Source organism: Delphinus delphis, chromosome X (assembly GCF_949987515.2).
Source record: "Delphinus delphis chromosome X, mDelDel1.2, whole genome shotgun sequence".
Taxonomy (NCBI): Eukaryota; Metazoa; Chordata; class Mammalia; order Artiodactyla; family Delphinidae; genus Delphinus; species Delphinus delphis.
The window spans coordinates 27,383,837-27,636,180 of NC_082704.1; the positions used below are offsets into that span (position 1 = coordinate 27,383,837).

At 41.1% G+C, this 252,344-nt stretch overlaps 1 protein-coding gene across 2 annotated transcripts; it reads right to left on the reverse strand.

The window, feature by feature from the left end:
• Window positions 1–26,343: 26,343 nt before the first annotated feature.
• DOCK11 (dedicator of cytokinesis 11) lies at window positions 26,344–216,200 on the reverse strand. 2 transcript variants are annotated; one of them, XM_060002424.1, is made up of 54 exons: window positions 216,001–216,200; window positions 175,404–175,520; window positions 175,231–175,320; window positions 174,337–174,419; window positions 173,256–173,325; window positions 172,288–172,383; window positions 160,994–161,128; window positions 158,530–158,707; window positions 158,036–158,115; window positions 156,454–156,537; window positions 151,771–151,911; window positions 150,365–150,577; window positions 144,937–145,059; window positions 143,351–143,433; window positions 139,814–139,936; window positions 139,533–139,609; window positions 136,738–136,922; window positions 136,584–136,649; window positions 134,168–134,260; window positions 132,026–132,149; window positions 120,982–121,103; window positions 120,184–120,270; window positions 118,731–118,820; window positions 112,621–112,739; window positions 110,757–110,826; window positions 110,550–110,675; window positions 109,538–109,609; window positions 108,494–108,640; window positions 104,842–104,925; window positions 101,150–101,261; window positions 100,608–100,646; window positions 98,771–98,949; window positions 94,422–94,538; window positions 92,633–92,708; window positions 91,950–92,059; window positions 90,025–90,136; window positions 84,835–84,901; window positions 83,439–83,486; window positions 81,966–82,108; window positions 80,593–80,708; window positions 78,275–78,412; window positions 67,779–67,961; window positions 65,444–65,557; window positions 62,939–63,154; window positions 62,794–62,851; window positions 54,330–54,436; window positions 46,591–46,713; window positions 43,118–43,231; window positions 42,444–42,590; window positions 34,781–34,991; window positions 34,220–34,410; window positions 33,674–33,774; window positions 32,049–32,187; window positions 26,344–27,559 (listed from the first exon to the last, which is right to left on the reverse strand). In XM_060002424.1, the coding sequence occupies exons 1-54, from the start codon at window positions 216,100–216,102 to the stop codon at window positions 27,437–27,439; spliced, it is 6,264 nt and encodes a 2,087-aa protein (XP_059858407.1). In that variant the 5' UTR covers window positions 216,103–216,200; the 3' UTR covers window positions 26,344–27,436. The 2 variants fall into 2 exon arrangements, with proteins under 2 accessions (XP_059858407.1, XP_059858408.1); XM_060002425.1 differs by lacking the exon at window positions 100,608–100,646 and having other exon boundaries at window positions 216,001–216,199.
• Window positions 216,201–252,344: the final 36,144 nt, after the last annotated feature.

The following is a 252,344-nucleotide window of genomic DNA, read 5'->3' on the forward strand; positions in this document are numbered from 1 at the left end:
CTGTGCACCGCAATGAAGAGTAGCCCCCGCCTGCCGCAACTAAAGAAAATCCCACACACAGCAGCAAAGACCGAAAGCAGCCAAAAATAAAAAATAAAAATAAAAAAAAATAAAAGAGTGGCGAGAGTGGACATCCTTGTCTTGTTCCTGATCTTAGTAGAAATGATTTCAGATTTTCACCATTGAGTATGATGCTTGCTGTGTGTTTGTCATATATGGCCTTTATTATGTTGAGGTAGGTTCCCTCTATGCCCATTTTCCGGAGAGTTTTTATCATAAACGGTTGTTGAATTTTGTCAAAAGTTTTTCTGCATCTATTGAGATGATCATATAGTTTTTATTCCTTAATTTGTTAATGTGGTGTATCACATTGATTGATTTGCATATATTGAAGAATCCTTGCATCCCTGGGATAAATCCCACTTGATCATGTTGTATTGTATGATCCTTTTAATGTGCTGTTGGATTCTGTTTGCTAGTATTTTGTTCAGGATTTTTGCATCTATGTTCATCAGTGGTATTGGTCTATAATTTTCTTTTTTTGTGATATCTTTTTCTGGTTTTGGTATCAGGGTGATGGTGGCTTTGTAGAATGAATTTGGGAGTGTTTCTCCCTCTGCAATTTTTTGGAAGAGTTTGAGAAGGACCAGTGTTAGCTCTTCTCTAAATATTTGATAGAATTCGCCTGTGAGGCCATGTGGTCCTGGACTTTTGTTTGTTGGAAGATTTTTAATTTCATTGCTTGTGATAGGTCTGTTTATATTTTCTAATTCTTCCTGGTTCTGCCTTGGAAAATTGTACCTTTCCAAGAATTTGTCCATTTCTTTGTGGTTGTCCATTTTATTGGCATATAATTTTTTGCATGAGTCTCTTGTAATTCTTTGTATTTCTGCAGTGTCAGTTGTGATTTCTCCTTTTTCATTTCTAATTTTATTGATTTGCGCCCTCTCCCTTTCTTTCTTGATGAGTCTGGCTAAGGGTTTATCAGTTTTGTTTATCTTCTCAAAGAGCCAGCTTTTAGTTTTATTGATCTTTGCTATTGTTTTCTTCATTTCTATTTCATTTATTTCTGCTCTGATCTTTATGTTTTCTTTCCTTCTACCGACTTTGGATTTTCTTTGTTCTTCTTTCTCTAGGTGTTTTAAGTGTAGGGTTTGATTATTTGATATTTTTCTTGTTTCTGGAGGTGAGATTGAATTGCTATAAACTTCCCTCTTAGAACTGCTTTTGCTGTATCCCATAGGTTTGGGGTCATCATGTTTTCACTGTCATTTGTTTCTTTGTATTTTTTTATTTCTTCTTTGATTTCTTCAGCCATCTCTTGGTTATTTAGTAGTGCACTGTTTAGCCTCCATGTATTTGAGGTTTTTACAGTTTTTTTTCCTGTAATTGATTTCCAATCTCATAGCGTTGTTGTCAGAACATCTTGGGTCACAAATCAAGCCTCAGAAAATTTAAGAAAATTGGAATCATATCAGTCTTGTCTTTTAACTGTACAGTTTAGTTCTAGTATGTTTATACTTATTTCTACCATCTGATTTTGTGCTTTCTGTGTGTCCCTTTTTTTTCTGTTCCTTTTTATCCTCTCCTCTTTTGACTTCTTTTAAATGTTGTGTGTGTATGTGGGGGGTTGTTTTTTCATTGCAAGAGCATGTTTTATTTTTCATAAAATATTCATAATAATACTGCCTGCCACAGGTTTTGTTGTAAGGATTAAATGAGATGAAGAAACTCACATAAAATATTTATCCAGTGCCTAACACATAATAAGCACTACTAAATGGGAACCGTTATTAGAAGTTGTAGTACTCTTTCATATTTAGGGTTCCCTTGTCTCTCACGGTTCCGCTTCTGTTGTTCTCCTTTCTGCTGACAATATTCCATTTGTTCTCAGTCCCTTTTCTTTCATTTCTCCTTTCCTGCCATTTGATTTCCTGTTTCTGCTCACCCTTTCATCCCCAAGCCAGCTCCATGTGCAAGCTGCAGTGGTGAAGCCCCTTGGGGAAGAGAGTCAGCGTGGAGGGGCTCTGTGGCGCAGCAGGGGCAGGAGGAGAGACAGTGGTGCCTTGTCCACTGATTCCCGTTTCACAAGGTGAAAAAGGTACTGCCCAACACGCGGCCGAATTTGTGTGTCACTCTTGGCTGACCACGGTGAAACTGGATCAGCTGCGATCATCAGTTTCTGTGAAATGGGTATAAGGCCAGAGAACTCACCAGCTAGGATACAGTTTAATTCCTTTGCACCTGTGCCTAGGGAGGATGGTCGGATCCTCACTGTCTGCTGTCAAGAAGGAGTCCTGCTGTGGGACAGTGGGTGTCACCTCACTAGGAATTTGCATATGTACTAACCACAGCCTGGAAAGAGGAAGCATTTTTACTCAAACACATTGTGGTCAGAGGAAAATTTTGTCACCATTGTTGTGACAGAACTGCAACTAAATTTAGCAAGCTACGTGCTTTGTGTGTGTGTGCGTGTGATGCTTGGAGAAAGCAACACATTATGTTTCCAAATAGCAAAAACTCCCCAGACCAAAAAGAAAGCCCTCTTCTCATCTCGTATTTGATTGTCATGATGATTCCTTACTCCACCTACTTCAGATCTTTACTTTTTCTGTGTCCATGACATTCTTCCAAGAGAGATTATGTCACCAGAGGCACATTGGAACTTGGTTGAGTTTTGGGTAGTTTTTGGTTCTCTGGTGGTTTCTGTACTTGGATTGAAATAAGCAGCGGTGTTGTTCATCCATATTTTGAATGGGCCTCACGGAAATATGAGAGTCGAATCTTTTGACGGCGATTCAGCATATACTTTTATTCTTCACAATAAACTTTAAATAGACGCTGTTGGTATTTTTGGAAATTTCTTTATTACAAAAGTGTAATTTCAACTTACAATGTAAATGAAATGCAGTACACCCCTGTCAGCATACACAATAAGAAAATGCCTCTCTGTGATTCAGAAGGTCTAAAAAAACAAACTATATATAATGTATTGTATTTATCTTCATCAAAGAGAATGCTACTGCCAGCATGGAAACAGGAGCAGTTTAATTTCTTGCAATCCACAGAAAAGGTCTGGAGGAGAAGGTGAGATAAACATATGCTGGAGACAGGGATGCAGAGTGAAACACATCAAGGGGGGTGAGAGAGTTTTAGGATAAAGTGGGAAAAGGAATGAAGGTCAGAGAGAGAGACAGATTGGAAATGGGAGAGAGAGTCTTCCAATTTTAGTAGTCAGGTAAATATTTGATTGATTCATTCATTGATTTTTTGAATTTAATTTATTTTTTTAATAAGCAGGTTCTTATTAGTTATCAATTTCATACATATTAGTGTATATGTGTCAATCCCAATCTCCCAATTCAACCCACCCCCTGCTTTCCTCTCCTTGGTGTCCACACGTTTGTTCTCTACATCTGTGTCTCTGTTTCTGCCCTGCAAACCGGTTCATCTGTACCATTTTTCCAGATTCCACATATATGCGTTAATATACGATATTTGTTTTTCTCTTTCTGACTTGCTTCACTCTGTACGACAGTCTCTAGGTCCATCCACGTCTCTACAAATGACCCAATTCTGTTCCTTTTTTATGGTTGATATTTGATTTAAAGTGACTCTGAGGGGGTTTTACCTCACCTAGTATGCTCTAGACTGTGGATCTCAAATTTTTTGATCTCAGGACCCCTTTAAACTCTTAAAAATTATCGAGGACCCCTCTCCCACAGCTGTTCATCCCAAGGGCGCTCCTTACTTAACAGCCTGCACTCTGAACTGTCTCAGAGTTCACTTCCTGGGGGAACTTAACCTGTGAAAAGTGTCCAGCACAGGACCTACCATATTTATGCTTAAAGTATTGCAGCAATTAGTTTCCTCAGCTACGTGTGGGGATTATTCATTTTGTAAAGAGGTTTTTAAAATCTCTTAAGGTATTTCTTGGATAATAGGATTTACGAAAAATACGGTATAATCATTAGGGAAATGCAAATTAAAACCACAGTGAGGTACCACATGACACCCATTAGGATGGCTATTATTAGAAAAAGAAAGAAAAGAAACAAGCTTTGGCAAGGATGTGGAGAAGTTGGAATGCTTGTGCATTGCTGGTAGGAATATAAAATTGTGCAGCTGCTGTGGAAGACTGTGTAGCAGTTCCTCAAAAAGTTAAACATAGAGTTATCATATGATCCAACAATTTTACTTCTAGGTATATATCCAAAAGAACTGAGAGGAGTGACGTGAACAGATTTTTGTACATCCATGTTTATAGCAGCATTATTCACAATAGCTGAAACATGGAAGCAACCCAGATATCCACAGACAGATGAACGGAAGCAAAATATGGTGTGTTCATACGGTAGAATATTATTCAGTCTTAAAAAGGAAGGAAATTCTGAGACATGCTACAACAGTGATGAACATTGAAGACGTCATGCTAAGTGAAATAAGCCAGTAACAAATGAACAAATACTGTATTATTCCTCTTATATGAGGTATCTAGAAGAGTCAGATTGATAGAAAGTACAGTGGTAGTTGCCAGAGGCTGGGGGGAGGGGAGAATGGGGTGCTATTGCTTAATGCATACAGCATTTCAGTTTGGGATGATGAAGAAGTTCTGGAGGTGGATAGTAGTGATGGTGGTACGATAATGTGAATATACTTAATGTCTCTGATTTGTACACTTAAAAATGGTTAAAATGGAAATGTTTATGTTATGAATATTTCACCACAAAAAGTTTTTTAAAAATTAAGTATAAGGGGCTTCCCTGGTGGCGCAGTGGTTGAGAGTCCGCCTGCTGATGCAGGGGACACGGGTTCGTGCCCCGGTCCGGGAAGATCCTGCATGCCGCGGAGTGGCTGGGCCCGTGAGCCATGGCCGCTGAGCCTGCGCGTCCGGAGCCTGTGCTCCGCAACGGGTGAGGCCGCAACAGTGAGAGGCCCGCGTACCGCAAAAAATAAAAATAAAAAAATTAAGTATAAGTATGTTTGAAATCTTGCAATACATTGGTTGCATAAAATAGTTAATGAGTCATTCCTTTTTATTGCCAAATAATAGTTCATTGTAGGGATATACCACCTTGAAAACATTATGCTAAGTGAGAGAAGCCAGTCACAGAAGACCACGTATTGTAGGATTCATTTCTGTGAGAGGTCTGGAAGAGGCAAGTCCATAGGGACAGAAACTGGTTTAGTGGCTGCCTCGGGCTAGGAGGAGACATGGGATGAAAAGAGGAAAGGCTGCTAATGGTGTTAATGGACACAGGGTGTTTTGAGGCGGAAAGATGATTATGTTTTAAATTGACTGTGGTGATGGTCATACAACTCAGTGGCTATACTGAAAATCACTAAATTCACTTTAAATGAGTGAGTTATATCTCAATAAAGCTTTCGTTAACAAAAAGGTTAATGAAAACCAAAATCGTAGAAAAGACTCTTGAGGAATATCTTTCCTGATTGACCTAGGAAATTAAACTCTTATGCCTCCGTGTGGAAATGTTCATGGGTTTTCTTGTATTTCCCTTCAGTCATTCAGTAAGTATTTACTGAAATTTTTCTGTGGGAAAATAACACTATTGAAGGTACATAGTGATCAACAACAAAAAATATTGTCTTAAACCACGGTGTCTGCCTTTCAGAAGCTTGCTCTCTGATTAAGGAGACAAGCCATACACACATGAAATGAGATTAATTAAGACAATGCCATGTTGGAGTTCAATTATCAACTCATGTCCACTTGCCACACACAACTAACCGAAAGCATTATTATTGTAAAATTAGTGATACTGAAAATAAGATTTCACCATGGTTAAGAGCAAGGGCTCTGGAGTCAGACTGGTCTGAATCCTGGCTCCATCGTTTACTAGCTGTGTGACCTTGTGCAAGTTACTTAACTTCTCTGTGCCTCAGCGTCCTCCTGTTGAAAATGGGGATGATTATGATAATAATGGCACCTACTTCAGAGAGTTGTTGTGAGGATTAGATGTGTTAATACACGTAAAGTGCTCAGAACAGATCCTGGCACATAGTAAACACTCAATGAAAGTATCAGTTACTGTTATTTCCAGAAAACTGTGGGTAATCCCTTTGATGAATATTGAATATTTGTCCATTGAAAAAACTTAAACATACATTTTAAAGACACTTCTTAACAGAGCTGTAACCCTTTTGCTGGAGATTTCGGCAGCACATATAGCAGGAATGTCACAGTCTTATTGGCCCCAGGTATCTAGAATGTCCAGTATCCTGATTGGGCACAAAGTAGGGGCTCAGTAAGTATTAGAATTCGGTGAAAAAGTTTAGATTAAAATGTTAACATTTTTGGATGATACAATTATGTAAGTTTTAAGCCAGTTTCTAATTTTTTTCTCAAAATGACTGGATTACTTTTATTTGTTTATATAATTTTATTGTTAATATTTCAAGCCTACAGAAATGTATAGAGACCCACATGGTGAACACACGTATACCCATTACTTAGCTTTATTAAACTGTAACCCCATGCCCTATTTACCTGAGTTTCCTTTAAGAATTAAAACATTACAGAGTTGACACCCTGTCTCTCCAACACCACCTCTCCCTAGAAGTGTCATTGTCTTGAATATTTTTATACTACTACAATGAGGGTATTCATAAATAATATAGGGGTTTTTGCATATTTTAAAACTCTATACAAATGGTAATCTGTACATGTATCATTCTGAAACAATCTTTTTCATTCAGTACTTTGTGAGACTCATTCATGTCGATACATGTAGCTCTAGTTCATTCATTTTCCTTGTAGAGAGCTCCAGAGTGTGTGTGTTCACTTATCCATTCTCCTGAAAGAGGACATTTATATCGTTTCCATGTTTTCGCTGTTACAAATGGGGTTGCTCTGAAAATTCTTGGGCATATATACAGATTTCTCTAAACGTCCATCTAGAAGTGATATTTGTATCTTCCACTTGACTAGATATTGCCAAATTGCCTTGTAAAGTACTTGTACTCTCACCAGCCATGCCTGGAAGTTTCCATTGCTTCACATCCTCGCCAGAAGTTGTTATTTGTTGTGCTTTTAAAAGTTTTGCCAGTTTGATGGATATGAAATTGTTTCTTATGTAAAGCCTTTAGAATGTTGCCTGGCACATAGTAGGGTCTCAGTAAGGATGAGTTATTATTTTAATTACCATTTCCATAATCAATATGGGTTGGGCACCTTTTCATTTGTTTGCTGGTCATTAAAAGTTTCCTGTTCTGAAAAACAAAGACTGTATGCTAACACATATATATGGAATCTAAAAAAAAAAAAAGGTTCTAAAGAACCTAGGGGCAGGACAGGAATAAAGACGCAGACATAGAGAATGAGCTTGAGGACATGGGGAGGGGGAAGGGTAAGCTGGGACGAAGCGAGAGAGTGGCATGGACATATATACACTACCAAACATAAAATAGATAGCTAGTGGGAAGCAGCCGCATAGCACAGGGAGATCAGCTTGCTGCTTTGTGACCACCTAGAGGGGTGGGAAAGGGAGGGTGGGAGGGAGATGCAAGAGGGAGGAGATATAGGGATATATGTATACATATAGCTGATTCACTTTTATACAGCAGAAACTAACACAACATTGTAAAGCAATTATACTCCCATAAAGATGTTAAAAAAAAAGTTTCCTCTTCTGTGAATTACCTCTTCATGTCCCTTCCCCATTGTTCTTCTACTAGGTTGTCTTTTTCTTATTGATTTATAGAAGTCTTTATATTTTCTTGCACTAATCCTTTGTTGCTTATGTATTCTGTGGCCTGTCTTTAACTTCATTTATGGTGTATTTTGTCATTCAGAATTATATTTTTTTATTTTAATATACTCAGGGCTTCCCTGGTGGCACAGTGGTTGAGAGTCCGCCTGCTGATGCAGGGGACACGGGTTCGTGCCCCGGTCCGGGAAGATCCCACATGCTGCGGAGCGGCTGGGCCCGTGAGCCATGGCCGCTGAGCCTGCGCGTCCGGAGCCTGTGCTCCACAACGGGAGAGGCCACAACAGTGAGAGGCCCGCGTACTGCAAAAATAAATAAATAAATAAAATAATAATAATAATATACTCAGATTTATCATTTCCCCCTTTGGGTTGTGCTTTTTATTGTTTAAAAAATCTTACCCTATTAGTGGTTATGAATTCTCAAAGGAACTCTATTTTTCTGCCCAGAACCCAGGCCTAGGTAGGCAATCTTTCATTTAGTCTCCTCTGCCAGTGGACAGGTTTTTTCCTAATTTGCCATTTCACTGAGGGGATAACTAATTGATGGTCCAACACTAATATAAGGTTCTTGGTTCCAAAGCCTTGGCTCCTCTCTCTGCATGTGCATTGTACTGATTAGTACTAGGTTCAGCTGAGAGCAACAGAGCTCCAAAATAATAGAGGTATAAGTGAGATAAAAATTGTCTCATATAACAGTCCAGAGTAAGGCAGGCCACGCCGGCATGGAGTGTTTGTCCCTACCATGTTCTCAGGTACCCAGGCTCTTTCTATATTGTTCTTCCAGTCCATGTGGTCTCTGTATCTCAGGTCACCTCATGGTCCAAGATGGCTGCTCCAGCTCTAGCCTTCGCTTGTACATTCCAGCCAGCAGAAAAGAGTAAGAGGTCAAGAAGAAGGGACATGGCAGCTGTCTTTTAAGGAAGATCCTCAGTAGCTTCCAAATAACATTTTCTTTCATATCCCATTGGTCAGAACTTAGTCATGGTAGTCTTTATTCTGTGTGACTGTGTCCAACTAAAAATTAGGAGTTCTGTTATAGATACAGAGGAGAATGGATATTAGGGGATGACAGTCTTGGCCACAGTGGTCAAATCTCAAGTCATTAGATGACAAGTTACCCATATACCACTATAGTTTTTAGTTCTCTCATCCTTTCTGCCACCGTATTTTCTTGTACTCTCAACTGTGCCTTTCAGACAGTCATTCAATAAATATTTATTGAGCATCTACTATGGAACCAGGAACTGTTTTCAGGAGTTACACCAGTGAACAAGGCAAAAGCCCCGCCCTCATGAAGCTTACATTCTAATTGAAGGAGGCAGACCACAAACAAACCAGAAAATACAATACTATAATGTCAGAGGGTATGAATTGGGATGGAGAAAAGTAAAGCATGTTTACTAAGGGGATGGGGAGTGCTGGGAGTGGAGGGAGCAGTTATTATCTCAGGGAAAACCGACATTTGGGTAGAAACCTAAATGAAATGAGGAAGAAAGCTACGACGTTATTTTGGGTGAGAGCATTTCAGGCAGAGGTAAGAGCCAGTGCAAATGCCCTGAGGTAGAAGTGGACATGGTATGTTCAAGGAAGAGCAAGGAGGCCTGTGTGACTGGAGCATGGCTGGAAAGTGGAGAGAGAGAGAGCAGCAGTACACCAGAGGTCCCAAAGTGCCAGATCAGCCAGAGCTTCGAAGGATTTTGCTTTTATTGGAGTGAGAAGAGAGGCCATTGGAAGGTTGTTTTTCTTTTTTTAATATAATTTAATTTTTAAAAAAATTTTATTCGTTCATTTATTTATTTACTGGCTGTGTTGGGTCTTCTTTGCTGTGTGCAGGCTTTCTCTAGATGCGGCGAGCGGGGGCTGCTCTTCGTTGCGGTGCGTGGGCTTCTCATTGCGGTGGCTTCTCTTGTTGTGCAGCATGGGCTCTAGGTGCACAGGCTTCAGTAGTTGTGGCACGCGGGCTCAGTAGTTGTGGCACACGGGCTCAGTAGTTGTGGCACGCGGGCTCTAGAGCGCAGGCTCAGTAGTTGTGGCGCACGGGCTTAGTTGCTCCGCAGCATGTGGGATCTTCCCTGACCAGGCCTCGAACCCGTGTTCCCTGCATTGGCAGGCGGATTCTTAACCACTGCACCACCAGGGAAGCCCAGAACATTCTCTTCTTATTCCTTTTTTTTTCAGTGAAATCAGTAGAAAAATCATTTGCTAACAGTGACACGGTAGAGAGAAAACTGGAGGTTTGAGGAGAGGGGAGACGGTGTGAAAAATCTTTTTTTTAAATACAGTATATTATGCAACATTATGCAAAGTAGGATTATAAGGTAGAATCAAGGAACAGACAGTGAAGATGCTGCTTTATTTTTTTTAAATAAATTTTTATTTGTTTATTTTTGGCTGCGTTGGCTCTTTGCACGCTGGCTTTCTCTAGTTGTGGTGAGCAGGGGCTGCTCTTCATTGTGGTATGTGGGCTTCTCATTGCAGTGGCTTCTCTTTGTTGCGGAGCGCGGGCTCTAGGCGTGCAGGCTCAGTAGTTGTGGTGCACGGGCTTAGTTGCTCCGTGGCATGTGGGATCTTCCCGGACCAGGGCTCAAACCCATGTCCCCTGCACTGGCAGGCAGATTCTTAACCACTGCACCACCAGGGAAGTCCTGAAATATCTACTTGTGATGTTATATTTTGTACAACATTTCTAGGTGTTCGTTGTGGGAGGGATTTTTGCGTCATCCAATGAGCAGTTTGCTGTTGTAGCTCACTTTTATGATGAGGGAAAAAGGTCATTTTAAATTAAAAGACTTGTAGGTACTTACAATCATCCTATCCAAAATAAGCCAAAAGATGCTTTACTTAAGAAACTGACATATTAGACAACATAGAAAAAAGAAACAATCAAAAATCTAAAATGTTTCTTACAGACTCACAGACATAGAGAACAGACTTGTGGTTGCCAAGGGGAAGGGGGGTGGGGGAGGGAAGGACTGGGAGTTTGGGATTAGCAGATGCAAACTATTATATAGAGAATGGATAAACAAGAAGGTCCTACTCTATAGCACAAGGAACTATTTTCAGTATCCTGCAATAAACCATAGTGGAAAAGAATATGAAAAAAAAAATGTATGTTAAGTATAACTGAATCACTTTGCTGTACAGCAGAAATTAACCCAACATTGTAAATCAACTCTACTTCAATGAAATTTTTTAAAAAATCTAAAATGTTTCTTAAATTCCAGAAAGTGAATAAAATAGAAACTAAATTGGCTTTCCCCTTTATTTACGTGGGAGGTGTGACATCAGAGAGTGATTCGTCTAATGTCTCTTGCTCCCACCAAGACTTGGTGAGTGTCATCATATAGGCAGGGTGAACTCCCGTGATGTTTGGCCACTGGTCTCGTTTCCAGAGAAGAACACTGCTGCTGTCCAATGCCACACTGAAAACATAGGGCAAAGGACTAGAAATTGAGGACCAATGCCACAGATGTCTTGGGTAGATTAGCTGAGTCCTAGCCACCAGCAGACGGCTTGGCCCCAAGCTAAAGCACGTCTGAATGTCCAGTCTGGAGACCAGTGGAGACAAGGGCCAGACCTAGTCCAGCCGGCCCCTGAGGTTAGACAGAGCCAGCATGCGCATGCGTTCAAGCGCTCGCTCCCATTCTCTGCTTTTCACCGGGACTAGATTACAGGGCATCAGTTACCCTCTCCTCCCAGGCCACCTCATGAAACAGTGGCATACATTAATAGATCGTTTCTCCAGTGCCAGATGAAGGAAGAGGCAAACTAATCTGTAGCTTATGCTTCGTGCTATGAGGAACTTAAAAAACCTGGGAAGGGACATGTGCTTCCACCTACCATAGTTATAGAGGATTTTTCTTTGCAGCCTTCAACTTTAACTGTCCATGTCAGAAAGCAATATGGACAAGTACCCGAATTAAAACGGTGTCGATATGGAGGAAGAGGTGGGGCAGATTCGAGAAGTATTTAGGAAGTGAGTTCTGTAGGACTTGCCCGATTAGATGTGGGAAGGAAGGTGAGGATTCTAGAGCAACAAAATCCAGCCCACTTCCTTCTGTACGACCCATGGCCTAAGAATGGATTTTACATTTTTAAATAGCTGGCAAAAATCAAAAGAAGACTATTTTGTAACATATGAAAAGTATGTGAAAATATTTCAGTGCACCTAACTGCAGATTTATTGGAACTCAGCCCCACCCATTTGCTACACGCTGTCTATGGCTGCTTTCATTCTGCAATGGCGGGGTTGAGTAGTTGTGACAGAGACCATGTGGCCTGCAACACCTCAAATATTTCCTATTTGGCCCTTCATGGAAAAAGTACGCCGACCTAGATGACTTGCGGGTTTGTGGCCTGGGTGACTGGATGGGAGATGTCATCGCTGAGATGGGGAACACAGGAAGAGAAGCAGGTTTCTAGGGAAGAGGAGGAGGTCGGGTGGGGGCATGGTGATCCTGAGGTGCCCATGGGCCCCCAAGGTGAGAAGCCCAGCAAGCAGCTGGGTTTAAGGCTCTAGAACTTGGGAGAGAGGCCACGGCAGGACACCGAGCTGGTGAATACTGGCACCCTTCCCCTTCTTCAGAAGTAAAAGCCCCAAATCCCACAGTCTCTTCCAACTATTTTGGTAGTGGCCTTAGAATTCCCAGTTTTTCCTCAATTTCAGTGTTTGCTTTAGCCATAAAGCTGTAATTTCGTTTAGAACCCTAAAGATGTGGCATGGTGCAGGTGAAGACTAGAGGGCATTTAAGAATTTATCTGAGAATTGGAATTATCTTCAGTTTAGTCTCCAGTCTTCCTAGGATGTAAGGCCTTTTCTTGTTTAAATTACAGCTAAATGGTGAGGTGGGAGGGGGCATAGGTAGATCTTTTTTTTTTTTTAAACATCTTTATTGGGGGATAATTGCTTTACAATGGTGTGTTAGTTTCTGCTGTATAACAAAGTGAATCACTTATACATATACATATGTTCCCATATCTCTTCCCTCTTGTGTCTCCCTCCCTCCCACCCTCCCTATCCCACCCCTCCAGGCAGTCACAAAGCATCGAGCCGATATCCCTGTGCTATGCGGCTGCTTCCCACTAGCTATCTACCTTACGTTTGGTAGTGTATATATGTCCATGCCTCTCTCTCGCCCTGATTTTGCTGCTCTAGGTTGTGCTACGGCAGAGGGGAGAAAAACAAACCCAAAAGGCAGCATTTTGGTATTCCTGAATTCACATGGATTCCTTCTGAAAACAATTGTCTCTCACAATATAAAAATAACATTAGAATATGACTCAGCCATAAAAAAGAATGGAATAATGCCATTTGCAGCAACATGGATGCAACTAGAGATTAGCATAGTAAATGAAGTCAGTCAGACAGAGAAAGACAAATATGGTATCGCTTATATGTGGAATCTAAAAAAATGGTACAAATGAACTTATTTACAAGACAGAAATAGAGTCACAGATGTAGAAACAAACTTATGGTCACCAGGGGGGAAAAGGGAGGAGGGGGATAAATTGGGAGATTGGGATTGACATATACACACTACTATATATAAAATAGATCACTAAAAAGGACCTACTGTACAGCACAGGGAACTCTACTCAGTACTCTGTAATGACCTACATGGGAAAAGAATCTAAAAAAGAGTGGATATATGTATACATCTAGCAACTGCCTTCCGACGTCAGGAAACTGAGGCTTTCCTCCTCTTTCCTTCCTTCCTCCTCTTTTTATGCTCCAGCATCTCTCTTCTTTTTCCCTTGATTCATCTCAGCGTGGTGGCTCAGAGTGTGAATTTTTACACCAGATTCCCTGGGTTCAAACTCCAGCTCTGCCACTTATTGTGTGATCTCAAACAACTTATCTAGCGTCACTGTGCCTCAGTTTCCCCAGTCATAAGATGGTGGGTAATATTAGTAATTGCCTCACAAATTTGTAGTGAGAATGAAATGAATTCTTGTATGCAAAGCACTTATAACAGTGCCAGGCACATATTTAAGTACTGTCTGAGTTACTATTTATGTCATCATTCCCTTCCACATCCTTTTTTCTCCTTTCCTCATTGTTTACTGTCCTGCAATGATCCCACTTGGATTACTGCCTAGGCTTGAGTTTCCTTTCATGAGTGCTGCGGTTGTTGTGTATTTATTCAATGTGGAACCTCACAGAGGTGAATCCTCACGTGAATCAGTCAATTCCAGGTGTCGGTCACCTTGGTAAGATGCCTGCCTCTCAAACCAAAAACAAACAACCGACTTGTCCCGGGCAGGAGAACTTTCATTGGCATATCTATTGGGACACTGACTCTCCATCTTCCCCAGGAAGATGTCACAGTGTCTAGGAGGGACCTCCCGGGCTGAGAAGTAGGCTGTGGGTGGTGAGAAGCAGGGAGAAAAAGCGAGGACCCCAGGTTAAGATGTCACTGAAGTTGTGCCAGTCTTTTTTAAGGCTAGATGTCTCAGATGTTTACTTCCTTTTTCTTCCTCCTTAGAGTTTAATAAAGATGTCCTTCCTTCCTCCTTTGACTGTCATTGTTTTAATTTACATTTCTTTAATAAGAAAGTTGAACATTTGTTCATATATTTATAAACCATTTGTGTTTTCCCTCCTGAAAATTGCCTATTCATGTTCTTTACCCATTTTCCTATTAGAAAATTCATCTTATTGATTTGTAAGAATGCTTTTTATATTAAGGATATTTATAATCTATCATAGAGCTGCAAATATTTTACTCAGTTATTTTTCTTTTGACTTTACTTATAATGTTTTTAGTTTAAAATTTTGGGGGGACTTCCCTGGCAGTCCAGCGGTTAGGACTCCGCGCTCCACTGCAGGGAGCACGGGTTCGATCCCTGGTTGGGGAAGTGAGATCCCACACACTGCGGCGCGGCCAAAAAAAAATAAAATTAAAGATAAAATAAAAAATAAATACAATTTGGGGGATCGAATTTATCAGTTGCTTATTCTTTTTGACTTCTGAATTCTGAGTCTTCATTGGAAAGACCTTCCCAACCTCAAGACTGTACACATAGCAATACATGTTCAATTCTAGCTCTTTAAGGGTCTTGTTTTTTTAACTTTTAAATCTATGATCAATTTGAAATTGATTTTTTTGTAAATAGTAAGGTAGGGATCCCTTAACTTTTGTGCAGATACTTAGCTGATTATTACAATACTATTTATTGAATAATCCCAACATGATTTATTGATTTATTTTTTGAAATTAAAGCTTTGTCCTATAGATTTTTACATACATTATTCTGTTACATCCTTCTGCCTGCCTATTTCCATATTAGTAAGTTCCCAGTTTGAAAAAAATTATTGACTTTTTCTTTTGGAGCAGTTTTAGGTTCACAGCAAAATTGAGAGGAAGGTGCAGAGATTTCCCACGTACCCCTTTCCCACAGGTGCGCGGCCTCCCCCATTACCCACAGCCCCCACCAGAGGGGTGCATTTGTTACCAAGCGTGAAGCTACACTGACACATCAGAATCACCCGAAGTCTGTAGTTTACCTTAGGGCTCACTCTTGGTGGTGTACATTCTATGGGTTTGGACAAATCTATAATGATATGTATCCATCATTATGGTATCATACAGAGTATTTTCCCTGCCCTAAAAATCCTCTGTGCTCTGCCTATTCATCTCCCTCCACCCACTTTCCAAACAGCAATCACTGATGTTTTTATTGTCTCCATAGTTTTGCCTTTTTTTTTTTTTAACAAGGATGTCCACCTTTTTTCCAGAATTTATTTATTTATTTTTGGGCTGCACTTTGCGTCATGCGGGATCCTAGTTCCTCGACCAGGGATTGAACCTGCGCCCCCTGCGTTGGAAGCGCGGGGTCTTAACTACTGGACCGCCAGGGAAGTCTTTCCATAGTTTTGCCTTTTCTAGAATGTCATATAGTTGGAGTCATACAGTATGTAGCGTTTTCAGACTGGCTTCTCTCACTTAGTAATATGCATTTAGGGTTCCTCCATGTCTTTTTAGGGCTTGATAGCTCATTTCTTTTTAGGGCTGAATAATATTCCATTGTCTGGACGTACCTCAGTTTATTTATCCACTCAGCTACCAAGAAGGACATCTTGGTTGCTTCCAAGTTTTGGCAATGGTGAATAAAACTGCTATAAATATTCCTGTGCAGGTTTTTGTGTGGACATGTTATCATTTCCTTTGGGTAAATAGCTGGATCATATGATAAGAGTATTTCTAGTTTGTAGAAATCTGTCTTCCAAAGTGACTGTACCATTTTGCATCCCCATTAGCAACGAATGGAGTTCCTGCTGCTCCATATCCTTGCCAGCGTTTGGTGTTGTCAGTGTTCTAGATTTTAGCCCAGTCTCATAGATGTGTAGTGGTATCTCATTGTTTTTTTGTTGTTTGTTTTTTTTGTTTTTTTTAAATTAATTAATTTATTTATTTTTGGCTGTGTTGGGTCTTCGTTTCTGTGCGAGGGCTTTCTCTAGTTGTGGCAAGTGGGGGCCAGTCTTCATCGCGGTGCGCGGGCCTCTGACTATCGCGGCCTCTCTTGTTGAGGAGCACAGGCTCCAGACGCGCAGGCCCAGTAGTTGTGGCTCACGGGCCTAGTTGCTCCATGGCATGTGGGATCTTCCCAGACCACGGCTCGAACCCGTGTCCCCAGCATTAGCAGGCAGACTCTCAACCACTGCGCCACCAGGGAAGCCCTCATTGTTGTTTTAATTTGCATTTTCTTGATGAGATATAATGTGGAACATTTTTGTAAATACTTGTTTTTCACAACTATGTTCTCCCAGTTTGTGGCTTGTCTTCTCATTCTCTTGACATTGTCTTTCACAGAGAACAAGTTTTTAATTTTAATGAAGTCCAGCTTATTAATTCGTTCTTTCATGGACCTGTCTTTGGTGTTGTATCTAAAAAGGCATCACTATGCCCAAGGTCATCTAGGTTTTCTGCTATGTTATCTTCTGGGAGCGTTATAGTTTTGCATTTTACATTTAGATCTGTGATCCATTTTCAGTTAATTTTTGTGAAGGGTGTAAGGTCTCTGTCTAGATTTGTTCTTTTGCCTGTGGATGTCCATTTCTTCCAGTACCATGTGTTGAAAAGACTATATTTGCTCCATTGCATTGCCTTTGCTCCTCTGTCAAAGGTCAATTGACTATATTTATGGGGGTCTATTTCTGGAGTCTCTATTCTGTCCCATTGATCCCTTTGTCTATTCTCTTGCTAATAACACACTGCCTTGATTATTGTAGCTTCACAGTAAGTCTGGAAGTCAGGTAACAAGTCCTCCCAATTTTGTTCTTCTGTAAATGCCCCGTTTTAATTAGGTATATTCTTCATTTTAAGGTCTGCTAGGGCAAGCCTTTGTTTCTTATTCGTCTATTTGGGGTATTCTCTTCGCTATTTTTTCATCTTTATTCTCTCTGATAAACTTGAGAATCATTTTTTCAAGTTAAAAATATCCTTTAGGGATTTTGATTAGGATGGCATTGAATTTAGATATTTAGCGGAGAAGTCACATCTTTATAATTGTGACAAGGTATGCAACGCCATTGATTCAGGACTTTATTTTTACGTCGTTCAGCAGATAGTCTTCTCGACCTAATGCTTCTTTCTTTCACGGCTAATATCGTAGAAGTCTTGGGTTTTGTTTTATTAGAGGAATTAAACTGCTTTATGGGTGGCAGCAGCAATAGAATTGGAATTGTTTGGCCAAGTTAGCGAGTTGGGAGTGTCACTAGTAGTGAGAAAGACTTCACCAGAAAGTGGAAGGGACAGCTACGGAGGTGGTGAAGCAGACCTTGAGCATCCTCAGGTTCTTGAGCAGAGCCCATCTGCAGACCAAGTGCCGAGTTAGAGATGAAGGTCAGGCGGACCCCTCCTGCTCGTGTATGCAGGCGCGCAAGCAGGCAGATAGTTGCAGCTGAGGGTAAAAAAACGTCATTAGTCGGGAGGAGAGATCTCCCAGTGGACTATTGGTAGGATGGCCAGCAGAAGGGTCCTTGAGGACAAACCAGCTGGTGGAGTAGCCTTCAAGGAGTCCAGTGAGGTAGGCAGCAGTGCAACTTGTGCCCTCCTGACATTAGGGGCCAGGTAGTTTTGTTGTAGGGGGGGCTGCCTGTGCACGGCAGCATTCCTGGTCTCTACGCGCTAGATTCCAGTATCTACCCCACCTTCCAAAACGTATGTCTTTGGCGGGGGCGGCAGGGGGCATCACTCCCAATTAAGAACCACCATTCTGAGATCTAAGGGACCAGAGAGCGAAGGAATAACCAAAGAAGTGAGCACGTGAGGCCAGCCAGCAGGGTGCTGGTGGTGACGTTTAGGGTCTAGGCAATTCAGTCTTGGCCGGTTGGCCTCCTAGAAACGGGAAGTGCAAGATAACCACCCACACTCTGCCACATCCTGGTAGATGGGGTGGGATGGTGCGGGTAGCTGACTTCCTACGGATGCCCCAACATCAGAGCAGGGGGAGGAAGCAGAGTAGGGGCAGGGACTGATTTGCTCATGGCCATCTGAAGGAAGAAATCCTTGCTGGGGAATACCTGGCAGGGAGGGAGAATGATAGTAGAGAGGTATCCATCCATGAGGAAAATTTCAGATTTGGGGTGGAGAGAGGGAAAATATAGCCAGTTCCACCTCAAGACATTTCCTTAATGCAGGCTTGTCCGATCTTGACTAAATGTCAGTTTCTCCAAGCTGCAGTGGCTGCAGAAACTTGCTGAAATGCCCTTAGGTGAGATGAGCTGCAGTTATGGGTCACAGTTGTGGAAGCTGATTCATTCAGACAGTGATCGCTGAGAAGCTAGTGTGAGGAGAGCGCACAGCATAGGAGTGTGGCAAGCTCTTGGATGAAGGAGGAAGAGGACAGGGTCTAGGAGGGGCTTGGGAGGGAGGGGCCGGCGCTTCACTGCAATGCACGGGGAAAGCAGGCCTCAACTCCAAGCCCCATCACCTAAAGTGAGGATGAAATGTCTTTAAACAAGATTGGTTGGGCGAATTTGCCCCTAAAGGATTTCTATAGCTACAAAGAAATGGGTAGGAAATGGGAAAGGGAAACTGAAAACTTTTCTGATCTTTTTCATGAGAGCTGGTTATCTGTGAACATTGACAGCAGAAATCCAAATGAGAAACAAATTAAACTCAGCTGAAGGAGGCTGTGTATTTAGAGACTCTCTACAGAGGGAATACTGAGGGAGTAAATCCCACCAGTTCAATCGCAAATCCAAAACCACTTCTGTGTAATTCTGAGAGCGGAAGGAAGCCAGAGGAGGTAAGCCGAGAGGTCCTAGAGTTCAGGGGCCTAAGGGACAGCTTGTCAATGCTCAGATGTGTGTGGAAGCTATAAAGATAAATAACCGGCTTCTGTTCAGGAAGATAGACACAGGGGCAGGGCTGATATTCATCCAGGATACACCAGTATGGCAGTGTTTGCTGCTAACGGCCAGCATCTGTGCATGTTTGTCGGCGCCCATACCACACAGGAAATAACGTCCTTGCACGGGGCACAGCTCTCCAGCACACGGTGAGATCTAGTGAGGCCAGGGGTGATCTGTGGAATATCAAGTGGTAAAAATGGCCTGACCTTGACCCACCCATTGTCCCTACCCCACTTCCACCTGGAATGGAGAGATGGGTCCAGAGACATACAGGGTGTGGTGGCTGGCAAAATTCTGCTACGCTCTGGGGGAAAGATTACATTTCTTAGCTAACACACATATAGATGTAACAATCAAACAGATGTGCCAGGTATCACTGTCTGGGCTTTACATACCTTACTTCATTGAATTTTCACAATAATCTTAGGAGGTAGGTAAAATAAATACGTCCATTTTACAGATGAGAAAATGAAGGCATAGAGGGATCAAGTAACATGCCCAAGGTCCCACAGCTTGGTAAATGACAGTTGGTTTTCAGAGTCTGTGCACTTAACCACCATATGCTATATAGAAGGAATGCCGAAACTCTCAAAATGAGAGTAATCATTGGAGGGCAGACAAAGCCCCCGGGTAGGCTAGGAGGACCCCTAACTAGTCCATCCCCTGCCAAAGGCTCATCTAGAAGCACAGGGTTATCATGAAACACCCCTGGGGGCCATCACACTGGTGGCAGTTCCAAGAGAAAGAATCATCACAAGATGGTTAAACCAACGGGGACAGAGTTGGAACTTTCCCTCCTGAAGATTCTCCTTCCACGGCTAGAACTTTAAGTTCTGTTTCCGTAACACAGGAGGAGGAAGTGGTGGTAGTGGTGGTGGGGTTACCTTATTTTCTGCGTAAATACCCCCAAATTACTTCCCTGAACATAAATTCTCTTACATGGGACCTGAATCGTCTTCAGCTGACCTTGTACCTACTTGGAGTTGCAGTGGAACGAAGTGCAGCCAAGTTTCCTTCCAGAAGTCTTTCATTTTCACCGTAGTTGTTCTGATAGGGATAACTTTGTCAACTCGGCCCTTTTCCCTCACTCGACCGCTTTCATTTTGTCTGTTTGTGTGTCTAGATTTAGTTTGGGATGTGGAGGGAGGGCATAGTACTATCATCACGATTTACAGTGGTTCTGGAAGCATCTCAAATCCTGACAAAGAAGAATTCTGAAATAATTCACTGCGTGAGCACTACAGGACCTGATCGTCTTTGCATCGAACAGAACTCCACATCAATTTTAGGTCTGCTTTTGCTTCTTAATATTAAATGTTCAAGTACATCAGTTCCAGGCACTATTATTTATATCCCTCAAAGAGACATAAGATGTTCCTATTCAGGGATACAGAATTCAGAAGACCCAGTCCAGTTACTGACAGAAAAAGACTACCCTTGGAATAACTACTAGATTATAATTATAATCTCTCATCTGTATACCTGCCCACCGAATACTGCCTTGATCATTCATATACCTGGTTCACAATGGGAGATCAAAAAATTGTGGCGAGGGCTTCCCTGGTGGCGCAGTGGTTGGGAGTCCACCTGCCGATGTAGGGGACGCGGGTTCGTGCCCCGGTCTGGGAGGATCCCACACGCCGCGGGGCGGCTGGGCCCGTGAGCCATGGACGCTGGGCCTGCGTGTCCGCAGCCTGTGCTCTGCAGCGGGAGAGGCCGCAACAGTGAGAGGCCCGTGTACCGCAAAAAAAAAAAAAAAAAAAAAAAAAAAAAAAAAAAAAAATTGTGGCGAATGGTCTACAATTCACGGATTGCAGCCCTGAACTGCTCACGTGATAGCTTCCATTGGTTTCCTATCAGAGGCACACACTCGGCATGCAGAATGAGGGGTCCAGAGCTTTTTAAGACTCTCAACTAGGAGATCTACTGAAGCAGTGATTATTACAAAATGCTACAATGCACAAAGAACAGACTTGTTGGTCAGAACTTGACTGAGGTAGGCTGAAAAAGTTTTCTAACATGGGAATGAAGCAACTAGAGCATACATTTTCTAGACAAAAAGAAAAGACTGATTTACTCAGTTTGAATCTAAGACAAAAGGATAAGGGAGTCAGAAAAACAAGATAGAGAATGTTACTTGATTTTACATGCACTCTATTATTTTTCCTTTGTATGTCCCTTGTGATACTGATTGGTTTTAATGGTCAGAGTTCACATAATAATTAAAATGAAGTTAATTTTTCAACTTCTTGTTAAAAACCCTGCCTAAGGTGCTTCCTTAATGCACACACGCTAGTTCCTACCCATCCTTCAAGGCTGTGCTCCTCCACGAAGCCTTTTTTGTTCTACATCTAGAAAAGCTCTGCCTATTCAAGCACTTGCCATTACCACTGATTTGCTATTATCAGACCTCTTCATACCTTATGTGACTATGTCTCACCTTCTCAACCGCACTGTCTCTGAGGGCTGGGATATTGCCTTGATCATAATAAAAGCCCTGGAAGTATCTGCTTATCTAAACTGGTTTTATTTCCTAGAGACTGCTCAAGTACTTATTCTGTGGCAGGTACTGTTAGATTTCAGGGAAACAGAGGTGAAAAATTAGACACAGACTCTACCTTTACGGAGCTTACCTTCTTAGTAAAAAGGAAGAGAGGAAACTTTTTTGGTCTCTGTAGAAAGCTGCAGGAAGTTGCAGCAGGAGACTATAGGAAATAGTATATAATAGTTGAAAACACTGTGGACTGTGAGTTAGGATGCCTTGGTTTCATCTCTAATTTGATGTGTATCTTGAGTACATTTCTTAACCATTTCTCATCTATTTCCCTATATGTCATACACGGATCATATGATTACCAGGGGAAACTGAATTGGAAAACAGATGCAAGTCATGTTGGAGGGAACTTCCTCAACCTGATAAAAAGCATCTATGAAAAACCCACAGCTAATACCATACTTAAAGGTGAAAGACTGAAAGCTTTCTCCCAAAGATCAGTAATAAGACAAGGACGTCTTGCTCTCACCACTGCTATTTAACATTCTACTGGAAGTTCTAGCCAAGTGCCAAGTAAGAACATGAAATAAAAAGAATCAAGATTGGAAAGGAAGAAGTAAAACTATCTGTATTTTCAGATGACATGATCTTATATAGAAAACACTAAAGAACCCATAAAAAAACTATTAAAGCTAATAAATGCATTCAGCAAGGTTTCGGGATACAAGGTCAATATACGAAAGTCAGTTGTATTTCTATAAACTAGCAATGAACAATCGGAAAATGAAATAAAAAAAAAACTCCCTTTACAATAGCATTAAAAAGAATAAAATACTAAGGAATAACTTTAACAAAAGAGGTGTAAGACTTCTAAACTGAAAACCACAAAATACTTTTGAAAGAAATTAAAGACAACCAAAGCAAACAGAAAAACATCCTACGTTCATGCATTGGGACACTTAATATTGTTAAGGTGGCAATATTCCCCAAATTAAGTTACAGATTCACAGCAAATTCTACCAAAATCCCAGCTACTTTTTTTTTTTTTTTGCAAAAATGGACAATCTGAGTCTACAATTCATATGGAAATGCAAGGGACCCAGAATACCCAAAACAGTCTTGAAAAAGAATGAAGTTGGAGGACCTGCACTTCCCAATTTAAAAACTTACTACAAAGCTACAGTAATCAAGACAATGCAGTACTGGCATAGGGACAGACATATAGATCAGTGGAAAAGAACTGAGAGCCCAGAATGAACCTGTACATTTATGGTCAATAGATTTTTGAAAAGGGTGCCAAGACAATTCAATGGGGGGAGAATAGTCTTTTCAACAAATGGTACGAAGACAATTGGATAGCCACATGCAAAAGAATGAATTTGAACCCCTATCTCACACCATATACAAAACCCAGCTTGAAATGGATCAAAGACCTAAAAGTAAGAGTTAAAACTCCCAAACTTGAAGAAAATGTAGGTATAAATCTCCACGACCTTGGATTAGGCAATGTCTTCTTAGGTACAATATCAAAGCACGAGCGACAAAAGAAAACATAGATAAATTGGACTTCATCAAAATTAAAAACTTTTGTTTCAAAGGACACCATTACAAGAGTGAAAAGGCAACCCACAGAAATATATGGAAATCATATATCTGATAAGGAACTTGCATCTAGAACATATAAAGAACTCTTGCAACTCAACAATAAAGAGACAAACCAATGTTTAAAAATGGGTAAAGAATCTGAATAGATTTATCTCCAAAGAACATAAAAACAGTCAACAAACACATGAAAGAATGATCAACTTCATTAGCCATTTGGGAAATGCAAACAAAAACCCCAATGAGATACCACTTCACACCCACCAGGAAGGTGATAATCAAAGAGGCAGATAATAACAAGTGTTGCTGAGAATACTGAGAAATTGGAATCCTTATTTACTGCTGCCGGCACTGTAAAGTGGTGCAGCTGCTGCGGGAAACAGTCTGGCAGTCCTTCAAAAGGCTAAACGTAGAGTTACCATATGACCCAGTAATTCAACTCCTAGGTATATGCCCAAGACAAATGAAAACATATCCACACAAAAACTTGTACGTGAGTGTTCATAGCAACATTATCAATAATAGCCCCAAAGCGAAAATAACCCAAATGTCCATCAACTGATGAACAGATTAAATGTGGTGTATCCATACAAAAGGAATATTATTCAGCCATTAAAAAGGAGTGAAATTCTGATACATGCTACAACATGGATGAGCCTTGAGAATATTATGCTAAATGAAAGAAGCCAGTTCCACAGAAGGCCACATATTGTGTGATTCTATTTATATGAAATGTCCAGAATACAGATCTATAGATACAGAAAGTTGATTACTGATTGTCAGGGGCTGGGGGCTGGTTGGTGGGCAATGGGGAGTGACTGCTAATGTGTATGCGGTTTCTTTGTGGAGTGATGAAAATTTCTAAAATTAATTGTGGTGATGGTTGCACAACTCTGAATATATTAAAAACCCTTGAATTGTGCATTTCAAATGGGTGAATTGTACGGTGTGTGAACCACAGCTCAATAAAGAGGAAAACAGAAGAGAAAAAAGCATGTTGGAAAAAGTTTTAAGATGCCATACACAGAGGCAAAATCTTTGAAGGATTTAGTCACAAGTTCAATCAGGAGTTGGATAAACATACATATACACTTTTCTTCAAGTAACCATTACGTGGTTTGGGACTAGGATAAAAAAGCATTATTGTAACCGGAACCAGATGAACAAAGCACTCTTACAGGCCAAATCCCAGGACAGGGGAATAGCCTTGCTACACAAACCCACACTCCCCACCCCTTTTACTCTACTCCTTTCCCCTGTGGTTTTTTTTCCCCCCTGTGTTTTGATAGCTGAAGTAGTATATACTGTTAGAACAAGACTGAAGGTAGCCCACCATTTTGTGGATCACAAGCCTGAGATATGTGTCTGATTATTAATATTTTCAAGAGTCTGGAAATTTCCTATTATTCCAATACATTGCTCAGGTTCTGCATTTCAGATAAACCAGTATTTATAATCAAAGGCTTGGGTTTTTATTATGCTGACCTATTTAGTTTGTTAATTAACCAGTGAGTCATCTCTAGTTCTATGATACGTTGGTCAAGGTTCCAAGGCTGTTGCTACCACTGCTGCTCTTCGTTTCATTTCTAAAAAGACGTTGACAGTATTTATTATAAGCAGTCAAATCACATGGTAACAATAACAATCCCATCTAGAGACAGGATGCCATTGGTGCACTGGTTACTTGGAAAACCTACATGGAATTGCTTACTTTCTCTACGGGTTATCACTGTAGTGATAAACTAACACTACTAATGGTGACTTTATTCACATTTTACAATATGGTCAAAGACTATCAAAACAAGAGCTTCCAGGGGAAATTGGACTCAAGCTTAACTGCAAAAATAATCAGTAGAGCAGAAACGTACTCTTTGATGTGAGTTAATCTGTAGAGGCCAAATCACTTCATGAAATCATTAAACTATATAAACAGTAACACCTAATATATGCAGTGTTTCAAAACACATTTTGCTGGCTTTCTCTAGTCTAGCCCACCTTGTTCTCTGTATATAGCTTTCTGACCTCAGTCTGAAAGTTGGTGAAAAAAAATCTAGTGAAATTGTGCTATGACCCGGAGAACTCACCGGCCACAGAACACAAAATTCTCTTTAACTTTTCCTCTTTTCTCCTTAGCCATCAATAAGTCATGTCCAGTCTTTCCACAGAGTACCTCTTGTACTTGTCCTTTCTTCTCCATTCTTGTTCACATCTATGGGTTTATGGACTCATAACTAAAAATAACATTTAATCAAGTAGTCTCTCTGTTCAAAAACCTGGACTGGCTCCCTCATATTTACTGACTAAAGTCCAAATACTATTAGCCCGGTATTCAAGGCCTTCCAAAATCTAGGTCTGAACTTTCTTTCCACTACTCCCCTGAACAAAACTGGTCTCATCATCCCCTGAACTTCTGCAAATTCTTTTTGCACCTTTGCTTATGATGTTCCTCCTGCCTAGAACACCCTCTCACCTTTGAAAGCCTGTTCAAGGCTTACTTTGCCCATGAAACCATCCCTGAACATTACAACTCACAGTGGCCTCTCATTCCTTGAATGTGACATGAGCTATGGGCAATGTCCTTCATTTGTCAATGTTCATATACAACTTTTCTTGTCTTATATTGTTAATTCTTGTTTTATTTAATTTTGTGTCTATCTTGCCTCCTCAACTAGATTGCAAGTTCCTTGAGGGCAGGGGTCATTTGTTATACTTTAAAAAATTATCCACAGGGCACAATACTTTGCTGGGGGACATGATAGGGACTAGTTATTGACAAAAGAGCACTGAAGTTTCCCCAAGATGCCTCATTCTCAGAAGGCAGCACTCTCTCTAGGTGACGGTTCTTTACATATACATGCCAAATATAATCACTTTAAAGGTGAAACTAACTCTCCAGTTACCCCAAGATATTAAGGAATTACAAACTGCCTCTGAAATTTCTGAATCCCCTATTAAATACAAAATTAACATTTCATAAATAATTTCATGCTCCCCTGAAAGCTTAAAAATGACATGTAAAGAAAAATGGCCAAGCCAGGTGCATAATCTCTAAGGTTTACTCGATCACAAAGCATTTAAAAAGCCAAGGCTCCATGCGACCCATTTATATGTTTCAGTGTCTGTTTTCCCTTTTCTTTTTGGTCTGTAAAATAAGCTAAACTACATAAGAAAAATAAGTCTAGGACTTAAAGTTTACATGAAAGGCAGCCAAAATTATATGGATAATTCAAGCTAAAAAAGTTCTTCGCATCTTGGTTTCTCCTGAATTATTTAGGTAGTCTGAGGCTCCTTCACAGTTAGAGATGTAATCCCTAGCTAGCAGTTGCTAAATCTGTGGTGCTTACGTATACCCACCCAAGAAACGCTGCAACCATCAAGTTCTATCGAAATGCTTGTTAAACTTGTAAACTGATGATCATTGTAAATGATCATTACAAAATCCCTACCCTCAGAATCTGCTGCTAAAGCTTTGGAGTTGCACTGACTGCAAATCTCAGAGATGTTTTGTTTAGCTCTATAGATAGCCTCAGCTGATGAAGCTCTGGCAACGAACGTTGCTTGCTAGGCAAACCTATGCCACAAAGGAATCCCTTGTCTTGTATGTCAGAGAGACCAACTGGAGTACCTAGCATCACTGGATCAAAACTTGAAGGATCGGTAACCCTGGTATTTCTATATATATCCTTTCTGTGTGAAATTTTCCTTTTTAAATAATGCTTTTGCTTCCCTTAGCCCAGTCTTGACCACTGGTAGGCAAGATTTCAAATCATCTCCCCAATTGGAAGTATCCATGTTTTATGGAAATTTTATCAATTTTTTTCCTCCAAGGATTAGTATGATAATAAACTTAGCTTCCTGCCAAGAAAAATGCTAAGTTCAAAGTATTATTTCCTTCACTTCTAATTACAAATAAGTTTTACCTTTTATTGTGTTCCATTATACAATTTTACACAGTACCATTATTATTTTAAGCAACAGTTGAGCAAATCGAATTAACGTTTTTGAGCTCTACTTCTCAGTATATAGATTTACCTAAAAAAGTACAAACCAAGCACAGTGGTGCAATTTTCCAGGCACTTTCAAGTTGCTTAAATATTTACAAATATGTAAGCACCCTGTTTGAAAGCATGAAAATTTTGGTGTCAGGAAGAAAACACTCCATGTATATCAAATCTTTAAATTTTAACATTTGCACAGCTCAAAATATTCCTGAGAAGGTTCGTTCTTGTTATCACTTTACATCTGCATGTCCTCATATCTCAGCAGCGTATCTTGGGGAACCATAACCTCTGTCACTCGACGTGCCACTAATCGCACAAAATACATGTAATGTGTTGCTCATCCAGGGAGAATGCATTGTGTCTTCTTGTAAGATCTGAAACGAAAGAAATCTGCATGTTTATCATGAGGTAAAGTAGCCGCTGCCCAAGAAGTATGTGTATATGAAACTGCAGCCATGTTTCAATTTATCACTGACACTTAGCTATTTAAAATGACATAAAGCAGAAAGGGCAAAGAAAAACATTACCGACTCAAGTCTTCAAAGCTGTATTACAAAGGCAGCATATCAAAAAAAGCAGAAAAGATCTGGTTACTCATTAAGAAACACAGAAGGCTGTAAAATGCAAAATTCAACAGAAAGCGAGAGGTAATACAATCTTTAAAACAATTTTTTTAACCGATGGTCATAACAAGAGCCCTAAACAGTGGACTCTTGGATACAAGTTTATAGATCATCTTCTAAGAGTGGTTCTCAGGATCACTGTGGGACTTTTCAAACATGCAGATACCCATGCTCCTTCCCTGGAGACTTGGGAAATAATATTAAGTGAAGAGAAAATAAGTGAACATTTCTAAATACATACTATAATTATATAAGCTAATTAATACAGAAGACTTTTCTTGGAAATAAACTTCATAAGTATAAATTTTATATCCCATACACATATAAACATACATATTAGTACAGATGTTTTAAAAATTATCCACTTTTTTAAAAGATTTTTTTTTGATATGGACCATTTTTAAAGTCTTCATTGAATTTGTTACAGTGTTGCTTCTGTTTTATGTTTTGTTTTCTTGGCCGCGAGGCATGTGGGATCTTAGCTCCCCGACCAGGGATCAAACCCGCACCCCCTGCGTTGGAAGGTGAAGTCTTAACCCCTGGACCGCCACGGAAGCCCCCCAAATTAACTATTTTGTGTGCTCAAAAGCAACAGAGATCTCATGCGTGGATTAGATAGAAGAAAAGAATAGCGTACACATCACATCCAACCTCTTTACTATACTGTCCCAATTTAGGTCTCAAGCTTTCAATACTGGGTTCTCAAGTTAGCTCTGAAACTTCAGTATTAAGCCTGCAAATTAGTTTACAGTGGCAGCAACGCGTCGTATCATTTGTGTTGCTACAAATCATGTCTTATATAAAGTCCGTAATAGAGAAATTTCCACTTATAAAAATCGTAACTCATGACACTAATCTGAAAGCACAGGAGAGGTTTAAGAGATGATTGATTATCCACAACTGTCAGATGTGACGAGAAAATAGAGCATTCATCATGAACAAACAGACCAAACAGAACTACAATGGCCACCACCAACTCTATCTAATTAAGACCTGCAATTAATAGTTTTAAGGTGATATACATCCCTTTTAAAAAGTCAAAAGCTTGAAGAAGTTTTTAAAAGGACTTTATATTTTAGTATAGTGTAACAGATTACATTGAAGAGGGCCAAGGATATCCAGGCCGTATCTTTTTGTCAAGTAATCATTTATGGAGCTCATAGATAATTTGCAATGCACAGCTATATTTTATCTTATTTTGTATTATTATGTTCTCCTTTGGGAAATAATATGTCTCAAAGTGTATGACTAAAAAAAGGCTCTCTTTTATATGAGAATCTAATAGGAAATATTGACTTACAAAAATTCACTATAAAGTCAACATTTGCCCAAAGTAAGGCACACCTGAATATGAGGCGTTATGACAGTACAGCGTGCATAAATATAAACCAACAGAAACTAAGATTTTTCTTGGTTAGCTATTAATATATAATATCAAAGGTCTAAAATACTGGTCCCTAGAACTAAACAAAATAGCCATGGTTCATGGAAATTAAATGAGAGAGACAGGTGGGAAATAAGACAGCAGGTTTGTAAAATCCACACTTGACGGTGTTAAAAAAGAGATGAGAGGCCCAAAATGGAGTCACTTGCGCTAAGCCCACGTCACCTGAGACTTAATACCTAACCTAATTGCAGTTTCAGCCTTTTCTAGGCAGGTAATCTTAAGCAGTCAAGAAAGTATGTGCATTACTTTCAGTCTGGAATTACCTGGTTGGCACTGGTGAGGTACTCCACCTGACAGACCCTTGCTGTGCCCCGTAGGAAGATGACCTTGCCTGAAAGAATCAGCTCTTTTCTAGAGTAACTTGTCCTGCCTCGTTCTACCTGTAAAAGTCTTCCATTTTGTAAAACTCTTCGGAGCTCCTTTCTGTCTGCTAGATGGGATGCTGCCCGACTCATGAATCACCGAATAAAGCCAAGATCTTTAAAATTTACTCAGTTGAACTTTTTCTTTTTAAACACAGGAAAAAATAACTTTATAAAACTACTACTCTAAATATCTTGATCACAGTAATAGCAGTGAATTGAACGATTTGCTTTCAAGTTGAATAAATTAGAGCTCAATGCTAGGTCATACGGTTGCATGCAAATTACATAACTGTAATATAATACACATTGGCTTAAAATGATGTAATTGTTTTATATCTTTTGTGAAGGAGGAGTTTTTGCTGTTTTTTTCCTATGGACTATGGAGAACAAAACCCCATAAACTGGACAGATTCTAGGAATAAATTATGTGGTCTTATTTGATTCAAGTATACCCCAGAACAGTGATGGTGAAGTACCCACTGTACTCAGGGGCTGAGCTTGAGATACAGACAGTAAAGGAAGTGGAATGATTCCCTACCTTCCTAGCCCTGATCACCTGGCTGCTTTGGGAAGGAGGCCAAAATGGGCCTCTGAAAACTGAGCAGCAAAGGTATGCCTTGGAACAGTTTGCACTCACTCCTAAGTGGGCTAACGGAAGTAAAGATGGCGAAAAGAAGAAACAGATCACTGATTCCAGACTCCTCAGGCCAACAAAATTCCCAGCCATGAGAACGGGAGAGTAGGAGACTGGGGTGACTCGTCTCATTGAACAGATGGGACGATGAACGTCTGGCTGACTGGCTTCTCCATACTGAGAAGATGACCATGGTTAGAAAATTAGACTCCTGGTCACTCAGTGCAACCTTGGGCTAATGGTAACTAAATTTCCCCTAGTCCTTTCTAAGAGAAAGCATACATGCTAAATTCAGAGAGGTAGAGCCTGGAGTCAACTAGCTTTTGTTTTCCTCGAAACATCTCTTCTTTCACCCATCATTACACTGCAGTTCTTTGGGAACTAACCACTATTTGTAAGTCCATTTGTAAGTACACCCTTTGAGTGATGGTCTCACACAGGGGAGTGCCAAGCAATCAATGAAATGCAGATACCAGGACAGATGAGGTTCTCCTTTCTGGGACCAGTGTTAAGAACGGGTTCTCTAAAGGGTTGTAGTTATCCTTGTTTCTTTTAAGGAGCCTTAGTTTCTTAAAAAAATTGAGAGTTTGAAGAGTTTCTGAAGCAAACATTTATCTTATTGGCTGTTTTCCTTAGTAAGGAAATTAAGGAGACTTTATGATAAGCTTAACAGGCTCACGCACTGAGGGACCAGACCATCATGCTGTGACTTTTACAACTGTGTTGAAGATATTAAAATACTTGAGTGACAGTCCACGTCTAGAGTGGTTGTAAACACAGATTTCAGGACCCCAATGTAGGAATGACATTTACCAGGACAATTCAGGAGTACTCTGGTTTTAGGTAAGTAGGGATATGAAAGTCATAACTACTTAATCATGACATAATTTGGCTGTAAGTGGTGAGCAGATCTTTGCCTCTGTATTTTTCAGATTGTGTTCTACTAAGTTAGCTGCAATTGTCATTAACACTCAGTCATAAATTAAAATGCTAGGTTTTATGAAAAGAGAACTGGCTGTATGAGTATTAAGACGATTCCTGAATTTTGGAACTCACTCAGGATCTCACCTAAATGATGGTATAGTTGTCCCTTGGTAACCTTGGAGGATTAGTGCCAGGACCACTGCCCCCTGCACAGATATTAAAATCTGAGGATGCTCAAGCCCCTTACATAAAACGGCACAGTATTTGCATATAACCTAGGCACACCCTCCCCAATACCTTAAATCATCTTTAGATTGTTTATAATACCTAATACAAGGTAAATGCTACGTAAATAGTTGCCTATGTGCAGCAAATTCAAGTTCTGCTTTTTGGAACTTTCTGGAATTTTGTTTTTCAAATATTTTCGATCTGCAGTTGGTTGAATCCGTGAATGTGTAACCTGCAGACAGGGAGGGCCACCTGTATCTAGTTTCTTACAGCTAAGACAGGAGTATTCATTTAGGGATTTGGCTACTGAGCCGATCATTTCACTTCTCTAGGACCCTTCTTGAGAGATTCTTATCCATGTTCATAGTAGATCAACTCAGACTCGCTCAGCTACTCGCTTCTAATGGCTCTGTGGCACAAAGAACCAAATGATTTATTATCTGAAGCACCTGCTAAAGCAACTGTCAGTAATTGCTTCCAATTTCATTTGTATTACATCATTTAAATGATTAAAGAAGATATGAGCAAATTCTAAAATAACATACTAATTTCAAGGTAACACATTTCAAACTAATAGATTTGTTAAGTAACTCTTGACGGACCCCGGATCACGTTTTCATTTTCAACCACCCTAATACTTGCCTGCTCGTGAATAATGTCAGACAATTCTTTTACCATGTCTCTGAAATTTGACTTTAGCCCTTCATGGTACTCGATCTGATCCTCTTTAATTAGCCGCTCGTTTAGTTCCAGTGCAATGCTGCATGCTTGGATGAACTTCCTGTGGATGAAGATCAAAGATAAAGTTTTTTTTTTTTGTTTTTTTTTTGCGGTACGCGGGCCTCTCACTGCTGCGGCCTCTCCCGCTGCGGAGCACAGGCTCCGGACGCCCAGGCTCGGCGGCCATGGCTCACGGGCCCAGCCGCTCCGCGGCATGTGGGATCCTCCCGGACCGGGGCACGAACCCGTGTCCCCTGCATCGGCAGGCGGACTCTCAACCACTGCGCCACCAGGGAAGGCCCCAAAGATAAAGTTTTTGTTGTTTATTCCTGGAAAGTCTCACCGACAATTTAATATTACCTTTAACCACGGCTTGCCTACAAGGAAGATTAGAATCCTGTATTTTCACTGTGCTTTTGCTAATGCCATCTCCTAAGTCTGAAATATCTTTTTCTTTCTTTTCCATCTTTCTCTTCTGCTTTCTTACCTCCTTCAAAATCCAGCTCAAAACATATACCCTCTAGGAAGCCTACTTGCTCAGTCATTTACTTGATATGCTATCAGCTCAAGTTGTGCTAACATTAGTTTACATCTGTTGATAATGTCATTCATTCAAAAAATATTTTTTTGGTACTAACTATGCACGCAGTACAGTGCTGGGTGCTATAGGCATGAAGTATCTGCCCTGGGCTGGTAAGAGTTGGGACAGAGAGCTGATGAGTTATCATAAAAGCATTTTTCCATGATTTCATGTGTTTATGTTTAATGTCCATAATTAAAAGGTAAGTCTCAGGGGACAAAGTACCTCACTGCCCACTTGTTTTGTATCCCTGTCATAGCAACTAGTAGAATCTTTTCATACATGCCAGGCATTAATAATTATTGAATGAATGACTACTGGTTACTCTGTAACCTGAAACAGCTGATAACAGAGACAGGAAAAGTAAATGTTATAAGTCTGAAGCAAATGAGCCGATAAGCTATCATCTTTCGCCTTAGCCTATTTACTCAGCTGTCTCTCTTATTCTGAATGTAAACTCTTTTTCTATATGAAACAGATTTTTTTTCCAACGCAAGAGCATTCAGACATGCCCTAGCTTAGAGGGATGCTCAGTCCAGACAAGACATCACATGCCCTAGACTGGAAGAATCCAAGTGGAACTAAGGACATGGATAGAAGCAAGCTTCTCCAGCCCTTCCTACCCTAAATGGCCTGAAAAGCTGTAACATAAGGTCAGTCGGGCAAAGGAGGACATCACGTAATGAATGTAGGCTTGTGTTTGCGTCACAATCTCCAAAGCAATACAGTAACTTGTCATATTTAATGTCTTGGGTCACTAGGACATTGTTAAAGTTCTGCAGCAAGAAAGAAATCACACATTTCCTTACTACTTAAAGTACCATTAGAAGGTCACTTAAATGTTGTGAAAGAGAACAGAGAATGTCCGTTTTTGGAGGGACATTATTTGGTGAATATTTTGGTTTCTTTTAAGAAGAAAATGGAGTAAAAGAATAGAAGAATAATCTGAAAACTACAAAGCACTTACCTAAACATGTCTTTCAACTCATTTACTTTCTTAGGTGGATACTTGCTAGCTTGACTGTCATTTAAGAAAGCCCTTGCATATGCTAACGGACCTGCATTTACCTAAATTACAAAAGGAGAAAAATGAGAGAGCTGTTAGAATACAACCAAAACGTAATTTTTACAATTCTCTTTTTAAAGAAAACCAGTATGTTAAAAATCCACATCTGAGAAACATATTTACTATTCTTACTATAAATTTATTTGAAAAAGATTAACTAAAGCAAATCATCTGCAAAGGTAATATTCTAATAAGTTAGTTAATGATTTCTGATATGTAAACATAGGGCTTGGCTATAGTCAGAGGGATTTATGTTAAAGTTCCCTGACATAACACAAAATTTATGGAAATTGAACATAATTTCTTTATTAACTTAATCAAAAATGTACAGGTTTTTGCACTCAGTAAGAGTATAACAGACAATTACAATTAATGCTTGCTCTTTGCCCTTATGAAAGCAAGAGGAACGTCAAGATACATTTAATACATGTTTAGCAACCAACATACCTGCACTGAAACACAGCCCTGCAATTTAAGTTGGAGCTGAATCATGTCCACGTCAGCAGAAGAGCAAAGCTTCTGCAGCTCTGCAGTTTTATCTTTTATTTCATCAGTAGCAACATCAATTGGCTTTAAATTAATCTGCTGTTCATAGTTTATAGGGATCCTCTTCTTCACATATGGAAACGAGTTTGAAGCTATTAAATGTTAAGGTTGAACAAATGAGTTTTTAAGATAGTAAATCGAACAGGCAAATTAAAGAAAAAAATCTATTGTGCTTAATTCTCCCCATGCTTTGTCTGGAAAATACCTTAGGGACCAGATAGGCGCCTTATTACTTCAGGATTGAGGGAGAAATTCTCTTTATGAGATGACTCAGAGCAATCATGAATTACATACGGGAAACCAATGGTTTATAACGTAGCCATGTTTGTGCAAGCTAGTGACTGAACAGCAGAACAATGAATGATTAAAATTTCAGTTACATTTTCCTGCTGACCAGCTGCTGCTTGTGTGCATCAAAAAATGACCATGTCAAACAAAGAAGTTATGCCAAGTCCCACTTACTAGTCAAGATCGTACGGCGTTTGCACTGTTCTTCTATACAGCCTTGCTTTTTGCCTGATAATGTATAAGGAGCCTCAAAAACAAATCTGTTGATATTATGGTTTCTTTCAAACTCAGTTTTTCTTTCTGTGAGTTCTTTGTCATCAAAGTAGGGCTTCACATAAGTGACTTGGATATGAGCATATTTGGGATCAAGCTCTTTGACATTTACCTGTAAGGTAAGAAAGTTTTGTTTTTTATTCAATATATAGGAAAAGGGGGTACAGGTAAGCTACGAACTCCTCTGAAATCAACTGAGGACCATTGTCGCTGAATACACTGTGAGTTGAATACACACCTGGAAGAGGTCTTCGCTCTTTTTTCAAGGATTGTTTCCTTCTGATTATTAAGAAGTTACAGAAACCTATTTGGAGATTACAGAAACGTAGGCAGAAGATAGAAACTGTAATGCTACCACTCAGCAATGACCATTATTCACATTTTCACATATTTCCTTCCAATCTCTTTTCTATGCACATGTATTTACGAACCTGAGATCCTGCTGAACATCGTTTTATAATCTGATTTCCTAAAAATATATTGAAGTGGCTTAACTGCACATCTGAATTCCACCTCTATAAAATATATATCATAGAGAGGATTCGGAGAAGACGGCAGAGCACCAGAAATCTATCTTCCTACAGGGACAACAGTTACACTGGCAGAATCTATCCGACGTAAATATTTTGGAACTCTGGAGTCTATTGAAGACTTGCAACTTCCAGGGGAGGACCTGGACAGGAAATTACCTTAATTTTGATTTTGGTCTATTTTAGCTCTTGGCACAATGGCCGCTATCTGCACCTCACCCCTCAAGTACCATGGCAGGCAGCGGTGCACATGTTCTTGGACAGCTTGCGGGAGTCAGGATGAACAAGATGGACCCTGTCTTCCAAATACTGGGGATCTGATTGCTGCTTCTGATCACAGGGGGGCAGTCAAAGAGGCTGCAGGCCATTACTGTAGCACCTCTTCCCATTGTTGCAAGGCCCTCCCCCTCTGGCTGAAGTGACTTCCAGGGTATTTAAAGGACCGGTAACTTTTCTCCCCCTCCTCCCTTCATTTTCCTCTCTTTCCCCTCTTGGGAGCCAGACACTGGAGACTAGGGCGTTCCAAAGCAACTGCGTATATGAAGGAAACTAGAAAGTCACTGCACATGCTCAGGGGAAGGCACAGGCTAAGGAAAGACCTGATAAGTCCCCAGGTTTACACCTCAGGCTTATCCCTGGCACAGAGACAGCTTACAACAATTAAAAACAAAACCAAAACCCAGCAAACTCTGGGACAGAGAGAGAATCTGATTTCCAGAGTGATCATGTTATCAAATTCAAATGTCCAGTTTTCAACAAAAAAAGAATCACAAGGCATACAAAGAAACAGGAGAGTATGGCCCATTCAAACGAGAAAAATAAACCAATAGAAACTGTCCCTGAAAAAGACCTGGCAGCAGATCTCCTAGAAAAAGACTTTAAAACAACAGTCTTCATGCTAAAAGAACTAAAGGAAGTTACGGAAAAAGTCAAGAAAATGATGTATGAACAAAATGTCAATATCAATAAAGAGGTAGAAAATCTAAAAAGAAACCAAAAATTTTTTTCAGAGCTGAAAAACATAATAACTGAAATGAAAATTCACCAGAGGGATTCAAAGGCAAATTTCAGCAGGCAGAAGTAATAGTCAGTAAACTTGAAGATAGGACAATGGAAATTATCAATCAGAGTAACACAAAGGAAAAAAAAACTGAAGAAGAGCGACAGAGCCTTAAGGAACCCGTGGAACATCACCCAGCAGACGGACATACCCATTGTGGGAGTCCTTGAAGGAGAAAAGACAGAGAAAAGGACAGAGAGAATATCTGAAGAAATAATGGGTGAAAACTTCCCAAATCTGATGAAAGACAGGAAGCTCAACAAACTCCAAGAAGGGTAACTCAAAGAGACCCACACTGAGACATATTAAAATCAGAATGTCAAAAGCCAAAGAGAATTTTGAAAGAAGCAAGAGATGAATGACTTGTCACACACAAGGGATCCTCAATAAGATTATCAGATTTCTCATCAGAAACTTTGGAGGCCAGAAGGCAGTGGACTGATATTCAAAGTGCCAAAGGAAAAAAAAATCTATCAACCAAGAATCCTGTATCTGGCAAAACTGTCCTTAAAAGTGAGGGAGAGGGACGACTTCCCTGGGTGCGCGGTGGTTAAGAATCCACCTGCCAATGCAGGGAACACGGGTTCGAGCCCTGGTCCAAGAAGATCCCACATGCTGTGGAGCAACTAAGCATGTGCACCACAACTACTGAGCCTGCACTCTATGGCCCGCGTGCCACAACTACTGAAGCCTGTGTGCCCTACAGCCCACATGCCACAAATACTAAGCCCGTGTGCTGCAACTACTGAAGCCCGTGTGCCTAGAGCCCATGCTCCGCAACAAGAGAAGCCACTGCAAGGAAAGCCCGCACACCGCAACTAGAGAAAAGCCCGTGTACAGCAATGAAGACCCAACGCAGCCAAAAATAAATAAAATTTAGAGAGAGAGAGAGGATGTGATTTAAAAACTAAAACAAAAACCACTGCCAAAAAAATCAACTGAACGCAAAAGAAGATAGTAATGCAGGAAATGAGAGACAAAAAAGCTATGAGACACATAGAAAACAGAGCAGAATGACAGCAGTAAAGTCCCTCCTTAATAATTAGTAATTAATTTAAATATAAATGGGTTAACTTCTGTAAACAAAAGACAGAGATTGGGAGAATGGAATAAAAAAAACCAAACATGATCCAACTATATGCTGTCTATAAGAGACTCACTTTAGCTCCAAAGACACACAAAGGCTGAATGTGAAAGAATGGAAAAAGATATCCCATCCAAATAGTAATCAAAAGAGAGCAGGGGTAAAGATACTAATATTGGAAAAAATAGACTTTAAATTTAAAAAGGTTACAAGAGACAAAGGAGGACGTTATATATTCATAAAAGGTTCAATACGGCAAGAAGATAAAACAATTATAAACATCTACACACCTAATAACAGATCATCAAAATATATGACGCAAAAATCGATAGACCTGAAGGGAGAAATAATAAATAGTTCTACAATAATAGTTGGAGACTTTAATAGCTCACTCTTATTACTGGATAGAACACCCAAGCAGAAGGTAAGTAAGGAAATAGATGACTTGAATAACACAATGATCTAACTAGACCTAACAGACATATATAGAAAACTCTACCCAACAACAGAATACACATTCTTCTCAAGTGCACGTGGGACATTTTCCAGGATAGACTATATGTTAAGCCACAAATAAGTCTCGATAGGTTTATAAAGACAGATATCATACAAAGTATCTTCTCTGAACACAATGGGATGAAGTTAGAACTCAGTAACAGAAGTAAAATTGGAAACTTCACAAATTGGTGGAAATTAAACAACATAGTCTTTGAAGAAATCAATGGATCGAAGAAGAAATCACAAGGGAAATTAGAAAATACTTAGGTATTAATGAAAATGAAATCACAACATACCCAAACTTATGGGACACAGCAAAAGCAGTGCTACGGGGTGGGAGGGGGAATTTATAGCTCTAACATTTCACATTAAAAAACAGGAAAGGTCTCAAATCAACAACCTAATTTTACAACTTAAGGAACTAGAAAGAGAAGAACAACTAAACTCAAAGCTAGCAGAAGGAAGGAAATAATAAAGACTAGAGCACAGATAAATGAAATAGAGAATAGAAAAATAACACAGAAAATCGATGAAACCAAAAGTTGGCTCTTTGAAAAGATCAACAAGATTGACAACCCTTTAACGAAATAGAACAGAAAAAAAGAGAGAACACTCAAATTACTAAAATCAGAAATGAAAATGAGGACATTACTACCAATCCTACAGAAATAAGAAGGATTATAAGAGAGTACTATGAGCGAGTATATGCCAACAAATTAGAAAACCTAGATGAAATGTGAAATGAACAAATTCCTAGAAACACAAAGCCTACCAAGACTAAACCATGAAGAAATAGGGAAATCTGAACAGATCTTTAGTAAGGAAACTCAATCAGTAATAAAAAATCTCCTGACAGAGAGAAGCTCTGGACTTGGTATCTTCACTGGTGAAGTCTCTCAAATATTTAAAGGAGAACTAACACCAAGTGTTCTCAAAATTTTCCAAAACAGTGAAGAGAAAGAAACACTCCCTAACTTATTCTATGAGGTCAGCAATACTCTGATTACCAAAGCCAGACAAAGACAGCACAAGAAGACTACAGACCAATATCCCTTATGAACACTGATGCAAAAGCTCTCAAAAGAATACTAGCAAACTGAATTTAGCAGCATATTAAAAGGACTGTACATGATGACCAAGTGGGATTTATTCCTGGAATGCAAGGATGGTTCAACATATGAAAATTGATCAATGTGATATTGATACACTGCATTAACAGAATGAAGGGGGAAAAAAAACCACATGATCATCTCAATCGACGCAGAAAAAGCATTTGACAAAATTCAACACGCTTTCATAATAAAAACACTCAATAAAGTAGGAATAGAAGGAAATGTCTACAATCTGATCAAGGGCCACTGTGAAAAACCTATAGCAAACATCACATTCAATGGTGAAAGGCTGAAAGCTTTTCCTCTAAGATGAGGAACAAGGCAAGGATGCCCATTTCACCACTTCTACCCAACATGGCGTTGGAAGCACCACTGAATCGTACACTTAAAAATGGTTAACATATAAATGTTATGTGTATTTTACCACAATAAAAAAGATAGTTATCACAGTTCTATATTATAGTCATTGACATGACTTTTAATGGATGGATATGGATAAACATGATTTATTAGATCAGTCCCTCATTAATAGACTCAGGTTGTTTTCCAACATTTTGCTATTATAAATAATGCTCCAATGAACATCCTTGTATTTAAAACTGTGTATATTTTCTTCTGATTTATTCCTTAGGAAAAATTTTTAGATGAGAAGTTGCTTAGTTAAAAGATTTACATGGTTTTGGGAATTTTGATACATACTACCCAACTACCCTACAGAAAAGATGACAATTCGTACATCCACAAGCAGTATTTGACATTGTAAGAGTGGGTACTCTTGATCGCACTAAGCCTATTCTATGGAGGAAGGGGACCACAGGAAAGGAGAATGGTTCTATCTCAGAGATATAAAATTATAATAGTTACAGACCATTTCATAAAGAGTCTAAATTCCATGTTAAGAAGCTATGCTGCAGTGTCTCCATTAACTCCAGCTGATTCCCAGGGCCCTCTTCTTTCAGTGTTCTCCCAACTAAATTTGACTTGTGCCTTGGGTGTTGGTGGCGCTGTCAATATCCTTGCAATTTATCATAGTCAGGCCTTTTTGTGTTTAGCTTAGGAAAAATTGAAACAAACCAAAAAAACAACAAAAACCTCCCAAGAAACAGTCCCTACATCCTTTTTTTTTTCCCTCCACATATACAGGACCATAGACAAGGGAAAGTTTCTTAGCAACTTTTAAAACTTCTCCAAACCCATTCTACTTGTTATTACATAAAAATCTAAAAGCCTAAATCTAGTAATCCTTTCTTTTCTTTCCCATTAAAAAGCTAGATTTCTCCAGAGAAACTCAGGTGAGGTTAATTATCTGGCTAAGACAAGACATAGAAGGAAAATAAAAGAGAGGTCAAGACTGATTTTGACCTTATAAAATAAACTATGTATATGGTAAACATTCAAACAGTACATGAGGGTATATATGAAAAGTAAAAAAAAGTCTTTCTTCCCACTTAAGACTCTAGTCTCTCTCCTCAGGGATAATCATGGTTAACAATTTTGTATGTATCATTCCAGAAATTTCCTAAGCATAAACAAGTGAGTATATGTGAATATCAATTTTCACAAATGTAATCATCCTATCCATAATGTTCTGTGCCTCACCTTTTTTCTCTCAATAATATATCTTGATAGGTATATCAATACTCATCAGTTTTTTAATGCTTAGGATACTATATCCATTATATGGGGGTAGTACCACTTCCTTAACCATGTGGATATTAGATTGTTTCCAGGTTTTTGTTATATAAACTTTGCAGCAATAAACACCTTTAAACATACATCTTTATGTGTGTATATCTATCTACAAGATAAAATGTTAAATGTGAAATTATTGGGTCCAAGGAAAGATACATTTAAAATACTCGAAAATACTGCCCAACTGTTTTTCACATTGTTTGTGCCCTTAAGCAGATTTTGTTCTTTGGCAAGTAAAAGAGTGTTTTTAATTTTCAATTTCACACATTAAGAAAGAAATAAGGATTTTAAAAGTAGCAACTGCTTATTATATCTGTTGCCTATGAAGAATGACTAAAATATTGTGCATAAAAATCATGTCAGGAGTCCAGCTGCCTGATGGTGTTTTGTCATTAGTGCTTGTTGGCCAGGTTTTCGGAGGCAGAAGAAAGTAGGAAACCGCATGTTATTCTGCAAGCCTGGCTTTCTATTAACTTTCCATTTATAGTATCAGTAGTATGGCAGCAAGCCTAAAACTTTCTGGCTATAAGGAGATAAAATTTTCTGTTGCCTTAATTCAATAAAACAACACAAAATAGTGAAACGGATCAGAAGTAGAGAGGTTCTGCCAAATATTCATGAATTTTGAACCTATCAGCACGTCTGTTTTTAAATGTCGAAGGCATATGTGTAAGATAAAATCATCTCCATGAGATATAGGTAAGTTTACAAAGTGAAGAGATCATTTTCATAGTAGAAAATGAAGTGTCTTTACTATTGCCACGGGCTTTTCGCTCCGGCAATGCTGCCTGTTAGCTATCGAGTGCTTTGCGTAGCACCATGCACATCATAGTCACGCAGTAAATGTTTCTGGGGTCTACAGATCCTGCACTGTATAGATCCTTCCTACCTGAAAAGTCAGCTCTCATCCTGTACATACCCATGGTAACTAAGGACAGTCAGGCATTCCTATTGTGCCTTCCCGCGATTCTGTCTATAGGGAACTATGCACTACTAGGAAAGAGCCTCTCTTGCTGGAACCTTTCTCATCCTTGCCTTGGCAGGGCTAGTGGGATGGATAATCTTTAGATCAAGGCCCAAGGCATCTCTCCTAAACCTACATCACTGCGAATGTAACTAGTGAACTAAGGATATCTTAGAGTAAAATGTGTGTCCTAAGATGATTTTAATCATAAAGCATGAAATTGACAATCATGATGCCCAACAGCATTCACAATAATAGCTAACCTTTACTGAGCGTGCCAGCTTCTATTATTATTAGTGAATGCTTTTTTACATACCAGGAACGCTAATCACTTTCCATATATTAACTCATTTAATCCGTACAACAACTCCATGAGGAAGGCACTATTATTAACTTCATTTTACTAACGAGAACGAGGCACAGAGAGGTTAAGTAACTTCCCCATGGTCACACAGCTAGCAAGTGGCAGAGAATGGAGATTTGAATCCTTCTTTCTGATTCCAAAGCCCCTGTCCTTTCTTTCACGATCTGGAAAGGCTCTATTTCCCATGCCTCTCCTCCACTAGCTAAAAAAGGAAAAAGTCAGAAGCAACGTACCACACCTGGAACCAATAAATATGTTACCTTGTCTGAATCCTGAATTATTTTGACATTCTCTGTACCAAATTTTTCACCATAAAGTTTAACAAGTCTCAGGGAAATCTCCGAGAGGCCGGTGAGCTTTGGCTCTTTATAGATGTACTCCTTCCCATCCTCTTCTTCAAAAAAAGACTATTATAAAGTTAAACATATGACAATTTATAAATAATATGAGCAAACAAAGCACTTAGAGAAAATCTACTAAATAATTAGCAATAATGTATTTGAAATAGATTTTAAATAATAGTACTAAAAGTCACATGCATATATTTTAACTGAAATAAATGAGAATTTTCAAACTCACAGTCATGTGAGCATATTATTGGCCTGAAGATTTCCACACTCGATTTTTTCATCGCCTGCATACTTACCTGATCTTTATTGCAAATCTTTCAGTGCTAGATATTAGATATACATTTAAGAAGCTTAACAAAAAATGAAACTGAAGGAAACATTCAATTCTTATATGTTGTTCTCTGACCTAGTGGATTTAGATATGGGAACCAAAGTGAACTTTACACTTACAAACGAGGCTTCCTGCTGTTGTGACAGGTGCTCTATCTAGACAGAATCCTAGAACCAATAACTGCTGCTACAGTAATCATTCAAAGGTGAATGTTTAAAAAGGAAAACAACTTTATGAACTAAAGTATACTTACTTGGCCATAAAAGGCAACTCTGAAGAAAGTGCCTAAAAGTCTTTTCTTTGTGTGCATAACCTCCAAAATTTTTGTGTAAGCTCCATGAAGAGTTCTATAAACTTGAGTAAGTTTCTGAAAAATGAGAATAAACGAAACAGCTTTGTCTTCTGGTTAGTTAGTAAATGTCTAAGATAAATGCACAGGAAAAAAAAAAGCAACACTATTTCCTTTGCAAAACGGTTTTGGTGGGGTCATTCACACTCCCCTCCCCCATGGTCATTATTAGACAAAACTCCTTAACAACTTTAGGTCATAGGGTAGAGCTTAAAATGGTCAAATAACACTGTATTTCTAAATATCATGTTTCATTTCATTCATATCTCAATGGTAGTGTATAATTTAAAAATACTGTGTTATTGACTACTTTTTTCTTATGTCTGAATTATTTTAACTGAAAGATAAGCAAAATGCTTTGCTTGAGCTCTTAGGTGGAGAGATTAGAATAAACAATCCATGCGAACAATTTTGGAGAAGAAAATGAAATGCAGACAGAAAAATAATAGTATAAGCCTGAGGGTGGATTCCTTTTATACAAGTTCACAGACATTTTCACAGAATATATTCTTCTACACATCCAGAAAAAGGGAGCACGCTGTGCTAAGAACATTATCAAGAATGTGAAAAGACAACCTACAGAACAGGAGAAAATATTTGTAAACCACAGATAAGTTTTCATATCCAGAAAATATAAAGAACTCCCACAATTCAACAACAAAAAGACAAAAACCTAATTTAAAAGTGAGCAAAGGACTTGAATAGACATTTCTCCAAAGAATATATATAAACGGCCAACAAGGACATGAAAAGATGTTCAAAATCACTGGTCATTAGGAAATACAAATCAAAACCACAATGTGACCCCACTTCACAGCCACTAGGATGGCTGTAATAAGAAACCAAAAATAAGTGTTGATCAGGATGTGGAATGTGTACCCTGCTGGTGGGAGTGTAAAAGGGAAAACAATCTGGTGGTTACTCAAAAGTTATAAATGGAGTTACCCTATGACCCTGCAATTCCCCTCTCAGGTATATATCCAAGATAAATGAAAACACACCCAGGGCTTCCCTGGTGGCGTAGTGGTTAAGAATCCACCTGCCAATGCGGAGGACACGGGTTCGTGCCCTGGTCTGGGAAGATCCCACATGCCGCGGAGCAACTAAGCCCCCGTGCCACAACTACTGAGCCTGCGCTCTAGAGCCCGCGAGCCACAACTACTGAGCCCACGTGCCACAACTACTGAAGCCCGCAGGCATGGAGCCCATGTTCCACAACAAGAGAAGCCACCGCAGTGAGTAGCCCGCGCACCGCAACAAAGAGTAGCCCCCGCTCGCCGCAACTAGAGAAAGCCCGCATGCAGCAACAAAGACCCAATGCAGCCAAAAAATAAATAAATAAAATAAATTTAGATATAAAAAAAGAAAACATACCCATACAGAAACTTATACTAACTGCTTACAACAGCACTATTCATGATAGCCAAAATGTGGAAACAACCCAAATGGATAAACAAATTGTGGTATATCCATACCATGAAATATCATTCAGCCATAAAAAGGAATGAAGTTCTGATACATGCTACAACCTGGATGAATCTCTAAATATTATGCTAAGTGAAAGAAGCCAGAAACAAAAGGTCACATGTTGTATTAATTTGTTTTTATGACACACCCAGAACAGGCAAATCCATAGACGGAAGGCAGGTTAGTGGTTTCCAGAGGGTGGGGCATAGGGTGGAGAGTGATTACTAAAGGATATGGAGTCTTTTTCTGCGGTGATAAAAATGTTTTGAAACTAGAGAGAGGTGGTGAGAGCGTAACATTAAGAACGCACTAAATGCCACTGAATTGCACACTAGAATATGGTCAATTGTATGTTAGTGAATTTCACTTCAGTAAAAAAAGGGGAGCACAGAAGCAGACATTCTTTGTCTAAAATTCTTCCTATATTATTTTCTGCAGTTGAGCTCAATTTGAGGGAAGTTTTCCTTACCTTTATGGCTGCCACCTCTGACACTTTTCAGCCCATCCCATAAAGATACACTGAAAAATTACTTCATCTCATGCAGAACACTAAGGGATCTATACAGACCCTTGCACCCCTACAAGGGAATAGGAGTAGTTCCCCTATAGAACATGTTGCTTCCTTTAATGTGCAGGGAAGATCTATTTTTCTTTTTTCCCTATTAGTCAATTGAGTAGCAAAATGTTCCCTGGTCTTCAACCTAAGAGTAAGAGAGTGGGTATTTTGAAACGTTTACAAAGGTTCTTAGGATGTAATGCTTTGAAAGAAAGCTCAATGCCAATTCTTGTCGTGTCTCATAGGCTATTCTTTGTCATCTGTATGACTTAGATTTAATTATTTAACTCTTGCTTTTTAATATAATCACTTGAACTCCGCTATGATTTTTCAGGCATGCCCCATACACACCAAAAGCACGGCAAAGAGAGAAAGACCCAGAACCTAGGAAGAAAAGGTGAGTTTGATCGGAGCCAGTTTGGAACAGAGATTAGAACACTACACAGATGATATTAAATGTATGTTTTCACTCTTGGAAACTTCTTCAACAATGAAAGACTACTTGCTATATTTAAGGATAAACTGCTTTGCTTTAAAAAAAAATGGCTTGAATCCTAAATCATCCCTTCCCAGCATAGTAAGGGTATAAAATTATGATATGGACTTAGAGACTTGAATATAAAAAATTCCTGGGCTTCCCTGGTGGCGCAGTGGTTGAGAGTCCGCCTGCCGATGCAGGGGACGCGGGTTCGTGCCCCGGTCCGGGAAGATCCCGCATGCCGCGGAGCAGCTGGGCCCGTGAGCCATGGCCGCTGAGCCTGTGCGTGCGGAGCCTGTGCTCCGCAACGGGAGAGGCCACAACAGTGAGAGGCCCGCGTACCGCAAAAAAAAAAAAAAAAAAAAAAAATCCTGTTCAGTGCTGGTGGCAACAGCTGCTCATTATACTACTATTCTTTATTAACTACCCTTTATCCACAGCTTTATCTGGCAGACTAAATTGGAAAAACTCCTCACAATAGGGTTATTACTATTACTATTATCTCCCCTACTGTCATCTGCCAGCACCTTTAGTCTCACCGTCAAATTGCAAAGAATAGAATCATGCCTATCACTCTTCCTGGGCTACATGGAAATCCAACAGCTTTTTTTAGTGAAGGTTTAGTGAAGACAACATTGATTGTTTTCTGCCATGAGTGGAGGAGGAGAGATTGCTAGATAAAAATGTTTTGCGAACCACTGGTATAATGTAAATTTCAATTTATATCAAATGTTTGGTCCTTAATTTCATTTGGAAAATTTATGTGAATATGAGGTAGGATTGTAATTTTAGGGCCTCCTAGCATTTTTTAAGGATAGTAACTTAAGACCAAAATAAAACATATAGGCCAATGATGCAAATGTTTAAATTACCTACCTCGAATTCTCGACGTTTCTCATAAATTGGAATGATCAACTTGGAAATTTCAGAAATTACTTCATAACGTTCTGCTTTCCATAAGCCATCCACACATTGTTCTAGCAACTCCAGCAAAACTTCCTGCATTGAGAGAAAAATGCAATCAGGAATTTGAGATAGTTTTAGAGCTCTGGGCAAATATATTTTGAACCATTTCAAGTTAATAGAGAATAGAATGTACTAAAGTTAATGAAATGCACAGAAGGAGTATAGTTGTGTGACTATATTTTTCTAAATCACATACTTGAAGTATTTGAAATTGAAACCATTCTTAAAAGTATGAAATTAATATTGACAATAGTAAACTACTATTTACTTTGTTTATCACATAATAAAGATGTTAACTGTACTTACAAATGGTAACACACTGAGAAGAAGTATTTTTAAAAGGGGATACATTGTTCCAAACTGAGGATGTTTAAATGTCTAACAGTCTATAAATGTCCACTAAGTCTATAAATGTCCATTATTTTTCCTTTATATTGAAATTATATTTAAACACAATTAATAGAGTCTTAAGATAATTTGGCAGTTTTCAAGCTGTTGCATCAGTGACAAAGGTGTTTATTAAAATGATGTGATTTTGGTCAACAGTGCTTCCTTCCTCACTGTTGGTTCTAAAATGAGTGGGAATGACCGTATCATACCACCTCAAGATAGAGATCTCTGACCTTGCTATAATAACAGCCGCTATAAAACAACCATCGTGTCATGTTCTCAACAATAAAAAGATGAAGCCAATTACTCATGCTATCCGTAAGGCTTAACAGTTTGTTTCTATCTTAAAGAGATGAACTTCAGACCTATAAAACTGACTGCTAAAACGGCTCTTCCTGTATGTCCTCTAGACAATTTTGAATTCCTCTTCTTCCTAAACTAGCTCTTTCACTTGTGTTTCCTACCTAGCCAGGGGTCACACCCTATAAACTCTTAGCTAGAAAACTAAGGGCAGTTTTGACTTTACCCTTTGTTATGGGTTGAACTGTGCCCCTCAAAAAGATAAGTTGAAGCCCTAACTCCCAGTACCTCAGAATGTGACCTTATTTGGAAATAGGGTCATTGCAGATATGATTAGTGGAGGTGAAGTCATACTGGAGTAGGGTGAGCCCTTACTCCAATATGACAGAGATATGCAGGGAGAACACCATGTGACTACAGAGGCAGAGACTGGAGTAACGGAGCCACGAGCCAGGGAACGCCAAAGATCGACAGCTACCGCCAGAAGCTAGGAAGAGGCAAGGAAGGCTTCTACCCAGAGTCTCAGAGGGAACATGGCCCTGCTGACACCTTGATTTCAGACTTCTGGACTCTGGAACTGTGAGACAATAAAATTCTGTTGTTTTAAACCATCCAGTTTCTGTACCTTGTTATGGCAACCCTAGGAAACTAATACACTCTCTTTCTTTACTTATCCTCTAATCAGTCCATCACCAAGTTCTGCCAGTTTTACTTCCTAAATATTTCTCAAGTCTGACCCTTCTTCTCCATTTCTGCTCTCATTGCTAAGGTTCAAGACCTCATTATTGTTTTCTAACTGATCTTCCAGCCTTGGCACTTTCAAATCTATCCTCCACAAATATGCCATAGGGTTCTGATTAAAATGCAAACCAGACCACATCCTTCTTCCCTTCTTAAAATCTCATGATGGCTCCCATCATTCGCAGAACTAAGGACAAGCTCTTTCATTTGGCACACAAGCCTTGCAGTGATCTGGCTGATACTTTTATAATATCATCATGCATCATGCTCAGCCTGGTACTTGATGCTTAAACAACGATGAGCTACTGGTAGTTCCTCTGAAGCACCATGGTGTTGCCTTAACTTTGTGCCTTTGTCCATTCTGTACCCTCTTGTCCTTTAATCCCTTTCACTTAGTTAACCCTTTAAGAAAGCTTAGGTATCACCTCTGCCAGGATTCTTCTCCTGATTAACAAAGAGTAGCAAGACACAAGACACCTTTTTTTCTTACTCTGATAATTCATTGGGTGGACATTTATCACTATACTTGTCTGTTATCTATGTATCTGACTTTCCAAATAGGCTGTGACTCTTCAAGAGTAGGGACAATGTATTATATTGGTTTCTTCAGTCACTAGTATGGCGGCAGTACATAGTAGATGTTCATTAAAGGCTGCTACTTGAAAAAATAATCTATATATTAACATTTAATAGCCAAATTAAAATTTCTATCAACAGTGGGAAGGAGGAACTTTGGGGGAGTTAAAAATCTATTACAAACTAGTAATGTTTGTCCCAGGGATGTAAAGTTGGTTTACAATTAGGAATAAATCCAGTGTAAACAGAATGAACCATGTAAACGGAACAAAAGAGAAAAATGTGATCTCAAGCAATAGATGCAGAAAAAGCATTTGAAAAAACTCAACACCGCTTCATGATGTTAGAAAAGAATCCCCAGGAAACAGGGAATAGAAGAGACCTTTCTCAATCTGATAAAGAGCATCTACTAAAACCCCAAAACCTATAGGCTGAACACTCTTCTCCTAAATTTGGGAACAAGTCAAGAATGTCTGCTCTTACCACTTCTATTCAACATTATGCTGAAGGTCCTAGCCAGTGTAATAAGGCGAGACAGAGACAGAGACAGAGACAGAGACAGAGAGAGAGAGAGAGCGAGAGCACAGAGATTTGCAAATGTAAAACTGTCTTTCTGTGCAGATGACATGATTGTGTATGTAGAAAACCCTAAGGAATATACAAACTACTAAAACTAATAAGCAGATTTAGCAAGGTTACAGATTATAAGATCAACACACAAAATCACTGTATTTCTATATACTAGCAACAACAAATTGAAAACTAAGATTAAAAAATCAAGCAATACTATTTCCAGTAGCATCAGAACATCCATTATCTAACAATATATACCCAGGAAAAGACAAACTAAATAAGACCTGACTGAAAGACTCAGTATTGTTAAGCTCTCCATTCTCCATATAGTGATATATAAATGTCACAAAATCTCTACAAAGCTTCCAGCAGGCTATTTTGAGGAAACAGAAAAAATGATTCGAAATTCTGCATGGAAATTCAAAGGATACAGAAGAGCCAAAATGACTTTGAAAAAGAATACAGTTGGAGGGCTAACACTACCCGATTCCAAGACTTATAAAGTTATAGTAATCAAGACAGTGTGATATTGGTATCAAGATGGACAAATAGATCAGTGGAACAAAACAGAGTCTAGAAATAGACCACAGACATATAAAGAACTGAAATTTGACTAAGGCGCCAAAGCAATTCAGTGGGGGTAAAAGTTTTATTTTTCCCCAAATGGTGTGGACCATGTAAAATAACTGTTTAGAAAAAAATGAACCTTGGGACTTCCCTGGTGGCTCAGTGGTTAAGAATCCGCCAGCCAATGCAGGGGACAACACGGGTTCGATCCCTGGTCCGGGAAGATCCCACATGCCGCGGAGCAACTAAGCCCGTGTGCCACAACTACTGAGCCTGTGCTCTAGAGCCCACAAGCCACAACTACTGAGCCCGTGTGCCACAACTACTGAAGCCCACGTGCCTAGAGCCCATGCTCCGCAACAAGAGAAGCCACCGCAGTGAGAAGCCTGCACACTCCAACGAAGAGTAGTCCCCGCTCGCTGCAACCTAGAGAAAGCCAGCGCGCAGCAACAAAGACCCAACACAGCCAAAAATAAATTAATTAATTTAAGAAAAAAAGAAAAAAATGAACCTTGACCTCTATCTCATTCCATGCTCAAAAATGAATTCTAGATAGATTATCAGCCTAAACATAGAACTCAGAAACAAAGTTTATAGAAGAAAATATAAGGCAGTATCTTCAGTCTTGAGGTAAGCAAAGATTTCTCAGACCAAACACACAACGCAAAAACAAACGATCAAAAAAACGGTAAATTGAACTTCATCAAAACCAAAACTTTCTGCTCAATAAAAGACTCAATTAAGAAAATAAATAAAGACTGGTAAATAAATCTGCAGCAAATATATTTGACAATGGACTTATATCCAGAATATAGAAAGAACTCCCCTAAGTCAACAACAAAAAAAATAATGCAATTTCTAAAAATGGGCAAAAGACTTGAACAAACATTCCACAAAAGAAGATATATGAAAGACAAAGGAGCACATAAAAAGTGCTCAACACCATTAGTCATTAGGGAAATACAAGTGAAAAACACAGTGAGGTACCAATTCATGTCTAACAGAATGGTAAAAATATAAAAAAAGATTAGCAACATCAAATGCTGGTGAGGAAGTGAAGCAGCTGAAACTCTTATTCATTGCTGGCAGGAATATAAAATGGTCCAACCACTTTGAAAAACTCTGGGTATTTTTTATGAAGTTAAATATGTAACCTCCCCAGGATCCAGCAGTTTCACTCCTAGGTATTTACCTAAGAAAAATGAAAGCATATGTCCACAAAAGGTCATAGATAAGAATGCTTAAAGCAGCCTTATATTCATAACAATCCCAAACTGGAAACAATCTAAAATCCATCAGCAGGAGAATGGATTTAAAAATCTTACATTGATATAATGGAATATTTAGCAATGAAAAAGAACTTCTGATATACTCAGCAATATGGGTGTATCTCAAAAACATTATGTTAAGCGAAAGTAGGCAGATACAGAAGGGTACATACTGAATGATTCCATTTTATGACACCAAAATATGGCAAAACTAATCTATAATGATAGAAATCAGAGAGTGGGGGTGGGGAGACTAACTGGAAATGGGCACAATGGAACTTTCTGGGGAAATGGACACGTTCTCTTTCTTGTTTCTGGTGGTAATTTATATGGGTGTGTACAACTGTGGAAATTCATCAAGCTGTCCACTTAAGATGTGTGAATTTTACTGTATGCTAATTATATCTTTAAAAACGATTGCAAATCAGAAGTCAGAAATGCAGTTTTCAAACCAATTAAAGTATTATTGGTTTAACTAACCTATTTAAATAAGGCACTAAATGAACAACAATTTGTATTTTTTGTTTCAATAAAACTTGTAAATCGGTGGCGGTTATTTTCCATTGGCTAGAGCACGAGGAAGAAGCCCTATTACATAAACTGAAACATAAAATGGCACTACGGAGAACGTGATTCTATCTGTATACATCAAATGAAAAGCATGTATAAATTATTACTGTAGAACACAAGAGTTCCAACAAATGTGTTTACATAAAAAACTGATTACAGTTCTTGACTAATAAGAAATATGACCACTCTCCTTGAGAGTATAAAAAAGGGTCAGGTGCAAGGCCATTTTTATGACTAAGTTGAAGCTGCTGTTTGGAAAAAAGGATGTAACTTCAGTTGTGTTAAAACATTTATCTCCCACAAACTCCCGTGAATCTTTCTGCTGCTAGCCCGCACAAACTGGGGGTCTTAGATGAAAATCACTGAAGTCTAACTAAAAACCCAAAAAGTGAATTAACTTACCCAAGGCTTCACAGTCAAGCAATGAACTGGGATTAAAATTCAAGTATCTCGATTCTCTGTTATGATTAATTAATTCCACAAGGATGTTTTAAGTATCTACTCTTCTAGGTTCTGGAGGTAAAAGGAAACCTTACTATCAAGTTGGTCAGTGATAAAGTCTGACATTTATGTAGCACCTAATGACTTATAAAGAGCCTTCACATTTGTTGTGAAGTGACCAGGATAGTATTATCACCTTTATTTTATTGATGAGGAGAGAGACCCATATAGAAGTAGCAGGTAAAGCTTCTAGGCATATATCATTTTAGCTAAACGAACTAGAGCTACCTTGAGATTGCTTATATTTTCTAAAAAACAGGACTTCCCTGGTGGCGCAGTGGTTAAGAATCCACCTGCCAATGCAGGGGACACGGGTTCGAGCCCTGGTCCGGGAAGTTCCCACATAACGCAGAGCAACTAAGCCCGTGCGCCACAACTACTGAGCCTGCGTGCCACGACTACTGAAGCTTGCACGCCTAGAGCCCGTGCTCTGCAACAAGAGAAGCCGCTGCAATGAGAAGCCTGCACACTCCAAGGAAGAGTAGCCCCCACTTGCTGCAACTAGAGAAACCCCACACGCAGCAAAGAAGACCCAAAGCAGCCAAAAATAAATAAATTTTAAAAATTAAAATATTTTAAAAAACAAATCATAAAGTATAAAACATGTCTCTGCCACTTTAACCTGGCTGCTTCTTATGTTTCTTAATATAATGTTAAAAAAATTTATTTCTGTGGGGTTGCAACCCCTTAAATCTCTCCACTTTTGTTGTTTCTTTCTTTCTTTGGTCTTCACATTCCTTAATTGTAAACATCAATGTGCTTCAGTCCTTGGTTCTCTGGTCTTCGCTTGCTGTATTATCTCCCATCGTCAGTGTGCTTTGGTTCTCACACAGCTACGACTTCCAGATGTGGCTCTCCAACCCTGATCTCTCTCTTTAGATTCAGTTCTGAATTTCTAATGGCCTGATGTTATTTCCATTTCAATAACCTTCTACTCCAAATTCAACACCCATCAAAAACTGATTTCATCATCTTCCCTGTAAAATCATCCATCCATCATTTTTCTATAATATCCAAACCTGAAATCTTAGCACTACCTTTGACTCTTCTCCCCCAGCCAGCAAGTCTTCCTCTTTTCTTCACAGTGTTTCCTGAACCTGTCACTACCTGGGTTTAGACCTGGCTGCTTCACATCTGGACTCTTAGGGCAGCCCGCCCTCCAGATTCTGCCTCCAGCCCCTATCCATCTACCTCTAATACATTTCCCACATAACCGCCAAATTAACCTTTCCTCTTCCTTGCTTTCATCTTGTCATTATCCTGCTCAAAAACCTTTGACAGCAACTCAACATTCTAATCAATGAAGTCCAGACATTCAAAGTTTCCCAAAACCTGACCTCAACTACTACTCTTCTCTATGTGAACCCAATGGCTTAGCCAAAATGATCCATTCACTGTGCCCCCAAACATACCTTATACTTTCCCACCTCTTAACTTTTGTCCCCGTTATCCTCCCTCTGCTAAAATGCCTTCAGGGTGTCTTCACGCTTCAAACCTCTCTCTAAGCCTAACTGTCCTCTGTTCTACCTCAGCTCAAAGGCATCTCTCACCTTCAACTCTGCATGGAACATACTGTCTGTATTATTCAAATGGCACTGTCTTGCTTTTCTCCATTTCGAGCAGGTGTATTATCTCTTTAGGTAGACGTAAGGTCAGGGATCAGCCATATCTAATTATTTTATAGCTTCTGTATCACCAAGTCCAAAGCCTTGCTCATAAGTCAGTGCTCAACAAATATTTGTTGAGTGATTGACAACCGAAGCTGTTTGCTACCCATATGAAGCTTGGAGCAGAAATTTTCCATCTTTAAAATGCTTGTAAGCATCCTCTCCTTAGCTGTTACATCGTTAGCTATATTTTTTACGGAGATTTCTCCAAAGTATGTTGACGGTGATCTGGTTACTGGGAAGGTGATCTGAGGAAGATACATGGTACATTTCTAAAACCAGACAATAAGAACAGTTCCAGAGATAGGGCTCCACATTCCACACAGGGACATCTTTTCCCTGGGCAGTTTTAATGCTTACAGTTCATCAACCCTTCGTTACCTTCCAAATTAAGTTAGCTGTCATAATTTTTTTTTAGCTGCAATAATTTTTTAATGTAAATACATTTTAAGAAGTTAAATTTATATAACTGGCAAGGCAGGCCTTGGAGTCTTACTTCACTATAATGGACGTCCATCATTCCAGCATCTTCTTTCATTGCTCCTTCTTCATCTATATTGGGAGTAATTTTCTTGAAGGCTGAACATCCACTAGGGAATAACTCTGTGTGAATAAAAACCAGTGAAGTAAATTTATTTTTAAAAAGTGTTTTGTAAATAACAGATAGCCTTACAGGGATTAGTTACCCTTAAAAACAAACACATATTTTTGTGAGGATCAAAGTCATACGTGCAATTTTCAGTTACAAAAAAAGAATTTTACAAATTATTTCTACCTACTATACATCCTACCAGTCTTTTTACCAAATGGTGAGCTCAAGTTACTTACAAATAAGTTTCATTCTCTGACTATGCATCATCTTCAATGGCTACTATAGTAAATGTTTTCCTAATGTGATCTAAAAATTGTTATTAACACTTTGATCCTGTGTACGTTTATGGTCTGTCACCTAAACAAAGAGAGCATGTACTTTTCAGGTAAACATCGAATGAGCTTTTGTAGTCATCTCTAGCTCCTCACTTCACTGGAGCATTGGAAAAGTGGGTTGTTAGCCTAGCCTAGGACTTGTAAAGAGAGGCAAGAAATAAAACAGATGCCAGGGATGAAGCATCCTTAGAGAAACAGGATAGGGCGCTGGGAGAACCAGAGCTTTTGGAGTTAGATAGACCCAGCTCGATCATTAATTGTGTGATTTCAGACATGTTTATCTCTCTAGGACTGTAAAAATTCCATCATCTGTAAAATAGAAACAGCAGCTACCTTATAAGAATTCAATGAAATGTAAAGTGTTTAGAACAGAACCTAACATATAACAAGTGTGCAATGAATTATTATTACCAAACAAAGCTACCAATAAATAAACTAGCTTTCTCAAGATACAATAATTGCTAGCAGCTCGTATAGTAAGTGACTGCAGCTGGACCCCTGGGAAGTAGGAAGTGAGCTCAAGCTGAGAACAGCTGCTGTAGGATTGTGGACCAAATTGTTACTGTCAAGCAAGAGTATGGGTATAGAAGGCCACGTGGTTGCCCTGCAGACTCTGGACATAGGAACATGTCCAAACACTACTGCTCTGGCTGCGTTTACCCCTAAGGGCGCTGTCATTTTATAGGTAAGGAAATTTTGGCTTCCTTATAACTGAATCTGCTAGGCAGTGGAAAATGGCTGGTCACAAAGGGGACAGCTTTTGCAATCTATTGTTCTACAACATCTCTAATAGTGATGCTCAGAAATGATGACCTACTCACGACTAAATATTTGGTAAGCTTCCTGCTGTTAGAGGTTGGGGAAGGAAGAAGGAAGGTTTAGGAAAGCCAAACCTCACATTGAGGAGATGTCTCAGCATTCTGATGGAAAAAAGGGTCATGTATCACGGCTTGGATTTTGACAACTCTTCTCGTCTAAGTGAATGCTAACTAGACATACATCTTCTGGTAAGACGCTTGATAGAAAATGAGGTATCAAGTCAGCATCACACTTCTATGAGAGAGAGAGATGGGATTCTGGTAAGGGAAGATGGGGTTATTCTGAAGCACTTTTTCAAAAATGGAGAAACCCATAGGGAGTAGTCAGTGGATTTCTGTTAGAGAAAAAGGAGAGGCAGAAATGAAAATAAGATTTACTTTGACCCAATGGACTTTAGGACCATTTTTGTTCCAAGAAATTAGGTAATAAAAGGCACTGAAGATAGAGCATGGCATGTTTCATTTCTGAGGATAAGCATGTCTAAAATGGTCTGTTATATAGACTGCTAGGGGAATTCTATTCAAAGGGCTGGATCACAACACGATAAGGAGAATGTAAATCAATTCATCAGTTCCTTCTTCAACAGTCTTTCTATAAAAAAACAAATTCAGCTGAACTAACCATCATGCTCAGTGCCGTAAGTTGATTTATATTTGGGTTAATATTCCTTATCTTGTCGTGGACCAGTAAGAAACCATTCTCAGACTGGCAGTTGCGTCCATGGGGCACTCTGAGTAGCAGTGCATTAGGAGAACTTTTTGAAATTTAGGAGAAAATGTCCCACTTGATTACCTCTATGAAGTCAAGAGCTAGGCAGTTAAGGAAGAGGGCCCCAAAACTTGACTGAAGAGATAGTGTGGTCCTTAACAAAGAAAAGGGTCAATCCCTGAAGGCCTCAGGCAGCTAGGTCCACGACTGGGGGAAAAATCCTGTCTACGCTGAGGATATTATTACTTTAAGTGATTCCCAAATCTAGGGTTTCTCTAGTAGGCCGTGATTTAGGGGAGGACAAAAGGGGCACACTCCTATGCCTGAAATCAGATGAGACTAAAGCATCTTGGGAAAGAGTCTTCCAGGGCATACCTTAAGTAGAAGGAGGGTAAATTATGGGTCTTCTTTTGGACTTCGCTGTGTGTATCATCTGGTGTAAAGACTACTATTATGGATTTTCAGCGTCAGAGTCCACTATTCTTGCTAAGTGTATTACCTTGAGTCCTATGCCTGATGACGTTATCTCTAGCTAGAAAAGCCTATATATCCCCTTGTTTGCTTAAGTTATCAACACCCACCAAACTATCCAATGATAAGAGGACTCTCTTGTTTGTTAGGGTCTTTAAAATGCTTAGGGAAAATTCTGATTCCCTTTAGTCTTGTTTAGTTTAGTCTTGTTTCGGATGAAACAAGTTGCTGAATCTAGGCCAGTGTATATGTCCCAACAGAGGGAGGCACGTGTGTGAGGGCTCTCCCGTAGCCCTCTGTAGCATTCTATAACATGGCCTTGGAGGCTCTGCTTTGAATCTTTCTGGTATGTGACCTGGATTCCTGATTTTGCCCTTCATAGCTGTAGCTTCTGTATTCCTGATTGCTGTCCAAGGGAAAGCAAGATGCAAACTGTCCAAGTAGAGACCACTACACCTTGAGAACAAATTGTCCCATGAAAAAAGCAGGGAGGAGTTTCGACGATGGGAAAGCAGTTCAACCCTTGATAAAATAAGACTGCTGGTCAGAAGAGGGATAGGAGGTAAAAGCGGAGGGCAAAAAGGGAAAAAGCTGTGATTGGGAAGGAAGTGGGTAAAGAAAAAGCTTTGCAGAACGTAAGCTATCAGAACCTGGGTATAAAGACTTGGCGAAGGGAACATTATCCTATAAGGCATGAAAAGAACAGACTCTATGGGAAATGAAATTCCTTTTCCCGGGGTGCTGGAGGAGCTCTACAGGCCTGAAGCTTTGCTGAACCTCGGATGCTATGTGGTGGTGTAAGAATGCAGACTTGATTCTTGTCTTCCCTGGGGGAAAACAGTTGTGCACTCTCTCAGGAAGAGAAGAGGAAGAGGTACCTAAGTCTAGGCTCCAGAGAATGAGATCTAGAACATTTTGAGGTTTTCAGACAAAATAAAAATAAGGAAATTTAGATCTGTTTCTTATTACATATTTTTGGGAGTGGGAGTAACTCACACCTAGTATCACCACTTAGAGATAACTTAGGGAAAGGGAAGAGAATGATGACCCTTAAGATCTCTGGTACAAAGAGCAGGAACTCTGGCTGCCTGAAAGATGTCTGAGGGTGGCGGTGGGACAGGGAGAACTGCACACCTCCTCCCCCTTTCCCTTTCAGTTCAGGGCCTGAAAAATGAAAAAAAGGATCTAGAAATGGGCCCTCACTGGTGTTCTGTGGTCACCTCTGGAGGCCAGGGGCCCATTTCCTTGCTCGCTTAGGCAACCACCCAATGAGACAAACTATTTTTTTTTTCTTAAAAACTCTAAACAGGAAATCATGTGTCTCCAATGCATCAGCTATAGCATTTCATTCCATCCTGATGAAAAAAAAGCTTTATAATGACTTCAAGAGAAATGGCACAGGACTTTGAGAAAACAGAAAAATTCTGGCAATGGATACGTCAAAGATTTTGTCTTCATTAGCAAGGACACTTGATAGAAAACACAGGGCTCTACAACTGCTCAATTATTTTTGTTAAATAAGTGTGTCTTAAGTATAAATAAAACCTTTTTCTTCAGTCCTGCACTCAAACGTACTTCTATTTACTCTGTGAATATCCAGGTCTTATCTAGATCATGGATTTCTCAGACTGAATGACAGGTTAACAGATTAAGTTTTTAACTTCTGTTTTAACATCAGTGGTCCACCTGGGTATAACTGTCATAGCTGAATCAGCTAATTAGCAAAATCAGGTGTTTTCGATCATTGGCACGATTGAAGCTAAGGGGGGAAGTCCTGAGGATTTTACTACTGCCACCATTTTAGAATACGATTTTCTAGTTTGAGTAGAATTTTCCAGGCTTAAAAATAGATGGCACCTATAAATAAATATGTAAACCTCTCCTATATTTAACATTATTATTATTATTTTTTTTTGCGGTACGCGGGCCTCTCACTGTTGTGGCCTCTCCCGTCGCAGAGCACAGGTTCCAGACGCGCAGGCTCAGCGGCCATGGCTCACGGGCCCAGCCGCTCCGCGGCACGTGGGATCTTCCCGGACCGCGGCACGAACCCGCGTCCCCTGCATCGGCAGGCGGACTCCCAACTACTGCGCCACCAGGGAAGCCCTTTAACATTATTTTTTGTTTAAAATGCAAAACATCATTTTTTTCCTACTCAGAGAAGGGCTCTTTGATTTCTGTGAAGGATAAATTCTAAAAAAAACCTTGAAGGTATTATGAAATAAATACTTAAATGACTAGTTAAAAGCACTGTTTCCACTTGTTGAAACATGTCACATTGTTTGATGTTCAGGCTAGCTGCCTCAAGCTAATGTCCAAAAAAACCCCACAGCAATATTTAAGTTGCTATTTTCTCCAGTACTATAGTTATAATTCTAAAGCTTAAGAACTGATAATGGAGATTAATAATTCTTGATTTTTGCTTAGTTTTAAGGTCTTTGCACTTGTGAAAAAAATTCTAAGGAAGTACTTTAATACATTTAACTATTTTCAATATATAAAGGGTTTATACTCAGTAGACAAAAAACTCTTATTTCAGATTTCTACTACTGAAAAAGATGAGATTATATTAACCTGATATACCTGAAAGACACACCTAAAACTTTATTTAGTACCATGTTTAGGGCTCTCATATTTGTTAGTTTTTTGCAGCTGCAGGTGTGCAATTTCAATATGTGTTTTTACTGCAATTTCTCAGGCATACCGGTGATGTAGGAAAAAAACCCTCAAACAAGGCCTTCTTCTGATAATTAATCCCATTCTCCATGTTGAAACCACTATGTACTAAAAAGAGAATACTAGAGTATACCAATTTCAAAATATGGATTGTTCAAAAGAAATTCAGTATCAAACAGAAAGTGTTAAATTTAAAATGAATCTACATTTTAGTCATGCTATCTGGGAAGAAAGATACATAGTTAACTGTAGGAATTCTGGAATTAAAAAACAAAACAAAACATGGTAGTGTTCTCAGAGCCAAAACCGCAGCGATGTGACTCCCACAAGATGGTTTCATTCTGCCCAAATGTCATTCATTTGACTGCATTCAAGGAAATAGCTTGGCAATTGTGATAGATAGCGGGAGATTTCTTTGCAATGTCCATTGCCAATCAATTTTTAAACCTAACTCAACTGTTTTACTATTTAAGTACAACAGTCAACAATACTAATTTTGGAAAGGGAAGCTTTCAGGAAGATTCCTGAATTAGACTTGCTGGATCCTGAGCCCTTCAAGACCATGACTCCTTTTTGTGGCCCCCTTCCACCCCTGCAACCAGCCCCAGCTCTATTGAGACATAATTGATATCCCACACAGCGTAAGTTTAAGGTGTATGTGTTGATTCGATACATGTATATATTGTGAAATGATTACCACAGTAGTGTTTATCACCACACATAATTACCATTTTGGGGGGAGTGAGAACATTTCAGATCTATACTCTTAGCAACTTTCAAGTATATACCACAGTACTGTTAACTATAATCACTATGTACATTAGATATCCAGAACTTACTCATCTTTTAAGTGGAAGTTTGTACCCTTTGACCAAAATTACCCCATTTCCGCTACCCCTGGCTACCACCATTCTACTTTCTTTTTCTACAAATTTGGCTTTCTAAGATTCCACGTGTAAGTGAGATCATACACTGTTTGTCTTTCTCTGACTTATTTCACTTAACATAATGCCCTCAAGCTCCATCCATTTTGTCACAAGTGGCAGGATTTCCTTCTTTCCATTGATTATATGTGCCATGTCTTCTTTATCCATTCATATAGATACATTTCATATGTTTTCATGTTATTAATAAGCATCTTTTCATTTCAGCTTGAAGAACTTTTTTCAGCATTTCTTGGAAGACAGGTCTAGTGGTGATGGACTCCCTCAGCTTTTGCCTGGGAAAGCCTTCATCTGTCCATTTCTGAAGGACAACTTTGCTGGATGGAGTATTCTTGGTTGGCAGTTGTTGTTGTTTTTCTTTCAGCACTTTGAAAATCTCATCCCACTCTCTCCTGGCCTGTAAGGTTTCTGCTGATAGTATCCCATAGATCACATAGGCTTTCTTCACTCTTTTTCATTTTTCTTTTTTCTCCTCTGACTGGATAATTTCAAAAGTCCGGTCTTCTAATTCAGATTATTTCTTCTGCTTGATCCATTCTGTTGTTAATACTCTCTACTGCGGTTTTTTCACTTCATTCATTGTATTCTTCAGCTCCAGAATATGTTTGGTCCTTTTTTGTGAGATTTCTATCTCTGTTTAACTTCTCATTTTGTTCGTGTATTTTCCTGATTTTGTTGAATTTTCTGTTTTATTGTGGCTCACTGAGCTTCCTTAGAAGAGCTATTTTGAATTCTTTATTAGATAAATTGCAGATCTCCATGTCTTTGAGTTTGGTTACTACGAGATTATTGTGATCCTTTGGTGGTGTCATGTTTCCTTCATTTCTCATGTTCCTTGAAGTCTTCCATTGCTATCTTCACATTTGAAGTAGCAGTTACCTCCAACCAACTTTCCTGACTGATTTTAGGAGAGAACAACCTTCCATCTGTCCTGCTGGGGATTCTGAGGCTTTCACAGCCCTGCTATGGATACACCTGCTCCACGGTTCTCGCTCCCTCTTATGACAGAATTCTTAAGCGTGTATGTCTTTTCTCCATCATGCAATACACCAGGCCAGGTGCTAACAGCCTCCCATTTGATCTCCCAAGGGTGATTCTAAAGTTCAAGCTTGTGGTCTCTCCCTGGCCCACCGATTCTGGCTGGTTTTCTGCACATGCTCACTAGCCATCTGCCTTCAGGAGCACGCACAGAGATCCAGCTACGGTATGTGGTTGAGGCGCGTGGAGCACCAGGGGTGCCTGTGGGCCAGCTGGGTGGGATCCACAGGCTAAATGTCTCCAGCAATTTGTTGGTGGGCTTTTTGATGGAGTCTGTGATGCGGTTAGTAGGATCTGTGTCCCTGTAATGCCCTCTAAGTCCGATGGGCTGCGCTCCCAGCCTCTTCCTGCCCCCCACTCATTCAGTTCATGACTCAGTACTCTCGATGGGGCAGGAGAGAAATGGGCCTCTTTGGCAACATCTGCACTGCTGGGAAAGGCAGTACCCACTCACATGCTCTCACTTTTCCCTGCAGAAGAAATCACGGTGAGAAAGTCTCTCTTGGCACTGAGCTGTGCCACCTTGGGGAAAGGGTGACACGAGTGAAATCAAACTGTTCCTCTTATCCTCTCCAGTGTATTCAAACTTGTATAATTTTTGCTCCGACAGCACGCTGGAACTTCTCCACTGGACTTCTGGACTTCCCCCAAGGCTCCCTCATCCGTGGGTGGTTATCTAAAGACAGTGTTCTCCAGGGGATCCCGGACTGCAGCTGAGAGGGGCTGGAGGCAGCTCATAGGCCACTGCAGGGTCCACAGACAGGACACAGATCTGTCTGCCTATTACCTGATGCATGGGTGGGTAAAATTCCTCCCAGGTCCCTTGGCATGTGGTGCTGGATCCCACAACTCCCACAAAGGCACTTACGTCCATGTAGGGATGCCAGATTGTTGTTGAGATGGGTATACAAACGAGGGACATCTTATAAGGCCATCTTGCTGATGTGCCAACTCCCTTTTAATGCCAAGATATTGTTGCACTAAAGTGGCTGTAGAGATCTAATTTGTGGGCAGTTGTTGGTAAAGTTGAGGCAGATAGGGGAAAATAAGTGGTGTGTATTATCCAGGGCCTCTCATAAGCCCTGAGAATTTCATTTGTGGCAGTCTTCCAGGGAGACAGTCTTGGAGAATAAACATTGGGCATCAGGCCCGGCCCTGTACTATTTAGCTTATTCTTGTACTCTTAATGAAAGCAGAAGGCAAATGAACAATCCCGTTTTCTTTTATAACAAGTTCTGTTTAACAGTGAATAAGGCTAAAGGTATAAACACATTTTTCAGAGCTCAATCATATCACATTCACAGGTGCAAGCTACAAAGATAAAAATTCTTGTGCTAACTGAAGTCCTCCCCATCTCTAAGAACAGAAATGCCTTACTTTTTCGATGAAGAAACTCTGCAACCAAACCTGCTACATGGACATAACACATTGCTGCCTGAAAAAGGATGACAAAGAAAGAACTGTCAGATTGCGCTCCAGGGTTTTGCAGGGTTGTGTTTAGAACAAAGCCATAAGTAGTCACCTCTGAAAAATCTCCATTTTTTATATGAATCTTTGCCATGCTATCAAGCCAGGTTTTCCTGAGCTCTGGGGTACTTGCATAGGACTTGGCTAAGCTATACTGGAGATCAATTAGCATTTCGGGGTCTTTCTCATGCTCCTTCATTTGAGCAGTGGCCATAAGAACAGTACGGATTCTCTTGGTCAAGTCTTTAACTTCTGTGGGAAAAGCAGTTGCCTAATATCAAAACAAACAAAAAAGACATGTTTATCAATATTACCAGTGCGCTCTAAGCCTAGGCATCCAATCCTGGGAATAACACACAACTTTTACCCCTTGTTAGAGATCTTGGTATTTGGTTCTTGGTTCTTGGCATGTAGCTTGCCTAAAGAGTTTTAAATTAATTCTTTAAAATATATCTCACTAGCTCAGGCTTCAAAAGCAATGAGTTTGAGGGCAGTATATTCATAATACATAAAAGCACGGACTTCGGAGCCAGTCTACCTGGCTTTGAACCCCAGCTCCTCCACCGTGAATTCTACAGCTATGAGTGTAATCTATATTCACTTTTATTGTGTAATTTTAGTTACAACAGTAACTAAAAATTGACAGCTTACTATGCACCAGGCAGTGGCCTAGGTGCTTTACATGTTTTAAATTTTATAACAACCTTATGAATTAAGTACTATTATAATTCATTTTACCAATGGAAAACCGAGGTACACAGCAGTTAAGTAGTTTGGCCAAAGTCTTGCAGTTGGTAAGTGGTAGAGACAGGATTTACACCCAGGCAGTTTGGCTCCAAAGCTAGTGATCTTAGTCACTCTTCCATACCGACAAGCATACTTATCCCATCTACCAACTACCATATACACTAAAGTGAAAACCATACTGCAAAAATTTCCAATTATGCAAATAAGAGTTTATGAATCACAGAACACTCTGAAGAGTTTAAAGAGATCATTAACTTCTCTCAACGTGTCTGTACCCAAAAACACGAAGTTCGAGTTTCCTCTTTATCTTGGGCACTATTAAGGAAGTCCTATTGCTTCCTATTAACCCCACTGGAGTAATCACAATTATTTGTAGGATTCAGAGAAGATGAGTAAGGGACAGGTACAGGGCTTTGGGAGCCTTTCAATGTGAATATAACCAAATGTGGAGAAAAGTATTTTTAAAAGTGCCTTCTTTAAAGATGACTTTTAAAAATAATTATATATGTAAAGTCTCTTCTTATACATTAATAGAGATTCCATTTACTGGGAGAAAGCTATACTTTGTTGTACTAGAGTTTATTGGTAATGACTTCCCTACCAGGATAAAACTAAGTCATTTCAGAAATGAGTCATGAAAAAGATTTCCTATCAAGGAGGGCTAAAACAGACCCCATTTACTTTGAAAAAGTTGCTAACCCAACTTTTACATAACATGGAATTAAGGATGGTAAGAACTGGTAAAAATAAACTCTTAGGGTATAAGTAAAAAAATCCTAAATGACATAAGCTTTTTCTGTGCTCATGGGATTAGTTGAAGCATATACTGATCTCCCGAGGAACCAGCACTGGCTGAAAAGCAAACTTTCCCAGCCTGACAATGGCTGGCACTACTCAGTGTTTTTTTCAGTTTCAGCAACATTCCTATGGGAATATTTTTTGGTACAAAGATTCGACACATCCCAAACATTAAGTATGCTGTGACTGTGGGCTTTTTTTTTCCCCCAGATTTTACACAAATTGTCAAATTATGCTGAAAGATGACTTTTCCCAAGAATGGGGATGATTCCTCGGGGAGGAAAAGTTCTCTACTGGCAAAGGATTCTTCTTCCCTTGTACGCATGCATCACTGAAGATCAGAACCTGCTCTCCATGCAACAAAACAAAAAATGAATTTTCACAATGTTATAGGTTTTAAGCATATAGCTTGGAAAGAGGAATGGTGGTCAGGGTCTTGGGTTTGGCCTCAGCCAGCTGGTGCCTAAGAATGACAGCCTTGGACTTGGATTTGCCAATAAGTATCTCTGGTAAGCCCCAGTTAACAGATGATTCTTTAAACTCAGAAAAGCATCAAATAAGGAATCCCTTCTGTGCCATTCCTTATCTGCTGGCAAAGGATCAGGCAGCTGTTAGCTACTCTAATAAGTGAGGTTTTGTGAAATTTCAAACTCAATGCTTAATTAACCAATCTTATAAATGGTAACAACTGTTAAGAAAGGACCGATTTCTTTTCTGAGCAAGTTTAAAAATCAAGCCCAGAAAAAAATTGGAATCCTATCATAACTATGTATACACAGTATAGCCATTGATCCATCCATTCAAATAATATTGAATATCCACTGTGTACCAGGCAGTGTTCTAGGTGCTAGAGGTTCAGTGGTGTACAAGACAAAGCTTTGACTCGTGAAGCTCACATTCTATAAACTCTACACTATATAAAAATTGTAAATCCAACACACAGTTTAACTTGAGGAGTGTAAGCTTCCCCGACAGTGAACGTAGTTCTAACTTTTTACTTGAAGTGAGAACATACCTTCATAGGTCTGTCACTATTTGCAAAATTACTGATAATGGATAAAGACTCCTGAAATCTCGATCCTCCGCTTAGTGCTACATCAGCTATCAGCTGGCTTACAGCAATGATAATCTGTGGGAAGAAGCAAACACCATTTTTTCAAATGTCTTTTGCACAAATGCTGCTTATTTTCATCATTGTACAAACCTATAAGCACTCATATGAAATTCTTCTTTTGAAGATCCTACATAGTTCCATCAAAATCTATTTTCTTCATACATGAGGGGTTTAAACTCTTCTGTTGAAACAGCAACTTCAGAGGTTCCTAATTACAAATTTTATTGGGACTTTTCTTGGTTAGATGTGAAAAACCTTCCAAACTCACGGCACAGCTAGATCTAAAACTGTTTTCATAATTAGTGAACTAATACAATGGTGGTCAGGTCTCTACTTTCAATATGCCTGCTACGTAGTAGCTATGGCAAAGTTGGGAATAAATGACCTTTTTCTTGATGGTTTCTCATTTCTTTTCACTAGTCTATTTCAGTGTGCTGGACTTCCAACTCCAGCACCTCAGCTCCCTTCTTTGTTTCTGACTGGGGCCTATCTAGTTCAGATAGCAGTATATGTTATGGCATATACATTACATGATGATAGCAGTATAATATAACAGAATGGTGCTTTTTAATTTCTCAGGCTCCTTTGGTTGAATGCTTAAATGATTCAGGCTAAGGTGTTAGTGGCTGGACGCTTTACCCCTGATCTGGAGAAGCAAGATACTGTAGGAGCTGAGTGCAGGCTCTTGAGTGAAACTGCCCTAGATTCAAATCTTGACTTTATCCATTATTCACTGAGTGGGTTTGAGAAAGTTAACTACCCCTCCTGTGCCTCGCTTTCCTTATTTGCAATATGGGGATGATAACAATACCTACTTTATAGAGCTGTTATGAGGATTAAAGAGATCATAATCACAATACTACTACTTAACCACTTTATCGACCACTTAGAACCTGGTTCTACGTCTGCACATTTATTAATTCATTTATATTTGAATAAAGGACTTGAGAAAAATTGATGTTTTAACCCAGAAGAATGGACCCTACTGGGGAATTTTCAGATACACCAGAACACTAATTGCAGAAATGTTTTGGGGGAAGATGGTACTCAAGTGACACCTCTATGAAAGCAAATATTAGACACCCTAACATATAATGCTGGCCCTAGTACCCAAAAGTAACTATATAGAAGATTTTTACAGGAAGCATATACTTCTATCAGATTTTCACATCACTGACAACGTTTCTAAAAAGCTGCTTATGGCTGTTTCCTCATTTATAACCCAGTCTCCAATAAACAACTGCAACGGGCCAGACCAAGGCAGTGAAGACAGAAATATGACCAAGCATTTCCCATATTATGAAGAGGGCTACTGCCAAGAAGTCCCAATTGTTGTTTAATTCAGAGAGTTGTTTCACCAGATAAGCTAAAAAACATGGAGACGCTGAAAAACTGCCACGTACTCAGTGTCTATTATGTGCCAGGCACCACACGCACTTTATTTTTAACCCTCATGATAACCCTGCAAGGTGAAACATACTTGGCCTCATTTTACAGATGAGGCAAAGAGTTAAGACAAATTGAGTATCTTGCCTAGGGTCACATAAGTAAGTAAGTAGCCGAGCTATGATTTAAGCCCAGGTAGGTCCAATTCCAAAGTCCATGCTTTCTACTAAACCTTGAGACTTCTCTCATTTTTTTTACTAACTGGGCATGCTGGAACATGAAAAGTACAAGTGCTTTGTTTGTTACTTAATCATCTCGTTTAATCCTCACCACAACCTTACGAGGTAGGTAGGGATATTTACCACTATTTTACATATGAAGCAACTGAGGCACCGAGAGGCTAAGGAAGCCCTTGCTAAGGTCACAGTGTGTGATAGTCCTGGAATCTGGAATCTATGCTCTTAACACCTATGCTGTAGAGTAGTGCTGCCCAACAGAGATATGATCTGAGTCACATGTGTAATCTGAAATTGTCCAGTAGCCACATTAAAAAGTAAAAAGACACAAGTGAATTTTAATTTATTTTACTTACCCCAATATATCCAGAATATCATTTCAACATACAGTCAATATAAAACAATTGAGATAGTTTACTTCTTTGTACTTAGTCTTCAAAAGCCAATGTGTATTCTATATTTACAGGAGATCTGAATTCAGACTAGCTACATTTCAAGTGCTAAATGGCCACCTGTGGCTAATAGCTATTGTACTGGATTGGGTAGCTCTAGATCTTGACATAGAGGCTAAAGATTGAATAGAAGAAAGAAGAGGAGCTTTGGTTTTCACTGACCTGCAGATGTGTCCTCAAAAAGGTTTTCCTTTTGGTATACTCAAAGTTGTTTCTCATCAGAAGATACAAAAGTGCAGAGGCTTCATTCCTGGTTGAGCTAATCTTTGATGTGCAGCACTTTAAAACCTCATAGCAAAATGCAGCACACATGTTTACCCTTCCTTTGAAAAAGGCTGAGGGAAACTAAAGAACAGGAAAAACATAAGTAAGTATCTGAAAACCCAATCATAAAAGCCAATCAACTACCAAGTGCCTACTATATTCTCACCTACAACTATGCTGGGTGCTTTGAGGATACAAAATCAACATAAGGCTAGGGCTCCGCTCTGGAGAACCCAAACTAGTTAAAAACATAAAGACCAGCATGTACTAATGACAGAACGATACAAGTCAGTATACAAGTCTCTACAAAAATGTGAGGTACTGACTATAAGTGCTACGGATCTAAGAAAAGCTCATAATGGTCTGGAAAAGAAGATGAGTAGGTTCTCAGTAATATGTATTAAATTAATGAATGACTGAAATGATGAATGATTGATGGGTCTCAATTTGGGCCTTAAAAATGGTTAGGACAATCTGCATTACTTACTCTTTTGCTTTATATTTAAACAGTTCCTTATATTATGAACTTCCAAATGCTGAGAAAATTATACCAGGCATCTATTCAGCAAATAAAGTTGATCTTTAAACAAAATGAGGTATAGATGAAGTGTACACACACAAACATAAACATGTGCATCCTCTATTCATAAACTGTTGATCAAAATACATGTTGGCATAGAAAAAGAGTAAAAAAAGTAACTAATTCTCAAAACAGGCAAGTGGCTGCTACCTTGAGAACATATTCACTCTGTTTTGTGGAAAATAAACTATACGTATAACATAGGCTTATTACAATCTTCCATGCTTACATGTCTAGGGAAGCAAGTAGTAAGCTACTCCAGGGCACACAATGGATGTTTCTCAGGGAGTGTGAAGCTAGAGGGCCACCCTTGCAAAATTATTTCTTGGGAATATTGAATTTAAACCCATATTATAGGAACCTATCTTCGTTTTATCACCGTAACACCAAGTGCAATGCTATGCAGATAATGAAAGTTCAATAAATGTTTTCTAGTTGGCAATTGAAAGATCTCATCAATAGTCTCACCGGATTAAACCAAATCTTGTTGGGCAAGATACTCTAGTATGAAAATAAAGGAAGGGAAAGCATAGCTTTAGTGCAGTTAATCCGCTGTAAGAAGTCTTCTACCGGAACTTCCCTGGTGGTCCAGTGGTAAAGAATCCGCCTTCCAATGCAGGGGACGTGGGTTTGATCCCTGGTCGGGGAACTAGGATTCCATATGCTGCAGGGCAACTAAGCCCACGCACCACAACTACTGAGCTCGCGCGCCTCAACTAGAGAGTCCGCGTGCTGCAACTAAGACCCGACACAACCAAAAATTAACTAACTAAATAAATAGTTTTTTTAAAAAAGGAGACTTTAATGTGCCATCTCCTGACTTTAAAAAAAAAAAAAGAAGACGTCTACCTACATCACTTCTCTGAGTGGGCAATGACCAAAATCATCAATGACCTTGTAACTGCCAATTCCCAAGGACTCCCTTTCCACCTTATCTCATTAGACCACTCTGTACTGCATAATAATGCTGAGACTCTTCTCCTGTGGCTTCCATGATATCCTTCTCTCCTGCCTTTTTTCCTGCTTCTGTGACCGCTCCCTCTCATCTCCTCTATAGATTCCTCTTCCATCCCCTTCTATGTTGTTTTTCTCCCTACATTCCAGCTAAACCGGGCCTTGCAGTTCCCAGAATTTCAAGCTCTAGCCCAACTCCAGGCCCTTGCACATGCTTGTGCTTCTCCCTAGAATGTTCTTCCTTACGCTTTTCAAACAGCTGGCGCCTTTTCATATTTCAGGTCTCATTTTAAAAGTGACAAACCTATCTAAAGTAAGGTAACTCCCACAAATCATTATTCTCTATCTCAACACCTTGGTTCCTTCCTAGAATTTGTGACAATTACTGTTTTATTTACTTGTTTATTTTCTGCCCCACCCTCCTTACCCACTGAAAGCTTCATGAAGGCAGAGACTAGGCTTCCAGGCTACTTTTTAAAGAGATTTTCCCCCACCCGCAACAGTTTTCTTAATAAAAATCTAATTATGGTGCTTTCATGCTCCCTGATACCTAAAAGATGAAGTCTAACTCCTAAGATGAGGACATAATCATCTGGTCCCCATCGACCTCTTCAGTCTCATCTCTTGCTGAGTCCATACTAAATCCTAACTCCAGTGCTGCAGAGAAACTTTTGCTAAATTAGTGTTTCCCGTCCTTCTCCTATTCACCCTCAGTTCTCTGTATAGACTTCTTTTAGACTAATGGTATTTGTGGATGTGCATCAATGTGTGTGTGTGTTCCCCTCTCCTGGACAGTAAACCCTCGGACTGTATCCCTGAAACAATATCTGACATCAGTAAGTACCTACCCAGTAACTGTTCGTTAAATGAATTATTTCTGAATCTCTTTCCCTTAGTTTCTCGTAACATGCTTGCACTGAACTCAGTTTTCCATTTATTTCTTTATCCAAAAAACTGTATTACAGAGAGGACTGGAGTTGGCAGTGTGAACACAGCCTGCAGGGAGTTAGTGCACCACGGCTAGCCAGGAGGGAGTCTGGGTAAAAGTCTGAACCTGCCGAAGAGGCAAGAGACTTTTTCTTCCCTCTTTGTTTCCTGGTACGCAAGGAGAGCGGATTAAGAGCGCTGCTTAAAGGAGCTCCAGAGACGGGCGCGAGCCGCGGCTAAAAGCACGGACCCCAGAGACCGGCATGAGACGCCAAGGCTGCTGCCGCCGCCACCAAGAAGCCTGTGTGCGAGCACAGGTCACTATTCACACCTCCCTTCCGGGGAGCCTGTGCAGCCCGCCACTGCCAGGGTCACGGGATCCAGGGACAACTCTCCCGGGAGAACGCATGGCGCGCCTCAGGCTGGTGCAATGTCATGTTGGCCTCTGCTGCCGCAGGCTCGCCCCGAACACCGTGCTCCTCCCTCCCCTCGGCCTGAGTGAGCCAGAGCCCCCGAATCAGCGGCTCCTTTAACCCCGTCCTGTCTGAGCGAAGAATAGACGCACTCCGGTGACCTACACGCAGAGGCGGGGCCAAATCCAAAGCTGAGCCCCTGGGAGCTGTGAGAACAAAGAAGAGAAAGGGAAATCTCTCCCAGCAGCCTCAGGAGCAGCGGATTAAAGCTCCACAACCAACTTGATGTACCTGCATCTGTGGAATACCTGAATAGACAACGAATCATCCCAAATTGAGGAGGTGGACTCTGAGAGGAAGATTTATGATTTTTTCCCCTTTTCCTCTTTTTGTGAGTGTGTATGTGTATGCTTCTGTGTGAGATTTTGTCCGTATAGCTTTGCTTCCACCATTTGTCCTAGGGTTCTATCCGTCCGTTTTTTTTGTTGTTTTCTTCTTAAAAATTTTTTTTCTTAATAATTATTTTTTATTTTAATAACTTTATTTTATTTTACTTACTTTATCTTCTTTCTTTCTTTCCTTCCTCCCCTCCTCCCTCCCTCCCTCTCATAACTTTATTTTATTTTACTTACTTTATCTTCTTTCTTTCTTTCCTTCCTTCCCTCCTCCCTCCCTCCCTCTCTCTCTCTCTTTCTTTCTACTTTTTCTCCCTTTTATTCTGAGCAGTGTGGATGAAAGGCTCTTGGTGCTGCAGCCAGGAGTCAGAGCTGTGCCTCTGAGGTGCGAGAGCCAACTTCAGGACACTGGTCCACAAGAGAGCTCCCAGCTCCACATAGTATCAAATGGCGAAAATCTCCCAGAGATCTCCATCTCAACACCAGCACCCAGCTTCACTCAACGACAAGCAAGCTACAGTGCTGGACACCCTATGCCAAACAACTAGCAAGACAGGAACACAACCCCACCCATTAGCAGAGAGGCTGCCTAAAATCATAATAAGGCCACAGATACCCCAAAACACAGCACCAGACATGGACCTGCCCACCAGAAAGACAAGATCCAGCCTCATCCACCAGAACACAGGCACTAGTCCGCTCCACCAGGAAGCCTACACAACCCACTGAACCGACTTTAGCCACTGGGGACAGACACCAAGAGCAACGGGAACTACGAACCTGCAGCCTGCAAAAAGGAGACCCCAAACACAGTAAGTTAAGCAAAATGAGAAGACAGAAAAACACACAGCAGATGAAGGAGCAAGATAAAAACCCACCAGACCTGACAAATGAAGAGGAAATAGGCAGTCTACCTGAAAAAGAACTCAGAATAACGATAGTAAAGATGATCCAAAATCTTGGAAATAGAATAGACAAAATGCAAGAAACATTTAACAAGGACCGAGAAGAACTAAAGATGAAACAAACAACGATGAACAACACAATAAATGAAATTAAAAATACTCTAGATGGGATCAATAGCAGAATAACTGAGGCAGAAGAACAGATAAGTGACCTGAAGATAAAACAGTGGAAATAACTACTGCAGAGCAGAAGAAAGAAGAAAGAATGAAAAGAACTGAGGACAGTCTCAGAGACCTCTGGGACAACATTAAACGCACCAACATTTGAATTATAGGGGTTCCAGAAGAAGAAGAGAAAAAGAAAGGGACTGAGAAAATATTTGAAGAGATTATAGTTGAAAACTTCCCTAATATGGGAAAGGAAATAGTTAATCAAGTCCAGGAAGCACAGAGAGTCCCATACAGGATAAATCCAAGGAGAAATACGCCAAGACACATATTAATCAAACTGTCAAAAATTAAATACAAAGAAAGCATATTAAAAGCAGCAAGGGAAAAACAACAAATAACACACAAGGGAATCCCCATAAGGTTAACAGCTGATCTTTCAGCAGAGACTGTGCAAGCCAGAAGGGACTGGCAGGACATATTTAAAATGATGAAGGAGAAAAACCTGCAACCAAGATTACTCTACCCAGCAAGGATCTCATTCACATTTGATGGAGAAATTAAAACCTTTACAGACAAGCAAAAGTTGAGAGAGTTCAGCACCACCAAACCAGCTTTACAACAAATGCTAAAGGATCTTCTCTAGGCAGGAAACACAAGAGAAGGAAAAGACCTACAATAATGAACAGAAAACAATTAAGAAAATGGGAATAGGAACATACATATCGATAATTACCTTAAATGTAAATGGACTAAATGCTCCCACCAAAAGACAGAGACTGGCTGAATGGATACAAAAACAAGACCCATATATATGCTGTCTACAAGAGACCCACTTTAGACCTAGAGAAACATACAGACTGAAAGTAAGGGGATGGAAAAAGATATTCCATGCAAATGGAAACCAAAAGAAAGCTGGAGTAGCAATTCTCATATCAGACAAAATAGACTTTAAAATAAAGACTATTAGAAGAGACAAAGAAGGACACTACATAATGATCAAGTGATTGATCCAAGAAGAAGATATAACAACTGTAAATATTTATGCACCCAACACAGGAGCACCTCAATACATAAAGCAAATACTAACAGCCATAAAAGGGGAAATCGACAGTAACACATTCATAGTAGGGGACTTTAACACCCCACTCTCACCAATGGACAGATCATCCAAAATGAAAATAAATAAGGAAACACAAGCTTTAAATGATACATTAAACAAGATGGACTTAATCGACATTTATAGGACATTCCATCCAAAAACAACAGAATACACATTTTTCTCAAGTGCTCATGGAACATTCTCCAAGATAGATCATATCTTGGGTCACAAATCAAGCCTTGATAAATTTAAGAAAATTGAAATTGTATCAAGTATCTTTTCCGGCCACAACGCTATGAGACTAGACATCAATTACAGGAAAAGATCTGTAAAAAATACAAACACATGGAGGCTAAATAATACACTACTTAATAACGAAGTGATCACTGAAGAAATCAAAGAGGAAATCAAAAAATACCTAGAAACAAATGACAATAGAGACATGATGACCCAAAGCCTATGGGATGCAGAAAAAGCAGTTCTAAGAGGGAAGTTTATAGCAATACAAGCCCACCTTAAGAAACAGGAAACATCTCGAATAAACAACCTAACCTTGCACCTAAAGCAATTAGAGAAAGAAGAACAAAAAAACCCCAAAGTTAGCAGAAGGAAAGAAATCATAAAAATCAGATCAGAAATAAATGAAAAAGAAATGAAGGAAACGATAGCAAAGATCAATAAAACTAAAAGCTGGTTCTTTGAGAAGATAAACAAAATTGATAAACCATTAAAAAACGGAGAAGACTCAAATCAATAGAATTAGAAATGAAAAAGGAGAAGTAACAACGGACACTGCAGAAATACAAAAGATCATGAGAGATTACTACAAGCAACTCTATGCCAATAAAATGGACAACCTGGAAGAAATGGACAAATTCTTAGACATGCACAACCTGCCAACACTGAATCAGGAAGAAATAGAAAATATGAACAGACCAATCACAAGCACTGAAATTGAAACTGTGATTAAAAATCTTCCAACAAACAAAAGCCCAGGACCAGATGGCTTCACAGGCGAATTCTATCAAACATTTAGAGAAGAGCTAACACCTATCCTTCTCGAACTCTTACAAAAACAGCAGAGGGAGGAACACTCCCAAACTCTCCCAAACTCTTTCTACGAGGCCACCATCACCTTGATACCAAAACCAGACAAGGATGTCACAAAGAAAGGAAACTACAGGCCAATATCACTGATGAACAAAGATGCAAAAATCCTCAACAAAATACTAACAAACAGAATCCAACAGCACATTAAAAGGATCATACACCGTGATCAAGTGGGGTTTATCCCAGGAATGCAAGGATTCTTCAATATACGCATATCAATCAACGTGATACACCATATTAACAAATTGAAGGAGAAAAACCATATGATCATCTCAACAGATGCAGAGAAAGCTTTCGACAAAATTCAACACTCATTTATGATAAAAACCCTGCAGAAGGCAGGCATAGAGGGAACTTTCCTCAACATAATAAAGGCCATATATGACAAACCCACAGCCAACATCGGCCTCAAAGGTGAAAAACTGAAAGCATTTCCACTAAGATCAGGAACAAGACAAGGCTGCCCACTCTCACCACTCTTATTCAACACAGTTTTGGACGTTTTAGTCACAGCAATCAGAGAAGAACAGGAAATAAAAGGAATCCAAACCAGATAAGAAGTAAAGCTGTCACTGTTTGCGGATGACATGATACTATACGTAGAGAATCCTAAAGATGCTACCAGAAAACTACTAGAGCTAATCAATGAATTTGGTAAAGTACCAGGATACAAAACTAATGCACAGAAATCTCTGGCATTCCTATACACTAATGATGAAAAATCTGAAAGTGAAATCAAGAAAACACTCCCATTTACCATTGCAACAAAAAGAATAAAATACCTAGGAATATACCTACCTATGGAGACAAAAGACCTGTATGCAGAAAACTATAAGACACTGATGAAAGAAATTAAAGATGATACAAACAGATGGAGAGATATATCATGTTCTTGGATTGGAAGAATCAACATTGTGAAAATGACTCTACTACCCAAAGCAATCTATAGATTCAATGCAATCCCTATCAAACTACCGCTGGCATTTTTCACAGAACTAGAACAAAAAATGTCACAATTTGTATGGAAACACAAAAGACCCCGAATAGCCAAAGCAATCCTGAGAACAAAAAATGAAGCTGGAGGAATGAGGCTCCCTGACTTCAGCCTATACTACAAAGTTACAGTACTGAAGACAGTACGGTACTGGCACAAAAACAGAAAGATAGATCAATGGAACAGGAGAGAAAGCCTAGAGATAAACCCACGCACATATGGTCACCTTATCTTTGATAAAGGAGGCAGGAATGCACAGTGGAGAAAGGACAGCCTCTTCAATAAGTGGTGCTGGGAAAACTGGACAGCTACATGTAAAAGTATGAGATTAGATCACTCCCTAATCCATACACAAAAATAAGCTCAAAATGGATTAAAGACCTAAATGTAAGGCCAGAAACTATCAAACTCTTAGAGAAAAACATAGGGAGAACACTCTATGACCTAAATCACAGCAAGATCCTTTTTGACCCACCTCCTAGAGAAATGGAAATTAAAACAAAAATAAACAAATGGGACCTAATAAAACTTAAAAGCTTTTGCACAGCAAAGGAAACCATACATAAGACCGAAAGACAACCCTCAGAATGGGAGAAAATATTTGCAAATGAAGCAACCGACAAAGGATTAATCTCCAAAATTTATAAGCAGCTCATGCAGCTCAATAACAAAAAAACAAACAACCCAATCCAAAAATGGGCTGAAGACCTAAACAGACATTTCTCCAAAGAAGATATACGGACTGCCAACAAACACATGAAAGAATGCTCAACATCATTAATCATTAGAGAAATGCAAATCAAAAGTACAATGAGATATCATCTCACACCAGTCAGAATGACCATCATCAAAAAATCTAGAAACAGTAAATGCTGGAGAGGGTGTGGAGAAAAGGGAACACTCTTGCACTGTTGGTGGGAATGTGAATTGGTACAGCCACTGTGGAGAACGGTATGGAGGTTCCTTAAAAAACTACAAATAGAACTACCATATGACCCAGCAATCCCACTACTGGGCATATACCCTGAGAAAACCATAATTCTAAAAGAGTCATGTACCAAAATGCTCATTGCAGCTCTATTTACAATAGCCCGGAGATGGAAACAACCTAAGTGCCCATCATCGGATGAATGGATAAAGAAGATGTGGCACATATATACAATGGAATATTACTCAGCCATAAAAAGAAACGAAATTGAGCTATTTGTAATGAGGTGGATGGACCTAGAGTCTGTCACACAGAGTGAAGTAAGTCAGAAAGAGAAAGACAAATACCGTATGCTAACACATATATATGGAATTTAAGAAAAAAAATGTCATGAAGAACCTAGGGCTAAGGCAGGAATAAAGACACAGACCTACTAGAGAATGGACTTGAGGATATGGGGAGGGGGAAGGGTAAGCTGTGACAAAGCGAGAGAGTGGTATGGACATATATACACTACCAAACGTAAAACAGATAGCTAGGGGGCAGCAGCCGCTTAGCACAGGGAGATCAGCTCGGTGCTTTGTGACCACCTAGAGGGGTGGGATAGGGAGGGTGGGAGGGAGGGAGACGCAAGAGGGAAGAGATATGGGAACATATGTATATGTATAACTGATTCACTTTGTTATAAAGCAGAAACTAACACACCATTGTAAAGCAATTATGCTCCAATAAAGATGTTAAAAAAATTGTATTAAACAATGGCAATTTAGAGCTTCCCTGGTGGCGTAGCGGTTAATAATCTGCCTCTCAATGCAGGGGACACGGGTTCAAGCCCTGGTCCGGGAAGATCCCACATGCCGCGGAGCAACTAAGCCCCTGCGCCACAACTACTGAGCCTGCGCTCTAGAGCCTGCGAGTCACAACTACTGAGCCCACGTGCCACAACTACTGAAGCCCGCACACATGGAGCCCATGTTCCGCAACAAGAGAAGCCACCACAATGAGTAGCCCGCGCACCGCAACAAAGAATAGCCCCCGCTCGCCGCAACTAGAGACAGCCCGCGTGCAGCAACAAAGACCCAACGCAGCCAAAAATTTAAAAATTTTTAAGAAAAAGAACGTCAATTTAAAAATAAACCTTCAAGATCACCTAATTTTTATATCAATTAAACCCTGTAAGTTGCCATACAAATAGTGACAAAAAAGTTTTCCATGCTCAGCTATCCTATTACAAAAATCGGTTAACTGAATTTGTCTTGTTGGAGTTACACATACTAGAGTGGAGGCCTAGACTGTGCCTTTCCCTAATTTTAACTCCATCTTGGTTCCTGATGCTTTTAATTATGTTTAAAAGCTATCAAAACCAGATCAGAAATAAATCTTGCTATCTGTTTCAGTCATATTTATTCCTAAAAGCCTAGTCTGAAGTTTTAGTTTAGATGAGGTAAATGGCCTGAACATTTAGAGCCCACCGATACAATTCACACTGAAAGGAAGGATTCATTCATCTGAACATGTATTGAGTGCCTACAATTTGCAAGGTATCATACAAGGCCCTGGGGTTATAAGACTTGGTCTCTGCTTTCAAAGTGCTTATACACGAGTACCCTCACAGCTTATGTATCTTCAGCATGACAATACTTTAAAAAGAAGCAAAAGAGAAGAAACACTAGCAGTTGGTAATTTTAAAATGATACTCTTCAGAAAGGAATGACAGGACAAAATAAAAAGCACGTGCTGATTTTAGGGAATGCCTGGTCAGGCTCTCTTTACGCATTTTGCTGTTCTAATATTTACAAAGGTAGGATTTAATGGCTTCCTTATCTGAGGTTTGGAGAGGTCTTCGCAATGATCCCTGTTCCCCTTTCCTTCTTGCTATGAAGCAAGGCCACTCGCAGCCACAAAGCTCTGCTCTTACCTTACTAATGAAAGCTCGCAGTGAGGCAAAGACATGTTTCAGCGACACTTCAGATTGCCCATTTTTAAGAAAAGCAAGATGAATATCAAATACTTTTTTCATTAACGGGTTGTGGCCATCATTATTTAAAAGTTGGCTCTACAAAACATGAAAAAAAAATTTGCAGAAATAGTTTATGCCGCTCCCCCTAGAATGAGAGAACAGGCTTTACCAACAACCTGTTTATCAAACCACTGCTTGAAAAGTAACAATAAAAAGTTTAACATAATCTAAAATCATCTGTGCCATCTTTCAACTTGGAAATCTCAAAATACTATATAAACTACATCTATACTTAATTCCATAATTTTAAATAGATGAAAAAAAATCTTTTTCCAGTATAACACAGCAAATACAGAACTAGTATGGGAAGAGTATTTTCTATTAACCTAACCATATTGCTCCTCAATTCAGAAATCAGTAAATTAAAAATGGATACAAGGTAACCAGGCTTTGTATTTCTCTGACAAAGTAATGTAAGAATTAAGGAAAACATCAATTCCATTTTAAAAGTCTATTATCTAATTTGCTTTTAAATGTATGTTTAGTATAAGATATCTTTAGCCACTGGTGACAAATTAAACCCTCTATGAGTAGAGATAATAACAGGGATCACAATTGAACAGACTACGTAAATTGTTTAAATGTTCCTTGCAAATAGAGATATAAGAGAAACAACAAATTGTAGAGAAATATCTATTGGTTTGTGAAACTTTAAAAAAAAAATGCATTGGTTAACACCTCCAGTCCTGCTCTCCTATCCCTCAAGAAACTAACTACCAGGTTACAACTTGGCCAAAAATAACAACAACGAACCAAAACAATATGCAAACCTGTAACAGATTTAATGGTAACCTTGATAGCCAGAATCCCTGAATGGTGTTTGATATTTCTGTTAGTCTACTTCTAATAAGCATGGGGTAGTGGTTAGAAGCATGGACTCTTGTGACAACTGGCCTAGATCAGAATCCTGATTCTGCTAACTAACCACCTATGTGACATTAACTTCCCTGTGAGCCTCAGTTTCCTCATTTTAAAATGGGAAAAATAACAGTATTTATATCACGAAGCTAGTGTGAGGATTAAAGGTGAGTTCACATTTGTACTTTTAAGTTTATTAAGGTATAATTTACATACCACAAAATTTACCTATTTTAAGTACATGATTCAATTATTTTTGGTAAATTTCCAGGGTTTTGCAACCATTACAACCCAATCATTCCCATCATCTCAAAAAGATCCTTGGTGCCCATTTGCAGTCCTCTTTTCCACCTCCAGACCCACGACAAAAAAGTGGGTTAATATTTCTAAAGCACTTAGGATAGTGCCTGACATCTACCAAGAGATGTATGTTAAACAAGTAAGTATTTGGATAGGAGGAAAGAATACAATGCAAACCTTGAGACCAAATGTCTTCCTTACTGGCACAATAAAAAATGAATTTGGGTTGCATATGAATCAGAACTTAATACTTCATAAAGGGATTTTGCAGCCTATTTCTTATTAGTATCTAATTCAGTTTTCCCTGATAAGCCTCTTTGAAAAGCACAGGCCAGGTTTCCATAGTAAATCCAGAGGGCTGAAGCAATTAACTGAATTACTTAGAGAAGGGGGGAAGAAAAGAAAAAAAATCTGTATAACTCAGATGAAAAGCCAGCAAGAGTTTTCACTTTTGAGTTCTCCCACTACTGTTACCCTTCATTATAGTTATACGGTCTTTACTTTTCAAAGCACTCTCACATCCATTATCTCATTTTACACCTTCAACAACCCTGCAAGATAATTGCTTTTAATTTCTTCTTCTTCTTCTTATTTTTTAATCCTAGCAATGATGATTTGTATCGAGAGGCAAGCATCTGAGAGAAACCACCAGGCACCTGACGAGGGAAGCCAGCCAGCCGGTCTGCCTGGACATCATCTGGCTTGACAAGATACCTCATCACAACGGGTGTTTGGATAAACTGACTCAATCATAATTTGGGCTAAAAATGACTGGATATTTTCATAGAAGTGTGAAAGAAAACTGTTTTTTAAACAGGAAAATAAAAGAGAAGGGAAACTCAGGGCAAATTAGTCCAATCCTCTCGTTTTATGGATGTGGCACACGAGTCTCAGCGATTTCCCAGGGTCACACAGGAGCCAAACCAGGTCTGCCATCCAAGTTTCCTGACTGCTCACTGGGGGCTTTTATACTATACTAAGCTTCGTCTGACTAATTAGTTTTTGCATAATATTTTCTTTGCAATGATACCGACTGAGTTCTAACTCTTCATGTTTACCTTGAAGCACTGGGTGAAAAATGATATGGTATCTAGTACTGTTAGGGAAACTTCAGTAGCAGTATTGCCTTCAAGAAGTGCCTGATGGAAAATGTCTGCTTCAGTTGTTGCAGAACCTGGGATTTAAAAACAAAGAAAATTAAAACTGCCCAACACAGAGATTCACATAACGGTTTTGAATGACTTTCTCCTCCGAAGACTCAGAGAGAGAGACAAACACAAAGAAAGCAGGCTTTCAATACCTGCAGACTTAATGAGTTTCACTGTATTTACTCCTTAATCAAATATGCTCTGGGTTAATCAATTCCACTAATTTTTACTTCAGCTCTGTTATCAACAGCTCTGCAACAAATAATTAGGTGCCCCCTTCTTTGGAGACAAGATTTCAGTGATGAACTATGGTGATGTAACCAGGAAATAACGCAGGAGGCATTTTAGGCTGTGCTGTTAATTATGTGTGCAAAAATGAGAAACTCATAGAAATGCAGCTACATTACATACGGTGGCGCCCTATGGCCAGATGTTTTCAATGATGCCAATGGTATGAGACGTTTCTAAATCAGGAGGAAAACAAAGCATCTGGGCCAACTGAAATACATAGGTTCATTATACTGATATTTTTACAAGTGACAAAGAGCAAAGCTGAAGGCTGTAAGACTTGCATTTTTTTAAAGGTCTTGACTCTATTAGCTCAGGTCCATCTGCTCAAGACATTTGCTTTTATTATTAGCCCTATCGCAAAGCCAGTTCTGCTGGCTTCCTTTTATGCAATCCCCAAAGGACTGTGTGGAAATGAACGTTTACCTCACTCTTTGACTTTTTTATTAATATTTGTTTCTCAGAGGATAGCTTCCATTTATATAACCCTGTAGCTTCCTCCTTGTCCTATTCGACTTGTCAGTACTTCAACCTGTGTGAAATACATCTTTGTCAAAATACTATTTACAGTTCTTTGATTTCTGCGGTCAGCTCAGCATGGATAATCCCTTAAGATCACTGAATGAACAATAGTAACTCTAAACAAATATTATACATACTATTATATCAAGATGCCGTTATTTGCATTAAAGTAGGAATAAAGGATATCGAATGTAAAATAATATAAGAACAATAATTCAAAGGGAAAATTAACTTCCTTGATATTGAACTAAGAAAAAAACCCATCATTACCTAAAATTGCTGAAAAATCCATGCATATCTTATCATATATTCACATATGATGAAATGACTGTTCATAAACAGAGATATGCAATTGTATCTATGTATGGGAAATGATTACCAATTGTATTGGAAATTTAAGCCAGTACTTCTTTAAGATTAAATAGTATTAATATCTGTTTCAAATGGGTACCCTACACACATTTTTCACTTACTGTGATTAAGTGTAAATGAACTTTCCAGGCTACTAAGATGCTGAAGCCGGGCCTGCATTATTCCCGATCTGTTTCGAAGAGCTGGCATGGTTTGCGATTTTCGGTCTATTCCGAAGTGTTTTGACATCCAGGCATCATGCACCCTAAAATAAATGTTAAAGTTAGGAAATGGAGCACTCTGAGAATACATCTCAACGTTAGATTTTTTAAACTAATAAATGACGAGGTTTCCACATAAACACTGTGTTATGCTCAGTATTTACTTGGCTTCAATGAGGCATCACTGGAAATTGTATGAAGCTTAATGTATATTATAATAGTTTATACTATACGAATACAAGTAAGGAATTTAGAGGGAGTTTCTTACTTCCCTTCTTCTTCTCAAAAATATCAGAGTGAAGTGGACAACACTCCAGTAAGATCCAGTCTTCTCTCAGGAGGTAAGGAAAGGCAAGAGTCAGAGAAAACAGTGAGAGGGATACTAGGAGTTGACGTAAGGTGGAAGAACTCCTGGCGTTAGATGTTTAAGAATGAGTGCCTATCTAATCTGTTTCTGGACCCAAGTTAAACTTGGAGCAGAAATTTTTACTCTATAAACATGTCTGTTTGCACATTTTTCTTTGTTTTCCTTTAATTTTAAGGTTCCATTAAAAAAAAATTACAACCGGGTAATACAGGAACTAAGGAAGAAAAGGAGTTTGTCTATCCTCTAATAAACATAGAGGGCGGGTCAGCAGAATCTTAGAGGTTAAGGTTCATGGTGGTAGTTACCATACTAGGTCTAAACCAGTTCCCAGTGCTGGGAAGACAGTGGAAATCATCCCTTGAATTATTAGGATGTTCCAGAGACTCAGCAATAAACCCCATCCAAACAGCCTCTTTAGTTTTTGGAAGTGCCATGGAATTTACTTAGAAAAAGAATTCTATCTGAATTCCTTTAATGACTAACTCTACCCCTGAAATATATCTTATTGAAATAAGTAATCTTTTCCTTACAGTTCCTCAAACATTTCCTTAAGTATTTATTTCACTAAGACTTACACAGCAAAAAGAAGAAATAAATAATATATAGTGCATGTCCCAATTGCTGTCGGGGATTTCTATTCACGTTAGTAACTGAGGTGAGTACTGACAGGTTGTAGATAAAAGTACAGATCTTACAGTTGTCCTCACTTTACGATTTCCTGCCTTCCCCTTGATCTAGCCCTTTCTCACATCCTTCAGAAGAGACAAGCATCTGTTCTAGGATTAGAGCAGAAACTCTGCATATCAGTCTAACGATTACCCTCTGGAAAACTTTAAAAATGTTCACATCAGATTAATTTCAACTTTGAGTTGACACGCATTAACTAAATCATGGGTATCTTAATGTCAACTCAAAATGAATCATCTAGGTTATACATGGCATAATTAAGGCTGCCCTCTGTTGGAAGAGAAGAAAAAAAGTGGAAATTGCAGTGCTATGGGAATTACCTTGCTATGTTTCTTTTCCCCATATATCTAAAGTGAAACAAACATACTCTAGAAAGAAAAACAATAGCATGTTAGTAAGATATTACCATACTTTGCATTTTAACAAGTAATATTTGAAAATTCATGTGTCACAAAGAACGACCCATTTAAAATCATATTACAATAATGTTTCGGTATACAAAAATAAATATGCAAATAACTACTTGCCATATTATATCTTTCTACATTTATCTGCTACAATTACATCAACACCAAAAAGCTCCATGTCGTCATATACAATTCTAATGACGTATTTTTTTTTAAAAACCGTCAATGCAAATCATCCCTTGTACTTTATAGTGTGTACCACACCAAAGGTCTCTAGCACAGTCAGTAACACCTAAAAAGGTTCTTAAGCAATTGGGGCAATTGCTATATTTTTTATAATGGCATTAAAATACTTTCTAGTATGGAAAATCTCAAACACATACAAAAGTAAAGAGGACAGCAAACCAAATCCCACATACCCAGCACCCACCAGCTTCAACAATTATCAGCTCATGGCCATTCTTAACTTATACCCCAAACAGGTCCCATGCTCTCCCTCCACACTCCCTACCGCCTTTATTTTTTTAAAGTAAATCCCCAACATCATATATTTTCATTAGTAAACATTTCAATATAATTAGAGTAGTTTCTTTAATCATAACTTTTATTTGCTGACATTTTCTGCAAAATTTTGAAAGACTTTACTAAGTTTTTATGCATAGATTACCCTCTTTGTGTTTTGGTAGACACACACGGTATCATATATGTGTACTATTTATTTAGAAATTTCTTACATTTCATTCTAATTTTTCTTTTAGCTTTCAATAATGACGTAAAAATAGCTCAGCATACAATATAGGACAATTTCCAACCTCCACCTAGGAAAAAGGCTAGATTTTTTTCCCTAAGGACCTTGCAATGGAGATATATATATATATGGAAATATATATATATATGCATTTCTGAAGTGAGTAGAATTACTCAGCTCTACATAAGAGTACAAATTCTAAATTCCAACATTTAAGCTGCTCCATTAAGCCAGCATCTGCTCTAAATGAATGATTTAGGACAGCTGATGCCACTTCCAGTTTTCCAGATCACAGAAAGACTCCTGATGGTCTGCAAGGATGCACTATTATTAGCTAGAGTTTTCTATAATATCACAAGTATTTCATTTCCATGTTTTTCTTCTATCTATGTGTTAAGAACCTGTACATCAGCTTCTAAACTATCAAAATAGTTTAACATTTCCTACATTATTAACAAATATGCTGTTGAAAACAGAAAGGGGGTAATATTTTATTATGTATAAAAATTAAGCTCCCAAAAATAAGAGGAAATTTTATGAAAATAAGTTAATATAACTTACTCTAGAAGTATAAGGATGTTTATGAGCTCCTGAGGAGATACTTTGTTCCAGTAAGTTAAGAGTGTATCTGAAAATGGAATGAATAAAGTGTTACGTCTTGAGATAGCATAGATCTTACAGCAAATAGCGCAGTGAACTCCAAAGTACCAATAACTTAGTTTCAGCAACCATTAACTCACAGCCAATTCTGTCTCATCTATATCCTCTCCTCCTATCTCATCTCACTGCCCAATACCCACACTGTATTCTTTTAAATTAATCCCAAATATACCTTTTAATCTGTAATTATTTCAACTTCAACAATTATTTTTATGTATTTTATAAACGTTCTTTTGGATGGCTTATCATCCCTGAAGACAGAGGAAGGGAAGTAGACCTCGGATTTTTAATAAGCTTCCTAAAATTTTATGCAAGATGGTGCGTTTAAGTACACTTTTCGGAAGGTAGGGTCAAGCACCTTCGCCTGCTACTCAAAGGGCTCTGCGAACCAAACAGTCTGAGAACCTTAAACTTTAGAGGAAGAGACTGATAACTTTCTTTTTCCTCTTTGCCTTCGGATTATCAACCTTGAAGTCCTGGCAATATACAAACATACAGACACATTAATGGAACAACTATTTCAGATATAAATGTCCCTTAAACCTATCATATATACTTCTCTTTGGAGCTGTTCCTTTTTTTTTTTTTTTTACTTCAAAAACACTCATGGAGACGTTTTTAAAAAGAAAAATATTGCCCTCACTTAACTTTCCATTCCTTTCTTATCCTGTTCAGATATAGCTAATGGTGTCAGCAGGTCCACTTCCAAATTTAAAAACCTGGTAGGGATCGCAAAAGTAGGCAATGACGGGGCTTCCCTGCTGGCGCAGTGGTTGAGGGTCCGCCTGCCGATGCAAGGGACGCGGGCTCGTGTCCCGGTCCGGGAAGATCCCACATGCCACGGAGTGGCTGGGCACGTGAGCCATGGCCGCTGAGCCTGCGCGTCCGGAGCCTGTGCTCCGCAATGGGAGAGACCACAACAGTGAGAGGCCCGCATACCGCAAAAAAAAAAAAAAAAAAAAAAAAAAAAAAAAAAAAAAAAACTAGGCAATGACGTAATGGCCTGCCCCGCGAGAGCCTCTGAAGGTAGGGATGGACCACTAGGTAATGTTGGCTAAACGGAGGGGTGACAGGGAGGGAAGAGTGTGTGGGTTTTGACTTTATTTCCCCAATTTACTCAAGACCATGAGTATTGATAGTTTTCAACGTTTATAAAATACTGATCATCAGGAATAAGATGCTAACATAAGGTCAAATTAGATTTGTTTCAAAAATAAAGTGAGCGCTGACTTCCGGTCCACCCCTCCGCCTTCGGGCGCCCTTCCGGCTCAGCGTAGCATGGCTCTCCCAGAAGTCACCGCGTTTCCGGTCTCTCCGGCCTCTCGTTACAGGCCGGCTCGCAGGCCTCGTCTTCTGCGCACTGGCTCTTCCCGCCAAAAGGAGGCTCGGAACTCCTTTCCGCCGCCAAACCGGGCCCTTCTGTCTACCCCCGAGCCATCCTCACACCGGCCTTGTGCTCTGAAGCCTCTTCGCAGGTCTGTAGAAGGGGTGAAACTCTCGTCCCGTCCGCGGCCCAGCTCTAGTCAGCAGCCCTTCCGCCATTTGGCCGGCGGCTGTTTGTCTCCACTGTTTCCCAGTCAGGGAGACGAGATGCAGGCGGGCAACGTGGGTGGAGGAGACAAGGAAAGTGGCCAGAGCTCTCCCGCAAGAGGTGAAATGCAGGTTAGCGTCAGTGATTTGTCTTCTGACGCTTTTAAAAAAGCCTGGCTAACACTAAAAGAGCTCCATGACAAGGAGCTACGCCGTCTCCACGGGAAACTAACCAGTCTGAGGAAAGAGCGATTGGCAGACAGAAGGCAGGCGGGCTCCAGAGCCAAAATTAAAGAGTTGCTGGAGCAACAGAATATCCTGAATGTCACCATCAATGACCTGCAACATAAGTTAAGCTCCAAAGTATGTGACCGCTGTTCAGTGAACGAAATATACAGGAAGACGCTACAGAAAGAATATGACCGTATCCAACAACAAAATATGAAGGTTATTGCTGAGCTCACAAAAGAAAGGAATAAATTAAAAGAAGAAAATAAACGGCTTTATGCGAGACTAAAGCTGAAGGAGCAACAGCTTTATCCTTCTAGTTCTGATAGTGATGACGGCTTCATTTTCCGCACTCAAAAGAAGGGGCTCGCTTTTACAGTCAGGGACCCTCCACCCACATTTCAGTTGCGTCCGCCCTACAGACGGGTAATGCCATCAAATACTGAACAGATGAAATCTGGAGACAAAAAGGAACAGCAACAGAGTTCCGAGCCTCCAATTCCATTTTATAGTAAGGACCCCACTGTGGTGCCAGAGACCCCTCTGGAGAGTTCCTCTAACAGCAGCAGGCCTCCCACAGGAAGGAGTGCCAACCAGAAGTCACCTGCAAGTCTTCCTTTAACATCTGCACCTGGCGCTCAAGGGGGGCATGGATTTCAAGGTGACTTAAGCCGTTCTGAAGACAGGCTTGGCAGTGCACAAAAGAAACCGATCTTCACACAGAAGAGCTCCACACACAAGCGTAGAGCTCAGAGTCACTTCTCTTGGAGCCCTTCCAGTGTTTCTGCGGGAGAAAACCCACCTACTCCATTAGTACCTGCAACTACAGATGAATATACGCTTGATGATACTAACTCATTTCCTCATTTTACACAGAGAAAGGGAAAGCCCCCTTCATATGTATTTCCTCTTGACTATACATCTCGTGGGAAAAGATCAGCGGCTCGTCTTTCTCAATACAAAACTGGATTTTCGGTGAGACACAGCTGTAACCAGCCACCTTCCAATGAAGAGGTGACTGCGAGGAAGCATACTGCTGAATCTACAGGTGCAGCTGGTGCTGATGAGCCACAAGGTGAGACCCAGATTTCCACTTTGGGGTCTACAATAAAGAGAAAAGCCGGGGTACAGCCAGGAAGAAGGAAGTAGCTTTCCCTCTTCCTTTCTCTTAAGGAGACTGCTTTTCTTTTCCAAGAGAACAGTCTTGCTGTCAATTCAGACTGTGTAATTGATAACCCCTGACTCTGATACACTTCTCAGAATATAATATACAAAGCAATGAGACCTACACAAAAGTTGGGCAAATGACTAAGACTTTGAAACAGTGAATTATTGGCAGTTAATAAATTTCAGCTACAGAGAAGGAAACTCATTCTTCAGAATCCCTGTACTTTGATATGAAAGTGTAGAGTCTACCATCTTTTTGCTGAAATTAAGTTGCTACTGTTTATGACTGTAAGAGTTCAACATTTAAATGCATATAGAGTAACGAAAGTGAAATATTTACTGGACTTGACAAGGTATAACGAAAGTGAAATATTTACTGGACTTGACAAGGTATAACGAAAGTGAAATATTTACTGGACTTGACAAGGTAACTAGAATACATTCATTGAGAAGGACCAAGAAGCAGATATTTTTTGGAATAAAACGAGTATGACTTAACAGATACCATGCAGCATGACTTTACACTTACAAAAGATGAAGAGGAGATGTGACTGCAAGACGAGGGGGAACTATGAAGTTCTCAAGAAACAAAGCATTTATGGTTTTACCCATGACATGAAGAAAGCAGCCAGTGGCTTGTCACTGGTTAACACTGTATGTGGCATGTGGGCATGTGGGGGTGTGTGCACACGTGTACTGGGTGGAGGAGAGGAGAACTAGTCAACGATGCATCTCCCTCTCCTCCTTCCTTCTCTCTCTCCCCCTACCACCCTCCTCCTTACTTTCCCTGGGCTGTGGTGGTATTCAACTACTTTTTTCTTTTTCTCTCCAGTTTTTTGTTTTCCATGTTGCCTCTTGGGCCTTAAAAAAAAAAAGACAAATTTATTGAGTGAATTCATGTGCCATAAAACTCACCCATTTAAATAGTGCCCAATACAGTAGTTTATGGTACATTTAAAAACTTATAAAACCACCAGTTTTAGAATATTTTCATCACCCTAAAGAAAAAAAACCCATACATATTAGCAGTCACTTTCTATACTCCCCCATTTTTCACCTTGTGGGGAGACAAAAACAGTGAGCTGTGGCTGTAGTTATTAACTGATCCGTTATCTCCTGGAATGAAATACCACCAGAGTTGAAAATGATTTCCCTTTACTGTTTTCTTTCCCCAAACATGGAGGCTTATCACATAGCCTCAATAATCTTTGATGTTTACTCTAAATCGTACATTCTTAGAACTTGAAGATTCTAGTTATTTAAACCTGTTTTATTAATATACTTTAGAATTAACCATTCATATCTAGCTTTTGATTTGTTTCAATGTTTGTAAGTGAGTTAACTATCAACTTATTTTATGTTCTTATGTGCTGCCTTATTACAAAAAAAGATTTAATATTTACTAAAAATGAAATAAAAAAATAGAAAATAAGTAAAATTTAACTACTGTATTATGATGATCAGAACCCAGGTGGTTTTTTTTTTTTTTTTTGAGCAAAAACAGAAAAGGAAGAAAGGGGAGGGAATTGTGTAAACAAATGTGGTATTGGGAATAAGATTTTACTTCCAGAGGACATGCAGTTCATGAAAATCCTTTGGTTATATTTTATAAGGTAAAGAGGAAATGGTAATACTAGTTAATAATACAATTGTACACCAAGGAAAAAAGAACAGAGCCTGGAAAAGAATGTGACACCATGCAAAACTGTATAATGGTACTGCAAGAGATAACAACGACATTCCTTACCCTCAAAGAACCCTTCCTGTCTTTTTGTTTGCTTCTGATTTTCCAAATCCTGGGTCAAATAAAAGCTAAAGTGTTAACTATGGCACTGGTTATTGTTATTTTTTTCTGTTTACGTTGGTCATTTAATGCATTATATGCTCTGCATGAAAAAAATGTTTAGCACTTCTAAAACTATTGCCTCACTTTAGAAACTAATTTTTAAATCAAAAAAAAAAGTTATTGCAAAGAATCAAACTTGTATGACCGAAATGAACCTATTTTAAGTTAAAATATAAGAACATTCTAAGGTCAGAGTCTTCAAAGTTCTGTTTCTAATGTGCATGTGTTCTACATGCAGATGATGGTCAAATATTTGTTGCATGAACTTGTAAACCTGTGAGGGTGGAGTACAGTCCACGATTAATATGCTGGTAACTCACCTTCAGAAATCATTTTTACTATATACAAATAGCACATCAAGAGGCTTCTGATTTCATACTGATCCAATCGGTTATACTGAGATACACTACTCCTTGCCGAACTCTGCCGAGTCTGTAATACAAAGATAGGACTTTTCTGAAACAATATTGGTACTGTAGCTTCCCATAGCCTTTAACTCAATAACTGTTTTAACCATTAGTCCTGTTTGGGAAAATTCTAAGCATAAATCCACATTTTATATCACATTTGGAAGGTAAATGGGCTGACTCTTCTTTGCTACTGTACCTAATAATATCACTGGAAATTACCTTGCAGTCTTCATCAAGATATAGCCATGAATATACTGTGTATGTTTCATTCCCATAGGTCCTGTGTTTTAGTAAGAAAACATTTTGAATAATCATATGTGGCTATTCCAGGAAAAAATAGCTTTTACGTCAAGGAGAAACTTAACTAAGGTACATCGAAGCATAAGAAGCATTTTAAACTCTTTAACTTCAATCTCTCCTTAGAGTTTATTAAAATCCAACGTCTAAATAATAGGTCAGAAAATCTATCTTAAAAAGGCTTAATGACATTACAAGATAATTTTACTAAGGAGGACCCAGTAATACTTCAAAATTAGAGCCTCTACAAAGTAGTGATGTTCCTATTATTTAGTGACTTTTGTTAAAATATCAGTTAAAAATGACAAGATCTGACTTATTTGGGGATTTGTATGAATACAGCAATGACAATCCCCTAACGAATGTACCCTTGTTAGAAACCAATACTTTCAGCTGAGCTAACCTGGGCTGGGGATAGATATTTACTAATCTAGGACTCACCAAGAACGTCTACTTGGAGCAAAACATCTAGGTCCTGAACGCTTGCTAGCTGTGTGGCTACTGGCAAGTCATTTAACCTCTTTGTCCTTTATGTGTCTTACCTATGACAGTGTCTGTTGTCTTAATTCTAAATGGTGTGAAATAAGAACCTTTATGATTAAATTACTAACTATGCAAAGACTCAATGGAGTATATAGTCCAGTGGTTCTCAAGGGGTGGTTCCCAACCAGCAGCATCAGCATCACCTGGGAACTTAGAAATACAAATGAGCAAGCCCCCAGACTGACAGAAACAGAAATTCTGGGGATGAGGCTCAGCTATCCATTTTTATAAAGTTCCCCAGATGCACCCTAAGAATGCCATGATCTAGGAGAAGAAGTGCCGGAATTAGAAAACCTGGGTTCAGGCCTGGCCCTGCCATAGTTGTGTGGTTGTCCTAAGTCACAATCCCAGTTTTAATTTGTAAATTGAGAGTTGGAATTTATTATTTTTATGGCCCCTTCTAACTCTAATTTTATATGATTCTCTGATTTTACGTAGCAGCGTGACAAGGCTTTACTGGTCTAAAGTGAGGTTTCTCTGTCTCAAGGCAGACATATCCCAAACTTCAATGTCAGGCTTGAAATAATTTGATAGAAGAGTTAGAGAATATATTGTGATTAAGTGATTCTGGGATGCTGAGATCATCCATTTGGGGACCTAATTTTTCTTCTCCCATGTTAATGTCATTACTCTATTACAAAAGAATAAAAAGCTGAATCCTGCCAGGGAGTGATTTAAGTGACAAGGTACATTAGGCATTTTAAACTTGAACCTTCCCTCTCTAGAACAGGTTTACAGAGTGCTAGGGTTAAAGGAGGTATTCAAAGTTGGAACTCTTAAAGATGAATGCCTTATCCTCTATAAACAGTTTTAAAATATCCAAGCAGCAGGTGCCAGGATAGGAAGGAACTGCTACAACATCCAAGCATTATGGGATGCTTTTTAAAGATCCAGTACAGACTACAGGAGAGTAGAGAGACCCCTATTTGCATAAAAAGAAAGACTGCTGTAGCTTAACACATCACTAGGGTTATCCTATATACTTAGGTTCTTACATTTTCACCAGTGCTGCCCTGATCTGGAAATCCTGTTGCTCCTTCTGGGATGAGGGAACCTCTTGAATCTTCCCTCTTAATTCCATGTCCATTTTGAAAAGACCCATAAGCTGGAAAAAAGCCAAGTCCTTGTTAGCAACAGGAGGAACTGTCAAAAATAATTTTAAAACTAAGCACTGGGTTAATTTAAGTAAAGACATATTTTAGGAAATAGATCTTGGTCATCTAAAATGTGAAGTTTATATATTACATCAAAACACCATAAGAAGCCAAATAAAGGGTAAGCAATTTTTTTTCCTTGAAACACTTTAACGTGTATGAAACTACAAGAAATTCCTTGCAAGTCATAAAATAAAGGCAAACAATTAGATAATTTTATAGATAAGGAAGTTTGGCCCAGAAAAAGGAAGTGTCTTGTCCAGGACTGGAGACAGATGATTGGAAACCAGTGTTTTTCTCATTATCCTTTATTTTCTTAGTATACTAAGCTAAATTTTATACAAGCTGAGACAAGGAAACCTAAGCAAAGAAATGTGGCTGCAAGTGTAAGATTTTAATTAAACTTTAGTAGAGATTGTGCTATGTATAGTTTTTATTATGAAATATTTCAAAAATACAGAGACGTATAGGGTACATTTCTAAACAGCCATGCCACGTATAATCTTTAAAGGACTTTTAATTACCGGTGTCTTTGTCAGTGCTCAGACTCCCTCTACTTGTAGGTGAAGCGAAGCCACATGCAAACTCGTCTCTGGATGCCTGTAACACAGTGTGATACCTCTGTCATTTAAATACATTTGTACACTAGGATAAGAAATCGGAATTAACAATGAGATGGTACCCTAATTTTAAACAAAGCTCACTGTGAAAGTCTAAATCACATTATCAGTATTGGTATTTAGGGGACATCTCTTTTAAAAATGGATCCTGGGGGCTTCCCTGGCGGCGCTGGTACCGTGAGCCATGGCCGCTGGGCCTGCGCGTCCGGAGCCTGTGCTCCGCAACGGGAGAGGCCACAGCAGTGAGAGGCCTGCGTACCACACACACAAAAAAGAAAATGGATCCTGGTACACTGTTACAACCATGACCTCTGGCACAGTGACACAACTCTAGGTGGCTGGTAAAAGCTGCAAACTGGTGTGATCTAAACATGATTCCATTCTCCTCCTTGAAGCAAGGGCAATACTAGAAGGAGAGGTGCGACCAGAGGCCCTACATGATCTTGAGTTGCAAAAGAACGAACAGGTAAGTAAAATATTTCCAAATATCACTGTCAAATGTTGTGGAGTAAGCATAAGCATGAGTAACTGTGTTTGTGAAGAAAGGCTTGCTTGCCACCCAGGTAAGCGATATAGCGTCCACATTTAGCTGATTTACGTAATCGGGAGGTACAGGCAATCAAGTGAGGCTTAAAAGCAGCTTTCTCAGGAACCCAGGGTAGGCTTGACAAATCTACGGACATTTATTATGGGGAATTTCCAAAGGAAGCTGTAAAGGACACAGTTTCACCTGCCACCCAACAATGTGACTTGGCTACTGAACATGTGAAGGTGATCTTGGGCCAGACAGAACGTGGAGTGGGCGGGGGGCAGGAGTTATTAGTCGCACTGGACAGACTGTAAAGTATACGCCACATTTTAAAATGGCAATTGGTAAAATGGAGCATGTCCAGAAGACTCCAACCAAGAAATGTAAAGGGTTTGAAACAACAAATGATGAAGTGGAGATATCTGGCCTGAAGAAAAATTGAGAAGGGACATGTGTGAAGGGGTATCATGTGGAGGTAGAAATGGATGTATCACTAGAAGGCAAAACTAGGACCAGTGGGTAGAAAATCTTGTAGATCTAATGTGAGGAGGAAAGTTTTCATTACTACTATGGCAAAACGTTGTTTTGCCAAGTGGAAGACTGATCACCTCCAAAGTTCCTTTCAACTCTAAGATTCTAAGGGGAGAAAAAAGCACAGACCAACTGTGATGAGTTAAAAGCCACTCATCAGGAAGTGCTGAAAGGAGGCTGTCAAAGAGGAGGAGAAGCAAAGGAATACAGTTTAATCCCTGGTGCCTAATATTTTGCAAAGTGAATGTTTTGTTCAGTTTTCCGGTTGAATCAATATATGAAGGCATGTAACAGCAGCAAATCTTAAAAAGAAAACACTGAGCACAGAGGATTCCCGGTGTTCTCTTGGACCTCGTTACTCAAAGTATGGTCCTTAGACGAGAAAAAGCCAAGAGCCTGTTTGAAACGCATAATCTCAAGCTCCACCCCAGGGCTACCACGTTAGAATCTCTGTCTTCATTCCCCAGGTGATCCATATGCACATTAAGATTTGAGAAGCACTGCTCCAGGAAGAAGTATAAATTTAAAATGCTGTAAAAGGTGCACTATTGAGACCATACAGCGTATGACCCTAATTCTGAATACAGTCAATAAAACAGGATAAAATGCCAATGGAAACACATTACTACTTACAGAATTAGGCATGGCTGCACAAGAATACAAGGTATCTCGACCTGCTAGTCGCTGTATATTTTCCAAAAGCAGTCCAACAAATGGGAGGTACAATTGTGCTATTTTGGCTTGTTGGTTCTGAAAAATAATTATCAAAAGCTTAAGAGATATATAATATGCCTGTATTACAAATAAAGTTGGCTCCATCTGTCCGTTTAAACACTAAAAGCAAGCTAATATCCATAACAAATTCGTGAAGCATGAGTCTATTTATATTCATAGTCTCTAACTGCTACACCACTTTGTTGGTATTTGAATTTATATACAATAGAGAGTCGAAGCACATCCCTCGAACATCACTACATAACAGGCGAAAGTTTAGTTTTTTTTAATAGCAGATCATATTAGTCCTGCTCTTTAACTCCAGCAAGGGTTGAGTTTGAGGAGAGCAGGGATCCTGTCTGTCTTGTTCACTGCTTCATCCCCAGTGCCTGGGCACATAGTATATGGTCAATATACATTAGCTGAATGAATGAATAGATGGAAGAAGTAAAAAAATGGTGAATTACTGTATTCATTCAAGAAATATGTCTTTGCTTTGAGTAAAGCTGCAATTAAAATAACGTGATCTTGGCCCCCTAAATCAATTATACAACTTGGGAGATTGATATATTTGTAAACATGCAAGTGAAGCTGGCCACTGGTCATCTTAATGAATGTGGTACCTCTTATACGAATTTATTTATTGCTTTTCTCAGCTACAGACATTCCTCACCAGATATGGACATACATTCAAATCAGCCAAACCAGTGGTTGTGATGGCACAAGAGTTGCCCTCCATACTTTAGGACTTTGGGAGGCTTGTCTGTAGACTTAGATAAGGCCTCTAGGGTACAATGGTTAACCTATAGAATACAGATCAATAGTGTCTCATAGTTCCATTTATTCTTGAAATTGAACAATTTTTCATATGTTAATTGCCCATTTGTACTTCCTCTTTTATGAGTTTCAGGCACTCTTAACAGACCTACTTCTAATACACAACCCTAATCAGTAATAGTCTCTATCGCTAGGAGATTCTGGTTCAGTAGGTCTGGGCTGGGTCCCAGGAATCTGCCCCAGATGGTGCTGATGTGCACTGAGGTTTGAGAACCACTGATCTAGTTCAATATCCTGCTCAAGGCAGGAACAGCCCTTACCTGCATCCTTGACAGACGGTTAGTTTTTAAACTTCTTAAACACTCCAGCCCTTTCAGGGGTTCTGTTAGAAAAATCCTTTAGCAGTTAAGTTCTACCTGCTAGTTATAGCCCACTTGCACTTTACATGGCAACCCTTTAAATATTTGGAGACAATTACCACAAATTGTCTTAATTCACTCTTCACAAGGCTAAATAGCTGTTACTACTTTCCTTTATTCTTCACATGGCTTTGATTTCAAGAGTTTCCACCATCATCATCACCCTTTCTCGGCAGTTCTCTAATTTTCCAGGGTCCCACTTAAGATTTGAGAGGCAGTACAGTCTAGTGGTTAAGAGCACAGATTTTGAATTTTAGACACATGAATTCCAGCTCTCCTGTTACTAGTTACTTGATTGTGATCAAGTCACAACCACAGTTTTCTCTTTAGTAAGATGGGGATAATAACAGTGACATTAATTCATGTAAGCTAATGTTTAATACAGTGCCTGGCATATAGTGAGTCCTCAATAAATTTTAGCTACTATTATTAACATTATAGCTTCTAGATGGGAATTCATTTTAGTTCTGATAGTGAATGATCACTAGGGAAGGAGATACTACACCTTTCTCAGGTGAACAGGAACACAGGAAAGCATGCAGTCAGGGCAAATACATTAAAAGTTTTGTCTGCACAAAAGACAGAAAACCATCTAAGAATCTATTAACAGAAGACAGTTTAGATAAATAGAATAAGGTATATCCATATGATGGAATACTATGCAGATTTAAAATAAATACAGATCAAATCTTCAGGCTATATTGTTAAATGACAAAAGGAAAATGCATAATGGTTTCTATTATATATTTATATATATACATATATATAGCATATTGGCTTGTGCATGCATAAAATAGAAGTTTATATAAGAAACTGATAACAGTAGTTGCTTCTGGAGAGATGAATTGAGGCATGGAGGTAAGGAATGGGAGGGAGGCATTTTGATTCTCTTTTTTAACATGTGTGTAAGATTACCATTAAAAAAAAAAAAAAAAAAAGAAAAGAAATCTGCCCACAGTCCAAGCAGAAATTGCAATTCTCAGGAGTCAACATCACTTGCAGTGGTACAGGAACTAACACAGACCCCAGGATAAATGTTAGATGTTGGATATTCTTGTTCTGGGTAGGAAAGATGTCTCATGGTATTAGGAGGGCTCCCAAAGCAGTTTTTGAGTAGCACATAATAGGGACCAGTGACATCTCCATAATTTCATTAGAGGAGAGGCTGAGGAAGGCAACATGGTTGGAATGGGGGGTGGCGGTGACTAGGAGATCTAGTCTCAAAGCAGCCTTTCCACAGGAAGAATTTTTTTCTTGACTGTATTTTTATTTGGGGTCACTTTGGGGGACCCAATGGAAATTATAGGGGCTCAAAGCTCCCCTCTCTGCCCTCACCTTGGCATCATCATTAATGGTGAACATGTTTTAAGTGAATGTATCAATATTTGACAAATGACCTCTTACTCAGGCCACCTGTGAAGTCTTTGGACCATACAGAGAAAGGGAATGAAGCAGGTCCATGAAGCAAAGTTTTACTGGGGAGAATCCTATACACACTTAAAACCTGTCAGAAGATTTTGAACAAAGAAAGGGCTTTAGAAATTACTGAAAAGGGTAATGAGGCTGGCATCTCAATCTTTCCCATAGTCTAAAACCTCAAACACTCAAAGAGGCAGAGTGTTATTTACAGATAACAACAGTGATGTGTGTGTGTGCATGTGAGTACATATACTGCTCTCAGAATTTTAAAAAGTAAATAATGTGCAAATATGTGATATAAAATATTTAAAATCCTACCTCTAGGTAAGACGCTAGTGAAATCCGATATTCCTTCACTTTCATCTAAGGAGGCAGGGGAAAAAATACAACTTCCTGCTTTAAGAACAGGAACTTCATTTTGTACTTTTCCCACAAATTCTTTGAAATCATGGCTAAAGACATTTTCCTCCGCTACTACTAGGTACAAACAGAGCCCAGTGGTAACTGGCATTTTTAAAGCTTTGACAAAGCTTGGTTTGAATGGATGACTTTAAGATATCTTTTCATTTAGATATATTATGCCAGTTAACTTACGTTAAGTCAATATCAACATTCACACACACACAAAAAGTGGCACATAAGAGAGCAAACCACACAAAATGGGAGTATGTTGTTATAACTATAATGTGGGAAAAAACGATGCAAATTGCAGTAAGTAATAACATCTGAAAGCTAAAGGGTTTAAGTCTACTTTAGGATAGAATTATATGAAGAAAACTAGCAAAATTTGTAAGTAAAACAAATCTTCATAATTAAAGAAATCTAATTGGATGTAGCTGGCAGGCATTTTCTGTTTTTTAAGGACAAATGGGAATACTGTAGAAAAAGAATAAGATCTATCTCCAAGTCAGCTTTCCAAAGTAAATAAATGACATGATAATTTTATTTAAATTTGAATGTAAAACAAAGGGACAAATTCTTAATTATGAAATAATATGTTACCTTGAGCCAGGTAAGTAAGTTAGGTTATTCTAAATCCATACAGTTTGCCATCTACTATTTGAAGCCCATAGGGTATAATGTTAATAAGATTTGAATATACCCTCCATCCCCGGATATTAAGTTAAAGGTGCGGCAAAAAGCAACTGCAGCTGTGGCCTTCACACATCGACAGTGTGTAATGTATGGAAGGTTTACAGCCACACCTACATTTTTTCAGTAAGAAGAAAAACTTCATATTTACATCTTTTATATATTGGACATACTTAATGTGTCACTATTAATCAGTTACTAATCAATAATAGCATTTATTTAGGGAGATATATTTAAGGATATATATTAAGGCGTGTATTTGAAAGAGTGCACATGGCTATAATCGTGTAAGATTTTTTTAAAAAAATTCTAGTTTATGTAACAAATCATGAAGCGGCTGTGCTGTTCTTTAGACATGATTTGAAAAACCAGTGTTCTTCTTCAACAGTTATCTGAACAGTATTTTTAAAACCTAATCATTTGAAACGGAAACAAAACGTATTTGTAAAAATAACTTCATCAATCCTCCTGTAATGTTCCTTACTGAAAACTTCACCTTGAACATAAAATCTTCTTAGAAACTAACTAATGTGATACTGATGATGATACGAACATCCTTACCTTATGCTGGTATCTAGTGTCAAATGCATGTTTTATCAAAAGATTCTTTATGACAGAGATAGCTGTATATCTGATATCATAATTGTCTTGAAGAGCAATGGAGGTTTCCCTCAGAAGTAGACCAACCAAGAAGTGATGCTTGCAATACTCATCTGATAAACTGTATTCAAGATTTGAATCTGCAGTATAATGAAATTTAAAACCCATTTATAAAAATATTCAAAAATTACTTTAACATTAAAGCACTATATTTATTACTTAGTCATATGTGACCATGTTAGCAGGAACTATATTGTTATTATTAACAAATATGAACAGTTCTTTTATCATACAGAATAAGCATGCAAAATTTTACAAGATACGAGCACTCATCATTGGGGCTAGATGATAGCCTTAATGATAATTTCAGTCGGTAAGACAGTCCCTAGAATTCTTTGTTTTTCGAGATGCTTTTCAAATCTTAGAAATCTTAGGATAAAATCTAGAATGAAAGAATACTGTATTTGGCAATGTTTTAAAACATTTCTTCATATCTGAAGAGATTTAGTTACAACTACAAATTGGAGTAATTCTCTACAGCAATACTTGATTCACTTATCTGTTTGTATTTGTAAAGTAGGAAAAGGAAGAGAAACTAGACAACTGAATCACTGTAACAGTATTAACTATTGACTGTTCTAGTAAATGTTCTATATCGGCCCCAATACAATGGGGTACAAGAACAATAAGAAAAACAGCCTCATCTCACTCAAATTCATCACGCGAATACAAATCTTTTATTTCATAAAATTACCGCTTCAAACTATTTCTTTCACTTCCTTTTAGATCCTCAGTCCATTTTAAATCCCAGCTGCTAATATCCTGGTTGGGACTTGCCTTATAAACTGATTGGGTCACAATCAGAAGGGACTGTGACCAAGTTTAGTCATTTCTACGGTAAATTTCTACTATCTTTATTTCCTCTCCCGTACCCTTTAATTTTAGTTAGGCCATATAGCTGAAGGATATGTTTTCCATTTCTTTTCTGGCCTCTTCAGCACTTAATATAATGCTATATATTCAGTTAGGACTTAATAAATGCTAAATCAGATTTAATCCTAGATCCTCATCCCTTCTTTTCCCTGAATTCCTCAAGCCATCAATAAATACTGGGGGAAGTATCGGAGCCATACATGCTCAGAAGCTAATAAGGGAGCAGTTGAATACGGGTGCTTGGGTTTTTAAATATTTCTTCTCCATTTTCACTGGCTGGCATTCAAGCACTGAAACTGGTGCTCAGCAGCTACCCTCCTAGAGACCGAGGTAGCTGATATCCTTTCTGCCATTGGTCATGCTCTTTTGTGAATCCCAACCACTTTCTATGCACAAGAACCAGTACGGACTAACCCAGGTGGCTTTATCTGGGTCGACTTTACAATGGTAGTAAGGTTTTTTACTTCAGGGGTCTGAATAAATCGAATCAGGTAGTTTCAGCCAACCTCCAAAACTGTGGCCAAGCAGTCATTAGGCAGGGTCAGAGAGAAGGGAGGCAAGCCTGGCAGAGATGAGACACACATAAAGAACAGCTACCCTCTAGCCCCCGTGCTGGCTTGAGCCAAAACTTGTTTTCTGAGGACGGTGTTTTAAAGTTGATTCTTCTAGCAATCAACACTCAAGCTGATTTTAAGAGTTAACAAATACACCACCTCCTAGGTTTTCTGGGTACATTAACTAAAGCCTCTCCTTGGCTAGGGAGGATTTAAAAAGCAAAGAAAGCCCCCATCCATCTTAGCCATTCATGAAATCAATTGTTTTTAAAGACAGCAAACTACTTTAGAGTGAACCGAGTTAAACCTACCTACTGAAGTCAAACGGTCCACCGCAAATGAAAAAAAATCTAATTAATATATGAAAAGAAAAGGGACAAATAAAAAACATAGTAACATAAGAATAGTGCTACACAACAAAGCATTCAATAAAACTAGCAATGGAGATAACTGAAGGCATTTCATCAATTTAATACGTACATATCACTATTTTACTCTGCCTTTATACTTCTCTTTTGATGTTCCAGTCAGCAGAAATGTATTTATATGGTTTTTTCTTAATTCAGTCTCACATAAGAGTCCAAACAGTACTACAGAGAGCAATTTAACTGGTATCTGACATCTGTGTTTAAGCAGCAATCTATGTAACACACCTAATTTCTTCATTCTATGACTACTACCACTGACACTATGAAGGAAATGCCGAGTACCACTAACGAACCTATCTTCACATAGTAACAATTCTGACATTACCTTTAGATCGACTGGTTTAACTAGAAAACGTTACACTATACTAGCGCTAGCCAAAAACAGGAAAACACAATCCCTAATGATGGAAAACACAAATACATACCTTGAACTCGCTGAAGTTTAGGTTTTGCAAATGCCATTGGCAAATTCAGAGGAATGTAATGTTCGTGATTGCAAACGGTTTGCAGAAATTCAAACTTGTATTCAGCCAGGACCTAAACACAAAGAAATTATACCAGAACTCCTATTTAGTAGTCATTTACTATTTTAGTGATTAAATACAGTGCATTAATTTTCAAAACAGAAGTGTTTAGTATTTTAGGCATACCTTAAAATGTGACCTGTGCAGTAAAGAGTTAACATAGCAGGTCTAAGACTGCTCACCTTAAAAAGGCCTGCTTGCACGGTTGGTCATTGGCTGGCATTTGGGAAATTGGATTTTTTTTTAATTATGTAAGTTTCAGGTATACAACATTATAATTGGACATCTGTATACACTACAAAGTGATCATCACCACAAGTCTAGTTGCCATCCATCGGCATACAGTTTACACCCCCTTCACCATTCTGCCCACCCCCCAACCTCTTCCCCTCTGGTAATCACTAATCTGTTCTCTGTATCTATGAGTTTGTTTGGGGTTTTTTTGGTTCATTTCTCTTTTTACATTCCACATGTGAGCGAAATCATATGGTATTTGTCTTTCCATCTGACTTACTTCACTTAGCATAATACTTTTAAGGTCCATCCACGTTGTAAAATGGCAGGATTTCTTTCTTTTTTATGTTTGAGTAGTATTCCATTTTATATATATACACATACAGAGACACACACACACTTACACACATATATACCACATCTTCTTTATCCATTCATCCATTGATGGACATTTAGGTTATTTCCTTATCTTGGCGACTGTAAATGATGCCACAGTGAACATAGGGGTGCATATCATTTTGAATTAGTGCTTTAATGTTCTTTGGATAGATACCCAGAAGTGGAAAACTTGGGTCATATTATGGTAGTTCTATTCCTAAGTTTTTGAGGAATCTCCATACTGTTTTCCACAGTGGCTACACCAATTCACAGTCCCACAAACAGTGTACAAGGGTTCCCATTTCTCCACATCCTCTCTAACTTTTGTTATTTCTTGTCTTTTCAATAATAGCCATTCTAACAGATTATGAGGTGATGTCTCATTGTGGTTTTGATCTGTGTTTCCCAATTAGTGATGCTGAACATCTTTCCATGTGCTGTTGGCCATCTGTATGTCTTCTTTAGAAAAATGTCTATTCAGATCCTCTGCCCATTTGTAAATCAGATTGTTTTTGTTGTTGTTGAATTGTATTAGTTCATTATATATTTTGGATATTAACCCCTTGATGGATATATGATTTGCAAATATCTTCTCCCATTCAGTAGGCTGCCTTTTCATTTTGATGATGGTTTCCATCGCTGTGTAAAAGCTTTCTAGTTTGATGCAGTCCCATTTGCTTATTTTTGCTTTTGTTTCCTTTGCCTTTGGAGTCAGATCCACAAAAACATCACTAAGATGGATGTCAATAAGGTTACTGCCTACGTCTTCTTCTAGGAATTTTATGATTTCAGGTCTTACATTCAAGTCTTTACTCCATTTTGAGTTAATTTTTGTGTTATGATGTAAGAGAGCAGTCTAGTTTCATTCTTTTACATGTGGCTGTCTAGTTTTCCCAACACCTTTCATTGAAGAGACTGTCTTTTCTCCACTGTATGTGCTTTGCTCCTTTGTTGTAACTTATTGTTCATATATGTATGGGTTTATTTCTGGGCTCTCAGTTTTGTTCTGCTCATCTGTGTATCTGTTTTTATGCCAGTCCCATACTGTTTTGATTATGATAGCTTTGTAGTATAGTTTGAAATCAGGGCGCATGATACCTCCAGTTCTGTTCTTTCTCAGATCGTTTTGGCTATTCAGGATCTTTTGTGGTTTCACACAAAATTTTAGAATTATTCGTTCTAGTTCTGTGAAATATACCACTGGAATTTTGATAGGGAATACACTGAATCTGTAGATTGTTTTGGGTTGTATGAACATTTTAACAATATTAATTCTTCCAACCCATGATTATGGAATATTTCCATTTATTTGTGGCTTCTTCAGTTTCTTTCATCAGTGTCTTATAGTTTTCAGTGTACAGGTCTTTCACCTCCTTGGTTAAATTTATTCCTAGGTATTTTATTCTTTTTGATGCAATTGTAAGTGGGATTGTTTTCTTAATTTCACTGATAGTTTGTTATTAGTGTATAGAAATACCACAGATTCCTATATGTTGATTTTGTATCATACAACATTACTGAATTCATTTATTAGTTCTAACAGAGTTTTGGTGTAGTCTTTAGGGTTTTCTGTATGTATTATCATGTCATCTGCAAATAGCGACAGTTTTACTTCTTCCTTTCCAATTTGGATGCCTTTTATTTCTTTTTCTTGCCTAATTTCTGTGGGCATCCTTGTCTTGTTCCTGATCTTTTTTTTTTTTTGGCTGTGTTGGATCTTTGTTGCTGCGCGTGGGCTTTCTCTAGTTGCAGCGAGCGGGGGCTACTCTTCGTTGTGGTGCACGGGCTTCTCATTGCGGTTGCTTCTCTTGTTGTGGAGCACGGGCTCTAGGCACACGGGCTTCAGTAGTCGTGGCATGTGGGCTTAGTCGCTCCACGGCATATGGAATCTTCCTGGGCCAGGGATCGAACCCATGTCCCCTGCATTGGCAGGCAGATTCTTAACTACTGTGCCACCAGGGAAGCCCCTTGTTCCTGATCTTAGAGGAAAAGCTTTCAGTTTTTCACTGTTGAGTATGATGTTAGCTATGGGTTTGTCATACATGGACTTTATTATGTTAAGGTATGTTCCCTCTATACCCACTGTTGAGAGGTTTTATCATAAATGGATGTCGAATTTTAGCAAATGCTTCTTCTGCATCTATTGAGATGACCATATGATTTTTATCCTTCATTTTATTAATGTGATGAATCGGGTTGACTGATTTGTGGATGTTGACCCATCCTTGTATCCCTGGAATAAATCCCACTTGATCATGTTGTAGGACACTTTTAATGTATTGTTGAATTCAGTCTGCTAATGTTTTGTTGAGGATTTTTGCGTCTATGTTCATCAAAGATATTGGCCTGTGATTTTGTTTTGTGGTGTGGGAAATTAGACCTTGAAACAAACATTTCCTACATGATAAGACTGTGCCTTCTGTGCCAACCTGTTCAGCAGTGTGCAAACCATGTGATTTATGGTGAACATCTGCTTTCCTGTCCTTTCCAAGACTCTGGAAATTTTGACCAGCCTCAAATACACAACTAGCCCCCAACAAAACCCCTAAGCCCTGAGTCTCAAATGGGCTTCCCTAAAGAGAAATGTTGCACACATGTGGCTCAATTTTCACTGCTGGAGAGAGGATGTGCTCTATGTGACCCTTCACAGGAGGGAGGGCACTCAGGAAGCCTACACGTAGATTGCCAAGGACTCCACTTGATGTCTTTTCCCCTTATTGATCCAACTGAGCATCCTCTTTGTGTCACTGTAATGAATCTTAGCCATGAGTACGTCCTGTGAGTCATTCTAGTGAACCATCAAACACGGGGTAGTATTGGGGACCCCCAAAACACTATCCATTATTCCCTGCTTTGACGTATAACTCTAGTCAAAGCACCTAAATGAAAACAGCAGTTCCAAATCCTCCAGAGGAGAATGTCACCATTGTTCTCACACTCTAATGTCTGACACCCACTGCAGTTATGTCCTTATAACTTACCTTAGGATCTTTGGGGCTGAATCCAGATATATAGTCATTTATCAAATTGAAAACAAATCCTCTATCCATTAGTGTCAGACAGCGCTATAGGAACCAAATCAAAATGAACAGTTAGTTACATAATTCTAAAGGTCTGTCAAGTTTTTAAAATTCAAAAAATTTTAAATTTTTTCCACAATAAGGGGATGACATTCTCACTTTTACAGATAATAGAAAAACTTTCAGAGATTTAGGTGACCTTAAAGAGATAAAGGGGGACTTCCCTGGTGGCACAATGGTTAAGAATCTGCCTGCCAATGCAGGGGACACGGGTTCGATCCCTGGTCCGGGAAGATCCCCCATGCTGCGGAGCAATTAAGCCCGTGTGCCACAACTACTGAGCCTGCACTCTGAGAGCCCGCAAGTCACAATTACTGAGCCAGCGTGCCACAACTACTGAAGCCTGCACGCCTAAAGCCCGTGCTCCGCAACGAGAAGCCACCGCAATGAGAAGCATGCACACCGCAACTAGAGAGAGCCTGAGCCCAGCAATGAAGACCCAATGCAGCCAAAAATAAATAAATAAAATAAATAAATTTATTTTTTAAAAAAAGAGAGAGATAAAGGGCAAATGACTTATCATTGGAATTGGGACTCAACTGTATAATTTTCAAACTAAGATACAGATACACACACATATATATACACACACAAATACATGTATACATATATATACACATATATGTATATAAACATATATACGCATATATATTGATATGTAATCTATTAGCTATACTGCCTCATTTTGGTTAACTCTCAAAGCTCAAAGTGAACTGGAGGGTGGTTAGCGGGGCTTGCCTACGTGAACATTTCAGGCCAAAAGTGAAGTTTTTCTTTGGGCCCTGTGAAGTCTTGGCCTACAAAACATTCTTCCTCTGTGACAACCCTACTAGTTGTTCATATTTTCCTACTATCACTCTCCTGGTTAAGGCTTTCATTACCTTGCAACAGCACAACTGCAGTTATCCTCCAAACCTGTCTTCCTGCCACTAATCTTTCCATCCAACTGCTTCCAGATTAATCTCTAAGTCCTAGCCCTAATCATGTCACCTTTCTTCCCCAAAGCTTTCAACAGTTCCCTATTGCCTCTAATATAATTTCAAACTCCTTAGCTTGGCATTCAAGGGCACTCACAATCTTGTCCCAACCTACTTTTCCAGTTTTATCTCCCAATACAGCTCATCTACTTATCACCCACTCAAGATGCACTGTGCATTCCCACCTCTGGGTCTCTGCTCATGCCAAGTCTAGCTAGCAATTCTATCACTGCTTCTACATAATCCTGCCCATTCTTCAATGATGAAGCCCATTTTCATTAACCACCTTGGTCTACAGGGCCCTTTAAACACTTTATACTAGCTTGTGTTTTCCTTATTATTTTCCTGTTTTCACCTAGAGAGGACAATAGGAACGATCCCTTTTTCTTATGTTCTCCATGGTACCTACAGTAACCCTGTGAAATAGAAGGAACTCAATATTTGATTAATCAGCCATTTGTATCTCACTTCTCATCTCTCCTTTCAACTTCCACTGCCTCATGACCTCTCACCTGGATTAATGAGGTAGGCTTATATTTATCTGTTCATCCAAAAACATTTTGAGGATCTGTGTTTGAAACAATGCATTACATTCTAGAGAAATACAAAGGTGAATAAGATATGGTCTTTAGTCTTGTCTAATGGTAAAGACAAATAAACAAACAAACAATTAAAATACAGCACAATAAAAAGTTATACAAGTATGTAAAGGACGGGTAAACAACAGAAGGGGTGATCAGCCCTGTGTGGGAAGGTTAGGAAAGAGTTGAGCCTAAAAGATGAATGGACTCTGCCAGGCAGACAGGGAGAAAGACTGGTCTTCTAACTGGTTGCCTTGACTCTGGCTTTTTCCTCACCTCTTCCAAAATCTCTGGTATATAGACAGCTCCATGGCATATAGCTCCGAATCTAAATCCCTTAGCCTGACATTCAAGGCCTTTCATCATCTGGCATCAGATGGTCTTTCCAGCTCTACCTCCACACATCCTAAACTCTGCACAATGACTTTCTTGCTCTTCCCCGAACAATTCTTGAATGCATATATCTCATCTTTGCTCATGAATCCTCTACCTGAAACACCCTCAACCCTGTCTTGGGGAACTATTCTTCTAGTCTCTGTTCATACTACCTGGTCCTAATCCCTCCCTTTCTTGTTTTCCAATTGTATTTTGTTTGTATTTTCAGTACAGCAGTCATCACACTTGATCTTGTACATGTATTGGAATATAATTACAGAGAGAGCCTCTCACATCTTTGGATTCTCACATAGAAGACAAATGTTTGTTGACTTGAATGAGGTAAATACTGCTATTAAATCGACTATGTTCTATTCTGTTTACACAGCAAACTTTAAGTTTAAACTCCATGGAAGAAACGGAGGTTTTATATTTCAAACAGTCTCATCTTTACTTTAAAAAGATATGTGGATGTTTGGTTTTTAATACACAAAAGGGCTCATGTAATAGTGTTAAAACTTTGTTTTAGTTCTGGTAAACAGAGGTCTTACATCAGAAAATCATGCTCTGGAGATCTGAAACCTAGTTGTGAATTTTTAATAAGAAAACAAGGGTATGTGAGATACTAAAACTGCTTGGGTGGATTATTGACTATGAGGTTCTTAAGATAAGGTTGAGACATGATGAAAGGCTGTGAGAAGATGAGGAGTGGAGAGAAGTAAAAACTAAGTGCCTTACAAACCCATGCCCCTTCTCTGCAGCAAATCAAATACTATTTACCCACTTTCTAGAACAATCGCATTCCAGCACTGCCCCTTACATACGGAGAATAACAAAATACAACAATGAGAAACGTGCTATCTTTCATAAATATAGGAGTTTCTGACATCTCTCAAAATAGTCTCACTGACCAAAATCAACAATTTTCATTTACATGTATTAGCAACAAGTAGATGGTGATTATATTAGCAATGTGTAGACTGGGCCTTTAGTTCAAGAGTTACAAACTCAGAGGCCAACAGGGTCAGAGAAGCTACTTAAATGTATAAAGAGTGTTGGGGTGGGCTTCCCTGGTGGCGCAGTGGTTGAGAGTCCGTCTGCCGATGCAGGGGACACGGGTTCGTGCCCCGGTCTGGGAAGATCCCACATGCCGCGGAGCAGCTGGGCCCGTGAGCCATGGCCGCTGAGCCTGCGTGTCCGTAGCCTGTGCTCCGCAACGGGAAAGGCCACAACAGTGAGAGGCCCGCGTACCGCAAAAAAAAAAAAAAAAAAAAAAAGTGTCGGGGTATATTAAGGAGTGGTGGGGTTTGTGGCAACCGAGAAAGTACATGCCCCACCTAAAGGCATTCAAATTAATATTTCTGAGAAACACCATGTAAAACCAGCAAGACGTGCCTTCTGGTTAAGCCACCTATGTGGGACCTCTGATTTAATTAATTAACCATTGCGGGTGGGGGATCAAACATGGCTGTTTAACTGAATTGATGGATTAATTCAGTCAAAAGTTTCTCCAGCAGCCTAGCTGAGTCTCTAGAAAGTAGGTAATTTTGTTTCTTTGGCTTTAAAGACCATATTGGTGAAGAATAATTCCTTACCATGTGCTGGCTGCCTTTAACTCACCTTCAGGAAGCTAGCCAAACTATAATTGACGTTTCTGGACTCGTCAGGAATCTCTGCATAGCGAATAGTCACGTGAGGAATTATCGCAAGAAGCAATGAATGTAAGACATGATGATACGCCTCAGAAAATCTCTGGCCTCTGGGAAGCTTAAATTAAATAGGCATAGAAAAAAGAGTTGCAAAAGATCTAAATCAATTGCTGTTTTTATTTTCAGACACATTCTGTATAAAAATGTGTTTTTAACTGGAGTTTTTCTCCCAACTTAAAAATGACATGGCTAGTTCAGTGTATACTTTAGATCATTATAGGAACTATCTGGACATCTAATACCATAACTGACTGAAATCATGAACAAGAGTAGGTCATTCTGACCCAGCTTTGGAATCATGTTCCTGAGATACAGACACATCCGTTTGTTCATTCCATGTTTTTCCTGACACACAAAGTATACATGTATCCATGCATCTCAATTTTAGTAAACCTGCTCTGTGAAGTTTCTGATAAAAATGCTAAGTATGAGGTGAATATTTTTTACTTCACAAATCTTAGCTTTCAAGTCCTATAGCTAAGAAAATTTCTTTGTACTTTCGAAAGAGTTCAAAAATATGACTAAATGTATACAGCACATGCCAGGAGCACATGTATTATTACATAAAGTGTTTTTAACTTTGTACATGCCTTCGACCTTTCTAAGAGAATGGTTCTTTCTTATTTGGTACTTGTTCTTCTTCCAAATGAATGTTCTGACATAGATATTTTAAAACCACAAGACAAAGGGAAAGCTTCAAAGATAATGCATTTAACATGGCAAATATCTCGCAGGAAACTATGTGGAAGAGTCTCTGACGATCAGACTTTGAAAACATATGAACTGTCAGATTTTTGCAATACATCCATTGTTTTTTTGCTTGTTTTAAGCAAAATTGAAAAAGCTAAGGGCTAAGAGTCCTTAAAATATAAAAGAGGATTTGCATGTCACAGCTACCTGTGAATAAGATTAGCCTTCTTTGTCTATGTTAAATATTATTCTTGAGCCTACTTACCTTAATTTTATTCTCTTCCAACAAGTATGTGGCCATAGACTTTGCAATAATTTCAAAGAAAAACCATGAGTACTAAAATAAACAAATAAATACAAATCAATCTTTAATAGTTACCCAAATCCTTGAAGCTTAGCAGAGGTTGACGAATCACTATGGATTTTGTCTCTGAACTTTAGTAACATTTTAAAGTGATCGCAATTGTCCAAGTCCCACAGGATACCTTCAAATTGTGTTGGCAAAAAGGTAGTAGTGTACCTTAGGGCTGGCTGGTGATGTACAAAGGCTGTTTGGTGGGAATGTTTAACTCAGTGGGGAGGGGTGTTTTATCACTGACACTGCTTTGAGTTGCCTACATGTGGCGATAAGAGCAAACCAACTTTTAGTTTACTTTAGTATTGCTTTTAGATTCTCTATAGACAGTGAATTGTATTATGGCCTGCACCCAGTGGGGGACCCAACCCTGCCCTTGGTACAACACTGGGGCCAGCCCAAGTAGCAGAGGTGTTTGTGTAAGTGTAATTTGAAGGGTACAGAGAAGCCTCAAGCAGATACATCCTAAAATACCCAAAACTGAAATTCTACCATTATTAACAGGAATAGTAAAAACATGACAATAATAAGAGCCACCATTTGAGTGCCTACTACGTGCCAGAAACAACACGTTAAATGCTTTGCTTATATTTTAGAAGTGAGGAAGTGGAGGCTCCGGACTGCTAAGTAACAGGCTCCGGGTCACAGAACTATTATGCAGTGAATAGAGGATTCTAGCCCAGGTCTATCTCCTCCAAAATTCTTCCTATTACACATTCGACTGTGGGCAGGATGGGGTGGGAAGGGTGAAGGGAATGAAGGAGGTTCTGTGGAGAACTTGGGGGAAAAGGATGTGTAGGTAAAGTGGTGGGAAAAGGAAAGTCACACGAGGAAACGATGAAAGACCAGAAGTGAAATGGGAGGGTATCAAACAAGGATATCTCTGGCTGCTTTTCTTGCCTGCCGTGTCCTGTGCCCTTACCTTTAGCAGTTTGTTTATTGCTAAAAAGTCTGCAGACTGTTTCAATACCGCTATCATCGTAGTAGCCAGAGTTTCATGTATCAGCTGGGCCTGAGGAGTACTGGGTTTTTCAGGTCGGAAGCTATACTACAATCAAAGAAAACGAGCTGTGAGACAAAATTCTCTCAGAAGACAAGCTGCTCAGAAAGAAAGCTTTACTCCACAAACCTTTATGAAGGATCTTAAATAATTATCCAAGCCTTCTTCATGGCACTTTGATACGATATGTAAGAGAACCCTGAAACAACATTCACAAAAGTCAGCATGTCAGGCTACAATTAACCACTACAGTTTGATTGTTCGATAAAACCATCATACTTAACCCTAAAAATACCTCATACTGCCTGAATAATTAAAGGTGAGGTGACCGCATTAAATGTCATCTTAGTTTGGGTCTAACAGAGATTTCAGCATCTAACACGCTCAGGGTCTTGTAAAATATGTTTCCTGGTTCAAAAGACGGATATTCTATTTTGGCAACCCAGATATTTCATCTCCTTTCTAAACCACATTTGAAGTATGGTCATAACTACCATATAGTAAAAAAAAAAAAAAAAAAAAAAACCTTCAGTAAGGTAAATATTGAAATCCCCTCTAGTGAGAATAAAAGGAAAAGAATAGAAAAAAATGTTAAGCATGACAACAGATGGGGGAAAAGGGAAGGGAGAGACAGAGCAGGTATAATGATATGAACTAAAATTGGAAGTAAACCTAAGATTCATAGAAAGTTTTAAAATTATGAGACCAGCAGTGGTTCTCCAACTTTAGCGTGCCTCAGAAACACCTGGAGGGTACAGTGCTCACCCCTCTCCCAGAGTTTCTGATTTTTTAGGTCTGGGGTGAAGTTCAATGATTAGCATTTTTAATAAGCTCCTAGGTGATACTGACGCTGCTGGTCTGGGAACCACATTTTCAGAACAACTGGGCTAGAATAATGCTTTTTAAATTTGCAACCAGACTATGCCCAGCAGCAGAGAAGAGCAAACAGTATGGAGGCGTGTGGCGTTTCGGCCCTGAGGCTCCAGAGAGGCTCAACAGAAGTGGCAACAGCAGAAGCAGCAAAGCCAGAAAGAGCCAGCACTGAGCTCACAATTTTTTGGAAAACTCCTGTTTTAATTTCAAAATTCAGGTGCATTTTGCATCCTACTCTACAATATATCCTTGTTTGTTTTCATATAAAAAGAACACTCCATTATTCTTTCGAGTACAATTTGATGGCCTAGGGCCACTCTGTCCAATGTGAGAGCCACTAGTCACAAGTGGCGATTAAATGAATTAAAATTAACTACGATTAACACTTGAGTTCCTGGGCTTCCCTGGTGGCGCAGTGGTTGAGAGTCCGCCTGCCGATGCAGGGGACGCGGGTTCGTGCCCCGGTCCGGGAGGATCCCACATGCCGCGGAGCGGCTGGGCCCGTGAGCCATGGCCGCTGAGCCTGCGCGTCCGGAGCCTGTGCCCCGCACGGGAGAGGCCACAGCGGTGAGAGGCCCGCGTATCGCAAAAAAAAAAAAAAAAAAAAAAACTTCAGTTCCTCAGTTACACTAGCCACATTTCAAGTGCTCAACAGCTAAATGTGGCTAATGGCCACCATATTGGAAAGCACAGGTATAGAACATTTCCACGACTGGAGAAAGTTCTATTGGACAAGACTGGTCAAGGGCAACGGTTCTCAAACTCCCTTGCATTAGGGAATCATCAGGGAAACTTAAAAACAAGAATACTGATGCTGAGTTCCACCTTCAGAGATTCTGGTTTAATTGGTATGAAGTATCGTCCGGGAACAGACATTTTTAAAAGCTTCTAACATGCAGCAGCTTTAGAACCTCTGGTTGAGGAAGTTTATCCTATGGTTTCTGGTATCATCTGTCCCTGGGGATATAAGTCCCCTGGTCTGAGAAGTATGAAACTAGAGAAAACTGATATTAGATTTCTGACTTTGGGGTTCTCATTTGGAAGATAAATTTATATTTCACATGAAGAAATGCAAAAGGAAACAAAAGTTGCTTCTTGGTATTACGACACTGAAACTCACATGGTGCAGTTGATAGGCACGTCATCTTCATGGGTCATATTTGTGAGGACTCGGAAGAGTTGCATAAGAATTACAGGCAGAAACTGTATCATGACTTGGATCTCCATGGCATGCAAACACTAAAATAAGTCATTATTAGTTATGAAAATAAACCAAAATATGATATAACTTGCAAAGGTGAAACAACAAAAAATTAAGTAATGAAAACTACATTCACTAGAATATAAGCTCACTTTAAACACGAGCTTCAGGGGATAGGGGACTTTGTCAGTTACTTTAGCCACATCTCTAGTTTGGCACTCAGATTCTGTTAGTTCATTTAATATTAAATGCTCTATTGAAGATAAGTATAACTGGGATCAACAGGTTTTGGAATAAAGACGACAGACTCTTGGTAAACCAACACTCAATCAGGGCGAGGAGCAGGCATGTTTGGAGGTAATGGAGACGGGCCTACCAGCCCCCAAGTTCGTGTGTTTTACAGGGGCAAGTGGGCCATTACTTTGTGGCGAGAAGTTACGTGGGATTCAATAAAGTGTGTTTCTATATATAATTGGCTTTACACTAGCACCATCCACAAGCTGAGGCAGTTCTGCCTTCTAACATCTCACAATACATTTCTTCAAAGTGCTAACACTCATCTCTACTGATTAGTATCTTGACATCAAAAAGAAGAAATATGTCCGTGTATACATAGAAATGATACAAGCAGCTAAATATGTAAAATGTCTTCCTTCTTACTTCCCTTCTCTCTGCATTCATTTATTCACTCATTCATTCACTCAATCATTTAGTCAACTGGCCAACCAAAAAAACCTCACTGAGCACCTTCTACACCAATTCAATATTTAGTGCCCTGGGAAATATAGACACAGGTAAAACAAGTCTCTGTACTAAGGAACTCAGCATTTACCTTTCATAGCTTCCCTTACTCTTGCTCTATGTTGCCATCCTTACTCTCAGCATCCCTTTTCAGGCTTTTCTCATCTATATTTGAATCATCTCAACAGTGACCTCTGAGACTTCCGGGCAGCCTCTCTTCAATCGGATGCATAAGGCAAGAAACTGAGCTCAGGGAACCCATGGTCTATCCTTCAGGTTTTCCCTTCCTTTTGCCCTCTCTCTTCTATCCTTACAGCCATCGCCCTTTTTCAGAACTCTAACCTATAACCAAAATAGTCTAATAATTTTCTAGTAGGTCTATGTACACTTTCTCCTCACTCCCAATATGTCTCTCATTTCCAAAACTTAATCCTCCTCAAATAGGGGTTACATCAGGCCACCTTGTGCCACCAACAAGAATCTTTTGATGCTTCTCCATGACCTAGGGCAGTGGTTCTCAACCAGAGACCATGTGCCACAACCCAACCCCAATGTCCGGAGACGTTTTTGAGCTGTCACAATTGGTGGGGGTGCTACTGACATCTAGTGGATAGGCCAGAGATGCTTCTAAACACCCTCCAGTGAACAGGACAGCCCTTTACAACAAAGACTTATCCTGCCCCAAATGTCAATAGTGCCAAGTTTGAGAAACTCTGACCCAGGTATTAAGTCTAAGTTACTTAAGACCCAGCTTACACTCTTAACCTTAACACTCATCATTCTTCACGAGGCCACACTGGTGTCTCGACTGCTCCTTGAATATATCAATGCACTGCTACCTTTGTTCACACTTTGTAGCCAAATCCTCACCACCCTTCCCAGTCAAGTTCAAACCCCCAGTTCAGTGAAGCCATTCATTCACTCATTCAACAAAGGCATACTGAATGAACTTTCAATTGCCAAGCACATCAAAAAAACATGGTTCCTACCATCAAGAAGTTCACAGACTGTGTGGGGAAAACACATGGAACTAAATCACTGCGATACAAACACTAAACAGTAAAACAGTGGTATATACAAGGCGTACAGAGGAAGAAGCAGCCGAGTCGGCCAGTGAGGAGGGAATGTCATATGAGGCTTCAGAAAGGAGGAAGGTTCAAGGATCGTTAAGTAGGATCACATCAAGTAGAAAAGAGAGACGGACCTTCCATGCAGAAGTCATCTCCCTGCACCAGTACTGTTCCTCTGGAATTTATTCTCCACACAGCAGCCAGAGGGTTCTTTTGGAAAGGCAAATTCCACAATGTCATTTCCCTCTGTTACAAACAAAACCAACCACCACGAACAAAAGGTTGTGAAGGGCTCCCCGTCCTACATGTACCCTGCCTATCACTCCCCACTCATCTGAGGCCATCCTCCTGCTTTGCTGCTCAATGTGCTCTAGCTACGTTGTCTTTGCTTTTCTTCTTTCCACACATCCCACTGCAAAGTGTTTACACCTGCTGCAATATTCTGTCATCCTTTTACACAGCTTTATCACCTATGGCTGTCTTCCTCCCATCAGCTTCTTTTCAGCTTGAAATGGTGTCATCTCCTAGACAGGCCTTCCCTGACAAGTCCATCGTGACTGCACTCCTGGTCATGCTAGAGCCCATTAACCTGTTCTATTTTCTTCACAGCACTCATCCCTATGTAATGTGACTGACTTATTTATAATCTCTCTACCCCAACTAGAGGAGGTATGTTGTCTAACTCTTTCCCATTATAGTCCCAGCATCTAGTACAATATGTGACCCATAGTAGGTGCTCAATAAATATTTGAGGGATGACTGAATAAATGAATAAAATAAGGAACCAAAGGGATAAAGATGGGAACCCTCTAGTCTCAGTGGTTCCTCGGTTTTGTGAACTCTTAGCATTTATACCCTGTATCACGCATTTGACATTTAACTACATATTGCTTTGGACTATCACTTGTACTACTGACTTATATTGTCATTTGACTTAAGTGGATCCTGTCTCTCTGACTGGTTGTAAGATCCCTATAGACAATGAGCCTAAGTTATTCTTCTCTGCAAGCCCCACAGCATCTAGGAAAATACTGAACACATAATAAGGGCTCAACATGTAGATGGTTAAATGAAGTGATGAAACACTGTCATTTACAAGGACAACAGGTAGCAAGGTTTGATAGAAAGAAAACAGGACTAGGAGTCAAGAGACACATCAAGAGACAGGCTTGGCTCAGCTCTGCTAGTAACCAGAATGACCACAGGCAAATCACTCTCCTCGGGCCTCAGTTTCCTCATCTGTAAAACAAAATCGCTAAAGATCCCTTTCAGCGCTAACATTCCATACAGGAGCTCTTTCTATAATCACATGGCATTTCATTCACTGCCACTAGAGGGCAAGCATAGGTCACATAAATATTAGAAATTCCACACCCTTAAAAACGCAAATATGAGTACTTTGTTTTTCCTCCATTCTAAGAATACCAGTATAGGAAAACAGTGTTCTGTTCAATTCTGTTAAAACTTTTACAAAGCTTCCCCACTGGAAGAAAAAGCCAATGATCTCAACAGACAATGCACTCATACGTAGAGCGGGAGTTCGAGACATTCCCCAAGAAAAGGATTTGAAGTTAGATGACTACTATACTTCTTAATGATAATTAAGAATCGTAGCCACCATGTATCGGCTACCTCCCTGACTCTACCCTTCCAACAATATATTTTCGGTATGGTAGGCAGAATGATACTTTAAAACCAAAGTCACATCATATTAGGAGGCCTGACCTGACCAGCAACCCAGCCACCTTTCCAACGTGAGGGCCTATCATTCTGTGTGCCAGACACACTGGACCTCCGGCTGTTCCTTGAGCACACCAAGCAAGCTCCTCAGGGCCTCTGCCCTTGCTATTCCCAGCTCTCCCCCAGAATTCCACATAGCTGGCACCCTCCTTTCCTTTAGGTCTCTGTCAAACATCACTTTACTGGAGAGCTCTTCTCTGACACTTTATCTAAAAGAGGGACTCCTTATCACTCCTACTCTCCTGCACTATGTTTTGGTTTTCTTTATAGCACTTATTACCACCTGACATGACATACACAGTCGGCCCTCCGTATCCACACGTTCCGCATCTGTGGATACGGAGAGCTGACTGCAAGGGACTTGAGCATCTTTGGACTTTGGTATCTATGGAGGGTCCTGGAACCAATCCCCCGAGGATACAGAGGGACCACTGTGTGTGTGTGTGTGTGTGTGTGTGTGTGCGCGCGCGCGTATGCATTTATGTGTTTATTGTCCATCTGTCTCCACAACAAAGTAAGCTCCTTGAAAACAGGGATATTGTTTGTTTTTTTCATTTATCCTCCCAATGTTTAGAATGAAGCCTGGCCCGTAGGATGCACTCAAGAAAAAAGTGTGGAATGAATGAATACTATAGAGCAGATGCCTTATCTCACTGCGGCCTGTAACCACCCTACAAGTGGGTAGTTCTGTTTTGTTTTTTAACATCTTTATTGGAGCATAATTGCTTTACAATGGTGTGTTAAGTTTCTGCTGTATAACAAAGGGAATCAGCTCTACATATACATCTATCCCCATATCTCCTCCCTCTTGCGTCTCCCTCCCACCCTCCCTATCCCACCCCTCTAGGTGGTCACAAAGCACCGAGCTGATCTACCTTTGCTATGCGGCTGCTTCCCACTAGCTAGCTATTTTACATTTGGTAGTGTATATATGTCCATGCCACTCTCTCACTTCGTCCCAGCTTACCCTTCCCCCTCCCCGTGTCCTCAGGTCCATTCTCTAGTAGGTCTGCGTCTTTATTCCCGTCTTGCCCCTAGGTTCTTCATGACCATTTTTTCTTTTTCTTTTTTTTAGATTCCATAAATATGTCTTAGCATACGGTATTTGTTTTTCTCTTTCTGACTTATTTCACTCTGTATGACAGTCTCTAGGTCCATCCACCTCACTACAAATAACACAATTTCGTTTCTTTTATGGCTGAGTAATATTCCACTGTATATATGTGCCACATCTTCTTTATCCATTCATCTGTCGATGGACACTTAGGTTGCTTCCATGTCCTGGCTATTGTAAATAGAGCTGCAATGAACATTGTGGTCCATGACTCTTTTTGAATTATGGTTTTCTCAGGGCATATGCCCAGTAGTGGGACTGCTGGGTTGTATGGTAGTTCTATTTTTAGTTGTTTGAGGAACCTCCATACTGTTCTCCATAGTGGCTGTATCAATTCACATTCCCACCAACAGTGCAAGAGGGTTCCCTTTTCTCCACATCCTCTCCAGCATTTATTGTTTGTAGAGTTTTTGATGATGGCCATTCTGACTGGTGTGAGGTGATACCTCATTGTAGTTTTGATTTGCATTTCTCTCATGACTACAAGTAGGTTTTTATCTTTATGTGAGAGAAGTAGAAACAAAGGCTTGGAGAAGTTAAGTAAGTTGGTCAAGGTCAATCACAGAGCTAATAAGTGACAGACCTGGGACACAAATTCAGTTTGTGATTCCAGAACCCATATGTGTATTACCTCATGTCATAGTACCTCTCTGAAAGAAATGAACCTTTTCATTTCCTGAGAATATCATTCACTATTAACATATGCCTAAAGGGAAATCCTGTAGAGGCTTCATTTAAAATAAAAATGCCTCAGACTGGCCATGGCTGATCTACTGAAAAGAAAAGTCACTGTTAGCTGGGTTCCATGACGTGTGCCCTGTCCCACCCCATTAGGGAATAAATGGAGTCTTGGATTCTCAATACATTTGATAAAATATGGCGTTACTTATGACTCCCTCCTATGCAACATGCAGAAACTAGGTTCTCTTTTTTTAGCTGACCCTTCTGATAATCTTTCACCGATGAACACAGGAATCATTTCACATTTCATTCCAAGCAAAAGTGACTCCATTTCTCCTGGCCCTTTCCCCCAAGCTTTCTCCACCTTTACCTGGCCATCGGCAAGATGAGAAAAGGCCCGGAAAAATCAATTTATGGAACTGAAATAAACATTTTCATGAGATTTTCAAAAATACGTCAACGAATTCTGGCTAAAACATTTTCTTCCTAATGTAGCAATTCTGCGGTCTGCTTCTAAACAGCCCCTTGATGGAAAAGCACATAATAGAAAGTGTTCTCTTGAGGATACACGGCCAAAGGTATTTTTAAAGGGTTCGTTTGATTTTTTTTCCCCCCCGTCAAAAAATGTGGCAACCGAACGACATGAAAAACAAACCTTTCACAGAAAGCTACTGTTCGTTTACCTTTAAATATTTAATGAGCTCCCCTGGAACTTCTTTTGAGCCTGACTGAATCAGCTGGCAATGATGGAAGAATTTGTGCACATGTAGATCCTGAAAAAGAGATGGACACAGCCATGTGAAATTTGATTCATTTCTTTTTCTTTTTTAACATCTTTATTGGAGTATAATTGCTCTACAATGGTGTGTTAGTTTCTGCTTTATAACAAAGTGAATCAGCTGTACGTATACGTATATCCCCATATCTCCTCCCTCTTGCGTCTCCCTCCCTCCCACCTGCAAAGCACAGGCTCCGCCCCCGCACCACACCCCACCACCCCGGAACATTGGAAACCTGTTTCCCTGGGTCTTCTAATGGCCAGACTCAGCACCTGCAGCTACCAACATGCATGTTCCTAAATGAGTCCCACAGTCCTCTCGGCCGTCACACAAAGCCGCAAAACCAGGCACATTCAGCATGTACCTAAGCACACCGGGTAGGTCACCATTTATGCCCAAGTAGTCACACATTTGTTTAATCTCTTTTTTGGCTAGTGTGGCCTCCGAAGTTGGGCTGCTTCTATATTTTAATGAAACGAGCAGGAAGAGAGGTCTGAATTGACAGGTGAAGAAAACGTAGCAGCAGAGAGTCACCAGAACAAGTCCCAGGCATTCAGTGCCCAATGTACCCTGGCCCTGCACCGGTCAGCGTCCAGCTGTCCTGTATGGAATCTACAGATATTGAATTTGTGGACGGCATGGACTGTATCAGGAACCAGAATCATGAAATTCGGATTTTGACCTGCTTCCTCTAATTATTACCTGTGTGACCTCGGGTAAATCATCTAACCCGAGAGAGCCTCGGTTTCTTTTCCTCTAAAACGATGAAGTGGGCAGGGGGAATTGAGAGGGACCTTGTAGGCCACACCAAAGAGCGTGGACTTCACCTTCTCCATCCGTGATTTTTCAAACTGTGCTTGAGGCATCTCACAGATACTTGATCCAAATTTCATGGATGCCGAGGCTAAGAGCAAACTGTAGTAGCCAGCCATGATCCACTGACTGCAAATTTCTGTGTTCAACTCTAGTCTAACCATGAGAGAAATGTCAGACAAATCCCAACACAGGGGCATCCTACAAAATACCAGTAGTCCTGAAAACTGACAAGGTGACCAAAAACAATGAAAGTCTCGGAACTTGTCACCGCCAAGAAGAGCCTAAGGAGATATGACAACTAAATGTAACACGCTATGCTGGATAGAATCCTGAAACAGAAAAGGGGCATTAATAGGTAAAAGGATTTGGTAATTTGAGAAGAATTTTTAACTTTGAGCTATTATTAAGAATGATGTTACTACTAATGAGAAAGTCTTTCAGGCCACAACTTCTCTAAGGCTGTAGAATCGAATATAGTCTATTTTAATCCAGAAATATAGTCAAGTATTAAAACTGACAAAATTCAGGTGATGCAACTTACTTGAGTATAAATGGTAGACTCCAAGTGACTTTTAATCTTCAACAAAGGCTTTGCACCATCTACCCACTTAATATCCACATTAGACTGCTGTGAAGAGAAAATACACACGTGAGTTTCTGTACCATAGCAATGGATAGATGAGCAACATATAACGCCTTTATGCATTTCAACATTTTCTTTCAGAAACAAATGTGATCGTTTTGCACATAGGGAATTATTGGAGAAAATAACATGCCTTTAGAATAAATGTATCCTAAACCATTTTGAATTTCCGATCCTTTGCAGGCTGATACTTTTCCAAATGACAATAAAAATTACTAAATAAATGAATTCTTTTCATGACGCACAAAATCGAAGTCCCATTTTAAAAATCGTTATCAGAATCAACAGACGTGAGGTTACTTTGTCAACCTATTATACAAGCTTCTCAACACTCATTTTCTATACTTATCTTCGTCGTGGACCAGCACCGGCCCTCAAACCACACTCTGAGTAGCCATCAACCAGACCAAACTATCGACTATGCCAACGATATTCTACTTTTTAAACATTTCATCATTTCATCATCATTTCATCATCATTTCATCATATTCTACTTTTTAAACCAAACTATCGACTATGCCAACGATATTCTACTTTTTAAACATTTCATCATATACATATAACTGAATCACTCTGCTGGACAGCAGAAATTAACACGATGCTGTAAATCAACTGTACTTCAATACAGTTTTTTAAAAAGAGGGGGGACAAAACACTTCATCATGATTACTTCAACAAATACAGATATTTTCCTACCCTTCTTGATTCGGCATCATTCAGATTCAGGTAACCTGGGGGAAGATTAGCGGAAACTGGCAGCTGCTGCTCAAACGTGATGATTCTACCATCCTTCAGCAAAGGTACCCAGGCAAAGCCAACTGCCAAGACAATAAACAACCATGAGAAACGAAATCGCAAATGCACTTAGCTACACCAATGTCTGCTCACTGGGGAGCAGGGCAGGTCTGTATGTGGGAGTCCAGGTGTTGGGCATCCGAGTACTGGGGAAGGAACAATGAGTTTGCATCGCTTCCTAATCCTAGCCTGACCACTAACAGGTTATTCATGCTACCTCCTTGACTATAATGATGGAAACAACAACACACAGCTCTTCTATCAGAGTGATTGAGAGACCAAAGTGAGCTAATATACCAAAACACTTGAAAACTTTTAAAGTGCATCAATTTCATCATCTTGGCACAGTGGGGGAGTATTTTTGGTAGACTTATGTTTTAAACGATTCAGATGTCTCTCGTCCATCCTTACAGAGTCTCATATCTGAGACAACAATCACCATTGTTGCTTCCAGCAACCCTAGGGCAGCAAGGGACTGCAGAAAATTAAGGTCACAAGTCAACGTTACGTTCCATACTTATACAAGGCAGTATCTATCTGGGCAGTTTTCCTGATTACAGAAGGAAGAGCGGTAGTAGGAGAATGCAGCCAGGGCACAGTGCTTACAACTGCAATCCACTGAGAGATTTTCCTCCCAGTCTCTACATTTCTTAACAGTTCTACCCCAAAGAGCCTCTTGGCTTCCTATTAGAAAACTCATCATGTTCTAGCTAAAAAAGCCAGAGCCATCTGTGTTGCTCAAGTCAAGCGATGTCAGTATTTCCATTATAGAGATTACTCTGGGCTTCAAGTGTTTATATAACTCAGCTATAAAAAAGCTTGCTCTGGACTGAGCTCTGGCATATGAGAGAGGGTGTTGGCTGGAGAGTACTTTTGAAAGCCATTGCTTTCTGATGTTTTGAAATACTTTGCGTGAGTGCGTGTGTGTGTGTGTGTGTGTGTGCACGCGTGCGTGTGTTTACACTGTGAGCACAGAAGTCAACACAAATCTGGTTAGAATGTTTTCATTTGCGTGTTTAATTTGGCAAATGCTTTAATTCTTAAAGAGATTAATATGTTGCTTTCTCTAAGCAGACTGAAAGGCTCTCTCAGATGCTGAAACATGCCTGAAGGGCATCTGACTAGTACAACTTCAGAAATGCTCTACCCAGAGATCTTCTTTTAGAAAAAGCAGAGGAAAGTAACATGAGCAGAAAAACCATGCAAAAGGACTCTGTCAAAGTAGTTAAACTGAAAATTAGACACATGACAAAAGGTTTCCAGTCCAGAAAGTAGGAAAAGGAAAATATAGTTCTTCTTCTTAGGCAACATTTTTTTTTTCCTTATAGAAATTCTTACTGAGATATAATAAAGATGCCATACAATTCATCTACTGAATATTTAAAGTATATAATTCAATGGTTCTTAGTATATTCACAGAGCTGTGCATCTATTGCCACTATCTAATTCCAGAACTTTTTCATCACCCCAAAAAGGAACTCCATATCCCCTTAGAAGTCACACCCTACTTTCCCTTCTTCCAGTCCCGGCCAACCACTGATCTCCTTTCTGTCTCTGTGGAATTGCTTAGGCAACATTTTGCACTGTGAATCAATCAGGGCGTGGCCAAGGGTGTCTTGCAGTCAAAACTCATCTAGCACACTTGGAAGCTATCAAGGTACAATGTCAAGCGCAAGCCATCTGGCTCAAAGATGTGAAGCCACTTAAAGGATGGACAGTTAAAAGTGATGAGTGGTGGGGAGGGAGGGATAAATTAGGAGTTTGGGATTAACAGATACACACTACTCTACATAAAATAAACAACTAGGACCTACTGTATAGCACAGGGAACTAACTATATTCAATATCTTGTAATAACCTATAATGGAAAAGAATCTGAAAAAGAATATATATATATATAGGTGTATATACTGAATCACTTTGCTGTACACCTGAAACATTGTAAATCAACTATACTTCAAATAATTTTTTAATATACTTTTTAAAGAAGTGATGAGTGGCACATAGAACCACCATCTCACACTCCACTAAGCATCCTGCCCAATCTGTCTAGGATTTGGATAAGGAAATAGTCATTTGTTGCTCAGGAGGTGCACTGTTATAGGTTCTTATCATTCTGCCAGATTTCTTCTCAAACTGCAAGGTCCCTACCCTGAATGAACTGCAATTTCTATGGGGATCTAGAAGAGGACCACCCTATCCACAAAGGGAACTTCCTAATATTCAGTCCTGCTGTGGGCCGGGCATCACTCAGATGTCTCACTAGCACCTCAAACTCAACATCAGTCAAAACCTACCATCCCTACCCACAATTCTGCTACCTGGCAATACCTTCTTTCCAGTTTCGAAACTTTAGTGCTAACTTTGAATTACCTCTCTAGTAGCCAATCACTTGCCAGGTTCAGTATATTCCTCTGCAATTCTCTTTTCCTCCACCCCATCCCCCCACGTTACAGCCATAGTGCGGCTCCCTTTCTCTCCTGGACTTCAGAAATAGCCCCCTAACTGGTGTTTCCTCCTTCCTTCCTTCTTCCTGCTCCAACTCACCTCACCCATTATATTGCTGCCTGATTAGATTTCCTGCAAAACAGCTCTTACTGGTGTTTACAACCCTCCAGTATTTCCTTATTGGTAACAGAATAAAATCAAACCCACAACTTGGCATTCAGGGCTTTCCACCATCTGATGCTTCCTTTCCAACCTGGCGTCCTATGATTCCCTCCCCAGTACCCTGTGCTTTGATCCTGTTGAATTACTTGTGGTTCCCTGTCCAGACCCCTCAATACTCTGCCTCTGTACCAGCTGTTCCTTCATCCTGGAATCCTCTACCTTCCTACCATCACCGCATTATCAAACTCTACCCTGCCCTTTAAGGCCTCACCCAAACACCATGTCCTCCTGGAACCCTTACCTAATTCCCAGCCACTTGGCTCTCCACCAGCTGAAGTAATAACTCGCTCTTCTCTGACATCACATACCGCCATTTTCTAGGTAACTACTACTTTCTGTCTTGTGTTATAAATGTCTACATAGGTCTCATTTCCCCTACTAGATCATGTGCTCACTGAAGATGAGATCTATGCTTGGTTCTCCACTGTATTCTCCATAGTACCTCCTATAATATCTTGTACATAATACATACGCAGACATATTTGCTGAGTGAATGAACAAACGAACAAATTTAAGATCGGTCCAGGGACTTCCCTGGTGGTGCAATGGTTAAGAATCCGCCTGCCAGTGCAGGGGACATGGGTTCGCTCCCTGGTCCGGGAAGATCCCACATGCCGCGGAGCAACTAAGCCCGTGTGCCACAGCTACTGAGCCTGGGCTCTAGAGCCCGTGCTACGCAACAAGAGAAGCCACCGCAGTGAGAAGCCCGTGCACCGCAACAGAGTAGCCCCCACTCGCCACAACTAGACGAAGCCTGCAGGCAACGAAGACCCAATGCAGCCAAAAATAAATGATAGGAGCTTCAAGATGGCGGAAGAGTAAGACGTGGAGATCACCTTCCTCCCCACAAATACATAATACATCTACATGTGCAACAACGCCTACAGAAAACCTACTGAACGCTGGCAGAAGACCTCAAACCTCCCAAAAGGCAAGAAACTCGCCATGTACCTGGGTAGGGCAAAAGAAAAAACAAAGACAAAAGAATAGGGACGGGACCTGCAACAGGGGGAGGGAGCTGTGAAGGAGGAAAGGTTTCCACACACTAGGAAGCTCCTTCGGTGGCGGAGACTGCAGGTGGTGGAGGTGGGGAGCTTGGGAGCCGCGGAGGAGAGCGCAGCAACAGGGGTGCGGAGGGAAAAGCGGAGAGATTCCCGCACAGAGGTCGGTGGAGACCTGCACTCACCAGCCCGAGAGGCTTGTCTGCTCACGTGCCCGCGTGGGCGGGGGCTGGGAGCTGAGGCTCGGGCTTCCGGCGGAGCGCCGGGAGAGGACTGGGGTTGGCGGAGTGAACACAGCCTGAGGGGCAGTAGTGCGCCACGGGTGGCCGGGAGGGAGTCCGGGAAAAGGTCTGGAGCTGCCGAAGAGGCAAGAGACTTTTTCTTGCCTCTTTGTTTCCTGCTGCGTGAGGAGAGGAGATTCAGAGCGCCGCTTAAAGTAGCTCCAGAGACAGGGGCGAGCCGCAGCTCTCAGCGCGGACCCCAGAGCCGGGCATGAGATGCTAAGGCTGCGACTGCAGCCACCACGAAGCCCGTGTGCGAGCACAGGTCACTCTCCCCACCTCCCCTCCCGGGAGCTTCTGCAGCCCGCCACTGCCAGGGTCCCGGGATCCAGGGACAACTTCCCCGGCAGAACGCACGGCGCGCCTGAGGCTGGTGCAACGTCACGCCGGCCTCTGCCGCCGCAGGCTCCCCCCTCCACCCCCACCCCTCGCACTCTGTGCCCCTCCCTCCCCCCCGGCCTCAGTGAACCAGAGCCCCCGAATCAGCGGCTCCTTTAACCCCGTCCTGTCTGGGCGGGAACAGACGCCTCAGGCGACCTACACGCAGAGGCGGGGCCAAATCCAAAGCTGAACCCCCGGCAGCTGTGCGAACAAAGAAGACAAAGGGAAATCTCTCCCAGGAGTCTCAGGAGCAGCGGATTAAAGCTCCACAATCACTTGATGCACCCTGCATCTGTGGAATACCTGAATAGACAACGAATCATCCCAAATTGAGGAGGCGGGCTTTGGGAGCAATGATATATATATTTTTTCTCTTTTCGTGACTGTGTATGTGTATGATTCCGTGTGTGATTTTGTCTGTATAGCTTTGCTCTTACCATTTGTCCTAGGGTTCTGTCTCTTTTTTTTGTTTTTTTTAGTATAGTTTTTATCGCTTGCTATCATTGGTGGATTTGTTTTTTGGCTTGGTAACTCTCTTCTTTCTTTTTTTTATTACTTTTTAAAATTTTTTTAATAATTATTTTTTATTTAAAAACTTTTATTTTATCTTCTGCTTGCTTTCTTTCTTTTTTTTCTGCCTTTTACTCTGAGCTGTGTGGATGACAGGCTCTTGGTGCTCCAGCCAGGTGTCAGGTCTGTGCCTCTGAGGTGGGAGAGCCAAGTTCAGGACATTGGTCCACAAGAGACCTCCCAGCTCCACATAATATCAAACGGCGAAAACTAACACACCATTGTAAAGCAATTATACCCCAATAAAGATGTTAAAAAAAAATCAAACAGCGAAAATCTCCCAGAGATCTCCATCTCAACACCAGCACCCAGCTCCACTCAATGACCAGCAAGCTACAGTGCTGGACACCCTATGCCAAACAACTAGCAAGGCAGGAACACAACCCCATCCATTAGCACAGAGGCTGCCTAAAATTATAATAAGGCCACAGACACCCCAAAACACACCACCAGACGTGGACCTGCCCACGAAAAGACAAGATCCAGCCTCATCCACCAGAACACAGGCACTAGTCCCCTCCACCAGGAAGCCCACACAACCCACTGAACCAACCTTAGCCACTGGGGACAGACACCAAAAACAACGGGAACTATGAACCTGCAGCCTGCAAAAAGGAGACCCCAAACACAGTAAGTTAAGCAAAATGAGAAGACAGAGAAGCACACAGCAGATGAAGGAGCAAGGTAAAAACCCACCAGACCTAACAAATGAAGAGGAAATAGGCAGTCTACCTGAAAAAGAATTCAGAATAATGATAGTAAAGATGACCCAAAATCTTGGAGACAGAAGGGACAAAATACAAGAAACGTTTAACAAGGACCTAGAAGAAGTAAAGAGCAAACAAACAGTGATGAACAACACAATAAATGAAATTAAAAATTCTCTGGAAGGGATCAATAACAGAATAACTGAGGCAGAAGAATGGAGAAGTGACCTGGAAGATAAAATAGTGGAAATAATTACTGCAGAGCAGAATAAAGAAAAAAAATGAAAAGAATTGAGGACAGTCTCAGAAACCATTGGGACAACATTAAACGCACCAACATTCGAATTATAGGGGTCCCAGAAGAAGAACAGAAAATGAAAGGGACGGAGAAAATATTTGAAGAGATTACAGTTGAAAACTTCCCTAATATGGGAAAGCAAATAGTTACTCAAGTCCAGGAAGCACAGAGAGTCCCATACAGGATAAATCCAAGGAGAAACACACCAAGACACATATTAATCAAACTATCAAAAATTAAATACAGAGAAAAATATTAAAAGCAGCAAGGGAAAAACAACAAATAACACACAAGGGAATCCCCATAAGGTTAACAGCTGATCTTTCAACAGAAACTCTACAAGCCAGAAGGGAGTGGCAGGACATATTTAAAGTGATGAAGGAGAAAAACCTACAACCAAGATTACTCTACCCAGCAAGGATCTCATTCAGATTTGACAGAGAAATTAAAACCTTTACAGACAAACAAAAGCTAAGAGAATTCAGCACCACCAACCAGCTCTACAACAAATGAGAAGGAACTTCTCTAGGCAGGAAACACAAGAGAAGGAAAAGACCTACAATAACAAACCCAAAACAATTAAGAAAATGGTGATAGGAACATACATATCGATAATTACCTTAAATGTAAATGGACTAAATGCTCCCACCAAAAGACACAGACTGGCTGAATGGATACAAAAACAAGACCCATATATATGCTGTCTACAAGAGACCCACTTCAGACCTAGGGACACATACAGACTGAAAGTGAGGGGATGGAAAAAGATATTCCATGCAAATGGAAATCAAAAGAAAGCTGGAGATTCTCATATCACACAAAGTAGACTTTAAAACAAAGAATATTAAAAAGGCAAAGAAGGACACTACATAATGATCAAGGGATCGATCCAAAAAGAAGATATAACAATTGTAGATATTTATGCACTCAACATAGGAGCACCTCGATACACGAGGCAAATACTAACAGCCATAAAAGGGGAAATCGACAGTAACACAACCATAGTAGGGGACTTTAACACCCCACTTTCACCAATGGACAGATCATCCAAAATGAAAATAAATAAGGAAACACAAGCTTTAAATGATACATTAAACAAGATGGACTTAACTGGTATTTATAGGACATTCCATCCAAAAACAACAGAATATACATTCTTCTCAAGTGCTCACGGAACATTCTCCAGGATAGATCATATCTTGGGTCACAAATCAAGCCTTGGTAAATTTAAGAAAACTGAAATCGTATCAAGCATCTTTTCCGACCACAACGCTATGAGACTAGATATCAGGAAAAAATCTGTAAAAAATACAAACACATGGAGGCTAAACCATACACTACTTAATTACCAAGAGATCACTGAAGAAATCAAAGAGGAAATCAAAAAATACCTAGAAACAAATGACAATGAAAACACGACAACCCAAAACCTATGGGATGCAGCAAAAGCAGTTCTAAGAGGGAAGTTTAGAGCAATAGAATCCTACATCAAGAAACAAGAAACATCTCATATAAACAACCTAACCTTACACCTAAAGCAATTAGAGAAAGAAGAACAAAAGAATCCCAAAGTTAGCAGAGGGAAAGAAATCATAAAGATCAGATCAGAAATAAATGAAAAAGAAATGAAGGAAACGATAGCAAAGATCAATAAAAATAAAAGCTGGTTCTTTGAGAAGATAAACAAAATTGATAAACCACCAGCCAGACTCATCAGGAAAAAAAGGGAGAAGACTCAAATCAATAGAATTAGAAATGAAAATGGAGAAGTAACAACTGACACTGCAGAAATACACAGGATCATGAGAGATTACTGAAGCAACTATATGCCAATAAAATGGACAACCTGGAAGAAATGGACGAATTCTTAGAAATGCACAACCTTCCAAGACTGAACCAGGAAGAAACAGAAAATATGAACAGACCAATCACAAGCACTAAAACTGAAACTGTGATTAAAAATCTTCCAGCAAACGAAAGCCCAGGATCAGATGGCTTCACAGGCGACATCTATCAAACATTTAGAGAAGAGCTAACACCCATCCTTCTCAAACTCTTCCAAAATAGAGCAGAGGGAGGAACACTCCGAAACTCATTCTACGAGGCCACCATCACCCTGATACCAAAACCAGACAAAGATGTCACAAACAAAGAAAACCACAGGCCAATATCACTGATGAACAAAGATGCAAAAATCCTCAACAAAATACTAGCAACCAGAATCCAACAGCACATTAAAAGGATCATACACCGTGATCAAGTGGGGTTTATCCCAGGGATGGAAGGATTCTTCAATATACGCAAATCAATCAATGTGATACACCATATTAACAAACTGAAGAAGAAAAACCATATGATCATCTCAGTAGATGCAGAAAAAGCTTTCGACAAAATTCAACACCCATTTATGATAAAAACCCTCCAGAAAGCAGGCAGAGAGGGAACCTACCTCGACATAATAAAGGCCATATATCACAAACCCACAGCCAACATTGTTCTCAATGGTGAAAAACTGAAATCATTGCCTATAAGATCAGGAACAAGACAAGGTTGTCCACTCTCACCACTATTATTCAACATAGTTCTGGAAGTTTTAGCCACAGCAATCAGAGAAGAAAAAGAAATAAAAGGAATCCAAATCGGAAAAGAAGAAGTAAAGCTGTCACTGTTTGCAGATGACATGGTACTATACACAGAGAATCCTAAACATGCCACCTGAAAACTACTAGAGCTAATCAATGAATTTGGTAAAGTAGCAGGATACAAAATTAATGCACAGAACTCTCTGGCATTCCTATACACTAATGATGAAAAATCTGAAAGAGAAATTAAGAAAACACTCCCATTTACCACTGCAACAAAAAGAATAAAGTATCTAGGAATAAACCTACCTATGGAGACAAAAGACCTGTATGCAGAAAACTGTAAGACACTGATGAAAGAAATTAAAAATGATACAAACAGATGGAGAGATATACCATGTTCCTGGATTGGAAGAATCAACACTGTGAAAATGACTCTACTACCCAAAGCAATCTATAGATTCAATGCAATCCCTATCAAACTACCACTGGCATTTTTCACAGAACTAGAACCAAAAATTTCACAATTTGTATGGAAACACAAAAGACCCCGAACAGCCAAAGCAATCTTGAGAACGAAAAACGGAGCTGGAGGAATCAGGCTCCCTGACTTGAGACTATACTACAAAGCTACAGTAGTCAAGACAGTATGGTACTGCCACAAAAACAGAAATATAGATCAATGGAACAGGATAGAAAGCCCAGAGATAAACCCACGCACATATGGTCACCTTATCTTTGATAAAGGAGGCAGGAATGTACTGTGGAGAAAAGACAGCCTCTTCAATAAGTGGTGCTGGGAAAACTGGACAGCAACATGTAAAAGAATGAAATTAGAACACTCCCTAACACCATACACAAAAATAAGCTCAAAATGGATTAAAGACCTAAATGTAAGGCCAGAAACTATCAAACTCTTAAGAGGAAACCATAGGCAGAACACTCTATGACCTAAATCACAGCAAGATCCTTTTTGACCCACCTCCTAGAGAAATGGAAGTAAAAACAAAAATAAACAAATGGGACCTAATGAAACTTAAAAGCTTTTGCACAGCAAAGGAAACCATAAACACGGCCAAGAGACAACCCTCAGAATGGGAGAAATTATTTGCAAATGAAGCAACTGACAAAGGATTAATCTCCAAAATTTACAAGCAGCTCATGCAGCTCAATATCAAAAAAGCAAACAACCCAATCCAAAAATGGGCAGAAGACCTAAATAGACATTTCTCCAAAGAAGATATACAGATTGCCAACAAACACATGAAAGAATGCTCAACATCATTAATCATTAGAGAAATGCAAATCAAAACTACAATGAGATATCATCTCACCCCGGCCAGAATGGCTATCATCAAAACACCTGCAAACAATAAATGCTGGAGAGGGTGTGGAGAAAAGGGAACCCTCTTGCACTGTTGGTGGGAATGTAAATTGATACAGCCACTAGGGAGAACAGTACGGAGGTTCCTCAAAAAACTAAAAATAGAACTACCATATGACCCAGCAGTCCCACTACTGGGATTACATATACCCTGAGAAAACCATAATTCAAAAAGAGTCATGTACCACAATGTTCATTGCAGCTCTATTTACAATAGCCAGAAAATGGAAGCAACCTAAGTGTCCATCAACAGATGAATGGGTAAAGAAGATGCGGCACATATATACAATGGAATATTACTCAGCCATAAAAAGAGGGAAGAGATATGGGGATGTATGTATATGTATAACTGAGTCACTTTGTTATAAAGCAGAAACTAACACACCATTGTAAAGCAATTATACTGCAATAAAGATGTTAAAAAAATAAAAAATAAAAACAATTAATTAAATAAATAAAATAAAGATTGGTCCAGGCTAGCCTGGATCTGAATCCCAGGGCGTGCTGATACTGATATAGTGGGAGTGGCACAGGCCATGTTCTTAGGGCCTTCTATGTTCTCCTAAGGATGCTTCCCATTGGCTTATCTAAAGCCTTGCTGAATGAGACCATGACTGGAGCTTTACTACCAAAGCTTATTCAAGTTCGTTAAACCTGTCCTCCTCTCACTAGAACCCCAATCTCCCTCAGGTTCAAAAACGCCCGTGGCTCTGGGCTCATGTCCCTCTTCTCAGTGAGCAGAACTGGAAAATTCTGGTTGCTGGGCTATTCTACGTGAAAGAAATGACAAAAACACTGCATCATAATATGGGTTTCTCTCTGAGAGGGGCAATATTACTTTACGTTGCCTATGGTAGCCTAAGTACACTGGCAAGCATTTGGACATGACGTTGGGTAGAAATAATGATAAAACGAACATATAATTCATCTTTCACCAATGAACTTTTAACTCAGAAATGTACTTTTTGGTGAGGGGAAGTGGTCTGTACCTCGATGAAAAGAGGTTATATATAGCCAAGACAACTCCATTTCAAATAGCTCTAGAGAGAGACATTTAAAGAGCACACGTACCTGGAGTTTCAACTGTATCCTGCTTTTTGGTTGTTCCCTTTGTGTTAATTTCACAGCTTACATGATAAAAAGTGAAAAGCAAATGATGTTTTTGATGCAGGTGAATGGGAAGCTCAATTTTAATCTGAAATGAAAGCAAAATTACACATAGCGTTTTGTTTTCATTGTCAAGCTGGACTGTCAGACCTTTAGCTCTGTTTCATCATACTTTTCCAGTGACATACTTTTCTAAATCACAAGCCAAGTGGTCAAATAATAGATATGATTTAAATATATTCCAAATGCTTTTCTGGTCAGTTTCGCAGTTTGACAACAATATTCTCTTGGGTTGTGAGGGCTGATTTATTACTTTTGCTGGAGAGTCCAGTGGATTCTCCTGGATTCAACTTTGCAGCAGGTTTTCTGAAACACTGGATCAAAACCACATCCTTACAGCCCAGGGATACTCTGTAACTCAATGTAAGTCAGTGAATGCAATCCATCTACAACGTGCATTGAATTTGAAAGGCTGCTTTTTTCGAAATCACTGCCCTCCTCTGCATGAAGAAAAAATTAAGCCTTTACAAATAAACATGCAAAAGGTCACTGTGGTATTATGGGATCCACAAATTACAGTTTATATAAATTTCTTTAGAAGAAGAACACAACCTTACTCTTGAATAAATAAAAAGTATCGTCCTGACACATGAATTTAATACTAAAAATTAATACTTTAAAAGAAGCATTGCAAGTACTTTTCCAGTCAGAACCCAACTGCCTGTTTGTAATGCCTCCTGGGAAGTGTATGGGAGAGAGATTACAGATTTAATTGATTTAACACACACACGTGGACTTGCACAGGAACACACGCAAACGCACACACACGCTCACACTCACTTTCCTGGTTAATATATAGTGAATGCTTGAAGAGTCCATTTCCTAAAGATAATGCGGACTACTTACTACATGAACAAGTTTTCTCTAGTGACTGACATTGGTTATAGAGAGGGATGTATTAAACAGCTTGGTGATGGGACATCTGGCCTAATTATCATTCACACAAGGCATGGTTTTGGTGTTACAACTAATTTCTGTTGTAGGTATATTTCACCACAGAATACGCCTATTCACAGCATCCAGACCATCTGGGTATCTAATGCTCTGCTGCACATCAATATGGACATACTCCCTCCCTGGGTGGCGAAAATGCAAAGTCCCACTACCCTCCTCTCCATCCCCGGAGAAAGTAGGGGCACTGGACTGAGAAGGAATGAGTGAGCCTCGGGCTGGGGTTTAAGGCCTCCATACAACAGCAGCTGGGCCTGGGGAAATCAGGACAGCAGGGGGGATGGTTTCAGACCAAGCCAGGGATGGAGACATGGAACCTGAGAAGCAGAAACAGCAGAGCTTCTGGCCTGGGATACGCATCCGGGTTCCATGGAGACACGTAGCCCTCAAAAGCAGTCTGCGGATTTGGATAAGCCGACTACACATAGACGAGAAGAGGCTGCGACAGAGACACTAAGAGAGACACTGGAAAGGACACAGAGACATAGAGCTAGAGAAGCGGGAAGAAGGAAAGAGGTAGGGACAGGGTCAGAAAGGCAGACTGAGCAAGGGCGCTCGGAGGCCGGGAGACCGCGCCAGCCCCCTCTGTCTACATTGCGCTGAGGCATTCAGTGCAGCCAATGGGACTCTGGGGACCCAGCCATGCCGCTGTGTCTCTCGGAGCATTTCACTTACAGAGAGGCTGCACCCTCCCACGCAGGACCACAGGAAGAAAGAGCTAAAAGGGCCTTCAGAAAATCCCTTCTAAATTTCTTATTTTAAAGCTTTGGAAATGGAGACTCAGAAAGAGGAAGTGACTTGCTCAAGGTCACGGAGCCAGCTGTTGTCAAAGTAAGGGCTAGAGTCCCCGTTCCAGTGTGGTGTCTGTTTCCTACGTTATCTCACGCCAGAGGCCCTTCAATTTGTGGGCCAATCTTCCACTGTCACCAAAGGGCACCAAGCAGGCAGTGGCCCCTCGTTCTGATGTGACATTTTCTATTTTCATGGGACAAAACATTCAGCGAGTGAAAGTGCAGACACAATATTGGAAATGATTCAAAGAGAAAAAGAAGAGCCACCACTGGGTTTTGTAAACGTCCAAATAACGCGCTTTACCTCATCATAGAACTCTGGATTTTGGTTGTGATGCGAGACAACAGCGTAAGCGTTTGTGGTAAAAACAGGCCCCGCAGGTTTTCCATAAATACACTGCAAAAGAAGGAAACAGAGTCACCACCCTCAATGTCACTCTTTAAACACGATGCTAGGGAACCACAAACAGTTAGAGGCATCTGTGAGCCCAGGGTCACGGCCAAGCCCACCCAGCTCTCACCATGAACCTGTAAATTCCAAATCATTTACAGTCACTCCAGACACCACCCCAGACATCGCCTTACTTGGCTGCATGAATGCTTCTGAATTTCCGGCCATCTGAGAAATATAATTCCAACCTAGCTGACAGTAAGAGGCTGAACACTTCTCATCATTTGGAAGGGAAACACTCTCCAACCAGGCCTGGAAAGCTTACTTCTCTCGTGCTATTTGCACTTCTTAGTATGAGAAGCTCCCCCTCAGTCGGTCAGCAACATTTGCTGAATGCTCACTGTGCAGTGGGGTAAGGCGAGGAGTTAACAAAATAGAACCAACAGCAGATCCATTCCTAGCCTCGAGGAATTAGAAACTGAATGTCCATTAAGCTACAGACTAGCTTACTGTTCTCTCACTTTATGAGCCACAGTTTAAGAGTCACCAGCTTGCTGTTACACCAATAAAATTAATGGAAGGCTTTCTGTGGTTCCATGGAAAAATCCGATTTCATTTCTAGTGTGAGCTTTTCAGTTCCATAGGCCTAATAAGTTCAAGGATGAAAATATGGAGTCACTGTGCCAAGGTCCTAACTGCCTCACTCGGGCACTTCGGAGCTAGCCTCCGGGCCAGCTAAGAAATGAAAGTGACACTCCACGTGAGTGCAACGCCAGCTCTCCTTAAATATGGTCATGGAGGCAATTTGCAGGCACTGCGGAGAGGTAACCTAAGAATCTTTAAGTATACAAAAAGGATATCGGATGAATGGCTAAAGAAGATGTGGCACATATATACGATGGAATATTACTCAGCCATAAAAAGAAACGAAATTGAGTTATTTGTAGTGAGGTGGATGGACCTAGAGTCTGTCATACAGAGTGAAGTAAGTCAGAAAGAGAAAGACAAATACCGTATGCTAACACATATATATGGAATCTAAGAAAAAAAAATGTCATGAAGAACCTAGGGGTAAGACGGGAATAAAGACACAGACCTACTGGAGAATGGACTTGAGGACACGGGGAGGGGCAAGGGTCAGCTGGGACAAAGTGAGAGAGTGGCATGGACATATATACACTACCAAACGTAAAATAGATAGCTACTGGGAAGTAGCCGCATAGCACAGGGAGATCAGCTCGGTGCTTTGTGACCACCTAGAGGGGTGAGATAGGGAGGGTGGGAGGGAGGGAGACGCAAGAGGGAAGAGATATGGGGATATATGTATAAGTATAGCTGATTCACTCTGTTATAAAGCAGAAACTAACACACCATTGTAAAGCAATTATACTCCAATAAAGATGTTAAAAAAAAAAAAAGGATACCGCATGGGGGCGAAGAAAATGTTATTCTCATCTCCACTGAAGGAAGAATCAGAGAACATACACCTCATTTGAGCCAGCTAATTCTTAATTTAACCTAGCTTTCTCTGTGAAAAAACTCTTTTCAAGGGTCAGAGCTATTAACCATTCAGTGACTTAACTGGGGCTATTCCAGCCTCTTTCCCAAGGTGGTTTAAGTGGAAGATTTGCCATCCATCTGTCTGATTTAGGCTCAAGCTAGAGAAGTTGGGAAGCCAGATAAACACTCTGTGATGGCTAGACGGTCTGACTTCTCTCTCAGGCCTCTGATTAATGGGCTATGGGCTAAAGGGCCAAAAGTAAAAAGCGGCTATAAAGAGTGAAAATGTGAGGGCACTGTGAAGTGACAGGTATTTAAGGCTTGCGGTAGCAGAGAATGCTGAGATGCTTTTCGTGGATCACTAATTCAAGTTTGGAGGTACCATTTGGCCAGCCACAGACTAGAAGTCATATCTCAGATCAAAGCAGTTATGCTGTGCTTCTGTCAGCTCGAAGCCCGTTCAGGTTTCAAGGAGAAAGGAGTTTAAACTCCCCTGATGGTACCGTTATAAGCTGTCAGGTCACGAGAAAACGACCTTGTGACTGGGCATTGGAGCAATGCAAAATCAAAGTGGGGCAAAGGCAAAAATCTGGCATATGAAGCTTACCCATTTTTAAAGTTATATATGCTCCTAACTCAGTTTGTTATTTCTTAGTATTTAACGCATTCTTATAGTTAACGTGTAAGAGTAGAGAAGACGATATAACATTTGTCGCATTAGTACGTTTTCTTCGACATTTAAACACATTAAACTTAGCATACAGAACTACCGAGAACCAAAATCTCTATCTCTACTAAAAATGCATGCTTAACAATATCACAAACAAACCTTTACAGCGCTAGCATCACTTTCATCCGAATCCCGGAATTCCACACAGACCGCGATGTTCCTTGCCTAAAATGATTCATCATTCAAAATGAGTGACAAAACAAAATTATAAATAACATTTTACACCCCAAAATGTATAGTTTACACCGTGTACCTTGGCAAATGTTTTCTGGCTATCGTATTTTAACTGCAAGGGATATACATAAAGATGGTTTTTGTAAACGGTAAATGGATAACAATATTTTGTCATTTCTGGAACAAACTCTTCAACTTCCACAGTAATATTTTGACAATTCTTTTCAAAAGGCTTCAGGGGCACATATGAAGACGTAATACAGTCTGTAGCAGAAAAAAGAACAGGCAAAGATGTAACAATCATTAACACATTCCTGCATTTATAAAAATATACGTGATTTGTGTTCTCAAAGAGCAGTTTAACAAATAGAATTCTTAGTGATTGACAAAAAGTTATACAAGCACTTTAAGGACCCGGAAGAACAAGTAGGAGTAAGTAGCCTGATGCTGGTTTTAGTGAAACCCTTCAAACCAGACGTGGATTGCTATTTCATTCTCAACGTAGAGCGATTTGCCAAATATAACACATCATAATTTTGACAAATTTAAACTCTGCAAAGAAATCCATTACATTTTTCCTCCTGTGACTGCAATTTAGCTTTCACTGCAAATTTCTATTGGTATCAGGGAAGTAACAGTAAATGTATGCCAATTAGCTCATGGCTAGTCACTCTTAAAAAGTTAACTTGGTGCAGGTGCAAATTTTCACTTAAGAAATAATGGCAGCCTTTTGAAACTACAAATCTTATGATGTGTTACCAATAATAAATTCAATCCTCCCGAAAGTGGAAAACACAAAGCCTCAGAGAGGTGTAGCAGCAGCACATGTTATTGAGGTAGCCCCTTGTAGTAAAGGTTATTCATACACTTAAGGGGCTCTAAGACTGCTGGTCCTTGCTGCAGAGCAATACTGATGGAGGAGGAAGACCCCGGAGAGTCAGACCTGCGGACACAATATTTTTCGTTGGGTATGGCTTTCTATTATAGCGATACTTACAACAGAATACCTGGAGGTATAGAGTAAAGGTACAAAGAAACAAGTGATCATTTCACTACCCAGAGATAACTACTACTAATATTTTGGCATTATTTTCTTCTAGTCTTCTTCCTATGCATGTTTTATATAACAACACAAAAATCCCACTGTATATAGAACTTTATCCTGTTTTTTTTTTTTTTGGCGTTTTATCTGATGTCTTATTTCATGAATTCTTTGTAAAGATCATTTTTCATAGCTGCATGAAGTTTCATGGTATCTGGATACCAGAACTGCCTTAACCACACTGACAGCGTTGGGCTCTGGTTGTTTCCAAATCCCCCCACCCCACATAAACAACACTGCAAAGAACACCTTTATGCATAAACTCCTGTCTACACTTCAAATTATTTCTTTAGGAAAAAAATAAGCCATTGTACTCTTCGATGTCTTAAAATGTCAATTGCCACTCTCCTACTTCAATCTTTTCGTGACTTCTCATGGTACTTGGAATGAAATTCAGTCTTTTAAGGAGTTACCATGGTCTTTACAATTCTCTACATGACGTGATTTTTCCTACTTCTCCTACTCTCCCTCGTGCCCGTCACACACTACACTAGAGCCACATTGGCTCCGTTTCTGTCCATACAAACCAAGCTAGCTCCCACCTCAAGGTCTTTACATATGGGACACCCTCAGAGCAGAATGTACAGTCACAGTCACCACACGCTGCCGGGGTCACATGGTGAGCCTTCACTGGCCACCCTTTTTAAAGCAGCCTGCCCAACCACAGACTGAAATTATTCATTTATTCGTTTTCTTGTTTAATGTCTGTCATTCATTCTAGACTGTAATCTCCATACTTTCAAAGCATCTGGTAAGTATTCAATAAAGTTTACTCAATAAATGCTTATTCGGTGAATAAATGGCTAGACAGAATCTCAGAAATGGAATGCCTTAGTTACGGACATTCATGGATATCTACTGCCAAATTGTATTCCTACTCGTGATGGGGGACGGTGCCTGGCCAAAACCTGGCCAGCATTCGACAGTTCCACTTCATTTTTGTAAATCTCATAGATGAACAAAAACATCCCAATGCTTAAATGTTTACCTTTGTGTTAGTGGCATAATTACTGAGACTGGACATTTTAAAAAGATTCACAAGTCATTTTATTTCCTGCGAATTGTCTTTTGTGTCTCCTGAGATCATAGATTCTTTAGACAAGAAAAGAGATTCTCCTCCTTTTGGATCCCTTCGTTGATGAAACTTATCCAAGGCAAAAGGAGCAGAAACTCACTGGAGCACACTCACAACATCATATATAATACATGAAACAGCACCTGATAAAATCAACTCAATTCACTTCCTAATCTGTAACTATTTACACCATGTGTCCTGGGTTGAACAGTGTCCCACCAAAATTCATGTCCACTAGGAGCTCAGAATGTGACCTTATTTGGAAATAGGGTCTTGGCAGATGTAATTAGCTAGGAGGATGAGATCATAATGGATTAAGGTGGGCCCTAAATCCAATGACTGGTGTTCTTAATAGAAGGCCATGTGAGGACAGAGGCAGAGATTGGAGTGATGCAACTACAAGCAAAGGATGCCAAGGAGAGTCAGCAGCCACTAGAAGCTAGAAGAGGCGAGGAATGCTTCTTCCTTAGAGCATTGAGAGGGAGCACGGCCCTGCTGACATCTTGATTTTGACCTCTAGCCTCTAGAACCACAGAATAAATTTGCGTTTTAAGCCACCCAGTTTGTAATACTTTCTTCCAGCAGCCCTAGGAAACTAATACACCATGTAAACCTCAAGAAAAACACTGAGAAGATAAAAACCTGAGATCCAAGCATAATAGCTCTGTAGGCTTATTTGCAATATGTAAGTTCTTACTTGATAAATCCACAGGAACACATTCTACTGTGATGTTTAGCTGCCCAGGAATGATCTGCAATTTGGTCTTCTCTGGCCTAGATGTAAAATAAGAATATCTGACACTTAAAAATATGATTAAGAAGTGCATTGGTTACACTTTATCCAAACTCCCAAACGCTTCCAAAATCCAAATGCTCCGGAGCATTTGATTTTTCCCATATATGACTCGCGTTCAGAATTTGAAGGAATTATAATTCATCTATTATACTGATCTACTGCAGTAACTCCCAAACACTTACTTCTTGTATTCTGAGAGCAACTTGAGAATGTCTTCGTTTGAAAGCTTGCTACTGTCTTGTTTATACAAAGGAGAAAATCTCCCATCCAGGTCCAGAGAACCTTGAATATCTTTGAAAATGGGTCTAAAACAGGAACAGAAGGGGTTTTTTAACTCCAAAGTATTGATAAATTAAGATAAAATAGTGGTGGTGGGAGTAGAAAATGGTGAAACTATCTTGGAACATAATTCGGCAGCTTCTCCCGAAGTTAAGCATACACCTACCCTCTGATCCTGCAATTCCACTCCTAGGCATATTTCCACATGGTACTTGACCGTTCACAGCAGATTTATTTGTTATAGCCCCAAACTGGCAACCACCCAGATATTCATCAACAGGTGAATAAACAAATCGTGGTATATTCTTACAATGGAATACTACTCAAAATGAACAACTGATACAACATTATGGATGAAACTCAAAAACAGATTGAGCACAAGAAACCAAATGCCGGGGCTTCCCTGGTGGCACAGTGGTTGAGAGTCTGCCTGCCGATTCAGGGGACACGGGTTCGTGCCCCAGTCCGGGAGGATCCCACATGCCGCGGAGCGGCTGGGTCCGTGGGCCATGGCCGCTGAGCCTGTGTCGTCCGGAGCCTGTGCTCCGCAACGGGAGAGGCCCCAACAGTGAGAGGCCCGTGTAGCGCAAAAAAAAAAAAAGAAAGAAAGAAACCAAATGCAAGGGACTTCCCTGGTGGTCCAGTGGTTAACACTTCTCCTTCCAATACAGGGAGTGTGGGTTCCATCCCTGGTTGGGGAGCTAAGATCCCACATGCCTCGTGGCCAAAAAACCAAAACATGAAACAGAAGCAATACTGTAACAAATTCAATAAAGACTTTAAAAATGGTCCACATCAAAAAAAAAAAAGTCTTAAAACAAAAAAACCAAATGCAAGAGTACACACTGCATGATTCCACTTATATGATAGTCTAGAATAGGTAAAAGTCATCTAAGGTCAGTGGTTGCCTGGGTGTGGGTGGGATGGCTGACTGGACAGGAATATGAGGAAACTCTCTGGAGTGACAGACATGTTCTATATCTTGGTTGGGGTGGTAGTTTTATGACTGTAAATATCTGTGAAAATTCATCAAGTTGGACATATAAAATGTGAATTTTAATCACAGGTAAATTATCTCTCAATAAAGTTGATAAAAATTGAATTAGATATTTAAGATCAATTTATAGAGTCTACAATATATATGTAAAGTTTCCAATATGAATTGGAATTATTCCCTCCCCCTCCCCTTCTTCCATTTTTCAAGCAGCTCTTTTACTGCTAAATCGGGAAGTAATGTACAAGCACCCAACACACTGGAAGCAGCTACGGCCAGAAGCACAATTCCCCCGGCAGAACCACTGAAAATGTGGTTATAGGCATTAACTATTGTTCCTACTTCTAAGCATACCTCCTTTATTTTCAGTAAACAGGGGTTTATCACACATCTTTTAAATACCCCAGCCAAGCCTTTAGAGTGAGTTCCTGCTACTGCTGACAACCAAAATAATTCAGGCAGAAAGAAACAGCATAATTCCACATCAGAACTGAGGATCACAGCGTCTAACTTTGAAGATTTTAAAATTTATTTTTCTACTGGCAAATCAACATCAAGCAGCTACTGCTATGGCCTGAAGGGGGGCGGGGGGGCAGTGTGCCACAGGTGTCCAGCGTGGGCTCTGAACTCAGATGCCATGAGCGCTGAGCCCTACTCACACACATGCCATGGGAACTTGGGCAAGGATTTTTTTTTTTTATTTCAGTGACTCAATTTCCTCGTCTCTAAGATGGGGGAGAATACTACCCACCTCTTTTTTTGAGGGGGGTATGTATGTATGTGTGTATGTATGTATTTATTTGTTTGTTTGTTTGGCTGTGCCGGGTCTTAGTTGTGGCATGCAGGATCTTCGCTGCCGCGTGCAGGAGCTTTAGTTGCGGCATGCGGGATCTAGTTCCCTGACCAGGGATCGAACCCGGGACCCCTGCATTGGGAGCGCAGAGTCTTACCCACTGGAGCACCAGGGAAGTCCCAATACCCACCTCTTAAGGAAGTATACATTAAACACTCAGATCTCTGCCTTATACACTGAGCACTTAATCCCTATAAATAATAACAGCAGCAGCAGCTGGAGCATCACTAAGTACGCTTATATTTACAGGCCGTATTTCACCTTCTATAATGCCTAAATATACCACCCTCCACTACTCTTTGCCCTTGACCTATCCTTGGCTATCATTCTTACCAGTCTGCAAAACAAGGACAAGGTGCCTTTTCATCTACCAACATACAATGCATTTTGAGACCTTCCCCCAAATGAAATGATTATAAATAGTGACAGAAGACTTAATTAACTTAGAATCTCCTGTCCTTATGCTACTCCTCAGCACCCACTGAACATAACTGATTGAATTATTCAGAACATGGTGCCCTTTCCCCAGAAGTTCCAGTGAGCTGTACAGGCTGTACCACAAACAAGCCAGTGAACTTGTACTTCAAAGGGGGAATAAGCAAGAAGCACGTTTTAAGTCATCACTGTAGGTAGACTTGCAAGATCTGGAGAAAAAACATGTAACCCACCATCAGATATGTGGTATGGATAATACACTTCCTAATAGACTACCCCTGAAGGGGTTGCCAAATTTGTCATCAGAAAGCAAGAAAATCTATTAAGTAATTACACACTTGCACTTAACAGCATTCTTTGCCTTCTCATTTTTAGTATGTTTTTCAGAATTACTCTATGATGGCTTTTCAAAGCATAAACCCAGCCAACTCTGAAACAGTGGGCACACTGTACATAATTCACTACAATTTCTGGTTTTCTGGGGAAAAATTCCATCACTTTAGCAAATAAGCTCTGCTTTAAAATGCAATAAAATTAAGTGGTGTCAGTCAGATCAGTAACCCAAGCCAAAGAAAATTTCCCTGAAGCAAGACATTTGAAAAAGTGAAAGGTCTTTGAGGCACAGCAAATTCTAAGAGAAAGAATTCTTATATCCTGTTACAGACTGAATGTTTGTATCGTTCCCCCCACCCGGCCCCATGCCGCCAAAGTTCATTTGTTGAAATCTAATCCCCAAGGTGATACTTGGGAGGTAGGGCCTTTGGGAGGTGATTCGGTCATGAGGATGGAGACCTCATAAATGGGATTAGTGCCCTTATAAGAGGCCAGAGAGCTAGCCCGCCCTCGTTCCACCATGTGAGGATACAAGGAGAAGTTGGTTATCTAAAACCTGGAAGACAGTCCTCACCAGAACCCAACCATGCTGGCACCCTGATCTCGGAATTCTAACCTCTGGGTATGAAATAAATGTCTGTTGTTTAAGCCACCCAGACTATAATAATTCATTATAGCAGTCCGAATGAACGAGACACATCCCAAGTGTCCCAAGATGTAACTGGCTTGTCAGAAACAGACTTCCAAATGCTACTGGGGAAGACGACAGCCCTCAACTTTACATGTGAGCGTGAATAGATGGGTCAGGATTATATTTGTACAAACCTGGCAGCCCAAGCAAAGGGCATTCTGTATTGTCCAAGGCGGCTACACACTTGCTTAGCTGTCCTGTGCACCTTCTGGGCTGTCTAAGGGCAGAAATAAGAAGACAAGATCATATTTGTTCAAACTACCAGGGACTCACCCAGAAAAATAATTGCCCCAACTCACTGATATAAAACATCAAAATCTAGGAAAACAATATATAGAAATAGCTACAGGTAAAACACAACACACATCAGTCACCCACTTTCCAAGATGAAAGTATTTCCTAAAGGTTCTGTGTTTTCTCATCAACAAAGCCCTCATCGAGATATCAGAAGACAGATAAAATAGATGTAGGGCATGTTTTGCACCAAAGACCACTACTGGGAAAATTTAAGCAGTTGTAATGTGTATTTCCTTTCACAACGTGAGCAGGCAGACACTCATCATTCTTGGGAGAAGTTTGTTCTAGGTACTGCTGACCTTTTTACTCCCAAGATAAAAGCCAAATGACCAAGAATCAATGCAATTAGTTTAGCGTGGGCAGGAATTGCTGTTTGCACAGGCACTGGGAGATGGCAAAGGAGATGAACTGCCTATAGAGTCTAAACAGGCTGTGAAAATGCTGGCTGTATGCTCACCCCTAGGGATACAGAATGCTATAGGCTTTTATCTATACTGTTCAGAGTTTCTTTTCCCACACATTAGTCACAGGTCTCCTCAGCATCTCCCACTTAATAAACACTATTTGGACACACAGCTAAATGCTACAAATAACAGATCGACTCTTACAAATACTCAGCAGCTGGAGTGCCGCTAGTGAACTGTGCCACAAATGCTTTCCCTCTCTGGGCCTCACTTTTCTCATTTATAAAATGAGACGAGAGAATTAGATCAATAATTTCCAAAGGTTTGGAATTCATGATCCAGAAATTGGGATGAGTCTATGGCTCGCCGACTTTGAAGGCTGCCATTTAAAGCCCTTGGATGGTAAAAAAAACAATCCCCGCCATTTCATACGCCAGCGTTTCAGGAAAGACAGACACGTGTAATGTCTAAAAGGTAGGAAGGGCAAAAGTCTCAGAATAAAGGACAGCCCTTCGAATAAAATACATTGAAGTTTCATGAATGGCTCACTATCTTGTCTTTCTTTTCTCATTTCATCACAGATAGGAGTAAATTTGAGTACAGACTGGCATTTGGAAACTGCAGGACTGGGTCATTTTCATCCTCCCAGCTCTGACATTCTAAGCCCGTATTGCAGGGCTGGGAGTAAAGAAAGGGTAGCTATTGCCAAGGATACGGTATCAATGAACAGGTGTTGCCTAAAAGCCTTTAGCTCTTACTTCGATAAACAAGCAAAAATCAGATCGTTGTGTAAAAAGGACATAAAGGAAAAGGGGGAAAAGTCACGTTCAAGCCTTAGCATGCATACTCACATAGTAAACAACGTTTTCAGAAAATACTGCATGCTGCGAGAACGTTGCGGGATTTTTTTTGTTTTTTGTTTTCTTTTGGGAGGAATCATTGATGATACCATTTAAAATACCAATAAAAGGCAAATTCTACATCAGGCTGAAATGCTCACCAACGATCTTTATAAATACCTTTGCCGGGTCGGAATTTTTGACGTAGGGCTCCGCACAGTGCGTGATGTTTCCCTGGAGCACCTTTTCAATTCTCGCGACCAGGAAAATTTCAGGATGTGGATTCGTCACTGAGAAAATTCCCTGGAAAAAATTCCTCCCGTTAGACTTTTCTTGAATGTAACCTCATATATACAGTTGTTTGGTTAGTGATTCCTAGCGGTGTGTTTAGCACAGAATGTTGATATTCAACATAGGATCATGTCCAGGGCCCTGGCAATAGATAGCATTTCCTTTCATACAGCTTCGTACAGTTTCCCAGGCTCCCAATGCTCCTTTCAAAATGGATTTTCTATTTTGTCACCAATTTCACGTGTATTATTGGTCCACAAGCACAGGTGTCACCCCGGCTGCTTAGCCTCTTGTGTTTGGCGGTGTTTGCGAGGTGCGTCCTTAGGCCTTATCAGTACGGCGTGTATTGTTTGGCTTAAGCGGCATGTGCAAAAATAGCGTGCATTTCTGAAGTGGAACCGGATATGCATTTTTAAACGTAACTGCCTGCAACTCCAGGGCAATTCACTCACACTTAACTACTACTGATGGTAGCTAAGAAGGAAGAAAATACTTTATTGCTCTGTATAACATAAAAACTGAATCATCCTATAGAAACCATTCCTTTGTTGCAGTTAAAGAGCGCTGGTGCTCTCAACGTAAAGGTAGAGGACAGAGGATCCGAAACTCCTTTTGTTCCCAAACACTTTATCTCAGGTACTAATGTAGATGCAACCCAAGTTCCATGAGTTTTCTTTGAGGGCATGTGGAACAAGCATATCATCTCCTGTTCCAGTTCAGCTCCTTCCAAATATAATGTCTTCCAAATGGCCTGTTAGTTGGTTATGTCCGTTGCTTAAAGAAGCACCACACAAATGAATTCAAGTGTAAAAATCCATCACTGGGACTCTACCAAGTTTTATTTTTCTGCTTGGTATATTACCAACTGTGTTAAGATAGTGTGTTCCAGTTTTCAAAGCATTTCAGACACGGTAGCTCATCTGTTCCAGAAAGAACCCTCTGAGGTAGACAGGAAAGGAGAGAAAACCAAGTGTAGGACGCTAAGTAATTCCCCCAAATCCAGCAGCTTCTAAGGGTCCCGGATTATGGCTGATTTAGCTTTGAATTCCCAAGCAGCAAGCATGGAAGAAAGTAGTTAAAAACTGTTCGGGGAGTCAAATCTCCTGGGTTCAAATGCTGACCCCACCATTTATGGGTTTAGGCAAGTCGTATCCTCTCTACATCTCAGATTGCCCATCTATGAAATGGGGGATGATGAGAGTAAGAGCGCTTTCGTAATCTTCTTGAGTGGATTAAATGAAGTAATGCACATTAGGTACCTGGTTATTGCCAGAGTAACCCAAAGCATCCCAAGATCCCAGAACTTGATTTTTGGTTCTGCCAGGAGCGTGCTGCCCGGGCTGTGACATGCAGCTGGCAGACTGTTAGAGCGGCTCCCGCAGAAGGTATGCTGAGCAGTGCACCCTGAGTGCAGTCTCATGCTTTCTGATTGTCACATGACTGTGCTAGAGAGTTTTCGTGCACCATCTCCCTCAGTCTTCATAAAAACCCTTGAACGCAAGCACTACGATATACACATTTTACAGATTAAGAAACTGAGGCTTAGAGACGTTCACGCAGTAAGTGGGTGAAGATTGCAGCCAGGGCTTCCAGACGATACACAGCCTCTCAGCCTCTTGACCTAGGCTTCCAACATCTCACGCGATACAGCTTGACGAGAACAGTAACACCAATTACTGCCATGGCTAACATTCACTGAGCGCCTATTGTTCCCCATGCCCAGTACTCCAGCTGTTCCCCCACACAGCCATTTCCCCACACTGATGCGAGCAACGAATATTATCATTTAAAAGGATTTGACAACTGATAAGAGGAAGCTGCTTTCACTCGTTTATCTGTTATCACTGTTACTACTGCTCTTAATAGCAGCCACGTCTTACTGAGCCAACTCGGCGGGCCTGGTACAGGGCCGAGTGCTTTCTAGGGACAGCACACGTTGTCTGAGCCTCACAGTCACCCTGGATGCAGGTACTATGGTTACCTCCAGTTTACAGATGAGGATGCCGAGGCACAGAGATGCTCACTGTTCAAGCGACCAGGATTCCGGTCCAGGGGGAGACTCTCTGCAGCTGCGTCGCCTTTTGTCCCACCAGCTTCGAGCTCGCCCCCGTCCCCGGAACACAGAAGGGTAACCAGAGAGCACCCAGGAATCCTGTGTGGGCTGGGAGTCCGGCTCTTTAGGACAAGGCCTCTGGCCCTTCCCTCCTGTCCCACCAAGGAGGCATGGATGGGCCTGCCCCCGCCGGAGGGTGACTCTCACCCACTTCACTGCCCCCTCCCTCTAAAGAACGGGCCAGGTCCCCCCAGCCCAGTCCGCAGCACTTAGCCCCCAGAGCACGGCAGGGCATGTGACGGCAGTGCCCCCTTTTCACTAGCGCCCAACACCTGCTGCCCCCCAGCGGGAAGCCCACAAGCCACAGGTCAGTCTGGGGGACACGGGGGACTGAGCTCTGTCAGGGCATCTGGGAAGGAACTGCCAGGCAGCTGAGAGTGAAGTAACTGGTCACAGTGGCAGGAAGGCAAAACTACTCAACGGACCCAGCTTCCTCCTTTTCCTGTGGTCACCTTGTTGCTCCAAGGAGCAGATGGGGAGGGCCTAGAACGGCCCGCAAGCCCCCACTGTCCACCAAGCCCTGGAGTGGCCTCTTTCTACAGATCATGCCACCCCTCGAACAGCCTTGGTGGAGGTGACGGGGTTGCCAGACAGCCCTTTCCAGGAATGCTGGGGAACCAGGCTGTTTCCCCGTCTCTAGGGTGACAGGGAAGCAGTGCAGTAGAGGGGGGAATGCTCCTCATCTCAGTAGCTCTGTGACCTTGAGCAAGCCACCTGACTGCTCTGTGCCTCAGTTTCCTCATCTATAAAATGGGAATAGGAATAGGACCTACCTACTTTACTGGGGGTGTGGTAAGAATTAAATGACTTTATACAGATAAAGTACCTAGAGAAATACGGGGAAAAAAAATTGCTGAAAAAAATCTGATGAGCTGAGATTAGCGTTCAGATCTACTAACATCCAGTCTCTCCCTACACAGTACTGCATCCTAGTCCTAAATGGGAGGAAGATGAAGAAAAAGCCTTCTTCAAAAGAGAATGTCCAAATATTGGAGCAAATGACCGCTTCCTGGTATCTTTAGTTGATCTGGAACAAGGGTGCAAAATGATAAAGCCATCTGAGGCCGCTGCCGATTCCTCTGAAGCCTCTCTCACGTCCCACATCTTCTATGCAGTCTTCTAAGGCAACTCCTGACCCTTGACCCCTCCTCACATTCCAAACTCCTCCACTCCCATTGTGTGATACAAGTCAGCACTTAATTACATACTGCCTAATGTTGTTCACTGAGGTCTTTCGAACAGACCTAGGCTCAAATCCCACCTTCACCACTACCAGCCATGTCATGACGGGGAGCCTACTTAGCCTCCCTGATCAGCAGTTTCCTCATCTGCAAAACAGCAATAATTATCCTATTTCACAAGACAATGGTGTTTACGTGAGACACCAATGGAAAATTCTGGCACACAAGAGACATGCAAAAAATGCTGATTTTCTTCCTGACCTAGGTTATAGGTGGGATGACCCCTGAAACCACAATTTAAACTTCTTGTATTGAACAGACAGCTGAGCACACTGAACTAATGCAGCAAATACATCATTGGCTTAGAAGGACTTATTTGACACTGTGTGGAAAATTTTAAACATATAATTCAATAGCAGGTTCTCAAATGCTTGTAATACTGTCTTGCTCAATCTCTCTTTTAGAAGCATAGGCCATCACAGTGGAACGTTCAAGTATGTGACAACCACAGTCTGAGTAACAAACTAAGAGGATGTAAGGGAATGAGGAGCAACATGGGGAAAAACGACCACAGGTCCACAGCCCAGAGGCGAGTGACAGCACATGTCAAGTCCCCTACCATTGGGCAATCTGTATCAATGAGCATAATCTTTGACCCTGAAAACCCCAATGCTTGAAATTTATTCTAAGGAGATAATTCAACAAGTGAGCGAACACGTAAGCACAAGGATGTAATAATGCAGTGTTCTTTATGATATCCCCAAATTAGAAATATCCTAATGAGCTCAATCAGTGGAATAACAGATTAGCCTTTAATAAGAATGTGACTGAGCCAGATAGTGATACAGGGTGATAAACACGATGCTGAATAAACACAGTAGGTATAAACCAGCACGACTATGATACAGTCTGTAGAAGAGTACACATAATGTGTATGTGTTTATATACACACAACAGAGACATCCAGAAAGATGTTTGCCAAAATGTTAATAGTTATCGTCTATAGGTGCTGATTTTTACTTTCTTCTTTATTACTTTTTGTATTGTTCGAATTTCCTACATGATAATGTATTTATTTTTACAATCAGAAGAAAAAGGAACATTTTTATTTAGGGTAAAAGAAATCTCATTACAATGCGAGCTGCTTCGTTCTGCTTCTTCCCACTTTAATTCTCTGCCACACTCTAGTTTCCTTTCAGTTGCAAAAGTCTAGAAGGCAGACCATCAATTCTGCTCTGCCTAACCTCTTATGGCGTCCAGTCTGGTCAGAGGTCAAAATGCCAGGGAACTGTTAGGCTCCTTCCAAAGGGCATTCTTTGCCTCAGATAGGATAGGGGAGCGTAGCATTACAGCTGTGACACAAGAACTCCTTGAATAAAGAGAGTTTATGCTCCATTAAAACTACCTACTCAGGGGCTTCCTTGGTGGCGCAGTGGTTGAGAGTCCGCCTGCCGATGCAGGGGACACAGGTTCGTGCCCCGGTCCGGGAAGATCCCACATGCCGCAGAGCGGCTGGGCCCGTGAGCCATGGCCGCTGAGCCTGCGCGTCCGGAGCCTGTGCTCCGCAACGGGAGAGGCCACAACAGTGAGAGGCCCGCGTACCGCAAAAAAAAAAACAAAACAAAAAAAAACTACCTACTCAGAATGGGAATGGGAGCTAGGAGGGGAAGGTTATTGTAGGGTCAACTTTTTCTTCAAAGAAACGAGTCTTACAGGTACTTATTGCCTTGCTCAAAAGTATGCGCAGGGGTACAGGGGTGTGTCTGTGTCATCTGCATTCCATCTCACAAAATACTTCCTTTGAGATTCACATCACGGTCTCACTTCACCAGTGTATTATTAGCATATTTGCTGGTTTCCTTTTTTTCCCCTCCAACTTCAGTCACCAGAAAAACATCTATACACAGACCCTACAAGAGATGGAATGCCCATGAAAACACTGGCCTGAAACTATGAAGGAACCCAAGGGTGTTTCTGTTTCTTATTCTGAATGCGCTACCAAGGCTAAAAGATCATTCCTTACCTGCCTTATGTAGCGTAACTGAGATTCAGCAATTCCATGAATGAAAGACTCCGGTGAAGAACCTCTTGAGTTTCCATCACTAGCCAGTTGGGTTGAAGGGCTCCACAGCATTTCACGGACAGATGCGGGATTCAGGTCTACGTGGAAGTCAGCTGAAATCTTACAATTGTTCTTCACATCAAATAAGGCAAGATTTATAAAAAAGGGTTCAACCTGGGAATGAAAACCATTACGTTTTTAAACTATGACTTTTATTTTAGGTGGGGTGAGGGGAGGGACACAAATTACAAAATAATTTTTTTTAATTCCTCTGAGTTCAACATTTAGCTAAAATTGCATTGTGGCTCATTTGCATATAAGAAAGAGCATTCTAAATAACAGACTATCAAGTTTTAACTTCTGTCAGGTATAATTTCACAAGCTATAAATTTTTTAAAATGATGCGTAGAAATCAGAAGCCACATTTAAAGAACTTCAACTGTTCTATGAATAAATTTTAATTCTCCATAGGCTTATTGAAATTACCCCAAAATAATGCCGGTATTACAGAGCAGAAATAAATCTTCCCTTTTGCTATGTTACAGCTTATTGGATTATACATTTAATAAGAGCTAATATCAGTGAACATCCAATTACTTGACAAAAGCTTTGCTCCATCAGCAATTTTGGAAGACATGATTCCTCTCCACAGATGGCATTTGAAAGCTGGTCACAAAGAGAAATTTCATGCCAGATGGCATAAAGATTAACCCTTTACACACCGAAAGTCTGCTAGTGCATCTCAGCTACTTTGTTAGAGAATAAATCATCACTGTGGATATTTCTCAAAGACAAAGTAGAACCCTCAAAAAGATGAACATAAAATGCAGTCTCTTTGGCGATTTTACATTCATAGTTTCAAGTATTCCTAAGCAGCTCAAATGATGCGTGACAGCTAATAATTAGAATTTGCTGTGAAGAACAGAATGAATTTACCCTATGAGAATAGTGAGTGAGGTGGAGCTGACTGCACAGCATCTGTGTTCCTCCATGGCTTTGGTGTTCCTTACTCATGGCTATGAGTCAATTTCACAGAAGTCATATTCTCTAGTAGAATTTACAAATTTGAGGGCTTTCCACGCTCTGCAGACAAGTCCCTCTTGAATGTAAAGAGCCTGCCTACTCTACCTGCTATTTTGAATAGGTAAGACTTTCATGAATCCTCTCAAGATGAAAACACATTCCTATTCTGGCAAAATAAAGACATGTATGGAATTCTTCCATGTCAAATGTATCGTAACATGTAGCAATGGAATTTGCATGCAGTAAATTAGTTCTCAGAACAAAATTGAAAATCTTAAAAAAATAAGGAAGAAGTTTCCTTAATGCACTGGTTTAATGGAGGCAGAAGGAAAATTCATACATACGTTTGTGGGTGGTCCTTTTGCATTGTCTCCAACTTGACCCAAGATATTGAACGTTAAATCATGGCAATTTACCAGGAAACGTTTATTGCACTTTTCCTCAAATGGCTTTATATCAGGTTCAATTCCGGAAAAGTCCAACCTCTACAAAATATATAATATGAATCAATTCTCCCCCAAAATAGATATTATATGAATATAGATCTATGCGTAAAAATTGCAAAATCCAACAGTTCTCTGTCCATTCTTCATTTGAACTCTTATTTTTTTATTCAACAAGGCTTTGTAGAGCTCTTATAGTAAGGTTCAAACACAGATAGAGAGAAATCCCGACCTCACCCTCCACCCCACTCCTCTGACTTCATCTCCTATCCTCCCCCCGACCTCTGTTCAGCCCCATTGGCCTCCTTGGTTATTTCTCCAGCACACCAAGTATACTCCCACCTCAGGACCTTTGCACTTGGTGTTCTGTAAGGAACCCTCTTCCCCCAAGATAAATGCAAGGCTTATTTACCAGGGTGAGCCTCACCAGGGTGAGGCTTCATTTCATTCAAGTGTCTAATCAATTGGCATTTCCACAGAAAGACCTTCCTTAATTCCCTATATAAAACTACATACTGGGCTTCCCTGGTGGCGCAGTGGTTGAGAGTCCGTCTGCCAATGCAGGGGACACGGGTTCGTGCCCTGGTCCGGGAAGATCCCACATGCCGCGGAGCGGCTGGGCCCGTGAGCCATGGCCGCTGAGCCTGGGCGTCCGGAGCCTGTGCTCCGCAACGGGAGAGGCCACAACAGTGAGAGGCCCACGTACCGCAAAAGAACAAAAAACAAAACAAAACAAAAACTATATACTCTCTGAAAGTCTCTACTCCCTTTCTTTAATTTCGTTTTCTAACATTATTTTTGATATTTATTTGGTTGTTTATTGTTTGTCTTCCCCACAAAATATTATGTTCCAGGATGGTAGGAATTTTGTTTCTTTCATGAGCTGTGCAGGAGACAAATTTGACATGAATGGATATGGAAAGCAAGAATAACACAATGGCCTCTAACTTGGAAGATTCAGTAGACCGTGATGTTACAAACTTAGATGGGAAATAAAAATGAATAGCAGGTATGGGGGGGTGAACAGAGGTGATGAGTTCAGCTTGGGATGTGTTGAGTTTGAGGTGATGCAAGTAAGTGGTTGGAAAAATAGGAGAGGTGTGGGTTGGAGATCTGGATTTGGGCATCAGTGGTAACCAGGGTGAGGAGGACAAGGCCGGACCTCTGGGGACCACCTACATTGAAATGATGAGCAGAGGGAAAGGCATGTGCTCCTGAGCTCAGCTTCTAACAGAGCTGGGAGATGAACTCTGGCTGCCACAGAGATATATTTTTGAAAATTATTGTTATCTCAAAATAAAGTTTAAAAAAAGATACTGGGGGCTTCCCTGGTGGTGCAGTGGTTGAGAGTCCGCCTGCCGATGCAGGGGACACAGGTTCGTGCCCCGGTACGGGAAGATCCCACATGCCGCGGAGCGGCTGGGCCCGTGAGCCATGGCCGCTGAGCCTGCGCGTCCGGAGTCTGTGCTCCGCAACGGCAGAGGCCACAACAGTGAGAGGCCCGCGTACCGCAAAAAATAAATAAATAAATAAAATTTTTTAAAAAATAAAAAAGGATATTGGGAGTCAAAGAATTCCTCTCACAGAATCCTCCTCCTTAGCTCACACGGCTCAGGAGATCCTGAGTTCATCTGTTCATTCTAATGGTCTGAACAGACTCACATTCTGTGCACAAATGGGAGGAAAAGTATATACTGTGGGACAACTTACTATACTTTCGATAAGACCAGAGACAGGGTAGATGGGAAATGACTGGATGAATCCGAGCAGAATATACTGCCAGTATGGAAAACTCAAGCCAAGAAACATAAGAATTTTTCTCAATTGCCTGAGTATTTCAAGCCAAAACAGGTATTGTGACTGAAGAGTCTTGGATAATTATAGCTGTCCTGACCTTGCCTACATCACTGACAAAATTCTCCTTAAAAGGGCCTAAAATATAATATTCGTACCTGAAAGCACGATTTTCCCCCCAGAGTCTATTTATCTACAAATGTGTGGGACTAGACAGCTCCCTCTTGAACACTTATCTATCTGTGGAGCCAGCGGAGGCAAGTCATTGCCATGGAGATCAATTCTAATTTCCGCCCATTTATCTGCTCTCCTTTCTAGCTTACTCAGACGGTGGAATATGAAGAGAAGCTGGACTAAACGCCCCCAGCCCCCAAATCCTTTCCCTTCTGAGGCCTAAGAGTGCAAATGTTGGGACATATGGCCATCCTCAGTAGTTCAAAGTTGGAGCCACCCCCTTCAGTCAGTGTTTCTTTTCTTTTGTTTTTTGTGTTTTTTAAAATTTTTTGTCTGCCTCTTCTTTGGGGGATGCTTATTAGGCGTGTACATTTTTAATTTTTTTGGCCGTGCCACTTGGAATGTAGGATCTTAGTTCCCCAATGAGGGATCGAACCCGTGCCCCCTGCATTGGAAACACAGAGTCTTAACCACTGGACCGCCAGGGAATTCCCCAGTGCTTCTTTATTCTCTACGGTCAGTGGAAGAAAACACATCTCTAAACACTGAACTCTGGCCAAAAGTGACAGCCGATATTATAGGATGACACTGCCTACCTAGAAAAGTACTCGACACACACAACCTAGATTTCTCTGTAGTGAAACTGCCTTCCATAACCAACACTGAAGTCAATTTTCTGTCAAACTTTCATTGCAACAGTGAATTTTTCTCTCACTGTGTAGCTCACTGATAAACAACTCAAACATAAAATCAGTTCAGTTCCATGACCACAAAAACACTACACCACAGATTTTTTAAAGACACTAGATTGAGTTTCAACCACAGTCAATTGGCTTCTTTGTATACAATCAAAGAGTCTGACATGTTCAATTAGAGCCCAATCATGATGATGAGGGGTGGGATCAAAGGCTCAGACATGCTTGGAATGAGTAAATTTCTGAATGAATATCTTAGAACTAACATTCCCAAGGCCTGCTATACCCCTTTTTGTTTTAATTCATACAACTTACACAAATAATATAGTAGTACTATGGAGAAAAAGGGAGAGAACATTTAAAACAAATTTTCCCCAGATAATTTTATTTTCTCATGTGGTATTTTATTAAGGAAAAACTTTTGCATTATTTATAGACTATATACTTTTTCCATTTCAGACTAAAAACTTTTAGTTAGAAAACTGTATGAAGTGGGGGCTTCCCTGGCGGCGGAGTGGTTAAGAATCCGCCTGCCAGTGCAGGGGACACGGGTTCGAGCCCTGGTCCAGGAAGATCCCACATGCCGCGGAGCAACTAAGCCTGTGGCACACAACTACCGAGCCTGCGCTCTAGAGCCCGCAAGCCACAACTACTGAGACCACGTGCCACAACTACTGAAGCCCACGCGCCTAGAGCCCGTGCTCCGCAACAAGAGAAGCCACCGCAATGAGAAGCCCGTGCACCACAACAAAGAGTAGCCCCAGCTCACTGCAACCAGAGAAAGCCCTCGCGCAGCAACGAAGACCCAATGCAGCCAAAAATAAATAAATAAATTTATTAAAATAAATCAGAGGAGGCTCCTCTTTAAAAAAAAAAAAAAAAAGAAAGAAAACTGTATGAAGCAAAAAGAAATGAAAACAAAATCAGTCTTCCCCAAATTATTTTATATTGTATTGACATATTTTCACTGAGGAAAAAACTGTAATGCTTATATAATGCGTACTTTTCTATTGAAAAAATCCCACAGATTTTAATTAGAAATCTCATGTAGAAAAATTGAAAAGAAAACCAAAATATTCATCTTCCCTCAAATAATTTCATTTTCTTGTGAAATAGTTTCCATTAGGAAAAATATTTGTAACATTTATACACAGCAGAATTTTTCCATTTTAAAAAATCAGCAATTTAATTAGAAAACATGATGGAATTACCTAAATGGGAAAAGAATATGAAAAAGGATACATGTATATGTATAACTGAATCACTGTGCTATACACCTGAAACTAACACAACATTATTAATCAATTATATGCCAATATAAAATAAAAAATTTTTAAAGAGGTAAAATAAGAAAATATCATGGAATTAAATATTAACTACCTATATATCTTAGTACAAAAAGTGCCTCACTCTCATGAAAGAGATTAAAATACACATGTGCACATAAACCTGTACTTCCCTGCACCGCTTTCCAGTTTAAGTGAGATACATGAAAATTATCCCAGTTCTACAGGCCTACATCAAAAGTGGAAAATAAACACGTCTCATATGACTTGGTGTTCCTTACACTGCAGATATTCACTGCTACTGGATCACAATTGTATTTAATGGGTTAAAAGCACTGAAACCATTGTTAAGGACTCTTTAATTTATCCATTTTGAGGAGTGAGATGAAGTGAAAAGAATATAAAGAACTGAGAGAAAAAAAATATATATATATATGTTGTCCCAAACTATTTGTATATACGCTAGCCCTCTTAGTGAAGTTAGCTGTTAAGCTACTTGTTCAAAGTAAGCAAGACAAGTATAAAGCAATAGATATGCCCAGTAGTGCAAAAATCAGTGATTTCAACATTTCAGACATTGTTTATCTGAATAAGCAACTATTCTAGGATTATTTAAAGAAATGTATCATTAATACCTGAACTTCCGAGTCAAAAGAAAAGAGGTTCTGTCTTCCATCTCCTCTACTGAGTTTGTTCAGCTGTTCAGTTTCTCTTCCATACTAAAATTAAAACAAACATATATATATACACACACACACACAAACACGAAACATTACTTCATTTCCGTCAAAACAGTATTAAATGCCATTTAATTATCTAGTTTATGTGAAACTAGCAATCTGCCACAGCTTCAAAAAATATACTATTCTTGGGCTTCCCTGGTGGCGCAGTGGTTGAGAGTCCGCCTGCCGAGGCAGGGGACGTGGGTTCGTGCCCCGGCCCGGGAAGATCCCACATGCCACGGAGCGACTGGGCCCGTGAGCCATGGCCGCTGAGCCTGCGCGTCCGGAGCCTGTGCTCCGCAACGGGAGAGGCCACAACAGTGAGAGGCCTGCGTACCGCAAAAAAAAAAAAAAAAAAAAAATATATATATATATTCTCCATTTCCAATCACTTAAGGTGGATAAAGAATGCTTGCTGGGCAGAGAATCACAGTCACCATGACCCATAAATAAGCTATAGATCAGCTTCTTATACTTTCTATATGCCTTTCATAATACCAAGAATACTGTTCAACCCATAGTACAAAAAAGAAATACAAGAGACTTTGGATGTAAAAGAGAATAAACGAGAGAAAACACTATCTTTTATATATCCATGGTGCTAGCCATGGAATATTATACACAATTCTGATTCCATCACTTTAGGAAAAACATAATGGGCTCTACGGTCTGGAATGACAAAGACTCAGAGGGGATACATTAAAAGCTACAGGGGATCATGAGTGTGTTCCTAAATTTTGGAAGACAGCTTTGAAGCTTAAGAGAACGCTAAATTTCAAATAGAAAAAAGTAACATCTAAACCTGTGTAACTTAATAGTTCAGGAAGAGGAATAAAGTAAAAATATAAATAGGTTTGGTAAGGATTTAAATGAAGAAATGGGTCATAACCTCCTAATCTATTATAGTAGAGAGTCCACAGAGTAATATATGTAACCTACTAAGATAGGTATGATAATCACCTCTACACTTTCAAAACTGGCTCACTTCAAACACCAAAGAGCAGAGTAACTAACACAAATGCTGTCTGTTAACCAAAATCTTTATCTGATGAAATTATTCATATACATATACATAGGCAGCCACATATAGAAAGACTATGATTTTCATACAAAATTAACATATACAAATCATTAGATTGAATATCATGTTCAATCTTCATCAAGAGCCCCTTGAATGAAGCATAGTTAGTGTATGAATGGCATACAGTAACTGAACTGAATAAGAAGTAGCAGATAAAATCAATAAAGTCACTAAAGTCTAGAAGTACTTCTTGGCATCTAGGAAAAACAAATAACATTTTCCAAACTGTTAGTTGGCACTTACAGGTCCAGCTTTAGGAGTGTAACTTTTCTTTTACCATCTCTACCTGTTTCACTCATTTGTTGTGGTTTTTAACTTAGAAATGACATTGCCACATGGAATCCAGCATTCAAACTTTAATAGCTAATCCTGCATTGTCTCAGTTGAAGGCAAGTTGCCATCAGAAAGATGTACCTTCATCAGTTCCGGATGCATGCTCCGTTCCAAGCTGGCCATGATGTTCTCGGCTTTTCCTTGGCTGCTAGTTTCATCATCTGCGAATTCATTAAAAGCAGATGTTCTAAACCATGCAGACCATTACTAATCACCTAAGCGGAATATCCTAACTATCTCCCTCTCCCACCCCAACCTCTCCTACTAGATTTATTGCAAAGAATTTTGATTATGAAAGCACAGGGAAAACTCTAATGGGCTTTTGAAAATCTGCCATGAATTCCCTATCTGTTTCAGTCTGGTTATATTTCATATGTCAGAGCCCATGTAGCATATCAACTCTTAAAAAAAAGAAAGAAAGAAAAGAAAACCCTATCAACCTCCATAGTCACTTTTAATGAAGAAGTAGGTCACCTTCAAGATTAAGAGTTCTATATTCACTCTACACAAAGGACATTCCCATGGATTAAAGACAAGGGCTTTACCTCAATAATGAATCATTTAAAAATTCTGACCTTGTGCTGCCTCTACCGTCTCCTTTTTCTCTTGCACTAAACTGTCGGTATTGATCTGAATAATCTTTTTCAAAGTTATCAACCATTCCTCCATTTCCTGCTCAGTTTCAGCAGCCAGATAATGGCTATACTTATCTAACATCTTGAGTTCGAAAGCATGACGGCGCATTTTGGGGCACTGGAGGGGGGGAAAAAAAAGACGTGTTCAGTTAGTTTAGTTGCCCTTTTAATATTAGATTTCATTAGTTTATTTACTTTTACCTCAGCTCAGCACATATGTACGTCAATACTTCCATGAAAGAACTGCTTCTTTCAACAAGGAATAGAAATTCCAAGACGACGAATGACCATGTCAAGCATCTTATTTATCCCCCTCAGTACTGAGCACAGCAGTATATGCACAAAGTTGGCATAAAATACTACACGTTGAGTGAGTATTATCATTTAAGGCCTTCTGACATCCTCCACGTTTGGATAATCAAACTACCACCATAAAAATAAGCAAATGTTTTACTATTTCCACCCTGCTTTAAGTTTTCCTGGCATATTCACAGATTTTCAAAATCAGCCCTTAAAAACAAGCTTAAATGTGACCTGAAATAAACCTGGTACTTGCTTTATATCACACCATAAAATGCAATATCACTATCTGATTCACTCTGCCATGCAGAATATGAAATGCATCACAGTAGCATAAAAGAAGACTGTAGTTGGTTCATATTAGATTGTGGCTCTCCATAAAAATGATGGAAATGGCCCAGGCTGAACGCTAGCATACAAGGAAAATAGAAGCCTCTTCCTTTCCTCAAACATGATGACACCTCTTTTATATTACCACCTTCTCTGTCATGACAAAAGAAATGACACACTCTCCCCCGCTCCCAAATACCTCAGCATTAATTTCAAGAAAGGCTCATGAATCAGTAATTTTCCAGTGCCTGGTCATCATTCAAGAAGGAACCAAGGAAAGTTCCTCCTCATCTTCAAAGCATAGTAAAGAATGAAATGAAACTGCTGTAGCAAGTCATAAAGATTTATATATTTGAAAATATTCGGGAGAAGGGAATCGTAAATAGAGGAGCACCAGAAAAGGAGGTCAGTCCGGACTAGAGCTAATTGAGAAAATCTGGGAATTGTATGTGCCTTCTTTCAGTAGATAAGAAAGCTGTCACATTTATATATATATAAAAGAAGGCAACTTCTATTCACATAGATCTTTATATCTCTTATATTTTATGTTTTAAAGTGTGTCTTCACTTGCTCCTCATGACAATCTCATTTGATAAAGCGAGTAGATATTATTAATCCCACTTTACAGTTCTGAAAACTAAGATTCAGGTAGGCTGAGGGTGTTGAAGCAACATCTCCTGCCTTCCACTCAATGCAGTGCTCCTTCTTGTCGACCAGGCCACCCCGGCTCTGTAGTAATGGCTCCTATCACACGGTCAATCAACTTCCTATTTAATCATCTCTCCGCCCTCTGCTTCCCACCCCATCCACGCTAACCCTAATGTCCCTGCCTCCTCAAGTAACTCAAATCAGCAAACATTTGGTAAGCCCCTACTGTATGTGCAACTCTGCTAATCACTATAAGGGACCCAGACATGAATATGACATGGTCGCTGTAATCCAAAAAGGAACGCACAGAGCTAAGTACAGTGGTAGCTCAGGGGAGGTGGAGCTCAATTCCATGAGGGTGAAGAAGAACACAAAAAATGTTTCATGCCACAAGTCCCATTTGAGCCAAGTCTTAACAGATAAGATTCAAACAGGAACAGAAGGGGAAGTATATGCCAAGCAGAGAAGCAAATGTAAGAAAGGCACACAGGCGTGAAACTCAGTGGAGTGCTTAGCCTGGCGTGACTAGAGCACAGAATGTGTATGGGGATGCAGGGGGATGGGGTTAGTAAGGTCAAATCGCTGCCGGCCTGCAATGCCCTGGTAAGAGATTTCGAGCTCACTCTGCAAGACAATAAATCAACAGCCAAAAGGGTTTTTGTTTTTGTTTTTTTAACATCTTTACTGGAGTATAATTGCTTTACAATGGTGTGTTAGTTTCTGCTTTATAACAAAGTGAATCAGTTATACATATACATATGTTTCCATATCTCTTCCCTCTTTTGTCTCCCTCCCACCCACCCTACCTATCCCAGTGAAGGACCGCATCTACGTCTTAGGAAGCCGGATGACACATCAGAAGGCAGGAAGGTGAGACTCTAGGCAAGACAAGATAAAAGGGGGAACCAGAAGAAGACAGTGAGAATGGAAAGAAGGTAAGAGATTCAAGAGGCACCCTGAAGCAGACTCCAAAGGACTGGGTAAACACCTGAATAGTGGCACAGAGGGAGAGTGGGAACTCTGAAGAGGATTCTGAATTGCTAGTATGAATGTTTTGGTGGATGCAGATGTCATTAACCAAGGCAGAAAAATACTGAGGTTCTTAAAAGTTGATCAATAACCCTACCTGGACAACATCAATGCAGGCGTCCAAGTAGATGCAACCTTTAGATTCTTTTGAATTTTTCTCATCTTTATAGGAATTGAGAATATACGAACCATCGGGAAGCTGAGTTAAGTAAAAATACCGTCTCTTGAACACCTATGGGGGAAAAAACAGCAGTGACACATTTGTTATGTAAACATTGCATTTGAACAAGAAACCTTGAAGGGCTTGCCACACGCATTATATCTGGACAATCTTCAGACAACTTGGGGAAGTCATTAGGAATTACCATTATCTTGATTTCGTTTTAAGATGGAGAGCCTGAAGTCAAGTGGTTTACTCTCAGTCAAGTATCTGGAGAAGTTTTAACACTTTAAAGTTCACAAAGCAGTTTTGTATCTGAATCACTACATTTCGCTACAGCATCCTTCTCCTGTTTAATTGCAAACCATGACTGGATTCTTATAATCTCGTTCACCACCCCACAAATCTAAGGGTGTGTACACACACACACACACACACACACACACACACACACACACACACACACACACACCCTCTATCATATAGTTACTTATCACCTGCACATCTTATTGCACTCACCTATGCTGCTCCAGTGTCCCCACTGCCGAGAGTCCAGCTTATAACACACTCACAGGGAAATACTGAGAGCAGTGAGATGCCACCAGTTGCTGTTCAGCGCCCTGTATGCTGAGATTTGAGTCAAAAGGCCCAATGTGATTGGGCCACACGTTTGAAATTAGGAATTCACAACAGTTAAGGAGTAGCCTGTTGCTACAACTCACAGCGAAGCCCACAGCAATGGGGAAAAGGAGGAAAAGACAGCCTGATTCATTTATTCTGCCCCTCTACTCTCCCTTAAAAGACTCTTGGACCTGATGAAGGAAGTGGAAAAAGGGTTAGGGTTAGGATTCAGAGCTCTCTGATGAATCTATGCTTCTTTCAGTAAGCCACAGACTGCACGCTGTGTTCAGCATTTGTTATAGTAAAATTCCCCTGGTTAAGAGATCTAAAATCATTTCAGGACGGGAATGGGAAGACAGACTAGGAAATAGCCTCTTGGTGATCATATTGAAGAAACGCATTCCTATGCATCTTGTCTTACTCACAGAAGTCAGCTTTAAGACCTAAGCTGGCCATTTTCAATCACCCATCTGATAATCCAGTACGATCTCTGACTATTTTAAGAACTTTAATTATGGAAAGAGTATTATTTGGCAAGATTATTCTTGAAAACTACTTAACTCCTGGCAAAGTATCTAAGATATCAACAATTCATTTCTCCATGGCATGAGGGTAAGCAAAATATAGAAATAGGTTAAGGGGCATTTCTTTTAAGGAAAACCAGTAAAAAGAAATCATACGCTTGTAGTTATTTTTGACTTGTTCAAATATCACTGATCTTAGAATGAATGACAAAAATATACCAGTGTGAGGAACACCCTAACAGGTTAGACTGGTAAATGCTTACTGCTTCTGTTTCAGGGAGGGGCCCTGTGGGCTACATGGCATCAACAGAAAGAAGTCCAAGTAGAAAATACCACTTTGTTTTTCAATGCCAATCAGGTAATCATTACTGCATCAGTATACAAAGGCACAGAAAGTGTGTGTGTGTGTGTGTGTGTGTGTGTGTGTGTGTGTGTGATCTCATTTTACCCACATTTAAGTTTACTGCAACTATAATGAAGAAACCTAGATTCATATATAAGGAAAATGTTAATCATAACAGTGATCATATATATATGTGTATATATATATATATTTATGTTTGCTTATTTTCATGACAGTGGTTCATAGCTGTTATTAAATTGATGGAACCAGAAGACCTAAAATGACATAATGAGCTGATTTCAAATGAACAAAACACCACTTTTTAGAAGTTATCACAATACTTATGTATGACAAAAATTAAAATACATTTTCCAGGCAAAAGTTAACATAAAAAAAATTACAACCAGATTAGAATCTGAACCATGATCAAATCTAAAACTCAAAGTACATAGATTCAGTGGTACAGTCCGTAGACTCCATTGGCACAGTCCTTAGCCAGCAACAGAGGAAGGGAGAAAACAGAGCAAAACATCTGTGGCACACAGTCAAATTATAGCCTGCAACATTTTTTTATGTACAGCTCCCTCACCAAGCAAAGATGTTTTGTGGCAGCCGCCATTGCCAATATTAGCAAAGCACGATCATCACAATAGAGATGGAAAGGGATCTGAAATTACAGTAAATCACTTCCTGTAACACTGCAATTATGTCTAAATGTGACACTGAGGTAAGGCAGCTCGTGAATCTGGGGAGAGAGCAGATGCCTGAAAGTCATACGATCTTGATTATCACCCAGCATTCCTGCTCCCCAGCAGCGAAACCGTCCTCAAGACTCGGCTTCTCTCCTTCCTCACTTGTAAAATGATGGGATCAGATCAAATGATCTGTAAGACCCTCTTTTTTTTTCATGATCTACAAATAATTTTATTGAAAATGAACAAATAACACAGCAGCCTTCCCAGCTGGGGGCCACACTCCCCAAGCGATTCCCTACAGGCTTAAAGCACTCAGTTTTCACAGTAAGGACATTTTTTAAAAAATCATTTCTAGAGACAGCAGGCTCTGCCCCAACGACAGATCTGTAAGATCTCGAAGACGTCTTCTCATTCTAATATTCCATGATATATGTTGGGTTTCTACTTCCGGGAAGCTTTTAAGGTACTTTTCAAAGAAGAAAGGGGTATCCTAAATCTCATATGGAACCAAAAAGGGAAGTCAGAAACAGGGCTTTTTTTAACGTTGCTATTTAGGGTACCGGTCTACGTTGTTTTTTTCCATTTCGAAAAGAAGACAACTGTTAAAATGATGACTGTATAGAACAGTGGTAATTACCCTATATCATACCTTTCATCTGAAGGCCTCAAGTCCTTTGTAACCAAGAGCTAATTCTTTTAATGTCACTTGACGATAAGCATTATTATCCACATTTTACCTAACAGCAAACTGAGGGACCAAGACCTCACTCAAGTTCACACAGACAAGTCGATGGCAGAACTGGAATCAGAATCACAGGACAATGACAAAGAGAATCTTGCCCAAACCTCCCAATGGCTTCCCATCAAGGTTAGAATAAGACCCCAAATCCTTCCCCCATAGCCTGGGATGATGTGCTGGCTCTGGCCTTGGATTACCTCTTGGGTTTTATTTCTAATTATGCTGCTCCAGCTGTACTGGCTCACCTGCTGTTCCTCAAACAAAAAACCTTCTTCAGGCCTTTGCACGTCATGTCCCCTTGGCCTGGAAGCCTCTTGCCCCACATATCCACAGCTTCTTTCAGGCCTTCACTTGAATTTTACCTCCTCCGAGAGGCCTTCTATGACTACCTGCCCTCATGGCGGCAACTTATTTTAGCTTTTTCATAGAATGATCGCTATTCAAATATATCTTATTCATCTATCTATTTATTTATTTGCTGTCTGCCTCTTTTAAACCGTTAAGGTCCAAGTCTCATCCACTGCTGTATCCCCAGTACCTGTAACAGCGCCTGGAAAGCAATAAAATTTTGCAAATGAACGAGGAATGAATGAATAATTCATTCTCCAGTACAGATTCTCCAGCGGTTTCATCGAATAGAAGGGTGTTTCTCTGTAACGCCCATATTCTTTTTCCTCCTCCGCACCTTTATTATTTTTCCTAGATGGTGAACACAGCTGAAAATTCCCCACCGTACTCAGTGAGAGGCATGGTTCCTAATGAGTGGCCCACTCAGACCACCCAGAAGAATAAAATAGAGAGTTAGCCAAAGGAGATAATTCTCTGGGAACAGGTCCTGCCAAGTCTCCTGAAGGCCCTGAGCTGTCTGGACGACAACCTTTTGAACACTTACCATATGACCCTTTCTGGAGCAGGAACAAAGGCCTTTTGTCACTCGGTTGAATCAAAGATGGAAGGCCAGAAAGTTCGAGCACCTAGCATCCTCAAAATGAGGACAGCCTTTTATCATTTTATATAACAAATCTCAAAGGTGTTTACCTACATGTGTTCCCTAGAGGGTAATTATTTACTGCTAAATTCTATGAACCAAGAGCCCTGAGAAAGGATGGTCTGAAGGCTTTGGCCAAGTAGGTGGGCCAGGAGCAATGTAGAAATGGGGCAGGGGAAACTTACTTGACTCATGTCTCTGATGGAACAGGAAAAAAGAGGCAGCGAGGAAAAGGAGAAAGCCGGAGACACACTGGGTCTCAGAGCTGTTCGAAGCGAAGATGAAAGAAACAGTGGGGAAGAAAACCCCACGACTTATCAGAAAATTGAACTGCAGTTAATTATACCAGAATGTCAGCAACGTCATCCTGCCGAATACCCCTACCAGTAGGTTGGCAACCTGATATATCACTCATCACTCTCCACTGTATCATATTACAGTCCTACCAAGTTTTAATATATTATATAGGTCTACTGTCTGGGAGACTGGTTAAAACTCAAATAGCTTTTCTTTGATAATTCTACCATATCTAGGCACTGGAGATGTTTTAACTATTTAGTTTGAAGCAAAGTCTAAAAGGAGGGGTCTACAATCCACCCTTCTCATTAGAGACAAATTATCTTTCTTAGAGCATGGCATGGCCCTGCTCAAATTTTCAATGACCCTCAGTTACCCACGTGGTAAGGCTCCCGTGCCTGATCTGGTATTCAAGGTGCTCTCACAGTCCTACTAATAATACAAAATAATAACAATCTGTGACATGTGTGGCATGCCTACTACGTTACAGTTTCTGGCTAAGTGCTTTTCTCATATTACATCAGTGAATCCTTATAATGGCCTCGTGTGGTAATTACTGTTATCATCTCCATGTTACAGAGGAGAAACTGAGGCACGGGGCAATACCAAAGGACCAAATCGACTCCATCTCCCAAGACTACCCAACTTCACCTAACACACTTGTCCTGTACACACTGCCTGCCACACTCACCTCCTTTCTGATTCCCTTCCTTGGAGGCCCCACCTCCTTCAAGAAGCCTTCTCTGACCCCAGATCACAGATCTGGACTCATATAGCACTGGGTCTCTGTACCACCTTGAAACAATACATTATTATTGTGTGTCTCATCTCCCCAAACAGGTTTAAACTCTACGTGTTACACCTCTCTTTCTCTCTGCCCTCCACAGTGCCAACACCTTGTACTAATAAGGTATTCAAGATATACTTGGTGATGATGAACTCATTGATTCCTAATACTGTCTGACACGTAAGAAGCCCCTAATAAATGGTTTTTAACAGTCACCAACGAATGAGGGAAAAGTAAACAAAAAAAACAAATTAGGGCTTCCCTGGTGGCGCAGTGGTTGAGAGTCCGCCTGCCGATGCAGGGGACACGGGTTCGTGCCCCGGTCCGGGAAGATCCCACATGCCACGGAGCGGCTGGGCCTGTGAGCCATGGCCGCTGAGCCTGCGCGTCCGGAGCCTGTGCTCCGCAACGGGAGAGGCCACGACAGTGAGAGGCCCACGTACCGCAAAAACAAAAAGCAAAAGAAAACAAATTAGTGAGAAATCCCTTACCCGGTAAAATGAGTGTAATCCGTTTGTTAGCTGTGAGAGACAGACTAGCAGACTTGAGCGTACAGTGTATTAATATATCAAAAATAAAAGATTTCCTCTTCTCTTTGTTCCAGTAAACATAGTGACCTTGGCCTCCCAGCAATTATTTTAACATCAGCTGTGTTTTCTTAGGTAAAATCCTCTTTTGATTTGTTGTTCCCCCACTGCAGAAGGTCAAAAACCCTCCCGTAACAGTCAAAGAATAAGTGAGAACTTTTAGACTCTGGATATATAACAAATGGCTCTGTTTTGTGCAAAGAAGAAAAAAGAAAGAAAGAGAGAGAAAGAAAGAGAAAAGAAGGAAAGAAAGAAAGGAAGGAGGGAAGGGAGGGAGGGAGGGAAGGAGGGCACCAGAAGTGAGTCATACATCAAGCAGTTGAACTTGCAACCCTGATAACATACCCAGACACTTCAATGTTTAATTGCTACGAACGGGGAGGAGGGAGCTTGAGAAATGTGACCAAATTGAGCCAAGAAGATGCATAAAGGTGGGTGTCCCAATGGGTTGGCCAAGAATCTATAGCAGATTTTTTTAAAATGAAAAACCACCGTCAAGATCAGATTCTTCCTTATTCCATACATCATTATACCCCTTAGGAAAAACAGTTCTAAATACCATGCATGGGAAGGTCACGTCCAATATCAGAGCTATCTAGTCCACACTAAATTCCTTCACGGATATGGAGAGAAGCTGAGAAAAGCAGATGTCTCTAGCAGCTACTTGGGAAAGAGAGCATGGAGGTTTCTGTTAGGACTGCAGTTTCTGCCTGAGAGATTGTTTATTCTCTATGCTATCTAAAACTTCTCTCCAAAACTTTCCCAGGAGCTGAAGAGAGGCAGTGGGGCGTGTTCTCATTATCTAGAAGGTACAAATTGGGGAAATTAATCACCTATGACAAGGCCTGTCTTGTTTTAACATGAACACCGGGAACAAAGCAATTATGAGCTGAGCAAGGTGGTCACCGTGCCCAGACAACCAACAGAGCTTCTGCGAGAGCTGCGTGTGGCCAACAGCCGCCTCCGTGAAAGGACATGCTCGGGCACTGAGAACTGTGACTTGGAGAGTGACACACATCATTAGCAGCTCTCCTGTAGCCTGGGTTCCTCACGGCTAGTTCTCAGCCAATAATGGGGAAGCTCAGCAAGCACTTCTGGGAAAATAATGACAACTGCAGAAAATAGTGCAGACTATATCTAAACTGACCTAGCTGGTGGAAAGGTGTATACTGGGGAAAATACAAAGGTTTATTCCATAAATCAGGGTCTTCCAATCTTCCAATATGAAGAACTCAGCTTAGTTTCTTCACCAGCCCCTTTTCCCTAGAGCCCGTCACCATCGACTTGAATGTTCTTGCAAAACTGTCTGGCAGCTAGTTAGGGAGGGGCTGAACTTTCTAAAGCGGCCCATATACAAATTACTTTGGCTACATTATTCACGTCGCATCGCAGGTCATGTGGTTGCCTTCTCAAAAGAACTTATAAAGTAGGAGTCTTCTGATTTCCTTTTATCTCCTGGACGTTGTGGAGTCTTTTCTAACCCTCTTTCCTCCGTTTTTTTTCTTTCTAACCTCTCATGATTCTCTCTCTCTTCCTTCCGGGCTATTAGATTGCCTTATTTCTGAGAGTCAAAAGGGCCAGGAAAAGGACTCGGACTTGTTGATAAAAAAAAACAGTGTAAAGTGGTCATGCGTGATTTCAAACTTTCCAAAGGACTGATTCTACATAGTTTTTAATATCCAGAAATTTTTAAGTGAATAAAGATCTGTAAGCTTACACCTCACTCTAAAAGACACCAAGCTGCCCTGCTTTAATCCTGTCATCCCCAGAAGGATCTGCAGGCCGGTGTCTAACCACAGCGCATCCAAGAAGTGCAGATAAAATAGGAGGGAAGACGCACGGCTCCCGTAGGCTGTTACTTGCCAATGAGTCATGATTAATACCCAGATCCTTCTGCTGTAGCTTCCCGGTTAGTCTGCTGTGTATTTGCAGGGGCTGTCAACACTTGAATTTCCTAATAGAAACGGTTCTTTGCTCTCAACTCTGCGAGCTCTAGCGCTGTGGTGCTCATCGCTGAAGCCAGCAAAGCTTGTCATCAGTGTGGGCTGGAGTTCCTTGCAGGCAGGGGACTCTGGATACACCAAAGGTAAAACTGCCACCACGATCAGGAAAGTGACTCAGCCAACAGCATACGTGAATCATCTTCCCATTTGCTTAGGAGAGGCACTAATACGCTTCACTTCAAAGATGTACATGGCAGAAACAGATAGGCAGAATTTTTCCTTTCAGAATGTCTCCTGAACTTTGCAGCCCTTTACTGCAGTTCTTCTGTCTATGCCTGAGCCAATCCAGGCCTGAAGCAGGAAGAATGTGTACGATCCCCCATCCTGCACAGGGCACCCAGGGATACAAGCCTGAGGCCTCCAGTGCACCTCAGTTCATGCGCCTGGATTTCTGCTTTGGCCCTCGCTCCAACCTCCAGCCTGACGACGACGAAACTGCCACCCATGCCCAATCCTCTCCCTGCCCTGCTCCATACTCACACGCCCTCTGTTTACATAGGGAGAGAGGGCACAGTAAACACTGCAAGTGTCCGCGAATTTCAACGATGCTAAACTAAATAAGAGTTCAAACACAGTTCTTATAGGAAAAAAAATATCTTGGCAAAATCCCTGACGCCTTTAACTGAATCTGGCTGGACCTTCTGGAGGTGAAACCAGAAGAACACGGGGTGTATTTCCAGCTCCCAGAAATCCAAAATGGAGAGCCACAATCCAGAATAAAGAATAGCTGGGATAAATGAACTCCATAACCAGAGACAATTCCCAAAGCTCATTAACGGCCTTTATATTTCAAATTATTCCTCACACATTTTTTTTTAAAGAACTGTGTAGCACAGACGACCAAATTGGCTTACCCTTCTTCTCCTTCCTCTGCCTACTGTTTGGTAGAGGTTTTAAAAGAAATAAGTGTTTTTATGTTATGTGAATTATATGTCACTTAAAAAGAAGAAGAAGAAGAAAGAAGCGGCCAAAATATGAACAGCTGGGGATAGAAAAGAGGAAAAGCAAAGAGCCTAGCTCAGCAGCAGCAGAGCAACAATTAGCTGGAAACAAGCAGCAGCTGTCCCCTTCAGCCGGGCCACGTGGTCACCAGGTTGCCTCGGACACCCCCCACCCCCCCACGCCCCCACCCCAGCCCTGCTTCATGAATTTATGGTTCCTGCCTGGCCTTTGTAAGCAGTGGAGTTTGCAATCTCAGGGGTAGACAATACAAAAGCTAAACAATCAATCTTTGACTAACTGATTGAATTGCTTTTCTATTTCTGTTGTAACAAATTACCACAAACTTAGAGGCTGAAAACAACATAAATGTATTAGCTTACAGTTCCGGAGGTTAGAAGTCTGACATGGATCTCACTGGGCTAAAATCAAGGTTAGAGCAGAGCTGTGCTCCTTCCCGGAGGCTCTAGGGGAGAATCCGCTTCCTTGCCTTTTCCAGCTTCCATTTCTTGGCCCTTTCTCCAGCTTCAAAGCCAGTAATCAGCATCTCTCTCTGACCCTGCTTCTGCCCTCACATCTCCTTCCCCAACTCTCCTCTTCTGCTTCCGTCTTCCAGTTTAAAAGGACCATGATGGGCTTCCCTGGTGGCGCAGTGGTTGAGAGCCCGCCTGCCGATGCAGGGGACATGGGTTCGTGCCCCGGTCTGGGAGGATCCCACATGCCGCGGAGCGGCTGGGCCCGTGAGCCATGGCCGCTGAGCCTGCGCGTCCGGAGCCTGTGCTCCGCAGCGGGAGAGGCCGCAACAGTGAGAGGCCCGCGTACCGCAAAAAAAAAAAAAAAAAAAAGGACCATGATAATTACATTGCATAATCCAGGCTAACCTCCCTACCAGCTGATTAGTGATTTTAACTCCCCTTTGCCATGTAAGGGAACATTTACAGATTCCAGGGATTAGGAATGGCCACCTTTGCATGGGGGTCTTTATTCTGCCTACTATATTAACCAATCTGTAGTTCACAAATTATGAAAGAAAATTTAAAGCATGCACTTTTTACAGACAACTGTATTTTGATTTACAATATATGAACTCCTAAAAAAGTTATATGTAAAGCAAATTATAATTTAAAGTCATTAGAATAACTCGCTATTGAAAGGAATCCTGTGAATTGTTTTGTAAAGATATTAACTTCCTAATGTCTTGTTTTAGAAATCCAGATTTCCATACATTATATTTACTTAATGTTGAACTAAAACTTAAGTACGGGTAAAGCATTTTAATATTTTGAGAAGGTTAGGGGAAGCATTTTCCCCTAACCCCTAACCCCTAATGTTAGAAGCATTTTCTAACAAACTGCCCAGAATTTTCACCTTCACACATGCACTTCGGAACCCGGTAACTCTGATAGGTAATACGATAAATGCCTGAGTCTCGCTCACTCAGCTAGGAAGCATCAACAGTGTGCTGCTGATTAAGATCAGAGGCTCAGGCATCAGCCTTCCTCGGTTCAAATCCCACCTCTGAAAACTCGAAGCTATACGACCTTGGGTTAATCACTGAATTTCTTTGTGCCTCACTTTCCACATTTGTCAACCAAGAATAATAATAATACCTGTGTCTTAGGGCTGCCATGAGGATTAAAAGAGATACAGAATATGAAACATTCAGCATGGTGCCTGGCACATATTAAGTCATCAGTAAGTGGATTTTCTTATCCTCACCACGTGCCAAGGCCCAGGCTTAGGTGCAAGAGACACACAGGAAGCATCCTACCGCTTGGATTCATTATTTTCAGGGCTTGAAAATGAAAGTGAGAAGAGGACATGACCACTAAATGGAAAGCAGCAGGCAAAATATTAAATTAAGATAAAATTTGAGTCTCCCTTTGGTAGACAACCATGGTTTCTGCTTGCAGGCTGTGTGAAAGATAGAATGACCTTTAATACTTAATGGAAGTGTGAATCATCCTCGGCAAACCACATGATGTTCTATTGAATATCTGGAAGGACAGTTATATTTGGTATCAGAGAATAATTCGGTTTTCCGCTCAGAATCTTCAAGTAGCTTGTTAGCTTTACCTTCGGATTTTAATGGTTCTCCACAGCCTCCCGAACAAAAGCCAACCTCATGTCCGAGGCACTCAAGGCCACGCACAAACCCCGTACACAAACTCACTATTCTGGCCAGACTACAGAAGTCCCTAGTTCTGACAGCACTAAGGTCCCGCTTGGTATAGTAGTTAATTTGGTATGTTTCTTATCTAGTCTGGAGGCTTTTGGAGGCCAGGGATCCCATCTTAGCGAGCCATATGTTCCCCACAGTGAACAGCGTTTAATAAGCACCTAATTAATATCTGCTAAAGAAACAGAGTACCCTATTTGCCTGCTCATTTACATTCATGTTCACACAGGAACCTTTGATGCCTTTTTTGTTTCAAAGCTATTTTCTTCATTCAACTGACAGCCTCCTTTTTAAACATCCTGATTCAGAAGGTAATAATTACATTTCTTTAAAAAGGTGTACTTCTAAACTCATCCTGAGGGTCAGAGTTCTTAAATTCCATACATTTGTGAGAATCCTCTCACTAAAGATTTTTTTTTTTTGGCTAGGGCTCCTTGTAAGAAAGTTTGAAAAAGAAATATTGTTTCCAGACAGGCTAGTCACGGCAATATCCTTAAAATGATGAAATAATATAATAACTACTTCTTACCTTCATGGTAACCGTGATGGTGCTATTTACATTGGCTTTATGCAACCAGCCTTGTTTTATCACACCGCCCTTCTGAGAACATAAAGATGAGGAATCCTGAAATAGAGCGAAAACCATCAATAAAAACAGCAGCTGGCTTGGCATCTAATCAAACAGTCGGGGGGCACGAACTAGGCCCTGCCTCACTTTCCAAAGCATAAAGTTCCCCCTACCCCCACCCCCCCACCGTGAAGATGCCTGATGAAACTTGAAATTGTTACTACAGGATGAAAGGCTCTGTGCCATGCACACAGTAGGCACTCGGTATTTACTGGATCGTATGGACTGTCTTCTGGGAACGTTTTCTGCATTACATAAACAGTCAAACTGCACCTCAAAATGTCACAGACATCCGGGCCATCTGTCCCAAGAGGGATCTATCAGGCAGGACAGGCCAGATGAATCACCATGCCACATGCCCAGTGCGGGAAAAGCAACTCTACAGGCGCGTCCCACAGGTGGGAAAACATGTTTTATACACACATCACAGCCCATTTCACTTGATTTTTCCTAAGCTCCATTTGGAAATGCAACAATTAAAAAAAAATTTTTTTTTTTTTGCGGTACGTGGGCCTGTCACTGCTGTGGCCTCTCCCGTTGCGGAGCACAGGCTCCGGACGCGCAGGCTCAGTGGCCATGGCTCATGGGCCCAGCTGCTCCGCGGCATGTGGGATCTTCCCGGACGGGGGCATGAAACCGCGTCCCCTGCGGACCGGGGCATGAACCCGCGTCCCCTGCATCGGCAGGCGGACTCTCAACCACTGCGCCGCCAGGAAAGCCCCCTAAAAAAAAAAATTTTTAAAGACACTCGTCAGCTTGAAAGCTGGCCCCAGATCATTCAAAAACAATTCTTTCCCTCATCTTTTCTGAGGGAAATCTCTCAGCAGAAGTGATCTTGAAGAAACCAGCGCAGTTGCCTCCATCTTTACCTCATCCTTCTCACAGTCCTCATCAATCTCAAATACATGATTGGGAATCTTTTCTGGTCGCAGAGATTTGCTGAAAATACAAGAGAGTTGTCTTAGACACTAAGCAGAACAGACAAAAAAAAAAAAGGCAAGATGAGTAGACTTCTCTCTTTCACAACCAAGGAAACGCCAAGACATAAGAAGGAGAAATTGTTTTCTCCTTTCTGAAGTCAGATTCTCCCCTCTGACTAAACTTGCATTACCTTTTGTAAAAGGACTCCCACATGTGCAGCCAGCAGCGAAGACATAACTAAGCCCAAATGGCAGAAATTGCAAGGAATGTGTGCCAGAGCTGTCACTGGTGGTGGGACCTTATCCTTCCCAGGCCTAAAAGCAACATCAGGTCACTCTGGCTCTTCCGTCTGTTTGCTGTATGACCCTGGACTGATCATCTTAGGACTCAGCTTTACAGGACATCTTTAAGGCTCAGTTTTCTCGTCTGGGAAAGTGCCTTGAAAACTACAGAAGGCTACACCAAGTCTTATTTCTCCAAAACATCTCCCGTATGATACCCTGTGAGGTTAATAGTATTATGGATGAGAAAGGGGAGAAAAGCGAGGGCTCAAGTGACTGAGTGACTAGCCCAAGGTCATCCAGCTACGAAGTGGTAGAAATAAGATTTGAACCCTGACAGTCTGGATCTTGGGCCGGGGCGCTCACGGCTGCCCTTCAACGCAACTCAAAGAGATGTACTTTTGTCGAGAGATGTCTGGGGCCATCAAACTGAGCCAAATGTCTTCTAGCTTCTTCACTGACAGCACTAGAAAATGCTCACTACATTATCCAGAATCAAAGAAAGATGATTTTATGGTCAATATAGATGTACCAAAGCCAAAAAGTGAACTCGTCCATCTTGGAAAACATTTCAATGAGCAAAGTTAAAATATATCCAATTACCCAAAATACATTTACCAAACATGCTGGGTGTTTCAGGTTTTGCTTTATTATATGTTATAATTGAGAAGCTTCACAAATGGTTTGAAAAAAGGTAAAATGTCTAATAACTGTCCTCTTGAAAGTTTCCCTTAAATTCTAAACTTACCATGGCAACATTCGAAAGTCCCCAGAGAAGTCTTCATACTTGTAGTTTACCACATGCCAATCTGTGCTATAAGTTTTAATACACTGAAAGAAAATAAGAATCTTTAATTTGAAATGTAGGAAAAGTACATGTATATCTGCTTTTTTTATGTCTGGTAATAGGCTGACAGACTTTTAAAAATCATTTGGGGAATGTTGGTACTGGGCTCTTCCTTTGGGGATTAACCGTGTCTTCCTAAACCAGTTGGTGGCAATAAATACCAATTCACATGTTCTCTTGGACACTCTGACTCCAAGTCCAAAGATTATTCAAATAAAAAAAAAAAAGACTAAGAGGACTTCCCTGGTGGTCCAGTGGTTAAGACTTCGTGCTCCCAATGCAGGGGGCCTGGGTTCGATCCCTGGTCAGGGAACTAGATCCCACATGCCGCAACTAAGAGCGCGCATGCTGCAACCACAGATCCCTCATGCCGCAAGAAAGATCCTGCATGCCAGCAACTAAGACCCGGCGCAGCCACATAAATAAATCAATAAATAAAAGTAAACAACGTCCTTTGCCTTCTAAAAAAAAAAAAAAGACTACGAATACAAGCTACTTGTGAAAGTATTTAAATTGTATCCTCTATATCACATCATATAGACTTGTTATGTAGGTCAGTTAAGTTCTAGTAATTTTATTTTCCATTTACACTAAAGAAAGAGTACTTTATTTTTTTAATTTTTAAATTAATTTTATTGGAGTCTGGTTGCTTTACAATGTTGTGTTAGCCTCCACTGCACAACAAAATGAATCAGCCATACACATACAGATCTCCCCAGGAAAGAGTATTTTAAATACAGTATATTTAAAATGAATGAATGATGAATTTTCTTCTGTGGCCTTTGAGCCTCTTACCTCTTTGACAAACAAGCTCTGGGCCCTCTTCTCACCATCTTCTGGTACAGTGGACTGCACCGTTCTGCGTTGACGACTTATCACCGAGATCTAGAAGACAAAGAACATCCTCGCTCTACGAACGGCCTTGAAAAATGCAGTTTTGTTCTTTAAAGAAGTGCTTGTGAACTCACAGATATATCTTCCATTGGAAACATAAGCAGATCTCGGAGGGGGTCGCTGTAAATCTGGGTTTTTCTTTGGGTGATAACATTCTCATAGTCCAAGGGCTCAACAACTTTGGTCTTTTCCTTAATGAGAGACGAAAAGAAAGTTAATACTGTCAAACTCACGAGAGAGTAGTTCCTCCTCATCATGTGTCAAAGATACATTATTTCACCAAAGAAGGGATTATTGATACTCAGCAATTAAAGGAGACACTTTTATGAGGGAAATATTCTCCATAATTAGACCCACACACCAAATGCATACGTACAAACACAGATCTCTCTGCTAAACACAAGAGTTCAGGAGAGACAGCCCTGTACTCTGCTTATCCGTGTGCCACCCAACAATTTATCGAATTTAAGGCAAAACAAACAGTGGCATATACGGAAGCCTGTCAGTTGATATTTACTGAGTATGCACTATTCACTGGGTAACTAAAGGGGAGAAAAGTAGCAACATTCCTGTGCCTACTTGGTACCAGGCACGCTGTCCAAAGGACATCTCAAGTTTCCAAAGAGCTGGGGCAGGCATGGGTACTGGAGGTGCTTGATCCAATGGGCAGGGCATGAAAGGATGAGGTTCCAGGCGGCAAAGTCAGGGGATCCCTGTGGGACTTCCAGGTGACCCGGCCATTGATAGTAGGGCCACAGCCCGAGGCCAAGGTTACAAGGAGCAGGGTTAGTGACCCTGAGAAATCCAGGATGTGACTGATTTAATAAGAGTGATAACAGCATCTACTGAGCCTTTTCTAGATACCAGGCACCGTGCCAAGTGCTTTCTCCACATTTTTTCACATAAGACTCATAATAACCCTATGAAATAGATTAAATCTTTGTTCCCATTTTACGGATGAAGAAATCCTGGACTCAGAACAGGTTACGTAACTTGCCCACCTTCAGAGCTGGAATTCAAACCTGATTCTGTGACTCCAAAGCTCTGTTCTTTCCACCTCATATAGCCTTTCCTCCCCTGAGAAATACAGCAAGATACTAAAGTTCAAGGTACTGAACTTGGAATAGGATCCCATCACCTACCTTCCTATCATCTATTCCTTCACTGAATTTACCCTGATCTGATACACTGTCTATTTTACGGCTCTGCCTGTTTAAGGGCAGGGATTTCCCTTCATCTGTTCACCACTATAACCCTAGCACCTAGAACAGTACCTGGCACTCAGTAGACAACCAGTCATTAGTGTTGAATGAACTTGGAGATATTCAGATTCTACCAGAGCCATGTCTCAACACACTACTGTAAACCCAGGCGGGTCTATATTATTGATTTCTAGTAATAACGTTTTACTTAAATTATTTTTCTTAATAATTTTATAATGAAAACTGTATAAAGAAAACTTGAATTTAAGATATATTAAAACTTAACAGCAAAATGGAATAGGGGTTATATTTGTATTTGTGTACATAGTATTTGAGGCAGTCTCCAGTATACTGTATCCAAACCATCCTTTGAGAACCGTTTTTATACATGGTCACAGCTATATCGCAGTTCCATATCTGAAGGGCGTCACAGAGTTTCCTCTGTAAGATTAGTTAGTAAGAGTAAACCACTCTAACGAATGAGAATCAGTGTTCAACAAGTCTAAAAGATCCTAACAGAAACAGTATAGAGGTGCCTCAAGAAGTTAAAAATAGAACTACCATATGATCCAGCAATCCCACTTCTGGGTACATACCTGAAGGAAAAGAAATCATTATCTCCAAGAGATATCTGCACTCCCATGTTCACTGCAGCATTATTTACCATAGCCAAAACATGGAAACAGCCTAGGTATCCATCAAGAGAGGAATGGATTTTTAAAACGTGACGTGTACACATATACAATGAAATATTGTTCAGTCACAGAGAAGAAGGAATTCCACTGCTTGCGACAACACGAATAAATCTTGAAGGCATTATGCTAAGTGAAATGAGCCAAAGACAAATACAGTTATGGTATCACTTATACGTAGAATCTAAAAAAAAGGAGAATGGTGGTTGCCAAGGGCAGCGGGGTGAGGGAAAACGGGGAGACGTTGGTCAAAGGGTACGAACTTTCAGTTATAAGTTGAGTGAGTTCTGAGGATCTAATGTACAGCACGGTGACTATGGCTAACAATACTGTATTACATACTTGAAATTTGCTAAGGTAACCATGTGAGGTGACAGATGTGTTAATTAATTCCGATTGTGGTAATCATTTCCCAAGGTATACGTATATTAAATCGCTTTACATTCTAAATATATACTTTTATTTTTCAATTATATCTCAATAAATCTGGGGGAAAAAGATCCTAACAAAGATATATTTCATTTCAAGTCTTAAATTTGGATTTATTGACCCATGAGATCAAATGAAGCAGATCATCCCTATCATGTCTACGGATACCCGTGCAAAACAAGCTGAAATAAAAGGAAAAAGACTCCTATTTTGTGAACTCAGAGATTTTTCTGATAGGAACATTTGACCCCCTTGTCCCATATCTACCATGTTTCGTGGACCCAAGTGAAAGGACACTGTGAGTGAAGCTTGAGCCCTAACACTTAGAGTCTGTGATCAATTTCTCAGAGAAGTTAAGTGAATAAAAGTCCCATCTAAAAAGGCAAGCCTGGGAGATTGGGACTGACATATACACACTACTACGCATAAAACAGATAACTAATGAGAACCTGCTGTATAGCACAGGGAACTCCACTTCACTTTGCTGTACAGTAGAAACTAACAACACTGTAAAACAACTACCCCGATTTAAAAAAAAAAAAAAAGGCAAGCCTTAGAAACTGAATTTCAAAGTTTTGCTTTCGGTGCCAACTATCTTCCCAATACAGATTGCAAAAACAGTCCTCCAATTTCATTGTTTAACCTGTTGAATTAGCATCTGCTAATCTTCTCTGCACAATAATTTCACAGGCACCTGCTCCAAGTAACTTTGAAAAAGAAAATCCTCCTTCAGCTTTCTAACCTAGTTGTCAAATTACTATGCTAAAGGATACGTCAAAATGAATCACTTGTTGAAACGTACAGTATATGCCTTCTAAAAATGAAACTTCCAGCTCTCCCTGTGTTTCAAAGGCCACATATTCATGTTACAGAAAACGAGCTTTCACTTTTCATAGAAAACTGATTCAACTAAGCATTCTCGGTCTTCACTCCTACTCCTTTGTCAGGGGTAGCTCAACTGCAGAAGAAGCTGGGGTGGCTATTCTGGGTCCCACAAATCTTCCCCTAGAAGAAGATCTAGGCCCGTGAATCAGGCTTCATTTTTACAAAAAGAAAAAGAGAAGGATTAAGGGCCCCCTCCCATCCCCCAGCTACCTCCAATCCCCATTTGTTTCTCCAGCCCTCTCCCCGGAATTAAAAGCACAATTCGAGCTGTCAGTAGGATTCAGCTGTAACTCTGTTGGCATCAGAGACAAGGAAAACCTTTGACTTTTAGAATTACCTACCATGACTTAATGGCAGCTCTGCCCGGCAGTCTAGAACATAACCCTTATCTAACTTTCCTATTCGGCTTTATGATTTGATTATCAGACTTACAGGGTTACCCGAAATAAACCTTCCATCACACACAAAAAGGGTCTTTCTCTCAGGTTTGGGTACTGCCTTCCTGCCAGTTCATGCACTGATTGGCCTGAAAAGGTGCTTTTTCCTAACGCAAGAAAACTGTGTTATAATAATCAGTAGTTTAGGGCTTCCCTGGTGGCACAGTGGTTAAGAATCCGCCTGGCAATACAGGAGACACGGGTTCGAGCCCTGGTGCGGGAAGATCCCACATGCCACGGAACAACTAAGCCCATGAGCCACAGCTACTGAGCCTGCGCTCTAGAGCCCGCGAGCCACAACTACTGAGCCCACGTGCCTAGAGCCCATGCTCCGCAACAAGAGAAGCCACCGCGATGAGAAGCACGCGCACCGCAACGAAGAGTAGGCCCCGCTCGCCGCAACTAGAGAAAGCCCATGCACAGCAACAAAGACCCAATGCAGCCAAAAATAAATAAATTTATTTTAAATAATAATCAGTAGTTCATAAACACCCAAATAATAGCAAGGTCCCACTGCGTCCTTCTATAAGTTCTGTAGCAGTGTTAAGTAAAAGGCAAAAGCATTTATATAATCTGAAGAGAAGCGAGCATATGTTTCAGTCTTCTCTTCCTAAGTAGTGACAGGAAAACCGTCAGCCTAAATTTGGAACCTACTCAGTTTTCACCATGCAGGGGAAAAAAAAAAAAGGTTTGCATTTGAAAGTTCTCATTCACTGATTCCTGAGCTCTCTTGAAATAACTTGCTGCTCATATTATTAGGGTTTTGGTGGTTGTTTCACTCCAAGATGACTCTGCAGTCTTTAAGAAAACACTTTCAATATATATTCTACCTGTTTCTTAACCAAAACGCATCAAATAGACAAGGAAAATACTATCATTTCAACTTCGTACATGAAGAAACTGGCTCGGAGCTTAGGATCAGCTATCCACATCTAGCGGTAGAATCGGGATTCAAATCCAAGTCTTCCAACTACTGAGCCTTTTTCTGTTCTTAAGTGTCTCCCAAACTCGACTTACTCATGGTACAATCTTCAAGATTTCTGCCACAACTTCTGCACTATCATATACTTCATATTTTTCTTCAAATCAAATCTCTTTCATTGAAATACATTTATTGAAACAGTAAGCTTTATATTAGTCCCCCAAAGGAAAATAAGTCAATATTTTCCTAATCCCCAAAAAATAAAGTTTTAAATGTCAACCTTTGTGCCATGGTTCAGGACACAGTACACTCTTCCAGACTCAGGCCACTCGGACCAAATCTAAATAGACTTCCACGTGTAAACCCTCAAATTGTGAAGAAATGCACAATTGCGCAAATGGAGATAACTTTCTGATGTCTAACATAGAGTGAAAGGACAGAGACTGAAAAAGGGAACTCATCAGTACAGATTCGGTTACAGTCTGCTTCTTGGTACAAAGAGAGGATGCAATGGATTCTTACTGGGAGTCCCTAACAGCATCAAACACTTTAAGACTTTATGATTTTGTGGTGGTCCCTGTACATACACTGTACAGGATGACTGATCTTTCATCATCTTAACTATGTATGTATAAATGTAAAACCAAGCTTGCGACCCTAAAATGATATGTAAATATGTATATGCAGGTATACAGTCAACCCTCCAACCACTCATGTATTTACAAGCGCACATTACTAGTAAGCCGGTTTATGCTCTCATTAGAAACTTAACCGTATCATTTCAATTGCATTTTTAAAAAGCAATCATAATCGCGTAATATTTCCGTGTCAACAGTGCAAAATCAGCCTGGGTTACTTTTTTTTTTTAAGGAATTTTGCCTTTTTTAAAATTTAATTAATTAATTTATTTATTTATGGCTGTGTTGGCTCTTTGTTTCTGTGCGAGGGCTTTCTCTAGTTGCGGCAAGTGCGGGCCTCTCACTATCGCCGCGGGTTCTCTTCTTGCGGAGCACAGGCTCCAGACGCGCAGGCTCAGTAATTGTGGCTCACGGGGCTAGTTGCTCCGCGGCACGTGGGATCTTCCCAGACCAGGGCTCGAACCCGTGTCCCCTGCATTGGCAGGCAGACTCTCAACCACTGCGCCACCAGGGAGGCCCCAGCCTGGGTTACTTTTGCTTAGATATTACACCAAAGGTCACTCGTTTGCTGGTAAATTTTCGACTTTTAGAAACTAGTTCTTAAGAATTCTAAGAATGTCTCTTCTGCAAGTCTGAAGTGAACACTGGCTTCACAGAATCCCTTCTGTATCACACTGGGAGGGAGAGCAGAGCAGGCAGAAGGCTTAGCAGTGGGGCACGGAGCCAGTTCAAAAATCTCCCACTGCCACCCGCTTCTCCACATTAAGTTTTGGTGCCAGACGGAGCACGGCAACGACTGGTTTATGAAGGAGAATGATTTAGCCCAAAAGTTAGAAGCTGATTTTTGCAGTATTGTGATCAGACTGTTTCAGTGGCATCTGAACATAATCTTATTGAAAATGACAACCATCTTAGAAAAGAAGGAACAGACTCAAAAAGAGGGGGTTACTCCGCAAGTCTCTCCTTCCCATCCTTCCCCCACCTCCCTCCCTTGGGAATGTCTCCAGACCCCCTAAGGGATTTAGCTCCCCTTTTGTTTCAGACATTTGGAGCAGGGTTTGGAGCGCTTTCTCCAGAGATCTCAAAATAACACTTTGCGCTCAAAATGGCCACTGGGGACATGCTGCTTCCGGCAACGCAGAAAAGAAAGTGGGTTTGGTGGTAGAGCACACTTATCGAGTCCCTGCTAAGGTCCAGGCTGTGTGCTAGCCCTTGAGAAGCTCACGGTCTAGAGCGGGAGGCGGATGAACCCAAGACGTTTAAGTTGATCACAGAGGCTGTTATAACCTGAAGCACCACTTGGCTTCCATGCATCTGTCAGACCCTCTGATACCACATCTTCTTCCAACAAAGCGACTGCACAAGTGTTCTTGCACATTAAAGTGTGCAAGCCCATCTAGTCACATTTATATCAGAAGAATTTCCCTGTATGGGTATATGTGGTCTCGGATCATTTCATCTTGTCTTCTACTTTAGTTGATAAATTCTGTAAGAAATGAGAAACGTCACCACTGCAGACTAGAGATTTCTAGAGGGGGACCCTACACAGCATGGCAACAAAGGAACCATAACTGTAAGGAACTTTTTCATAAGTTTCATGTCAAGAGTATTTGACTTTGTTATGACCTTGTCTTTCCTCAATCGTATGATTACCTTTCACCAGCTCATTTCTTTCCCTCTTTCCCAAAAGGAACTCAAGTACCGAAGAAGCTTTGAATTAATATAATCTGATGATGATGCTAGGGGAGGGAAGGCCATCTTTTCAGTTAGTATAACCGACTTGGCAAAATAGACACGAACATATTTTATTTTATAAATTTATTTATTTTTATTTTTGGCTGTGTTGGGCCTTCGTTGCTGCTTGCAGGCTTTCTTTAGTTGCGGCGAGCGGGGGCTACTCTTCGTTGCGGTGCACAGGCTTCTCATCACGGTGGCTTCTCTTGTTGCGGAGCATGGGCTCTAGGTGCACGGGCTCAGTAGCTGTGCCTCGCAGGCTCTAGAGCACAGGCTCAGTAGTTGTGGCACACGGGCTTAGTTGCTCCGCGGCATGTGGGATCTTCCCAGACCAGGGCTCGAACCTGTGTCCCCTGCGTTGGCAGGAGGTTCTTAACCACTGCGCCACCAGGGAAGCCCGACACAAACACATTTTAATAAAGGTTGTTTTTCAGGACAAATGTTGGCACAAAAACCCACATACAAATCACATTCAAGACACTGACCTTTCTTAAAGCTAAGAGCTAAAGGGAAAATCATACTTTTCATGAGACCACGGGGTCATGCTTCTTCCTAATTTACACCTTGGCTCTCACATCATTCCTGTGACAGCCCAACCTCCAACCTCTCTCACCCACAGCTCACAATGTCCTTCCCAACCATTGCGGCATTTTCTCACATATAGCTGTAATTGCATTGTGGGTACTTCGCATATTCGTCTCCTTAGCGGGATTGTAAACACCTGGAGGGGGAAACAGTGCCTTGTACATTCGCTGACCTTTACACTGAGTATTAATATACACCAAGCTAAGCATTTTCTATTATCTCACTTAATTCCTTCAAAAACCCTGCAAGGGAGGTTCTTTTACTGTGCCCATTTTCAGGCGAGGAAACTGAGGCTCAGGCAGGTCCAATGTCACACATTAGTGGAGCTGGGATTCAAATCTATATCTGATGGAACTCCAGAGCCAGTACCCCTAACCATAATACACATAAACAAAAACAAAACATTTCCCCACCCTCACTCCTACCATGTTTAATTTCCTTGGATGGACTTGACATTTTAGGATTTGCTAGCGCTTACTTGAACTACACCATCATTTTTACCAAAGTCAGATCTTGCCTTCTCATCGCCCTGATGATGCTGAGCATGAGTGGCTCACAGAGCTTGTAATGTAATTGGATAACGAGTTTTACATTTCTTAGCTGCTGCTTCCAATTTAGCATTTGCCGTCAATGAGTAGGGATTAGCACCTTAGGTCTTTTACTTTGGGGAAAGGAGCTGGCAGATTTGACTTCAAGTGGGTAAGAATCAGATTACCAAAAAACAACAGTAAGATACTGTCAAGGGACCGTGTCTAATTCACCTCGGTATCCTCCACAGAGAGAACCTAGAAGACAGCCGTGAGAACTACAAAGCCAGAAGCTTTTGTGGTGCATGAGGGATAACCGGCTGAATAATACAGAGAGACTGATCCTACATGTATGTATGCCTTCCAAGCTAAAACAGCAGCACAGGAGGAGAGAGGGACAAGTCATTGATTAGCTAAGGCTTTCAGAATTCATTTTCAGATCCCAGCTTGAATTTAATTTCTGATTCCAAGAAATCAGCAAAATGAGGTTCTAAAGGTATTTAAATCTAACTGAGGAAAAAGAAAACTCATTTTTTTCCCTGTTTAGAGTTTTCACATAGGGAGGAATTCTTTTTAAATGCCAAATTACTTCCCTTTTCTAAGTCTATTCGGCTATTTATATAAACTCAAGAACTATTTTTAAAAACCTACAAAGAATTTATATTATTTTTTTAAATCACAAAATAAACAAGTCTCATATGTACTATATGATTAAATCAAACTCGGTTAACAAGTGTTTTTCATTACAGCCAACTCAAATATTACGCAAATAATCTAGATTATCTACAAATGAATAAATAGAATTTCCATGAACTCCATACCCCCAAACTTCACTTTAACTGATAATCATGTTTACTCAATATGCTGGCTGACAGGTAGGAAAATTGATTTGAATTCAATCACTCCTTACGTTTTGTGTCCACTTTCTGCTAGTATTTAAATGACTCAAAGATAAGACAAGGGTTTCCCTGGTGGCGCAGTGGTTGAGAGTCCGCCTGCCGATGCAGGGGACACGGGTTCGTGCCCCGGTCCGGGAGGATCCCACATGCCATGGAGCGGCTAGGCCCGTGAGCCATGGTCGCTGAGCCCTGCGCGTCCGGAGCCTGTGCTCCGCAACGGGAGAGGCCACAACAGTGAGAGGCCCGTGTACCGCAAAAAAAAAAAAAAAAAAGATAAGACAAAAAGAGGTAAAAATGAAAAGAAAGGATTGAATAAATTGAGAGAATGGCAAAGTAGCTTTTTGAAACTAGAAGAACACTGTTTCTATTCTTTAGCAAGCCATTATTGACAGAAAGAAAGAAAATGCACCTTGGTTACACATAATGGCTTTCTTTCTAACAAATTAAAGAATTTAACAAGTTCACATAGACATACAAAATTATTACAGACAATTCATTCAAGCAAGGAGAAATTAGACTGTGTGCCCATCAACTAATTTATAACCTGCCTTGGATCTTCGTTCCCACTCCGGTAATGACAGAAAAGAAATCTTGTTGACTTTTTCCTGAGTGTGACAAACAGAACCATAACATACCTTGCATTCTTAAGCAGAACAAAATGTAAAGTGCACTGATGTTCTATAGGTATGTGGATTTAGCCAGCCAGATCACTTACATTCCATGAAAACATAAAAACCCAAAGGTCCTGTTTGTGTCATCTGAAAAGAGCAGGACAAGCCTATTTCATTACAAAAGCTCCGTAATCTATAAATCAGCCAGCCACACATCATTTTCCACACTGGATCCAACCACTGGTCTAGCCATCCCATTAATCTGCTCCTGACAATGGAGTAAAGAAAATCGATGGGCCCCATTTTGAAAACCAACCTTGACAGGGGCAAAAACGCACTTTTCTACAAATATTTTCATTTTCCATAACTGGTCATATTGGATCTATCCATTAATTGAAATTCTCTCTGCCTTTTTTGAACCTTACCAGTATTTTCAGTGTATACCACTTCATGAGATAATACATTCTAAAAGCTATTTGAAATAAATAGAGAGGTCCTTTGATTTTTCTTAAGTTTACCTCTTTAAAATATCAGGAGATGCCCTATGTCTTGGTATAATATTCCAGTATATGGTGACCTGAGCCATGTTTATCCTATCTACCCACTTGTGATTAAACAGGCAGACCTTCCAGTAGGCTCTGCCTTTTGGTGACTTGAGGCAGGAATCTACAGATGATCTTCCTGGTCATGCTGCATGTTTTACTGTCCTTCCAGCCCTAACGCATCCTGGGCAGACGGTTCTCAGTGTTCAGTCTACAATCACTCCCATGTTGCTCTAGCATAGCATAATCAAGCTCAAAACCTACTCTCCTAGTAATAAGTTTCAATTATCTCCCCAGCTCTTGTCCATCCAGAAACTCATCTCTCACTTTCCTGTCCACGTTATCCAGCCTCATGGGGTCTCACTGGGGTACAGCTCCTACAGCTTGGCCTCTCTCAACTCTTAGGAAAGGGTGTTAAATCAGACCAGCATCCCTTGCTTAACCATCCCTCGGCTATTCAGCTTTTCTACACAACTTCTCCTTTAAAAAATGCCTGTATATCACCTTTGTTTCCTTCTTTAAGCCAATTCCCTCCCTATGACAAACCTGTATCATCAGAGATACCACTTGATAGGAGAGTCTTAGGGGTTGACCCCTGTGAAAGGTTCTTTGAAGTTCTTAAGTTAACATCCTTGAGGTGATTAAAATGTTATAAAATCGATGTGATGGTTGCACATATCTGTGACTATATTAAAAACCACTGACACAGACACTTTAAATGGGTGCGTTGTATGGTATGCAAATTACATCTCAACAAAGCTACTAAGAAAGCTAGGGAAAAAAAATAACCTATCCAGTTTCACTTCCTTATACCTAAAAAACCCCTCCCCTATTTAGGAAGAAGAGTTCCCCGTACAGCAACCACCAGGCCCCTCAGTAGAATGGTTAGGTGTCAATGTGTGGGGATCCTACACTGTAGCTAGGCTGTAGCCAGAGATTCCACTGGCAGGCCTGGAACAAAAGTGAGGCTTGCTGCCCTGTAGCTCCCTGAGGGCTCTTCTGGAGCTCTTACACACAGAAACACAAAACACACAGCTTAGTTCTGACTGCCACTGAGCATCAACCATGTGCCAGAGGCAGTGGGCTACAAAGCTGAGAAGACAAACGTGGGCAAGATGTGCGTGCTGCCCTTCAGGAACTCATGAGCTTGAAGGGAAGACAGACGCCCTCAACAGAGAGTTAAAATACGATGGGATAGGGACTTCCCTGGTGGGCCAGTGATTAAAGCTCCGAGCTTCCACTGCAGGGGGCGCGGTTCCATCTCTGGTCGGGGAACTAAGATGCCATGCGGCGCAGCCAAAAAAAAATACACGATGGGATAAAAATACACGATGGAATACGAGCTGGGACAGGGGACACAGAGAGTGCTGTGGGGATGCAGATTAATTCCACGGGCGAAGGAAGCTCAGAGAGGAGGTAGCATGTGCGCTGAGCCTTGAAGGACTGAATAAAAACGCCCATGGCAGGCAAGGTGAAGAAAGGCATTGCAGGCAAAGATGAGAGCGGAAGTAATAGACGAGGATGAAACGCATGTGTTCAAGGAGTCTGGGGATGCACAGAATAAGGAGAAATGGCCGGGAAGAGCTGGAAAGGCACGTTTACGGAGGACCACAGATGCCAAGGCCATGAGATTGGACTGTTTCCTAGTGTAGGCGATGGGCAGCCAGCAGAGAGGTTTTTAAGCAGGGGAATGACATGAACAGATGTTTTACTCATATTTATGCACTGCAAGCCAGAAGGTCAGCGCTAATGGAAATTAATCCATAAAATGACAGCATAGGCTGAAAATTTGCCCCATTGTCTACATTTTCCAGGAGCAATACACTGAATTATGGAAAACTACTCATTAGAGTTGCATACGAAACTATTGAGGAAAATAAAGCGAGGGCTCTGTTTCTGTGAAGAGCTTTTCTTTAACAGAGTAATAAAGAGAGAAATACTTGCTTGCATCTTCCTTGTGACAGAGATTAAATTCGCCTGAACATTTCATTTTGAAAAGATCAACTGCCAATCTGCACTTAATCTGTTTCCAACACCTTTTCAATGGCTAATTTGATTCAGAATGGTTAAATTTTCGATGAAACATAAGTTGGATCACAGTATTCCTTTGTTTAAACCCCTTTAATGGTTCAACATAGCCTGCAGAGTTGGTGATTTGTGAGGCAGAGAAAAATGTTGGGGTAAAAATGGGAAAGTCACTACGTTCTCCTGGAGAATGCATAATATACTAATATAATAATAAATGTTCTTAATTAAAATTAAAAACATAGCCTGCAGAAAAAAGCTTGAACCGTTTAGCAAGGCTTATAAGATCTGGCCTCCACCCCCAGCCTCCAGCCCAGGCGCTCCAACCCCCGTGGGCAGATCTCCTAATGGGCCCTGTTACCCCACCTTTCCTGCTCCTCTGCCAGTTCTTCCCCCAGCCTCACTGCAAGACTCCGTGAAGCTGCCCATCTTTCTAGGTGCAAATGGCCACTCCCTCCTACCCACTGCTACCCACCTCCTCAAACCCACAGCTAGTGCCTGAACTTCCTTCCCCATCCTAGTCCCATGATGAAGAGCTGAGGTGCCCATTTCCTTTTCTGCCTCTCCCCTCACTAGAATGAAAGCTCTGTGATTCAAGAGCCTTTGTCTGATTCACGGCTCTATCCCCAGCACCCTCAAATTTTATGTTGAATGACTGAATGAGCAAACTATGAATCCACTGTCATTATCTTTCTTTCTTTCTTTCTTTCTTTTCTTTCTTTCTTCCTTCCTTTCTTTCTTTCTTATCTTTATTGGAGTATAATTGCTTTACAATGTTGTGTTGGTTGCTGCTGTATAACAAAGTGAATCAGCTATACATATACATACATCCTCATATCCCCTCCCTCTTGCGTCTCCCTCCCACCCTCCCTATCCCACCCCTCTAGGTGGTCACAAAGCACCGAGCTGATCTCCCTGTGCTGTCATTATCTTTCTAACCCTCAACATTAAGATTTCCTGCCTCTTCCAATTTTTCAAGATGATCACCAACTACAAAATGCTCACTGAAATACGTCCAAAGGAGCCAGGCTACTGAACACTTTAATAATGTGAATCATCACTCATTCATTTCTCTTTTGGTAAATTCACAACATCATATATGAAGTTTTCATAGAACCAGGCACACCTACATGAAGAAATGTAAAGTGTCAGGAGGTAGAAAATCGTGTTGGTTGGGCATTTGAATTAAACTTGAGAGAAAGCTGATGACTCCAGCAAAACTCATTTTGTGCTGGTAACAGTTCTCCCATTGCCAAACTTCCTCCTGAACAACCTCTCTCTCCCCATCCCTCCCTTCCCTTGAGCTCACATTTACTGTGTGCTGAATGTGCCCAGGGTATGTTTTCTGGCTTCCTTCCCTAAAAGTTATCCAAAATGCATCCCGCCACACATGCGCAGAAACTCTAGCGAGAAGCGCTCCCCACACCCTTATCTAAGCATCCCTGTTTTGCAACGTTCCTCATCCGGTGCAATGCCACTGCAAGACCTCAGACTTAGAACAACGCTGCCTCTACAAGCCTCTACCTATATTATGTGGCTGAACCACTGTCATAATGGCAAAACTATGTCTTTCCCAGAAAAGAATCTCCACACCTTCTCCCCAAGACAATCTCCAACTAGGCTAACATCACCCTTGCCCATTCTCTCCATGTTACAGCGCATTCCTGTCTTGTGTACATTTTCATTTCAACCTGGACCCCGTAGCCAATAGCCCTGTCACTAGTCCCTTGTCATTCGGAACCACATCCATGGCCACTCCCCAGCCCTAGATCAAGCCCCCTGCTTGCCCGTCTTTGCTGCTGCAGGAGAAGAGCCTGACTGAGTGCTCAAGGCCTTCATTTATGGGGATACAAATCCTAGGCTCAGTTGGGCTCTCAGTCCCACCCTCAAGGCTTTTACTTACTCCTTGTCAGCTCCCCACGACCTGAAAGAGAACAGGACACTTGAGGTTTCACGAATGGAAAATCCCCTCTCTTACAATGGCGTCCTGGTTGACCTGCATAGCTTGCTGCAAGGGCTGTTCTACTGAATCCGATGTCCCCACGCTGACGTTAACAAATTTCATAAAACCCTGTATCCTGCCACATTTATTTGGCAGTCAACTCCTTTCTGGGTGCCACTTTCTCCATTCCTAATTTGGTTCCTCATCTGGGGTCCTAAGTGATCCTTGGATGGGCTACGTGGGATCTGTGAAAGTCTGAAATTATATGGAAAATGTTCTATGTACACCTTTACGGGAAAAGGATCCAGAGCTTTCCAGAACCTCAAAGGAGTGTGTGACCCAAGAAAGGCTAAGATCTACTGCCTTACTAACTTCATACAAACAGACTGCGTTATTTTCATATAAGACATACTGGTTTTGTGTCGTTATAAAGCAATACATGTTCACTGAAGACTCTTTAATCTAAAAATGTAAAAAAGAAAATGAAAGTTCCTTAGAATCTCATCATCCAGAGAGGGTCACTGTTAGTGACCATTTTGATGTTTCTCGATCTCTTTTCAATTTTTGTCTCCTTCTAAATTGGATTCATACTGTTGATTTTTGATAGTTACAGGGTTCGAGAAACTTCAGAGTACAAAGAATTTGGGACCAGTGTTCACAACTGCCTTTGATTTCCAAGCCCATCTACCAACAAATATTTCTTGAGCACCTGCTGTGTGTATGACACACCACTCCAAAAATCAACAGTAAATCCTTATCCAAGTTCTCACACAAGGTGTTTAAAAATTCTAGGGATTTCAATAGGCTGTGCGAAGTTCCAGCCTAAGAAAGAGCACATTTTAGCTTAAAATGACTGGACCTATATCAACCAGAAAAAAAAAACGGGGTCAGGTGGCAACAATGACGTAATTATAGACTTGGAGGAACACTAGAAGTCAGATTTTTTTTTAAATGACGGTTCTCCTTTATTACCAAAATGCGGACTCTCACCTAATGATATATAAAAAAAAAGGTGATAAAACAAAATACACGAGATGCGACTATATAGTAAAGGCCTGGATCATCTCACACGACTCATAAACTCATTCTGAGGGAAATTCCCTGTGTTTTGAGCAATGACATTAGGGAATAATTGTGTAGTCTCCTATGGTGGTGACTGTTCAAAGGACAGCGCTTGTTTGCTTGTGGAATTCCGCCGTGTTTAAGGAGTGTACTTATTTCACCGCCACTGCTTACATATTTCACAATCAAGATAATTCTGGACAAACAGAATCATTGCTTCTTTGCTTTAAATATATATAGGCAGAGGATGAGCCAACTGCAAGATTTCTTACCATTTCAAGTCCACTCCCTCCACTGCACTTTTCATCCCGTATTTAAACACTATCCCATTTTCAAGCAGGAAAGCAAATAAGTCTCTTGCAAGAATTCAAGGCCAAGTCCAGTGAAATGCTTCAGAGCTTTCTCTATCAGCCATCCCGTCCCTCGCTAAACCACTGAGGCTTTTCCTCCTTCCTCTGACCGTTGGAGGCCCCTCTGAGGGAGCAATCCAGGCCTGACCCTGCAAGAGTTTCCTGGAACATACTGGCATCGACTGGAGAAGCCACAGCCTCTGGCCAGGTCAAAGGCTCGGCCCTGCTTTCTTGTCAACACCTCAACCCGACAGCAGCCACCTGCAGGCTGTAAGTGAAGTGGCCATCGGGCAAGCAGGCCGAGGTGGGCCCGTAGCTGTGCCTCGGCATCTTTCTCTCCCTCCGGGCTGTGACCAGAGCTCCTTTCGGAAGGCCTTGAGGCAGCCAGTGGACTGCAAGAGTTAAGAGCCCTCACCTTCTCTTAAAGCAAGAGCCACACTCCGTCTAAGAGGGACTTGAATTCGTGGCCAGGGCTCAGTGTGTAGCATGAGAAAGACCAGAGACCTTAAAGCCCTCTCATACACTTTTCATAGAACTGCAGCTGGAAGCCAGACCTGCTGACCCTATTCAGTCCCCATGATGTGCTCAACAGCTTTGAGAAACGACGCCTGCCACGGCGGCTCCTTCTTTCACTACTATTTCTTTTCTGTTTGGGGATTGTTTAAGGCACCAAAATTTCACGGGGGAATAAGTAGGCGCTACTGTACTACCTACACAGGAAGTGGTAGAAAGTGAGCGTCATTTTACTAACAAGAGGAGAGTAGTTAAAAGTAAATATGGCACCATTGTAAAGTAATTATACCCCAATAAAGATGTTAATAAAAAATAAATAAATAAAAAAAAAAAAAGTAAATATGGTCAAATGAAAACAATAAAGATTTCTGTATTCTGAGTGATGGGATTATAGGTGATTTTTTTCTTCTTTTTCTGCTTTTCCCCCCATTTTTCTAGCACAAACCTGTATTGCTATTATAATCCAAAAACATTAAAATCAATTTTATTAGCTTTTTTTAATTACAGTAAAATATACATAACATGAAATTCACCATTTTATCCTTTTTTTGTTTGTTTTTTTTTTGCGGTACGCGGGCCTCTCACTGTTGTGGCCTCTCCTGTTGCGGAGCACAGGCTCCGGACGCGCAGGCTCAGCGGCCATGGCTCACAGGTCCAGCCGCTCCATGGCATGTGGGATCTTCCCGGACCAGGGCACGAACCCGTGTCCCCTGCATCGGCAGGCGGACTCTCAACCACTGCGCCACCAGGGAAGCCCCATTTTATCCATTTTTAAGTGTACACTTTAGTGGCATTAAGTACATTTATATTGTTCTGCAACACCACCATTACCCATGTCCAAATTTTTTCAGCATCCCAAACAGAAACTCTGTACTCATTAAACCCTAACTCCCCCTTCTCCCCAACCTCCAGGAACCTCTAATCTACTTTCTGACTCTATGAATTTGCCTACTGCAGGTACCTCATATAAGCAGAATCATACAATAATTGTCCTTTTGTGTCTGGCTGATTTCACTTAGCATGGTATTTTCAAGGTTCATCCATGTGGCAGCTCATGTCAGAATTTCATTCCTTTGAAAGGCTGAATATGATTCCACTGTACATATGTACTATGTTTTGTTTATCTGTTGATGGACATTTGGGTTGTTTCCACCTTCTGACTATTGTGAATAATATGATACAAACACTGATAGGATGTGTTGATAGGAACACTGTGTACAAGTATTTGTATGAGCCCCTGCTTTCAGTTCTTTTGGGTTTATAACCTAGAAGTGGGATTTCTGGATCGTATGGTGATTCTGTATTTAGCCTTCTGAGGAACTGCCAAGCGGTTTTCCACAGAGGCTGCACCATTTTGCATTCCCACCAGTGATGCACAAGGGTTCCAATTTCTCCTCATCTTCTACAACATTTGTTATTTTCCACTTTTTTGATAACAGCCAATCCTGACAGGTGTGAAGAGGTATCTCATTGTGGTTTTGATTTGCATTTCCCTAAAGATTAGTGATGTTGAGCATCTTTTCATGTGCTTATTGGCCATTTGTTTATCTCCTTTGGAGAAATGTCTACTCAAGTCCTTGGCCCATTTTTAAATCGAGTTGTTTGTTTTTTCCTTGTTAAGTCATAGGAGTTCTCCATATATTCTGGATATTAATCCTTTATCAGGTATACGCTATGCAAATATCTTCTCCCATTCTGTGGGTTGCCTTTTCATTCTCTTGATAGTGCCCTCTGATGCACAAAAGTTCTTAATCAACTTTATTTTTTAAAGAAAGTACAGGTAAAATTTTTAGGGCATAGGCAGACAGCCTAAAGTATAGATGGGGGGCTTCCCTGGTGGGTCAGTGGTTAAGAATCCGCCTGCCAATGGAGGGGACATGGGTTCAAGCCCTGGTCCGGGAAGATCCCACATGCCGCAGAGCAACTAAGCCCGGGCGCCACAACTACTGAAGCCTGTGCGCCTAGAGCCCGTGCTCCACAACAAGAGAAGCCACCGCAATGATAAGCCGGTCGACACAACTAGAGAAAGCCCGCGCGCAACAACGAAGACCCAACGCAGCCAAAAATAAATAAAATTTAAAAAAAATTTTAATTAAAAATCTTTAAAAATAAAGTATAGACAGGGACAGGAATCCTCATACCTCTCTGTAGACTTCCTTTTCAAGGGAAAAGGAACAAGAATTGAGGTCTCTATGAGGTAACAACTCATAACTCCTCCCCCCAACTTGGCTCCTTCCTAGGCAACTAGTGCTGCAGGACACTTGTATGCTAGCAAGAGTCCCAGAAAGGGAACTCAAGCTGGGTGTGGTAGGTGAGCCCAGTGGGGATGGTCAGGATGGTGGGGACATCGGATCCTGTAAGACTTTTAAGGTTCCCCAGTTCCACCAGGCAGACGTTTCACCCTAACCCGTTCTCTGGCTGGTTCTTGACTATACACACTCAAACTTCCAAACTTCTCCCATGCAAGATCAACATGCAGATGTGTTAGTGCTGAATGGAATGGACTGTTTAAGTCGTTACTTTGAAAAGTGACACCCAAGTTCAGTTCCCTCTTGAAGACTCAAACTCCCAGGAAGTGACTCCCTCTGTTTGTAAACTTCAGACATTGCCTTTTGTATGCCTCTGCCCTTCATTTCTTTTCTCCTCCCTCCTCTCTCTCTGCCTCCCTACTCCTATCGGCAAAATGGGGCTTTCTAAACAACTTTGTCACGTCGGAATTTATTTTCCAAGTATTTCTGAAGTCTAATCGGTTTCTACAGGCAATCAGAAGAAGCACCACGTACGCATTTTCTTCTAGGGATGACTGTGGAACCACACTCAAATCCCCTGGAATGTGAATAAATTAAGTCTAAATTTCAGGACCATCGTGAGGCTAAACTGTTGAATATCTCTAAGACTAAAGGTTAGAAACCCACTGCAGGTCCTGTATATTGATATTTCCTGCTCTACGAAGTAAGCATTTGTTATCAAAGGTATTCTCAATTATAGATCACTGATCCACCAAACCATTGTTTCATAAGGAGACTATCTGAAACTTTTCCCTTAACTAGATATCTCATACCCCAGGGTGTGAATTGAGTACTGTACATGCATTCATTTAGCAAAGAATCAAATTAGAAGGATATCTGTAGGAAGGCCTCCACCTAGACATTCCAAAACAACTGTCTTAGAAATTTCATCTTTACTCTTAGGAAATCCTTTTTTGTACTTAAATCGTTAGGAAAAAAAAAAACAACCCCTCAACTCCTTTAGCCTATGCTCACATGCTCTACCTTCAAAGCCATCACATTATGGGATGGCTGGGGTGAGAGAAAAGGTACGAGGGGAGGAAGAGAAGTAGCTCTTCTCTATCATTCTAACCTTTATGGAAAGCTTGCTAAGCACCAGGTGCTGTGCTAAATGCATTACACGTGTTATTTCATTCGCACAATTATCCTGTGAGGTAGAAAATACTATCATTGCTCACACTTTATCAATGGGAAAACTGAGACTAAGGGAGGTTGGGCAGGGATGGTAGGCAGAATTCTATGATGCCCCCTAAGAGGTCCGCCCCCAGTCTACTCACCCTGTATAATTCCCTCCCCTTGATTGTAAGCCAGACCTGTGAATATTATGAGAGATCACTCCCCTGATCAGGTTAGTAATAAATTGACTCCAAGGTCATCAAAGGGGAGATTATCCTGGGTGGGCCTGGCCTAATCGGGTGAACCCTGGGAGAGGAACTGGGCCCCTCCTGGAGAGGGAGATTCACCCACCGGTCTTAAAGGAGACAGAAGTGTTATGAGAGGTCCACGGGGCTAGACCTGAGGCTGTCCTCTAGGAACTGACAGCCACCCCCAGCTGCCAGCCAGCAAGAAAACGGGTCCAATCAGTCCTACAACCACAAGGAACTGAACTGTGCCAATCTGAAGGAGCTTGGAATAGGCCCCAGGGCTTCCAGATGAGATCACAGTCCTGCCAACACCTGTGAAACCCTGAGTAGAGACTCCAGCTGCGCCCTGCCCATACTTCTGACCCAGAGAAACTGAAATAAGAAGTGTGTGTTATTTTAAGCGGCCGAGTTTGTGGTCATTTGCTATGCAGCAATAGAAAACTCATTCATTCAGGATTCAAAGCCAGGGCTCTTTAACTCTGGCATGAACGCTCTTAACCACTACAGTAGTTTCAGTAGCAGTTTCACAAATTCCTAACCATGTTTAATTCTTCAAAATGAGTAGAGACACCAATTTCTACTTAACAGTTATGGGTATGACCTTTTCCTCTTCTGATGCAGTTTGCAAGTTTTAAAAATGTTTTGAACGCATTCTAGTATAGAAACACATACATTGATTTGAGATCTGGGAGAAGAATACACATTCAATAGAAAACTGCTCGAATGCAACATGATAACAGGTAAGCTGTGAAAAAATAAGTAGACCGGAAATCGTAAGATTTTATTTACCAACGGCACCTTGTTGAAGCAGGCTGGGCTTTTTACAAGGGCTCCAGGCTGTGCTACTTGTGAATACTTTCCTTCTGATCGTTGCGTAATCTGCAAGATCTGTCATCCTGTGCCTCTGAAGAGATGACAACCCATTATCTCTTTTCAGACAGCCCAACTCCAAATTCACTGAGTAGGAGAGGCCGGCGAATTCTCTGCTGGAGTGAGATCAAGTAAAGAGAAACTCACAGAAGCATACACTGGAGTTGCTTCTTGGAGGGCATCAGTCAACAACACATGTTTCATGTTCTTTCACACACGAACACACCCAAACTACACATGGGGACAAAGCAGATGAATAATAATAGCTAACACTTATGTAGCCCATGCCAAGCGTTTACCATGAATTGTGTCATTTAGGCCTCCGGCTCACCTCATGAAGTAGGTATTATTATCACTGTCACTCCCATTTTATAGACCAAGAAACTGAGACTTATTTAGAAAGTTAAGTAACTTTCTCAACACTCTCCAACCAGAGTGGCGTTTCAACTCAGACGCTGACACCAGAGCTCACATTCTCAGTCAGACTGCTGTATCACCCGTACTTCTACTGCTCTTCAACTAGTTATTTCTTCCACCCTTCACAGGACCTAGCAACGAGCCTTCACATAGGAATGCTCCATAGATGTCTGCTGATAACATTAAAGAATGAGGCCAGCGCCGGAGGGACTAGGTAAGGCTTCCAGACCATTCATCACTGAGAGAAGATGGGTGCCAGTCTCACAGTAAGTGAACAGGATCATACTACTTAGAACTCCAAATATATGTTGACTCACCCTCTACAGGAAGATTTGATTCTGGCGCTAAGAGCATAAAAAGAAAAAAGAAAACCAACGCAGTTTTCCAGAGTTTAGTTCTCCCTTTTGGAAAAGTTTCTGTGACACATCTGGAAGCGATTTTCTAACACACTAGTTCCAATGAGTCATCTACAATATTAAGCAATGATTCCATAGGGGGAACCCTGATCATATCTTTCCATTAAGCAGCATCCACTGAGGTCAGTGCAAGGCAATGGCTGGCCCAGACTTGGACAACCTCACCCTCCACGGCCCCAATTTACATTGTCAAGAACATGGGTTTTAAGAGGTACGGGAATGCAATCTATCTCCCAGCACTAACACAAGACTTGTTCTAATACACTTAGTTTCCTTTCACTGGTCATGTGCAGAAGAAGGATCCAAAGGCTGCTTGAGGGGGAAGTAACCCTAAGTAAAGCTGGCAGAAGGAACGTTACGGAGCCATGTATAAACATGGGGCGGTCAGAAACGCAGGGGGTCAAGGTGGGCTCCCTGGGCAAAAGAATAAGACAACCCATGGTATATCGAATTCAGCTAGCGCGCAAGACTCTTAATGCCGCCAGCAAGAATTCCCCAAGGAATATTCTAGAACGGACTCTCCATCCACCCCTTGCCCTTTCAGCCACATCCTAATATAGTGGCTCCAGCCATCAACTTTTAACCCACATCATATTGGTTTCCTAACATTTAAAACCTCTAGTATCGATGTTTAGAAGTATAACTTAAGTCCATTTCCCAGTGTCTTCTGACACTTGGATTTCTTTCAGGTTACAATGAAGGAATGAGTCATGTTCTTTCAGAGACTAAGGAGCCACTTACAAAGGCTATTTTAAATCTTTCAGGTGACACGGGTATTATTTAGTTCCCAGAAACAATAATTTACTAAATGGTTTCCTCAGGGCTGAAGGAGTTAATGCAAGTTCCCAGAGCAATTCTTCTCTCGGGGGCACCAAAACAATCTGATTTTAAATGGCACAGGAATTGTATAAGCTTAAAGCATTAAATCCTACCTTACAAAAGACATAAATTAGCGGGTGTCCATTTGCATTACAAAAGGATTCTTTGCTTTGCCAAAGGGTTCCAATCAAATTTATTCAAAAATCAGATTCCCCCAATGTATGCTGAATGATTGGATTTGCACATGGGCTTCATTGAGCGAACACAGCTGTACCAAAGGCTGAATTTAATTACAGGTACCTCTTCACCATGACTTCAGTGGTTCTTACACCCATTTCATTGCCTCCAACGTCGTACAGTGAGGAGCTGACCTTACAATTTCTGACTCACAATTCCCCCACTCTAACAATAAAATCGCTTTGCTTTTTACCTAGTACTCTTGACCCAAAGTCTTCAATCCACATTTGTTAGTCCTCATAATTATGCCAAACAAGCTGGCAAGAAAGCTGGGAATGCCACCTTCCAAACTACCAGGGATGGGAAAAAAAAAATAGCACCATTAACAGGCAAAACAAGTAAAGGTCCACATAAGCACAAAAGAACTACGTTTAAGTTTATTTTTTTCCAAACATGAAATATTTCATGCATAGTATTTTTTTAAAATAGACTGTAATTTTTCAATCAGTTTTAGGTTCACAGCCAAATTGAAAGTACAGAGAGGGCTTCCCTGGTGGCGCAGTGGTTAAGAACCCACCTGCCAATGCAGGGGACATGGGTTCAAGCCCTGGTCCGGGCAGATCCCACATGCTGCAGAGCAACTAAGCCTGTGCACCACAACTACTGAGGCTGCACTCTAGAGCCCATCAGCCACAACTACTGAAGTCCGTGCTCTCCAACAAGAGAAGCCACCGCAATGAGAAGCCCTCGCACCGCAACGAAGAGTAGCCCCCGCTCACCGCAACTAGAGAAAGCCCACCTGCAGCAACGAAGACCCAATACAGCCAAAAATTAATTAATTTTAAAAAATAAAAAAGAAAGTACAGAGAGTTGTTCCCATGTATCCCCGCCCACGTGCACAGCACAGCCTCCCCCGTATCAACATCCCCCATCACAGAGATACATTTGTTACAAGCGATGAACCATCACTGACCCTCTTAATCACCCGAAGTCCAGAGCTTACACTAGGGTTCACTCTTGGTGTTGTACCTTCTATGGATTTTGACAAATATATAATAACACGTATCTCCCATCAGAGTATCATACAGAATAGTTTCACTGCTTTAAAATTCCTCTGTGTTCGCCCTATTCATGCCTCCCTCTCTGCTGCTTTTTAAGTTACGAAGAGAAAATATTCAAAACTCAGTTTAGGGCTTCCCTGGTGGCGCAGTGGTTGAGAGTCCGCCTGCTGATGCAGGGGACACGGGTTCGTGCCCCGGTCCAGGAGGATCCCACGTGCCGCGGAGCGGCTGGGCCCGTGAGCCATGGTCGCTGAGCCTGCACGTCCGGAGCCTGTGCTCCGCAACGGGAGAAGCCACAACAGTGAGAGGCCTGCGTACCGCAAAAACAAACAAACAAAAAAACCCCTCAGTTTAAATACAACAGATCAATTTTCATATATCAGTTTTATATTATGATGAGAGTGGGTGCTGGAGAGAAAACGGAGGAAGAAATGTGGTGGGGAAAAGACAAGCCAGAAGGACAAAGGCAACGAAAAAGAAATGAACTCAAGGATGTACATGCTGATGGGGAAAAAAAAGGGCACACAGTACAGAGGGGAAAAGAGACCCTGCTTACCAAGATCTGCAGCATAATCTAATTATCTGAAATGTCAGAGGCAAGACCTTCCATTTCATCCATAATTCCTAATTCATCCATAATTCTCCCATCCATTTGTTTTAAATCCACAAAAAATCTAAGATTATTTTTAAATAAAAGAACAAAGAGAAGCAATTTCGAACTCAGGAAAATGGCAACCAGAAATCCTTGCAATATCGATGCATATCACCTATTAATTAGCTATACTTGAAATTTAAGTCCCTCTTGTGATTGATCATATTAATGGCAGCAAAGGATGACTACAGTATCGACAACTAAGACACGTGCAAGAAAGATGAGACCAATTTTAATTTACATTTCAGAAACTTCAGGGTAGGCATTTCCACCTCTCAAAAACTGTGAAGATAATATGAAACATTACATAGATGTAGACATACAGGTACATATACTGTGTGTGAGTGTATATATATATATACATAAACCCTTTGAAACTTCACTTTATAGAGAACCCATTATGATCAAAATTGGAGGAATACTTCAGCAGATAGGAATGAAAAGCAAATGGGAATTGAAGTCTCTAATTTCTAGGCCATCCTCATTTTATTGATTCAAGACACAGAGAATGTGAGACATGCAAAGCAACGGGCAAGGAGCTGCAGGATTATAGGAGAAATTATTTTAACAGCACCAGGCTAATTACTGTACAGATACTATATGTCACATACATATGCATTCATATATATCAGAGAAATATAGCAAGCCTGAAAAGTAAGTGTGGCGCTTTTTCTGATTACAGAAATAATACATTTTAAAAACGGAAAATGTAAAGCAAGAATAAAATGTACTCATAATCCCACCACCCAGAGACACGCACTGTTAATATTCTATACACTCACATATATTACAAACACAGGCATTCCCTTTGAGAATGTTTTCTTTGAATATAACAATAATACTAACAGCTACCATTTATTCAGCACTTCCTATGTTCCAGGCATTATTCTAAGTGTATTACTGTATTACTTTACTCAGTCCTTACATCAACCTTGTGAAGTCGGTACTATCTATCGTCATCTCCATTTTACAGATGGGAAAACTGAGGCAGAGAGTAGTTAAGTAACTAAAGTCACATATATCACATAAGCATTATTTTACAAAAACACGATCATACTTTGCACGGTGTTTCATAACCTAAACTTTTTCCCATGTCAATAATTAATACAGATGTCATTTTAATGACTGCATGGTTTTCTGGTGTATGGATGTACATTTCTCCCAATCCCTTATTTTTGAACATCCGGGTTGTTTGAGCTTGGGGAGGGGGGCGGTTGTTGTTTCGCTATTATAAACCACTTGGCAAGGCCCACTGAGGTTGATATTAGCTCCATTTTACAGATGAGCACAAGGAGGTTCCACAAAGTTAAATAGCCTGTCCAAGGTGACAGAGAGGGTCAGTGGAATCACTGGGCCTTTCTGGCACTCTGATGCCTACGCATTAGCTCCTTCTACTCTCCTGCCCACTCCTTAAGGCATTTACATGCTAATGGATGAGAGAAGTTGTCAACCATAGTTCTGAGGCAGAATGAAATCAATCCTCTGTAAAACTGGAGAACTGGAATGGTAGGCTGAAAAATGCCCCCCGCCAAGGTATGTCCCCATCCTAATGCCTGGAACCTGCAAATGATACCTTATGGCAAAAGGGTCTTTAACATGGGATCGAGTTCATAAGGGTCTCAAGATGAAGAGATCATCCTGGATTATCGAGGTGGGCCCTAAATGCCATCACATATGTCCTTATAAGAAAAAGGCAGAGGGAGATTTGACACGACCAAATAGCGGGCCATGCGACTCACAGAGGCAGAGACTAGAGTGATGCAGCCACAAGCCAGGGAATGCTGGCAGCGACCAGAGCTGAGAGAGGCAAGGAACGGAACTTGCCCTAAATTCTCCAGAGGGAATGTGGCCCACTGATACTGATTTTGGACTTCCGGCCTCCAGAACTATAAGAGAATCAATTCGTGGCTTTTAAGCCACCGAGTTGGTAGTCATTTTTTATGATAGTCACAGGAAAGCAATACAAGTAGCAGGAGGCTATGGGCCTATAGAAGGAGCAACTTGCTCCAAATGTGGGGGGCGGGGAGGGATGGCCATTTGACCTAAGCCCTGCAGGACAGATAGGGTTCCCTTTAGCAGGGAAGGGGCTGGAAGGGCTTTCTAGGAAGAGGAGTCAGCACGTGCGAAGGCATGGAGATGAGAAAGTTTAGAGTGTGTTTGGGGAGCAGTAATGGTCCAGCACAGCTAGAGTACAGGTGACAGGAAGGAATGTGGTGGGAGAAGAGAATTCAAAAATGGGATGGGCCTTCCTGGTGGACAGGAAGGAACAGGAAGGCCTGCTAGGAAATCTGGGTGCTCATTTCCAGTAATGTGGAGCCAGTGCAGATAGAATTGGTATTTTTATGGGTTTGGGGATTTTGTGATTTTCCCTCATCCTTTCCTGAGAGGCAGCAGAATGGTGGGTCAGTTCCTAGCTATTTCAAGACAATAACTGCTTTGCTTACTGTCAAGATGGTCCACTCTGATATGTCATACCCCTAGGGACATGTGGACAAGACTGTGCCTAAATGATTTCTCCAGGGTGGGGCGAGAACCGTGACAGTGAGGTAGATCTATTCCATTCCACCTGATGTCAACTGGGAGGCCGCTCGTGCCCCCCAGGAGACCCTCTGAAATGTCCCTGGTTGCTCTGAAATGTGCACGGCCTCTGCCAACTCATCACCCCAAGAAAGCAAAATCCTCCATTAAATTGAGCCGCAGGAACTTTGCTTGTCTCTCATGAGGAAGGTTTCACTTTTGAAAGGTCTACTAAGCCAAAGGCCACTCTTTCCCAATAAAACCCAGCAAAGACACACACACACACACACACACACACACACACACACACACACACACACAGTGATGTATACTGGGCTCTGGAGTGGTAATTATATCATTTCTTAAACTCTTCATTCTTATTCCATACTTCCGCAGACAGAATCTCCGCTTCTCTTAGTTGGAACTAAATACAAAGCCAGGACATTTTAGGGGACAACCTTGCCAGATGTGTAGCTCCACAACATTCCCTTAGCATCCAGGCCATTGGATTTCCAGAAAAGGCACCCAGCCATCACTAGCTCAGGCCTCTGGAATTTTCCATCCTTGTCTAAAGAAAAGGTTAAAAACAATAAACACAGTGACGGCCCTGTCCCCCAGAGAACACTTTATGACCAAACACAGAGGAGAGAGGGAAGGAAGAGGTGAGAAAAAGATGAGAAGGGGTGAGAGAGTGCCCACCGTGGAAGGAAGTTTCCAGAGCACAAATATGTAGAAGCTTTTCCTGGAAGGTCACAGTGCAGAGAGGTGAGGGCCGCCAGGGGCAGCAGTTGAAAGATCAGAATGAGGGGAGAACAGTCAGGGGTCAGTGGAAGGTGGAAAGAGAAAGAAAGAAATTTGGTCGGGAGAGCGCAAAGTCAGCTAAAGGAACCCTGCCCCAGTGGGTGCCTCGCTCAGAGCAGGTCTCAAGGCCTCGGAGGGGCAGCCTCCACGGCCCCCATTCCTGTCTAGCAGGGTTTGCTGCCTTGAGAAATACGGATCTGGAATAGGTGTGAACTGTTGCCCTTCTTCTACCGGAAGATGGAGGAAGTGAGGGCCAGCCAACCCTTGACTCCCAAAAGGAATCTGGCCTCTACAGGTTTCCGGTGGTCCCAAGTCTTAAACCCCCAAGTTGGAGAATTAGGTTCCAACTAACACATACGGTGGAGAACTACATAGAAGTGTCCTCCACATTCCTTAACTAATTAATTTGGGGTCTTGAATTACGCGAGTTGACAGGGTGCACCACCCCACACAAAACTGTTCCACTTACCTGGCACAATTTCTACAGGGGTGGATTTCTTCCTGTCTGAATCTAAAACTATACTGCTCCCCTCATTAAATATTGTTAATATTTTCATCTCTGGTCTCTTGGTCTATTATAATGAGGGGGAAAAAATCCCTTCCTTCCATCTTAACTTATTTTTATCCTTTAGTTTCCTCAGATTAAGTCCTTGTCTTCCCTTCCCCCACCCCACCCCCATCCTTGCCCTAAGTAGAGCCCATGTATTAAAATCAGTAGAAATAGATTCTCTGCTTCAATTCAAGCAACAGTTCTAAAAGCATTTCCCTTGGGATTTTAGCATGACCAGAAGGAACGTATTTCTCTTTTCCTTCAGCTAAGACAGCTTGCTATCTCCCTCCCATATCTCTCTCTCTCTCTCTCTCTCTCTCTCTCTCTCTCTCTCTCTCTCTCTCTCTCTCTCTCTCTCTCTCCCCCCCCCCCTCCCTCCTTCCCTCTCTCTCTCTCTCTCTCTCTCTTCTAGCTCACTCTCAAACACATTTGCTTTCCAGTTTCTTCTGGTACACACCACACTCCCAGATGTTCCAGAGTCCTGAGGCATCAACTGTGTCACGAAGGTCACTGATCCAATGCCTACTATCCCTACGCCATGAAGTTCAGATGAGGGCCAGTGAAAAAGGAAAAACCTCAAACCAGAAAGCAGTAACTCAGTAAAATAACATGAAATAAACTATAACAAAATAAGCCAGGTTGAAGGGCAAGAGCCTATAACATAAAGAAAATGAACATCACTTTCTAAAGAAGATTTAAATAGGATTACAGTTAATACCTTTTCACATCCTAGAGATTAGTAGTATCTAAATACATTAGAAAAAATTTGAAGATAATTCCACTGCAAACATCTGAATTTTTTAACTGAGTTGGCTTATAAGGAGAATTGGAACTATTTTCCTATTGAGGAGAAAAGAAAGGAAGACTGGAACAGGAGACAGTGAAGATGGTTAATGTATATTTTGTCGGTACAGATTTTTAAACAAAATCTGGGGGCTTCCCAACCTTTTACAAAATGTTTTTCAGTACATTTCAGCCAATTATCCAAAGGTCTGGAAAAAGATACGCCTGGCCTCGGAGAAATATAGCCATGGCCAATTAGAAGTGATGTAAAAATAGAAAATGCAACCCACATCGATGATAGAGTGCTTCTTCAGGGCAGTAGGCTCTGTGCCATCAGCTTATCATGGATATTGTCATGGCCAGCGTGAGGAGGGCTGGTGCAAATGTGATCAGCCGGCAAGCTTTTGTGGTGTGTGTCTCTAAGATGGCAGTGACTGGACTTGGTGAATGAGACAGGAAGTTTCAATTTCTCTCTCAATTGAAAACATCGTGAAGACTGAAGGAATCAGAGAGCTTTTCCAGTCCTTCTCTCTGCTTCTTGAATCATGTGTTTTAGAAACCCATTTCTGGGAAAGGGTCTGCCAATTACCTTGAAAATGCAGGAGGGCCATGCCCAGTCTAACCTGACCTTCAGGATGGGTGAAGTGTCTCTCACACAGGACACATGAGAGGTGTCTTGGGGCTTGTCAGCCAAAGAGTTATCCTCCCTGATGTGAAACCATCCTTTTCTCTTTTCAATACACACACCCACCCCCTTACCTCTTTACTCTTTAGCTGAGGGTGGAAAATTCCATAGGCCTGAACTGGCTAAGTGCCTGCCAAGTGTCTGGCCAGCTTGTATCTTGAAACACCTCAAGTCTGAAAGCAGTGCCCACTTACAAGAACTCCAGACTGAGGGACTTTTGTGTGGGAAAAATTTTTTTTAATCATGAAGAATTTAAGAAAACATCCAAATTGAAATTGCAGACTGCAAACCTATATTGCTTTCTTTCAGCCAAAATTCTCAAAAGGGTTTGTGCTTTCTCATTCTTATTCTGCGAAGGCTTTTGCACCTGGCTCACAGTTTGCCCGTCTATCAGCCCCGTGTTCCTCCTCCACCACAAGGTCAGTATCCATGCTGGAAACCCATGTGACCCTAGAATTCCACCATTCCTCAACCTCCAGCAATGGTTTCCCAAAGCTGTCCGCTTCTTAATCCCTGGAATTTGTGACTACGTTATATTACATAGCAAAGGGATTTTGCAGATGTAATCAAGTTAAGGATTTTGAGATGGAGAGATTATCCTAACTAATTATCCTGGTGGGACCAAGGTAATCAATCATAAGAGTCCTTCTAAGTGAGGGAGGGAGGAAGGAAAGAAGGCAGGCAGAAGAGTCAGAATCAGAGAAGGAGATGTGATGACATAAGCAGTATCAGTATGATACGATGTGAGAAAGACTTGACCAGACATTGCTGGCTTGAAGATGGAGGAAGGGGCCACAAGCCAAGGAATGCAGGCAGCCTCTAGAAGCTGTAAAATGCACGGTAACAGATTCTCCCCTAGAGCTTCTGGGAGGGAGTGAGGACTTACAGACACCTTGGCGTTAGCCCACTTAAAACCGTTTCAGACTTCCAACCTCCAGAACTGTGAGTTTAGTAAATCTGTATTGTTTTGAGACACTAAGTTTGCGGCAATGTGTTGTAGCGGCCATAGGAAACTAACAGGCCATGCATCTAGTGCAACTCTCAGCAGGGTCACTGCTGGGACTCCTCATCTCAAGTACTCTGCCTTTTCTGAGTTCTCTAAGCAGACACCCAGAGTGCTAAGCTCAAGCTATTGTGCAGTCATGGTGAGTGTAGGACAGTCCTCCTCGGGACCGGCAACAAGACGAGAACTCTCCTAGAGGGGCTGCGCAATTGGCCGGCAAACCAAGGCAGAGGGTTAGATATGGGGTAGGGGGTGGGGACGAGAAAGAAGATAAAACCCAGTGACCGGAAATGGATTTTACAGACCAGGCAGAACCAGTAGCCTAGGGGACTTAAGGCCCAGATCCGCAGCTCTGAATACGAGTCTTCTGATGCCCCCTTGCTTAGGCCCTGACTAGTCTCTGGGCCTGGGGCGGTGCCGGGCTGGCAGGGGACATCCGAGTCCACTCCACGCAGAGGAAGCAGGGGGAGGGAGCTGGGCCTCCATCGCAGAACTGAGGCGACAACAAAGCCCTATGGAATTCTCCTCCGGCTCTCCCGGTGAGAATTCTGCCAGACCCCGTTTCACTTCGTTTGGAAGGCGAAGACAGAGGCAGAGCTCCTCTGTAAGCGGTCACACAGGTCACTAGCAGTGGAGGAGCGATCCTCCCTTGGGGTCAGGTTAGCAGGGAGAACCTTCTTTGCTCCACAAGCAATAGAGCATGATCTAAACACTCTTCTGGCCAGAAGGAGAGCTGCGGGCGCCTATGAGCTTTCAAATAACCATTTTGTTCAATTTTCGCCAACAGTTCATTGAGAGCCCTCCCGGATTTAAGTGCTTTCTTGGTGGTAAGTTAGGCAACTCAGAATGTGGTATTCCCTCCTCCTGGTCTCTAGGAAACCATTTAATGGGCCGAAGCCTTCGGAACTTGTTAACCTATGAAAATAAACTGGTTTTGCCAACCACACTGTTCCACTCACGCCATGAACATTGACAACAGGTTCTGTAAGACATAAAGTTGGCAGTTTCTCAAGTGGGAAAGCTACACGGCTAATATAAAAGGCATGGAGAGAAATATATATGTTGTTATTTTTGGACGGCACTAACCTGCTTGAAAAAAAATCATAAAAACAGTTCCCTGAAAATGATCCCAGGTACCTTGGCACAGCCAGTGTCCTGGAGAATTTTTTCCCCCATATAGCTAGTCAAATAGCAAAGAAAGGAAGGACGGCCAATTGCAAACAGTTCTCAAAGTCCTTAGGCTGACTTTGGCAAGGAAAAATCTATACGGATCTTGCCCACATTTCTCAATAACAACCCCACCCCTCTTCATTTTTTTTTTTCTGTCCTCACCTCCTACTTTCCCACTACAGAGACCTAAGCTTGTTCAGAAATAAACACTGTTTCCCAACAGGAGGAGATCATCACTAAAACCACACAAAGAGAGCTTCCTCCACCCTTTCTATTGTGGAATCTGGCCCAGGAGCTAGTGCTTCTTTACCTGATTATGCCAAAGAAATTGAGACACCTGGAGTTCATTACCTGTTCTGTCATTTAGCAAACCTGGGTGGCCTACAGCCTTGCCTCACTTGAAACCATGCCTCTGTTTCCCCACTGAAGGGAGACAGGTGATGACAATGCAGGATGTGTTTCACAGTGACCTGGAAGAACATGCGAGGTCAGAGGCATAACAGCATTTTTGACTCATCATAAGATCGGGGCTATAAAAATACAAGGTCTAATACATCAACTATTTCGTACAAAGGCATTCCCCAGCCTCCTGACACACTTCGCTGAAGCACTTCAAATAAAGATGTTCTGTCTCAGAGGCTTAGAAGAACATTTGACTTCTTAGTTAAATCTCACCCAGTCAAATCTTTTAGTCACTATGGAAAGCAACGGGAGGGGAGAGCTGAAGTATCAGAATACCTTCAAACATTTCTCTGCAGCTTGAAACATATACAGTCCAACGTTAAGCTGTCGAGAAAGGCCAAAATACAACTTCCTGTCAACGACAAACTCGATGAGCAATAAAAATAAGGTGGTAAAGAATGGCAGGAAATCATTAATAGCAAATTTTGGCGTGATTGTGCGACGCTGTGCGTAGATAGTAGGTCAACCTCATGTCCCTGGAACAGTTGGCGTATTTTCCACGGTATTGACTACGCTGGAAACCTGCACGTACTATTCCTAATTGGACTCATCCTGCTACCACAAAACCAGGATAGCTGGGCAGAAAAGTATATTGATTTCTTAGAAGACCTGTAAGCTTAAAATGTTCCCACTAAAATACATGTTTCCAAAATACATCTTTAAAAGGGCACTTGAATGTCAATGGTCATTTGATCCTTTTTAAAGTAAGGATTAATGAGTAAAAGGCATGTCAATAAAGTTTTGAGAGGGAAAGGAAAGAGCGTTCAAGTTCTAGTCTTCCATACAGAGCCCAATGGTCCTCTATCCATGCTTTTGGAGAAACCGCGCTGAACAGACTGTCGTAAGTTCCCCAGACCAGAGGACCTCCTCCCGGGCACAGGATGGGGTGTTCCTCCCCACTAGACGACCAGTCTTCCCACCCACTCATCTGACTAGTCTGAAGGCAAGAACTGCCAAAGACCCAGAGCCCTAGCTCACATCCACTGGGCTCTTCGATATGATCCGGTCCGCCTGGGAATGGCTGCTCCCAGGACCTCATGGGCAGCCAGCTTAGTCTGCCAAGAAGGGTATGATTCTCGGCTCAGCCATGTATGGGGCTCACCCTTTGGGGCATGATCTGCAGCAGGGAAATAAAAAAGCAAGGGTACCTGCTTCCCTTCTACCCGTCTACTTTTGTTGGTTGATGTGTCACACATACACAAAAGACTTCTGCACACCATCAAGCCCGGGAATAAGCGTGCGAGCCAACAGTTGTCCAGTGCCTTCCACGTGCCAAGCCCCGGTCCCCAGTGCTTTGCATGCAACTCATGGAAGCCTTTCCGCAAACCCAAACCCACCAGAGGGTTATCGAGGCACAGAAGGTGAAATAACTGGCCCAAGGTCACCCAAGTTAGTAAGCAGCTGAGCTGGACTTTGAACCCGGGCAGTGAGTTTCCAGAGCCTAGTGTGCTCTACTAAGCACGAGTCACAGACAACGGAGCTGAATGAGACTGTCCCTTTGCCCCAGTTCCTGCTCTGGGAGCCTCCAGGGTGTGGCCCTGCAAGAATCGGAAAGGCATCTGGCTCTGGGTTGATATAAGCGACAGGTCAATGTTACCCATGAACCCCTCTGCACTCCTGACAAAAGCGAAAAGAAACTAAGATATCTAAATCCCAAACAGAGATGTATCATAAAACTACCATTAGGATTTACAGAAAAGGGGAAACAGCTCTCGTGCTTTCTCCCGCCTGTGGTTTCTGGCCTTCCCTCTGTGTTTTAAAAAAAAAAAAAAAAAAGGAAGAAAAGAAAACAAACAAAAAAACCAATAATTTTTCAACATGCCTACTGATCATTTTATGTCTCAGAAGAAAGCAAAAGCAGGGAGGTGAATGACTCCTCTGAACGGAATTCCCGCAAACAAGCCTGGGGGGCGGGGCGGCTCCCGAGGTGGGGTCTGGGAAGGCAGCAAGCGCTCCGCTCCGGCAGCCCACAGACGTCAGGTCAAGGAATGTCAAGGGGAGTTACACATGTACACTGGATGTGAATTTCTCAGTGTCAGGCGCTGCCATTTACTTTCCCCATTCCCATAAAAAAAAAAAAAAAAAAAAAAAAGGTCTCTGTAGCCCAGTAAATGAGGGAAATGCCAAAGGCCTCACTTAACATTGTTGAACCCAGAAAGGACCAACGTCTTGAAAAAACGTTAAGGACCACAAAAAAGACCATGAGGGGGCGGCGGCCGGGCAGAAATGATGTAACTAACTGAAGATAGAAGCAGCACCAATCACTAGACTCCTGCCGCTTCCATCGTCTCTATTTCACTCATCTGCATACATCCCATCTCCCTTCCAGGCTTGTGAGTCCCTCAAGGGCAGGAAACACGCTAGCCAGCCTCTTCAGGCACCTGGGGAAGGAGGCTGGTAAGGCTGAACCCTGGGACGGGAACTTCCCATGAAGCCTGCCTGGGGAGGCCGTTCCTCAGCCCCCCCCGCCCCGCCCTGCCTCCCACTTCCCTAACAACCCCCAAAGGTGCAAAGCTCTTCAATCAGCTAATCTCGCCTCCCCTGCCCGGCTGCTCAGCCCTGGCTCTTCCGCCCCTTCCTGATCCCATCTGGAACACTTTCTTCTCTGCCCTCGAGAACCCTAGTCTTTTGCCAAAACACAACACTAGAGGCTCAGCCTTTCCCCAGGATGTTCTCTCCACCGCTTTAACTGTAAAATGGCTTTGCCCTGACGACCCTCTCTAGAAGAGGCCGCTCATTTGCTTCTCCCTTCCCCTCTCGTGGAACACACTGACCCTCCTGGTCACCTGGGCCGACAACCTCAATCATCTTGACTCCACCTCCCCCCCCTTCCTCCCACTTCTTCCTTCCCCCCTCTACTCCCCCTTCAAGGATCACTAAATCCTGCTGCTTTTATCACTTCTCCTACTTCTTCCACCTTATCTCCATTGTCACTGCCTCAGCTAAGCCACTGCTGTCCCTCTCCAGAGCCATGCAGCTATATTTCACCCAGTTACCTGGTCTCCAGGCACCCAACACCTGGTCCATCCTATATATTGTTTCCATGTGTTTCCCGCTGTGAGAGGCACTGGGAATAGACAGGAACACACAGCCCCTGCCTTCTTGGTTCATATTCAGAATGGGTATGAAATATTGCCCCCTTCTTCACTGTAATCTGTGATAGACCCTTCTAGAATGCTTTTTTTTTTTTACTAGATCTCTCCTAAACTTTTATGAATCACTTATACATCAGACGCTTTCCAAATATTACCTTCTTCGACCCCCACGAGAACTCCACAAGGTCAGTACAACTATTTATTATCCCCATTTCACAGATGAGGAAAACAAGATCTCGCTACTCGCTTCGGTTCACAATGCAAGCCGGGGACAGAGGGCAGAGTCAAGCCCAGGCCTGACTCTTGAGCCTGGGCTCTGGCTCCCACATTTTAAGGAGGACACTGAAACCTTGGAAAGGAGCCCAAACAAGATGATCGTGATGGTGAAGCATCTCGAAACCAAGTCACATGAGGAAGGAAGGAAAGAAATGAAGGCTCTTTGGCTTTGGGAAGAGTGCATTTTAAAATGCCATGGTGGCTGTCTCCAAATATTTGAAGGGTTGCCATGTGAAAGAGGAAGCAAACATCTTCTGTGCGGCTCCAAATGGAAGAGCGAGGCCTAGCCTAGTGGTGGAACTCACAGAGAGCAAATTTCAGCGCAAGAGCCGTTTCTAACCCAGCCCTCTAACGGGCGGAGAGCGTTTAAGGAGAAGCTAGGCAACGTTTGTCAGGGCCGGTACGGGGGACATTCCTGCCTTGAGTAGGCAAGTGGTCTAGATCTGCGTTTCTGTGCACATCAAAGTCACCTTGGGTTGTTTTTAAAAATACACATGCCTGGCCCCAGCCCAGACTTATCGAAACAGAATCTTAGGGGTAGAGACCGTTAGTGTGAGAATTACAAACCAGGAAATAAGTCTGTACGAAGGTTCACTCAAATCCTCAAAAGAAGAAATACAGATGGCTAATCAACATATGCCAACCTGGTCAACTTCAAGACTAATGAGAGGAATGCAAATTAGAACGGTGATATGCCGTTTACTGCCTACCAGATTGCAAAGGTTAAAAAATACTAATTACCGGTGTTGCCATGGGAGGGGGCAAAAGGAACACTCACACTTTCTGGTGACGGAAGGGCCAATGTCAATAACTTTCTGCAGAGCAATTTAACAGCAGGTTTAAAGGAAATGTTAATGCTAAAAATGTGTCTAATGTTTGAGCAAAGCAATTCCAATGCTAGAAATTTATCCTAGAGGGACAATCTAGCATATTTGAAAATGCCTGCTCAAAGATGTTCATTCAAATTCATGTTTATACCAGAGCTGTCCCGAGGAACTTCCTGCAGTGGTGGAAATGCTGTCTCTGGGCTGTCCTATGCGGGCCAGCCACTAGGCACACGTGGTTCTTGAGCATTTGTGGCAAGGGCAATTTAGGAGCTGATTTTTAAAGTTTTTAAACTAATTTTAGTTTTTTAATGAATTCAAACGTAAATAGCCACAGGTGGCTAGTAGCTACTGTACTGGAGAGCTCACGTTTCTAACTCCTCAGAATTAGAACTTCTCAAGACATCAAACAGTAAAGGATGATTAACCTACGGTCCACCCACAGCGGAACTTCTGGCAGTCGTTAAACACGATTATGTAGATTCGTATCACTGACGTGAAGAAATGTTCGTAAGATACGGGTAAGTGACATAATTATTTACAGGTTTGTATGATAAATCTGTTTAACGTGCTCGGCTTGGAAAACAAATTCTATCCAGTACTATTTGGTGCTTCAAAGAGGGTTGTGCAAGGAGGCCTCTCCGGCTTCACAGCAACCTCTGCACTGGGCTGGCTGACAGATCCTTCCTTCTCCAAACCTGGAGGAGCCAACGGGAGCAGTAAGACCATTTCATGCTTACTCGCCCACACTCTGGGTCAGTGCATGCAGAGCCCAGCTAAGTCTCTGAACTGCAGACTCGCGGGCAAAGCCCGTGGCAACTGGCTTTATTCTACCGTGTAAGTTGTTTTGTCCTCGATTAAGTACTTTCCACAAATTCCCCTGGGAAGAGGGAGCAGGAGAGCTGATTCATTTTCAGGCCTTCCCTAAATGCAAACCTAAGGAACACTCCTTGCAGAGGTGGTAGTGTTGAGGGAGGAGGGGGGTGTCAACAGCTGCAGACCCTTTTCAGCCATTCTCAGCTCTTGGAGAGCTTTTCTCCACTGGCTTTGTTATATGCCATCTGGCCAGGCGCCAGCCAGGGCACCGTGCATGCATCGCCCTGCCTCAAGGGGCTACAACCCGTAATATCTAGCAACTCTTTCCTGATCCTTTGGCGCACGAGGAATTGAAAGTAAATTCAGCGGCAGCAAGTCAACAGTATTTAAACACCTACTAGGCGACCCTCCCAGGCAGACACAGGGACTCCTCCCGAGGGCAGCCAGAATACAACAGGTTTCTCAAATGCCTTTGTTCCCCCAGAGGCACAAAGAGCTACATCCTGAATTATAACAAAAACAGCGTTGAAACGCTGCATTTTAAAATGTGTATATATGTAAACACTTCTCAGTTAATCACAGACGCTCTCAGGTTATAATATTCCTCCCCAAGTCTCTCTTGAGAAATCTCTGCCAGTGGTTAATTCTGTAATTATCCCTTTGCCTGGGTTAAAACTGTCTTTCATTTAAAAAAAAAATGCAGCAACAAAACGGTCTCTCTTTCTCTATCTGCTTCATTATATAGTTAATAGATTTGAGGAAGTACTGATAACTGAATGAAGGTTTGAATACACAACTACATGCTATATATAGCCCAGGCCTTCTGAATTTTTCAAACAGTGAACAAAACTGAATGATGTTAGCAACATGCCAAAAAGGGTATAACTGTTAAAAAAGAAACCACCTAAACAGGAAATTCTGTATATTTGTTCAGCTTGGTGGGTTTTCCAAGTTCTAGTGAAAGATACACCACAGGAAAGCTTGCTCTGCGGCAGGAATGACTCCATATTGAAATCTAATGAAAATGCGACTCCATGTTGAAGCCCTAACTTGAATGTCGTGGGTTGACAGCAGCAAGTGTAAATCCTACCTCAGCTGTCCCTCATAAACATTTTGGGTCTTAAATCAGAAAAGAATCAGACGTTGTGATGGCAGCTGCAATGTGGTCCACTCGCTCTCCAGCCACCCATGGCTTTGCTAACTTTGGTTAACGAGCTCTTGGTGTCAGAAATGCAGGGGCCAAGAAAGAGAGCCATTTAGGAGAGTACACTCCATTTAAGACTCTTTCCTTATCTCTTAATTGACTGAACTGCTTCAAAACAGCATTCACTAAGGTGCTATGAATAAGCTAAAACTGATTTACGTACATAATCTGGGTGTCCTCTTGACAAACATACACACAGACCCAACCCCGGCTGGAACTAACAGGAACAAATGAAGATAAAGTCATCACACTCATTCATAATTTTAGGGCATCTAGGATTGTGCCTTGCACGTTGCAGGGGCTCAACAGATGTAGATTTAGATTCCTAGAATCAGTTCTCCCCACCTCCCAAAATCTCAGTGTGGCCCACATACCAGAGTAGTAAATAAATATCATTCCTGTGCCTTGCCCGGTAAAAAAATCTGTGGCCTTGGTCCCAAGTAAGCTAGGTTGGCGGTATCTCTCAGAAGAGTCTCCTCCCACTAACAGGTTTTTGTGCCAGAGTCAATGGTTAGGAAGGCACCTGTGTTACCCCCAATTCTTTTTCAAACCCAAAACCCTGGACAAGAATGCTACTGTCAACTTTACGTTGCTGGGGGTGGCAGGTCAAACGCCGGTCAAATCCCAGCGGAGGTTTGCTGAGTCCCATTTATTCTCTTGAGACCATCTGTCCAATTCACAGGCTCCCTTCACACGATGTGGTAGAGGGCCAGCCAGCCCTGCTTAAGCGAGGTTTTCTTTCTTCCTGAATTTAGGAAAGCGTTTCCTATGCTAGGGAGACTGAATCACTTGTTAACAATCACCCGAGATGAGAGCCCTGGTATAAATTCCCTACCCACAGCTTGCCTTCCTCTCTTAACTGGCTGTGATGACAATCGAGGTTCCAATCTAACCCCAACAGGACCTCATTCTAAAATCAGTGAGACACACAATAGGCCAAGTCCATTAAAACAACATTAAAGGTCTGGCTTTTTAGCTCTGCTAAACAGCAGGATTAAACTTCCAAGGGTCCAGCTACGATAGAGAGATTTCTTTAAAGTCATTTGGCTTTGCACAGTGGTAGCTATTAGGGATCAGATCTTTATCTCAAAGGTACATATTTTTACCTTTGATCCTCCTCCAGAACTCCCACTAATGTCAACTTTCTCCACTGTTGGGATCAGGCCCCTGGCCTCCCTTTAATGTTGGTTTTATCGCAGATTCTACAAGATCAACAGAAAAATTACAAGGAAAAGCTGTGAAGTTCCCTTCCGATGATAAGTTGTTTTAACAAAAAGAGCTCACTCTTAATGGTGAAATTTAAACACAGCAAACGACTCGCTGTAAGGTAGAGAGCATGGAGAGAGACAAAAACGAACAAACAAAAAACCAAAGCAACAAAACAAATGCTAATTAACCAGTCTGATTGCTTATTTAGGTTTTGACTACTGGTCCAGGAAATTGGCAACGAGTGTCTTGAAAACAGGAGAAGGGGAAAGTGCTCGTTAGTACCCTCCGCTGCGCTCCAGAGTCAGACAATCCGAATGAGGCTGAGGGTGCGATGGAAAGGCTCCCAGGAGGTCAGCGCGCTTTCCAATGCCCATCCCCCAGCCGTGAGCGGTGGGGCTCTGAGCCCAGGTCCTCCATCCCTGGACTGGCGCACACCGTCTTCCCCCAAACCCCCATGGCCCCATCTCCTGCCTCCGGAGCGCTCTCGGGTCGCAGGGGACACCCTCGCCCTGCGGCTGCAGACCCCGCGCCCACACGCCCCGGAAACCCGTTGTCTCCAACCCCCTCCCTCCGCAGCAGCAGCGGCGGCAGCAGCGGCGGCGGCGGCAGCAGCACCCCTTCTTACACCCATCACCACCCTCTCCCCAGTAGCAGGAGGAAGTCGCTGTGCTTCCTCTGTTCTCACCGCCCGCCGGAGCTTGGGCGCCCGGGGCTTTTTGGGTGGGGTTCTTTTTTTGTGTACACGGTGTGTGTGTGTGTGTGTGTGTGCGCGCGCGAGTGCGTGTATGTGCAAAACGGACATCGCATCCTTCCGCCTAGGCTGCCTCAGGTGCGGGCAGCACGGACTCTGGATCACGTCGCGCCCGGGTCGCCGGCTCTTTGTGCCGGGTCTAGGGCAGCGCGGGGTCCGTTCTCGAACTCACACCCCCGGCCGGGGCCCCAGTTCCGAGCCCCCGACGGCCCGTCGGCGTCCAGCCCGTGCGGGGCAGCCGGGCAGCCGCGGCGCTGTCAGCGGGCGCCTGGGACTCGGACCCCGGCGAGCGGCGGCCGGGGCGAAAACTTACTGAAACGGAGAAAGAGCGCGGAGCGCACCGGCCGGCCGCCGCCGACGCCGTCCCCGTCCCGGCCCCACGCGCGCGCGCGCGCGCGCGGGAAGCCACCCAGTTGCTCTCGCCCGGAGCGCGTTCCCCAGGACGCCCCGTCCCCCGGCCACTCACCAGCACTACGGAGCCCCGCACGGCCTCCGACACGCTCTGTCGGAGCTCGGCCGCCGTGCCGGGCTTGCTGAGCCGCTTGGTGAATTTGCGCACTTCGGCCATGGCAGCGGCGGGAAGGTCTCGGCTGGCTTGCTCACTGCCCCGGGCCGGGGCGGCCGCGGCCGCTGCTGCTCCAAGTGTTTACACGCCGGCCGGCCACATCGCAGCTTGGCGGCGGCGCGTCTCCCGCTGCTCCTCCCTCCCGCCCTCCGCTGCCCCTCCCTCTTTCCCTCCTTCCCTTCCTTGCTCGCTCGCCGTCCGGCCCCACGGCGGCGGCCGCTCCCTCCCCCAGAGAGCCCGTGCTCCGTGCGCGAGCAGCCCGAGGAGGAGGGTGTGTCTGGCGAGGAAGGGCGTGTGGAGGGGGAGGGAGCATTGGAGGGGGAACGAGGGTCACGAGGGAAGAGGGGGGAAGTGGCAACCGCTCGGGCTCCGCCCGCAGCTGATATTGCTGGTGCAGCCGCCTCCGGGAGGGGAGGTCTGGTTGCTTCATTTTCGTTTGTGTGTATTTTGGGGCGGGGAGGGGGGAACGACACGAAATGTCTCCAAGTGTGCGGCGCGCTCTACCCCAGCGCTCCTTTCCCGCCCCGGAGGCTGCAGTGCCCGCAGGAGGGCTGGGGAACTCTCGCGCCCCGCCACCCCGCAAGCCCCCAGGACCGGGGCGGCGAGGGGCTGCGCGACAACGTGGAGCAGCCGCCTATTGTGTGCTCCGCCCGGGAGGGGTCGAGCCGATGTCGCTGTCGAAGGAGGGAGAGCGGGTTTTCCGGCCGGAGCGACTCGCTTGGGTCCTCTGCTGCCCACACCGTTTTCTTACCCATCGATCCTCCTCACGTGGGAGGGATCGGGGGGGGGCAACCCCAGGAGGGAGCGGGCTTCTGGGACTGGTAACTTGCTGTGGGCGAGCCCACCCCTCCACCCCCAGCAAGGTAGGGGAGAGCTGGATGGTGGGCCCTGAGCCTGTGGCAGGTTGTCTAGTTCGGCAGAGACGGGGCGGGGGGGCGGGGGGAGGGTGGAGCGGGGCGGGGGCGGGTTTGGAAGGCCATTACCTGGAGTCTGGAGGATTTACCGGTCTTCTAGAAGCTTTTACACATCCTGCTATCGCCTCTCCATTTCCTACTCCTTTCCTTATCCTCTTCACCTTCCAAGAAATTGTTTCCCAAGAATCAAAGAACATCTTCTAACTAGATGTAAAATAAACGTGCTTAAGACAGAAATAAGGATGTGAATCTTGAAGTACTAGTGACCCTGTAAAACCTCCCCAAGTGCAAAGTGAGAGGCTCTGCTAACCGCGGGAATTTTCTGTCTGGTTACTTAATGTGTTAAGAGTTTGAAAATGGCCAAAAATTTCTGGGGAGCCATGCAGCCCTTCTAAGCGGGTTCCTACCACTGCCATGAGGGCACTTTGCCCACTTTTTTTTTTTTTTTTCCCCCCCGCTACGCGGGCCTCTCACTGTTGTGGCCTCTCGCGTTGCGGAGCACAGGCTCCGGACGCGCAGGCTCAGCGGCCATGGCTCACGGGCCCAGCCGCTCCGCGGCATGTGGGCTCTTCCCGGACCGGGGCACGAACCCGCGTCCCCTGCATCGGCAGGCGGGCTCTCAACCACTGTGCCAGCAGGGAAGGACCACTTTGCCCACTTTTTACCATCTTCAAAGACCAAGCAGTCACACCTATATACAGGACTTTGTTTTGAAAACAAGGGCATGGTTGATGGTTTCTGTGAATCCAGAAAAGACCAAATCTCTTAGCAGCATGTCTATTTCAGCAGTCATCACATTAGTCCCATTAAAGCACAGACGAAGGTTCCAGAGGGCCTGGGACCCGGAGGTCCTCAGAAGGCAGAAGCCATGTATCACCAATCTTGGCTTTGCACAGAGCGTATGTATATAAAATGTGTTAATTGTTGAATGTAGGTGGATCAGCCCGAATTCACGCCTCGGTTCCATGAGTGCCTGTGTGGCCTGCCCTGTTGGTTACCGCCAGAAAAGCCATACCACTTTTTCCTTGCTAAGAGAGCCCAGATTTGCTTCTGATATGGAGCAGAGCCAGGGGAACTAGGGAAGACAGACCCAGCTCCAGGTGATGAATTATGACTGGTTAAAAAGAAAATCATGATAATCTCACTCTACTAGAGGATGGTCTTAACTCCATTCAGTTTGGGCCCATGCAATAGAAAAGAGAAGTGTGGGAGGAGAGCTCCTGAGTTTTTCCACCTTTTAAAAAAGAGCTGTGCAGAGAGACCTCTGCTCCCCCTTCTCCCTGAGAGGGGTCTTTTCTGGTGACGCATCTGCCCTTGGCAGCCATATTGCAACCACAAGGGAAATCCAAGACCATCGCAGAGGGGCCAATCCAGAATTCAGACAGCATTGAACCGTTGAACCAACCCTACCTAGTACTGCCTACCTCTGAGCAAAGTAAACCCTTATAGTTTATGCAACTTTTAGTTGAATATTCTTTCTTTCAGCCAAAAGCATCTTTACTACTACATACTCTATTGTAGCCATTAAAAGTACACAGGGTTGAACAAGACAGGCCAAGGTCCCTCTTCTGGTGGAGCTTACGTTCTAGTGCAAGCAAATGAACATGTTAATTTCAGAAAGCGAGAAATACTATGTGGAGGATTAAGTTAAGGTGATAGGATAGAGAGTACTTGGAGTTGGAGACCTAATTTAGAATAGAAGGTCAAGGAAGTCTTCTTGGAGGAGGTGAAAGTTGAGTGAGTCTTGAAGGAAAAGAAGCAGCCAGCAAAGATCAGGAGGTAGAGCACTCCAGGTAGAAGGAATGACAGGTACGAAGGTGTGGAGATGGGGGCAGACTTAGTGTGTTCAAAGCCAGAAAAACGAAAAAAGGCCAGCATGGTTGGAGCATAGAAGGAAGAGAAGTAGTAGGAGATGGAATCGGAGAAGAAGGCAATTTCTACAGAGCCTTGTGAGCCATCGGAAGCACACGTCACACGGATGGTATGCAAACACCATCTGGTCATTAGTAGGCGCCATGCTTATTCTTGAGACTGTAGGTTTCACTTTTTTTGCTTTAAGGCTTCTGTTTCATTACATAAACATTGAGCGCTGTGCTATGCACTGAGGGACGATGCAGGATGAATTAAATACACTGTCCATTCCCTTCAGGAAAAAAAAAAGTCCTGTAGAGAATGTATTTATGATACAAGGAAGTATGTGATAAAGACCATACTTGAGGTAAAGCGGGAGATCGCAAAATCACATCTGATTAGGGCCTACTGAAGGCTTCCTGTAGGAGGGGGCATTTGAGTTTGACCTTGAAGCTGAGTAGGATTTGGACATGACTACACTCACATAGTAAAGGGAAATTGTAGAGGCAATCCTACAGCTTCCAACAGAGCATTTTATTGGGTGATTTCTTTTCCACATTTGTTAAGTATCTTTGATTTTATCACAAATTTACCTATCCTAATGTTTATTTTAATTTAATTTAATGTTATCCCTATCCTAATTGAACTTGAGATTCAAGTATTAGAAATGCCATAGAGCTCTTTGACCTAGAAATTCCACTTCTATGAATCAATGCCAAATAAAAACTCTCACGTGTGAACTGAGATGCCTGCATAAAGATACTCATTGTATCCATGTTAATAATAGCAAACTATTAGAAACAACCTAAATACCATCCATAAGGGACAACTTTATCCTCAATTTCTAGATCAGTGCCTGGCACATAGTAGGTGCTCAAAAAATATTTGTGAATGAATGAATGAATGCATGGATATAACATGATTCATTCATACTAAGGAATTCTCTACAGCTATTAAGAAAGAATGAGATATATACGGATGTACTTACATCGAAAAACTCCAAAAAATATTGATAAAAAGCAAGTTGCAGAACAATTCTACTTGTGGAAAAATAATATTTGTGTATGTGTATCTATATCCCTACACATGAGCTAACCGGGGGAAGGGGGATTATGGGTGGGACATGGGAGTGGACAGCAAGCGGGCTTTCACATTTTATCATCTAAATGCTGCAGACTCTCAAATGTATATTTCCAGCTTCAACCCCCAGACTTGTATATCCAATTCATCATCCCTACATTGATGTCTAATAGATACCTCAAATTAAGCATGCCCAAAACCTAACTCCTATTCTTTCTCCGTAAATCTACTCCTTCTATAATTTCCTCTATCTCGGTATATGATAGTTCTTTTCTAGTTGCTCAGGCCAAAAACCTTAGAGTCATCTCTTATTTCTTACACACCCCGCATGTAATCTAACAGCGAATCCTGTTGACTCTGCCTTCCAAATACATTCAAGAGGGAATTCCCTGGCGGTCCAGTGGTTAGGGCTCTGTGCTTCCACTGCAGGGGGCACGGGTTTGATCCCTGGTCGGGGAACTAAAGTCCTGCATGCCCCGCAGTGTGGCCAAAAAAAAAAAAAAAAAAAAAAAACTTTCAAGGTCCAAAGACTTCTCCCATCTCTACCAATACCACCCTAGTCCCAGCCACCAGCATCTCTTGCCTAGATTATTTCAGTGGCCTCTCAATTGACACCCCCCCCCGCCCCCCCCCGTTCCCCCTTGCCCTGCTACAGTCTATTTGTAACATACCAGTGATTCTAATCAGTCCCCCGCCCAGTTTGTGCTTAGAGTGACCTACAAGATCCAATGTATTACTTATCTCTTGCCGTGTAACAAATTACCCCCAAATGTGGCCCCTTAAGAGAACACACACTTGTTATCTCACATTTTCTGTGGCTCAGAAATCTGAGCATGGCTTAGCTGGGTCCCCCAGATCAGGGTCTCTCACTAGGCTGTGATCAGGGCATTGGTTGAGGCCTCGCTCATCTCAAGGTTCAAGTGGGTCAGGACCTCTTGCTAAGCTCGATCAGTGGTTATTGGCAGGATCTGGATCCTCACAAGTTGCTTGACTGAAGGCCTCTGTTCCTCGCTGGCAGTTGGCCACAGGCTGCCTTCAGCTCCTTGCCACATGGGCTTGTCCATAGGGTGTTTATAACGTGGCAGCTGGCTTCATCAAAGTGAGCCAATGAGAGAACAAGAGACTACCAGCAAGTAGAAGCCACAGCCTTTAAGAACCTAATCTTGCAAGTGACACCCCTTCAGTTTTGCTGGCTTCTATTCATTAGATCCAGCCCACAATCAAGGGAAAGGGTCACACAAGGGCGTTAGCACCAGGAGGTGGGGACCATTGGGGGCCATGTCAGAAGCTGCCTGTCACAGTCTAGACCACCTGTCCTACTACATCTCCTTTCCCATAACTCTCTGATCTCATCTCCTGCTAATCCTCCCCCTTGTACTCTATGCTGGAGCCAGGCCTCCTTGTGATTTCTTGAAATGGCAGGCATTGCCCATCATCAGAGCTTCATCACTTACTATTCCCTCTACCTGGAAGGCTCCTCCCCACATAGCTTCATTGCTTTACTCCCTCACTCCTTTGGATCGTGCCCAACGTCACCTTCTCAGTTAGGAATCCCTTGACCTCCCTGTTTAAAACGGTAACCCTCCCTCCTATCTAACTTACCCTTCTTTATTTTTCTCCAAAGCACTATCACCATTTGATGTGCTATATATGTATTTACCTAGTTATTTTGTTTGTCGTCTGTCTTCTACACTAAAATTTAAGTTCCATGAGGGCAGGACATTTTCTCTGCTTTGTTCACTGTTCTAGCTTCAATGCTTAGGGCAGCGCTGTCCAATAGAAATACAATACAAGCCACATATGTAATTTTAAATTTACTAGCAGCCACGTTAAAATTCAGTAAAAAGAAGGTGGTGAAATTAATTTTAATAGTGTATTTTCTTTGACCCAATATATCCAAAATGCTATCATTTCAACATGAAATCAATATACAGGCAGACCTGATTTGATTGTGCTTTGCATATACTGCATGTTTTATCGATTGAAGTTTTGTTTGCTTCAAACGAATCTACTGGCACCATTTTTCCAACAACATTTGCTCACTTTGTGTCTCTGTGTCACATTTTGGTAATTCTCGCAATATTTCAAACTTTTTCTATTTGTTAATATGATCTATGATCAGTGATCTTTGATGTTACTATTGCAAGAAGATTACAACTCGCTGAAGGCTCAGGTGAAGGTTGGCATCTTTTGACAATAAAGTACTTTTTAATTAAGGTATGTACATTTTAAAAAAATATTTATTTATTTAGCTGTGCCGGGTCTTAGTTGCAGCACACAGGATCTTCGTTGCCGCATTCAGGATCTTCATTGCAGCATTAGATGTAATGTTATTGCACACTTAATAGACTGCAGTATAGTATAAACATGACTTTTATATGCATTGGAAAACCGAAAAATTCGTGCGAGTCACTTTATTGCAATATTTGCTTTATTGCAGTGGTCTGGAACCAAACCCACAATATCTCTGAGGTATGCCTGTAAAAATTATTGATGAGATTCTTTTTTACTTTTTTTTTCATAGTAAGTCTTCAAGATCCAGGCTTCACCCTTAGATTGTTCAGATGCTAAATTTTCATCAGAAATCCATGATCTGTATTTAGATTCATAGTATTAGTTGCAAGAGTAGATTCACACATCCAGCTTGTTTAAAAGTTTCCCAATAACCGTATCGCATATCAGTTTTTATATTTCAGTACGCATTAATTAAAATTAAATAAAATTACAAATTCAGTTCTTCAGTCACACAATCCCCATTTCACATGCTCAATAGGCACGTGTGGCTAGTGGCTACTAAGTTGGACAAGGCAGGCCTAGAACAGTGCCTAGCACATCAGGGTCACTCAATAATTAATTAAAATATCCAAATTTATTGTGTAAGGCTTTTCCAAAGAGAAGATATTTATGGTTAGTTGGAGAAGGCAAATAAAGCAAAGCGAAAGCAATCATGATGCCACGCCCACTTCTCTGGGTCACTGAGGCCTTTGTAACAAGCAAACTGTAATTGCAGAGAGCTGTAGAGGCTCTAAAGCACGTTTATATCCATTAGCTCTTGCAATCCTCAACACAATCGTGAGAGGTAGGTAGAGCCAAGACTATTTTTCCCATTTTACAGTTGAAGAAACTGAGGAAGCCAAGTCACGTGTTATCTGGCAGAGCCAGAAACAGAACCCAGGTCTTCTAGTTCTCTTTCCAATACACCATAGAGTGTCAAGTAACCTGAATGGCCCTGAGAGGAACTCCGTCTTACTTTATCTCATTATGGATCCATCATCCATGAATTTATAGTGATGGTGTCCGATTAGATACAATAATATATGCACTATATGAGTATCTGAAAAAGTTAAGAGCCCTATTAGAGTATGAGGTATTTGAAATGATATAAACCTTACTGTGTGTACATTAACAGCCTATTGCACCACTTGGAATAATGGGAGGTTTCTTATTCCCCAGACAAAGGCACAAACCTCACCCTCTTTTGTTACTTTTACCGAATCCACCTCTTTCACAGAGTGTAATAAAAATCCTCTACCCATAAATTGGTTGTGGATTTAAGGATAACCCTTTCCCCTACCAGAGGCTAATGATATGTCTCTGAAAATGCAAATGTAGGGGTCTTGAGTATTTCGAACGTTGTTGAAAGTACTAGGTGTTACTTTGTACTGTAAATGCATGTTCCTAAATGGGAAACTCATAAAGAGACCGAATGGTCCAGGCTGGGGAAGGAAGATGAGAACTTCCTTGGGCGAGTTGGGCAAGTTGGGCGCTGGGCAAGTTGAGTGGAAGCCATCTGTGGAGCAGAGTTGAAAAGAGCAAAGGACGACTTTCAGCAGCCTTTAGGGGCAGATAGGTTGTATCCAGAAAATTGCAGAGACTAGGATCAGAGCAGGAACAAGGACAGGGTGGGCAGACACTTAGAGCTGCAGAAATCAACGCGTGACTAGATTCTCGTTCACACTGCTTCACTGTATAGGAGGCAAGATGGGGTTTAACTCAGACACAGGAAAAGAAAACACTTAGGAGAAGGGGCCATGTCACAGACCAGAGAAGACACCTGGCCTGACACCTAGTAGGTATGCAATCAACATTTACTGAACAAAAAGGACCTTACTTCTACTGATGCCAAAAAGAGGGCGTCGTGGATATAAATGCAACCAAGCCTGGAGGGCGCACTAAGGGGAAAGGAGAGGAGTGAACATTTACTGAGCTCCTATGATGTGCCCGGTGCCATGATGACCTCTGTGATCTGACCGCCCTGGAGAATTAACAGGAGCACAGCAACCCATATGGTCAGGGTCTGTGAGAAGGTTTATAATCAACACGAGCAGAATAGCATGGTGGGTGTGCACTAGGGCAGCAGGTCCCCAACCTTTTTTGGCGCCAGGGACCGGTTCGTGGAAGACAATTTTTCCATGGATGGGGTGGAGTGAGGGGGTGGGGGATGCTTCAGGTGGTAATGCGAGCGATGGGGGGGATGCAGAGCGGCAGATGAAGCTTCGCTCACTCACCCACCGCTCACCTCCTGCTGTGCGGCCTGGTTCCTAACAGGCCGTGGACCGGTACTGGTCTGCGGCCCGGGGGTTGGGGACCCTTGCACTAGGGCACAAGAGTGCAATTGAACTGGGTTCAAATCCTGGTTTCCGACTCTCTAGCAAAGTAAGCACGAGCAGGTCATTTTTCCCCACCGGCAAAATGGGAATAACAACTAGTACTTGGCTTCCGTGTTTATGGAAATTTAATGAAATAAATTGTCTGGCACACAGTAAGCTATTAAATGAGCATTAGTTGTCTGTGGCAGATGTTGTGTTTCCCAAAGATGCTACAGCGGGATCTCCCATCCCACATGCGCTTTTTACAACATGACTTTGACGCTTCTGCCTTCAAGACATGACCAGCTACATAATTTTCTGGGCTCGGCATGAAGTGCAAATGCGGGGCCCCTTGCTTGAAATGTATTCAGAATTTTACATTTACGTTTCCAACAACAGGAGAACATTAAACCAAGCGTGGAACTCTTCTGAGGGTGAGGCCCTGTGTGACTACAAGTTGCACACCCATGAGGCCAGGGGTCTGTGTTGCCTCTCCCGGAATCCAGGTGGGCTTGTGACCATGGCAGGATGACACAGTGTGATTTCTGAGGTAAGATCATAAAAAGTGATACATTGTCTATGTGGTTCTTTTTTGATACCTGTTTGGAGCCCTGAGCTGCCATTATAAGCAGTCCATCTGTCTCCAGGCCACCATGCATGGAGGAAACCCAGACTGGCCCCTGTGGAGAGGCCACGTGGAGAGGCTCTCAGGCTACATGAAGTGAAAAGAATGCCTGAGCAGTCTCCTGCTGCTATGGTGCCCCTGCAATTCCAGCTTCAGTCACCATCTGACTACAATCACCTGTGAGGCTCTGAGCCAGAACCGTCCAGCTGAGCCCTTCCTGAAATTCCCGACCCACAGAAACCATGAACTATAATAAAATAAGTGTTGTTCTCCTAAGCCACTAAGGTTTGGGGTGATCTGTTATATAGCATTTGATAACTGGAACACTATCATTAAAACAAAGAATTAAAACAGCCAGTACCAGGAGTGGAAGTGATATATCAGAATGAAAGGAACTGCATCTGAATGTGTGAAACTCGTTTGGATCCTGTTTCAATCAAACTAGCTTTAAGAGAATTTTGAGACAATTGGAAATATTTGAATATGGATTGGATATTAAATGATATTAAGGAATAATTGTTAATTTTGTTAGATAGGACCATAGCATGATGATTATGTTAAAAACCAGTCTTTATAGATTTGAGATGCGTACTGAAGTATTTACAAATGAAATGACACGACCTGGGATTTGCTTAAAAATGCTTCCGAAAGCACCAAGACCATTCAATGGGGAAAACATAGTTTCTTAAGCAAATGGTTCTGGGACAATCAGATTTCCACATGCAAAAGAATGAAGTCGGACCCCTACCTCACTCCATATATGAACATTAACTCAAAATGGCTCAATAGTTTAGTTATAAGCACTGACACTGTAAAACCCTTAGAAGAAAACATGGGGTTTATCTTCATGACCTTGGATTTGGCAATGGGGTCTTAGATTTGACACCAAAACCACGAGCACCAAAAGAAAAAGATAGATAAACAGGACTTGCAACAAAATCAAAAACTTCTGTGCATCAAAGTACATTATCAAGAGGGTGAAGAGTGGGGAAAATATTTGAAAATCATATATCCGATAGAAGTTGAGGATTCAGTATATATAAAGAATTTTTATAACTCATCAAGAAAAAGGCAAACAACCCCCTTAAGAAAATGTGCAAAGGACTCGAATAGACATTCCTCCAAAGACATATAAATGGCCAAGTAACACATGAAAAGACGCTCAACATCATTGGTCATTAAAGATATGCAAATTAAAACCACAATGAGATACCACTTCCCACCCACTAGGATGAATGTAATAAAAAAAATAATAATAATAATAAAGAGATTGAGCTGCTGAATTGACCAGCCCTGCACCTTGGACCTCTGGTTGTTCAAGACCATAAATGTTCTCATTGTTTAAGCCACTTTTAAGCAGGCACTCTTTACTTGCAACTGAAAGCATCCTGACTGGTAAGAGTTGTTAAACTGGTCTCTCCCGTCAGATAGGCAGGAATAAATAAATAGATAAACAAACAAACAAATAAATAAATAAATGGAAGGGAGAGAGAGAGAAAAAAGAAGAAAATAGCAAGCATTGGCCAGTATGTGCAGGAATTGGAATCCTCATACATTGCTGGTGGGAATGTGAAATGGTGCAGCTGCTGTAGAAGAACATTTTGGCGAGTCTTCAAAAAGTTAAACATGGAATTACCATATGATCAAGCAATTCCAATCCTAGGTATATATCCAAGAGAAATGAAAGCATATGTCCATACAGAAAGTTTACATGAATGTTTATAGCAGCATTATTCATAATAGCCAAAAGATGGAAACAGCCCAAATGTCCATCAGTAGATGGATGGGTAAAGAAATTGTGATCTAGCATATAGTAAAATAACTTCAGCCATAAAAAGGAATGAGACTGATACATGTTACAACTTGGATGAACCTTGAAACCATTATGCTAAGTGAAAGAAGCCAGACACAGAAAGTCACACATTGTATGATTCTATTTACATGAAATACCCAGAAAAGGCAAATCCATAGAGACAGAAAACAGATTAGTGGTTGCCAGGGGTTGGCAGAGGGGGAATGGGGAGTATTACTTAATGGATACAGAGTGTTCTTCTTGGATGATGAAAAAGTTTTAAAACTACAGAGAGGTGGTAGTGGCACAGCATTTTGAATGCACTGAATGGTTACATCTTTAAATGATTAACTATAGAATATTATTCAACTTTTAAAAAGAAAGGATTCCTGTCACGTGCTACAACATGGCTGAACCTTGAGGATGTTATGCTAAGTGAAATAAGCCCGTTACAAAAGAACAAATAGTGTATGATTCCACTTGCGTGAGATATCTAGAGTGGTCAAAACTATGGGAACAGAAATAGTGTGATGGTTGCCAGGGCCTGGGGAGAAGAGAAAATAGGGAGCTGTTCAATGGGTACAGAGCTTCAGTTTTAGTAGATGAAAAAGTTCTAGAAATCTGTTACACGACAATGTGAATATAGTTTACGCTACTGATCAGTACACTTAAAAATGGTTAAGAGAGTAAATTTTATATTATGAGGTTTTTATCACAAGTAATTTTTAAATAAAAAATGGTTAACTGTATGTTGTATGAATTTAAGCTCAATAAAAAAATACTACAGCAAAAAAAAAATGGGAGAGTGGTGGTAGATGAGACAAGATTAACAAAAAGCCAATAACTGTTGAAGTGGGTTAGGGGTACATGAGGATTCATTATACTGGTCTTCCTGCTGTTGTGTATGATGTACATAAAATATTCCATAATGAAAAGTCAAGAGAGAAGTTGTGCTTGTCAAACTGTATCTGTATAATACATATTGTCTGTTTTCAGGAATTGCCTTACTCTAAAAGTCTAAAGTTAATCATACCCTGATAAACTGCTTGTGTCTGCTGGTTTGGCATGGATAAGGTGGCAAAAAAAAAAGACTGCCAAGGAAGACAGAAAGTGTTGGGAACGATGATGCCTAAGGGAACACATTCATATAATTGTTCTTATTATGTGATAATCTGCTTTATTAAATGGTGTGCCATGCCCAACAGCTACTAAAAGTCCATAAATGATCACTAGAAGGAAAACACGATAGTCAGGGAATTAATGCATAGGCAGCATTTACCAACTAAACATCATACTAAAATATATTGTCCTCCCCTATGACTGCAGTTTCGGTGACACTCAGAATTACGTATTAAACAAATGCACCACCAGGGCTGCCACAATGAGCAATTCTAGAGAACACCAACCACATCGTAGACGATGTGAGTGGCACCCCCTGGGGACGTGGAGGGACAATCTGTTCAGTCGCATGCAAGTGGACCCAACTCATTCTCTGCACTCCCCAGGGATATTTTAGTTGGGAAAAAAGTTATAAACAAGTAAACAAAAGAAACAGAACCGAGTCTTGTAATCTTGAGTCTTAATCTAACAAAGTCAGAATTTCTAATTACAAGTGAATATAAACAAATAGAGCCTTTGATTTCTAAAAACTCAGGAGTGGAGTTCTCTAGAATGAAGGAATGATTTCTGAAATAGCTGAATTAAAGCATGCCTAAATATGGTAAAATGGCACTTGTGTTCCTCCCTTTGCTCCAGTGAATCTATTCCAAATGATTTCTTCATACTAAGATGCAATTACGCAGACGTAGGGAATGGACTTGAGGACACGGGGAGGGGGAAGGGTAAGCTGGGACAAAGTGACAGAGTGGCATGGACATATATACACTACCAAACGTAAAATAGATAGCTAGTGGGAAGCAGCTGCATAGCACAGGGAGATCAGCTTGGTGCTTTGTATCCAGCTAGAGGGGTGGGATAGGGAGGGTGGGAGGGAGACGCAAGAGGGAGGAGATATGGGGATATATGTATATGTATAGCTGATTCACTTTGTTATACAGCAGAAACTAACACACCATTGTAAAGCAATTATACTCCAATAAAGATGTAAAAAAAAAAAATTGGCTGGGGAATTCCCTGGAGGTCCAGTGGTTAGGACTCTATGCTTCCATTGCAGGGGGCACGGGTTCCATCCCTGGTCAGGGAACTAAGATCCCACGTGCCGCAAGGCGTGAACAAAAAAAAAAAATGGCTGAATGGTTATGCCATTTATTGATATGGGAAAGACTAGTGGGGATTGCAGAAGACTTTGGAGAAGGGATCAAAGTTAAATTTTGGATATGCTGAGTTTGAGATGTTTGTGAGAAAGCCAAGTGAAATTCTCTAACCCTGCCTGTGGACTCCATGTATCGGCCTCTCTACACAGAATTACCGTAGTATACCCAATGATGGGGAAAGGCAGCTTCTCTTTCCTTCTATTAGATATAGAAATCTCAGCATTTTCTATGCCTACTGTTCTCATCTATTCCTATAATCCCCTGCTGAAACAAGTGGTCTCAGGCTGTCCCTTAATGGTAGCCAGTGACTGGACCGGAGATGGGCACTTAACCAATTACGTCAATCCATAGACTGGCTGGCAACACCTGAGTTGGCTTGTTGCAATAGTCTCTGCCCACTAGGGATGTTAGTAGTTAGCTTGGTCAGAGTCTCTCCTTCAGAAGTCAAATACTTGGTATTAGAAGAAAGGAGAAAACATATAAAGAGGAAACAGCATCAGAGTCTGGTTGACAGTGTCAAACTGAAGATCTACAATTCTTTCAGCTGAAAGAGTGGCAACAATCCCTACATCTTCCATCAGGGAAGAAAAGGACAGGGCAGAAACTCCCTTACAATGAAAAAATATTTTTAAGCCTCTATAAAAATGTAAGCTGCGTGCAGCAACGAAGACCCAACGCAGCCAAAAATAAATAAATAAATTTATATTTTAAAAAAAGTAAGCAGTAGCTATAAATTTGACCTTTAGAAAAACTACTGTAGGGCTTCCCTGGTGGTGCAGTGGTTAAGAATCCGCCTGCCAATGCAGGGGACACGGGTTCAATCCCTGGTCCGTGAAGATCCCACCTGCCACAGAGCAACTAAGCCCATGTGCCACAACTACTGAGCCTGCACTCTAGAGCCTGCAAGCCACAACTACTGAGCCCACGTGCCGCAACTACTGAAGTCCCGCGCCTAGAGCCTGTGCTCCGCAATAAGAGAAGCCACCACAATGAGAAGCCCCTGCTCGCCGCAACTAGAGAAAGCCCGCGCACAGCAACAAAGACCCAACACAGCTAAAGATAAAAAATAAATAAATAAATTTATTTAAAAAACTACTATATATGTATTTGGAAAAAACTTTTCTATTTGATTTTTAAAAATCAAGATCATGTATATTAATTTTTCAAAAAACCTTTCTTTAAAAATTTAAACATTGTTGCTTCATAAGAACTGATATACAAATATTTCAATCACAACACTATTTATAAAATTTTTGTAGAATAACATTATCTAGAAAGCTTGGAAATAAACCTCTATATTGAATATAAGTATTCAATCTATTATATAATAGCCATTTAAAAATCATATTTTCTTTAATGATTTGAAAAAATGCCAATATTAATTTTTTAAGTGCGATTTTAACAACTGTAGATATAGTATTATCTACAGTTAGTAGATAATAAAATTTAGTATAGTATCCTAATAGTGTATATGAGTATACATTCCTTTTGGCCACAGCCCCTAGAAGATGCTAGTGGTAGCATGCCAGGCATTGTTGCCCTATCCCCCAGGGCATGTCTTCCCTCTCTTCTAAGCAAAAAGTCTCCTTTTAACTAGAACCTCTGAAAAGGCAACACTTATTTCTACCTCAGGGCCTTTGTATTGCTTCTTCTTGCTTCCTGGAATGCTCTCTCACTTTATTTTATTTTTCTAAATTTACCTCTTTTTAAAAACTGATTTATTTTTACTGAGATATAATTGACATATAACATTGTATAACTTTAAGAAGTACAACGTGTTGATTTGACACATTGATATATTACAATATGATTACCACTGTAGTGTAAGTTAACACCTCTACTATGTCACGTAATTATCTTTTTTTTTGTGGTGAGAACAGTAAGGATAATACAATACTGTATGATAAACTTCAAAGTTCCTAAGAGGCTTTGAAGTTTGTAATACAGTATTGTTGTTGCCTATAGTCACTATGCCATGTATTAGCTCTCCAGGACTTACTTATCTACTGGTTTCAACTTTGCACCCATAAACAACATCTCCTCAGTTCCTTCCCCACCCACCCCGAGCCCCTGGTAACTACCATCGTACTCTCTGTTTTTATGAGTTTGGCTTCTTTAGATTCCACATATAAGTGAGATCCTACCCTTTGCAACAACGTGGATGGATCTTGGCGTTATGCTAAGTGAGATACGTCAGACAGAAGACAAATACTGCATGATCTCACTTATATGTGGAACCTAAAAAAAAAAAAACCCAGGGAATTCTCTGGCTGTCCAGTGGTTAGGACCCTGTGCTTCCACTGCAGGGGGTATGGATTCAATCCCTGGTCAGGGAACTAAGATCCCACATGGCGCACAGTGTGGCCTAAATAAATAAGTTTTAAAAAAATAAAAAATAAATTAAAAAAAATAAAATAACCAAATTTATAGAAACAGAGGTAGGGGATAGGGGATGAGGCAACTGGGTGAAAGGTGGTCAAAAGGTATAAGCTTCCCAGTTGTTAGATAAATAAATCCTGGGGATGTAATGTACAGCATGATGACTATAGTTAACAATATGTATTATATATTTGAAAGTTGCTAAGAGAGTAGATTTTAAAAGTTCTCATCACAAGGATATAAAAGATCTTAACTATGTGAGGTGATGGATGTTATTTAAGCTTCTTGTGGTAATCATTTCACGTATATACATATATCATTATATAAACTTACGCAATGTTATGTGTCAATTATATCTCAATAAAACTGGAAAAATAGTAACAGAATTTTAGTTTTTCTTAAACTTTTATTTATCCATGGATAATCTATTGCTAATAAATCTGAACTTTTTATAGTAAATTCAAAAATTTGTTACAAAAGTATAATTTTCACTGATTGGTTGCCAATATTTTACATGCTGTAGACATGCCTCTTATCAGTACCAAGTAATGATACCTGCTAAGTTTCATATGGTATTAAGCCATATTCAGAAGACAATGTTCCCACCTGTACTGGACACGTGTACACATATGTACCAGTGAAGAATACTGAGAGATGACTAAAATGTGTATTTTCCTAGGTTACTTATTTGGGCATCCAATACGGACATTCTAGAAGTTAGCCTCTCAGTAGAGATTAATACAATACGTTAAATTATGAGTAGGAGTTGATCTGAGTTCTGTATCACATAATACTTATAATAAACTAGGATAAAAGGAACGGGATGGTTTCGTCTACCAGTTTCGTCCAAACGTTATGGATCATTGCTCTTCCATTGTTACATTTGGTTGTGAATTCTAATCACTTATGTGACTGAGTAACTAACATATCAAGTTGAGTACGTGCCACCCACTCTTCTAAGTGGTTTACAAGTATGAACAAATTTAATTGAATTTTTTTTTCTTTTTTTGGCCACGCTACTTGTGGGATCTTAGTTCCCCGACCAGGGATCGAACCCGTGCCCCCTTGCAGTGGAAGTGCAGAATCCTAACCACTGGACCGCCAGGCAATTTCCAACAAACTTCATTTTCATAACAACTCTATGGCATAGATATCATTTTATGGCAATTTTACAGATAAGTAAGCTGAGACACGGAGCTTAGGAGATAAGGGCGGCAGAATTGAAAGTCAGGCAGACTTAGCTCCAGAGTTTGTAGTCACAATCATCATGTTGCCTGAATTGAACAAAAATCAGATGGAGATATAGTCTGATCTCTTCAAAACTAAGAAATAGACTTAAAGGGAATTGGGGAAGACTCCAAAAGATAGATAGCCTTGAGTGTATGAGGCAAATTGGGATTTTACATCAATCTGAGTTTCAAATGGAAGGATAAGGGGATTCAGTGAACAAAATTTTTCCCTGATTGGAAAAATCTGGGCACAGAAAAGCAGAGCCTGTACGCAGTGGTAATACAACAGTGATCTTTCTTTCTTCTTTCTGTTTTGGGTCATAGAAGGGAAAAGCTACAGACAGCTGATGGGGTACAGAAAAAAATTAATGTTTTCTGAGATTGGTAAAAACTATTACAGATAAGATTCTTGGTGAACAGCACCCTAAAGCATCGTGAGTGAAAAGAAGAGGGAATGGAAGGGTAATGATATTGATGATATTTGAGGATTAATGAAAATGATATTGAATTGTATTTAGGTGTTGTGTTTCTTTAAATCTTGCTATAAATTGTGTATTGCCTCTTTCTAAATAGAGATTAAATCATTATTAACAACATTTTATTGTAATGGATAGTTTATTTTAGAGACAGACCAAAATTATGGGAGAAACTATTCATATACTCCGACCCAGCTGTCCACATCTACATAGAGGGAGGCCACTTGGATCCCAAAGACGTAACCTCATCATCATTGGAATTACCTGAATGTCACATGTAGTTCTTAGGAGTAAAGAGAGAGCTTTTGAATGTCTTTACTTATGAATCCAAATATATAGAATGAGCAAAGAGAAGAGTCCAAATGAGATCCCTGTCATTATTGGTAGGTGCTGGTTTTAAGTCACAGGGATAAGCTGAAAGGAAGGCGTTGAAAGGGCTCAGTGCTGTCAGGTAATGGGAGAGAGAAACTGACTACACTGACAAGTGTTTTGAAAAAGAAACCCCTTGTATTTTTCAATAAATCCTAGTAGGATCATTGGTTAACTATTTAGAAAAAAGTCTATAATCACCCCACTCCATGCACATTGAAAAGTTAAAAAAAAATCAAGCCATAAAAAACTAGAAGAAAATATAAGTGAATATCTGATATCTAGATAGAGGAAGTTGTTCTATGTATGAGGGTGAAAGCAAGAGACTTGATCATGTAAAACCTCTGTAAATAAAAGGATCATGGCTTAAAAGATCAATAGTAGGGCTTCCCTGGTGGCGCAGTGGTTGAGAGTCCCCCTGCCGATGCAGGGGACACGGGTTCGTGCCCTGGTCTGGGAGGATCCCACATGCCGCGGAGTAGCTGGGCCCGTGAGCCATGGCCACTGAGCCTGCGTGTCCGGAGACTGTGCTCCGCAACGGGAGAGGCCACAACAGTGAGAGGCCCGTGTACTGCAAAAAAAAAAAAAAAAAAAAAATCAATAGTAAACTAGGCACACGGATAATGTATTTATGGTATGAAGAGCCGATGCTCTCTTTGATAAGGAACACGGAAAGAGCAGCACAAGATTGATCAGTTCACAAAGTGGGAGATAAAAATCATGGAGGATTGAAAACGTGTTCAGCCTCACTAAAAGTCAAAGAAAGGCAAATTAAAACAATCGTTAAATATCATTTCTTGCCTATCAAATTGGCAAACCTTTCTTTGAAGTGAGACTATTGGTGGGTGAGAACTTCCTGCTCCTTGTTGGTGCTTCTGTTTGCTAAAGCAATGTGTGGTGGGTGTTGGAAATAATCACTCGTGGCTGCCCGTCAGCTTTGAACAGCATTTCTATTAGGGTTGCCAAATTTAGCAAATCAAAACATAGGACGCCTGGTTAAGTCTGAATTTCAGATAAGCAACAATTAATTTTTAAGTACAAGTATATCCCATAAATGGGATATATTTATATTAAAAATTAATTGCTGTTTATCTGAAATTTGAACTTAACCAGGTGTCCTGTGTTTTATCTGGCAACCTTTCTATGCTTGTGGAAATTCCAAGTTCATAAGGCCCGTCTCAGATTCTCAGTGTCCCTTGCAGTTAGCCTGCAAGCATGTGACCTCAGCTTTGCTTTCAGGAGACTTCGAATCCACAGTAAGGATGATAATTAAATCAGGCGCTACATGGAGCTTCCATTTTTGCTGACATTGGTAATGAAAAGCGGGGTTCTGCTTTTTTTTTGGTGCTGACGACAGTGTAGGGCAGTGAGGTTTTTTATAGTGAGGTTCAAGGCCACCACATGTGTACAACTCTAAGATGTGCTATTTACTTAGACTTTGGTGTCTTTTTCATCAAGCTTGTACTGTGACCTGGTTTGGGGCATCATTTCTGGCAGTTTAGCCTTGATTATCCAGTCCTCCCAACAATTCTGTGAAAAACTCAATATCCTTTAATAAACTCATTTTCTGCTTAATCTTCCAGAGTCAGCTTCTGTTGTTTGCAGCTAAGAAACCTGACTGATAGACAGTATGTATCAAGGACCTTAAAAATGTGCATATCCCTGAGTGAAATCAGCCAGTCATAAAAGGACAAATACTGTTTAAGTCCACTTATACGAGGTTCCCAGAGGAAGCAGACTCATAGAGACAGAAGGTAGAAGAGTGTTTGCCAGGGGCTGGAGGGAGGAGGGAGTAGAGATTTAGTGTTCAATAGGCACAGAGTTTCAGTTTGGGAAGATGAAAAAGTCCTGGAGATGGTTGGTGGTGATGGTTGCACAACAATGTGTATTACTTAATGCCACTGAACCGTACACTTAAAAATGGGTAAAATGGGGACTTCCCTGGTGGCGCAGTGGTTAAGAATCCGCCTGCCAACGCAGGGGACACAGGTTTGAGCCCTGGTCCAGGAAGATCCCACACGCTGCGGAGCAACTAAGCCCACGAGCCACAACTACTGAAGCCCGCGCTCCTAGAGCCCATGCTCCACAACAAGAGAAGCCACCGCAATAAGAAGCCCACGCACCACAACGAAGAGTAGCCTCCGCTTGCAGCAACTAGAGCAAGCCCGCGTGCAGCGACGAAGACCCAATGCAACCAAAATTAAATAAATAAAAAATAAATAAATTTATATAAAAAATAAATAGTACTTTTCTATGACAACAAACGTGGGTATATTATGGAGTAAAAAGCAAAAATGCATGGATTTTTAAAGTTAAACCCAAGATTTCAATGAAATCGTATGCTTACAGCATGTATACGCCTCTGCTCAGAACACCTCTGTCTGTGCACGGAGCCCTCAGGAAGGGTTTAACTGAGAATAAGGCCCATTTTATTTAACGACTCCAGATCTCTTCAGCATGACTAAGTAAATGGGCGGTAATGATTTGTTTTTTCCCCCACCCCCGTCAACGCTTGTGTAAGGAGCTTTTCTCCTTTGCCTACTTGGTTTATGCCCTGGAGTTTTTGTGCAAGACTGGCTAACGTGTTATCTCTGTTCAATTTTATTCAATATGTGTCAGAAATCAAGTGTCCTCAGAGGGGCATTCCTTGTCAAGGCTTTCCAGATACATTCTGTGATTGCAGAGTCAGCCCTAAAGTCCAGCTTGTAGGTTCCTCTTCTAGAATCTCTTAAACAAACTTTTGTCCTTTTGTCATATTTTCTTCCAAGTCTTAACAGTGACCTCTGTTCTCTGAAGTGATTGCAGGGCATCTTGGACTGAACTGTGAAACACTCTGATATTCTAGAAAGAGAAATGGGTCAGGTAAAAACCCTAATGGAACACACAGAGATCCACTTATTCATCCATTATTTCAATGACATTTATGAAGCACCTACTACGTACTAGGCACTGTTCTAGATGCTGGGGTTTCAATGGTGAGCCTAACTTGACACCATCCCGGCCCTCAAGGAACTCTTGTTCAGTGCAAGAGATAGGTCTTAATTAAATAAGCACAAATACATGGATAATTATCATAAGAATAAATAAACAGGACTTTGCAGCCACCTCAACTCTGCTCTGGTGTGTGGACAAGAATGTCTAGAATACTGGCTAATTATTCTCATCTCTTCCTCCTGCCTATAATAGAATTATACATCTGCACCCTTTGCAATGCAACTTTGTAGTACATCCCACCCAGTGGAGTAAGTGGAGTATATTTCTTCCTTCTATCTACTTTGGGTTTGAGCATGTGACCTACTTTGACCAAGCGTTTCATTTGGCCCATATTCGTGGGCCAAAGTGATAGTGTATCAGTTCTGAGCAGAGGCTTTAAGACGCATTTTGTATTTTTGCTTCTGTCTTGTCCTCCTGCCGTCCATTAAAAGAAGACCATATACAGGTAGCTGCTCCTCTTTGGCATGGGTCCTGAATGAATGAGCAGACCTGGACCCAAACATAAGAGGCCAGGCTAGCCAATCCCAGTAGACCCACAGCCAGCCCACAGAACCGTGAGCAAGAGATAAAGGTTTGTTGTTGTATCTGGAATTTGAGGGGTCATTACTGCAGCAAAAGCTGACAGCTCATCAGCTTATAGGTATTTACCTGAGTACCTACTATATGCTAGGCCCTGGGCTAGGGGTTGGGATTAAGTGGTTAACAAACCCAGACACTGTTCGCATGAAAATCACAGACTACCCTTTTTGTTTGGCTGACATATTTTTTTTCTCATCATTTTTTAAAAATAAATTTATTTATTTGTTTTTTGGCTGCGTTGGGTCTTCGTTGCTGCACGCGGGCTTTCTCTAGTTGTAGCAAGCAGGAGCTACTCTTCATTGCAGTGCGTGGGCTTCTCATTGCGGTGGCTTCTCTTGTTGCGGAGCACGGGCTCTAGAGCGCAGGCTCAGTAGCTGTGGCCCACGGGCTTAGTTGCTCCACGGCATGTGGGATACTCCTGGACCAGGGCTTGAACCCGTGTCTCCTGCATTGGCAGGTGGATTCTTAACCACTGTGCCACCAGGGAAGCCCCTCTCATTATTTTTTATTTCCTCCTTAAAGTGGGGCCAGCAAAATATACTAAAAATATGCCTGAAACCTCAATGTTATTTGTTCCGGTCTTGAGTTTCTGCCTTCCACCAATTCCCCAATATTTTTTAGCTTTTCTTGGGCTCCTAGAATGGAGCTTTGGTAGAACTGATAGGGTCCCTGCTCAAAAGTGACAAACTCATTTAAAACTTACAGCAAAGGGGGGGATTCCCTGGTGCCCAGTGGTTAGGACTCACGCTTCCACTGCAGGGGGCATGGGTTCTATCCCTGGTTGGGGCACTAAGATCCCGCAAGCAAAGGATACCAAAAGTGCTATTTACATCATCCTATTTAACCCTCCTAACACTCGTAAGGCTTAAGTCTTCATTGAAAGCGTTACTGAGCATCTGCTATGTGCCAGACATTATTCCAGATGCTTGTGGACATAATTAAACAAAATAGACAACGACCCTTGCCCTTGTAGGCAGTGGAGGAAGACAGGAAAGAAACTATTACAATGTTAAATAAATTAATTAAATAGGGCTTCCCTGGTGGCGCAGTGGTTGCGTCCGCCTGCCGATGCAGGGGACACGGGTTCGTGCCCCGGTCCGGGAAGATCCCACGTGCCGCGGAGCGGCTGGGCCCGTGAGCCATGGCCGCTGAGCCTGCGCGTCTGGAGCCTGTGCTCCTGCAACGGGAGAGGCCACCACAGTGAGAGGCCCGCGTACTGCAAAAAAAAAAAAAAAAAAAAAGTAATTAAATAATGTTTTAGAGTACCATAATTACTATGTAAAAAGAAAAAATAAATATGACTAGGTACTATTATCTTCTTTGGAAATGAGGTATCAGTATCAGACCTGTGTTCAAATCTCAACCCTACCAGTTAATAACTAGGTGATTTGGGGCAAGTTACTTAACTTCTCTGAGCCTCAGTTTCCCCATCTATACAAACAGGGTAAAACCTCCCCTGAAGTATTGTTTTGAGGACTGAGATGATGCAGGCGCAGTGCCTCCCACATTGACCCATGGTAAGCGTCAATGATTGGCAGCTGTCTCTGCTGGGAAGTCATGCGTATCGCCTGTGGTTGTAGAGATCTAAGGGGCATGATCAGGATTTGCAACCGCATTTTTTAAGCTTGTAAATTTAGAAATAACTTCAAAATTACAGAAAAGTTGAAAGAATAAGAATGGTACAGAGAATACCTCTGACTGCTGTACGTGCTCTCTCTCTCTCTCTCTGTATACATATTTTTTCTGAACCATTTGAGAATAAGTTACATAATTTATGACCCATTACCCCTAAATATTTCAGCATGTATTTCATAAGAATAGGGATATTCTTTTACATGACCACAGTACAGTTATCGACTTCAGTAAATTTAATATTGACACAATTTTATGTGATCTACCATCATATTCCAATTTTGTCAACTGATCCAATAATGTCCTTTATAGCATGATCCTCCCTCCCATACAGGATCCAGTCTAGGATCAGGTATATATTTAATTGTCGTGTCTCTTTAAACTCGAAACATTTCCATAGACGTTGTCTTTTATGACATTGACATTTTCAAGCAATACAGTCCTCACCCTCCTCCTTATTTTTTCAGTAGGACATTCTTTATTTGAGGTTTGTCTGACATTCAGGTGATGCTTTCTCAACTGAAGTACTACAGAGGCAATGCTGGGTCCGTCTCAGGGTCTCACATCTGGAGGCACACACTGTCCATTTGTGCCTCTCTGGTGATGTTAATTTGATCACTTGGTCAAGATGTTAACCAATTTCTTCACTGTATAGTTATTTTTTTACTATGCAGTTGACAAGCAATTTGTGGGGTAATACTTTAAGACCATGCAAATATCCCACTCCTAATCAAAAGCCATTGATGATTCTTGTCTGATCAATATTTAACATGATGTCGACTTTCCAACTCAAGTACTTCTTTTGCCTTCACCAGTTGTACTCTACAGTTAACAAGATCCCTCCCTTTTCCTCCATTTATGTAGGCATGTACGTGTTTACGTCTATCTATTATCTATCTATTATTGTTATAGGCTCATGGCTTTCTGTTTTTTCAATGTTTCATATTTCATGACTGTACTTAATTATTTGGGTTCTCAATTTGTCACATATTTGGCCTATGTCCCTTTCAAGCTGGTTCTTGTTCTTGTGACATACACCCATCATTTATTTTGAGCACTTCCTTAATTTCTGGCATAACAATATGTTCCAGAGTCATCTTGTTCCTACCTTGTCTAGCCCTGAAATCAGCCGTTTCTCCAAGGAGTTCTGTGCAATAAAATCTTTTGACTCGAGCTTGGGGCTCTTTCTGTCACACCACAGTGAGTTCAGCCCTGCAAAGACCAAGGCTATACTTGGGGGATTTTTATGGAGAGGTGCACCTCTGGGGTACAGGATGATTTCTGGGGAGTGATGGGAAACAAAGCTTATCAGAAAGTTGTCCAGAGTATAGAATTTTTTGTGGTAAGCAAATGGAAATCAATGAAGTTCCTAATCAAAATTCTTGATTGGAAATCCCAGTAAAAAGAATGGGAGGGCTTCCCTGGTGGCACAGTGGTTAAGAGTCTGCCTGCCAATGCAGGGGACATGGGTTCGAGCCCTGGTCCGGGAAGATCCCACATGCCGTGGAGCAGCTAGGCCCGTGCACCAAACTGCTGAGCCTGAGCTCTAGAGCCCATGAGCCACAACTGCTGAGCCCACGCGCCACAACTACTGAAGCCCGCGCACCTAGAGCCCATGCTCCGCAACAAGAGAAGCCACCGCAATGAGAAGCCCGCTCACCACAACGAAGAGTAGCCCCCGCTCGCCACAACTAGAGAAAGCCCATGCGCAGCAACGAAGACCCAACGCAGCCAAAAATAAATAAATAAAATTAATTTATAAAAAAAAAAGAAAGATTGAATTTCTTAGCTGGGGGTAGACAGTATGGACAAGGCAAGTATATACTTGATTTCCTTATATTGAATAAAAAGAAAATTGTATAAAACACGTCTCTCATAATTTCTTCGTGTAATATAGGAGCACAATTGCTAAGAGAAATGAAATCAGCAGAAATAGCAATTTCATTTTTGTCCATGTAACATCAATTTCTTCCGCTGACTTTTGTTTTGGGGGGGTGGGGTCCAGACTGACTGCAAAGAATACAAGCGTTTTGAGCTTCATCTCCTTTCTCTGGCTGCCCTCTAGTGGAGATGAACTGAAATTACACAATGGCTTAAAAACAGATTGCTAAAGGAAAAATAAAAAACAACTAGGTGAAATAGGCGAGATCACCAGTTAGAGCAGGAAGGACTTGAAATATCTTTGTATTCAATCCCTTATTTTGCAGATAGGGATAATGAAGCCCAGGGAAGGGGGGAAGCTATTTGCCCAAAGTCATAAAGCTAATGACAGAGCTAGGACACACGCTGCTCCTGGAACGCACCATCATTTCAAAGAAATCCTTGACAACTTTCTATTAAAAACAGCCCATTTGAAAAAAAAACAGCCCATTTGAATGCAGAAGAGTTTACTTAAATTTTGTAAGACTTTGCCATCAAATATATATTTTTCAGAACTTCATTTTTAGGAATGTGAGGGAAATCAGTGGTTATTCCATACATGCACCCCACCCCATTCCCAATTTTCTTTTTTCTTTTTTTTTTGCGGTATGCGGGCCTCTCACTGTTGTGGCCTTTCCCGTTGCAGAGCACAGGCTCTGGACGCGCAGGCTTAGCGGCCATGGCTCACGGGCCCAGCCGCTCCGCAGGATATGGGATCTTCGCAGACCGGGGCACGAACCCGTGTCCCCTGCATCGGCAGGCGGACTCTCAACCACTGCACCACCAGGGAAGCCCTTAATAACAGCTTTTTAAAGATATATTTTATATGCCATAACATTCAACCATAACAATTCGACAGCTACCATCATTCCTTTAAAAAACATATAGACAAGCTCCTCTTTAACAGTTGAAAACTATCTATTATTCCCTTTTCTCCTTGAACATATAGTTCCATTCCTCTTCTCCCAGATTTTTATCCTAATGTAACATGTTTTCATTCTTGAAAATGTTTATATTTATCACCCTTTCATGCTTCTTTGCAGCAAATATACAGATACACATGTTAAACTTATATTTTTCATTTCCTGTGACCACAGTGCTCTAAATGTTAACACTTTTCTTCTGATTTGAGTTAGCCTTACAGTTATATGGCTATAAGGCTTGATCAAAATAAATGTAGCAATTTTAATCAATTATTAAACATGAGGAGTACATTTTTATTGGAAATACAGCTCTAAATGTGGTGTATGGGGCCCTTTTCAATTAGTTCATATTTCTGTGGCTGACTAGTTCTTACTGCTAAAAGGACACAGCATTCAGCTTCAATTTTGTTCCTATTTTCTTTTCCATTTATAGACATAAGCATTGAGGAACCTTATTCACAAATTTAAGTATATGAGAATTTTGTTATAGCAATGCCACTCAATTCTTTGAACCTTTCCAAGTATATAAAAAAATAGAAGTGATCTATTACCAAAGTTATTTTTTAATGGTTATCTGACAATTAGGTTCTCATTCAATTTTGTTGAAAGCAAAGAATCGGAAACCACTTAATTGGCAAGAAGATACGCTACCCCATTGTTGTAGTGACACATGTTCTCAGCACCGACACCAGTATTTTGAATTGTCCCTCTGTTTGCCTCTATTTTTACACCCTGGGGCCATTCCCTACATAAGTTTTAGGATAGATAAGTATGATTTTTTTTTTGGTCTGTCAAGGGAGATACAGGTGATCATGAAAGGCGAGGCAGGAAAGGAGATTCTGCAGGTTGCCTCTTTCTCAGGCAGATGGATTTTAGGAACTCTGAGGACATATGAAAATGGAGGATCTGGAAATTGATTCCTTTAAGACTATCTGTGCCTATATATGCCTTGGAAAATCTTCATGTATCCTCAGGGGTATGTGTACATATCTTTTTGTTGTTGTTGTTGGCCTTGCTGTGCATTTGTGGGATCTTAGTTCCCTGACCAGGGATCGAACCCTGGCCCCCTGCAGTGGAAGCGCGGACTTCTAACCACTGGACCGCCAGGGAAGTCCCTATGTGTACTTATCTTTAACAACAGCTGCTCCAACCCAGGGCTTCTAAAATGTTAGTGCTTATCAGAATTGCTTGGTGAGTTTGTAAATATGCAAATTCCAGGGCCTGGCTCCCTTTAATTCTGATTCAGGTTTGGGGCACCCTGGACTCTGCATTCTAAGCACACCTCCTCTCCCCTCATCTGATGCAGGTTGTATGTGCCTGACGCTCAAGAAATCCTGGGCTAGAATATAAGATGCAGAGGAGAGTTTTTGCCTGTGGGCTGTAGCATATACGCATACCCTTATTTTCTTAGCTCAGGCTCTAGACTGAAGGGAGAGGGCCTTGAAGAAGGAGAAACAAAATGTTCTGTTCTCGACATTAACGCATGAGAGTGAAATGCTTTCATGTATTTATTTATAAGCTTAAAATAAATCCTCTCCCTAATGGAGATGCACAAAAGCTTGGCTGACGGAATCCAGCCTCTAATGGTTTATTCCTTTGATTTAGCAAATGCCCATGTCAAGGCAAAAATAGAGCCAATGAAGTCACACATAATTCCCAATCTCTCTTCTGTTACTCTAGCCTTTTTCACATTGTACTTTGCACTGCAGCAGACTCAATTGCGATTGAACATCTGTTGAGGATCTCATACTTGCAAGACCCTGTGATCAACTTTCACGTACATTCTATGGGTCAATTCATAATAATCAACCATGAAGTGGAATCATTCTCTTCTGTCTTCTGTATCTGTTTCAACTCGATTCTCAGGAAGTTTTAAGGCTTTCCATCACCTTCCACTCCCATTGCCACCAGTGTCTATTCCAGCCTTTGCTGCTTCTGCAGTCTGTCTGTACCTTCCCCCTGCCCCCCATACTTAGGGGTATACTCGTGCCACACACAGAGTTTCACGAAGATCTGTCTTTTTTGCCTCATGCCAAACTCACCTTTTAGAAGATGCTCCTGATTATGGACTCTGATTTACCAAAGCAAGATTCAATTTAAGTTCTCTTTGGCCATTTTTGTAATAGTTAAGTTTTATGCATACTCAAATTTTTTAGAAAGTAGGTTCACTTCTGGCTTGCCCTGCTTTACCAAACACTTTGTTTTGTAAATAACTTAGGTTAGTTTCATGGTTCACTAAACTGTATGTGAAATTTGTTTGGGGGTTCAGCAGATTGATACAGTTCATTTTTGCTTTTTGGTTCCCTCCGTTTGGTCTGGTCCCAGGAGAGGCAAAATACTGCCATCTGCCATCTGCTCCAGTACTCCTCCCCACTCTCCCCAGCTAGCGACAGTGAAAAATCTAAGGCCTTTTGTTCTAGCAGTTTTAAGTTATGCTTTTGGTCTCCTTATCCAGATAATGAATAATATGCACTGCAATATTTTAAATGTTGAGTACCAGCTAGAGGAGACAATATTTACTGATCCAGCTGATGAATGTGTTTGGGGAAAAAACATTAGGGAAAATGCTTCTCAATATACTGATTTGGGGCATGGTTAGTTGTAATTAGAAATTCTAGGTGTAGAACTCAGACTGGGCCATTCTGGTGCTACAGGTCAGAAGTTATAATGTCAGCATGAACATAAACACATTAACAACACAAAGCCTGACCTGTCCTGGCAGTTGGGTGAGACAGGTGATGGGCTTGGCTTCATTGGGGTTCCTAGTTGCCATGCACCCAATACAGCGAGCTCCAGGAGCAGTTGAATTTACTGCAGTGGAGATCTCAGGGATGCTCTGACTTGGGACCACTAGTGCCCCCTCTGGTAGTTTTGGTTATTGTTGGGATTGGGCTGTGAGCCATCAATTTATTGTCATCGACCTGCTGTAACATTCCATATGCCAGAGGTAAGTAACCTTGGTATGGCCTCTAACAGTGACGTAGTTTGGAATATCTTAGACAAAAATGTGAGGCCCATAGCGTTTGTGTTGCAGTCTTCTTATCTCCCATATGTTTCCCTTTCTTCCTTCCTGGTATCTTGCAACATTTTTCCAGTGCACTATTTTTCTTTACACTCAACTATTAGTTTATGCCAACTGATAAGGAAAATTAACTGATACCAGCGTAACTAGTTATTCCTTCCCGGGGTGAAAAACCTTCAAGACCCAAACAAATGAAGCTATGGAGGTATAATAAAGGCAGAGGAGCTGATACACCCAGATGCGGTGGCTAGCCAACTCTGTTAGCCACCCTCCCTTCTCCTGCCAGCCAATTCTATCACCAGGAATTCCATCTCTGGAAGTGAGCTCCCCAAGTTGACTTCAACAGACTTCACAAGGCTATGACTTTGCAGGTGACATAAACTGCGAGTGACTTGCATATCGCATGTCCTCTAGATATCTGCTAAGAAACAGGAAAGTGAGTAAATTCTTAGCTATACTGCCTCCGAAAGAATGCTGACCAGGCACATGGACCACTTGAGTTAGAAGGGCTCTTAATCTAAATACCTTATTTTGTTAGGCTCTCAGAGAATTCCTTAACTTTCCTCAAGTCACAAGGCCACCAGAACCAGGACTACAAACTGGAGCTCCCAATTCCTGTGCAGAAGATTTTTACAATCTATGATACTGCTTATCCTTAGGAGTTCATGCCTTATACTTTCATTTTAAGGATTTATCATCTTAAGTCAGTAATTAGAAATTCTGACAAAGATATTTGCCTCTATATCTCCCATTGTTATTCATGGTAATAAAATACGGGTACACCCTGAGTGTTCCATACATTGCTTAAATTGTGTCCATATGATGGAACATTTATGCACCATGAAAAAACATGGAAACTGCCCATGATGTGTAGTATGAATATTATTCAAATTATCTTGTTTAATTATATAAGCTCTTAAAAATATATATGCATAAAAAGAGTTAAATATCCTAAAATATCAATATCAGTTATCTTTGAATTACAGTATTATGGGTGATTATTATAATTTTTGGTATAAGTCAAGTTTCCTACACTGTGTAAATATTAAAGTAGAATAATATTTTAAATTAGAAAGGATTTCTTATGAATTTGTGTCAGTTTAGAGATCAGGTATGCAGCAACCGAATTCTCTCTTCTACCTAAGCCTTGCTACTAGTCCCAGCCAGGAATCCGCGTATATAACCCAACTCTGCTCCCACAAATGCTTCCCCAAGGGTAGTATTTTACATGTAAATAATCCTTAAGTCATGGTTTCTCCACTGCTTTTTGCCAAATCCTCCTAAGATTTAGGTTTCCCACAAAACTGGAAATTGAATAGATGTGTAACAGATCCTCCTGTTATTTATGCCCTTGTACTAATCCGAAGAGGCTGTATTAACAAGTTCTAACAGTGGAAAAAGGTTTCTACTAATGAAGGGTGTTCTGATTGTGACCTTTGAAGGAAAGGGCTATACCTTATAATTTTTTATTCTTTACAGTACCTCATAGAGTAGGAACTCAGAAAATATGCAATAAAATGATTGAAATCATAATTGTAACTCCTTCATGAATTTCCGAGATCCAAAGCATATTACAAATGGTTCAAGGCAACGTAGGTGATTATCTGAAAAGCATTTGCTTTGAAATTTTTCCTATGTTGTTTAGCTTCAGCCAGCTGCTTCAGACTTGGTTCTTACAGACTTCAAATTCTGGTGAGCTCTTCAGCCATACATCAAAAGTATCTTTTTTACTGGAGAAATTAGGGTTAATTTTCCTATTAAATTCCAACAGTTTTTGCAGAAATTGACAAGCTGATCCTAAAATTTATATGGAAATGCAAGCAACCGAGAATAGCTAAAACAATTTTGAAAAGAAAGAACAAAGATGGAGGACTCACAGTTCCCAATTTCAAAAGTTATTACACAGGGGCAGTAATCAAGACAATTTGGTATTGGTATATGGATAGGCATATAGATCAATGGAATAGAAATGAGAATCCAGAAATAAACCCTTACATTATGATCAAGTAATTTTTGACAAGGATGCCAAGATAATTCAATGGGGAAAGAATAATCTTTTCAAGAAACAATGCTGGAAAAACTGGATAGCCACGTGCGAAAGAATAAAGTTGGACCCCTCCCTTATACCATACATAAAAATTAACTCAAAATGGATCATAGACCTAAATGTAAGAGCAAAAACTATTAAGACTCTTAGAAGAAAACTTAGGAGTAAATCTCTATGACCTTGGATTAAGCAATGGTTTATTAGATATAACACCAAAAGCAAAAATGACAAAAGAAAAAACAGATACATCAAAATTAAAAAAACTTGTGCTTCAAAGGACACATCAAGAATATGAAACGACAACATACAGAATTGGAGAAAATATTTGAAAATCATATATCTGATAAATCATATATCAGGTATATCATATATGTGATTTGTATCCAGAAAAAGTACTAACACACTCAATGACAAGAAGAAAAATAACTCAATTAAAAAATGGGCAAAAGACTTGCATAGGCATTGCTCCAAGAAAACATATAAATGGCAAGCAAGCACATGAAAAGATGCTCAACATCATTTGTCATTAGGGAAGTGCAAATCAAAATCACAAGGATAATGGACTTTACATAACTAGGATGGACAACAAGTGTTGATGAGGATGTGAAGAAATTAGAGCCCTGATACATTGCTTGTGGAAATGCAGAATGGTACAGCCACCGCAGAAAAGCTTGGCCGTTCCTCAAAAAATTAAAGAGTTACCATATGACCCAGCACTTCTATTCCTAGGCATATACTTAAGAGAAACGAAAACAAATGTCCCCACAAAAAGTTGTGCATAAATTTTAAGAATATCATCATTCATAATAGCCAAAGACAGGAAACAACACAAATGTCCATCAACTGATGAATGGATAAACGAAATGTACAACGGAATATTATTTAGAAATAAAATGAAGTACTGATATATGATACAACATGTATGAATCTTGAAAATATTAAGCTAAATGAAAGAAGCCAGAGACAAAAGGGCACATACTGTACGATTCTACTTATATGAAATGTCCAGAAAGAAATTATATTAGTGGGGCTGGTACTGGATGAAGGGAAGCGGGAAGTGATTGCTAATGGGCACAGGGTTTCTTCTTGAGGTGATGAAAATATTCTAAACTTGGTGGTGATGGTTGCTTAAGACCATTGAATTGTACACTTTATTATTATTTTTTTGTTTGTTTGTTTTTTGCGGTACACGGGCCTGTCACTGTTGTGGCCTCTCCCGTTGCTGAGCACAGGCTCCGGACGCGCAGGACCAGCGGCCATGGCTCACGGGCCCAGCGGCTCTGCGGCATGTGGGATCTTCCCGGACCGGGGCACGAACCCATGTCCCCTGCATCGGCAGGCGGACTCTCAACCACTGCGCCACCAGGGAAGCCCGAATTGTACACTTTAAATGGGTGAATCTGATGGCATGTGAATTATATCTCAATAAACATGTTTAAAAGGTTTTATGTGGTGCATGTGAAGGAATGAGTTTCGATCTTAGACATTTACTTATGTTTATGTCTAAACATTTTATACAAACACACACACACACACACACGAGCCCTGTCTACACAGCCCTTTCTATGCTGTCAATTCGTTTCACCTCTGAGCTTGTCTAGTTTAGATGCATTTCATGTATAACCTTAAATGCAGGGCCTGAAAAAACATAGCCACAGGCTGAGTAATCAACTTGAGTATTTCCAATTTCCCTATTTCCTGCTGTTACTACAGTCTTATCACTTTTTAGATTTATTTTAAATAAAATGACTGTTGGGGGCAGTGTTAATGGAGTGAATTGTGTTGCCCCCAAATTCATATGTTGAAGACCTAACCCTCCAGTACCTCAGAATGTGACTATATTTGGAGATAAGGCCTTTAAAGAGGGAGTAAGTGTAAATGAGGCCTTAAGGTGGGACTTAATCCAATCTGACTGGTGTCCTTATGAAAAAAGGAGATTAGGACATACAGAGACACCAGGGCACATGTGCACAGAGGGATGACCCTGTGAAGAGGCAAGACGGTGGCCATTTTTAAAGCGTAGGACAGAGTCCTGAGAAGAAATCAAACCTGTTGTTTAAGCCACTCAGTCTGTGGTATTTTCTTATGGCAGCCCTAGCAAACTAATATAGGCAGACTCACTGCAAACAAGTTATGGGGCTGTCAGGCTAACTTCTATAAAGACCCACAGCAGGAATCCAAATGACCCATGTACTCAACTTTTAGAGTATCCATTGGAACGGCTCTACCTCCGCATCTTTTCATCAGGAGAGAGAATTAAGGTATTCATAACTAAATTAGAAATGTCTTTGAGAATGGACTTCATATATTCTAATGAATTACTAATTCCTTTAGATAATCACCCAATTCTGTATATGCTCGAATAAGTTTGCTTTTTGATAACTGAGAGTACTGCTTATACTTATAAGCAGTACTTATATAAACACAATCTTATATAAGCAAGGGGGAATCAATACCTGCTTGCATGGTAAATCAGAGAACTGGGTTTTGACTTAACCCAACATCATATGTATATCCATACATACATGTATATATATATGTATCAGTAAATGGCTTGGCATTGAGAAGTAGGAAAATCAGATAAGACTACCCTTTAATCATGCTAAGAGTCTGGATGGAATCATCATTCTTGTCTGTTTCTTCTACTGGACTCCCTCAGGGTCTTGACACAGACTAAGCGCTTGATGTTTGCTGAATAAGTGCAACCCCAGTGCAGCAACAGGACAGACTGTAAAACTGCTTTGGGATAATGCTAAGCATTTGAAAGCAAGGCAGGAAGTTGTCTACAAAAGAATGTCACTGCTTACTTACTAAGTTAGTAAGTAAGGAAACCACTATTGGGATTTGTACATCATCAAATCCCAATAGATTTTTAAGTTTTAAAAAATTTTAATTTTTTAAAATTTTTAATTAATTAATTTTTGGCTGCGTTGGGTCTTCATTGCTGTGCGCGGGCTTTCTCTAGTTGTGGCGAGCGGGGGCTACTCTTCACTGTGGTGCACGGGCTTCTCTTTGTGGTGGCTTCTCTTGTTGTGGAGCACAGGCTCTAGGTGCGCAGGCTTCAGTGGTTGTGGCACGCGGGCTCAGTAGTTGTGGCTCGTGGGCTCTAGAGTGCAGGCTCAGTAGTTGTGGCGCATGGGCTTAGTTGCTCCGCGGCATGTGGGATCTTCCCGGACCAGGGCTCGAACCCGTGTACCCTGCGTTGGCAGGTGGATTCTTAACCACTCTGCCACCAGGGAAGTCCCCAATAGATTTTATTAGAGGAACAGATAATGTAAATGAATCTAATATTTAAAAAGGTGATGTGAGTGGAGAAAAAAGGCGCTGATCTTAGTAACTTCGAAAAAGTGTTGTAACCAGAAATTATGATATAAAAGACAAAGGACTGTATGTAAAAACTGTATTCTAGTTGGTAAAGGTATTTCTCATGGGGGTATGGGTTAGCAATTCTGAAACTGCTGAATATGTTATGTTGTGATTGAACAAATAAGTAAATGGGAAGTAAATGGTGGAAACCAGGTGTCTCACTGTTGGAGAGGGAGGTTATCCATAAGTAAGAGGAGGAAACTAGAATAATCCATGTGTTAATGGATTACTCAGAGACATCAGCAAGGATTCACGTCTAATTTAATATAGAGATGGTTACATAGAAATTTTTATAGATGTGTGGAGATTAGTATACATGCATATATTTCTTTGCTCGGTCAGCTGAGAGGGCCTAAGAGAAACAATGCCCCAGTAGCAATGAGCACACCTGTCACCCAAATCTTACTTTCTAATACCAGTCTCCAATAAAAGGAACTGGGATAAATGGTTGATTATAGGGCTGGAGCAGGAAATACACAAAATGAACCTGGAGCATGTTGGGAGTGACAGAAAGTAAGGAAGTACTCAAAAAAAAAAAAAAAAACCAGTCAAAGGGACACAGAAGCCAACTTGAAAGAACTCTCAATGGCTAAGGCTGGAACAAGTTGAACAACAAAATAATGTAGTATTGCGCTGTAACTCAAAGTATAAAATAAATACCCGTAAGTCCATGCTGATATAAACAAATGGTTGAATAAATAAATAAGGGAGAAGAGACCTATCTCCTGTACTGAGCAATTCCAAATTAAGTTATACAGATACTTGCTCCTCAAGGAGGTGGGCCTTAAGTCTTCCCTACCCCTTGAGTTTGGGTTGTGCTTAGTGATTCACTTCCAAAGAGAAGATTTATGGAAAGTGAGAAAAAAGTAACTTTATAATAGAGAAACCTGACAAACATTCCTCAGCCAGGTGATGTCATGTTGGTAGTATGTACCCTTTTTTTAAAAATACATCTTTATTGGAATATAATTGCTTTACAATGGTGTGTTAGTTTCTGCTGTACAACAAAGTGAATCAGCTATATGTATACATATATCCCCATATCCCCTCCCTCCCACCCTCCCTATCCCACCCCTCTAGGTGGACACAAAGCACCAACATGATCTCCCTGTGCTATGCGGCTGCTTCCCACTAGCTAGCTATTTTACATTGGGTAGTGTATATATGTCAATGCCACTCTCTCACTACGTCCCAGCTTACCCTTCACCCTCCCCATGTCCTCAAGTCCGTTCTCAATGTTTGCATCTTTATTCCTGCCCTACCACTGGGTTCATCAGTACCATTTTTCTGGATTCCATATGTACACGTTAGCATACGGTATTCGTTTTTCTCTTTCTGACTTACTTCACTCTGTATGACAGACTCTAGGTTCATCCACATCACTACAAATAACTCAGTTTTGTTCCTTTTTATGGCTGAGTAATATTCCACTGTATATATGTGCCACATCTTCTTTGCCCATTTGTCTGTCGAAGGCCATTTAGGTTGTTTCCATGTCCTGGCTATTGTAAATAGTGCTGCAGTGAACATTGTGGTACATGTATCTTTTTGAATTCTGGTTTTCTCCGGCTATATGCCCAGTAGTGGGATTGCTGGATCATATAATAGTTCAATTTTTAGTTTTTTAAGGAATCTCCATACCATTCTCCATAGTGTATATCCTTGATGTGATGTAATGAAAAGAGTAATTCACCTCTGTGGTCTTCCTCCCCAAAGTTCATAGCCTGTTGAATCATGAGAAAAATACCAGACAAACCCAAACTGAGGGACATTCAACAAAATACTTAACCAGTACTCCTCAAAACTGCTGAGGTCATGGAAAGCATGAGAAAATGTCGTGGCTAAGAAGAGCTAAGGAGACCTGACGACCATGTGTAATGTTACATTCTAGACAGGAATCCGGAACAGAAAAAGGATTTTAGGTAAAAACTAGTGAAATCTGAATAAAGTGTGGAGTTTAGTTAACAGTAATGTACAAATGTTGGTTCCTTAATGTGAAAAATGTGCCATTGTAATGTAAGATGTTAACAACAGGAGAAATTGGTGCAGGGGATACGTGAACTCTTTGCAAACTTTTCTGAAAAATCTAAAACTATTCTAAGATAAAAAGTTTATTTAAATTAAGAAAGCACAATATGCCTAAATGCAATAAGGTATTCTGGACTGGATCTTGGAAGTGAGAAAG

Excerpts from the sequence above, each read along its gene's own strand:
- DOCK11 (XM_060002424.1), bottom strand. The coding sequence starts at position 216,102 with ATGGCCGAAGTGCGCAAATTCACCAAGCGGCTCAGCAAGCCCGGCACG. Across the intron at positions 161,129-172,287 it reads CCATCACGGTTACCATGAAG|GTGTTCAAGAGACGGTATTT; the intron begins GTAAGAAGTAGT and ends TTTCCCCCATAG. Across the intron at positions 108,641-109,537 it reads TGGAAGAGAATAAAATTAAG|CTTCCCAGAGGCCAGAGATT; the intron begins GTAAGTAGGCTC and ends ATTTAATTTAAG.